This window comes from Nycticebus coucang, chromosome 4 (assembly GCF_027406575.1).
Source record: "Nycticebus coucang isolate mNycCou1 chromosome 4, mNycCou1.pri, whole genome shotgun sequence".
Classification (NCBI taxonomy): Eukaryota; Metazoa; Chordata; class Mammalia; order Primates; family Lorisidae; genus Nycticebus; species Nycticebus coucang.
Genome location: NC_069783.1, coordinates 18,561,912 through 18,850,269, shown reverse-complemented (window position 1 = coordinate 18,850,269; position 288,358 = coordinate 18,561,912). Strand labels below are relative to the sequence as shown.

Below are 288,358 nucleotides of genomic sequence, written 5' to 3'. Positions count from 1 at the left end.
CAACCCCACAATTTCTCCAGGCACTTGCACCTGGAACCCAGTGCTACTATACTTGTACTATGTCAGACCTAACACAAAAAGGGATCCCCTTGGGCGGCACCTGTGGCTCAGTGAGTAGGGCACCTGCCCCATACACCAAAACCTGGCCCTGGCCAAACTGCAGCAAAAAATAGCTGGGCATTGTGGCAGGTGCCTGTGGTTCTAGCTACTCAGGAGGCTGAGGCAAGAGAATCACCTAAGCCCAGGAGTTGGAGGTTGCTATGAGCTGTGACGCCACAGCACTCTACCAAGGGTGACAAAGTGAGACTCTGTCTCTAAAAAAAGGGGGGGATCCCTTGGGGAAGTCTCCCCCATTGTGGGGAAAATGAGAGTAAGAGGACCCTAAAAACCTTTGACACTAGGGACTTTAACAACCTACAGTGCCACTGCCACAAATTTCCACACCCTAGGACACAAAGGCACCCACAGTTATTGCTGACATTGAACACAACTGAAAAAGCTGCACAGAGACCATACCACTGCACCTATACAGAAATAGAATAACCACACCCTTCCCAACTGGTACTAAAACTCCACTGCAAGTGAAAATCTTTCTCTACAAAAGCCACTCTAGAAAGTTGAAAGAGGTGATTTTTCCATAAAGATCAATGCAGAGACATGAGAAATATGAGAAGGTAAGGAAATATGAATGACACAATTAAAGAAAGATAATAACTCTCGGGCAGCACCCATGGCTCAAAGCAGTGGGGCACTGGCCCCATATACCGGGGGTGGAGGGTTCAAACCTAGCCCCAGCCAAAAAAAACTGCCAAAAAAAAAGAAACATAATAACTCTCTAGTAATAGACTTCAATGAAAAGGAATTCAGTGAATTGCCAGAAAAGGATACAAAATAATGACCTTAGTGAAATTCAACAAGATAAAAGAAAATATAGATAATTCAACAAAATCAAGAAAATAATTTATAATATGCATAAGAAATTTGATGAAAAGATAGAAATCATACAAAAGAATCAAGCGTAAAATTTGTGTCTGAAGAATTTAATGAATTAAATAAAAAATACAGCAGAGACCTTCAACAGCAGACTCCATCAAGCAAAACAAAGAATGTCTAAACTAAAAGATAGGTCAATTGGAATTACCCAGTTAGAGGAAAGAAAAGTAAGAATGAAAAAGAATGAAGAAAGCCCACAAGACTTAAGTGATATCGTTAAGTGAAAAAAATATTTGTATTACGGGAATTCCAGAAAGATAAGGGAAAATGCATAGACAACCTATTTAATAAAATACTAACCAAAACTTCCCAAATTAGAGGACAGATATGAACATCTTGATCTAAGAGGCTTAAAAATACCCAAATAGATTTAATCCCAAAAGGCCCTCTCCAAGCATGGTATAGTCAAACTGTCAAAAGTTAAAGACAGAGAATTCTAAAAATAAGAAAAAAATGTCATCACATACAAGGGAATCCTCATTAGACTAATGGCAGATTTTTTTCCATAGAAACCTTACAGGCCAGGAGAGAATAGAACGATATATTTTCTTTTCTGGCTGAAAGAAAAAATTGTCAGCCAAGATTACTTTACCTAACAAGTAAGAGTCTTTCCTAGACAAGCAAATAAGAGTCTTTCCTAGACAAGCAAAAAACTGAGGGAATTCATCACCACTACACTTAACCTATAAGAAATGCTTAAAGTGGTCCTACATCTGGAAATGGAAGGATTGTAGCTATCACCATGAAAATATATGAAAGTATGAAACTTACTGGTAGAGGAGATCTACAAATGAGCAATTTTGACTAATGAAATTGAATCTGTAATAAAATGTCTCCCATTAAATCAAAAAAATCCTGGCTTTTTGATACTCAAGTGGTTATTACACATAAACACGACTTTCATACTCTTGGAAACAGAATAAGCTAACACTCCTTGTTTTGCTTTTCTGTTTATTCTATCCCATTCCATAAAATATACCATGTCTACTTATCTAGGAAAAAATGTCTATGGAAAGCTATTCTGCAGTGGTAGCAGTGCAGTGGCCATATAAAGTCTGATGAAGTATTGCCTTAAAGAAGCATGAGGAAACATTCTGGGGTGATGGAAATGTTTTAAATCCTGGGCTTTTTACCTAAATAAGTACAAAATTTTTGAGATGTGCATATAATTTGTGTACTTTACCTCACTGAATGTATTTTCCACAAAATTTTAAAAAATAATTAATAGAGGAAAATAAAAACATTCAAAAAATTAAAAAATCCAAATGGACTAGGTTGAAGATTTGTTCAGGATTTACAGACAATAAACTTGTAATACCAAATTATCCTGTAGTCCCAAGTCCTAATACTTTACACTTATTATCTAATGTACCCACTGATTCAAAGTAGTTCATGGTACTATACCTCTGCTCAGCCTTCTTTAGTATTCCATAAACACAGTTCATAAAGTTCATAAAGACAGTCAATGCTTGCTGCATTTACTTAGAAAAATCAGCAATATACATGGACTCTCTGGCACAAGGATTCATAGAAGCCCCTTTGCATTCTTCCCAGCCATTGCATCAGGACTTAATAACCTTGCAGTTTCCTTGAAATTCTACTCCTATTCAGTATGTGGATGACTTGTTGTTATGCCCTGTGCCCAAAAAGTACTGTGAAATTTACTCAATTTATTTATCACAGCAACTCCCATATAAAGATCACAAAGCTTCAATGAAAAAGCCTCCATTTTCATGAGAAAAAGTCCACTATATGGGACATGACTTGACTGCTGAAGGGGATTTTCTGTTACATAAGAGAATAAAAACGGATTGAAGTTTTCTTCAGCTCACAACCAAAAGACAATTCAGAAGCTTTCTTGACTTGCAGGATATTACAATCCTGGATTTTAATTTTTCCTTAATGATCTCCCCATCATAAGAGCTCAGGAGAAACACAGTACCAGAGTGTTTATCTTGGAAAGACAGTCATGAATAGGCTTTAAACAAATTAAATTGATGTTACAACAGCACCCAGCTTTAGGACTTCCGAACTACATTAAACCTTTAACCTTGTTTGTTCATGAGTATAAAAATCAGGCATTTGGAGTTCTTACCCAAGAATATGGAGGAGAACATGGGCCCACTGCATACATACTTGTATTATAGCCTGCAATTAGATCCAGTAGTTAAGACCTACTAATATCTGAAAGCAATAGCAAAAGTCGTCAAGTTTTATCTAAGCTGGGAATGAACTTAATTTTCAAGCCCTTCATGCTGTGGAAAGTCCACTAAATTCAAAATAAACACAGCATTTTTTTAGGAAGCAGACCAATATCTTAGGAAATTATTCTTACATCTCCCTCTAATCTCCATGTAAAATACTGCAATTTACTCAACCTCACTGCTCTATTACCTCGGTTTGACAATGGGTGAAGGCCACAATTGTGTGAGCGTTGCCTTGGAAATAGCCCCTTGTGTTGATTTACAAGATATTCCAAGTACCTATATTACTAAACCTCTTCCAAAACAGAAAAAGAAGGAATATTACCCAACACATTCTACGAAGCAAACATCACCTTGATCCCCAAACCAGGGAAAGACCCAACAAGAAAAGAAAATTATAGACCAATATCACTAATGAATATTGATGCTAAAATACTCAATAAGATCCTAACAAACAGAATCCAACAACACATCAAAAAAATTATACACCACGACCGAGTGGGATTTATCCCACTGTCTCAAGACTCGTTCAATATACGTAAATCTATAAATGTAATTCAGCACATAAACAAACTAAAAAATAAAGACCATATGATTCTTTCAATTGATACAGAAAAAGCTTTTGATGATATCCAGCATCCTTCATGATCAGAACACTTAAGAAAATTGGTATAGAAGGGACATTTCTTAAACTAATAGAGGCCATCTACAGCAAACCCACAGCCAATATCATATTGAATGGAGTTAAATTGAAATCATTTCCACTTAGATCAGGAACCAGGCAAGGTTGCCCATTGTCTCCATTGCCCTTTAACATTGTAATGGAAGTTTTAGCCATTGCAATTAGGGAACAAAAAGTGATCAAGGGTATCCACATAGGGTCAGAAGAGATCAAACTTTCACTCTTCACAGATGATATAATCATATATCTGGAAAACACTAGGGATTCTACTACAAAACTTTTAGAAGTGATCAAGGAATACAGCAATGTCTCAGGCTACAGAATCAACACGCATAAATCTGTAGCCTCTATATATACCAACAATAATCAAGCCAAAAAAATAGTCAAGGACTCTATTCCTTTCACAGTAGTGCCAAAGAAGATGAAATATTTGGGAGTATACCTAACAAAGGATGTGAAAGATCTCTACAAAGAGAACTATGAAACCTTAAGAAAAGAAATAGCTGAAGATGTTAACAGATGGAAAAACATACCATGCTCATGGCTGGGAAGAATCAACATTGTTAAAATGTCTATACTACCCAAAGCAATATATAATTTTAATGCAATTCCTATTAAAGCTCCATTGTCATATTTTAAAGATCTTGAAAAAATAATACTTCATTTTATATGGAATCAGAAAAAACCTTGAATAGCCAAGACATTACTCAGAAATAAAAACACAGCAGGAGGAATCATGCTACCAGACCTGAGACTGTACTATAAATCGATAGTGATCAAAACAGCATGGTACTGGCACAAAAACAGAGAAGTAGATGTCTGGAACAGAATAGAGAACCAAGAGATGAACCCAGCTACTTACTGTTATTTGATCTTTGACAAGCCAATTAAAAACATTCAGTGGGGAAATGATTCCCTATTTAACAAATGGTGCTGGGTGAACTGGCTGGCAACCTGTAGAAGATTGAAACTGGACCCACACCTTTCACCATTAACTAAGATAGACTCTCACTGGATAAAAGATTTAAACTTAAGACATGAAACTATAAAAATACTTGAAGAAAGTGCAGGGAAAACTCTTGAAGGAATCGGCCTGGGTGAATACTTTATGAGGAGGATTTCCCAGGCAATTGAAGCAGTATCAAAAATACACTACTGGGACCTGATCAAACTAAAAAGCTTCTGCACAGCCAAGAACATAGTAAGTAAAGAAAGCAGACAGCCCTCATAATGGAAGAAAATATTTGCAGGTTATACCTCCGATAAAGGTTTAATAACCAAAATCCACAGAGAACTCAAACGTATTAGCAAGAAAAGAACATGTGATCCCATCTCAGGGTGGGCAAGGGACTTGAAGAGAGAATTCTCTAAAGAAGACAGATGCATGATCTACAGACACATGAAAAAAAGCTCATCATCCTTAATCATCAGAGAAATGCAAATCAAAATTACTTTGAGATATCACCTAACCCCAGTAGGAGTAGCCCACATAACAAAATCCCAAAACCAGAGATGTTGGCATGGATGTGGAGAAAAGGGCACACTTCTACACTGCTGGTAGGAATGCACACTAATACGTTCCTTCTGGAAGGATGTTTGGAGAATGCTTAGAGACCTAAAAATAGACCTGCCAATTCGATCCTATAATTCCTTTACTAGGTTTATACCCAGAAGACCAAAAATCACAATATAACAAAGACATCTGTACCAGAATGTTTATCGCAGCCCAGTTCATAATTGCTAAGTCATGGAAGAAGCCCAAGTGCCCATCAACCCACGAATGGACTAGCAAATTGTGGTACATATATACCATGGAATATTATGCAGCCTTAAAGAAAGATGGAGACTTTACCTCTTTCATGTTTACAGGGATGGAGCTGGAACATATTCTTCTTAGCAAAGTATCTCAGGAATGGAAGAAAAAGTATCCAATGTACTCAGCCCTACTATGAAGCTAAATTATAGCTTTCACATGAAGTCTATAACCCAACTATAGCACAAGACTATGGGGAAAGGGCCAAGGAAGGGGAACGGGGGGGTTAGGGTGGATGGTGGGTATTGGGTGGGGCCACTTAGAATGGGTACAGGCGAAACTTACTAACAGCAGAATACAAATGTCTACATACAATAACTAAGAAAATGCCATGAAGGCTGCGTTGAACAGTTTGATGAGAATATTTCAGATTGTACATGAAACCAGCACATTGTACCCCTTGATTGCACTAATGTACACAGCTATGATTTAACAATAAAACAAACAAACAAACAAAAAACAAGTTGTGATTAATGGGAGACTGTAACACACTAGTCAACATACAGAGATGGTCAACATAAGGAGCTAGACCTACGGCACTGAGACGTACGTGTGGTGCGTGTACTGTCTATGAAAATTAGTCAACTTAAGGAGGTGGTCAGTGTAGACAGGTGGTCAACTATGGAGGTTCTACTGCATTTATACAAATAGCAGATATGCTTTTGGAGTAGTATACAACTTTGATATGTTATGGAAATAATGAGAGTTTCCCACTTCTAGGGGGAAAATGGATTAACTTCAAATAGACAAACTCCTTTCTGATATCCTGTTACTTTCACAGATTACCATTATTAAGACTGAATCTCAACCTATAAAACTGAACCTGAATACCAAAGGAATGCCCTACAAGATTTTTATGTTAGATGAGCTAGTGCTGAAACTGTTAGGACATATAACTTGAATAAACTCTATTAGATTGATCCAAGTCAACTATCTTATGGGAACCTACTTTTTCTCCACAGAGTACTTTATAGGTGCATTTAGTTTTCTGTTTGTGTTTAGAATATTACAGGGGTACACATTTAGGTTACATAATTTGTTTTGTACATTTCAGGTAAAAGTTAAAAGTGTGTCCAACCTGTGCAACATAGGGAGACTCCATTTCTAAGATGAAAAAAAAAGAAAGGAGGGAAAAGGAAAATGAAATAAAAAGAAAGAAGAAGGGAAAGGAAAAGAAAAAGAAAAAAGCAATTGGGTCTTTGGATGAAGGCCAAAATCAGAAAGCAACTCCACTGGTGTCGATGATTCTCCATGTCCCCAATGACAGTCAATCTGAAATTCCATAAGAAGAGTGGAAATCTATCCTGATATTCTAAACATCACTGCTACTTGTTTTCTTGAATTCATTAGAAACAATACTCTAAACTTATCTCAGTGATGCCCGTGAGAGGAATATTATACTCCCAGCTATTACACACTCAAGACTTAGGAATCACCTATGTGGGAACAAGTAATTGTATAATGCCACTGGATTAAGTCCAGCAGGGTTCTTTTTCACTAAATGTGATTATACACCCTTATGGTATGTTATAAAGAGGTCACAGCCAATGTAAATTTCCCACTGGACCTTATCTGGGAGCCATACATATTTATGGGTGAATGAATTTAATTGACCCCTACTCAAATGCAACTAAATGGCCCTCTTTTCCAACCTCTGAGGGCCTATGTTGGATCTGGGCAGAGTCTCCTTATATAGTTCCACCTCTTCACTGCTTTAGATCTTGCTATTTGGCCTAGCTCACTTGTGCTTTTCAAATAGCAGTGCCTGAAAGTTCCCATAATAGTTTCTATAATTAGAGGCCAAAGTGGTCAGTTACTGAAATTAGTGCCAACTTTGAAATAGACAAAGATATGCTAGTCGCCCCCAAGGAAAGATTCCAATAGTATTCTCTTGGCAATAGTGAGGTACTGGTTGTATGAAATTTAAAGCTCATCCATACACTAGAAAAAATCTTGGATTTTGTAGTCAACCAGACCTCCTAGGATTTCAAACGAGTAGAAGCCACTCCCTGAAAGGTGAATGCTAACATATGCATTCAACAAAAACACTTACTGGAACATCAGGCAGCTTACATCTTTTTGCTCCAGTTGGGGGCCTAGATTTAGTATTAAATAAAACTGAGGGAGTGGGGAGGAGGGTTGATATGCTCCCATTTAATGAGCACCATGGAAGGGTATGCTGCACACCTCCTGAGCAGAGAACACAACTACAGCAGGAACTCTGCCTAACAAATGTAGATGCTATAACCTAGTTATTTGTACCCTCATATTCATCTGAAATAAAAGAAACCTGAATGTCGCACCTATTTCTCCCCCAATTTTGTCACTACAGGAAGCTTAACTTGAAAGCTGGCTGATGTTGCTATTTCCTTAGACACGGCCAGTGGACACATTAAGGAAATCTCTGAAGAGCAAGGAACACATGATGTTGCCTATGAGAGCAAATACCAGGTGATTTGCAGGCATCCTAAATGATGGATGGCAAGCCTGGGTTTTCCAAGGGTTTTTTTTTTTTTAAAGACAGAGTCTCACTTTGTCACCCTCAGTAGAGTGCCATGGCATCACAGCCCACAGCAACCTTCAGCTCTTGGGCTTAGGTGATTCTCTTGCCTCAGCCTCCCAAGTAGCTGGGACTACAGGCGCCCACCACAACACCCGGCTATATTTTGTTCCAGTTTGGCCAAGGCCAGGTTCGAACTTGCCACCCTCAGTATATGGGGCCACAGGTGCCACCCTTGCCAAGGTTTTCTAATCTTTACATTTCTAGTAGATCTCTAGGTTATTATGACTTGTGTTACTGGAATAACAACAAAAACAGGTATCAGGCCATTTTATTCTGAGCTAATTTTTTTTTTTGTAGTTATGGTTCTTAATCACCATCACACCCCAAACATGGACTATAATAAGTTAGAGTCAACTATTATTGAACTACCTTTATTTCCTGAGCTGTGACTTGTCTGACGTGGTTGGGTTCCCTGACTTCATTTCATAAGGATTCTTGTTAAGGAGCAAATTCTGTTATTTTTCTTTTCTTTTCTTTTTTTTTTTTTTTTTAAAGAAATGGAATCTAGCTATGTTGCCCAGGTTGGATTTGAACTCCTGGGCTCAAGCAATCCTTCCACCTCAGTCTCATATCACTGCTGTGGACTGGTCTTTTTACGTTACCCTGTTTTAAAAATTCAGTCTATTATAGGGGTGTAGACTTTTTGGTTATGTGAGTTGCTTTTGTACAGTGTGAGTCAAAGTTATGAGTGTGTCCATCACTCATATAGCGAATCTTGTACCTGCTAGGTGTGGATTTACCCATCCCCTCCTCCCCCCTCCCACATGCTTGATTTCCACTGTTTTTTGATACAATATGAACACATAAATGTTGATCAATTAGTTCTGATTTGAAAGTGAGTACATATGGTATTTGTTTTTCCATTCTTGCAATACTTGGAAGAATGGTCTCCAATCCATCCAAATTTTTACAAAAGGTATTAGCCCACCATATTTTTATGGCTGAGTAGTACTCCATAGTGTACATATACCATATTTTATTAATCCACTCATGCATTGATGGGCATTTGGGTTGATTCCATATCTTTGTGATTGTGAATTGTGCTGCAATAAACATCCCAATACAAGTGTAGAGTAAATAGACAGCCTACAGAATGGGAGAAAATACTTGCATGCTCTACATCTGATAAAGAGCTAACCAGAATCTACAAAGAACTCCAGCAAATCTGCAAGAAAAAAAATCAACCATCCCCATTAAAAAGTGGGCAAAAGACATGAACAGAAGCTTTTCAAAAGAAGGTAGACTAATGGCCAACAAACATGTGAAAAGATGCTCAAAGTCTCTAATCCTCAGGGAAATGCAATTCAAAGCCACAATGAGATATCACTGACTCCAGTGAAAATGGCTTTTATCAAAAAATCCCAAAACAACAGAAGCTGGCGTGGACACAGAGAGGAGCACTTAATCACTGTTGGTCGGACTGCAAACGAGTACAACCTCTACAAAAAGCAGCCCAGATGTGTCAAATGGCTTATGAAGTGAGTGTATGATGCCCCATAATCATATCATTGTATACAGTTATGATTTAATAAAAAAAATAAAATAAAAAAAATAAAAAATAAAAAAAAATAAAAAACACCAAAAAAAAAAAAAAAAAAAAAAAGCAGCCCAGAAATACCTCAAAGAAATAAACATAGATCTGCCATTTGATCCAGTAATCCCACTACTGAGTATTTACCCAAAGGGAAAAGTCATTTTCTTGATGTTACCCTTGTAATAGCCACATTAGTCGCCCTGGTGTGCTGTATCTTCTCAAGTCTTAAATGTTTTGTATGCTGTCATCCGTTGAGGATTGAATGGTTTCACATCACATAAATCAGGAGGAACACAAAGAATTACTCTATTGGTGTGACATTGTGACTTGTGAATTCCATCCTGACGATATGATTGTGGCAGCCAACCGAAAGGGGAGAAATTGTTACATCAAACTAAATTTGGCCTAAGAAAGCCTCCCTACTCACATACATCAGCTCTTACTTATGAACAACAAGCTAACTTAGTATGTAGAGAAACTGAAGACCTAAGGAGAAGTGCTTCTGTAACAATAGCTGAGCCTCAGCCAGGCTCAACAGCTGTGCTTCAACCAATCACAGGCAGCCAACTCTTCAAACTGTGTTCAGATAAGGCGACTGCCTGGAACTCTAACCCATGCAGCTGTTTCTACGCCTCACTTCTATTTCCTGTGCGTGACTTTTCCTTTTCTGTGCACAAATCTTATCCAACCATGAGTCCCTCTGAATTTGTTCTGTTCCTCGGGGCTGCCAGAATTTTTTTTTTTTATGCTCAATTAAATTCTGTTAAATTTAATTTGTCTGGTTTTTCTTTTAACACTGCCAAGTCGCTGTCTCTCCATCTGGTTCTTGTCTCACCATTTAAGTGTTTCTTTGCCTTTTTGTCTCTGAAACAGAGCCACCTGGCGCTGGTAATGTACTGTTCTGATCACCTCTAGCTCAGAAGATGCTGTTTACTCTTATATTAGAAATTCATATCTTTGTTTGTTTTGCTTCTGTGTTATATTTTGGAGATAAAACTTTGTATCTGGCCGTTTTTCTGAATGACTTGAAGAGGTCTTTTGAACAATGCCACAAAAGTCTGACTTTTGTAAAATAGTACATAATTTTTCTTTATAAATTGTGTAAGACTTTTTAATTCTGAAATGAAAAGCACAGGTACACAAACTTAAACTTTATTTACAAAGAAGATGTTCCCTAAGGGAATATATTCAGAGACAGCTTGAACAGTGCTGTTTTCTTTCATTTACTTAGCCATTTTAATGGCTCCCAAATGCTTTATACTCACTCCCAAGAACCCTGATGACAAGGTAGATTCTAGGGTCAGTGAAAAAGACATCTTTCTAAATTCAAAGATTCTTCATTTAACAAAAGGCTTTAATCCAAAATTTATATAAATGAAAAAAAAATCAACAGTAATTTCAGAGTGTCTGTGTTTTCCGAGAAAATCAGCAGTTAAGAAAGCCTACAGTACATGTCAGAATAACTCTCTCTATGGCTGAGATGCGTTTTACTATATGTGAAACATATTTAATTTAGAGAGAAAAATCATGGCAAACATTAATTCAAAAGGAAGACTATAACTTAAAGCAAGGAAACCAGTGATGATTCGGGAAGAAAGGGAACCCTGCAGTTGGATCATCACTGTCCTGTATACCAAGATGGTCCCTCCAACTCTGCTTGTAAAAAAGTGGAAACAACCCAATACCCACAAAAAATAGGACAATAATACTAAGTAGACATTAAAAAGAAGGTATGGGCTGATATAAAAAATGTCATACAGAAAGTCCCCCCAGGGTGGCGCCCGTGCTCAGTGGGTAGGGCACTGGCCACATACACCAAGGATGGCAGTTTCAAAGCCAGCCCAGGCCAGCTAAACAACAATGACAACTGTAACAAAAAAATACCCAGACGTTGTGGTGAGTGCCTGTAGTCCCAGCTACTTGGGAGGCTGAGGCAAGAGAATCGCTTAAGCCCAAGAGTTTGAGGTTGCTGTGAGCTGTGACGCCACAGCACTCTACCAAGGGTGACATAATAAGACTCTGTCTCAAAAAAAAAAAAAATATATAGGCGATGTGGCTGGCATCTATAGTCCCAGCTACCTGGCAAGAGAATCACTTGAGCTCAAAAGTTTGAGGTTGCTGTGAGCTGTGATGCCACAGTACTCTACCCAGGGTGACAAAGTGAGACTCTGTCTAAAAAAAAAAAAAAAAAGCCCTCCAAAAAAAATTGTTAAGAAATTTTTAGAAAAACCTAGAGCATAGGCTATTTCTGTTTCACAAAAGCTGTTGTATGTATGTGCTTATCTGGGAGTGTCAGGGTTGTGTCTCAAAGTACTAGTCTTCTTGTTTTCTCTGTGTGGTCACCTGCCCCCTTCTTTCTCACTAGTACCCCAAAGGCTTGGCTGGGTAGTTTTTCCTTTCTGAGCCCTAAGCAGGAACAAAAATTCAAAAGTCTTCTCTAGATAAATTTTCTTTATGCATTTTTGCAGAACCGGTTTTTCCTCTCTAAAGGTAAAATAAGACCATGCCTGTGGAAAGAAAGAAAGATCACAGTGGTGTCAGCAGGAGACCAGGGAGAGGGTGAGCTCACATGGAGGGTGGCTGCATCACTAACTCTTCAGTGGACATCGGTGCCGGTCAGCAGCTCTAAGCACTTGTGATACTATTGAGCAGAGGAGAAATGAACAGCCAGGATGGACTAGTAACAGTGACAGACAACCCCCTCAAACATCAGCAGTTTAAAACAACAAAAGAAAAAGAAAAACCTGTATTTCTGTACTCATGTGTCCAGTGTGTGGAATGCAATTCTCCAACTCCCCTAATACCAACGAGGTGTCCTACAATTCATTTCCACCCACAAACCCCACACATGAAGGGTTCAGTCACTCAAGAACTGCCCCCACTTGAGATGTCAATTACAAGTCCCAGGCTTGGGGGCCTTCTGCTACAAATCAGGAGTTCCATGACCGCCTCCTCATGTTTGATAGTTTGCTATAACAGCTCACAGAACTCAGCAAGATGCCTGATGTGTGTTCACCAGTTTATTATAAAGGATATAAATGAAAAGTCAGATGAAGAGGTACAGAGGGTGAGGTAGGAGAGGGTCATGGAGCCTCCACACCTCTCCACGTGCACCACCCTCCCACACCTCCATCTAGGGTCATCACCCAGGGTCACCACCCAGAGGCTCTCCAAACCCCACCATTGAGAGTTTTTATGGAGTTTCCATTACGTAGGTGTGATTGATTAAATCTTTGACCATTGGCCACTCTCCACCCCTCTGCTCTCCCTGCAGGTCAGAGCAGGGCTGCAAGTTCCAACCCTCTAATTCCATAGGTCGTTCTTCTGGCAACCAGCCCCATCCTCCAAGAGGCATCTTCTTACATCCTCCAAGTTGAAAGGGGCTCATGGACAGCAAAAGATGCCCCTTCACCCCTGTTACTCAGGGAGTTACAGGATTTTAGGTTCCTGTGGCAGGATCCAGGGGCAAAGACCAAATACACATTTATTATTACACTACGATATCATAGAAGGTTAATTTTGCTGATACCCCTTGCCCACATAGGGTTGGCTGGGGGTTGGCTGCCCTCCATGTCACTCTTACACCTGGACTGGTGCTGACAGAGCAGACACCAGAACACTGCCTGTCACCATAGCAGAAGGAAATGGCTTTTGAAATTTCAACCTGAAAGTAACATACATCCTTTCCATTCACATTTTATTGACCAGAACAAGTCATATAGTCACATCTAACTCTATGGTGTCAGGGAAATGAAATCCTTCCACATGTTCAGAAGAGAGATAGAAGAGGGACTGAACTCAAGCCCCTCACCCTTATCAGCTGTTTATAGAGGGCTGAGACAGTTTCCCAACCACTGGAATCCAACTTCTGCCCATATAAGGAAAGCCCAAGGCTATATAAGCAGCATCTTACAGGAATGCAGAGACCAAATGTTTACCAAAAGATTGGGAGAAATTCCCACTACTGGAACCAGACAAGTCTGTGCCAAGATGGATCCCAGGACTGGACTTTTATCGGCCTATCCCCTCATTATAATACTGAAAATTACACCCAAGGGAGGGTGAGATATATTAAAGAGATTTAATATATCAATGAGACATCTGATGCATGAAAAAGCAGTACTAAAACCACTCAATCAAGGAGGACCTCCACCTCGTTGTAAAACTCATTTGCCACCTGGAAGAAAAACTCAGACCCCACAGGTATAAATCAAGTGGTGATCTATTACACCTGCGCAGGGGACCACAGTGATTTATTACACCTGCGCAGGTGGGCCGCTGCCCCAAAGGGCAAAATGGCCCCGAAGAGAAAAGCAGGTTGTCTTTTATACCCTTTTTTGTTGCCATGCAAGCAAGCAAAAACAAAAGCAAAATGTGGCCAGTTAGCCCAGGGGTGCGGTTAAAGTCAAGGGGTGACAGCGTGGCAACTGTGTGGCAGCTGGCATGGGGACAAACTTGGCTTGGGAAGTTTTGCTTGAGTAAGCTTTCCACTATTGTTTAGCCATTGCTAGGGAGTTGGGGTAAGTTCTATAATTGTTTTACCTGTTGGTAGGAGTTCTTGGGAACTCAGGGAACTTCCTTGTACTGAAACCTGTTTTCAGAATTAACCCAAGATTGGGGGTGGTTGAGACGTGTGGGGACTCAGGCTGAAACAGGGGCCTGTAGGGGTCTTTTTGCTGGGTCAGTTATTACAACCTCTGCACGCTGGGGGCACCCTTTTCCCATCTAAGCCTCTTTAAACTCTCCCCCAGAGGAGGGAGGGGGCTTGGTGCACTCTCATTTAAGGGTGTAGGGCACACTTCTTGGGCGTGGGACACAATTATAAGAGGGACTTTACCTAACAAATGTAAACACTGTAACCTAATTCTTGGTACCCTCAAATTAATCTGAAACAGTAACAAAAAATAACATAACAAAAACAAACAAACAAAAAAAAAAACATAACATAACGCTCTCCCTGAACTCCCCTTGGGGAACCAGCCTGGGGACCTTTCCCTGTGCTTGAACATAAACCCCAATAAAGCGTCTCCTGTAATTCCTATTCAGCCTTGGTCAATTTCTATTTACACAGAGAGCCTGAGGGCCTATGCCAGTAACTGAAGGAGACCTGTCTGATGAACAGCACTGATGACTGCCCGGAGTAAAGGACTGGACCCCTGGTCTAGGCAGGGAGAGAGGAAGGGAACACTGCTCCCTTCACAGGAGGAACTAGGCAGGGCACAGTTTCACGGAGGAGCCTCCACAGGGCTTTCCTGTGCCTAGAAACTTTCTGGAAAGAAGCAAGCAACTTGATGACTCCTAAAATGGGGAGGGTAGAGAAATAAATTTTAATTTTCACTTTGTGCCCTTTAATAATGCTTGAAATTTTAACTGCAACATTAATTTGTGTGGATTAATAAATGAGACCTAGGTCACCCACTCAACTGATTGGCAGAAGACAATGTCAATGGCCAAAGGAAACCCAGAGATTTGAGTGCTTATGGCATGGAGTAACCAGGCTTTTCCCAAAACAGAAACATCAGATGCTGATGAATCTGACCCAGGGTGAAAGAATGTTGCTCTGCTCCCCGGGACCTTGCCTCATAGCCCCCTCCAAATGGCTCCCTTAGGGGAAACAGAGAAGACTCCTAAGATTTGTCTGCACGACTCAGAGCACTTTTTTCCAAGCCAAAGGACAGGATTGTGACATTTAGTATGTCATCTTTGATCTGATACAAAAGAAATAACTACAGAGACCATGACCTTGACTTGGAGCAAGAAAGTCTAACATAACCTGACTTGAAGCAAGAAAGTCTCAGATCCCCATTACTGTCCTCAGTCCCAGGAAGGAGCCTGGGGCAAGACAGGAGCTCCAGGAAGGTCTGCCCAGTAACTGAAGGGGCAGGGAGCTGCCCTCAGGGAGTCCTGCCTTGGGGACTTTCTTCTTCCGTCACCACAGGACAAGGAGCTGAAAGTCAGTTAGTTTTAGAAGGATGGGAGGATTAAGTTTCACAGTGTGATCCAGTCCAACTGAGGAGGACAACCCTGGTTCAGCTACCCACTGTGCTTTCCCTCCAGACAGGGGGCCACAGCAGCTGGAGGGACTGCTCAAGACTTGGAAGATGCCTCTCCTCCTTAGAACCTTCTCAGGTCAGGGCCTGGCAGTCAGGCATATGGGGAAGATGGGCATTGAGTGTAAATCTTAAAAAATATGTGATCCATTCCCTTATTGTTCAACAATTGTCATCTTGATTCAGCGTGTATTATTGATCATCAAGGAGCCTGGAATCACCATGGGAACTGATAGATAGACAAATGAGCCTAAGAACTAACCCCACCCTCACCAAACCCACAGCCCACAGGATGCAGGGCCCAGCAAAGCTCACAAAAGGCCCCGGCAAAGATTGGTGGGAAGCCAAGGGAGGGAAGGACTAATCCCTGCTGAAGGGCTCCAGGCCCTTTCCTGATGGACTTTCGGCTTCATTCATGAAGTTCTTTGACAAGTTGCTGGATAGTACCAGCCTCTTTTGTAATTTTCTTCTTCTTTTCCTCTTCTGTAATTTTTTTTCTTCTTGCAGAATGGGAAAAATAAGGATAGGAGTATTTTCTTAGAATTTCGCTGGCAGCAGTGTCCTCAGACACAGGGCTAAAAAGCATTCACAAAGCTGGGTGTTGTGGCGGGCACCTATAGCCCCAGTTATTCGGGAAGCTGAGGCAAGAGAATCGCTTGAGCCCAAGAGTTTGAGGTTTCTGTGAGCTATGATGCACTCTACTGAGGGTCAGAAAGTGAAACTCTGTCTAAATAAATAAATAAAAATAAGAAAAGAAAAAGCATTCACAATTCAGATATGAGGAATAACAAAAAAGAAATATTTGAAATTTGCTCCCAGTTCCTGTACACATCTACTAAAACCTTTGTAATCTCTAAAGTGGTTAAGAGTGCCTTTTGTATGTTAATGAGATGGTGAGTGGCTGAGGTCCCTAGGTAGCTTCAGGATGGGGTCATAAAGCCAGAAAGTCCAAGGTTGATAACAGAGTTGGGACTTTCAGCCCTAACCTCCCAACCTCTGCAGAGGGGAGGTAGGCTGGAGATTGAGTTCAATCACCAATGGCCAATGATTCAACTAATTATGCCTATGTAATGAAACTTCCATAAAACCCTCAAATGACAGAATTGGGAGAGAGTCTGACTTAGTAAATAAAAGTACTGAAAGGGTGCCCCCCCAAAAAAAAAAACCCGCATGGAAGCTCTGCACCCCTCCCCCATACCTTGCTCCAGGCATCTTTTGTATCTATCTGTTCCTGAGGTGCAACAGTTACAATAAATTGGTAGTAGTGTGTAAAGTAGTTTCCTGAGTTCTGTAGAGTCATTCTACCAATTATCAAAACTGAAGAGGAAGGTTGTGGAAATCCCCAACTTGGTAGCCAAGTAAGATGGGAGTGTGGATGGCCTGGGGATCCAAAACTTGCACCCGGTGTCCGAAGCGAAGGCTGAGTCCTTAAACCCCTAGTCTAGAACTGAATTGACTCGCTGGACATTCCATTATTGTCAGGGAAATGGAGAATTAGTTGATGTGAGCAAAAGAAAACCTACCAAGAAGGAGACTCCTGGAATTGCTCTGTACTTGCAGCTGTTTCCATGTTGGTGCGCAAAGCAGGCTGTCTGGGTGCAGTTTCCAGGAGCATGGGAGCTGAACAGCATTTTCTGTCCTGATTTTTTGAAGTTGCCTCTCAGAGGTGCCTCCAGCCCCCTTCTAGGCATTGCATCATTCATTCCTCTCCCACGTCCTGCCAGGACAGCCAGATATCCGCTCCCTCATCTCTACCTACTCCTGTAACCGTATTAGCCTTCTGGGGTGTCTTACTTTTCATCTTGTCTTCTAGAGAGTCCTCCCACCTCCTTTTACCCAAAGCCAATAACCCTCCTCCCCAGGGCTATATCTCTTGCCACCTTCCCTGTTCAAACCAATCGGCAGCTTCAAACAGTACCTGAAGTACAGTAGTCCCCTCTTACCTGAACTTGACTTTCTCTGGTTTCAGACATCTGTGGTCAGCCATGGTCTGAAGATATTACATGGACTATCCAGAAATAAACTATTTCTTAGTTTTAAATCATAGGCCATTGAGTGGCGTGATGAAATCTCACCCAGTCACTTTCCATCCCTCCCAGAATGGAAATCCCCCACTCTGTTCACACTCTCCACCCCTGGGTTGTTTAGTATCTGGCTTGGTCATCAGGTTTAAAAAACACAGTACATGTAAGTTGAGCACTATCCATGGTTTTAGGCATCCACTGGGGGGTACTGGATGCACCCCGTCAGATAAGGGGGAACCACTGTATGATGTCTTCCTGAAAAAGAAGGCTTGTCAGAGCCCAGACTTTTTTTTTTTATGAACCCAAAGTGCATCCTCTCATACTGACCAACATAACTAACATAACTAAGTACAAATGAAGTCAATGGTGTATCCCATTAGCATGCTACGTTGTTGCGTCAATAAAAAAAGCCCTCCCCCACCCCACGCCCTGGCCCCTGGCAAACATAGATAAATGATTGTGCACTGTGTGATGATACCATTAGGTGAGAACTTTAGTTCATGCAGTCGGCTGCCATAGAGGTTGCAACCAAAACCCGCAGCCCTGGCAAAGTCAGTCAGCGGTGGTGGCTTGTGGCATCAGCCGTGCTCCTTCCACAACAACAGGTGAATACTGTGGTCAGGCATGCTGATGGCAAAGACCAAGCCTGTGTCATTGTGCCTATCGAGTCCATTCAGCCAGGACGCTTCGCCTGCCAGGAAGCTTGAGCCTCTCTTTGATTTCCTGTACTCTGGCAGAGGCCACGACTGATCAGGCTCTCTGTCCACAAGTCCATGATGTACAGGTAGCAGTTGTCAAACAGCAGGGCAAAGATATCTCCAAAGCCAAGCAAGGCCAAGTTTACTATTTCAGGAGTCTTGATGACCCTGAGAATATCGTAACTGGCAAAGTCCCACTGGTAGAGACCTACTGCTGAACTACGACAATATATTTGCCATCAAAATGAAGTCTTGGCTGCAAGCAAATACTTCTATCCTCAGAGACAGACAATGTCTTTAAGCACTTGCAATTGATTTCTCTTCTAATTGGCCAAATCTTTATCTGCACTTAAGAGGATAAAGTCTCCAGGGCTGTGCAAAAGAGACTTGACTTTAAGTCACTTAAGTCACTTCTGCAAAACCATCTTGGTGACCCATTCCGTGTGGCCAGTGAGTGTATTCAGGCATGTCCCAGCAGATAAAGCCCATACTTTCACAGTGAAGTCTGCAGAGCCACTCACCAAGATATCCAGTTCATCATTGTAGTCCACACTAAACACTGTACAGAGAAGTCCATCTTTATAGTAAAGTGCATACACTCTGGCACTGTGTCCAATTAATGATGAGGTCTCAAAGGCTTCTTGGTCCTCCAGTTGCTTCATTCTCAAAATAGCCTTTTAAATAAACCTTCTTCCAGTGCAAAGCATCTTGAACAGAATCATCTATCTGCCTGCCCAAATTTTTACATGCAGTCTGCCACACCCCTGTACAGGCACTTATCACCTTATTCCATTGTTGAGAGATGAGGCAGCACGTGAGTGAAGTCTGAGGGTCGAGCCATTTTAACAAATAAAAACAGAGCTCCAAGGGAAGGAGTTTGAGGAAGTCCCGCTTGAGGAGAGTCTCCAGGTTATTGGAGAGATGCCTGAGCTGGACTGCCCCACTCAGACTAATCAGGTGATCCAGAGTTTCATTTTTCTGCAAGTCCGTCAGAGAAAGAAATGTAACAGAAATGTTATCAAGCCATGTCTCAAAGTCCTTTCTCTCCATAAGGTTATGGAAAAATTTACCTGAGCAAGTGCCCGGGCTTGGGACCTTGCTCCAGGCTCACACGGACTAGGTGCTCTCGGGCCTCCAGAGCCTCGCAGTGGCCAGGTCTGCTCGCCAGCCATGACACCTGGATGCCGCTCCTGGTCCTCAGCCTCACAGGGGCAGAGCCCAGACTTTTCTAATTGTGAGAAATACAGACTTGTTCAAACACTAAGTCAAAATGGGAAATTTACTTTACAGTGTCAGGCTGTCTGAGACAATCCGAAATCGAGAAGGACTGGAGATGACAGTCCACAGAAGAACAGGGACCACAACTGGGTCACAGTCAGGGATTGAAGCTGCTACCCTCTCAGACTCTCCCCCTCCGAGTTTTTTTTTTTTTTGGAGATAGAGTCTTATTCTGTTGCCCTGGGTAGAGTGCCCTGGCATCATAGCTCACAGCAACCTCAGACTCCTAAGCTCACACAATTTTCCTGCGTCAGCCTCCCAAGTAGCTGAGACTACAGGTATGCACCACCATGTTTCTACTTTTTTTTTGGTAGAAATGAGGGTCTCACTTTTGTTCAGGCTGGTCTCGAACTTCTGACCTGAGGCAAGCCTCCACCTTGGCCTCCCAGGATGTTAAGATTACAGTTGTAAGCCACGGGACCCAGCCCCCTCCCAAATTTTTGAAGCTACACGTGTCATTATGTGTCTTCTCTCTTCCCCACAGTGGCTCTCTCTACTTCTGCGCCCACATACATCCCAAGATTTACCATTCCTCAGCCACACAACCATCAGAGGCTAAACAAAGCTTAGAATTCTCATCCCCAGAGCCCAGAGGAGGGAACCTGTTCTATGCTGCCCACATAGGTTACAAATGGCCATCAAGTAGGTAGCCGTGACCCATAGAGGCCATCGTGTGATGCCCACTACTCGGGGTGAGTGGCTGATGTAGGTCTGATAGAAATTCCATCTAACTTTGGAGGCAGGGTCCAGGCCAGGCCATCTCCTGAGGAGGCCATCATTGGGAGATGTTGGGTCCTAGCTGGGATGGATCATCCTAGAATCCTCGCTCTGGACCGGGACATTCCCAGTTACATTCCCCAGTATCAGCTGAACACTCCCTACTCTCACTATGAATTTGATTTTATTCTTACCATGTACTGATGTTATTCTTTCTCACGGGAAAAAGATAAAAGGAAAAAATAATGTCTGTTACTTATTCTTAAAACAAACACATCAAGCACTGTATGTCCCATTCCAGATTAATTAGACTGACAACAACGGAAGAGAACTGAGAAGGCTTGAAAACTCCAAGAGCTCCCTTTGCACCCAGGCATTGCCTGCTGCTTTGCAAGTCTGCTCGTGGACTCTGCTTCAAATGAGGTTATAAAATCACAACTGGACATCACAACAGTGCATCATTTCTGCCCCAGAGAAAGAAATAAATGGAGAAATTTCTTCTTTCCCTGAAGAAAAAAAGGGAGTCAGAACAGCTCTCCGGGTGGATGTCATCACCGTGCCTGCACAGGCTGCTGTGGGTCTGCCCCGACCACAGTAGAGTTTATGTTGGGTCAGAGTCCAGAAAGCAGACCCGGTCAACAAAGGGAAAAAATCACGCCAAAGCCAAGGGCTACAAGTAGTGTGAATCATGCCTGCATATTCCTTAATATTATCTTAGCAACAGAATCAGGGAACAAGAGAAAAGAAAAAATGACAAAGACAACACAAGCCTTTAATGTTTCTGTCTCTTGGTAACATCTGTCTTCCTGAATTTTTGGACACTGGACAAGAGAGGAGAGATCCACGTTTAATTTTGGAAATACGACAGGGAGAGAATGGCTGAAGTGTGTGTGCATGCGCAGGGGCCTGAGCCTGGGCTAAGAGTGTGTGTGCGTGTGTCTATGCATACGTGTGTGTGCGCGCGTACACATGGGGTTTCAGGAGTGTGCATGCACGTGTTTTATGTAAACGTGTGTGTTTGTGTGTGTACAAAGGGGGTTTCCAGAAGTGTGCATGGACATGTTTATGTGTGCGTGTGTGTCTGTGCACAGGGGGTTCCAGACATGTGCACGCATCGTTTATGTATATGTTTGCATGTGTGTGTGTGTGTGTGTACACATAGGGGGTTCAAAGATGCCCAGCCTGGAAGGGCAGCCTCATTTGCGGCAGGAAGCTCACAGTGGTGCTGAATTTCTAGCTGCAGTGAACAACAGGGCTGGAGCTGGTGCCAGATGATGCTTAGAGAAGTCGGGGCTGGGAAGCCTCCAGGGAGCCACAGAAGGCTTCTCTTCCCCTGCCAAACATACTTTGGACACCAGTGTAATCAACCTAATTGTCACCAGTCACCATAGCTTTCAGACACAGGTCTCTGGGGTGAGCAGGCCCAGGGAGGAGAGGATGGGGCAGATGCCGGTGGACCATGGACATGAGGTTGTAGGGCTAGGCTGTATGACTGCTCATCACATATTCCGTCTTCCTCTCCCCACCTCTATGGGAGAAATGTTGTTCCCCATCCATTGGCGCCTGGCCTGCGTCACTTGCCTTGGCTAATAAAGTGTGGCAAGAAGGCAAAGCAGAAGCTCTAAATATGCTTGGATGGCCTGGCTCGGTCTCTTGAACCCGTGCCGCTTGCTACAGGCAAAAACAAGCCTTGAGATGTGTCTACTGCTGCATCCTGAGTACTAAGTTAAGAACAGACTCAGGCCCATCTGAGACTGAGCAGAGCAGGAAATGCTGTTTGGGGCTGTCCGTTTGGCTACAGCATACCAGTAAAAGGTAATGCGGGGACAGAGAGTATCTCCAGAGGAGGAGGCCCAGAGGGTACATGACAGCACGGTTCCTGTCTGTCCTCCCGGGGCTCCCACACCACTGGTGGGCACGATGTCCTTATTGTCACACCCTCTACTGTATGACACAATATTGTGATCTCCCAAAGGGACTGGAGTTCAAGCTGAGGGGTATAGAATGCTTGAGTCCTGTTCTCAGAGGAAAAGAGGGCTATGTCTCCTAGGGGAAGTCCTGGTTTGGGCTAAATGCTATGCCTTAGGCAGGAGAAAGCTTAGCTGCAGGCCTTCCAGCACCTCCTGCAGCCCCCTTCCCGCTGCCTGGCCCCAGACTGCGTCTTTCGCCACGCGGTCTTCCCTTGCAGACACACAGCACAAACAGCTTCTTCTGAAGAACATGCACTGATGGAACTGAATGTCAAGAGTGTGACAGCCAAGGGCACCAGCCGCACCCAGGACTCCAGAACCTGGTTTCAAGGATGACAGAGGGGCCAAGAGAAGGAACTCCAGCAGCATCTTGGAAGGCTGCCCCAAGCCCCACTTGGAAATGGGGCGAGCAATACATTCAGAGCCAAGTTCAAATATACATGGAGGGCTATCCATCCACATCCTGGAAAGCCTGGCCTGATGTCCAAGGGATGTGTGGCATGACTCACTCATCCCTCGCTCACAGTCCTAGTGTCAGCAGAGAGGATCTCACTGGGTGACAGCAGCAGCAGGTGGGTGATACTGACCAGGACACATAGGCCAGTGACCCAGGGCATGGGGAGCATGAGTGCCCACACCAGGTGCTGCGGTAGGGTGTGGAAAAGGGCCACGTGTCTGCCAGTGAAGTCTCATTCAGGCACCCGGGACAGGTTCAACAGTGCAGAGCTCATCCTGACCATGAGGCATGGTGCCGGGCCCTGGGGGAGGAATCAGGCCAGGAGTCCCTCCTCCAGCAGCTCATGGCCCCACATCAGGGACACACGTTCAGACAGGCTGTGAGGCCATGAGGGTCACTAAGCAGAGTCTGAACAATGGAGGTGCTGAGGGGGCTGACAGGGCTGGGAAGAGAGGGGAGCCATCACCAAAGCTTCCTGAGTGAGGAGAGTCTTGAGCTGGGCTCTCCTCGAAGAACGTAAAAGGTGGGTGAGGAGAATTCTCAGCAGGGAACACCACGAGACCAAGCCACAGAGAAGAGACAAAAAAGTAAAAAGTCTCATTAGTCTGCTGTGAGTCAGCCACAGTATTCCATGACCCACCACCCAAACCCTGCCCAGTTTCTGGGTCCTCAGGACTCAGGTCCAGACTGAGGGTCTCTACACTCTAGGCTTCTACTCTGACTTTTGGTTTCCTCAGCTGGAAATTGGGAGTCATGGGGAATCTGCAAAATGGGCCTCCTCCCAGCTCTTCCTCTGCAGGAGTTAGGGTCAGGGAGGCCCAGGAAGGGTTGGGGCACAGGGCTTGTGGGCACCTGAATTGGTTTGTGCTGTTGTAGGCTCAGCACCCAGCTGACTCACGGTCCCCAATAAATGTATTGAGCAGGCAATCAATAAATGCTGAGGAATGAATGGACACTGGGTTAAACCAGAGTATAGACAATTCCCTCCCACTCTGCAGCCTCAGCCCTGCAGAACATTCGGGAGCCAGGAGGAAACAGAGGGAAGAGGTCTCCCTCTAGACCCAAGGTTCTCCAGACTCAGGTCGGCCCTGCATGGACATCTTTGGACCCCAAAGTAAAAAAACACCTCAGGAGAAGCCATGTCAGAGGCAGCACTTGGTCTCCTGGAGCATGGATCTAGGCGTCCTTCGGCTCACCTTGAGCAGGTGGGGAAAGCTCAGTGAGCCTTTCTCCTCAGCCATTGTCTGGGCACAGAACCAAACTGGGCTCCAGAACACAGCACTGCTGTCACTGGCATTGAAAAGGTGACATTAAACAAAACAGGGAGGCGTCCTTTGCCAGACACAGGAAGATGTCTCGCAGAACTTGGCATCCAGCAATCCCTGTGGGCTGCACCAGGGTCCCAGAGAGGCCTCCACCCCACCCCTTCTAGGCCCTCTTCACATTTAAATGCTTCGCCATCTGCCTCTGATTAGCATATCTACTCCTCTTTCTCATTGTATAAAAAGCCATTTCCAGACCTCTCTGCCAGGGCTGAGATCTGCCCACAGGAAACTTTGGAGGTGGGTTTTGGAGAGATGGCCTGGGGACACAGAGGATGGAGTAGGAACCTCAGGACCCACTTCAGGTCCCTGTGATCAGCCTCCATGATGAGGCTGTCCCCGTATTTCTCTGTGACACAGGTGTGCTTTGTCCTTTTTGGCCTCCAGGTTCACATTCATGCTGCTTTTCTCTCACTGTTTCACCACAAACTGCACTGGCCTTCGGAGTCGTGGCTCCAGTGTTCCCCCTCTAAGCCTTGTTTGATGGCTCTCCCGGGTCAGTATCTCCAGCTGGCAGGACATGTGACAAACCAGTGAAAGTGAAACCACTGGACAGCAGTGGCTTCTGGGTTTTTTTGTTTTTTTCTGAGACAGTATTACTTTGTCGCCCTCAGTAGAGTGCCATGTTACCACTGCTCACAGCAACCTCAAATTCTTGGGCTTACGCGATTCTCTTGCCTCAGCCTCCCAAGTAGCTGGGACTATAGGTGCCCACCACAACACCCAGCTATTTTTAGAGATGAGGTCTCACTTCTGCTCAGGGTCTCAAACTCATGAGCTCAGGCAATCCACCCATCTAAACCTCCAAGAGTGCCAGGATTACAGGTGTGAAACAGTGGATTTTTGTGCAAGGTGGATCCTTTCAGGTCCCTCCCTGGTCTAAAATCTGGGAATCTGAAGACGAGGGAAATTTGGCATGGGCATAGTAACTAATTCCCATCACCCTAGTGCTGGTACTATGGCTCTGCCTAGGCCCAGATGAGGCCACCTGTAGTAAAAGTGGCCCTGTAGGTCAGGGTGCTGGGCTCCCCATCCTGCTGACCTCAGTGTGTCATGTCCTCAGCAGGTGAGTCCCCACCCTGCATGCCCAGCCACACACACATGGTCAGAGGACTCGATGCTTCTGAACTTTCAGAAGCTATGCTCCTATAAAGCTTCCATCAAGCTGTCCAAGATGGAACTTGACCTCATAGCCAATCTTGGACAGCCCTCCCACCTCCTAATTTCAGAGGAGCTGTGCCACAGAAAGGTTTCGAGCCAAAACACCAGAAAAATGAGATTTCCTTATTTCACTCCCACCTACTTTAATTCTTAAATCCCAGGAGGTCTGACTCTGGTTTGGTACAGGTTTTGCAGTTTCTTGAAAAAAAGTATGAAATAAACAAAAGATACACCTAGCGTATGCTTTGCTTTAGCAAAGGGCTAAGTCTAAGTCTCAAATGCCCAGCATTCAGAGGAATGGCTTTGTGTTTACTTTGAAACTCACATTTGTCAGACTTTATATACAGCGGAGATTAGCAAACCAAGGTCACGCGCCAGCTCCAGCCCGCCACCGGATTTTGTAAATAAAGTTTTACCTACGGCTGTTTTCATGCTGTAACAACAGAGTTGAGTAGTTAAGACAGAGGCCATGCAGCCCACAAAGCCTAAACTATTGACTCTATCCTTTATAGAAACGGTTTGTTGATCCCTGCTCTAAGCCTGGGAGCTTGTCTCCCTCATCGTTAGGGCCCAGGGTCAGAGAGACAGGGCCTTGGGAACTGAAGGACACTTTCTGGAGACCCCAGATCACCCCACAGCCAACTGAGCACAGGCAGACCATCCACCTAAGTGTTACCTGTCTGAGGTCCTCAGAGGCCTGGGCTTCTTCCACAAGCCACTTCCAATACCACTGATATTCCAAAGCCCCGTGAGTGAGGTAGGCAGGGTGGTTCTTATGACCCGTTTTAAGGCAAAGGGCTAAGTCTAAAGGAATGACATGCAAAAATAAAAACTAAGTCCCAGAACTCCTGGCTCTCCTCTGTCTCTCAGCACTTGGATCTCAGTCTCCAATTTCCTCTTCTCCCAACTTCTCCCAAACCCCCCTCCAGGGAGACTTTACCCAGCCTCTGAGAGCAGTCCAGGCAGCCCCCAGGTTATAAACAAGATAGGTTCTGTAGGTTTGTTCTCAAGTTGAATTTGAATGTAAATTAGAACAAGTACATTTACCTATTACCTGTAATAGGCTCCATTTCTAAGTGCAAGTTGTACGTAAGTCAGATGTTTGTAACTTGGGGACTGCCTATAGTGCCTATAAGCCAGCCCAGAGGACATGGAGGAAAAGACTCACAGTTCTTATTCTGTGAGAATTTAAAACTCTTGTTGGGGAAAAACAAAACAAAAAATAAAACTAATAACACCTTGGGCAAATGTATTCATAGTAAAGTGTTAATACCCGTTAAAAGATCCATATGTTCCAATGAGACCTACCCCCAGCAGAGCAGTGACTAGTCAGCTCCAGGTTCACAGGGAGGGCAAGGAAGGCAGGATTGGCTCACTGCCTTGTCCCAAAGCACAGTACATCCTGGAGTGGCTCCCGGTCCTTGGCAGCTATGAATTAAGTGTCTCCTGCAATGTTCTGGAGAGGACAATCCAGGAGACACCAAGCTGAGTTATCAAGCATGGCCTCAATAATATCAAAATCACTTCCGCCTTCTAATCCTCAGTTTTCCCATGTGAAAAATGGGCTGATACTGCCTACCTGTCAGAGCAGAAAAATGAGACCATGGGTGTAGTACTATAAAGTACTCTGCTTATTTGAGAAGTTATTGTTTATATAATTACATAATCAAAGTAGCCAGTGGGCTGGCATTCAAGTTCCATGAGTGCAGGAAGTGAGCCTATGAGTGCAGGAAGTGAGCCTAAGTCCTCAACTGTATTGCTTGTAGTCTTAGCCACTCCAGTAATTGGAGCTACTGATGCTCAGAGATTTTACCCCCAGAGTGGTGCCATACCTTGCTTTTGGATTCTTGAGCTCCTCCGTCACAGAGTTGATGCCATTTGGGCCATCACAGATGCACAGGCCCCAATAGAAGGCCGTGTGGATGTACCCTGCCTGCTGTATCATGTTGTGGAAAGTGGAAAGGAGGGCTTCCATGCAGCCCTGGCCCTTGACCAGCACCACCACATCACCCCTCACCATGACCACCAATAAGAATACTTTAACTGCCACACACACATCTATCAGCTTAGTGGCCCGAGTCCAGCTCCAGCGATTGACCAGCACCAGCTGCAGGAGGCTGGTGACAACCACACTCCTGAGCATGGCCTGGGGCAGTGAGGCGCAGCCAGGGCAAAAAGGAGCCACTGCATACTCAGCAGAGCTCAGAGAGACAGCAGCAACGGCAGCTGGTCTGGCCATCTGCACAAACGTAGATGACCAGGAAGGCTGACAAGGAGCTGAAGGTGTAGGCATACCCCACCACACCCCCACCTCTGGATCCAGGAACCAAGGCACCCAGCTGAGCATAGCACAGGGGGGGCCTATCATGGCCAGGAGGCCACAGACAGCCCAGACCACAGACAGCCCAGACCACAAGACCACAAGACTGGCCCCTGGCTGCCCATGTATACCAAGATCCCCTGCGGTGACATGATGACACCAGAGCTGATCACACAGGCAGTGACCAGGGACGCTGCACTCCACACGCTGCATCTCCAGCCTCAGCCTCAGACCTTCCATGCCACCCCTCAGAGCCATCTTTGTCCTTACTTCTTCCATCCCAGGCCTGCAGCAGACTCTGCCTGGAATGGAGCAGAGGCAGGTGCACTGGTACCTGTCTGCTTGTGGGCCTTCTGCAAGAGTTAATGGTTACAGAGACCAAGGGAGTCCAAAGGGCCAGGACAGGGCTCAGAAAAAACTGAGGTATCACTGACCTAGCCAGCCCCTGCCCAACTCAGACCTGGAACAGGCAGGTTGCAGAAGCTATTTGCCAGCACAGTCTAAAGGAAAGGTCAAAGAAAGCGAGCTTTCAACAGGAATGCCTGTTGCCCAATTCCATAGCGGTATGTGGGGAACAGCAGGTGGAGGGCAGCTGTGTACCAACAGTGCAGATGCTGAGCAACTGCACCTTGGGAACCTAAGACATCTTTGCAACAGTTTTATCAGCTAAGTTATCAGAAAACAAAGATTACAACACAGAACCTGTGATTAAAAGTGCATGAACCCTACCATAGAAAAGAGCAGGGGGGCAGACCACAAAGCCCTTTTTAGCAGCTTCACTAGCATTTCTCCTCCAGCCCTGTGTCATAAAGGTGATCGTCTTTCCTGTGGGTCAAGTAAGGAGCAGTCGTTCACAAGGGAAAAGTCATGGTATCTGACAGGATAGGCTTTTAATTTGGTCAGAGCTCTTTTTGGTCATTGAACCAGCAGCCATTACTGTTCCAATTTTGTATTTTGGCCTCTGTTGCCCAATTCTGCGCATCTTTAGTAATTATTCTAAGATCATCTTTTGGAAACTTTCCCCAGATTTGATCAAGGAGACTTTTCCCTTAGTAGGGAGGCAGGCTCAAGTGAGAGCAAGTAGCCCTGCCTGGTGGGCTGAAGTGGCTAAAGCAAAGGGGCCACTTCCACAGTCTCCAGGGAAGTGGTAATAGCACAACCTGCACAATTTTTACCAGTATCATCCTTTAAGTATGAGCATCGTTCAAGGGAGTTTCTTGTAAATCCTTTCAGAGAGTCAAAAGGTGACCTGCCAAAATCAGGCAGTCATGGGGCATCTTGTCCAAATGGAGAAGGAGGATGTGGTGGGGTTAAGATTATTAAAGTGAGAGAGAATAATGTGGGGAGTGGTTAACAAAAGAATCTCATAAGAGCTAAGATGACCAGCAGAAAAATGTTGAATATGATGAGAATTTAAAAGAGTTTTCATGGCACAGAGCACAAAAATGGGGGCCCTATGACTATTTTTTGGTGGATTTGACCCATAGTACAGTGGCAAGAACAGCCATTAGACTAGGAGGGTGCCTGTAGGTGACCGGGCCTAGCAGTTGGCTGTAATATCCTACCAGGCAATGGCGATTTCCATGTCTTGGAATTAGAACTTCTAGAATGTTTTTTTCCCTTTCATGTTCAAAAAGGAAGAACTGAGTTGATAACAAGGATGTCCTAAATCTCGGGGGAGATTAAGAGTTTTCCCATTAGTCTGCCATAAGCTATATCCCCAAGACCTTCCCAGACAATGGGGTCAGGTTTGGTGGCCTTAAGCAGAACACAGAAGGGTTGAGCTGGAAGAGTTGGGAATCCAGTTGCAGAGGCCACCAAAAAGTCCAAGAAGCCAATAGAGCTGAAGTTTAGCTTTGGGTTTAGGGAATTAGAAGATACCTTATATCTGATTTGAATCCAAGTACAGACTGCCTTCTGAAATTAAGTGGCTTAAATGTTTTACTTGGGGTTTTACTGGTTGTACTTTTTTTTTTTTTTTTGGAGACAGTCTCAAGCTTTCACCCTGGGTAGAGTACCCTGGCATCACAGCTCATAGCAATCTCAGACTCTTGGGCTTAAGTGATTCTCTTGCCTCAGCCGCCCAAGTAGCTGGAACTACAGGCTCCCGTCACAACGCCCAACTATGTTGTTGTCATTGTTGCCTTAGCTGGCCCAGGCCAGGTTTGAACCCGCCAGCCTCGGTGTGTGTGGCCGGCACCCTACCCACTGAGCTATGGGTGCCGCCCTGTACCTTTTCTTTAGAAACTTTATGACCTTCGGTAGCTACAAGTTTTAACTAGGGCACACAGTCTTCCTCATGTGCTGCTTGTGAGGGAGAGCGAAGGAGAAAATCATCCACATATTGTAGCAGAGTGGATCCTTAGAGGAAAGTTCAGCCTTTAGAATCTGTGAAGAGTAAGAGAGGTTTTCAGAGATGTCTAGAAGCAGGACCCAATTTTTCACCTTCTTATGTAAAAGCAAAAAAGTATGTAACTAGCTCGGTCAACTGGGATGGTAAAGAATGTCCTACATAAATCATAACAGTGAAGAACTGGCTGCCCATTGGGACCAAGGTCAGCAAGGGTTTGGGACAAGATAGTGAGATGTAACAATACTATTTATGGCCCGGTGCCTGTGGCTCAAGCGGCTAAGGCGCCAGCCACACACACCTGAGCTGGTGGGTTCGAATCCAGCCTGGGCCCGCCAGACAACAATGATGGTTACAACCAAAAAATAGCCAGGCATTGTGGCAGGTGCCTGTAGTCCCAGCTACTTGGGAGGCAGAGACAGGAGACTCGCTTGAGCCCCAGAGTTGGAGGTTGCTGTGAGCTGTGATGCCATGGCACTCTACCTAGGGTGACAGCTTGAGGCTCTGTCTCAAAAAACAAACAAACAAACAAAAAACAATACTATTCATTGCTCTAAGATCTTGAACAAATCTCCACCTATGGCCATTAGTTTTTTTTACTGGCAGGATTGGAGTGTTACAAGGGCTGGTATAGGGGATAATGATAACTTGGGCCCTATATTCTTTAAGGATAGATTTGATGCCCAATAGAGCTTTCTTGTTTAATGGGTATTAATTGATACTGGGCATAGGTTTTGATGGGTCAAGAATCTTTTTTTTTTTTTTTGGCCGGGGCTGGGTTTGAACCCGGCACCTCCGGCATATGGGACCAGCGCCCTACTCCTTGAGCTACAGGCGCCGCCAATGGGTCAAGAATCTTAACAGAGGGTGCACTATGAATCCTACCTATATCTGTTGACGATTTTGCCCGTAGAGATGGATATTTGAACCAGCAGAGGAAAGTGAGAGTCTTTCGGAGTTTTTTGTTTGTTTGTTTGTTTTTATCTGAACAAAGAACAACATAGCAATGGAGGAATTAGGAGAGTTGGGGAACCCTAGGATAGGGGCAGTTTTACCTAGTTTATCAGAGTCTAAAATCATTTTCCCCTTCCAAGATAAGGGGAAAGTCCTATGTATTTTTCAAAAAAAATCTCAGGTGAACAGGTGGACTGGAGCGGCCAAATTTGAATTTAAATTTACTAAATCCAGAATGGGCATAGTTTCCTATTCCATGAGAGCTCTTTTAACAAATTGGGAAAGTTCGCAAGATAGGCCATTCACAATCATAAAATTGAATACTACTCATGTAGAATCAACATCCACAGGGAGCCTGTGTTGCGTGAAAGTCTCCCAATTGATTGGTGATGCAGAGAAATTAGTCCTGCAATGAAATAGTCTGAGTAATAAGGAGGACCACTTACATTCTCATGGCAAGTGGCAATCTTTATTTCTTCCACCAAAGCTTATATAGGCACATAACTTAATCAATAAACACATGACTTAAACCTTGGCCCTAGGCCTCTTACTGCCTGGTACAAACTGATAACCACTTCACTGAAGTTATTCTTACGCTAAGTAATCAAAAACAAGACCACAAAACAAGATTCTGGGGAAATAAGCTGTTTGAATGCTTGACCATCTGGAGGCAGTTAATCATCTTTAGGGAATAGTCTGGAAAATCCTGAGATATACCGGTAACTGCCTGCAGGCCTGCCCGCACGAAGCTCGGCCCTAGATCACTTTTACATGATTAGGTTCTAAGCCACATATGGAGTTCTATCCAGAATTTTTTCCTTTCTAACTCACAAAAGACTTTAAACTTGCCTTCACAAAATGGAACCGTTTAAAGGTTTACTTATAGGCTTTTTCGCCTATAAGCCTGCATTTTCATTTTTTTTGAGACAGAGTCTCACTTGTTGCCCTAGGTAGGTGCCCTGGCATCATAGCTCACAGCAACCTCAAACTCCTGGGCTCAAGTGAGCCTCTTGCTTCAGCCTCCCCAATAGCTGGGATTACAGGTATCCACCACAGTGCCTGGCTGTTTTTAGAGACAGGGTCTCTCTCTTCCTCAGGCTGGTCTCAAACTCTGGTCTCAAACTCCTGAGTTTAAGCAATCCACCCACCTCAGCCTCCCAGAATGCTAGGATTATAGGTGTGAACCACCACGCCTGGCCTTGGAATTTTCCTTAAAGATCTGGCAATAATAATTATGAGTGGCTCATTAGGTTCTTGGGTACAAGCTTGGATCTTGCTTTAGTTTATACCTTTTGGAAAGGCTGTGATAATAACCTTGTGGAGGTCTCTAGATAAATCACAAGACTCTTCTCAATACATGCATTGCGGTGTTTGTTTTTCTTAGTCTTGGCCATGGTGAGTCTGTTCAGCTTTGGTCATCTAGTGTTGAGCCTGCCCTTCATTGACAAGTATGTGAACCAACTGGTCCGTGACATTTGGACATTCCTTGGCAATGGCTCAAAGTTCAGCCTTAATCCAAAATTTGAGATTTAACTGGGTTGTTGGTGGGCTTTATCTTAAAGGGTCAGATTTTAATAGGTTCTGGTTGGGGAGGGGCAGGGGTAAAGGAGTCTGGGAAGAGAGGGAGTTCAGTTAGAGAAGGCTAAGAGGAGGGGCAGGGATTATAGGAAAAGTGAGAGAAGGTTCTGGCACAGAAACAATCTGTGTCTTTAAGGCCTTTTTAAACCTCATAATTGTTCATTTGTCTCTAATAATAATAGTACTACAATTAACTTTGAGATGGTATTTTGTAGTGAGGCAATATTTGAGTCCTGAATGTGCTTTGAAGCCTCAAGGTGCTGATTGAAATATGTGTCTCATTCAAACTGTTTAACTCTATAGCCACAGTCTTCTAATTTAGTTCTAAGAAAAACAAGTTTGGGAAGTTTAAATGATCCTCAAATGGCTATTGACATTTAAATTATCTTTAGTATAATTTGCCCCTGGGTATAAAAATATGCTTGAAGATGAGCCATCACGTTTGAACGTGTAACTGGCTTGGGTCCCTGAGGGGGATTACCTTTGCATTCCTTAGAACTGGGAGGTCACATTATTTTGTATTAATCTTTGTATTAATCTTGTATTAATCTTTTAAGAGCAAAAACAATATCCTAGAGATCAAAAAAAATTTTAATAGTCCTGAACTAGAGACAAATATAAGTACAAAAATTTTTTTTTTTGCAGTTTTTTTTTTTTTGGCCAGGGCCAGGTTTGAACCCACCACCTCCAATATATGGGGTCACTGCCCTACTCATTGAGCCACAGGCGCCACCCTAAGTCCAAAATTTTTAATCAAGCACACAGACCAATCAAAAATGAAAGCAAAAGAGTACTCACCGAAAGGATAATGTCCTTTATAAAGGCCTTCCAAAATCAGATCCCGAATAAAGTTGGAGTATTCAACCAAAAAGAAGGGGTTTTGGCCTGGCGTGGTGACTCACGCCTATAATCCTGGCACTCTGGGAAGCTGAGGCAGGCAGATTGCTTGAGCTCACAGGTTTGAGACCAGCCTAAGCCAGAGCTCTAAAGGTCTAAGGTAGACCCCACCTCTAAAAATAGCCGGGCATTGTGGTGGGTGCCTATAGCCCTAGCTACTCGGGAGGCTGAGGCAAGAGAATGGCTTAAGCCCAAGAATTTGAGGTTACTGTGAGCTGTGACACCATCTGTAGAGTATGACAAAGTGAGACTCTGTCTCCAAAAAAATAAATAAATAAATAAGAAGGGGCTTGGCACCTGTAGCTAAGTGGCTAGGGTGCCAGCCACATACACTGGAGCTGATGGGTTCAAACCCAGCCTGGTCCTGCCAAACAACAATGACAACTACAATTAAAATAATAGCCGGGTGTAAAGTGTTGTGGCAGGCACCTGTAGTCCCACCTACTTGGGAGGCTGAGGCAAGAGAATCACTTAAGCCCAAGAATTTGAGGTTGCTGTGAGCTGTGATGCCACTACACTCTACCAAGGGTGACATAAACTCTGTCTCAAAAAAAAAAAAAAGAAAAGAAAAAAAAGGAGGAGTTTGAATCCAAGAGAAAATTTACTTCCTAGCAGAAAGATGATTCATGGAGGCAAAAAGCACCATGAGCTCAAGTGGGTAATGTCATGTGGCTCTAGAAGCCACCAGTCTGGAAACATGGTTCATCCTATTTGGATCCCACTTCTTTTTTTTTTTTTTTGTAGAGACAGAGTCTCACTGTACGGCCCTCGGGTAGAGTGCCGTGGCGTCACATGGCTCACAGCAACCTCTAACTCTTGGGCTTACGCGATTCTCTTGCCTCAGCCTCCCGAGCAGCTGGGACTACCGGCGCCCGCCATGGATCCCACTTCTTACATGAGATTGTGTTGACCTAAAAAAAAAAAAAAAAAAAGAAGAAAAGATTGGAGAGACAGGCTCTCCAAAACAAAAGAATGTATTCAAGAATAGCAGGGAGTTGCAACCTAGAACATACATACTACAGCAAATCATAGGTATAGCCAAAAAATCTTGACCAAGAAGGTGGACTATAGCAGTTGGGGCAAGAAGAAACCTTTACAGATGAAAGAGAAGTCCACAAAAGCTGTTTTGAAACACAGACCATTTATTCCAAGATCTTATAGCAGAAATTGGCATCAGTTCAATGGTGGACACAGTCTTCACCAAGCAAGTGGCTTATCTGGCTTAAGGAATTTTCTATAAGTTCTATCAAAGGCCTACATGCAAGAGATGTGGGCATCTCTTATGATAAGGTCTGTTTCAGGTCTTTGTGCATGGGGGCTCCTTCTTCTTGGGGTTCCCCAATTCCATTTACTTAGAATTTGACATAAGTGACTCCACTTTGGTGCCAGCAACTTTCACAACGGAGTTACTCTCCAGCATTAATGTGTGATGATACAGGCATTGTATTACCAATGATAGAAGCTCACTGGAGCCTTGGTGTCCAGAGTCTTTATTGAGGTTCTAACAAACGGACACAGTTGACTGCTCGTGTGGCTCATCTCATTCCAGCCCCTCAGGACACTGAGTTGATAATTCAAGACCCAAAGCCTACACCAGAAATCACATTGTTTCCATCTTGCTGGCCCATGGCTCTCAGGCAAACAAAGACACTCCTATCAGATATGAAATTCCAAAAGTTTAGAGATTACCTCCCAGAACTGACATTCATAGAAAGTAGGGGCAAGGCCCAGAACTCTTTATAACAAGGTTAAATTCTTTACTACAGAGATATGGAGGTACCTGTGACCACTATGAGAACATAAAGATCACCTTTGATGACTTATCTTATAAAGAAATGTTTTTATTCTTTTTTTTTGGCCGGGGCTGGGTTTGAACCCACCACCTCCGGCATATGGGACCGGCGCCCTACTCCTTGAGCCACAGGTGCCGCCCTAAAGAAATGTTTTTAAAAAGGAAGACCCAAGCTGGGCACAATGGCTCATGCCTGTAATCTTAGCACTCTGGGAGGCTGAGAGTGGGTGGATTGCTTGAGCTCAGGAATTTGAGACCAGGCTGAGCAAGAGTGAGACCCCCATCTCTAAAAATATCCAGGTATTGAAGTGGGCACCTGTAGTCCCAGCTACTCAGGAGGCTGAGACAAGAGGATTGCCTGAACCCAGGACTCTTGAGATTGCTGTGAGCTACAATGATGCCATGACATGTTCCCAGGGTGACAGAGTGAGAGATGGTCTCAAAAAATAAATAAACAAAACAAAATAAAATAAAAATAAAAAAGAAGACCCAAAGTGCTGAGCTAAGGAGCTGGGACCAGCCAGAATCAGAAGATAAATGAGGATGAGTAGAGAAGTAGGAAAGGGCCCAGCCACAGGGATTTTCCTGGTCTGGGGGGAGCTCCAGTTATCAACTTCCACAGCCCTTCCAGATTGACTCTGACAGAGTGTGGCTCTCTGCTCCAGGGTCAGGGTCATCTGTCAGGAAGAGACCCTCTGACACAGAGCCAAGCCAAGATGACATTTCCGAGCTGCGACCATGGGTAACAGGGGTATTTCACATGACCTTGTCTGAAGCTCAGCAGAGTGGATGCAGCAGAAGAAATCCTGCATTCAGGAAGCAGAGAACTGAGTTTTGCATCCCTGTGCTTTTCATTGTTCACTTTTCCCATCTGCAAAATAGGGTCAATGATTCTCCAACAAAAGTGTTCACAAGAATAAAATGAAAATCCACTACCCATCACCTGAGTGAAGTTTATGGTCACGTCAAAAACTCACATGTCGATTGCATTAATGTACACAGCTATGATTTAACAACAACAATAAAAAAAAAACAACTCACATCTCCTGCTCTTACCTACCTTGATCGCATGTGATCTCCAGACCTCAGCAAACTCTCCTAAAGATTTCAAGGAATTCTCAAGAAATGTCTCTCCTGTGCTCAAAACCAGCTTGGCAGCCCCAGTCTGCACATGGCACCTACTCTGCTCTTTCTTCTACCTCAATTCTCCCTGGCTGTCCCCAATAGCTTTGTTTGAAAATGCCAGATAGTAAATATTTCAGGCTTTGCAGAGCACATGATCTCTGTCAAAGTTACTCAACTCTACCGCTGTAGTGAGAGAGGAGACATAAATCATGTCCACGAGTATGGCAAGCTTGCAATCAAACTACTTAAGAACAACGTAATTTTCATTTTATTTCATGTAATTGTCAACTGTCACAAAGTACTACTGGTCTTGATATTTTTCCCTAAACTTTTTGAAATATAAAGAATTATTCTCAGTTCTGAGGCCATTAAAAAAAAAAAAGGCAGCGCCCATAGCTCAGTGGGTAGGTCACTGGCCACATGCACCAGGGCTGGAGGGTTTGAACCCAGCCCTGGCCTGTTAAAAAGAAAAAAATAGCCGGGCGTTGTGGCCAGTGCCTGTAGTCCCAGCTACTTGGCAGAGACTGGAGGCTGAGGCAAGAGAATCACTTAAACCCAAGAGTTTGAGGTTGCTATGAGCTGTGATGCCACAGCATGATACTGAGGGCAACAAAATGAGATTCTGTCTCAATAAAAAAAAAAAAAAAGAAAGAAAGAAAAAGGACCGGACAACAGGCCAGATTTCCCCCCCAAGCTAGAGTTCACCAATCCTTGCCCTATATCATCAGTCCTGTGAAAGTACCAGTGTTTGTGCCAAGAATGCTGTCTCCAGTGTTCCCAAAGCTTCCAGTCTCCAAGGTCAGGAGGTGCTGAGATCTGTGCAGAAGTGGAGAATGTTTCCTCCCCCGATGTTGTGAAATACTTGGTCACCTCAACCCTGGAAGCTTCATTGCTCACATGCCCAGCGATAATCAAAATGTAAACACAGTAAGGTTACATTTTCTTAAAAACCAAAGCTGACCGTGTCTCCTCCTACAACCCCACTAAGCAGCGGATCCAGGTTTTGTGGAGCTTGAAGCATGTAAAATTTAGGGGCCCTCTTTTAATACAAGATAGGTACAAAGGTGACATCAGTGAAAATGGTAGAGTAAGAGACTCCAAAATTCTGTCCTTCCCTGAAAGCAATGAAAAATACTGTCAGAATCAACTTTTTCAGAAGCTAATTAAAAGCGCACAATAATCAGAGGAATGCTTAAGTGAGAAAAACAGCTGCATCCTGGTAAGAACAGGGAGGGTCGTGGCTTTGTAGTTTACTCCTGTCTCATCCCTCACTCCCTGGCTGCTCAGTAACCTTGAAAATCCCAGCCTGCATTCCTGGGTCAGAACCTATCCTGGAGAGAGCACAATGGGAACACAAAGAATTATAATATTTTTTTCTCAGATCTGTCTGGCTCCCTGAAAGACCAACTCCAAAGACTTGCCTTTGCCTCCCCTAACTTGGAGCTCAGCCAGTGCTAAGGCAGTACACAGAAATCGGTAGTAGTCAGAGCAAACAATAGACTAACCACAATGCTTGGGGGAAAAGGCTGGAGAAGGAGACCCTTTGGGGAATAAGGGCTTTGAAAACTTCTAATATATTCCTTGGAATCTAGAAGGCCTTACACCTGCCCAAAGTGGTGCGTATGCTCAGGAAAGACCTGAGAACATTCTAAACCAGTGATTTTCAACAGGTATGCCAGGGAAATTTTTAAAGATCATTAATAAAATTATTTTCAAAAGAACTTCAAAGCACAGTAAGTATATTCTTTTTTTTTACTTTTTTTTTTTTTCAAGACACAGTCTCAAGCTGTTGCCTTGGGTAGAGTGCCGTGGCTCACAGCTCACAACAACCTCAAACTCTTAGGCTTAGGCAATTCTCTTGCCTCAGCCTCCCAAGCAGCTGGGACTACAGGCATCCGCCATGACGCCCGGCTATTTTTTTTTTATTGTTGTAGTTGTCATTGTTGTTTACCAGGCCCAGGCTGGGTTCAAACCCGCCAGCCTCAGTGTATGTGGCCGGCACCCTACCCACTGAGCTATGCATGCCGCCTTTTACTCTTTTTTAAAAATCAACATAATGTAAGCATGCCACAGAAGTTTAACTATAGGTTCAAGTGTGCCATGAGATAAAACCCATTGAAAAACATTGCTCTAAACTCTCTTCTCTGGCTAACTTTCCCTTCAGGCCCTGTGAACACAGGAATTAAGAGCTAAGGCACACTTGTAAACTGCCTGGTTACATGTTGAAGGTCAGCTCCAACACATGCACAGAGCCCATCTGCAAAGACTGGGAATTTTCTTGTATCAGGTTTTGAAAGACATCTCTCCCTATTATAAGGAGTCCCTGAACTATTATAAGCCACGGATAATGTAGTAGAACTGCAAGTCCAGAAATAAACATACACATTTATGGTCAACTGATTTTTTTTTTTTTTTTTTTGTAGAGACAGAGTCTCACTTTATGGCCCTCGGTAGAGTGCCGTGGCCTCACACAGCTCACAGCAACCTCCAACTCCTGGGCTTACGTGATTCTCTTGCCTCAGCCTCCCAAGTAGCTGGGACTACAGGCGCCCGCCACAACGCCCGGCTATTTTTTGGTTGCAGTTTGGCCGGGGCCGGGTTTGAACCCGCCACCCTCGGTATATGGGGCCAGCGCCCTACCGACTGAGCCACAGGCGCCGCCCTGGTCAACTGATTTTTAAGAAGGATATCAAGATCATTCAACAGAGAACTATCTTTTCAATACATGGTGATAAGGTGCTAAATATCTACATCAAAAAGAGGGGCGGCGCCTGTGGCTCAAGGAGTAGGGCGCCGGTCCCATATGCCAGAGGTGGTGGGTTCAAACCTAGCCCGGGCCAAAAACCAAAAAAAAAAAAAAAGAATGCTTTTGGACCTCTACCTCACATTGCATATAAAAATTAACCCCAAATGGATCAAAGACCTAAAGGTAAGAGCTAAAACTATAAAACTCTTAGACGGAAACATAGTTATAAATCCTCATGACCTTGGATTAGGTGATGGCTTTTTAAGTATGCCACCAAAAGCACAAGTAACAAAAGAAAAAAATAGATAAATTAGACTTTATCAAAATTAAAAACTTATGGATCTAAAGACATCATTAAGAAAGTGAAAAGAGCACATAGATCACCTCCTCTTTATGATTTTCTTAGTAACATCTTTCTCGGTTACTTTATGATAAGAATATTGTATATGACACACAAAATATTTGTTAATTGACTGTTTATGTGATTAGTCAGACTTGGCTCTTGAAATGAGAACCAGAGGACATCCAAAAAGTAGGGGTTACCAAAGCCCTGAAGATCCCTCAATACCATCCTCATCTGCCACAAACAAGCAGAGTCTCAACAGCCAAGGGCTGCATGTTTCATGCTACTCTGTGAAGGAAACGTCTCAGAGCCTGCTGAAGGCTAGCACTGCTACAAGAATGGTAATGTTTCTTCTCTTCTGATAAACTTAAAGACGAAGAATAACCAAAACGAAGCACACACACTGAAATGAGACCTGGCATGACAGAAGGGCTGGGCTTGGTTAATGACCAGTCACAGGTCCAGCTGTGCCACCACCTGCAGATCCACTGCTGGCCTGCTCCAGCCACGGGCAGGACACCATCCAGGCCTCACTGTTTATTGGATTTCTGTTTCCTTTCAGCAGACATAGGGCTCACAGAGCCAGCATTTAGCCACACTTGCCTAGCAAGACCTGATGGGACGGACGAGTTCCATAGAACCCTTTGCCTAGAGGCCCACCAGACACTGTCAGAGCTAGTGACTTGCTATTAAAGTCTTTGGAATCCTGGACCCTGGGACAAAAATTCTCTTTAAGCCCTCCTTGATGGGGACTGTTCTCTGAGCCAAAAGGAGCTGAACTGTGCCCTAAATAGTCCCAGGTATGAAGCTGGTGTATGTATACCTGGCGGTATACATAATGGTCCCAGGTAGGACGCTGGTGTATGTATGCATACCTGTAAGCTGGTGTCTGTAAACACTGAGGTCCCAGCTATGAAGCTGGTGTATGTGTCCACAGAGGTCCCAGTCGTGAGGCAGATGCACATACCTATGGGGGCAGTCCCAGCTGTGGGGCTGGGGTATGTATAGAAAGGGGCTCTAGGATGCTTCCAGGCCAGCCTCCAGGCAAGCACTCTGGTCTCTAATTTGCTGTTCTATGGTCTCCCTCCAAGCACACCCTTTCCCCTATCAGGTCATTCCATTTTTGTTCCCGTCCCTTGGGAAAATTGAGTTTCTCTTGGCCTGACTGTGCCTTGAGGAATGCAGGGGCAGGCGTGCTGCTTAGGGCCAGCTCCTCTGGTCTCTGTCACAGAGACCTTTCTGGAACCACTGGGGCCTCACACACCCTGTCTGGCAGCCCAGGGAGGGTCCGAGGTGAGGTGAGGTGGAGCACCCTGTGGGGCGGTGCTGGGCTGTTGACACCCTAGAGCAGGCGTCCTCAAACTGCGGTCCTTAGGCCACACGAAGCGGTGTGAATTGTATTTGTTCCTGTTTTGTTTTTTACTTCAAAATAAGATATGTGCAGTGTGCATAGGAATTTGTTCATAGTTTTTTTGTTTTAAACTATAGTCTGGCCCTCAGACGGTCTGAGGGACAGTGAATTGGCCCCCTGTTTAAAACATTTGAGGACGCCTGCCCTGGAGTTTGGTGTCAAAAAGTCTTTTCAAGAATTACATACCATGAACAAGTAGGATTTATTCCAAGTATGCAAGACATAATAATAAATCTCACTTCATATTTGATGTTTAAAAAAAAAAAAAAATACCCTGGGATACAAATGGTGGAAATAAGACCCTGTCCTGACTTCTTCAGTCTCTGTGGCCCTACAGCCTCATGAGAGAGCAGGAGAAAGTCATTGTCAGTTCAGAGACCTTGAGTGGGCCCCAGGCCTTTCCCATGTGCCAAGGCAGGAGCAGCTGGCTGAAGCGTCCTCTAGGCTTCAGCAAAGCAGGGCAAAGAAGCCGCAGTTCCTTCCCTGTCTACTGAACACAGCATTTCCCACCACTTGAGAGCCCTATAAGGACAGGACTGAGTTCTGGGAGAGGAGCTGCCCCAAGGGCCCAAGGGCAATCTTGGCAGGGCTCCCAGAGCAGAGGGCTGGCAAAGGCTGGAAGGGTGGGTGCAGGGCCCAGGCTGAGAGATGCCGCCCTCTAGTGGGCCCTGAGGGATGGAGGGAGAGAGAAGAATTGGAGGAAGGGGGGGGAGGGAGAGAAGAGAGACTCAAAGAGAGAAAGATAGGGAGGAGAGAAAGAGGACAAAAAGAGAAAAGAGAGAGAGGAGAGAAAGGGGGGGGGGAGGAGAGAAGATGGCAGCCGAGTAACAGCTTCCTTGCATCTGGGCACCGTGAGTCTGGGGAGATAGGACTCCAGGCATCTCTGGCTAGTGGGATCTGCCTATCATCACCCCTGAGAGGATAAAGGGAGTCAGCGAGAGACTTCTGGACCCCAAGAGGAGGACTAAAACAGTGGAAAACCGGCAAGTGGTCGCGTGTGTTCAATCCGTCTAAACCCGCCCGCAACTTCCACAGGCACGAGAACTTAAAGAGCAAGAGGAAGTAAAAGGAAAATTAGGGCAAGGAAACAGATAAAAGAAATCACTCATGAGGAAGAATCAGCAGAAAACTCCAGGCAACATGAAGAACCAGTCCAGAACAACCCCGCCAAGGGACCATGAGGTAGCTACTGCAGAGGATCCCACCTATACAGAAATGTTAGGAATGACAGAAAGGGAATTTAGAATACACATGTTGAAAACAATGAAAGAAATGATGGAAACAATGAAGGAAACTGCTAATAAAGTGGAAAATAACCAAAAGGAAATCCAAAAACAGAATCAAATCAGAGATGAACGATACGAAGAATATAAAAAGGATATAGCAGAGCTGAAGGAAATGGAACAGTCAATCAGGGAACTTAAAGATGCAATGGAAAGTATCAGCAACAGGTTAGACCATGCAGAAGAAAGAATTTCAGAGGTAGAAGACAAAGTTTTTAAGATAACTCAGATAGTAAAAGAGGCAGAAAAGATGAGAGAGAAAGCAGAACGTTCACTGTCAGAATTATGGGACTTTCTGAAGCGTTCCAACATACGAGTTATAGGAATTCCAGAAGGGGAAGAAGAATGCCCCAGAGGAATGGAAGCCATACTAGAGAATATTATAAAAGAAAATTTCCCAAACATCACCAAAGATTCTGACACACTGCTTTCAGAGGGCTATCGGACCCCAGTTCGCCTCAACTCTAACCGAGCTTCTCCAAGACACATTGTGATGAACCTGTCCAAAGTCAAGACAAAAGAAAAGATTCTGCAAGCTGCCAGGAGTAAGCGCCAGTTGACCTACAGGGGCAAATCCATCAGAGTGACCGCAGACTTCTCTAATGAAACTTTCCAAGCAAGAAGACAATGGTCATCTACCTTTAATCTACTTAAACAGAACAATTTCCAGTCCAGAATTCTGTACCCTGCTAAGCTAAGCTTCAAAATTGATGGAGAAATCAAATCATTTACAGATATACAAACATTGAGGAAATTCGCCACAACAAGACCAGCTCTACAGGAAATACTTCAACCTGTTCTGCACACTGACCACCACAATGGATCAGCAGCAAAGTAAGAACTCAGAAATTAAAGGACAGAACCTAACCTCCACACTGTTGCAAAAGATAAAACTAAGCGATGGACTCTCACAAAATAAGACGAATAGAATACTACCACACTTATCAATTATCTCAATAAATGTTAATGGCTTGAATTCCCCACTGAAGAGACATAGATTGGTTGACTGGATTAAAAAACACAAGCCATCCATTTGCTGTCTGCAAGAAACACACCTGGCTTCAAAAGACAAATTAAAGCTCCGAGTCAAGGGTTGGAAGACAATTTTTCAGGCAAATGGAATTCAGAAGAAAAGAGGAGTTGCAATCTTATTTTCAGATACATGTGGATTTAAAGCAACTAAAGTCAAAAAAGACAAAGATGGTCACTTTATATTGGTCAAGGGAAAAATACAACAAGAAGACATTTCAATTCTAAATATCTATGCACCCAATTTAAATGCTCCCAGATTCTTGAAACAGACCTTACTCAGCCTGAGCAATATGATATCTGATAATACCATAATGACAGGGGACCTTAACACTCCTCTTACAGAGCTGGACAGATCCTCTAAACAGAAATTAAGCAAGGATATAAGAGATTTAAATGAGACCCTAGAACAACTGTGCTTGATAGATGCATATAGAACACTCCATCCCAAAGATAAAGAATATACATTCTTCTCATCACCCCATGGAACATTCTCCAAAAGTGATCATATCCTGGGACACAAAACAAATATCAACAGAATCAAAAGAATTGAAATTTTACCTTGTATCTTTTCAGACCATAAGGCACTAAAGGTGGAACTCAACTCTAACAAAAATGCTCGACCCCACCCAAAGGCATGGAAATTAAACAATCTTCTGTTGAATAACAGATGGGTGCAGGAAGAAATAAAACAGGAAATCATTAACTTCCTTGAGCATAACAACAATGAAGACACAAGCTACCAAAACCTGTGGGATACTGCAAAAGCAGTTTTGAGAGGAAAATTCATCACTTTAGATGCCTACATTCAAAAAACAGAGAGCACATCAACAATCTCACAAGAGATCTTATGGAATTGGAAAAAGAAGAACAATCTAAGCCTAAACTCAGTAGAAGAAAAGAAATATCCAAAATCAAATCAGAGATCAATGAAACTGAAAACAAAAGAATCATTCAGAAAATTAATGAAACAAGGAGTTGGTTTTTTGAAAAAATAAATAAAATAGATAAACCATTGGCCAGACTAACGAGGAATAGAAAAGTAAAATCTCTAGTAACCTCAATCAGAAATGATAAAGGGGAAATAACAACTGATCTCACAGAGATACAAGAGATCATCTCTGAATACTACCAGAAACTCTATGCCCAGAAATTTGACAATGTGAAAGAAATGGATCAATATTTGGAATCACACCCTCTCCCTAGACTCAGCCAGGAAGAAATAGAGCTCCTGAACAGACCAATTTCAAGCACTGAGATCAAAGAAACAATAAAAAAGCTTCCAACCAAAAAATGCCCTGGTCCAGATGGCTTCACTCCAGAATTCTATCAAACCTTCAAGGAAGAGCTTATTCCTGTACTGCAGAAATTATTCCAAAAAATTGAGGAAGAAGGAATCTTCCCCAACACATTCTATGAAGCAAACATCACCCTGATACCAAAACCAGTAAAAGACCCAAACAAAAAGGAGAATTTCAGACCAATCTCACTCATGAACATAGACGCAAAAATTCTCAACAAAATCCTAGCCAATAGATTACAGCTTATCATCAAAAAAGTCATTCATCATGATCAAGTAGGCTTCATCCCAGGAATGCAAGGCTGGTTTAACATACGCAAGTCTATAAACGTTATCCACCATATTAACAGAGGCAAAAATAAAGATCACATGATCCTCTCAATAGATGCAGAAAAAGCATTTGATAAAATCCAGCATCCTTTTCTAATTAGAACACTGAAGAGTATAGGCATAGGTGGCACATTTCTAAAACTGATTGAAGCTATCTATGACAAACCCACAGCCGATATTTTACTGAATGGAGTAAAACTGAAAGCTTTTCCTCTTAGAACTGGAACCAGACAAGGTTGTCCTCTGTCACCTTTACTATTCAACGTAGTGCTGGAAGTTCTAGCCAATACAATTAGGCAAGACAAGGAAATAAAGGGAATCCAAATGGGAGCAGAGGAGGTCAAACTCTCCCTCTTTGCTGATGACATGATCTTATACTTAGAGAACCCCAAAGACTCAACCACAAGACTCCTAGAAGTCATCAAAAAATACAGCAATGTTTCAGGATATAAAATCAATGTCCACAAGTCAGTAGCCTTTGTGTACACCAGCAAGATGAGAAGCTAATTAAGGACACAACTCCCTTCACCATAGTTTCAAAGAAAATGAAATACCTAGGAGTATACCTAACGAAGGAGGTGAAGGACCTCTATAAAGAAAACTATGAAATCCTCAGAAAGGAAATAGCAGAGGATATTAACAAATGGAAGAACATACCATGCTCATGGATGGGAAGAATCAACATTGTTAAAATGTCTATACTTCCCAAAGCAATCTACCTATTCAATGCCATTCCTATCAAAATACCAACATCGTACTTTCAAGATTTGGAAAAAATGATCCTGCATTTTGTATGGTACTGGAAAAAACCCCGTATAGCTAAGGCAGTTCTCTGTAACAAAAATAAAGCTGGGGGCATCAGCATACCAGATTTTAGTCTGTACTACAAAGCCATAGTGCTCAAGACAGCATGGTACTGGCACAAAAACAGAGACATAGACACTTGGAATCGAATTGAAAACCAAGAAATGAAACTAACATTTTACAACCACCTAATCTTTGATAAACCAAACAAGAACATACCTTGGGGGAAAGACTCCCTATTCAATAAATGGTGAGGGAGAACTGGATGTCTACATGTAAAAGACTGAAACTGGACCCACACCTTTCCCCACTCACAAAAATTGATTCAAGATGGATAAAGGACTTAAATTTAAGGCATGAAACAATAAAAATCCTCCAAGAAAGCATAGGAAAAACACTGGAAGATATTGGCCTGGGGAAAGACTTCATGAAGAAGACTGCCAGGGCAATTGCAACAACAACAAAAATAAACAAATGGGACTTCATTAAACTGAAAAGCTTCTGTACAGCTAAGGAGACAATAACCAAAGCAAAGAGACAACCTACACAATGGGAAAGGATATTTGCATATTTTCAATCAGACAAAAGCTTGATAACTAGGATCTGTAGAGAACTCAAATTAATCCACATGAAAAAAGCCAACAATCCCATATATCAATGGGCAAGAGACATGAATAGAACTTTCTCTAAAGACGACAGACGAATGGCTAACAAACACATGAAAAAATGTTCCTCATCTCTATATATTAGAGAAATGCAAATCAAAACAACCCTGAGATATCATCTAACCCCGGTGGGAATGGCCCACATCACAAAATCTCAAAACTGCAGATGCTGGCGTGGATGTGGAGAGAAGGGAACACTTTTACACTGCTGGTGGGACTGCAAACTAGTACAACCTTTCTGGAAGGAAGTATGGAGAAACCTCAAAGCACTTAAGCTAGACCTCCCATTTGATCCTGCAATCCCATTACTGGGCATCTACCCAGAAGGAAAGAAATCCTTTTATCATAAGGACACTTGTACTAGACTGTTTATTGCAGCTCAATTTACAATCGCCAAAATGTGGAAACAGCCTAAATGCCCACCAACCCAGGAATGGATTGACAAGCTGTGGTATATGTATACCATGGAATACTATTCAGCCATTAAAAAAATGGAGACTTTACATCCTTCGTATTAACCTGGATGGACGTGGAAGACATTATTCTTAGTAAAGCATCACAAGAATGGAGAAGCATGAATCCTATGTACTCAATTTTGATATGAGGACAATTAATGACAATTATGGTTATGGGGGGGGAAACAGAAAGAGGGAAGGAGGGAGGGGGTGGGGCCTTGGTGTGTGTCACACTTTATGGGGGCAAGACATGATTGCAAGAGGGACTTTACCTAACAATTGCAATCAGTGTAACCTGGCTTATTGTACCCTCAATGAATCCCCAACAATAAAAAAAAAAAAAAAAGAAAGAGAGGAGAAGGAGAGGGAGGAGAGAGAGAGAGAGAACTCAAAGCAAAGGAGCAGTGGAGGGAGACGGTGGCCTGGGGAGAAGGGGAGAGAAGCACCCCCTCCCCCAGGAAGTTCTGCTTCTCACACAGCAATATTCCACCTGATTTTACATCAGTTCCTGAGAGCTCTACCAGGGAGAGTTCGACCAGGGCTCACACTCAACTCCAAGAGTGCTGACCAAGTTGGGAATTCCTGAACCCACTGGTCTTTGCTGAGACCTGAGAGGGTGCACTGAGAAACCCCACTGAGAAGTCCCTGCCAGGTGGGTCAGCTTAGGTGTCATCTCCCTCGGATTCCAACTGCCCCATGATGCCTCTGATTCCTGCTCCACCTTCATGTTTTTGCCAACCCTGTGTTTCTGTCTTCAGCCTTCCCCTAGAGCCACACATCCAGCTGTCCTATCCACTGGATACTCCACACACAAGTCCCTTAAACACCTCAAACTCAGCATGTTCAGAACGCAGCTCATCACATTCCCCAAGGCCACTGCCCCTCCTGGCATTCCTCATCTTCAGGGACCCTCCCATGTTTACTCATACAGTAGTCACCAAAGTCCCCCTCAGGGATCAGGGCTTTATTCCCCCAACTGCTAGAAGTGCTGCCTGCAAAAAGTCTGCAGGGGTTTCCTCAGCTGCAGAGAGCCACCTCACCACGGTGACTCCCATTCCAGCCAAGGCCACCTCCAGCCTGATCAGTGTGGGAGCACCAAGCCCCCCAGGCCCATTGCCCACACCGGCCAGCCATGCAGAGTCTCCCCAGTTTTACAGTTCCCTGCAGGATCAGCGGGCTCTCTGTTGAGGCTGCTTTTCTATCCGCCCAGTCCTGCCTCCTGCCCTTCCCTTCCACAGGTGTTGATCCCAGAACTGCCAAATCAACCTTTGCAAGGCCACTCCGTCTGAGACTTCTTTTCAGGGAATGCAATTTGCACGATGCAGGTCGTAATCTTGAAAAACACAATCTCAAATGCCATAATCCTGAATATTCAAAGATCAAAATCCCTAAAGTGTAAAATTTCTACCATCTAAAATTCCAAAAATCACAACCCTGAAAAACTAAAATCCCAAATGTCGAAATCCTGAAATCTGAGTTTTGGCAAAGTTATTAGGGCATTTTCAGTTGCAGGCAGAATGGTTGCCTCACATTAGTTGCATCATGCCGTGCAGAACTATCACTTTGTTATTGTCTTTATTTGCATTTGGTAGAAAATCCAGATGAGTGGATTGGCCATTCGATGTGTCAAGGACAAAAATTGCAGTTTAAAAATGCGTCATTTGTCTGCCTTGGCGTTCTGCCCCGCTGATGAAATACCAGGAGCTTTTAATGAATCAGAATTAAAGCTGAATCTGTCTGAAGAAGCTAGCAAAGTTATACTCACTGGTTTGAGAATAACTATGTGCATGCTAGGATAAGAAGACACACACACACAGTCTTGCTGTTGCACTGCCAGTATTGGTCTGCCAAATTTGTGGTCTGTATCTGAGCGCATGCAAGATGCATCTCCCCACGCCCAAAATAACATAGAAGCATGGCACAGAAGATGGGCAACTTTAATAGGGAAGGTTCGTTATGTTGGTGAACATGGAATCATAGAAGAACTCCAAAAGGAGTAGTGCCATGGAGAAATCAACGTATTCTCTGAGGAGAGCAATGCCTGAAAAGAAAAGAAAGTGCTCATTGCAACACAAGACTTCAAAATATGATCAATGCTAGTGAAAATCAGACAGCTTTTATGGACTACCTCTGCATAACTGCTTGTGATCTCTCCCTGTAATATGCTTTCTTCATATGTCAAATTTTCTTCCTTTGCTGTTCTGGTTTTACCACTATTTTAAATTGGCAGCATTACTTTTTACAATTTACTCCTTCCTTCCTTCCTCCTTCCCTCCCTCCCTTTCTTCCTTTCTCCCTTCCTTCTTTCTGTCGAGACAACGTCTTACAATGTTGCCCAGGCTGGAGTGCTGTGGCTATTCACAGCCACAATTACTGCACACAACAGCCTCACACTCTTGTGCTCAAGCAACCCTCCTGCCTCAGCTTCTCCACTGGCTGGGACTACAGGTGACTATCACTGCGCTCAGCTAGGCTACATGCTGTATTTCATTTTCACATCGTGTCCAGTACTGGAGGTATCAATTGTGTAAAGACTCTTAGAGAGTTTTAATTTGTTATATGCATTTTATGCAAATTTGACTCCACATTTGAAAGCGTATTATCACAATGTTGACTCTGTGTGTAAGCACTGTGTATGTAAAAATGTTGGCACTTCCTCAATAAATAATGAGATGTCCTTTTTGTCCATTGTAGCTACATTTGTGAAAGATAAAATTTCTTGAGCTCTCAGCCCTTTGGATGACTGCTTGTGTCATGGTGACCCACTATGGTTTTTGATCAAAAGATCCTCTGTCGTGGTATTTCAGATGTCCACAGCTATAAAGCTGGGTGTGAACAATTGGTGATCATAGCGATATGTGTTTTCAGATCTCTTTTTTTTTTGAAGTAAATTTATATGTATTTCAATAAATACATATTTATCACATAAGCTTTAACAAAAGGATTTCTTAAAAATTCTAAAGGAAACACAGATAATTTTTGTGGGCTACCAAAGGATATAATATGCAAGTTTTATTTTTGTGTCTATTTTCAATGTAAAAAAGTTGCTTACATAATAAAACAGGATGACATCATTACATTATTGTGGCAACAATAAAAAAAAATTTTTTTTGAGACAGAGTCACACTATGTCACCCTTATAGAGAGCCATGGCATCCCAGCTCACAGCAACCTCCACCTCTTGGGCTCAAGCAATTCTCTTGCCTCAGCCTCTCGAGCAGCTGGGACTATAGGTGCCCACCACAACGCCTGGCTATTTTTTTGTTGTAGTTGTCATAGTTTGGTGGGCCCAGGCTGGATTCGAACCCGACAGCTCTGGTGTATGTGGCTGGCACCCTAGCCGCTAAGCTACAGGCGCCAAGCCTGAAAGTTTTTATAGTGTTTACAAATGGCACTTTTAGTATTTAGCAGAAAAATTATATATAAGAGCTTGATTTTCATAAATGAGATATTTTATATTCAAGTTTATAAAACACATACATCAGAGTCATGACTTTAATTGAGTCAAATGGCAGCCCAGTTGTAACCTTTAAAATATTAAGACTCTCTTTAGGGCATTTCTGATGACTGTATTTCTACATCCAAACAGATTTCTATTTTTGACCTATTTCTTTATGAATAAGATTGATCTGCTCATAACTATTACACATGTACAACGGTCATTAGCATACCTCAGTGTCCATTCTTGCAAAAATATATGTTATTATTGTCTATTTTATCGTGCAAAGTAGCCTATGAAGTGTTCTGTTGTGTTTGTATATGTTTCCGAAGTTAATCTCCTTTTAAAAATGTAAATAAATAAAAGGCTCTTAAAGAATTTTTTAAAATTATATTTTTCAAAATTATACTTTGGGGATTTTACTCTTTCAGGATTTTAACATTCAGGATCAGGGCATGGAGGAGTGTGTCCTTTGGAATTATGAGCCAAACCCCAATTCGTGACACCTGGTCACCAGGGTTCAACCCTCAGAGTTGTCACTGATGTCTTCTCTTTACCCACAGGCCAGAAGACTGGACAGTGCTCCTCTCATCACATCTTAGACTATCTGGAGCTCATACCCACCGCTACTGTCCCAGGTCATCCAGACAGCTGCCCTCCTCCTTCCTTTCCTTACAGCAAAAGGAGCCAGATTCACCTTCCAGGAACCACTTTCCTCCCCAAAGCTGCAATTTAGCTCCCTCATCCTACAGCCAAGCCTGAACAACTCCTTGAGGGCACCGCATTACCCAGCTGAGCCACCTGCACAGGCTTGGCCACTTCACCCCGTGCACACCCCCCATCTGCCCAATCAGGCTGCCCTAGATCACGGAGCAGGCAAGCCATGGGGGAATTTTCAGTGACAGTGCTCAAAGCCAGACATGCTGACTCCAGAACTGACCAGTTGCCCAGTAGAGGTGGGTGAGATCTTCCCCTGGTTTGTGTCTCTCTCTCTGTGTGCGGGGTTCACACTCCAGAGGCTGTTCTGGGTGTGCGATGATTAAGCACCGTGAAAGGATACAAAAGAAAATTTCTTTGCAGGTAAAACTAAGTCTATCCATAATATGTGGCAAAAAATCCAAGCATTTTGAAAAAGGCTATGATTTTTTCAAAAAGCTTCCTCTTCAAAAAGAAAAGGAAATTTCGGGTGAACATTTTCCCCAGTTAGCAACGGTCATTGATTAACAGGATGGTATATGCAAATCATTTGAAGAATACGTAGTTCTTATAGACCTATTAATTGGAGAATACAAGAAGAGGTTCACTGACTTTGAGAATTACGACATCACACTCAAATTAGCATTTCAGCCTCTCCTAGTTGATATTAGCAAAGCACCAAAAAAAAAAAAAAAACCCTACAGATGGAATTGATTGAGCGCTCTATAAATGACATTTTAAAATCATTGTTTAATGCTAAGAAAGATCCCATTGAAATATGGAAAAATGCAATAGAATGTCCATGCTTCCATGACATGTCTGAAAAATGCTTTCTTGCTTTTCAACCACTTATTTCTACATTTTCCTACCTAACCCAAATCACATAAATTCACAAATGACTGATACCCATCTAGAGGATCAACTGAAACTGCAGACCTCCATGCGGCCACCAAATATTCGAATACTTTCCAATGAAAAGCAGACACAGCAAAGTCACTAAAAAGTTAGTTAACTTTAAAATTAACAAATAGTTTTCATTATTTATAATTATTAGGTAGGTAGTAGATTTTTATAAAAGAATGTGTATTTTTAAGTATATCTAATTGGCTCGGTGCCCGTAGCTCAGTGAGTAGGGCGCCAGGCACATTCACCAAAGCTGGTGGGTACAAGCCTGGCCCGGACCTGCTAAACAACATCTACAACCTGCTCTCCCCTTCCCCCACCCCCACCATGTCATTAATTGTCATTAATTATCCTCATATCAAAATTAAGTATATAGGATTCATGCTTCTCCATTCTTGTGATGCTTTACTAAGAATAATGTATTCCACTTCCATCCAGGTTAATACAAAGGCTGTAAAGTCTTCATTCTTTTTTTTTTTTTTTTGGCCGAGGCTGGGTTTGAACCCGCCACCTCTGGCATATGGGACCGGCGCCCTACCCGCTGAGCCACAGGCACCGCCCAAGTCTTCATTCTTTTTAATGGCTGAATAGTATTCCATAGTGTACATATACCACAGCTTGTTAATCCATTCCTGGGTTGGTGGGCATTTAGGCTGTTTCCACCTTCTGGCAATTGTAAATTGAGCTGCAATAAACAGTCTAGTACAAGTGTCCTTATGATAAAAGGATTTTTTTCCTTCTGGGTAAATGCCCAATAATAGGATTACAGGATCAAATGGAAGGTCTAGCTTGAGTTCTTTGAGGGTTCTCCATATTCCTTCCAAAAAGGTTTTACTAGTTTGCAGTCCCACCAGCAGTGTAAAAGTGTTCCCTTCTCTCTACATCCACACCAGCATCTGCAGTTTTGAGATTTTGTAATGTGGGCCATTCTCACTGGGGTTAGATGGTATCTCAGGGTGGTTTTGATTTACATTTCTCTAATCATTAGGGATAATGAGCATTTTTTCATATGTTTGTTAGCCATTCGTCCGTCTTCTTTAGAGAAGGTTCTATTCATGTCTCTTGCCCATTGATATATGGGACTGTTGGCTTTTTTCATGTGGATTAATTTGAGTTCTCTATAGATCCTAGTTATCAAGCTTTTGTCTGATTCAAAATATGCAAATATCCTTTCCCATTGTGTAGGCTGTCTCTTTGCTTTGGTTGTTGTCTCATTAGGTGTACAGAAGCTTTTCAGTTTAATGAATTCCCATTTGTTTATTTTTGTTGTTGTTGCAATTGCCATGGCAGTCTTCATGAAGTCTTTCCCCAGGCCAATATCTTCCAGTGTTTTTCCTATGCTTTCTTTGAGGACTTTTATTATTTCATGCCTTAAATTTAAGTCCTTTATCCATTTTGAATCAATTTTTTGTGAGTGGGGAAAGGTGTGGGTCCAGTTTCAGTCTTTTACATGTGGATATCCAGTTCTCCCAACACCATTTATTGAATAGGGCGTCTTTCCCCCAAGGTATGTTCTTGTTTGGTTTATCGAAGATTAGGTGGTTGTAAGATGTCAGTTTCATTTCTTGGTTTTCTATTCGATTCCAAGTGTCTATGTCTCTATTTTTGTGCCAGTACCATGCTGTCTTGACCACTATGGCTTTGTAGTACAGCCTAAAATCTGGTATGGTGATGCCCCAGCTTTGTTTTTATTACTAAGAATTGCCTTAGCTATACAGGAATGCCAGGCTATTTTTTTGTTGCAGTTGTCATTGCTGTTTAGCTGACCCGGACTGGGTTCAAACCCCACCCTTGGTGTATGTGGCTGGTGCCGTAACAACCGTGGTACTGGCACTGAGCCCATAGAGAATATTTTGTAAATTTGTTGGGACACCCTGTAGATTGAGTCAACAGTTTCTGTTGCTTGTAATCCAGTAGTCCTGACTAATATACAAACATAGATATATAGAAGCCCTATCATTGTATCTAACACAATCTGTGGAAGAGGAGGAAGTAGGACAAAGAAGGGAGGAATGTTGCTGACCAGGGACCAGGATCTGGTTTGGGTCATCTGTGGGGATAAATTCAGCAAAGGAGGCTACTGATAAATGTTCCATGAAGATCTCCTTCTCCAACACTTCCAACTCTTCTCTCTACCCAACATCTCTTGGTCAGATGGTTAGTTCAAGGCATAGTTACAGATTATGGAAGTGACTCCAGACAAGTTAAGTAGAAAGAAACTTAATACAAGGATTTAGGTGATTACAAAATTATTGCCAGGGCTACTGGAGCGTCCAGGAATGACTTTCCTAGAACACCAGCAGAAGATGGGCCTGCCAGGGACATCACAGTTCCAGCTGCTGGCTGTAGGCTACACCTCCAAACTGCAATTGCCATGGAAACATTTCATGCCTCCTACTATTGTCTCTTTGCACCCACAAACATAGGACTAGCCACTGAGATTTCAGGTTCTGCAACCAAAGGGAAAACAAATTCTTCCTTGATTGTGCTTGCAGATGGAAATGCCAACAGCAACAGAAGCATGCACTCAGTCCCCACTCTCGCTCCTTATTGGTCTTTTTTTTTTTACATGATGGGCTGTTAAGCACACAGAATTAGAAAATATTGTCAAGCCATGTAACTATTGCCTTTCAGACAGAAAACACAGTGCACCTTTGTCAAAAGTTGAGGACAGACTGGCGTATTCAACCCCCACAAACTCTCACCAACCAGCCCTGTGCAGTAGTGGTGACAGTCAGATGGGGGAAGTCAGAACTAAATCATGAGCTTAGCAGACATGGATTTAGCCCTTATGGCTTAATAATGTTCTAATTGTGCTGGTTAATCTCAGAGGATTATTTCACTGAAACTTTTTTCCTTTGGTATTTTAAATATGTTAATTTTAAAAATAAAAATATAAAAGATGAATAAAATGTATTAATATAAATAAAAAGATTTGATGGCAGTGCCTGTGGCTCAAGGAGTAGGGTGCCAGCCCCATATACTGAGGGTGGCAGGTTCAAGACAGGCCCTAGCCAAAACTGCAAAAAAAAAAAAGATTTGTTCCGTAAAACGTGGATTCAGTCAAAAGGCCACACTCAAGGACCTAGAAGGCCACAAGTGGCCTTAAGGCTGCAGGCTCCCCACCCCTGCAGGGGACCCTTCCGTTTCTCCCCTCCCCCAACTTTCTTTCTCTTTCAGTTCTCTCTTGCATGCAAATTTCTCTATGTGAGCTTTCCTCCCTTTAGGCTGCCTGTCCCCAGCAAAACTATAATGCTGATTGATGGCAGGTCTGGGCTTGAGTCATCAGTTTATAAGTGAGAGGAGAGGAGCTTTCCTCTCCTGATAGGGACCTAAACCCTTCCCCCTTCTCCCCTTCCAGAACAAGAGGCCTACCTGGCCCCACCCCAAGAGTTTGCCAGAAAGATCCTAGCCCACCAAAGCCTTCCAGCAACCTGTGGAATCTCCCTCGCCTATGCCCAATATAAAAACAAGCCTCCAACCATTCTTGGTGCAGCGGCCATCTTTGCCCAGGCCTGAGCCTCTCCTGGTCTCATCTGTGGGTTCACGGCTGAACCCTTTCACCTCCCAACTTCAGTCTGAAAAAAATCCTGGGAAATAATTCCATTTGAATCAACTTGGTTTGTGTGTTTGTCTTTAGGATAAATCATGTCATGAGAGTGATTTAGCCCAGCTCAAGAGGGTCTGTTACTGGAAAAAACTGAAGAATGCTTTAAAAAAGTAAATGACAAAAAAAACCCCAAAAAATAAAATAAAATAAAAAAGATAAAAGACCACCACAATATGTCCCTTGACTCCTCAACACATACACATTCCTATCTTTATATTTAAACAATACTAATACAGATTTTGCTTAAAAACTGTGACTCTCAAATACAAGTAAGATCATATTCACTATAATTGTTTCAAAAACAGTTGCAGGGCGGCACCTGTGGCTCAGTGAGTAGGGCACCGGCCCCATATGCCGAGGGTGGCGGGTTCAAACCCAGCCCCGGCCAAACTGCAACAAAAAATAGCTGGGCGTTGTGGCGGGCGCCTGTAATCCCAGCTGCTCGGGAGGCTGAGGCAAGAGAATCGCGTAAGCCCAAGAGCTGAAGGTTGCTGTGAGCCGTGTGACGCCACGGCATTCTACTGAGGGTGGTACAATGAGACTCTGTCTCTACAAAAAAAAAAAAAAAAAAAAAAACCAGTTGCAGTAATTCCTGTGTATGGATGTCCTCAGATAGATCTAGTGGTACCGGTAAATGGCTCTCTGAAAAGAGAAAAAAAGGCATTCCAATTTCTACGGTGTAAATACTTCCAGCATGGCTAATTTCAAGGTGCTTTTGACAACTGGCTTGCAAATTTTCTGGAAATTTAACAGTTGGCCCTCAAGCTCTTATTCTGTTGTCCAGTCCTGTATCATCCCATACTGACAGGTCTCACACAGTTCATATGACAATAGCAAACTCGAGGGAAATAGTGACTTAAATTTAAATTTCATTTTTCATGAAATGCCTGTCCTTTGCAAAAAAAAAAAAAGTGTACATTAATGAATACTCTTTCGTATTAATTACTCATTAATGAATGCTCCATTTGGAACCCTGATATCAACCATGTGAATGAGCTAGATGAACAAGTTGAACAGTGAGAGACACATGACCCAGTTATCCTGGTGGCCCCAGCCAAGAGCCAGAATTGTGAGTGAGGCCATTGACTGGTGGCCTCAGGAACTTGAGCAAGGTCACAGAAGCTTGAGGGAGCCCAGCCCCCAACTGTGAGCGGAGCCAGAAGAACTATGCACTGGATGCAAGCCACATTGCTAATACACAAAATCATTGATTAATTAATAATTACTGTTCATAGCTACTGCATGTTAAGGTAGTTTGTTCTACAGCAAAAGCTAATTGGCAGACTTATCCTACTCTCCAAAAAGAAACAGCCAGGGATTATATTCAACTACTATATTCAGCGGAATCCAGGATCTCTAAGTGATCTCTGTTCTTGCACAAAGTTTAACATACAGTTCATCATCATCAAACAGCAACCCACGTGTTAAATGATAAAGTCAATTATCTCCAAAATACTTCACAAACAATGCTGGAGGAAAAAAAAAAAACAGCATAACAAAAAGTCCTTTTCAGAAAAAGACAAAAAGAAAAGCAAAATATCTAGCGTAACAATGTTTGTTGTTATTTTTGGCTGCCCAGCATTAGAACTCCTTTTAATATTTATAGAGTCCTTCACCTTTATGAAGCAGAGCTTGTATCCCACTAAAGGAGCAAAAGAACTTCTCCCAACTCCCTAGCAGCTTTGGGCATGGACACATGGCCTAGGTTCACCAATCAAATGTATTTATATTTATGTTGTGAATCAAAAAATTGTGATGTGAAGGCGCAGGCCCGCAAAACACGTTTGGTTAGTGAGTGGTGGCAGGGCTGGTAGTTCTCAGGACAGTGTCTGGTGCCAGCATCAGTGGTGCTGGCAACACAACGCAAATTCTCCCAGTGTCTTTACCACGTGGGTTTTATGTTTTGACCTAGAATACTGCCCCTGCCTCCATATCCTCCGAGCCCAGTTCCTGAGCCCTCTCTCCTCTCCAACACACACAACTCCTACCACCAGTTGTGTAGTGAGCAATGGAGATCAGGAGACCAACTATCTGGGCTTAAACCCTAGCTTTACCACCAATTAGCTGTGTGAAGCTAGGGGTTCACACACCTCTGTGCCAGCTCTGTGCCATTTCTCTATCCTAAATGCTGGGCTAATAATAGTATCAATCTCAGAGATACTAATATTGTTGTTATGAAGGAGGATGTGGTAAGGATTACATGCGTTTCATACAGGAAAAACTTCAGGACAATGCTTGCAAAGCATAAATATTTAATAAATGTTAACAATTGTTAGATTACTTAATATCATATATGAAAATTCCTTTTCCTTCATAAATTGGTCTCTGTTGCTTGCAACTAAGCATGCTACTCAATACAATTAGTCAGCTACCCAGACTTTATTCCTTCTGAACAGAAATTATAAAATGCACCCACTTATTAAATTCCAAAAAAGCTACTTTGGCTATTAAAGGTTCTCCTGCTCTTGGAGAGCATTTTGTCCAGAGTCCTATCTAGGCCTTGCTGGGGTCTGTGCCACCTAAAGAGCAGTCCTGCCATTGGTAAAGATGTAAGAAGCACGGATACTTTGAGCACCACTCTGGAGCCTGAATCACTTGAATGTCCTTTGTCACTTCGCCTAAACATGCCTAAACATTTCTACATTCTTATGTTACACCATGCTGCCTTGCATAACTGGGGAATTCTAGAACCCAACTAGAGTACTTTCCTGGGTATCTCCCCTTGGAAGTTAGCAAAAGTTCCCCTGGCCTCCAATCCCCTCAAATACCTGAAGATTCTCTTATCTCTACAGGACTCAGCTCAACACATATATGCCTCCCCCCACATCTGTGTTTGTGGGCTCCTGTAAGGGGCAAACACCAAGACAAGATTAAATGAGAAAGAAATGTACTAGAGAACACTCCAAAGAGGGAAGATGAAGAGAGTCAGGAAAGTGTGGAAGAGACATTAGCCCATGACACAGACCTGATCTTAAGAGAAGGAGAACAGGAAAAAAGGGAGGTTGGATGGAAGTATTTTGTTTGCAGTGCAGTTGGAAGAGAAATTCGTGAAGGACGTTGAAGAGTCTTCAAGCTAAAAATCATTCTCCGAGGAGTCCAAAAGCTCCCATGATTGGGCTTCCCTTATTATCCATCCACATTCAGAAACTGGGAGCAACTGAAAGAAGTGTAGGCTGGGTAGAAAGGCACGAGGGATTGCAGAGGGAGAAGAGGCTATTTAGTATATGTTTTTGGTACTATTGGCTATCGGTGAGAAGAAAGAGCCAGTTTCCCTATCTTATACCATAAAAAAAAAAAGATTAAGGAGAACGTGGAAACAATGAAGTTATAAAAGAATGTGAAGAAAATACGCAACATTTGACTCGGCGCCTGGAGCACAGCAGCTATGGTGCAGCCATATCACATGCACTGAGGCTGGAGGGCTCCAGCCCAGCCCAGGCCAGCTAAACCACAATGACAATTGCAACAAAAGGTGGCGCCTGTGGCTCAGTGAGTAGGGCGCTGGCCCCATATACCGAGGATGGTGGGTTCAAACCCAGCCCCGGCTGAACTGCAACTAAAAAATAGCCAGGCGTTGTGGCGGGCGCCTGTAGTCCCAGCTGCTCGGGAGGCTGAGGCAGAATTGCGAAAGCCCAAGAGCTGGAGGTTGCTGTGAGTCCTGTGATGTCATGGCACTCTACCAAGGGTGGTACAGTGAGACTCTGTCTCTACAAAAAAAGAAAAATAGCCAGGCATTGAGGCTGGTGCCTGTAGTCCCAGCTACTTGGGAGGCTGAGGCAAGAGAATCGCTTAAGCCCAAGAGTTTGAGGTTGCTGCGAGCTGTGATGCCACAGCACTCTATCGAGGGCGACATGCCAAAACTGTCTCAAAAAAAAAGGGGGCGGGGGAGGTGGGTGGAGGGAGGGTGATAGGTGGGATTACACCTATGTTGCATCTTACAAGGGTAGATGTGAAACTTAGTAAATGTAGAATATAAATATCTTAACACAATAACTAAGAAAATGCCAGGAAGGCTATGTCAACCAGTGTGATGAAAATGTGTCAAACGGTCTATAAAACCAGTGTATGGTGCCCCATGATCGCATTAATGTACACAGGTATGATTTAATAAAAAAAAAAAAAGAAAAGAAAATATGCAACACTTGCCAGAAAAAAGGAAAAACAGCTGTGATGGTAGATCCAGAATGACTGACTTGAGGGTAGAAAAAAGAGGACTGGAAGGAGTAGATCTAGGATCTCTGACATTTTGACTTTTGAAACAATTGAATAAAAATAAAGTTAATTCAAAAAAGACAATAAGATAACACTGTGTACTACTTTCTTATTTTTAGAGACATGATCTTGCTATGTTGCGCAGGCTTGATTCAAACTCTGAGGCGTAAGGGACCCTCCCTTCCTTAGCCTCCTGAGTAGCTGAGACTACAGGTATTCATCTACCTTGTACTATACTTTTCCAAGAAATCTGAAACTTAGAAAAAGATAGATGTCTTATTTACTACTGTGACCATTAAATAAACTGAATCAGAAGCTAAAGTGTTTTTTTTTTTTAATTAAATCGTAGCTGTGTACGTTAATACAATCATGGAGTACAATGTACTGGTTTTATATACAATTTGAAATATTTTCATCAAACTGGTTAACATAGCCTTCACAGTATTTTCTTTTTTCTTTTTTTTTTTTTTTTTTGTAGAGACAGAGTCTCACTTTATGGCCCTCGGTAGAGTGCCATGGCCTCACACAGCTCACAGCAACCTCCAACTCCTGGGCTTAAGCGATTCTCTTGCCTCAGCCTCCCGAGTAGCTGGGACTACAGGCGCCCGCCACAACGCCCGGCTATTTTTTGGTTGCAGTTTGGCCGGGGCTGGGTTTGAACCCGTCACCCTCGGTATATGGGGCCGGCTCCTTACCGACTGAGCCACAGGCGCTGCCCCACAGTATTTTCTTAGTTATTGTGTTAAGACATTTATATTCTACACTTAGTAAATTTCACACGTACCCTTGTAAGATGCACCATAGGTGTGGTACCACCAATTACCCTCCCTCCACCTTTTTTTTTTTTTTTCCCTTTGCATGCTTTATTTGACTGGAAAATTCCAAAATGTTTCAATTATCTTATTATAAAATCAAGGACAATTTTATGACTTTTTGTACATAGCTGTTACTATAGGGCAATCTATTTTTAAGGTGGGATACATTTCTCTAAAACAAATGAATCCTAGATAGCTTTCCTTCTGCTTAAATGAACTTCTTGTTTAAAATTATTGTGAAAGAAGTTCATCGCTCTATCAAAAGAACAGTGAAGCTGTTTCTTATAACAAGAGCAGGGCTATCACATCATGTCGCAGAGTAAGAACAATTCTGTGAGACGTTGAGAGGCCAAGACAGTGTGTTCCCAATGCACCAGTCGCTGATGGACTGGCTTGACCAGGAGACAGTTTAGAGGGATGCTTGAGTTTGGTATCTTTGGAGAAACCCCTGTGAATGTTCATCACACCTCTACTGTATAGTCACCTAGACCAGACGTTCACCTGGATGCTTTACGTAGTCATCTTCCTGGAACCTGGGGACCAACAATGTGTCTTCCCAAGGAGCCCTGCAGAGCCCTGACTTTGGGAGGGTTGAAGACAGTACTCACAAAGGCTTTCTTGGCCAAAGGCTTTGAGAGCTTTGCAAAAAAGACTCTTAATTATGCCAACTTTGCTTTCTTCCAGGAAAACTTATTGTAGAGGCCAAAGATAGGCAATTTTTGCCTTTCCTTTACCAGCTGTTTGGTATATAATGAGACATTCTCCTATGAAGTTGGAAAAAACTCACGTCTATAGAAGCTAAAGTTTTTATAAGGAAAACACCACAATACCTGATGATTTTGTGGCAAAGTGCTACCAAATTTCAAGAAACAGACAATTCTAATTTATACAAATTATCAGAAAAAAGAAAAAAGTGAAAACATTTCCCAAATCATTTTATGTGGCTCGAATAATCTTAACCACCAACAGATAGAATAGGTCAAGAGAGAAAAAAAATTTTTTTTGAGACAGTCTTACTTTGTCATGCTGGGTAGAATGCCATGGCATTATAGCTCACAGCACCTCAGACTCATGGAGTGAGGTGATCCTCTTGCCTCAGCCTCCCAAGTAGCTGGGACTACAGGCACCCGCCACAACACCAGACTATTTTTTAGAGACAGGGTCTCACTCCTGCTGAGGTCTTGAACTCCTGACCTCAGGCAACCCACCTGCCTCTACTTCCCAGAGTGCTAGGATTACAGGTATGAGCCACCACACCCAGCCTAAGAGAGAAGAATTAAAAGCCAATACTATTTTTGAAGCTAGAAGCAGAATTTTTACATAATATTAGAAAATTGAATTCAACATAGTATTAGAAAATTGAACATCATCAATGGTATTTTTTAATTTACCATAACTAAGTTGGTTTATCTCACCAATGCAAAAGTGTTTAAAATTTCGGAAAATCTATTAATATAAATTATTTACCATATTAGCAAATGAAATGAGAAAAAATGCTATCTCAGTAGCTTCAGAAAAAGTACTTGCTAGAGTTTAATACTAACCATAATACAAATTGAAAGCAACGGATAAGAACTGTTTTAATCTCAATGTGAATCCACAAAAAACTTATAAGTATTTTACTTAATGATAAATTAAGTATTATACTTAATAAATATTAGAAGTGTTTTCTTCAAAGTCAAGAGTGAGACAAGAATGATAGCAACCACTGCTTCTATTAAGCATTGTGCTGAAAATCTATCAGTGTAGTAAAACAAAAATAGAAATAAAATTACAGTCCCTGGGTTCACACCTGCAATCCCAGCATTCATTGCAGAGGCTGAGTCAGGAGGATCACTTGAGGCCAGGAGTTTGAGACCAGTCTAGGCAACCTAGTGAGACTCTGTCTCTACAGAATTTTTTTAAAAACCTAGCTAGGCACGGCACCTGTAGTCCTAGCTTCTTCAGAGGCTGAGGCAGGGGATTGCTTGAGCATGGGAGTTCATGATTATAGTGACCTATGATCATGCCACTGTATTCCAGCCTGGGTGACAGAGCAAGACCATATGTGAAAAAATAAATTAAGGGCTGCACCTGTGGCTCAAGGAGTAGGGCGCCGGTCCCATATGCCAGAGGTGGCGGGTTCAAACCTAGCCCTGGCCAAAATCAAGAAAAAATAAATTAAAATGAAAATTAACAATTAATCTTATTCTGGAAAAGAAAAGTCATGCACACTTAAAAATGGGGACACCTTCTAAAAAAAAGTACCATTAGATAATTTCATCATTGAAAGGTTTTATCTATGAAACCTCATAGAGTGTACTTACACAAACCTTAATGGAATACCCTACTTATATCCTATTGATTCTAGGCTACAAACATGTACAACATTTTAAAGTTTCTTCATGAAGACGGAAGAAAAGAAACTAGAACAAATAGAAAGTCAAAACATGATCTTAGAAAGATGAATTCATTTATTCTTAATAATTAATTATGAGTGAATTTCTCACTATTTAATTAAACATTCTGATTCTAAAAAAAGAAAACTCAAAGAAGCATGGCCAGAGAAATTCTTAAATAGAAGAGTATAAGGAAAGTTAACCCCGTTATTAGAGTAGGAGACAGGGATGAGACTGGATGCAGGGGCTTGCAGACTGGGCACAGATGTCTAAGTAAACAACCCTCATGCAGAAGCTAACTAGAGGGAGTGATAACTGTAGGAAAGAACTTATTTCAACTGGTTTATCAGCTATCTCTGTCATTTTACATGAACTTTGGCTAGTATTAATATTATTTACACTGTGGTTTTAAATTTCTCCATCCTTGAAATCACCACGATAGTTCTGAAACAACCATATAAAGTATGAAAATGGGAAAGAACCCATTCTCAGTAAAAGTCACCCCCTTAGCTTTGACTAACCCCCTTCCACCATGAGTAAGACTTCAAAAGACCAAAACCCACTTTCTCCCAGTGCAGCTGCTCCTTTTTGCCTGCCTGCTCTTCCCTCCCAGAGTGTACATGTGCTGTCAGTTAAAAAAGCTGTCGCTTGCTTAGAACTTGCAAGGTCCAAGAACTAGGAAGAACTTCCACTCTGAATCCAGTAACAATATGTGATATGGAAATACGTTATAAAGCTAAAATAATTGAAGGTGCAATACGTATGGGAGGCTGAGGCAGGTGGATTGCTTGAGCCCAGGAGTTTGAGACCAGCCTGAGCAAGAGAAAGACTCTGTCTCTAAAAATAGCCAGGTGTTGTGGTGCTCACCTGTAATCCCAGATACTTGGGAGACTGAGGCAAGAGGAACATTTGAGCCCAAGAGTTTGAGGTTGTTGTGAGTTATGATCCCATGGCACTCTACCAACAACGACAAAGTAAGACTCACTCTGTGTCAAAAAAATAATAAATATCTAACCCCAGTGAGAATGGCCCACATCACAAAATCTCAAAACTGCAGATGCTGGCGTGGATGTGGAGAGAAGGGAACACTTTTACACTGCTGGTGGGACTGCAAACTAGTACAACCTTTCTGGAAGGAAGTATGGAGAAACCTCAAAGCACTCAACCTAGACCTCCCATTCGATCCTGCAATCCCATTACTGGGCATCTACCCAGAAGGAAAAAAATCCTTTTATCATAAGGACACTTGTACTAGACTGTTTATTGCAGCTCAATTTACAATCGCCAAAATGTGGAAACAGCCTAAATGCCCACCAACCCAGGAATGGATTAACAAGCTGTGGTATATGTATACCATGGAATACTATTCAGCTATTAAAAAAAATGGAGACTTTACATCCTTCGTATTAACCTGGATGGAAGTGGAAGACATTATTCTTAGTATAGCATCACAAAAATGGAGAAGCATGAATCCTATGTACTCAATCTTGATATGAGGACAATTAATGACAATTAAGGTTATGGGGGGGAAGCAGAAAGAGGGATGGAGGGAAGGGGTGGGGCCTTGGTGTGTGTCACACTTTATGGGGGCAAGACATGATTGCAAGAGGGACTTTACCTAACAATTGCAATCAGTGTAACTGGCTTATTGTACCCTCAATGAATCCCCAACAATAAAAAAAAAAAAAATAATAATAATAATAAATAAATAAATAAACAAAATACAATACAAGGATAGATAGAATAATGGAACAAAATTTAAAAATCCAGAAATAGATGCAGAAATTGATATACAAATTTTTAAAATGTATGGATAAATCCAAAATGGAAATACAGTTAATGATAAAAGTGACATTTTTAAATCAGTGGGGAAAATATCTCTAGACAGGCATCTGGGAAAAAAAATATTAAGATCTATCTATTATATATTTTGTACTTTCTACCAAGATAAATAACAAATGAATCAAGGATTTAAACATAAAAACAAAAAACCTAAAAGACTGTAAGTAAATAGAGAAGAATCTGTTTTTAATATCACAAAACCCAGAAGCCATATGTATCTGTCTGAGTTTAAGTAACACAAACCACAGCAGCAATATTATTAACAGAAGAAAGTTAGTATAAATAATTGTCAATAATGTAAAGCCTCAGAAAGGGCAGAAGAAAAAAATGGTATAAGTGTCTAATAACATCAATGGGGAGAAAAAGAAAACATTATTTTCAGCCAAATGAGGAGACATATAATCCACAGACTCCAAAAACGTACAAAGGCTACCCACAGCTGCTAAATTCACTTTATAATCTTTATGAAGATAATAAGTTGTGGAAGCCCCTTGGAGTGGGGTAGGGGAATAAAAACCAAGACAGCCCAAGGGCAACAAATCTCAGAAATGACAGCCTAAAGATGTCTTATCCATAAGAGATTCAACCTGAACTGAAAATCAGTATGTCTTTCATGCAGTCAGAGCTGTGATGGTTGAGGACAGGATTGACCTCTCACTGGAGGAAGTGGAACAACCTGCAAACAATAAACATGTGAAAAATGACGGGCGGCGCCTGTGGCTCAGCGGGTAGGGCGCCGGTCCCATATGCCGGAGGTGGCGGGTTCAAGCCCAGCCCCGGCCAAAAATAAAAAATAAATAAATAAATAAATAAAATTATAAAAAAAAAAAAAAAAAAAAATGTGAAAAATGAGAGCAAAAATGTGTCCTCTGAAGTAATCTACTACAAATAAGTAAGCCAAGAAATTCAAAGGCAACCAGCCTTTATACAAAGGGAAAAAAAGGCAAGAAATGGCTGCAAAATGTAATAAAAGTATAATCACCAAAAAAAGTTGCCTTGAAGTACAGCACAATTCCAGAGGTGGTGCACACCTGTAGTCCCTGCTACTTGGGAGGCTGAAGCAGGAGGATCACTTGAGCCCAAGAGTTTTGTTTTGTTTTTTGTTTGTTTGAGACAGAGTCTCACTATGTCACTCTCAGAAAAGTGCTATGGCATCACAGGTCACAGCAACCTTAAACTTGGGCTTAAGTGATTCTCTTGCCTCAGCCTCCTGAGTAGCTGGGACTACAGGCACCTACCACAACACCAGGCTATTTTTTGGTTGCAGTTGTCATTCTTGTTTAGCAGTCCTGGGCCGAGCTCAAACCCGCCAGCTTCAGTGTATGTGGCCGGCGCCCTACTCTCTAAACTATGGGCAACTGAGTCAAGCCCAGGAGTTTTAAGTTGTAGTGAGCTATCATCATGCCACTGTATTCTACCCTGGCAACAGTCAATAGAGAGAGAACTTGTCAAAGGAAGGAAGGAGGAAAGGAAAAAAGGAAGGAAGGGAAAATAAAGGAAGACAGAAAGAAAGAAAAGAAAAAGAAAAAGTAAATTTTTGCTAGTATAAGAAACTTAAAAAGAGGCTCCGCGCCTGTGGCTCAAGCAGCTAAGGCGCCAGCCCATACACCTGAGCTGGTGGGTTGGAATCCAGCCCTGGCCCACCAAACAACAATGATGGCTGCAACAAAAAAAAATAGCAGGGCATTGTGGCAGGCGCCTGTAGTCCCAGCTACTTGGGAGGCAGAGGCAGGAGAATCGCTTGAGCCCAGGAGTTGGAGGTTGCTGTGAGCTGTGATGCCATGGCACTCTACCCAGGGCGACAGCTTAAAACTGTCTCACAAACACAAAAAAAAAAAAGAAAGAAAGAAAGAAAAGAAAAGAAAAGAAAGAAACTTAAAAAGAAAGAAAGGAAAGAAAACCACAAACACAGACACACACACAGAAAAATAGCAGAAGAAAATTCTGACCAAACATTTGGCCATTACTTAAAAAGACTTAAGAAATAGCCTGCATGATGGAAGAATGCAAAAAAGAAATATATAGTCAAGAGAAGAAACGGTGACAAGACAGGAGATGATAAAACTTGATCTTGTACATTTGCAGAACTCAGAAAAGAGGTATTGCATGAGAAAAAAAGGAAATCACAAAAGTAGAAGAGCACCAGAGATGATAAACACAGTGTAAAACTCAGTAAAATGGGTAGATGAGGCCAGGTGGGGTGGCTCCGGCCTCTAATCCTAGCACTTTGAGAAGCCAAGAGAGGAGGATTGGTTGAGGCCAAGGGTTCAAGACCAGACTCAGCAAGAGCAAGACCTCTATCTCTATTAAAACAAAACAATAGAAAACTTACCCAAAATGGTGGCACACACCTGTAGTCCCAGCTACTAATGATGCTCAGGCCAGAGGATCACTTGAGCCCAAGAAGGTGAGGTTGCAGGGAGCAATGATGATACCCTGTACCCCAGCCTGGAGAAGAGAGCAGGACCCTGTCCCGAAAAAGAAAAAAAAAAAAAAGAGCTAGATGATAAAAGTGAACGAATATAGAAAATGAAATGGATATACAGCTTTAAAATCAATTATGAAGAAATTGATGTATAGAAAAGACAAAATGGGCCTGCCCTCCCTTGCCGCCTGCGGTCCTCCGTCTGTTCTCTCCTTAGTCTGAGGTCGCCCCTTCAGCTACCATCTTCGAACTTGGGACTGGCGGACGAGAGTACTCGGCAGGAAGAGGCTGGACTCGGAGTCGTCACTTGAGCCTTTCTTCTCAGAAATTCAAGCTACTTGGTACAACTTGTTCTACACAGGCCGTGCATCGTACAAGGCATTTGTATGCGATGGCTGCTATCAGGAAGAAACTGGTGATTATTGGTGATGGAGCTTGTGGGAAGACATGCTTGCTCATAGTCTTCAGCAAGAACCAGTTCCCAGAGGTGTATGTGCCCATGGTGTTTGAGAACCATGTGGCAGATATTGAGGTGGATGGCAAGCAGGTAGAATTGGCTTTGTGGGACACAGCTGGGCAGGAAGGCTATGACCGCCTGAGGCCCCTCTCCTACCCAGACACCGATGTTATACTGATGTGTTTCTCCATCCACAGCCCTGATAGTTTAGAAAACATCCCAGAAAAATGGACCCCAGAAGTCAAGCATTTCTGCCCCAATGTGCCCATCATCCTGGTTGGGAATAAGGAGGATCTTCGGAATGATGAGCACACCAGGCTGGAGCTAGCCAAGATGAAGCAGGAGCCGGTAAAACCTGAAGAAGGGACCAGGACTGGTGCTTTTGGGTACATGGAGTGTTCAGCAAAGACCAAAGATGGAGCGAGGGAGGTTTTTTTTTTTTTCCATTGACAGCAATTACATTTATTTTTAAATATATGTAACCCAAGTGACATCATCTCTAATTTCTTTTTTTAATGTTTAATATAGTTTATTAATTTTTAACACTCATAATCAAATAAATTCAATAATATTTTAGTCAAAACTTTAATTATTTAAATGTACCTAAGACACATTCTCCAAGTAGTCATATTTTGAAGATTTTGGTTTTCCTCTGTTTTTTGTAATTTTTTACTTTTGTTTTTCTCATTTTTTTTTTTTTAAATTGTTGGGGATTCGTTGAGGGTACAATAAGCCAGGTTACACTGATTGCATTGGTTAGGTAAAGTCCCTCTTGCAATCATGTCTTGTCCCCAGAAGGTGTAACACACACCAAGGCCCCACCCCCCGCCCTCCTTCCCTCTCTCTGCTTTTTCTCCCCCCCATGACCTTAACTGTCATTTATTGTCCTCATATCAAAATTGAGTACATAGGATTCATGCTTCTCCATTCTTGTGATGCTTTACTAAGAATAACGTCTTCCACTTCCATCCAGGTTAATACGAAGGCTGTAAAGTCTCCATTTTTTTAATAGCTGAATAGTATTCCATGGTATACATATACCACAGCTTGTTAATCCATTCCTGGGTTGGTGGGCATTTAGGCTGTTTCCACATTTTGGCGATTGCAAATTGAGCTGCAATAAACAGTCTAGTACAAGTGTCCTTATGATAAAAGGATTTCTTTCCTTCTGGGTAGATGCCCAGTAATGGGATTGCAGGATCAAATGGGAGGTCTAGCTTGAGTGCTTTGGGGTTTCTCCCTACTTCCTTCCAGAAAGGTTGTACTAGTTTGCAGTCCCACCAGCAGTGTAAAAGTGTTCCCTTCTCTCCACATCCACGCCGCATCTGCAGTTTTGAGATTTTGTGATGTGGGCCATTCCTGCTGGGGTTAGATGGTATCTCAGGGTGGTTTTGATTTGCATTTCTCTAATAGTTAGGAATGATGAACATTTTTTTATATGTTTGTTAGCCATTCATCTGTCTTCTTTAGAGAAGATTCTATTCATCTCTCTTTCCCATTGATATATGGGATTGTTGGCTTTTTTCATGTGGATTAATTTGAGTTCTCTATAGATCCTAGTTATCAAGCTTTTGTCTGATTGAAAATATGCAAATCTCCTTTCCCATTGTGTAGGTTGTCTCTTTGCTTGGTTGTTGTCTCCTTATCTGTACAGAAGCTTTTTGGTTTAATGAAGTTCCATTTGTTTATTTTTGTTGTTGTTGCAATTGCCATGGAATTGCAACTTACTAATCATGCCACTTACTGTATGTTACCAGTCTTCTTCATGAAGTCTTTCCCCAGGCCAATATCTTCCAGTGTTTTTCCTATACTTTCTTTGAGGACTTTTATTGTTTCATGCCTTAAATTTAAGTCCTTTATCCATCTTGAATCAATTTTTGTGAGTGGGGAAAGGTGTGGGTCCAGTTTCAGTCTTTTACATGTGGATATCCAGTTCTCCCAGCACCATTTATTGAATAGGGCGTCTTTCCCCCAAGGTATGTTCTTGTTTGGTTTATCGAAGATTAGGTGGTTGTAAGATGTCAGTTTCATTTCTTGGTTTTCTATTCGATTCCAAGTGTCTATGTCTCTATTTTTGTGCCAGTACCATGCTGTCTTGACCACTACGGCTTTGTAGTACATCCTAAAATCTGCTATGCTGATGCCCCCAGCTTTATTTTTATTACTAAGAACTGCCTTAGCTATACGGGTTTTTTTCTGGTTCCATACAAAACACAGAATCGTTTTTTCCAAATCTTGAAAGTACGAGGTTGGTATTTTAATAGGAATGGCATTGAATAGGTAGATTGCTTTGGGAAGTATAGACATTTTAACAGTGTTGATTCTTCCCATCCATGAGCATGGTATGTTCTTCCATTTGTTAATATCTTCTGCTATTTCCTTTCTGAGGATAGTGAGGGAGGTTTTTGTAATGGCTACAAGAGCTGCTCTGCAAGCCAGAAGTGGGAAGAAGAAAATCTGGGTGCCTTGTCTTGTGAAACCTTGCAGCAAGCGCAGCCCTTAAGCGGTTAATTTTGAAGTGCTGTTTATTAATTTTAGTGTATGATTATTGTCCTTTTTCATTTATCTATAATTTACTTAAGATTACAAATCAAAAGTCATCTTGCTACCAGTATTTAGAAGCCAACCATGATTATTAATGACGTCCAACTCGTCTGGCCCATCAGGGTCCTTCTGACACTGCTCTAACACCCCTCTCCTGCACTCCCACCTGACACACCAGGTGCTAATTCAAGGAATTTCTTAATAACTTCTTGCTTCTTTCTAGAAAGAGAAACAGTTGGTAACTTTTGTGAATTAGGCTGTAACTACTTTATAACTAACATGTTCTGCCTGTCTGTCAGCTGCAAGTTACTCCGGTGAGTCACCACTTCACAGCTTTACTCCTTAACAGATCTCATTGGCATAGCTCTGGGATGGGCATCCAGTTTTTTGAAAATGTGCTCAGCAGCCAGAAAGGCCCAAATCCATGCAGCTATGGCAGAGTTACAGTTCTGTGGTTTCATGTTAGTTACCTTATAGTTACTGTGTAATTCGTGCCACTTACTGTATGTTACCAAAAATGAATATATCTACCCGCAGACTTGATGTAGTATTTTTTGGTATGATTGGATTTCCTAATACTGATATTTGTCATCCCTGAAGAATGTGTATTGGTTTTTTTTTTTAAAAAAGAAAGTGTATTTGGAAATAAAGTCAGATGGAAAATTGATTTTTAAAATTCCCATTTTGTCACTTTCTCTGATAAAAGATGGCCATATCACCCCTGTTCAGCCCCACATGTCCCAGTACCTCTCTCCAGAGCTGAGCTAATAGGAATTGGTTTCACACTTGAGGCAGTTAGACACTTTGGAAGTCGGCATAACCTGTCTCACTAGACTGCAGCATCTGGCTCTGATTCACAGTACACCTTTCTCCTCACTGTACCCAGGTTTCTTCCCAGAGGAGCCACCTGTTCTCATGTGTGGCACTCAGTTTCTCTCTTCTTTCCAGCTGACCGAACTTTTTTCTGTACCAGTTAATTTTTCCAACTAATAGAATAAAGACAGTTTTCTAAAAAAAAAAAAAAAAAGAAAGAAAGAAAGAAAAGAAAAGACAAAATGGAGCTCCAAGCACACAACTGAAATCCCCAAAGAAGAAAAGCAAAACAGTGGAACAGTGCAAAAAAAGTTCTTAAAATAAAAGGCAACTTGACATGTTGTAAACTAAGGAAAATTGACACAAAAAGGTCACTTCCAAAAGATACACATGTATTCAATGTTCAAAATAAAGAAACAATGTTCAAAATAAAGAAACAATGTTTAAAATAAAGAAACAATCCCTCTTCCTCTTCTATTCCTCTTTCTTTTCCTTTCACTTCTACTCAATTCAGTCCAAAGGCCATTTGGTAGCACAAAGCAAAATAGGCATGCACAGAGGGAATGAACGGGGGCTGGGACACCCTCAGCAGCAGCAGTGTTGGAACTTGAGCATCTGGGTAGAAGTAGTTGGGATACATGGGAACCAGCACATACTCAGCAGGGCTCAGAGAGACAACAGCAGTTGCAGCTGGCTGGTTTTCAGGACCAAGGTGTAGGTGGCAAGAAAGGCAGGCAAGGAGCCATAGGGATGTAAGATGTAAATATAGGACACTTCCCCAATCCCAAACTCTGGAACTAGAGTGTCCATCTCAGCATAGCACAGAGTGCTCAGCATGGACAAGAGACCACAGGCCAGAGGACAAGCAGGCCACTCTAAAGACACTGGTTCTGCACCTCGTCTGCCACCTTACTGACTCAGATCTGTGTATATGTAGGGACTCATGCATCCAGCATAACTCAGCTACCTTCCAAAAAGGAGAGGTTTTGGTGCAAACTCCTAGCACTCAGTTATAACACCCAGGGGTACTTAAAATGTGAACTCCAAGCAATTTCAGATAGAAAGACAAAATTCTTTGTACTGAGCATATTAGAAAAGATAGCAAGGGGCGGCGCCTGTGGCTCAGTGAGTAGGGCGCCAGCCCCATATACTGAGGGGGGCGAGTTCAAATCCGGCCCTGGCTAACCTGCAACAAAAAATAGCCAGGCACCGTGGCGGGCGCCTGTGGTCCCAGCTACTCGGGAGGCTGAGGCAAAAGAATCGCCTAAGCCCAAGAGCTGGAGGTTGCTGTGAGCTGTGACTTCACAGCACTCTACCGAGGGCAATAAAATGAGACTCTGTCTCTAAAAAAAAAAAAAAGATAGCAACAAGTGTTCATTCTGAGTCAGATAGCATGGGATAAGGGCACATGACAAAGGGCTGGAATTAAGGATAAAGAAGATGTAGACAGGATCAGGACAGAAATATTTATATCAGGCACACCTGGATAAGGGTTTCACTGATTCCATAATATGAAGAGCTTGGAGTTAGTGCCAACAGGACACTCCAGAAAAAAACTAGAATAAAACATTCTATGATATCAGATATGTTCTGTGCATGTGTCTTGTGCTAAGACAGGGGCACTAGCTACCTGTGGCTATTAAGCACTTGAAATGTGGTTAGTACAACTGAGAAATCACATTTTTAATTTTAGTTATTTAAAGTATTTAAATAAGCACATGTGGCTGGTGGCTACCATGTCAGACAGTGCAGCTGGATGGAATTTGCAGTCATTGTTTCCCTGACTGTTGATATGCTGTATGAGTAACTGTCTCAGGTAACTGAAAAATCATTTTTGGTATACACGAAAGTATTAAAGAATCTCTCTTAATCTATGTAAGTCAAATTCACAGGGCTCTAACGTCTCACCTAGGCAGGTTAAATGAAGTCAGTTGCTAAGTGGGGTCCACATGGTGGAGTCCAGAATGGACAAAGCAAATGAGAAACTGCTCCCAGAAAGGCATGAGAAAAGCATAATAATGACAAGTTTATCTGTTCCTCATGTTATGAAGGGGCTTTGTAAATGGGTAAAGCGCCATTCGGATTTCCCAGAGGAGTAGAATTTTCCAATGAGTCCATCTCTACCCATACCTTCCACCCACAATCCTGTTACAGACTAGAAGAAGTGGTAATATTCCGTTCAAACCAGCTCCCGTGGGGTTTCTCAGAGTGTAACAGAGGGAGGGTAGCAAAGATGGAGTGAGAAGAGAATAGAGGGGACATGAAGGATAGAATGGAGTCAATAAGAAAAGAAAATCATCTGGTGTCTATGGTAAGAAACCAGCAATTTCGAAGCACCTTGTACTGAGGATTCATTAATATACATTTATTAGTTATCTACTAATGTATGCAAGGTCTTTAAAGCACCCATGGAAAGAGATAAAAGATTCAGGAGCCTTCCATGACCCATGAATCCATGGGAAGATGGGGCTATGAGGTAGGCTGACCCACGGGTGTGAAGAGCGTATGCCCTGAAAATGCAGGTGGAGAGTAAGGTTGAAGAGCTTAGAACTGCAAAGAAAATACTGAAGAAGACAAAAAAGCCAGGTGCTCTGAGGCTGAGCTTCAGGGCTTTGTTGGTCTGGGAAGGATGGGGAGGTTGAGAGTGGGCAGCTACGGCCACCCTAAACCAGTCCTCCCGCAGCCCTTCTCCCACATCAAACCCCGTTTGGAAGACGGTGCATTCACATCCATAAGTCAGATCTCCTGTTCTTGTTCCCATTTGCCCACTCTGGACTCCAGGGCCCTGCAAATTTCCCTCCAGTCTGGTGGGGCACTCTCAGGAGGTGACTCATGGGTACCCGCAAACCAAGTCAGTCAGCTACAGTCAGTGCCAGCTGTCCTCACTGACCATTCCTTCCACCCCTACTCCTCCCAGGGTCATAATCCTGCAGCGGTGCAACTCATCTCTGCCTCAGAGGACAGCGCCCCTTGTAAAAATGCCAGTGTCCATCCTCAAAATGCTGTCTCTTATGTTTCCAAAGCTGCTGACCAGAGGCGCCGGAGGAATTGGGCTCTAGAAACAAATTTCCCTGATTTTGTGAAATATTTCATGGCCTCAGCACTAGAGCAACCCTGCATATGTCACCCAAATGCCCAGAACTCAGCAACTTGTGATTGCCAAATAAGGTCATTTAAAAACAAAAACCCAAATCTAACTTCTATTAATGATAATGAGCTCCTCACCTATCTCCCACCTGGTAGAAACCCAGTTCAGTAGTTCATTCTTCAAGTATTTTGAGCTGCCCTGGCCCTCAGGAATTACCATGATTTGTCAATCACCAGCTTCCCTGCCTGGGGGACTGGTGTTCAGTCACATGTATGGTAGCCAGGCTCTGCAAACATCAACTTCTGGCCCGTCTTGCTACTGGTCTGGGTTCTCTCCAAAGTACCCTGTACAAATATGCCTGAGAAAATACCAGACACTGTACTCAGAGTTCTGAGTGTTCTTACATAGAAGCTGTTTTCTGAAATCCCATAAGGTACATCTCTCCTCCTTTTAATCAGAAGTGCTAGAAGTATCCCTCTAGGTAACCCAAAGTAATGCCGACATTTCTTTCCATTTGTGAGGACAACACCAGGACCACTGGGCCGGTCATTAGGTCATTAACCGAATTCCAGATGGGTTGGATGAGCCAGACGGAGTGGCCAGATTCTGGAAATGGGATCGCATTAGCCTCTTAGCATTCTTAGCCTCACCCTGCTGTGTCAGATGTATACCTAAATGTTTACAGGTGACTTCACCGCCTACAGCTTCAAGGAGAAGATAGTCAACTCATGAGTCCAGCCATTCCCAGAGTCCTACAAGGAAATTCAAGCTGGCCATGTGGCTAATGTGTCTAAGGGCCAGACTGTAAGACCTCAAGGTTGTGGAGGACCTGAGGGAAAACTTCTTTGCCCCCTGAATGTTCATTGAAAAATCAATTGACAAAAGGCAGATTATTAGGAGAAAAAGCATACAAATTTATTAACATGCACACAGGGGAGAATCCCAGAGTAATTGCCCTCACCTCCAGAGAGGTACAGAAACATATATATGTGTGTGTATTTTTACACCTATATACATATACACAGATACTCATACATTCTTTTTCATACCAGAGGTAGGAGATGGGGAATGTAGACAATCCTTTTCAGGTCCCTAAAGGAGTAGGAGGGATAATGAACAACCAAGGAGACTGAAATTAACTTGAAAACGATTCTCTTGGGAATGTGAATGAGCCCAAGAAGTAGGGCCCATTCAGGAGGGATTGCATTCTTCAGTCATCTCTTCTGCAGTCATTATAAAGTAACAGAAGGCACAGAAGGTGGTTGTGTTCTTTGGTAAAAAGCTTTCTTGGTCAGATAAGGAAATTCTAGAATCCCTCCCTGCAAAGGGAAATGCCTCCCCTGGAAAAGGAGGACCAAGACAAGGTTAGAGGGATTTTGAGGCTTATTTCTAAGGCCTTTCCATTTTCAAGGCCAAGAGCCATATTCTATGGAATCATTTTCTGTACCCCAAGAGTTGTCATGCCCCTCTAAAGTTTCTGTGGATCTCCGATTGCCTCCAGGCCTTGGCACTCAGTGGCATTTCCGCCACAGTCAGGACTGGCCCTGGGTGTCAGTGCCTGAGCTCCAGTTTCAGGGACGGAGCTCCATTCCAAATTCCCAGCATGGGAATGGCTTATGGTTTGACTCTCACCTCTCTCTACCAGAAACCTTCTCAACCATAGCCTTGGCCAGCAACCCTAAAATACCCACCTTAAGGAAACATATGTTTTCCCATTTTCTGCTTTCCCGACTGGCACAGTCGTCTTCCTTGAGCCCACAAGGCCGCAAGCCAGCACCAGGGCCAGGTTACAGGGCAGGAGTCCCAACAGCAGGGGGAGCACTGGGTGGACAGCATACAACAGCAGGTGTGGGGATATCCATCAGTCTGTCTGGGAGTGAGCAGCCGTCAGGGGAAAGGGACTAAGCAGTCCCTATGGTGAAGAACAATGGTGGGAACCTCCAGAGGCTCCCCGGTGCTTCTCAGGGGTCAGTGACACAAGCAGCATGGATCTCTGCTGGAGGTGTACAGCAGCTATGCCCCACACCCGCAGTGGCCTCCCCTGGGGAGAACAACAGAAGAGTCCAGACTCAAGGAGGTCTAGTCACTCTCCCAGGGCATCCATTGGCCCCTTCCTGGGGCCATGGCGGTTCATATCCCAGGAAACTTCAGCTCCCCAAACAGTTCCTTTATGACCTAAAATGGTGCTTGGCAAACAAACTCAGAAAATGTTTGTTGAATGAGTGGAGGACTCTGAAAGTTGGGCCTGCTTAATTGTAGCTGCTGGTTTCATGGCAAAACATTTTTACTAGTCTGGCCAGAATCCTGCCCTCACTCCTGTCAGACAGGTTTGGATGACTTCATTTCATAGAGACTGGACTCCTCAAAACTGCATCCTCACAGCGTCATCTCTCAAAACAACACCATCATCTCAAAATAACTCCTCACCGTGTCATCAGCAAAAGACCTCAGCATCATCTGTCAAAACACCTCACAGCGTCCTCTCTCCCACGGCTCCACCCCTCCGTCCTGGGGCAGCTGTCAACCATGGTGAGGACACCAGCAGCAACAGGTGGCACTAATCAAGGGCAGAGTCCTCTCTCACTGTGTCACCTCAGAAGGCCTGGCGGAAATGCGTGTCAAAGCTCCTTTCCCAGGGGTGCTTGGGTGACAGTGAGTGGACGCCATCCCATGACGAGTCCTGTTCATCCCACACCTGTTTCTGAAGGGCTCACCCCATCCCAGTCACTGTTCTAGAAGCTGAGGAACAGAAGGGAACAGAACAGAGTCTCTGCTCCCATGTCCGGGAAGACGGACAACAAACAAATAATATTTCACGTGATGTTAAGTGCTAAGAAGAAAAACCAATCAGAATAGTGGGTACGAAATGACTGGAAAGGATGCTAGTGTATATGTGTTATCTGCGGAAGCGTGTTTAGCAAAAGTGTTCCTGACACAGGGAATTTGAGCAGAAACCTGCAAGAAGTGAGGAAGTGAGCTGCTGTGTGAGTATCTGGGGGGAAATGGTCTAGGCAGAGAAATCAAAAACACTAAGACTCTGAAGCAAGAGTGTCAGGTGTTTGAGGAACAGAAAAGGCCACGGTGTGGCTTGAGTGAGGGATAGGCTGTTTGTGAGGCAGCAGGGAACTTGATTATGAAGACATGGTGAAGATTTGGGGTTTATTCCAAGTAGCAGAAGGAGCAATTAAAGGGTTCTGAGCAGAGAACTGACACGATCCGACTTGAGTTATAAAAGGAACATACTGGCTGGGTACAGACTAAACTCAGGCAAGGGTGGGAGCAGGGAGACAGAAGACTGCAGTAATCCAGCTGAGCGACGAACTGGTGGAAGTAGCTAGAAATGGATGGAACCTGGATATATGTGTATTTCAAAGGCAGAGCCAACAGGATTTTCTGGTGAATTGCATGTAGGGCAATAGAGAAAGATAAAAGTCAAGGATGACTCCTGAGATGACTCAGATCTGAGCAAATAGGAAGAATGAAGCTACCATGAGGAAATGTTTTCAATTCTGGGACCTTGTATGTCTCTGAAAAGAAAATGAAAATCAAGAACTAGGAAAGGACATGCCAAAGACCTGGGCACAGTGATCACAGTCCACCGAAGTCGGTGACCCTGCAAATGTGCATGCTGATAGGTGTGTCACTACAAAAGGGGCACAGTGAGGACCAGGATCTGTTGTGAGTGCCAGGGTAGGTGAGCATGCACCATGTACAATGAACTCTTGTTAAAATAGCAGCTTTGAAGTGCAGTTACTCATCTTACTTTAACTAGTGTATATACTAGACTTTTGACATGAATTGTTTGGTAGGATTCATCCATCTCTAGTATCTTCTATCGCAAAACTTTAAGCTTTTACCTGGGATTTGTGTATGAGGATTCCATTCCCTGGAATTAGAATGACAATCAGTTGACTCTAAATTCTCATAGAAGATAAATTATAAATTGTTTGCAAATGGATTTGGTCTTGGACCTCAGTTTCTCCTTATTTATAAGCTGGTAAAAATCCATAACTAGTGCAGGCAAAAGCATACTCTTTTCCTCACAAGTTCCTTTGTCCAAGGAATCTTCCCAATCCTTCTTTTTCTTTCTTATTTATTTATTTATTTATTTATTTTGAGACAGAGCCTCACTCAGTGTTCTGGGTAGAATGCTGTGGCATCCTAGCTCACAGCAACCTCAAACTCTTGGGCCCAAGTAATCCCCTTGCCTCAGCCTCTCAAGGATTTGTTTCTTTCTAATATCTATAAAATGCTGAATGACAGCTCTACTTTCAGCTGACCACATCATGGGGTAGTTCTGTGTTTCTTCCTGGAATCAACCACCTATGTGAGCTTCAGCAATGAGAGGGGTATCCCTAAACCCCTTCTGAGAGGAGCCATTCTTCCATACGTGAATGGAAGACACAGGAGACCATAAACACTGAGCCTGCTGCAGAACCAGGAAGTTTTCAATAATATTTTGTATGTATTTTTCCCATAAGGATGCTTCTCTAGCTTAATGACAAAATAAGAAAACACAAACTACCTTCAAAATCTCCATTCCTGGAATTCTACAAAGTAGAAGATACCGGTAAATTTTCCTTGACAGCATGAGCTAATGGTGATTTACTTATTTTTATTTATTTATTTATTATTTTAGAGATAGGATTTCACTTTATTACCCTGGCTAGCCTCAAATTTCTGGGCTCACGCGATCCTCCCACCTCAGCCTCCTAAGTAGCTGGGACTCTGGGCACATGGTCAGCTACTTCTTAATTTATAAGAAGCCAGGAAGTGAAGTAGATGTTACCATAGCTCGCCACCTTTCAGGGCACTCTTATATAGATAACAGAACAAGCTAAAGAGGGAATGGAATAGACCTGCAACTGGGTCCAATGGGCCTTTATAAAGAATGTTCCATATCTCTATTAAGTGATCAGAATCTAGGTTTTCCAGCAAAATGTCAACTTAATGCTCCCCAAGCTCTTTCCCTTTCCCACTGTGGTTTCTTCAGACTGCGCAGAAGGGCGGCTTCCAGTTCTATACCCAGTACTCGGTCTAAAGAGAAGACATATAGATTCCAGATGAAGGAGAAAGCAAGGAAAAGATGTCATGCACACTAAATCAAAGCAAAAGGAGAATAGGCCAGGTCTGTGCATGATCAACTCCAGTGGAAGGAAGAAAAGAGTGCCCTTTCCACGAAGCAAGCATACTGCAGGCAGGAGGAAAGGAACACATCACGCAAGACAGAGAACCCAGTCTGAAAGAAACCATTCTCTAAGAACAAAGGCATTCCATGCAGACATTTGTACATGGATATTCACAGCAGCATTATTCACAATAGACAAAGGACAGAAACAACCCAAACATTCTTCAATTCGTGATGGAGACATAAAATGTGATATATCTGTGTAATGAAATATTATTTTCCCATAAAAAGGAAGTAAGTACTGATACATGATCCTACCAGATGAACCCTTAAAACATCATGCTAAGTGAAAGAAGCCAATCACATATTATATGTCTATTTATGTGAAATGCCCAGAATAGGCAAATCATACAGGCAAAAAAATACGTTAGCAGTAGCTTAGAACTAGAAAGTGGAGGGATAGGTCACTGATAACCTACCTGTATGTGGTTTCTTTTTAATTTGATAAAAATATTGTAAAATTAACCGTGGCAATGGTTGCAAATATCTGTGGGTAGAGATTGAATTGTGGATATTAAATAGATAAATTGCTATGTGCTTATATCTCAATAAATTTACTTGAAAAATAAGAGCTATCAGTGTTGTCTAAAAGAGATACATTTAAATTTTTTTAAAAAGGCAGAAATTTTGATAACAAAACCATGGGAAAAGATTAATATAAAAAAATCACATTTTCTGCAAATGCTAGAAAATAGTTTAATAACATGATTTCAATAAGATAAGTTTCAGGGCGGGGCCCCTTGCTCAGTGGGTAGGGCGCTGGCCACATATACCAAACCTGGTGGGTTCGAACCCAGCCTGGGCCAGCTTAAAAACAATGACAATTTCAACAACAAAAAAATAGCTGGGCATTGTGGCGGGCACCTATAGTCCCAGCTACTTGAGAGGCTGAGGCAAGAGACTCGCTTAAGCCCAAGAGTTTGAAGTTGCCGTGAGCTGTGACGCCACAGCACTCTACCCAGGGTAACAGCTTGAGACTCTGCCTCAATAAATAAATAAATAAATACATAAATAAATAAATAAGTTCCAGAAGATGATGCATCATTAAGGTCCTGCCTGGGCAATAGAAACCACATTGAGTAATTTAACAGAGAGAATTTAATGCAGGGAATTGGTTAAATAGGCATTTAGGAAGTGGTGAAACACAGTGGTAGTAACCACAGTAAACAGCTACCATCTCCGGAGAAATAAAGGCGTAAAAGATGGGGATGTTATCTGAACTTGGAAATATAAAGGTTGAGCCCCATGGAGTTGGGACATGGACCTCTAATGTGGTGGGGGGTACCCTGATTTTTCCTGATAGCTCAGGAGTTTGGAGATGAGGCCCCATGATTCTCTGATGAGGGTTACTGTCCAGCTGCTGCTTACTTCTCTGAGGGGGACACGCAAAGCTAGTTCTGAGAGTGTGCAAGGAAAAGATGGAAACTAGAACCATCTGGAAGCTGCTACAGTTGGGCTGACATATTGTTCTGAGGTCATTCTGACAGCAATTACAAGCAAATAGGGAGGAGCAAAATGCTTCTTCTTTCTCCTGCCTTCTTTTATTATTTTTTAATTTTATTATTTTTTGAGACAGAGTCTCACTCTGCTGCCCTGGGTAGAGAACCGTGGTATCATCATAGCTCACAGCAACCTCAAACTCTTGTGCTCAAGCAATCCTCATGACTTAGCCTCCCAAGTAGCTGGAACTACAGGCATCCCCCACAACGCCTGGCTAATTTTCCTATTTTAGTAGAGACAGGGGTCTTACTCTTGTTCAGGCTGGTCTTGAACTCCTGAGCTCAAGCTAGGATTATAGGCATGTGCCACTGTGCCCAGCCTCTCTTTCTCTCTTCCTTTCTTCCTTTCTCTCTCTCTCTCTTTCTTTCTCTGTCTCTCTCTTTCCTTTGTTTCTTTCTTTTATCTTTAAGGGGGCAGGTGGTAGGATCTCCTGCTTTCTAATTTCTTTCCAGTTGCCTTCTCTTGACAGAGCCTAATAGGAATAGCAAGTAAAGCAATGTAGTCTGCAGATTTCCAACTTCAGCATTGCAAGGTTTGGAGCTGAGGGACAAAAGATTAATAATCAGTACAGATGACTTGGTAAAACATCAAAATGAGATGAAAAGGATGATTGCAGAGCTAAGGAAACATTAAACCAAAACAATACTGTTACATTCCATCATGGCACAATTTGGCAATGAATTGTTATTAATTCACAAGTTGAACTGATAGCATGGAGAAAAGGTTAGATATAATCATAGTAAATTCAGAAGAAAAAGAAAAGCTTATTAAAGCCATTAGCAAGAAGATAATACTTGTGAATGACAAAGATGTCCCAAAAAGAAAACTTACAGTTCCTGAAATAGAGGAACTATCAAAGTTCAGAAAAAAAAAACAAACTAGAAATATCACACAGAAAAATTTCCCCAAAATGATAACAAAACTTAATTTTCAAATAGCAGGGTTATATTGTAAAGCCAGGAAAATGTTAGAGAATGGTTGGCATTGAGACACATTTTTGTTAATATATAGAATTTCAAAAGCAAAGAAAAGTTCTTTAGTGGGTTAAAAATCAAACTAGCCTCAGATTCTTCCATAAGAGCAATGTAGACAAAGTTCTGAGGGGAAAATTTTTTTTTTGTAAAAAGTAAGACCCAAGAATAGTTGTATAGGTTTAAATAAAACAGGAAGACTTTTTCAAATATATAAAATAAGGAGTTATGTAAAATAACTCAGAATATAAGGCTATCAAGAAATGGATAAAAATCTTTTGTAGCTCCGCTCATCAAAAGGTAGAGTCCGTTTCATCATGTTTTGAATCTGTGCTGGCCTTGTGATTTGTTTTACCAATGAACTGTAGTGGAAGGGATACTGCACGAGTCCCAAGTGTAGGTTTCGAGAAGCCTTGCAGCTTCCATGCTCTCTGCCTGCTCTCAGTGAGCCAGCCTGAGCTGGCCTGCTGGAGAACCTATGAGGTACTTTGGCTGATCACCAGACCTCAACTACGCAGCCCCTGCCAAGCCACCACCCTACTGCAATTTCAGAAAAGAGCCAGGAGAGCTCCATGGAACGTCCCAATTGAACTCAGCCTAATTCACCAATCCACAGATTGTGATCTAACAAACAATTGTTGGAGGTGGTTTGTAGCACAAGTGAATGCTAACTGATACATGACCCAATCCACATAACCAAATCAAAATGAAGTCAGAAGTGGAACTATAATAATGATTGTATTTACATACTGATATTAAGACAAATCAGGAGGGAAATTATGGGTAAAATAGAATGTAAATGTTATAAGGCCTAACAAAGTAAAAAATAATAAAAGCAAGAAATTCAAAGTATAGGGAAGAGGTGGCAGAAAATGAATGAGTATGAATTTATCTTTATAATAATACCAGGAAATTTAGTACTGACCAGTATTGAAATATTATTTGAAAAGTTGCTCTGTCCTGGGCAGCGCCTGTGGCTGTCGGAAGGGCGCCAGCCCCATATACCGAGGGTGGCGGGTTCAAACCCGGCCCCGGCCAAACTGCAACCAAAAAATAGCCGGGCATTGTGGTGGGTGCCTGTAGTCCCAGCTACTCGGGAGGCTGAGGCAAGAGAATCGCTTAAGCCCAGGAGTTGGAGGTTGCTGTGAGCTGTGTGAGGCCACGGCACTCTACGGAGGGCCATAAAGTGAGACTCTGTCTCTACAAAAAAAAAAAAAAAAAAGAAAAGTTACTCTGTCCTATTAATGATTTTTGTAATTTTATGAGAAAACTTTTTTTTTTTTTTGTAGAGACAGAGTCTCACTGTCCCGCCCTTGGGTAGAGTGCCGTGGCATCACACGGCTCACAGAAACCTCTAACTCTTGGGCTTACGTGATTCTCTTGCCTCAGCCTCCTGAGTAGCTGGGACTACAGGTGCCCGCCACAACGCCCGGCTATTTTTTTGTTGCAGTTTGGCCGGGGCTGGGTTTAGAACCCGCCACCCTCAGCATATGGGGCTGGCGCCCTACTCACTGAGCCACAGGCGCCGCCCCTATGAGAAAACTTTTATGAATCAATCTCTTTTGAGCTGTAACATGCATCTGAACAGTTCTTTCTTTTGTTAAATTCAAATGAGAATAAATGTAACACTGTATTTTAAAAATATTTTATTTTTTAAACAGTATATGCAGAAAGAACCTATTCCTGCTAATGTCACTCTGTGTTTCTTTCCACCCTTAAATCTGCATTTATGCATGTTATAATGGTGTTCACCAAATGTGGATATTAGTTTTCTGTGATATTAAAATTGGCATGATTTGAATTTTTTTGTATTACTGGAAAATCCTGTAACAGGCTTATCTTATTTTTATCAAAACAACAGGGTTATAAAAAGTTTACAAGAAGTTTCACCAATAGTCCCAGAGGAAACGGAGCATTTGCACAGGGAATATTAAAATGGAATTATGCTCTGAGATGTGAGACCTTTCTAAATTGGTGGTTCTCAATCATGGCTACATGTAGTAATAACTAAGGAGCTTTAAAAAAAATAGCAACATCTAGACCCATTAAATCATCTCCCTATATTGACTGCCTCCTTAAGTTGACCTAATTTTCATAGATCAGACATACACTACATTGTACTCAATGGAAGATTGACTTCTATATATTTTCCACCTCTTGGACTGTGCTATATAATATCAATTTACACCATAACTTGATCAGTTGAGTCTCCTCTACATCCAGGAGTAGAGGGTGTGGGGTTTGCCCCTTATTATTTTTTCTTTAATATAAGTTCTTTTCTCATGTTGGATTAGGTCTAACATCTTATTGTTAATCATGTGTTGCGGGAGATTTTTTAATGTGATGGACTGGTCTGAATTAATACATCCATCCTACAATCACTGAAAAATTTCATAGTTAATTGCAACACCATGGCCCAGAAGAAAGAACACAAAGAGCTGAAATCGAAGGAAAAGGTTGATCTTTTACATTTTCTGGAAAGCAGCAGCCAAAGAAACATGGCAGAATATGTTGGTGTTAGCAAGAGCAAAAACGTAAACATGTGTAATTGGAGAGATAGGGTGAGGAAAGTGGAGACCTACAGCGGAAAAGGAGGAAAACTTCCCTTGATGAGGTCTATGAAGCCACATTAAATTGGTTCTAACCAATGAGGGCAGTTAATGCCTGAATCTCCAAGCCAATGATCCAGAAAGTTGCTAAATAATTTGCAAGGAACGTGGGGTGGCAGATTTCCAAGTATCAAGTAGTTGACTTGAGAAATTTAAACTGCAATGTGAGAGCCCCCCAGAAAGTCTTATGTGGCAAATACAATGAAGTTCCAGTAGAAGTTGTGGAAGAGTTCATCAAAAAGTTCCAGGACATCCACCAGAGGCTTCAAAGATGACAAGTGCTGACTCTTTTTTAAGGCAATGCCAGACAGGAGCCTCATCACAAAGAGTGACAGATGTAAGAGAGGAAAACTTTGCAAAGAATGTTTCACAGTTCTGCTTTGCCCTAGCTCAACTGGAGAGGAACTACAGTCCTTGGTGACTGGTGAATTGGAAAAGCCATGTGCATTCAACAACCTGAAGCCTGAAGACTTTTTCGTCACTTGGGGATCAAATACATGCACATCGATGACTAGTGCCCTATCTCATAATAGGTATTGACCAAGAAATGAAGAAGAAACAGTCTATTCTACTGACAGTAGACCACCCTCCTGGCCACTTGCAAATGAATCATCTCATAAATGTGACACTGAGATTTCTGCCTCCAAACACAACCTCAAAATCCAACCTTTTGACCAAGGCATCATCAAAACGTTTAAAATATCCTGCCACACCCAGCTCCAAGAGTGGGTAAGTATTAAAACAGAAAACCATGGTCCACCTGTGAAAACAATTTCATCTGCCGCATCAGGTAACACTCTGGAAGCTGGATCAATTCTACTGAGAATAAAATTCGGTCAGAAACAATACAGAAGTGTTTCAAGAAAGCTGGATTTGTCACAACCCAGAAGCACAGTGTTTTTGGCCCCATCAGACAGCCCATCTTCCATGGCAGAATTAACAGAAGTTAATTTTGAAGGTTTTGTTGCCACGGATGATGAGGTGGTAACCTATAATGAACCTGATTGAGAAGCAATTTTCCAAGCGATTTTGATGGAAATACAGACCAGTGTAACAGTGCACAAAGCACCGGACAAAGTAAAAAGCGCAAGTGAGGATGACACAGAAATTGCAGAGACTCCAAAAGAAGATGTCAGGCATCTGATCCATGTAACACAGTTGAAGTCATTTGCTGTGGAAAAATGCTGAGCGTTGTAGTCAACTTTTAGAGTGCTTTCTCCATTTATCTTTGTAATAAGAATTAGAGGGGCGGCGCCTGTGGCTCAGTGAGTAGGGTACCGGCCCCATATGCCGAGGGTGGCGGGTTCAAACCCAGCCCCGGCCAAATTGCAACAAAAAAATAGCCGGGCATTGTGGCGGGCGCCTGTAGTCCCAGCTACTCGGGAGGCTGAGGCAAGAGAATCGCGTAAGCCCAAGAGTTAGAGGTTGCTGTGAGCCGTGTAACGCCATGGCACTCTACTGAGGGCCGTACAGTGAGACTCTGTCTCTACAAAAAAAAAAAAAAAAAAAAAGAATTAGAGACAAAGATTGACTCTTTTTTCAGAAAGAATGTCTAAATCATGAGAACACAGTAAATATATTGATTTTGTATAATACTGTATGTTTTTATTGTTTTGATAATGTATGATTTTTTACATTCTCTAATAAAAGCAGTGCAAGAAAGTAAAATGTATATACGTATGTGTATCAGCACAGCAGGCTTAGTTCCTTATGTTGACCACCACCATATATTCACCAATTGGTTACAGTCCTTTGCGTGGTCAACTTCCAGAGAGGCTCTACTGTATTTTTGATGTTTCCTAGGTGATTCTGATGTGCAACTCTGATTAGAAGCATTTGATTCACAGGCCCTATAGGCACATTCCAAGATGCAAAGTTTGTGGCTGGAAAGTCAGGAAATTCCTTTCTGTGCCTCCTCCAGCCCACAGAAACATCCATACCAGGACCAATTACTATGAAAGAAGGAGAAAAGGAATACTGGATAGGCAACTAGCAGTCTGGTTTCCCTTGCCATTATAAGAGGCTCATCAGCAGAGACTGTAGCAACATGTTTCCTTATTTACATCTAGGAGAGAGAGAGAGAGATTGGCTTCTTTCTCTTATAAGCTCTGAGTTGGCGCCTCTTTGTGTCCCTTGCTTGCTTATTACAGAACCAATTTCTAGTGAGATGGATGGTATTAGTTCTTTTTCTATAATACACACATATATATTTTTCTTTCTATTTTTAGTAAAGACAAGGTCTCACTCATGCTCAAGCTGGTCTCAAACTCCTGAACTCAAGCAATCCTTTCACAATCCTTCCATTTCGGCCTCACACAGTACTAGGATTACAGCACTGCACCGGGCTGGCAGATGGAATTATTGAGATTGGCTTACTAAGGCTTCTGCAACTTTATTGTGTATAGGAATCTCACTAAAATGCACATTCTGATTCTGTAGGTATGGCATGAGGCCAAGATTCTGCATTTCTAACAATTTCCCAGGTGATTAGAATGGCAATTGAGGTGTCAATTACAATCTCCTCCTCAACTACCAAGCACACCAGATATTTACATTAGCTGAAGAGTACATTCTTTCCTTGTAGGTAAATCTAAAGAGAAGCCAATTGTAATCAGAAGTGCTTAATGAGCATGGCAGATTGCAAAGCATATGTGAAGGCACAGACAGAAGAACTGCTCACTGTGCACAGGGAATCAGGGGCTGGAGAAGAGAAAGGGACACAGGCAGAGTCAGATCACTAAAAGGCTTAAACCTGTGTCCTTCAGAGCACAAAACCTATAAGAGACTCTCCATAAAATAAGTCTGTGAATTTGGGTCAAATTTGGTTGAGATGCATTGTATAGTTGTCCCTGTCTTGGGTATTTACAATGCATATTTTGATTTTAAAGGCACTAAGACTCATAGTAGGAAAGAAGTCTTTTGTCAAACAGATAATACCTCGTAGGCAGGGCAGGCTATGTAATTTTTGGAGCTCAGTGCAAAACGAAAATGAGCGATGCCTTTTCCAAAAACCACGAAGACTTTCTCTGGTAACAACAGCATTAAACCAATTGTAGATTCCTTCTAAGCTCGAGGCATTGTGCAACTGCACAGGCTACACGGCCATGAAGCTGGCCTGGCTTATGGAGGTGTGGAAAATGCTTTGGTGTTGCACACTGTAAGCACAAATAAATAACTTCAGTATATACAAGGCTTTTAGTTATGACTATTGCTTGTGATAGGAACTCACTTCATCTAGCTTAAGTAAAACAACACATCTTCATTATAAAGATACAGGCATGTGTCTCAGACTCCAAGAGGAGAAGGTGGAAGACCAACATTGTCTGGACTCCCTTTTTCTTCTCAACTCCATGCTTATCTATGGGTTCCTTGTTTACAAGGGTAGGACAAGTCAGCCCAAGAGATTCCCAGGAAGAGTTTGGGGTTTCACAGTCCCAGTTCCATATACTCAGGGAGAACCACTGATAGGTTTATCTATTTTCACCTGGACTAAGCAACTGTACATAAAGACTATTCCACTGCTATCAGCACATTGGAGAAGGAAGGAGACGGTAGGCAAAATGTCTGCCTTCCAGCATCTCCAATTCCTACTTGATCAAGGAACATTTCTTAAAGAAACATCTGTTAACACTGACAGCACACTTGGGAAATGCCATTGTGGGTGACAGGAAGCAATGAGATGGTTGAAGCAGAAGCTTGAGTGCCAGGACTTGGATTTCCATTTTAGTTGGCAGCCAGAATTGATGGGAAGGAGACTGGCGATATGAAGGCTGATTAAGAGCTAGTTACCAGGGCGGCGCCTGTGGCTCAAGGAGTAGGGCGCCGGTCCCGTATACCGGAGATGGCAGGCTCGTACCCAGCCCCGGCCAAAAACCACAAAAAAAAAAAAAAAAAAAAAAAAAAGAGCTAGTTACCAAAATCCACATCTTGGAAACAAAGCAGGTACTAGCGAGGAGGCAGTGGAAGAGACTGTCTCCAGAAATACGAAGTAAAAAAATCTGCAAGGTTTGGTAAATGATTTATATTGGGAGTAGCATTTCACAGGAGTGCTCTTTCAGTGTTGATGTCTCTTTAAGAAATGTCCCACAATCAAGAATAGGTGACAAAGGAGGGAGACTTTTTGCCTGCCTTCATTAAGCTGATTAGCAGCAGGAGTCTTAATATTACAGTTGCTAAGTCTGAAAGATAATAGATAAGCCTACCCCAAGCCCTCCCTCATCATATGGAATTGAGACTAAGAGACTTCAGTCCCCCTGGAACATCTCTTTGAGGAATGAATAGGTGGTGGCATCGCCAACTGCCGGACAGTGCGGGAGTAGGGGTGGGGTCTGCAACACGCTTGGCAAGAGAAATCATATTCAAGAGGAAATAATTTAGATGCCTGAAATTTAAGCCTGAGTTAAAGGCCTGAGATAAGATTTCGATGTCAGACATTTTTTAGTAATTATTAAAAGCCTAAGAGCTAATGCGTTCAGCAGGCACTGGGGGACATAGTGGAACAAAACACACAAGGTCGCTCTCTTGGGGAGCTTAAAGTCTCTCAATGAAGTAATTAAAAAGCCCTGAATGTTAACAAAGTACAGAATATCAGGAGAGCCAAGAACTGTGCAAATGATCAAGAACAAGTCGGACTTGGCGCCGGTGCTCTTCCACGTTACAGCTGTGTGGCAGGGAGCCACTTGGGTCAGAATTCTGGAATCACCACCTCTCTGCGGAGATGCCGGGCCAGGAGAGTGGCTGCGGTTCCGCAGGGCAGGTTTGGAGTCTCCAAGTAGCCCGAGAACTGAGAAGGGGAGAGCGCTCAGCACGTGAGAAAAAACAGCCGGCAGTGAGAACCGCTGGCCCAGCAGGAGACCGACGGGAGTTTCCTTTGTGTTCTCCCGGGCCAAGCACTGGGGCCGACAATGAGCTCGCAGACAGCTCCGTTTGCCCAGGGAACGACTACTAGGAAAGTGACTGTCCACGTGCGGGAAGCAAGTTCCCTCCCCCAAAAGCATCTTCATCGCCTTGTGTGTGTGTGTGTGTGTGTGTGTGTGTGTGTGTGGGGAGGGTGAAAGCAAAAGGCCTGAATACGCCCGGTCCCGTGGGTGTCCACACCCCGGAAGCGAAATGCAGGGAGTACCCCTCGGCAGCGCCAGTGAGACCCGCATAGGCAGCTGGGGGAGAACAATGAGCTACCCGCGAGGAAGCGGAGGGTGAGCGCATTCGGAAGCCGATGCCCCACGCGGGCAGACAGCGGAACACAGAGTTCGGGAACACTACGCCTGCGCAGTCCGAGCCGGGGTGGGAGGGGCGCGCTCCCGCCGGACACCGTGGCCCAGCCCAGGAAAGGAGCTCGAGCCCGCAAGGTGAGGGTGGAGGAGGGCACGCGAGAGAGACGGCCTAACACGTGAGAGTGCAGAAAGCGTGCGCACGCGCAGGGTCCCGGCCGGCCCGCGCCTGGAGCGCGGGAGAAGGGACGCAAGCCACTGAGAGAAGCCGCGCCTCGGTGAGTGCTCACCCCCCTCCTCTTTCTCCCGGAGTGCATTGCGCGCGCCTGATGGGCGGGGGGAGGGGAGGTGGCGGTGGCAGCCATGTTGTTGTGAGTCTCTGTGTCTCACCCTCGATACTTCGGAGGTTCGGAGGAGGAGTGGGAGGAGGAGAAGGAGGAGGTGGGGTGGGGGGGAGGGAGGTAGGTGGAGAAAGAAGACATTGCCGCCACCGAAGGCGGAAGAGGGGGAGGACGGCCACGAGCGACGCCGCCGTGTGCCCAACGGTCGGTGTCCCCGGCTGAGGCAGCGCGGCCGCAGCAGCCCCGTAAGTCAGCCCGCGCTCGTTTCGTTTCCAGTCCTTTTGGAGCCGCAGAGGCTGCCTGCCCGAGCTTTGTGCGGCGGCCTCGTCGGGAGCAGACCAGGCCCGCGGGGTGCCCGGGCGAACTGCGGCCTGGGGCCCGCTCGCACAATGCAGGGGGAGGGGTGCCGGAAGGGGGTGTGCGCCGCGCGGGGGAGGGGGCGCCGCGCGCTCCATTTCCCGCTTCCTTCCCTCCCCTGCGCCCCACCGCGCGGGCCTAGGGCACCGACCCGGATCTCCCTGGGTTTCAGCGTGCTTGAGACTGGGGACCGAGCTGTGCTTCCACCCCAGCTCTCTTGGGTTCGGAGAGTGGTGAAGAGGCTGGGTGGATCCAGAGAAGCGTTCGAGTTTCGAGTTGGAAGTGGGTGAAGAGGAAGGAGTGGGCTTATGAAAAAAGGTGTGGGGCTTCTCCAGGTCCCGAGTGTGTCCGCGAAAAGTTCGTGATAGATGCGGGCACGAAAGAAACAATGACTTGGGGTTCGACTTGTTTAGGTGCCACTGGTAAGGAATGTGTGTTACAGATTTCAGTGCTCAAATGTGTGAATTTAAAACCAAGGACAACACCAAGGACAAGATTAGCGGCTTCTAGTATTTTAGGAATATTTCGTATCTGAACTGGGTCAGATTTTGGGGAAATATTTAAGATTTTATGCCCAAACACGTGTGTAAAAGTTAGCATTACTTCTGAGCACATAGCTAGAGAAGACCTACTTTTCTTAGGTTTTAGTTCTAACACGTATTTAAACTTTTTGGGGGAGGAATATATATATTGTCAACATATCATGCAATAAGACATCATGTCAGAAGTTACTATTTCGAGATTTTTACTTGTTAAGAAAACTGGTGGCAGAGTTTTTGGTGAAGGTTTTTACGGGAACCTTTAGAACAATGATTTAAAACCCTGCAGAGAATGTATCTGAAGTACTGGACGTCAAGAAAACAGTTCTAATAAAGGAAGTTACCAAAGGATTTTAAAAGCTTGTTTGAAGTTGAGGGTCTTGTTTAATATGTGACTTCACCATGTGACTTGGAATATTGGAAGATGATTTAAGAAATTCTGTGCCTGTAATCCCAGCTACTTGGGAGGCTGAGGCAAGAGTCGCTTGAGCCCAGGAGTTGGAGGTTGCTGTGATGCGACGGCGCTCTACCCAGGGCGACAGCTTGAGGCCCTGTCTCAAAAAAAAAGAAATTCTGACTAGGAGTCCTGTTAAAAATACAAGGATGGATATTTTTAATTGGTTGTTTCTCTTTCTGCTTTTTAATTCATATGCAATCATAAATGATGTTATTTCCCTGTTGCAAGAATGTCTTTAAAATTCCAATTGTTGGTGAAATTGCACTGTGTACAGTTGTCTCTTGATGTCCTCCAGGGCAGATTGTATGCAGAAACGGTTTACACTAATTTAAAATTAAAGCTGCATTTCAGAAACCTGGTTCTTAGGCTTTAATTTCAGGTTATTTTTGAATATAAGTTTTTTACTCTGCACGAGTGTAGCTATTATTATCTTCTAGTTGGACTTGGTGTTAGCAGATGTGAGCATCTTCAAACAGTCTAGGTAAACTGCATAATTTTAGTACATGGGTTTCTTAATTTATCTGAGTTCAAAGTTCTCTTAGGCTTTTCAGTATTTCAACTTTTTAAAAAGCCCAAATAACTGACATTTAAATTGCTCTTACAAGGCTGTCACTTTACTAGGCCACATTTTCTTAGGCAGTACAAGTACTGTATATAAAATGCCAGGTAGTATTATGCAGAATTTTAACACAGATAGTAATGTTTGAATTTTTTTCTCTTAAGCCTTCCATACTTCTAAATCCTGCTGGTGTTGAAAGATAATTTGTCTTTCTGATTAGGCACTTACCCTAGTTAACAGAGGTAATTATGGCCAAAGATTTGGGCCAGGTGTGAGATCCAGAGCCAGTTTTCTCAGTAACTAAGCTGCCTCCTTATTATAGTTAGACTCTTGTCTCCTGAAAAGTTCTAAATACTTTCTAATTTAAAGACCTTGCTGGGTTTGTAAGATGTGAAAATATTCTGGCACCCCTCCCCCTAGCACCTTTTTAAAGCTTATGGACATTGGGAATATCTGAACATTTGAATCTCAGATGGCTTTGTCTGACTTGAATTCACAGCTTGAGGCTATTTTACTAAAATACTGCTCTGATAAAAATACTACTCTGATAGCTGGGTAAATTGGCTCATGACCTACCAAATTTCTGTTTTTAAAAAGGCATTAAAATATAGTCTGACTTGCTTCTATTGTCCTATCACCTCAGATGAATTTTTAAGAGGAAACTGATCAAATATAGCTGAGCTCTTTCCTTTCTCTCTGGGAATCTTCCCCCTGCAGAAGGCACGTAATTTGTTGTTTCTTCATGAGACTATCAGGGATAGACTGCCTGTTTATCGAGGAAGACAGAAGTCCAGTGCTTGGTGTGACTGGGTTAGGATAATGATGGAGTGTAGTGCTGGGAGGCCACTTGGCCTAAGTCTAAATTGTGATTGTAGCTTTAGCTATAGTAAAGGAGATAGATTTATTTATTTATTTTTTTGAGACAGAGTCTCAAGCTGTCACCCTGGGTAGAGTGCTATGGCATCACACCTCACAGCAACCTTCAACTATTGGGCTTAAACGACTCTCCTGCCTTAGCCTCCCAAGTAGCTGGGACTACAGGTGCGGCCACAACACCTGGCTATTTTTTTGTTGCAGTTGTTTTAGCTGGCCCAAGCTGGGTTCAAACCCATCAACCTTGGTGTATGTGGCCCATGCCCTACCCACTGAGCTACGGGTGCCTCCATAGATACTTCGATTACCATCATTCGAACTCCTAATTGTCTCACTCGGTTTTGAATTTTGGTGTGGTGGGAAAAGGTTTCCTCAAACCCTATCATTTAAAAGTTAATATTCTAATTTTTACATTTGGCAATGTACTCAGAAAACATTTCATTTAAAATTTATTGCTTTTGTAAGTTGAAAAGGTGGATTTACAGAGAAATATTTTCAAGCTTTTGCAGTGAATGAAAAGCTGTAGAACTATATAGGTAGATGTATAACTTTTTCTTCTCAGGAGGTTCAGTAGCAGTATGTTTAGAGACAAGTTAATGTTTTTTCCTTAGTGACTTTTTCTTCCAGTAACTCAAAAGATCCATTTTTATAAATAAATTTAAAACTTGCCTAATTATGGGCGGCGCCTGTGGCTCAAGGAGTAGGGCGCTGGTCCCATATGCCGGAGGTGGCGGGTTCAAACCCAGCCCCGGCCAAAAATCACAAAAAAAAAACAAAAAAAAAAAACTTGCCTAATTAAATATCACCTTCCAGAGGTTTGTTTTAATTCTTAATAAAATTGGAAATTTTTTTTGTCTTTCGCTGATTTTTTTTTTTTTGAGATAGAACAAAAGTCTTACTTTGTTGCCCTTGGTAGGATGCCCTGGCTCACAGCAGCATCAAACTCTTGGGCTCAAGCAGTCCTCTTCCTCAGCCTCCCAAGTAGCTGGACTATACGTACCAGCCACAACACCCAGCTGTTTTTAGAGTTCTTGCTCAGGCTGGTCTTGAACTCCTGAACTCAAGCAATCCACCAGCCTCGGCCTTCCAGAGTGTTAGGATTATAGGCATGAGCCACTGAGTCCAGCCTCTTCTCTTTCTTTCTTTTTTTAATTGAAATGTTTGGCCCTTTTATATCTTTTAAAGTGCTTTAAAGTATTAGAAAAATTTATTATTTAAGCATGTTTGTAAAAGCCTAATTTCTATAGTATGGTCCATTCTGCAAATTTAACTACTGTAATCTCATCCATTTTCAGGCTACATATTGCTCGTTTTCACTTCACTTACTCTTAGCTATCCTCTTGTGAGGGGATAAAAGATTTTATAGGAGAGTACTGGGAAACATCCAAATGTGCACATTTCGTGTGCTTATCACTGTAGCTACCAAGTACAAAAAGGGGAAGTCATATGAAATCTGAAAGGAAAAGGGAGAAAGGGGGGCTGGTTGAAGTGTCAGAATGTTTTGATCCACTGCAAATTGGCAGGGAAAAGAGACAGTGATCACCTACTTGGAGCAAAATATATCCGTGTATCCTTGGACCACATCTCCACTTCTACCCCCTATTTTGTTTTCCTGGAAGAAGTTTATTCAATTGGCTATAAAATGACACTACAAAACCATCTAGTTAACACTGCCTAGGAGAACATAACCTGCAACTGCCTGCCAAGTTGCTATGTAGTGGATTATTTACATTATTTTAGTCCCGAAAAAAGACACCACTAAGTGCGTCTGGCACCTGGTTTTAGGATAGCTTCTATTTGGTTTCTGCTGCAGTATACGTGTCAGGAATAGCCAGCAAGTTATAGATGTCAAAGTGGTGAGCTCTGATTTTAGGCACTGTTTATAAAAGACAGTAAAGGTATCAATAGGAGAAAGTCTTAAATAAGGTGCAGTTGATCTTACTGAGACATTAAAAAATGTAAATGAGTGGTAGAGGTAGGGTGACTATGACTGTAAATCTTTATCAAACTATAGTCAGATGAGGCAAATTTTAGATCCAGAAACATATGGGCTGTATTGTATTATTTTGTTAATGCCAAAAACGTATATATACAGATAGGAGTTACTTGCATTTTCCATTTTGATGACCAGGTAATTTTTTGAACTAGTTTATCAAGAACATCTTGATGGTATTTTATCAATTTTAGCATGGTTAAATGCAAAACATTGTTTTCTATGTTAAAACTTGAATCTTTAAAACCAACTGAACATAACTTTGAAGAGGGGTTATTAGCTCCAGGTTTGGTCTACAGTTGTGTGTGTTTTGTTTTGCTTAAGACAGTCTCTGTTGCCCCAGGCTAGAGTGCCCTGGCCTCAGCCTAGCTCGCAGCAACCTCAGACTCTTGGGTTCAAGGGATCCTCCTTTCTTAGGCTCCCAGTAGCTGGGGCTACAGGTGCCTGTCACAACACCTGGCTGTTTTTTCTCTTTTTCGTGGAGTTCCACTCTGAACTCCAGAGATCCTCTTGCCTCAGCCTCCCAGAGTGCTCAGACTACCTGTATGAGCTGCCATGTCTGCTACAATTGATTTCTTAGGCTACCTTTTCTTTGAAGTGTAATTTATTACTTTGATCTAGTGGGAGAACTTGAGTGCCTTCATTTAATCTCCAAAATATGTGGATTATATACTAGCAAAAATGGAAGTACTCTAGGCTCTTGCTAAAAGTAATTTGTCAGTTCCTTATTAGAATTCTGGTTAAGAAAATACTCACGTAGTATGGACATTTAGCCCATTTGTAGTCTTGAGTATTCCAAGACTTGTATCTTTTCATCAAGGTAGACTACCAGAAACCTGGACCCATTTGCGGTTGGAGGCCGGTCATGTGCCAGACTATCAGATGTTGGTGATAATGTTGTCCTTGTCCTTGAATTTATCATAAAGTGGAGAGAAAGAGGATTAAACTTGTGATTAAAGTGCAGTATACCAATTGCCACTGACAGGTAGGTAGAGGCTGCAGGGTCAGGAAAAGCTTTCCACAAGGAGTAAAGCTGAGTCTTAAAAGATTTAGGGAAGTTAATTTAGTCAAGAGATGGCTGAAATGGCATTCAGCCCACCGGGATTGGTGTCTGTAGTGACCCTGAGCGGGAGAATGGCAGAGATTAAAGTATCAGTTCCAAAGCAAACCAGGTACAATGACCCATGATACTCAGGAGGCTGAGATGGGAGGATTGGTTGAGCCCAGGAGTGGGAGGCTGCAGTGAGCTCTGATTGGATCACTGCACTAGCCTGGGAGACAGGGAGACTTCAAAACGTTAAAAAAAAAAAAAAAAAGTGTAGGCATAAGGAGGATTGGCAAAAAAGAACAGGTGGATAGGAGCCCATCAGATTGAAGGGCTGTATCTAATATAGACAGGGTTATAATTTAGGATTTAGACTTGTCCTAGAATCCTTAATAATTTGGAATTGGCTTTTCCAAGATTATGCTGGGAGTTTGGTAGATGGCTTTTCCTGAAGAACTGACATTGAAAGCTTGCATCTATTATGGGGATGTAAAAGATACTTTTTGTTACAACTCTGTCCCCTCTATAATATCTCACATAAAAAGTTTCTTTTAAAGCTTTGCTAGGAACAAGGTTAACCTCCAAGGAATTGGTATGATTTATCTGTGGATAATGAGAAATGTATATAACCTGTGTTTTTTCTCCCTTTTGTCTTTCTTTGAATCACCAGAAGTTAGTAAGTGAACCTTAAAGTTTATTTACTATTTTTGTCATTTACTGCTTGATTTGCTATTTTCCTAAATTTATTTTATTTATTTAGAGACAGAATCTCATTTTGTCCCCCTCTGTAGAGTGGTCATACCTCACAACAACCACAAACTCTTAGGCTCAAGCGATTCTCTTGCCTCAGCTTCCCGAGTAGCTGAGACTACAGGTGGCCAGCTATTTTTAGAGACCAGGCTGGTCTTGAACCATGAGCCTAAATTTAATTTTTATTTTGTGTATTTCCTGTAAGATAGACTGCCTTCTTCCAAGTATTTTTTTAAAAGAATACAGAGTAAATTATATTTAAATTATAATTGAGTATCTTTTTCTGCCACAGACCCTTTTTTAAAATACAATATAATACCTAATTCTTGAAAATAATACAGATTTGATTTTTCTTTTCAGACATTGCAGTCTAGATGTTGGAGGAGGTGTTTTCTAAGCAATACCTTGCTTTTTAAAAAACTTAAATATTTTACACAATTTGGTTATCTCACTTAAAGTTTTGGGAAACAAATGACCACCAGTTGAAGGTTTATTTTTATTATTATTATTAAATCATAGCCGTGTACATTAGTGCAATCATGGGGTACTATGCGCTGGTTTTATATACAATTTGAACTATTTTATCACACTGGTTAACATAGCCTTCCTGACATTTTCTTAGTTATTGTGTTAATACATTTATATTCTACATTTAGTAAGTTTCACATGTACCCTTGTAAGATGCACCATAGGTGTGGGTCTCCCCCACGGCCACCTCAGAAGCTGAGAACATCCCAGAAGTAAGGGTCCCCGACCTAGGTGAATGGTGGCTCCCACAGGACAATTGCAGCCCCCCAACCTTGTAGCAACAGCAATACTAGGAACCCTGCGGCCAGGCCTGGTGCCATGAGCGGGGCTCATAGTGCCTCTGGCCCATGGGCCTCTTCCCCTGTCCTCAGTTTTCCACTTTTGGGTTTTTTTATTGTTATTAAACTGATGGGACATTTTGTGTTTTTATATTGACTGTGGCATGGGCCCTTTAATAAAAGCTAGGATATGCCTTTGGTGAAGCTAATTAAAAAAAAAAAATTGAAGGCTTATTCTTGAATACTTGTGTAATTAAATTTTTTTTTAAATCATAATTTATTATACTTATCACCTGAAATAATATTTTTAATCAAAAGATTTGTACAATTTGTATTTTTTCTCAGACTATTCCTAAGTCATCGAAATGCTTTTAACCATCATAAGTGTTATTTAAGTTGTCTTGGAAATGACTTAGAAACACTACTTCTTAAAATGTCTTTTTTGGGCGTTAACATTTACTGAAAAAACAGTCATGGCAATACTGGGTTAAAGTTAAGCTATATTGTAGAACTTTACTATGTTAATGACTAGGTTGAGCAGTGTGTTTCAGTTTGCAGAAGAGCATGTGGGTGCTGTAGAGCAACTCTTATAAGTGTATTGGACAAGGAACTTCAAAGAACACTGAGTTGATGAATAAGGAGCATATTTGGAAAATCTTAGTCTGAAGAAAGAATTCGTTTAAAACTGCATTAAAGTCTGCTTAAAATCATTTTTGTCTCAAGACCATGAGTTCAGATGACTCCTTTTAGTTGCCTGTTACAACTTAACTTTTCTAAAGTTGTTTTCCTTTAGTGCTGTATTCCAATGGATACAGTGTAACAATTGAAAAATACTAAAATACCCATTTAAGAGAAGTTTTCATTAATGAACTAAGTAAAAATAGCACAGGATCTCTTGTACTCTGTGATAGTTTCCTAACTATAATGCAGTTAAGCTGTATTTATATGCATATAAGACCTTAAAAAAAAAAAAAAGGTTTATCTTGGTAACTTCAGTAAGCCTTTTAACACAGAGATATACAAAGATAAAGGCAACAGTGCCGCCTCCTTTACCAGTGTTACGGTATTTGTTTTTTCATCCTTCACGCAAATATACAGAGTACCAAAGAAATGGATACATGTTTTAACAAAGGAAAACATTGTATTAGAATTGTAATGCTCAATATATACTGTAAACATTTGTTATCTAGTATCTCTTATAATTGCAGAAATCAAGTGTGACTTGAGTATTACAGTTTTAATACAATTTTTTCTTAAAATGCAGATGTTTTTTGGCACCCTCTGTATATAGTCATATTACCTCCTTTTTTTTCTTTTAAGCCAAAATAAGATCATATGCTATATGTTAGGCAACTTTGGTATTCGTATCATGGATGTTTTACTATAATTTGTACATATAACTTTGATTCCCCCCCCCCCAGTTTTTTTTTTGGCCAAGGCTGGGTTTGAACCCACCACCTCCAGTATATGGGGTGGGCACTGTACTCCTGGAGCCACAGGCGCAGCCCCATAACTTTGGTTTTTAATAACATGATTTTTAATGCATGACTTATATTAAAATTTATTGAGTTTAGGTTATTCAGTTTCTAATTTTGAACCACTGTAAGCAGTGCTACAGTAAATATTCTTATTTGTTAATTCTTTTGTGCTAGTGCTGTTGTTTGTGTAGATTAAGTTCCCAGAAAAACTTCTGAGTTAAAGCATTTTATATTGATTTTTAAACAACAAAAAAATAATTTCACTCATGGTGGGTCACTCGTACGTACTCTAGAAAGCCCTTATGTTTCAATTTCATATTTTACCTCACTTAATCTTTGCAATAATTTTCTAAGGGAGGTGTTCTTATTCCCATTTGCAAATGGAGAAGTGGGATGAGTGAATGTAAGTGATCTGAGTTCCTTCACTTAGTGACAACCTGGAGCTCTATTATAGATCTTTTGATTCTGGTTTCTGTTATACCATGATGAATTATACAGACATTTTGTCTTAGTTGGAAAACCTAACCCCTAAGGCAGTGGTTCTCAACCTTCTAATCTGCAGCCCTTTAATACAGTTCCTGTGGGTCACTGCTCTAAGGTGTTTGTGGTATGTTCTTTAGCCTAGATAGTAGTGTAACTTTAAAAGAAAAAAAACACCCTAATAATAATACCTAGGGCAGCACCTGTGGCTCAGTGAGTAGGGCGCTGGCCCCATATGCTGAGGGTGGCGGGTTCGAACCCGACCCCGGCCAAACTGCAACAAAAAATAGCTGGGTGTTGTGGCGGGCACCTTTAGTCCCAACTACTCGGGAGGCTGAGGCAAGAGAATCGCCTAAGCCCAAGAGCTGTAGGTTGCTATGAGCTGTGATGCCACGGCACTCTACTGAGGGCAACAAAATGAGACTCTGTCGCTAAAAAAAAAAAAAAAAATCAATACCTGTTTCCTCACCCAGACTAATTGAAGCCAACCTTGGGTCTGTGGAGTCTGAGTATCTGAGATTTTGATCCACCTACCTAGATTCTGATGTGCTATGAGGATTTGAGAACCAGTGATCTTATAATTGGGTACATGATGGGTACATGAAGAGTTTCCTTGTATATTTCATCTTACAGGAATCAATTTACAGGTGCTCATTATAGATAGTAAGAGAGGTATATGTCTGATCCAACCCAAATCTTACTGTAGTATGTTTTTCCTGTAGGCAATTAAACTTGTGGCTTAACTGGCTTTCTTTTGTGATTATGCCTGTCTTACGTACATCTTTTTTGAGGTGAAACATAGCATTACAACTGCAGAATTGGAGTAATAACAAAATCCACTTCCTTCCCCAGGGGCTAGCTCTCTCACCCAGGTGGAGTTGTAGTGGTGTAATCATAGCTAACTGTAACCTGGAACTCCTGGCCTCAAGGGCTCCTGCTTCAGCCTCCCTAAGTGCTGGATTTGAAGTCCTGAGACAGCGCACCTGGCCTGGTAAACTTTTTTGAGACAGAGTCACAAGCTGTCGCCCTGGGTAGAGTGCTGTGGCGTCACAGCTCACAACCTCCAACTACTGGGCTCAAGTGATTCTCTTGCCTCAGCCTCCCAAGTAGCTGGGACTACAAGCACCCACCACAACGCCCAGCTATTTTTTGGTTGTAGTTGTCATTGTTTGGTGGGCCCAGGCTGGATTCGAACCCACCAGCTCTGGTGTATGTGGCTGGTGCCCTAGCCACTGAGCTACAGGTGCTGAGCTGTGACAAAGTTTTTAAACCAGTTCTCATCTTCCTTCCCTAACTTATTGCCAAAGAATATATCACAAAACAAAAATACTGACATAACTTTGAAAGCTATAAATAAAAATATATACACTTATCACAGGATACTGTAAAATATGTATGATTTTGTTGGCCCCCCGCCCCCCCCCTTTTTTTTTCAGTTTTGGGCAGCTGGGCTTGAACGTTCCACCCCCCGGGCACCCTACTCCTTGAGCCACAGGCGCTGCCCAGTTGGCTCTTTTTTATGTTGATTAATTTATTAAAAGAGTAGGGTAGAACTAAATTAGATGAAATGGAATGTGTGCCTACTTACCATATAAATGTTATTCCTTTAAATCAGAGAATATTTAGTTCTACAAATGGGTCTCTCTGCTGCCCAGACTGAAGTATGATGGCATGATTGTAGCTCACTACAACCTTGAGGTCCTGGGCTCAGATATACCCTTCGCCCCTCGCCTCCTGAGTTACTGGGACTACAGGCATGTTCCAACATGCCCAACTACTTTTTTTATTTTTTGTATAGGCAGGGGTCTCATGGTGTTGCCTACGCTGGTCTCAAACTCCGGCCTTGAGCAATCCTCTTGCCTTAGCTTTCAAAGGGCTGGGATTATAAGTGTGAGCCACCATGCCTGGCTGGTTTTACTTTTTTAAAACCCAACGTGTCATGAGGGTACAGCTAAAGACATTTAACATAGTAGGTATTGAGTGTACATGTAAAGTTTTTTGTATCGACTCTTACACCTGTTGGAACCTTACAAATAAGACTAAAGTGAGGATATTTTTGTTATAAGTCATGCTCAGTTTACTGAAAAGATGTTTTTCTGTAATTTACAAGCCATTATACCTAGTCTGTTTATATATATTTTAGTCTTGCTCACACTTTACTTAAACATACATATTCCTTTGATATAAGCTATAGAAACCATTTATTTTAGTGCTTAGATGTGGCATGTTATTAACTCAAATTCATTAAATATTGAGTTTTACCATATATGAGGTCATTATTTCTAAGTTAACACGACTATAAGAATTACGTAAATGTATTTATTGATTTTTATCATGTATATATTTTAAATATTTTTTAAAATACAAGTAGCATGAGGGAAATATTCTAGGAGTAAACTATAAAATTAATATACAAATGATATGTATCCCTTTCCTAATGTGACTACTATTAATGGTTTAACTGTAACTCTTTGTGATTATTTCCCATGTGCCACATGTATGGGGTTGCCAAAAATGCATACACATTTTAAGTGATATTATCTATGTCTTTTCACAGTTGAGTTGAATTACAGTAGCAACATGTAGTAAGATGTTTGTTCAAAAGATGGTGTTAATCAAATGAATGCTCATGCCACCATGCGGCAGGCAGGATAGTCAAAATGGCAGAAGCACAGTTATCTTTGGAGGAGCATAAAATTATTTTGAAGTGATATTTGAAATTCGAGAACATGGAAGTATAACCACAGAGGAGGTGCAGGTATGCCTTCAACATGGCTAACAATTGCACTCATTTGTGATAATTTTGAGATGCATGGTACTGTGTGTGATGGACACAAAGGGAGATCCAGGACACCTCGGACAGCAACAGGTCCTGCTGCTTTTGTTATGGTGTTGGAACACTTCACTTGCTCACCATGAAAGTTTACCAAACAGTGTGCATGTGTGATAGGAGTTTGCAGAACAAGCATGTGACACATTCTTAAAATAGCTGAATGGAAAATTTTTATCCCAAGAGTATTACATGCACTGAGATGTGCGAGCTTACCTTGATGAGAACTTGCTGGGATAATGGATAGGGTGAAGAGGTGTAGTTCAGTTTTTAGTTCTTCTGACTTAACACCCCTTAACTTCTTCCTCTGGGGAATCTTAAAGGATGTGGTGCTACACTGCCGATCTCTGTTGCTTCAAGCTAGCTCATGCAATCTCAAGACTCCTGGATTCAAGTGATCCTCTGCTTCGATTTTCCAAGTAGCTGGGACTACAGGCGCCTACCACAAAACCTGGCTAATTTTTCTATTTTTAGTAGAGACAGAGCCTTGCTCTTGATCAGGCTGGTCTTGAGTTCCTGAGCTCAACCAGTACTCCCCCTTCAGCTTCTCTATAAGAGTGCTAGGATTATAGGCATGAGGCATCATGCCTGGCTGAGTATTACAAGTCCTTTCTTGAAATGTGTATGCTTTTTTCTTTTTGGCATTTTCTACATATGCACTTGTATCCTATTTTTACAAAACTGGATGACAGGGCGGCGCCTGTGGCTCAGTGAGTAGGGCGCCGGCCCCATATGCCGAGGGTGGCGGGTTCAAACCCAGCCCCGGCCAAACTGCAACCAAAAAATAGCCGGGCGTTGTGGCAGGCGCCTGTAGTCCCAGCTACTTGGGAGGCTGAGGCAAGAGAATCGCGTAAGCCCAAGAGTTAGAGGTTGCTGTGAGCTGTGTGACGCCATGGCACTCTAGCCGAGGGCGGTACAGTGAGACTCTGTCTCTACAAAAAAAAAAAAAACAAAAAAACAAAAAACTGGATGACAGAAACATGGACTGTTTTTGCTTTCTCTTTTCAATATCCTAGAATATTTTTATTGTATTTTCCTACCTAATTACAGTATCCTTGGTATTCTTTCTTCTGGCTTTTCTCATAACTATTAGCATTTCATGGAACAATGGAATAATCAGAACAGTTGACAAAATTGTGTTACTCTGTTCTCAGTTTTGATTTAGAGAAGTTTTAAAGTCTTATGGGTAAACTATTTTAATACTAAAAATGCCAATTAAATGCCATGAGAATTAAAAGAAAGATGTTTAAGGTAGGTTTTATGGAGAAAGAGGCATTTGTTCTAAACTTTGAGGACTTGTGGGATTGGCACATGAAGAGATAAATTATACAGAACTGTTAAGGAATTTGTAATATAGTGTAATCAAAAGGAAGATTTGTGGAGGGCCAGGTGTCATGGCTCAAGCCTGTAATCCCAGCCCTTTGGGAAAGTGGGAGTGTTGCTTGAGGACAGGAGACTAGCCTGGGTCAGGGAACAAGATCCTGTATGAGTATATATACATATACACACATTAAAAAAAAAATTAGCTGTGTGTGGTGGCATAAGGCTGTAGTTCCAGCTACTCAGGAGGCTGAGGCAGGATTTATTATTGAGCCCAGAAATCCTAGGGTGCAGTGCTATGATTGTGCCACTGTATTCCAGCCTGGGTAATAGATAGACCAAGACTTTGTCTCCAAAAGAAAAAAATGATTGGGGCAAAGAACTTTATATAACTTTTAGAGAGTTGTATAATTAAATTATTAGTTGAGTGATGGCTTATACTTGTTCAGTGTGGGAAAGAGCGTTTAGCTTTTAGAGCCATGATAGTATTGAATTTTTTGCCATTTTAGTAGCTTTGTGTATTAGGGTGGGGAGATTGGCCACAATTTTCTTAATTTGTAAAGTTGGAATATAGTAGCTGGTTTGCCATATTGTTGTATTAGGTATGATCTGCCTATTATATCTCTGGCATAAAAATGGGTGTTCGGTAAATTCTGTTATTCTCTTTGGGAGAAGGTTGTCTCGTTAATCCAAAGTTGTTTTTTTTTTTTACTTAGATGGAAATTAGTTTTTAGGAAATGTTTTCATACGCTAGTTAGAAAGTATGATGGAGGAAGTGATAAGCTAAATTAAGTTTATATAATGAATGGCTTGTGCTATAAATTAGTTAACTTTGAGGAAAGTAGGCCCCTTTAAAATCTGTAGTTTAGAAATGTTTTGTTGGAAAAAAAGTAGGTTTTTGTTGAAATTGTGTACCTGCGCAGTTTAAATACCACCTGCTTCATGTGGCTTCCTGTTGTACTGTTTTATGCTCAATGATAATGTTCATTAAAAACAGTTCAAGGAAGAGGACTGCAAAGAAAACGTCATAAGCAGCTTAAGTTACACTCTCTGTTTTGGCTTACATTTATGTGACTCAACTAGGTTTTTATGTAATTTTGTTGTATTTGTAATTGTTAGAAAAGCTAGCTATAGCCTCCGGGTACAGAGGACTGATTTGGGAAGAAGTGCCAATGGGAAGTTGCATTTAGTTTTTGTGTTGACAAATTTCTTCAGCCCTGGGAAAAAAATATGAGGATGATCCTTGTTTGTTGTCTTTTGATTAAAATGAGCATTTTGTATTTACCTATTATGAAGGCATTTGTAAATTCATAGTTACTATCCAGATACTAGATTTCATGATTTGTATTGACATTTCATAAAACAATTTTTTTTCCATTCAGTAAATATTTAATGTTTAGGTAGCTTAGTTCTGTTGACCCCCAGAGGTTAATTTCTACTATGGCTTTATAATATAATTATAGGATTATGGAACTGTGATGATTTGTGTCGTGTGATAGTGCTTTAATACTATTTATTATAGGTCTAAGTGCTTTTTCTTCCTAATTTATTTTTTACGGTAGGCATATAGTAAGAAATTGGAGCGTATATTTGGGAAAATACAGTATTAATGATATAAATATGGTATTAATGCATTTTCTTGACACTTTACAGAAGCTGTTTATCAATTTTTTTAATTATGTGCTAGTAACTATGAAAACTCACAGAACTCAACCAAGTAGTTATTTAAGGTGCTTTATTTTACCTACATAATTAGTAATAATCTGCCTATAAAAAAAGTTAATGCTAAAATTTAGAATGAGCAAAATTAAGACTGATATCTTTTTTTCTGTGCTAGGAAATAATCAATAACATAACTTCTGAGTACATTTTCTTTAAGTAAACTAGTCAATTCAGTGTTGGACACAGGTCATAATGAAATGTTTTGAGATATACAAAAATCAAGAAATGTAAAATCCGGGCGGCGCCTGTGGCTCAGAGTAGGGTGCCAGCCCCATATGCCAAAGGTGGTGGGTTCACACCCAGCCTTGGCCAAAGAAAAAAAAAGAAAAAAAGAAATGTAAAATCCGCGTGGACGAACAGATAAAGTCCTCCCAGCAACACCAATAAGTAGAGCAACTTCAAACTTGCATGGATGAATAAGAAGGGACGCTGTTTACTGTGTTTCTTGGATGTGAAATAATAGACCATAAACCAATTACCAGCTCTATTGCTTGTTATAAGAGATTGTTTCTTTAAGGTCTAACTATTCAGTGTAAAGTCATTAAGTTCATGTCCAAATTACAACTTTTTCATTGCCACCAGATGATACCAGCATTTGTAGCTGCTACAGAGACTACTAGATGGACATTTGGTAAAAAAGTTTGGAGTCCCACTTAGTGACATGTGGGACCTTCCCCTAAACCCCTTCAGCTTTTTTTTTTTTTTTTTTGTAGAGACAGAGTCTCACTGTACCGCCTTCGGGTAGAGTGCCGTGGCGGCACACGGCTCACAGCAACCTCTAACTCTTGGGCTTACGCGATTCTCTTGCCTCAGCCTCCCGAGCAGCTGGGAACCCCTTCAGCTTTTTATTGCTAATATGGAGAGTTGAACATGTTTATTTCTATCCCATTGTGTCACTCGTTTTCTCTTTCATTCTCTACCTCGTGATTGAAATAACACTCTAAACTGAAAAACCGAGCCTAAGACTTGTTGGGTGAGGGTGTGTGTTTGTTTTAAATTTTTTCCTATAATTACCCTGGTCATTGAAAGATTAATAAAATTATCTTCATTTAGATGGGATCTGAAACCCCCATTAATTTTAAGGGGAAAAAATATGCCTGGGGATACTATAAGTGGAAAAGTTGAAAGCAAAGCCTTTTGTTTAACTTTCAGTGTGCTTTTGTTGGAGAGTGGATTATTTACATTTGAATTTTGTGATGGTAAATCACACTAGAGCAGAGGTCAGCAAATGATAGCCTGTAGGCCAAATCTGGCTCATCGCCTGATTTTGCATGGCCCATTCTGTAGGAATGGTTTTGCATTTTGAATCATTGGGGGGGAAAAGAATAGTATTTTGTGATATAAAAAGCATATGAAGTTTAGGTTTTACTGTTCATAAAATTTTATTAAGATACATCCTTGACCATTCATTTTAGTGTTGTCTTGCAGGTGCTTTTGTGCTGCTCACGCATAGTTGAGTTGTTGCAGCAGAGACTGTAAAACCTTAAATGTTTACTGTCTGGCTGGCCCTTTATAGAAAGTCTGTTGACCCCCTGTACTGTGGGCATGTTTCACTCCCGACAGTAAGAATGAATCCACAGAGCTAAGAAACCTCTTAAAGTTCATCTACTTCTTTAACTTAGGATCTCATTTGTTAGGACCACAGATAAAAACCTGTAAGCAAGCATAAAAGGGTGTCAGTAAAGCTCCTGTACTTTATTCATGAGAAAAATTCTTAGGTCTACTACTGTTTCTTTTTGTTGTTTTAAAATAAAACTTTTCTCTTCCATTCATAAATTTTACACGTTTGTTGTAGAAAGGCAATAAAATTCAGATCAAAAAACATTCGGGCGTTTATAAGCATTTTTTTTTTTTTTTTTGAGACAGAGCCTCAAGCCATTGCCCTGGGTTGAGTGCTGTGGCATCACAGTTCACAGCAACCTCCCAACTACTGGGCTCAAGCGATTCTCCTGCCTCCACCTCCCAAGTAGCTAGGACTACAGGTGCCCGCCACAACGCCCTGCTATTTTTTGGTTGCAGCAGTCATTGTTATTTGGCTGGCTCGGGGTGGATTTGAACCTGTCAGCTCAGGTGTATGTGGTTGGCACCTTAGCTGCGTGAGCCACAGGCACCGAGCCTATAAGCATTTTCTTAAATAAACATTTTTAATAGCTATATAATATTGCATTAAAATAATAAAATGATGTGTTACTACATCCTTTATAGGTAAGAGTTGAACAGTCCTCCTTCTCAGGGTAAATAGACCTTTACAGTAGCTTTCATCCAGTTCATCAGATTGGCTAGTCCTTAGGAGATAAGCCTTCTGAATCACAGATGTTGGTGATTGTTCCACAGTGAGCTGAGTCCTGCCTTAACCCAGTGTGCTCTTCTGTTATTCAGCATTTAAAACTGAACATACTGTTCCTGAATTAGTTACTCAGTCCATTTTAATATAGTGCCCTCAGGAAACTCTGATGGTGGTCTACAAAATGAAACAGTTCTTTTAAATACTCTTGTTTTAAGTTTCACAATTTTGTCTTTCCCCACGTTGACTGCCTTTGTAACCACAGGTCTTAGAGGTACTTTCCTGTTGTCCCTGCATAATTTTTCTCTTAGAGGACAGCCAGTGACCAAAGCTCAGACTCACTGACATCTGAGCTTAGTCTGATTTTTTAATTTCATTTTCACTGTTACAGGTAACAGTAACAAGGGATTGAATATTTCACTATTTTATTAGTCTGCATTTTCCTATGAATCGTGTGAGCCAACTTTCTTTTAAGTTCCTTTGGTAACTTTTACTTTTAGTTACGAAGTGCAGCACAGTTGCTGGCTATACTATGAGTGACCACTTGGCCAACCAGGAATCAAAAATTCCTCATCCTTTTTTCTCCCAAACCACGGTACTGTGAGCAAGGGCTGTACTGGCAAATCCCACTTCTGACACCAAATATAAAACTGTACGAAAACTCAGTTTCTGCTACTATACTCTCATAACACACAACACTTCTGTGACTCCAGTAATTAGTTCTGCAGCCAATTCTCTAGTGGACACCAGTTGGATGTGGTGTAACTCAATTCTCATACTCTCTACCTGGGGAGAGCATCATGTCCCACAGATTGAGGGCTCAGTCCCATGTTACTCCCCCACCAACTTCAGGTGCCAGTTATAAATTGTAGGTTGTTAACTATACTTCTGGCCAGCTATAAATTGGAGGTTCTCATGACTCTCTTCTTGTGTGTTAAATTCATTTGCTTGAACAGCTCACTGAACTCAGGGAAATGCATTGCTTATGTTTGCCCACTTACTATGAGGAATATTACAAAGAAAAAGATGAACAGCCAGATGGAAGAGATGCATAGAACAAGGTATGGGAAAGAGGGCAGGAGTTTCCATGCCCTCTGTGTACCACCTGTCTAGGTACCTCCACAAGTTGGGTTCCCAGAACTCTGTTCTTTTGAGTTTTTATTAAAACTTTGTTGCGTAGGCATTACAATCATTGCCCATTGATGGTCACCTGAACCTTCACTCCCTCACACTTTTCAGAGATGGAGGTGAGGATTGAAAATTCCAACCTTAATCAAAAGATTGATTCCCCTGGCATCCAGCCCTCATCTTGGGTCTTTATAGGGAGTCCCAGGCGATAGCTCATGAGCATACAAAAGAATTAGCACTCCAGAGATTCTAGGAGCTTTAGGAGCTTTTTGTCAGGAAACAAAATAAATATTTTATAATAGCACAGTATTTCAGCCTTTATTCTACAAGGGTATTTTCACCATATACAAAATTCTGTGTTGACATTGTTTTCTCCTTTCAGGGCTTTTAAAGTCTGTTTCTTTATTTCTGTCCCACATTGTTTCTGACTAGCTGTCATTCATGTATCTTGTTGCTCTTTATGTAGTATGTTGTGTTTTTTATGGCCGCCTTCAGGATTTTCTCTATATCTCAGTGTTTTTATTGTGATGTGTATAGGTATGGGATTTTTTCTGGTCTTGCCTGGGGTTTATTGGAAATTTGGCTATGACTAAATTTGGGGAAATTTCTGGCCATTATTCAGATATTTTTTCCACTCTTCTCTAATCTCCAGTTAAATGTAAGTTATACCCTTTGGTACTGTCCCAGTCAAAATTATATAAATTGGGTCATTCTTTTACCTAAGTAAATAAGAATCAAGGGGCCATAGGGGATAAAAAGCACTTGGGACTTGTAAAACCTGCTCTAAAAATTAGTGGTCCAGCTGCTGAAATGGCCTGCTGTAACCACTAAGACCAGTTTTACCTAGCAGCTAAAACAACTTGCTGTGGCTCTTAAGACTGGTTTTACCTACCATGGTCACCAGTCAGCTTACCAGTTTCCAAAAGTTTCTTTGGTGCAAATGAGTTCTTTCAAAATAATATATAATATTTCTCTTTCTAGTAAAGCTCCCAACCTTCTCTTTATTTTTCAGACATACCAAAGACCACCAGGTCTGTACATATGCTGCAAATTACACAGTTCTTCCCAAACAAAACATTTTAAATTAAGAAATTCCTGTTTATGTTTTACTTGACTTAGACATCCCATAAGTTACCTAGGCTCTGTTCATTTTTCCCCACTTCCCTCCCCACCCCTTTTTGTTCTTCATATTAAAAATCTCTATTGAGCTATCTTCAAATTCACTGACCTTTTCTTTTGTTGTTTGCAATCTGCTACGTGCATCCAGTGTACTTTTAAAAACAATTTTTAGATTTTGAGTTTCCATTAGGTTTTTTTCTTCTTTTTCTGCTATTTTGTATTTGTTCATTCCTTAGGAACGTATTTTTTCTTTCATCATTGAGCACATATGGATAGCATATGTGATATTTGCTTTAAGAGTCTTGTCTACTAATTCTAACCCCATCGTCTTGGGGTTTATTGACTTCTCCCCTTTAGTTCACATTTTCCTATTTTCTCATTTGTCTTATAATTATGGGTTGTATTCCAAACTTTATGATTGATAACATTGAAAATACTCTAGAAGTCTAGATTCTCTCTCCTTTTAAAAATTTTAGATTAATATAAGGGTACATAGGATTAGGTTATATGGTTTGAGTTTGTTAGGTAAAGTCCAAGTTGTAGTTGAGCCCTTTACCTAGGAGTTGTGCCATATATTCCTGTGTTGTGCCTGTTAGGTGAGAGCTTATCAAATCTCCTCCCACCTCCCCACTTCTTGCATTTAATTGTGTTTTTCTCTCATGTGGGCATGTAGTTTCATATTAATGTAGTTTATATATTAATGTTGAGTGTATTAGATGCTTGCTTTTCCATTCTTGTGATACTTAGGAGAGTGTTCTCCAGATCCATCCAGGTAAATACAAAAGATGTAAAGTCTCCATCTTTCTTTATGACTGAATAGTATTACATTGTGTGTGTATACATGTATTCATGAGTTGATGGGCACTTGGATAGTTTCTACATTTTGGCAGTTGTGAATTGAGCTGTGATAAATATTCTAGAGCAAATGTCCTTATGGTAAAATGATTTTTTTCTTCTGGATAGATATCTAGTAATGGGATTGCAGGATCAAATGGAAGGTCTTTTAGCTCTTTGAGGATTCTCCATATTTTTTTCCAAAAAGACTATTAGTTTTCAGTCCCACCAACAGTGTATAAGTGTTTCTTTCTCTCTGCATCCACACCAGCGTCTGCAGCTTTGGAACTATAGGCTATTCTTATTGGGGTTAGGTGATATCTTATCATGGTTTTGATTTGTGTTTCTGTGATGGTGAGAGACAATGAGCATTTTTTTCATGTGTTTTTTGGCCATTAGTCTGTCATCTTGGGAGAAGGTTCTGTTCATGTCTTTTGCCCAGTGATAAATGGGATTGTTTGCTCTTTTCCTGTTGATTAGTTTTGAGTTCTCTGTAGATCGTGATTGTTAGCCTTTGTTAGATTTATAACATGCGAATATCTTCTCCCATTCTGAAAGTTGTCTATTTGCTTTAATTGTTGTGTCTTTAGCTGTACAGAAATTTTTTTAGCTTGATCAGGTCCCATGTATTTTTTGTTGTTGCTGTAATTGCCAGTGAGGTCGTCTTCATGAAATCTTTCCCCAGGCCAATATCGTCAGGAGTTTCTCCCATTCTTTCTAAAAGTCTAGATCCTCTTGTAGTTGGAGAATGGTGATTTTAATTTGATGTACAAACTGCCCCAAACTGTCCTTTGGTTCTTTATGCCATTAAGATTATTTTCTATAGGAATTTTAGGGCTCCACCTCCACATCCAGGCCTGTCCTCAGGCAAAAACAAAAAACTACCCATCTCTTAGTCTGTGCCAGTTCTTTTTTTTTAACTTGAGACAGTTTTATCTTGCCCTGGGTAGAGTACCATGGCATTATACCTCACAGCAACCTTGAACTCTGGGGTCTCGCTCTTGCCCAGGCTGGTCTTGAACTCATGAGCTTAAGCTGTCCACGCACTTCAGCCTCCCAGAGGGCTGGGATAACAGGCGTGAAGCACTGCACTTTGCCAGCTCTTTTTTTTTTTAAAGTAATTTTTATATTTTGTCTGGATTTTATAGTTATCTGTAGAAGGATTTGGTGTGATAGGAGTTACTTCCTTATTCATTACTAGGAAACAAAAGACTCATTTAAATTTTTGAAAACAATGACCATATTTTAACTTGTTTTTGCCTACAAAGTTTTACACATTGAAGATGGCCTGTAAAACCTTACTGGATTGATGGAAGGATGAATGAAATTTTCATTTTGTGGTAACTGTTAATGAATTCAGATTTTTTTTTTTTTTTTTTTTTTTTTTGACAGTGTCACTATGTGGCTCAGTAGAATGCTGTTGGCATCACAGCTCACAGCAACCTCAAACTTTTGGGCTTAAGTGAGTCTCTTGCCTCAGCCTCCCAAGTAGCTGGGACTACAGATGTCCACCACAACACCTGGCTATTTTTGGTTGTAGTTGTCATTGTTTGGCAGGCTTGGGCTGGGTTTAAACCCGCCAGCTCTGGTGTATGTGGCTGGTGCCTAGCTGCTGAGCTACAGGCACTGAGCCAAATCTGGCTTTTCTAGCAAGTTTAAGAGGAAAAAAAATAACTTATTTGCCCTCTGTTTGTCTACTTTGCTATATCAGTTAAGCTCTTCTGTCCATTTTCTCTGTGTGGGTTTTTCCCTATGTATTTTTAAAAGATTTTTTTTTCTGTCTTCTGGATATAAGTTCTTTATAGAATATGTGCTTTGCGAATATTTTTTTTCTAGTCTGTGGCTTGGCTTTTCATTTTCTTAATAGTGTCTTTTGTAGAGCGTGTTACTAATTTTGGTGAAATCTAATTTATCAGTTTTTCTTGTGATGTTGATCTGAAAACTCTTGGCCAAACATAAGGTCACATAGCTTTTCTCCTCTATAAAACTTTTCTAGAAGTTTTATAATTTTAGGCTTTACATTTAGATATATGATCCCATTTTGAGTTAATTTTTATATTAAGGGCTTGGTGCCTGTAGCTCCGTGGTTAGGGCACCAGCCACATACACCAGAGCTGGTGGGTTTGAACCCAGCCCCGGTGAGCTAAACAACAATGACAACTACAACCAAAAAAACAGCCAGGTGTTGTGGCATGTGCCTGCAGCAATTTTTTTTAATCATTGTATGAGGCCCACAAATAATGAAAGACTGAGTAATTTTGAAAAATCGTAACTGAATTAGTAATGCAGAATTATTTTATAACAAAATATAACTATTTTAGTGCTTGAGCTTGATTCTTTACTTTCCATCTGTTCTTTTGCTTAAGCACCCTTGATCTCATGTTTTTCCACAAGTTTTTATGTACATCGTAATGTAATGTACATTGCCATTGTGTGCTTTATTTGGGAAAATCTCTCTTCATAGAGAAACTGGTTTTTGTCCTTTTCATGTCATGCTAAAGGTTAGTAATACCAGTAATATAATATGAAAATAGTTGATGCAGTCTGTTTAGACATTTCTTTAACTTTCTTTTTATAATTCAACAGGTTTGATCTGTGGATGAAATGAATCATGATTTTCAAGCTCTTGCATTAGAATCTCGGGGAATGGGAGAGGTAAGTATTGAATACTAAGAATTTCTATCTTGGAATTTCTATCTTTAAATAACCTATTTTGAGACAATTGAAAGTTTTTAAAGAAACCATAAATCTTGAAAATTGTGGTTACACGCTTCAAACTAAATGGAAGGTTTTTAAATCTTAAATTATACAATTCTGCAGTTGGAGTTTTAGCTTCTTTTAAAACTTTTAGCAGTAATTTTTAGTGTGGTTATTTGTGTTTAGGTGATTTGATTGAGTTGGTTAGATAATGTCTTGTATTTTGGTAATGAATTATAATTAGCTTTGCTCAGAAGAAAATACTTCCTTTACTCTTGTTCTGTTGTTTTATATATGTATGTTGTGTTTGCTTTAGCCTCAGTTGATTGTTCACTATTCTCCCTCTAAAAAAAAAAAATCTCTTGTTCATTCAAAGCTGTTTGGTTAATAAACTTCTAGTTCTCTGCAAGAGTCTATTGAAAAAAAAAATCTGTTGTCCCTTTGCTATCTTCAGTAGAATTAATCACTTTATTGACTTCTGGTTCTTTATACATAAACTTTCATTATGTTGCTGGTTACAGTTTGTTTTGTATTTGTCTCCCCTGTAAATTGCTAGCTTTGAATGCCTAGCATAGTAGGTACTTTACATGTTTGAATGGATTTTATCATTCTTGTTAACTCGTGATTTTCTTTAGGGTACCCAATATTAATCTCACCATTACATATTTTAACGCATCAAAAATACTTAGTTTTCCATACAGCTAATGAATATTTAGAGAACTTTATGAAAACTCTTGTGGTCACCTCTATATTTTGTCATGTTCTATACTACTAACATAGACTTTGATAATAGAAAATAACAGTGAACAGACCTACGACATGTAATTAACTGCTTGCTCCTGGAGATTATTTTACTTTGGTAGATTAGAAACCTTCATGAGACTCACTCCATTCAATGCTGTGCTCTTCAGATGCAGAAAAAGAGTCCAGTCACTCCTTTGGGCCACAAGAGGGCACCTTGCAGCTAGCTAACCCTCCCCTTCTTCAGAACAGCGTTTTCCAAAGAGTTTGTCATTTTCAGAGGACTGATTTAAGGGTGAGTTAAGGTGCTTAAGCTTAAGTATTGCCAAAATAAATTTGTTAGTTCAGTGCATAAGGTAAAATTCTGGGCCCTAAGAAAAATTTGAGAGAGGGAATAATATTTTTGTTAAGGAAAACTATAGCTTCTCTGCAGTGCAGTGGCTGCTTAGGCACTGTTATGCTGTGGGGGAATTAAAAGGTAGTTGAAAAGGGCTTTTGTTCTTTCCCTGCCACTCTCCACTTGTTTTCTTTAGTCTTTAGAAAGCAGAATAACATAATTAAAAGCAGATTTGTACAGTGTTTTCAGCTTTCTAGTCTGTGAACTTGATTTCTTTTTAAGAGCAAGTGAAGTCATGCCCTTAACATTAATTCTAGTTAGGCTCCATGTACTTTACTTCTTAGATGTCTATTGTATATGTTTATAAATTGGCTCCTTTTTCCCCTTTCTAAATAGTATTTGATAAATCCAGAGGTATCTTTGCAGTTAAAAAAATGTCAGGAGCAGAAACAGTAGTTGAAAGAGTTTAGGTATTTTGGGGTGGAGGAAGGGTATCTGAGGTTTTGATAAAGAGGAGCTAGGTTGAATAATATGAAATAAGTTTTAATCCAGGCTTTCTTAATGGACATGTCAGATACAGAGTAAACATTACTAGAATTTAGACTACCTGGTGGATAGCAGTGGGTCATTGTATCTGACCTTCACCCAGTAAAAATATATTTCCAGTAAAAATATATTTTTAAATAAGCTGTTTTTCTTAATAGTTTATCAACTAATAATGTTACTTCTAAGAGATAGCTAAGAAACCTACTCAGATTTCTGTGTCTAGGTTCTCTCTCCCACAAGCCTTTCTATCTTTCCTCATCTCACAGGCAGCAGGGAACCTTCTGGGATTTCCTTCTTTGCCTGTCTCTCTCTCACCAGTCTCCTCCTCCTTTCCTGACAGGTGAGGTTTTTTTGATTTTTGTTTTATCCCAGAATTCATTCATTGGAATAAATTTAAAACAGGCTTGAGTTTTTTAGATCTTGAGTTTTCTAAAAATGCTTGTTTTTTCTTAATAGATTGCCCTAATCTTGATTTTCTTTAAAAAGTTTTTGCTTATTATGTCTTAAGTGTTGTAAATCTCTAGTGTTCAAAGCATTGCATTTACATATAGGACTAATTTCAAATGTACTGTGTTTTGTAGATTATGATGGCTTTCCTGGGTCATCATTAGATGGGCAGTCTTTTCTGCTTGTTCATCCAGAAAGAAGAACAGATTTGTATCCATCTATTCATAAATTCACCCTTACTGTTTTTTCCTAAGAGCTTGTTTTTGTCAAAAGACCTACTGACGTGTGTTATGTCATGTGGCTTAAAGAACAAAATGTATCCGTAGGAGATTGAACTCATCTTCATTAGTATAGTGTTTTAATCAAATACACTGCAGAGGCACGTTTCTAATATCTTCTCTAGATTATTGTGGCATATATAACTGGGTTCCTGTTTATTTTTAAATAACACAAAAGATTCTTCCTGAAATTCTTTAGGGGAACCCAGAATTTAAGTTACAGAGTTTATTTTGAAAGTATTTTCATAGGGTAGTATAATAAACAGTGTTCTTTTCTGACATATTTAAAAGAAAAATTACAGAAAATTTCTAAATTATGATTCCACGTAGTGTAGTGAAGTGGAAAACACACTGGATATAGGAGTTAGGAGACTTCCTTTTTCTCTCAGATCTCTCACTAGAGTTATGACTGACTTTAAAAAAATAGTAATAAGAATAACCTTTTGTGTGAATCACATCTGTCTCTCAAGCGCTCTAACTTTGATCTGAGCTGTTAGAGATAACTGGAATGGAAACCAGCCATTTCATATAGTATTTAAATAGCTTATCATAGTTTGTGTTCATAATCCCTATATTAACAAATCTGTCTTAAACTTTACCTAATGGGAAGAATATCATGAAAATATCTTAAATTGTTTTATTTTTTATTATACCTAGTGGTGGATACTGGAAAATTTTAGAAATATTGATGAATTAAACAGATTGCAAAGAACTCTCTTGTGATAGTCAAGTGTAAAGAGAAAGCCTTAGAATTACTTGGGTTCTGATCTTGTTGCTACCATGTATCAGTTGTGTATGAAACTTCAGACAGTGTTAACTTCCGCGTACATTTCCTTATGCAAAATGTGATTACATCAGGCAAGTGGTTTTTTTGTTTGTTTTACAAATAATGGTGTTTTATCATTCCACTAGAATACTTAAACTGACTCAAGGGAAAAAAAGGCACATAGCTCTAGACAAAAATCTTTGTAGTGAATATAAAATGATCTTTTCACCAGTTAAATGTTGGCCAGTGTGTAAATTCATGTCTTACAGTAAAGGATTCGTATTTTGGTAGTGGTGGTACCTCATATTGATGTGTCTGCTATGTGGTGGATGCTGGCCAAGCAGTATTTACTTTATTCTAGCATCATAATGATTTTTGTGACTGGACCCTTATTATTATTCCTTTACAGATGGGGAAACTGGAGCTCAGAAAGGTTAACTAAAAACTGGCCCAAGGCATGTAATAGTGCTGGAACAGCAGTTTGAACTCAAGAGTGTCTTGACTATTTGCAGTACTGCTTCCCTTTTGGAAGTGACTGTTTACTGTTGATACTAAGGGATTTTAGGAATAGAGAAGATTTGAGGAAGTGGTATGAGTTGAAAAAATTATAATTTTTTTATTAACAAGAAAAGATTAAAACCTGAAAAAGCACCATTCTTGTGTTCTAGGAAATTTTTATTTTTTGTTTTCTACACAACTTAGATTTTAGCATTTATTCCTTTTTATGAACTTTCATTATAAGTATAGTGACCTTACATTTCTGGTTTATTCAAGACAGTCCAGATGATTATCTGTTGTCACAGTATAATTACTATTATAGCATTCCATTTCTCGGAAATGTCCCAGTTTGGATAAGTTACATGAACATCTTAATTTAAAATGTCATAACATTGACATTTAATTTTTTTTTAAGTCTTTGGATTATGATAATTTGGTTGGTTTGGAGATTTTACATAATTTGTATTAAAAAATCTGTAGTATACCATGTGTATATGCTGGAGCCAGGAATTTGATTGATTGATTTTGTTTTTGATGTGATATGCTAGGGTGCTGATGGATTTCTTTGGAGATGGAGCAGGCAAGCCATAAATACTTTTTGAAGTAAAGGACATTGCATATTCACTCAGTCATATCTAGGTTGAAAAGGTAGAAGAATAGGTTGACAAGAAACACTGAGTTGCCTGGTTTAAAGCTTTTGGGACTTGGGGAACTAATGTGAAGTGGTGTTGCATAGTATAGTTTACAGATCTTAAGATTTCTTAGCCTTGCTTTCTATAAACATTTCCCTGTTCCTACAGTAAAAAAGTCTCCAGGGGCAAGTCTCTGTTTTTATTGCTGTTTCAATCAGTGCATTGTTGAACCTTTTCTTTTTTTTATTTAACTATTCTATCTTGAATTGTTGCCTTCTCGGATATTTAGTTAATTTTAACTTATTCTTGGTCACCAGCTAGTAGTTTATCTAAAAGTATTTGAGTTTATCAATGTGTCAACTGTCACAGAAGACAGTTTCTAGAATGTTGGTGAAGGCATTTGGTAGAAGTGTTAAATTTTAACTAAATTGTTTTTTCTATGCATGTTTGCAAAGAAAGATATTTATAGTATAGTGCTTAGCTAAGTAGGCACACTTGCTAAGTGGTTGACAGATTTTTTTCCTTCTCGTTTAGCAATTTACATTCTCAAGCAGTTGTCTGTGAAGGTACTCAAAAGAATAGTATCTCAGAAGACTTTGGAATAGTCTCCTCAAAGAAGTTCTATTACTTGTACTAGCTCAGAAGATTAGTCTGGTTAAAGAGACTTCTGTGTCTGTGATTAATCCTTCTATTAGTTGTACTTTATTTTAGATTCCTTATTTGTTCTTTCTTCGATACTGAGATATTTTTCTTTGTGAAAGTATGGGATAAAAGTATTCATTTCAGGAATTATTTTCAACTGGTTGAAATGACTCCTTTTTTTAAGGGATTAACTTGTGTTTGACTATGAATAAACTCAGTTATGTAAATATATCAAGTATGATTTAATGTCAGTATTAGCTTTGTTTTGTTTGAGTATTTGCATGGATCTTTTATGGTGAGATTGTAAAAACTGAAAGAATGGAGACTGCAGTTTATTTACCAAAATCTTTATTAGAGCAGATTATTGTTTAAAATAGCTATACTTACAAATAGAATCATTTACAGCCCAGAAAGATCCTAACATGAAAAAAATTCAAAGAATGGTTTCTTTTAAAATTAGTAATACTTTGTTTAGCAAAAGATTTAAATTAGGAGTATGCCCACATTGAATTTTCCCCCCTTCCTTCAAAGCTGCTGCTTTTGGTTTTTGGTTTCCCATTTTGGCTAATAGCACTGCTGTTTATCTTGTTACCCAAGTTTCTAAAATGTTATTCTTTTCCCCCACCTTCTTCACCATTTGTATTCACGTCTTATTGACTCTCCGAAAGTCTCTGAAACCTATATTAATTTCTCAGTTCTTTCAGCCATTACCCTCATTCAGTTCTTGCTGTCCTGGCCTTCTTGTTGTATTTCTGCTAAACTGGCCTCCTAGCCCCTTCTATTTATTATTTTTACAATTTACAACTTGAGTTGTTTTCTAAAACATAAGGGCACTCTTTGGCTTCTCTTCATTCCTTATTGCTTTCAATATTATATCCAACTTCCTTAGCGTGTCTTTAAGAAGGGATCTTATAATTTGACCTGGTTGAACTACCAGTATCAATTTTTAGCCTCCCTACATCTGTTCCTTCATGTTATACCCTGTTCTATATGCTGTACATTTTCTCAAATTTTTTACCTTTGTTCATGCTTTTCTTTGTCTCATATACAGTCTTATTCCTTATATACAAAATCTTATCTCAAATTAATTTAGTAATTTATGGGTTACTAAAGATGAAGTCACTGTACCCTTAAAGAGGCAAATACAGGTAATTTAGTGTGATAAGTGTATAACAGAAGTATATCCAGGTTTGATTGTGAATACTGAAAGACTGGACGCCTAATTAGGGGCTGAGAGTGATGAATATCTTCTGAGTGCATCTTAAAAATGTTAATAACAATCTATTTCTTTCAAACAAATATATCCCAAGTTCACATCCTCTGGGTGACAGGGATGGTAGAAAGAAGAGACCTGGATGAATATTAAAGAATTATTAGAAATAGCCCAAATGTACATTTTGAGTACTCAGTGTTTATCAATATATTTTTATGTGCTGTGTGTCACAAGATAGAATAGAGCACAGCACCTTGAGATTGGTAACTCAGAAGTATTTGTGGGTCTTTTCTATGTGTGTTTTCTAATATCCATGGTTTCCGGATTGGGAATTTACAGATTGATAGTATTCAAGAGCTAGTAAGAGTTGTGAAGTTCACTTCCATTGAATAACTGAATTAGAAGAAGAAATGTTTTCTGTGCTGGACACTATAGGATAGGAGGTGGTCTAAAGACAGAACTTGGAAGTGAAGAAAAACGTTAACTATTTGTATGACTTTATATATTTTTAGTAAGAAATTTAATAAGCCATTTCAATAAATTTATATACAAAGAGAACATGATTGGAAAATACAAAAGTCAGAAGTGGACTTTGATTAATGTTTAGGTTTAGAACGATTAGAGCCACTACATAAAGATAAATGAGAAATTATTTTACTATTAATAAGACAATTTAGAAATAGGTCACTCTGAATTTTTGTTAGCTGTGAAAACACTGATATATTTGCTGTCTCCTGTGTATTAATACTTGGTAGTTAGAATAAAATTTAACTGTGATTTTTATTTTTATTTATTTTTTTATTTTCCTCCACCCAAATAGCTTTTGCCTACCAAAAAGTTTTGGGAACCTGATGATTCAACAAAAGATGGACAAAAAAGCATATTTCTTGGGGATGATGAATGGAGAGAGACTGCATGGGGAACTTCTCGTAAGTTACTGGTGTATGTGTGAAAATTATGAATATATGCAAATTTTTTTCTTTTTCTTTTTTTTTGAGACAGAGTCTCATTATGTTGCCCATGGTAGAGTGCCTTGACGTCTCAGCTCACAGCAATCTCAAACTCTTGGGCTTAAGTGATTCTCTTGCCTCAGCCCCCCATGTAGCTGGGACCTACAGGTGCCTGCCACAACGCCCGGCTATTTTTTGGTTGTAGTTGTCATTGTTTGGCAGGTTGAGGCTAGGTTCGAACCCTCCAGCTCCGGTGTATGTGGCTGGCGCCCTACCTGCTGAGCTACAGGCACCGAGCCTGCAATTTTTTTTTATTTTTTATTTTATTTTATTTGCAGTTTTTTGGCTGGGGCTGGGTTTGAAACCACCACCTCCGGCATATGGGGCCTGCGCCCTACTCCTTTGAGCCACAGGTGCCGCCCCTTGCAATTTTTTTTTAAACTCTCTCTATTCTCAGAATAGTGGGAGAAAATTTGTGATATTTTTGAGGATTTCAGAAATTTTTATAATGCACATTTTTTTTTAGGGCAGCTACCCCTTATCTGATAGATCATCTACTTGATTAGTACACTTAATTTTAGAAGCATTTGTTGCAATAATATTATATTAAGAAGTTTTTTAGTTTTGTTTTTTAATTTGATTATAAGATTCTGGATTCCCATTTAGAGTAGAGTACAGATTAACTATGGGGATTTTTAATTATATTAGATAACAGTGATTGATTTATCTAATTTTAGCTTTACATTTGTTGTACCCAGAAAGGAGTAAACTACCTTGATAGTATAGAAGGGAGACTTAGGCCTGAGAACCTTTTATGGGAAAATGAACTGGTATATAAGGAGTACATCTTGCAGGAATGACTTAGTTCATTGGGAAATTAAAGAGCATAGTTACTTTCTTAAAATAGCTTATCATTTTACTGATATTTTTAAGTGATTATGATTTATAAATTCTTTTTTTGAGACAGAGTCTCAGTTTGTCACCCTTGGTAGAGTGCTATGGCATCACAGTTCATAGCAACCTCTAGCTCTTGGGCTTAGGCAATTCTCTTGCCTCAGCCTCCCGAGTACCTGGGATTACAGGTGCCCGCCAAAACACCCGGCTATTTTTTGTTGTTGTTATTGCAGTTTGGCCGGGGCTGGGTTTGAACCAGCCACCCTTGGTATATGGGGCTGGCACCCTGCTCACTGAGCCACAGGTGCTGCCTGATTTATAAAATCTTAGAGATATGTAAATAAGAATATTAACATATTTTATACAAAAAATTTTTTTTTCTTTTTTTTTTTTTTTTGAGACACAGTCTCATTCTGTCACCTCCAGTAGAGTGCCACAGTGTCATAGCTCACAACAACCTCTAACTCTTGGGCTCAACTGATTCTCTTGTCTCAGCCTCCCAAGTAGTTAGGACTACAGGCCCCCACCACAATGCCTGGCTGTTTTTAGAGATAGGGATCTCGCTGTAGCTCAGGCTGGTCCCGAATTCATGAGCTCAGGTGATCCACCCACCTCAGCCTCCAGAGATTACAGGCATGAGCCACTGCACCCAGCCTTAATTTTCTCTCTCTCTCTCTCTCTTTTTTCTAACAGACAGAGTCTTACTTTGTTACCCTCAGTAGAGTGCTGTGGCATCACAGCTCACAGCAACCTCCAGCTCTTGGGCTTAAGGCAATTCTCTTGCCTCAGCCTCCCAGAGAAGCTGGGACTACAGGTGCCCACCACAACACCCAGCTATTTTTGTTGTTGTTGTTGTAGTTTGGCCGGGGCCAGGTTTGAACCTGCCACCCTCAATATATAGGGCTGGTGCCTTACTGAGCGAGCCACAGGCGCTGCCCTATTTTCTCTTTTTGTTACCAAGTTTAATCCATCTTGCTTAAGGTATCCCCAAATGACTAGAATAATGTGAAAACAAATTTCTGGATGATAATAACCAAATTAGCATTATATTTTGAGTATAAATTACCAGATGTTTCATTTTCCTCCAAATTATTAAAAAATATTAAACATTTTAAGCTTGAGTTGATTTTTAAAATTTATTATTAAACTAAAATAATTGACAAAAATCTAAAATTGAAAAGATTAGAAAGTCACAAAAAATTTTATTGCTTCTTTTTCTTTTTTTAATAACTAAGTTAGGTTGAAAACTTCAGTAATTTAGATTAGACTAAAATTTTCTTAAAATGTTGCAAGTTTTCTTTGAGTTCAACCAATATGTATTATGCCATCTTGGAGAATACAACCATGAATATGATCCTTGCCTTCAAGGAATTGTTTTTTTCTGGAATATTCAGTAACTTAGAGTGGGATATAGTATAGCCCCCAAATGACACATTTTTTTTGCCAAGAGCACAAGTGCTTGATAACTTGATTGATGAATATGTTTTGAAAGTTGAATTATTATTTACCAGAACTAAATGTTTTATAAGGTATGCAAAAGCAAAGCATCTTGAGCACAGAGTGGTAATGGGAGATTATTTTTAAGATGGATGGTTAGGGAAAAGTCAAATTTACAATTTCTGTTAATTCTTTACACCACTCCCTCTCCTGACTTAACTTATAGCTGTACAGATAAAATTTTTGGGGATATGTATTAGTCTTTTGCTAGAAAACACGAGAAAATTAGAAATAAATGGAATTCCTTTTGCTTACCTAACAAACATGTATTAAATGCCGAGCACATACAAATAGGAAGAAAACATTCCTTGTTCTGAAGGAATTATCATTCTAAGAAAGACTCCCTTTCCATAACTGCAGGAGACTTAATTATATATCATACCCCTCCGTAGTTGAACCCGCAATACTTGTGATTGTCTGTTTCATTATGTTCTCCTGGCACTTCTAAGCATTTTAACATGCTGGTTTCTCCAAACTGAAACACTTCCTCTTCCCCAATCCCCACTTACTTACTTTAACTTTTTACCCTTGAAATTTAGCTTAAATAATCACTTCTTTGGTATTAACGCTTAAGACTGGGATGGATTGATGCCCCCGTCTTTCTTTTACTGTAGTATCTCAGATTATTTTTGTTGAAGCAATTTTGTTCTATTTTGATTAAGCGCGTAGTCTTTCGAGGGCAAAGACTGTCTTTTTTGTTCTTGGATTCCCTGTGCAATAGCTCAATGCCTAGCATGCAAGAGAGAATAAGTCAATATTTGAACTTGTAGATGTATGAATTAATAATTAAATGAAAGGATATAATGATACGAAAGTATTGTAGTTTGACCTAATAAAAGTAGCAACCATTTCAAAATTATTATAGTTAATGGTGACTGAATGCCTCTGTGTTAGTTCAGCCTAGTTAGTTTAGGGATAGACAGACCTAAATTCTGTTGTATTACTGGTTTTTCCAAACTCATTTGTGTATATAGCATTAAAGCAGTATGTTCTAATCTGTCCAGCCTATAATCGTGAGCTTGAGAAGTGCTTCTGTCAGTTTGGAAGGCATTGTTTTTTGGTGTTTTTCTTTCTTTTTTTTTTTTTTTGACACAGAATCTTATGCTGTCACCCTGGGTAGAGTGCTATGGTATCTCAGCTCACGGCAACCTCCAGCTCTTGGGCTTAAGCAATTCTCTTGCCTCAGCCTCCCGCGTAGCTGGGACTACAGGCGCCCGGCACAACACCTAGCTATTTTTTTGTTGTTGTTGCAGTTGTCGTTGTTTAGCAGACCCAGGCCAAGCTCCAATCTGCCAGCTTCGGTGTGTGTGGCTGGCGCGCTACTCACTGAGCCACGGGTGCTGAGCCTGGAACACATTGTTTTTATTCTTCAAGGTTTTATTCCAGAAGGTTCTTGTTATAAATGCACTATGTGAATCACCAAAAGACAGTTAACTGTAATACGATTCTTAGAAGCAACTGAGTTTTCAGGTTAACATTTCTGTCTTCATTGACCTTTATAGTTTGACAGCTCTTTACACAGGTTTTTAATCTATTTATTGCCAAATAGCTTTTCCTTCTGTGTTTTTAAGAGACGTGTCCAGCCAATGAGTCTCAACATGAAGAGCTTTTCTATAAAAATTGTAGTAATATTCAAAATAAAACAATGTGTTGGTTTTTTTTTTAACTTTACATATTAATTTTTATAACTACATTTTGTTTAATAAAATATACACGTTTATAATTATATTCTTTTCTTCGAAACAGACCATTCAATGTCCCAGCCTATTATGGTACAGAGAAGATCTGGACAGGGTTTTCATGGCAACAGTGAAGTAAATGCAATACTGTCTCCTCGATCCGAAAGTGGAGGCCTTGGTGTGAGCATGGTAGAATATGTATTAAGTTCTTCTCCTGCTGATAAATTGGATTCTCGATTTAGGAAGGGAACTTTTGTAAGTATTTTGAACAAAGAAATATTTAATATTTGTTTATATTTTATTTTGAAGTCAGATTATCACTCCACCCTTTCCTTGAGCTAAGGAAATTTTGTAGTTATTTATGTTCTTATTTTCTTCACTTGGCCACTTCTTGAAATACATAGAATTATAAAACTATTGGAAATATGTATGATCTTAACTATGTTACAAAAATCAAGCCATATTGATTTCTAAAAATAATTTGCAAAATTAAAATTGTTTATTCCTGATAGTGCTCGATGTGAAAATAACTAAACAAATTTATGTGTGCATTAAATAGAATGTTCATCTACTAGTTTGTGGTGTTAACTACTTTTCCAGCACCGCTATAGTTAAGGTTGCCTTAGCCCTTCTGTTATAAATCACTAGTTTGTACTCAATTTTTTGTCCTTTGATAAGTTAGTTGACTACAAAATTAAAATGAATCAATGCTTTTATCGTTTACATGCAGCATAGTGTAGTTTTAGGTCACCTTAAGGTGCCATGTTTTTTGTGTGTTCTATTAGCTATTCAGAATCAAACAGATTCTTTTTCCTCAGGGCAGTAGAGATGCTGAAACAGATGGACCTGAGAAAGGAGATCAAAAAGGCAAGGCTTCTCCGTTTGAGGAGGACCAAAACAGAGATCTTAAACAAGGAGATGATGATGATTCTAAAATAAATGGCAGAGGTTTGCCAAATGGAATGGATGCCGATTGCAAAGATTTTAAGTAAGATTTTAATTTTCTAAAGAAGAAAAGCATATGTCTGTAGGGATTATTACTACTAGTTGATGTGACTCGTTTAGCCATTTTTCAAATTTAGGTTTATTTCCTTTGTGCCTTGTGTTAATCTAGATGAATAATTTTTTTATAAGAAAAATTAGTGATTGAGCCCTTTAAGAAAAATCTTCAAAACCATCTCTAAAATAGTACATTCTGTTGAAAGAGTAATAGGAGAAGCTGCTATTACCTTCTTGCTAATGTGGTAGTCTAAATTTAAAGTTTCCTCTCTGCTCAAATTTAGTGAATTGGAGGTTTAATCTGTGTTTTTTCCCCTTCGTGGGGTTGCTTTTGAGCATCACTCAGTGGAGTTTTCTTCTTCCTTCTATCCTTCCATTTATTCCTTAGCTTCTGTTTAATGTTAATTTTAGAAAGTATATAAAATTAGCTCAGGTGCAAGACTTTTCTTACGTTAGTTTATGCTAACTCCTAATAAATATTGTTCCTGCTTATAGGAAATGGGGAACAGATTACAGACTTCAAAAAGTTTAAACACAGAATTCTTTCAGTTGTAGCTTTCTAGTTATCTTTTTTGTAGCTTAATTAAATAAGAATTCTCTTTTAGTTTTTGGTTTCAGTTTAGACAGTATATGTCTATTAAGGAGGGGGTTTTTTTTTGTTTGTTTGTTTGATTGTGTTTTGGTTCTGATTCTTGTACTTTATATTTTAAGAGTGAGATGATTTGGACCCTGTCCTTAAACATGGGCTGTTTCTTTGAGGTTTTGTGAACCATGGAATCTTACATAAATAGGTACATGGTGGGGGAATACTTTTTTACTTATTGTCTTTAATTATGAAAAGCAAAGTAACAATACTTATTAAAAACAGTGCCATTTCTGTTGTGAGTGCAAAAAAAGCATTCCAAACCAATAACCTCTTTCGGCCAGAAGTAGATTTTAATGTTATTAAATTTGTTTTAGAACCTTCCCCTAATTTTGCTCTTCTGCTACTTCCTAATCTTAAGTTTTAGTCAATGACATGCATTTAACATTCAGTTGAGTATAAACCCTTCCAAGTGTACATTTATAATTGAAGTGTTAATACACCATTAACTATAGCAAGAAAATAGCACCACTGATAGGATAATGATTTTTTTCCCTAACACTCTACCTTTTGTTACATATGAGTTACTTTCTGTGCAAGATTATATTTCTCCCTTAAGATATTAATATGACTTTAACGGCACTCTAATTTTATTCCATTAAGTTATAGATGTGTGTTTAAAATTAGTTATACTATTTGACAACATGTAAAAATATTTCAGCAAAATAGCTGTGACCATATGGTCACTGAACTAGCACATCATTAATATGTACATTTACTGGTACATCATCCATATCTACGTTATGGGAATAGATCTGAAATGTATGAAAGAACTATGGAGGCTTTTTTTTTTTTTTTAACTGGCTGGATGAACTTTTGGGCTCGGCGCCTGTGGCTTAAGCCTGCCAAACAACAATGATGCCTGCAACCAAAAAACAGCCAGGCATTGTGGTGAGCTCCTGTAGTCCCAGCTACTTGGGAGGTGGAGGCAGGTGAACTGCTTGAGTCCAGGAGTTGGAGGTTGCTGTGAGCTGTGATGCTACGGCACTCTACCCACGGCGACAGCTTGAGACTCTTGTCTCAAAAAAAAGAAAGAAAGAAAGAAAGATGAACCTTTGGAGTATTCATGTGCAAGTTAGGTGTGGTTAAAAGGAAAAGGACTTCGAAATCTTCTAATATCACAAGGATGCAGGTAAAGTTTTGTTTTTTAAATGTAAGGTAACAATCTCCCCTGCCTCAGCTTAGACAGAGTCTTAATGTACTGCCCAGGCTACACTGTCATGCCTTCAGCCTATCTAACAGCAGCCTTATACTCCTGGATTCAAGCAGTCCTCCTAGCTCAGCCTCCCAAATAGTAGGATTACAAGCACCCACCATGATGCCCAGCTAATTTTTCTATTTTTAGTAGAGACGGGATCTTAATCTTGCTAAGGCTGGTCCAGAACTCTAAGTTCAAGGACTCCTCCCACCTGAGCCTCCCAGAGTGCTAGGATTATAGGGATGAGCCACTGCACCCATCGGCCTGGAGAACAGTTCTAAACGTCAAGGATTTGGTTTATAAACTATGTATATGTTAGCAAATTTTTCCAATGTGGAGCACTTGGAGTTGGGGGCAGAATTAAATGTAACCACTGCTATTAAAAGCCAGGTGAAACAGTTCCTGTTACCTAAGTATGGTGGTTACTCTGAACAATAAACAAGTTCTTTTAAGGGAAAGGAACCTGTATAAAATATTTATGTGGAATAAAAGAGTATAACTGAGGACTGATTAAGTCTAGAAGCTAGTTTTAAAAGTTTAGACCATGAATGATAATAATAAAAGGAAAAGCCAGTGCTTAAAATTCAGTCCTATGCTAATCAATTTCTTTTAAAAATTAAGAAGGCCAAATAGTATAGAACATTATTTTACATACAGAATATACCTTTCATGCTGTGTATATTTACTTTTTGATAAATATGTATTCTCTTTCTGATAGTTTAAACTGAAACAGTTGCATATAAAGACAGTCTTTGGAGACCTGTCATAGATTTCACAAATAGTTTCTTTGTTCTTATTAGTTGGAAGCAGAAGGTCATTTTTTCAGTTTCTTCAATAAGAATAGTGGGGTCTAAAGAATTAACTTTAGTTTGCTTGAAATTACATTTAAAAGACAAGAATCAGGAGTTTGCCTTTTTAGTTCAGTGCCCTTTTTTGTTACGTCCCACATTTAAATGCTTAAGTCATGAAGACCCTAATGTTCTTATATCACCGAGTTTTTCCTTAAATATTATTAAGCAAGATGTTATGGCAAAATTGTGTGTGCTGGTGGGCAGGACAGCAGTATGATGGGTTAGGTTTTGGTTTTGAGCTTTGAATCACTATATACTACTTAATAGCCTGCTTTTCCAACTTACTGTTAATTTTGTCTATGGTTTGAGATAGGCTTCAGGTAGTATAAGCCTAGGTTGTGAAATTGGCCAATTTTTATTCAAATTGAAGAATGCAATCATTGGTAATATTTTTAATTAGAAGTTATATTAAATAGAAAATGTGATGAAGTGGCATAGTTAGTGACCCATGAATGCCTTATTTACTGTCTGTTTTAATCTCCATTTATTTTTTTTCCTACTTTCCTATTTTACCTTATAACTCGCTACTTTTATACATAATCTTTTCTATTTTGTTTATTGTAGTCGTACTCCTGGAAGTCGTCAAGCCTCTCCAACTGAAGTAGTTGAGCGCCTGGGCCCCAGTACTAATCCCCCAGAAGGACTGGGGCCTCTTCCTAATCCTACAACTAATAAACCACTTGTTGAAGAATTTTCAAATCCTGAAACTCAGAATCTGGATGCCATGGAACAAGTTGGTCTGGATTCCTTACAGTTTGACTATCCTGGTAATCAGGTACCAATGGACTCTTCAGGAGCTACTGTAGGCCTTTTTGACTACAGTTCTCAGCAGCAGGTAAAACATTAATCTTTTCTGTAAGTAGCTCCTGTTAACTTATACTGGTGTAGCTTGAAGTGCTATGAGACATTTGACATAAAAGATGTAGGTTCTTGAACACTTACTATTTTATTGATTGAAATGTCCTGGTAGATGAGAATGTGATACAAATAAGTATTTAACTTACTGAAAACTTTCTAATTAGAAATGAAGTGTTTTGACAATAATCTTTGTGTTAAATATTTTCCCTTTAGCTCTTTCAGAGGACTAATGCTCTAACAGTTCAGCAGTTAACTGCAGCTCAACAGCAGCAATATGCATTAGCAGCAGCTCAGCAACCACATATAGGTGAGTCTTCCTAAGATCCCATTTTGATGAGAGTTAGACTCTCAAAAAGATCTTGAAAGTGTTCAGAGTGTTTGATTTTTTATTTGCTGCATGGTGATATTTTGTTACTTTTAAAACATTACTGAAATTAAAGAGTAAGGTGACGTATCAAGGGTACTAATTAACTAGGGAAGAATTATTTTCCGGTTATTAATTGCATTGTTGGTTAAATAAAAATGTATAACTCGGTAAACATTGTTAGTGCATGAGAAAGTCAGACATCTAGAAATTACAAATGTAGTTGTGTCTATTACAAATCAGAATGTTCATTTAAAAAATTGTTATATGAGGCTCGGCGCCTGTAGTTCAGCGGCTAGGGCGCCAGCCATATACATCAGAACTGGTGGGTTCAAACCCAGCCCAGGCAACTACAACTAAAAAAAAAAAAAAAATAGCCGGGCGTTGTGATGGGTGCCTGTAGTCCCAGCTACTTGGGAGGCTGAGGCAAGAGAATTGCTTGAGCCTAAGAGTTTGAGGTTGCTGTGAGCTGTGACGCCATGGCACTCTACCGAAGGCAATATAGTGAGACTCTTTCTCCAAAAAAAAATTGTTTTGAAATAGGAATCTCAAGTAAATTTCTTAAAAATATTTTCTTCCTTCATTATTTGATTTTTGACCTTTAGTCTTTATTGTAATGTGAATTGCTACTGCTATTGGGGTTGGTTTGTTTTTGTTTATTCCCCCCATACATCTTTATTAACAGCTCAGTCTTGCTAGTAGCCATTTTGTAATTAGTTTTATTAGATTCTCCCTTAGCCCCAACTCTCTTTTCCTGACTTTTCTGTTAGTAGAATATAGAGTAAAAAGTTGAATGCAATTTTTTTTTAATTAAATCATATCTGTGTACATTAATGCGATTATGGGGCACCCACCATACACTGGTTTTATAGACCATTTGACACATTTTCATCACACTGGTTAACATGGCCTTCCTGGCATTTTCTTAGTTATTTTGTTAAGACATTTACATTCTACATTTACTAAGTTTCACATGTACCCTTGTAAGATGCACCACAGGTGTAATCCCACCAGTCACCCTCCCTTTCCCCCTTCCCCCTATTCTTGGGTTTGAATGCAATTTTTAAAACTTTTATTTTGACATAATGATAGATTCACATGAAGTTGCAGAAAGTATAAAGAAGCTCATTCCCCATACTGATTACCCAGTTTTCCCTAATGGTGGCTACATCTTAAATAATTATGGTACAATATCAAGAGCAGTATTTTGACATTGATGCGGTATGCATAGTTTTTTTGTTGTGTTATCATGTGTAGATTTGTGTTTATCCTGATTTTATCTAAATTTATTTCTTGATTAGAAAAGATATGAATATTCAACATCACATCTGTTGGGGTTTGGGGGGATATGTTAAGTTGATTTGCTTCCCTTTGTATTATTTTATATCAATGCAATAAGATTGCTTAGGTCCCAGATTTTATTTTTGAGTTTAATCACATTTATAGATGACTTCTAACAGCAGCATGTACTCTGGCCCTACCTATTTATTTCCTCTTTTCCCCCAATTCCCTTTATCCCTGTGCTTTTTTCACCTGTCACCCCTTGTTAGAAGTGTATTAATTCCTGTCTATTCATGGGTCACTGCATACAACAGCTTTTATTTCGTGAGACTTTACGATATGTTTTAGTACTTGGCAGGCTGATAGACCTATTACTCTTCTTTTTTTTTTTTGAGGGTTACTTTTCCCCCATTTTGTAAAGTACAGAGATTTTGCTTTTTTGTATGAACTTTCATGATAAATCGGTTCGCTTCCAGAAGATTGGACTATGTTTTGTAATTTACTTAGGGAAAACCGAATCTCTGTGACATTAATTAAATACTCTTATCCAAGTCATGATGTGTCTTTGCTTTTGGTCTACTTTTAATGTCAGTGTATGAGTTTTTCCTCAATTTGCTTATTTCTTGGTAAGCTTATTTTACGTGTTTTATGTTTTTATGAAAATGGCTTTCTTTCATTATTGCTTTAAATCTATGAAAGCTACCATAAATGAGATTTTGTAGAAGTTTTTTCTTTTTTAGATTGTCATGTGGAAAAAAAGTTGTTTTTTTTGTTTGTTTGTTTGTTTGTTTTTTTTTTAAAGGCTCAGCATCCTTTGCACATACACTGGGGCTGGTGGGTTGGAACCCAACCCAGGCCTGGTAAACAACAATGGCAATTACTACTACTACTACTATAACAAAAAGCCTGGTTTTGTGGCAGATACCTGTAGTCCCAGCTACTCGGGAGGCTGAGGCAAGAGAATCACTTAAGCCCAAGAGTTTGAGGTTGCTGTGAGCTGTGATGTCACCGCAGTCTACTGAGGGTGACATAGCGAGACTTTGTCTCAAAAAAATAAATAAATAAAAACAAGGCTTGGCACCTGTAATACAGTGGTTACGGTGCCAGCCACATACACTGAGGCTGGCAGGTTCGAACTCAACCTGGGCCAGCTAAACAACAACTGCAACCAAAAATAGCTGGGCATTGTGGCAGGACCCTGTAGTCCCAGCTACTAGGGAGGCTGAGACCAGAGAATCACTTGAGCCCAGGAGTTTGAGGTTGCTGTGAGCTATGATGCCATGGCACTTTACTTAGGGCAACATAGTGAGCCTCTGTCTCAAAAAAAAGAGAAACCTAAACTTCCAGTTGGAGATAAAAATCAAGGGCACATGTGCAGAACTGAGTTTTGAGCAACCTAGGATCCCATGGAGACATTTAATACATTGATTTCAAATCCCTTACTCAATCCACATAGTAACCCTGAGGTCATCCTGCAAAGTGCATATCAAAAAATGCAAAGTTAGGGTGATAGAGTTTGATAGTGATGCTATCTATACAAGTCAAACTTGGAAAATCATAGAAAGTACATCTATTCCAATAGAAAAGCATCAAATCTTTGGAAACATGGGCTTTTTAAAGAAAATATGTAAAGATTTTATTCCTCCCTAAATTAATACGTGGGGCGGTACCCATAGCTCAATAGGTTAAAAAGCATACCTCAGTTGCTAAAAATGACAACTGAAACAAAAAAAAATAGCCAGGCATTGTGGCGGGTCCTGTAGTCTCAGCTACTTGAGGCTGAGGCAAGAGAATTGCTGGAGCCCAAGAATTTGAGGTTGCTGTGAGCTATGATGTCATGACACTCTACTGCATAGTAAGACTCTGTCTCAAAAGAAAAAAGAAAAGTTTTAGTTTGCCTGTCTGATTTTTAACTATTTAAAAAGTTGGATAATGTTCTGTTTTTGGATTTTTCTTTTCCCTTAAATGGCATCTTACTCTGTTGCCCTGGATAGAGGCCATGGCATCATCTTAGCTCACAGCAAGCTCAAACTCTTAGACTCAGGTGATCCTCAGCCTCACTAGTGGCTGGGATTATAGGTTTTTCTGTTTTAGTAAAGACAGGGGTCTCCTCTTGCTCAGGATGGTCTGGAACTCATGAGTTCAAAGGATCCACCCACCTCAGCCTCCTGTAGTGCTAGATTATAGGCGTGAGCCACAGCACCAGGCTGGTAATGCCCTGTTTTGGCAGGAGTGTGACTTACATCCTCTTGGTAGGAATATAAATTGGGTACAGTCTTCTGGTGGATCAAGAATTTATGTTTTTGCCTATTTAAGTGAATTTTCATAAGGCTATGATAATGCAGATACTGGTATAGTTAAAAAATAATAACATTTATGGAAGAAAATTATGAGCCATCCACATATATATTTAAATATCTCATGGGACTGATTAAGTCATGTTCCTTCTCTATAGAATATATATAGCCATTAAAAATAATGAGCTAGATATGTATCTGTAGACAGAAGTCTATGATTAATTGGTAACTAGAAAAAGCATATTAAAATATCATAGATTAGAGTATAAAATGAGTGATGTATTTAAAATTGAGGCATACCAGTGTGTCACAAAAGATTACATGAATACTTCAGTTTTCACTTTATATACTCTAATTATATCTGAAGATTAAAAAACAATCTCTTATCAAAAAGCCATAAAATGTTAAAAAATTATATCCTGGCTTTTTGACTTAGTAATTGTATAAGTAGAACATGAATACTAATACATTATTTTCTATTTTTGTGATAAAGATAATTCATGATCTGTGAACCTGATGGCAATCTTTCTCGTCGTCCTTTTTCCCCTTGAGATAGAGTTTTGCTTTGTCACCCTCAGTATGAGTGCCCTGGCGTAATAGCTCACAGCAACCTCAAACTCCAGGGCTCCAGCCATTCTCTTGCCTCAGCCTCCAAAGTAGCTAAGACTACAGGCCCCTGACATACGCCTAGCTATTTTTAGAGACGGGGTCTTGCTTTTGCTCCCGCTGGTCTGGAGCCATGAGCTCGAGCAATCCACCTGCCTCCGCCCCACAGAGTGCCAGGATTACAGGCATGAGCCACCTGGCCCGACCTCTTAGCAATATTGAAACCTTTGACCTAAGGAATAGTTTAGAATGTAACTCTGAGCCACTGTGCCTGGCCCCTGTTGGCAATATTGAAACCTTTGACCTAGGGAATATTTTAGAATGTAACTGAGCAAATGACTTTAAAATGCAAGGGTTTTTATTGAACTCGAAGTTAATTCATATTTCCTTTATGAAAAGCAGATTTTTCAAATGGCTATGTCGTATCTTGGCATGAAATCAAATTTGTGTGGTATGACCTGTATTTTTTTAAAATTAAATAGATTATAGAAAGTGATAAGTAAAAAAACCGAGTGTAATATAGAGTACATTAAACTTTCATAAGGATAATTTTTTTTTCCTGTAAGACTTCTTTGTAGCATATGTGTACATATGTGGACACTAGGTTGATGTGAAATGTATTACATATGGTGGATCATAGTCAAAAACATGGAAAGTTATAATATAGCTTGAAAATATTTTCTTTTTATTATACACTTTTTTTCATTTCCAACTTTTTTTTTTTTATTATTAAATCATAGCTGTGTACATTAATGCGATCATGGGGCACCATACACTGGTTTTATAGACCATTTGACACATTTTCATCACACTGGTTAACATAGCCTTCCTGGCATTTTCTTAGTTATTGTGTTAAGACATTTACATTCTACATTTACTAAGTTTCACATATACCCTTGTAAGATGCACCGAAAATATTTTCTGAATCTTGATTTTAAAGCTTAGATTTCAGGAGTGAAATATTCTCCTTTTGAATATATTTTTTTTTTTTTTTTTTTTTGTAGAGACAGAGTCTCACTGTACCGCCCTTGGGTAGAGTGCCGTGGTGTCACACGGCTCACAGCAACCTCTTAACTCTTGGGCTTACGCGATTCTCTTGCCTCAGCCTCCCGAGCAGCTGGGACTACAGGCGCCCGCCACAGCGCCCGGCTATTTTTTTGTTGCAGTTTGGCCGGGGCTGGGTTTGAACCCGCCACCCTCGGCATATGGGGCCAGCGCCCTACTCACTGAGCCACAGGCGCCGCCCCCTTTTGAATATTTTTTAAAATTACTTTATGTCTGCATTCATGTTAATTCCCCCTCCTTAATTTTCTCTCTTCATTCCCCTTCACCCTCCCCTCTTTTCGAGACAGTCTAACACTGTTGCCCAAGCTGAAAGTGCCATGGCATCAGCCTAATGCATCACAGCACTCTTGAAGTCCTGGGTTCAAGTGATCCTCTTACCTCAGCCTCCTAAATAACTGGGACTACAGGCACCGCCACTATACCTGGCTAATTTTTCTATTTTTAGTAGAAACAGGGTCTTGCTCTTACTCAGGCTAGTCTTGAACTGAGCTCAAGCCTTGGGCCTCCCAAATTCCCAGGCATCCTTAATTATATTTTAAACTTGAATCTTTTTGATCTCCTTTAACTTTAATAAATTCTTATTTATGATTTGATTTGTTTTTGTTTAGAGACGTAATCTCATTCTATTGCCCAGGCTGGAGTGTAGTTTTGCAGCCTTGAATCCTAGGTTCAAGCACTACTCCTACCTCATACTCCCAAATAGTGCCACCTTGCCTGGCTAATTTTTTTATTTTTGTAGAGACAGGTCTCACTATGTTACCCAGGCTGGTCTTAAACTCTTACCTCAAGCAGTCATCTCACTGGGCCTCCCAGTTTGCTAGGTTTATAAGCATGAGCCACTGCACCTGGCTTTGGTCATGATTTTCTTATCTTCTACTTGCCTCAATTACTTTCCAAAAGAAAGAGTCCTGGCAGCATGTTCAAAGTAATTTTTTTCAGTAACTATGGTTGAAAAGTCTATAAAGTCATTCCTCAATACCTGGGAATTACTTCTTTCTTTATTGAGTAATACAGTTGTAAAATTTTAAAATCTTGCTTAGCCTTCACTAAATCCATATGGGTATATTACTTAGAAGTGGGCTTAAAGTCACTCTCTCTTAAGCTCTTTCTTGGTTGCCTATTGCCTGCAGGGGATGAAGTCCAGACTACTTAATATGGGCCTGGAAGCTCTTCATTAGCTTTTTTTTTTTTGTTGGCCAGGGCTGGGTTTTGAACCCACCACCTCCGGCATATGGGACCGGTGCCCTACTCCTTGAGCCACAGGCGCTGCCCTCTTCATTAGTCTTCATTCTGGTTTATTTTATCTTATACCATACCCAATCTGTTCCACCCACCTCCTTCCAGAGTTTGTTAGATCTCCTACCTCTGTGTCCATAGCGCTTGTTATATTGTAGTCTAATTGCTCGTTTACCTGTTTTTTTCACCTAGAGTGATTTGTGAGAGATTTATATCCTTCTTCACTGTTGAATTCCTAGCTCATAGTATGTCACAATAAAGATTGAATGAAAAACTACTATTGAATAGTACTAGTTCTAACTCTTAACATTATATGTGTTGTGTGCTAGTACTCGACAGTCTTTTCATATTCCATATCATACTTTTCACAAAAATCTTCAAGAGCACTATTAAACGAAAAACTTTAGAGTCAGCTAGAATTACACTGAGTAAAAATTTGAACAATTATCTCCTCCCCAACTCCACTCCAGATTCAAAGTAGAAATGTTTTTTTATCTAATGAGAAAAACCATATTTTATATTTTTTATTCATTATTTCTTCCCCTTTTAAATGCAGCTGGTGTATTCTCAGCAGGCCTTGCTCCAGCTGCATTTGTGCCAAATCCATATATTATTAGTGCTGCTCCTCCAGGGACCGATCCGTATACTGCAGCGGGATTGGCTGCAGCAGCCACATTAGCAGGTAACTTACTGTTCATCCTTGTTGCTTATTATGGATTTAGTTTTAATTTTGGTGTAAGCTTTATTTTTATCTGTTCAAACAACTTGAAATTTCTAGGAAATTCTGAAGCATTATCCAAAATGAATCAGTTTCCAGGGAGTACTTTTCAACTGCAATGCTTACAAGAGAAAGCTTAAGTGATAACTCTTTCCTCCTATACCCAATTGGCTTATATTTCAGTTTTATAGTCTTAGAAATCTTACATCTTCAGCCATGAATCCCATTACCCTCAAAGACATGCTAAGTAACTTCTTAGAAAATAAATTGGAGGTAAGTTGTGTGAATAGCCAGGTCAGAGATAGCATAAGATATAAATACCTTCAGCAATCCTAAGAATGTGTATCTAAAAAGTTTGTTTATTGTTGTTCTTTTTTTTTTTTTTCTTTTGAGCCACATTCTCACTCTATTGTCCTGGGTAGAGTGCCAGGGTACCATAGCTCACAGGCACCTCAAACTCCTGGGTTTGAGCAGTCCTCTTTCTTCAGCCTCCCAAGTAGCTGGGACTATAGGCACCCACCACAACGCCCAGCTAGTTCTCTTTTTTTTCTCTTTTGTAGAGCCAGGGTCTCACTCTTGCTTTGGCTTTAATTCCTAAGCTCAATACACCAGCTTTGTCCTTCCGGAGAGCTAGGATTTCAAGTGTGAGCCACTGCACCTGGCCTCTAAAAAGTTTCTTGAGCATTGTTCAAATGTACAAGTATCCTGGGGGACAGTTATGTTAGAGTCAAAAGAACTTATGAGTAACTGTAAAAGCCTGGGACCACAACTCAATATCTGAAGTAAAAATCAAAGCTGAATTTACTTCTTACTCAAGTAAGCTTAAGTTGTGTGCTGATGAGACACAGTCTTACTGAGCAAAGCAATTTGTTGATCTTAATTAGGGTTGTTTGTTTTGGGTTGAGTTGGCTACAGAGAGAAATTAGTCTTGGGTGTAGTTTGTCTTGGTTATACAAGAATGGGTTTATGTCAGCCTTAGAATTGTGTTCACTGAAATGTATCTGCTGGGTGAGTGGCTTTAAAAACTAGGTTGGCTCAGTGGCTTGGGCATCAGCCACATATACCATGGCTGCCACGTTCGAACCCAGCCCGAGACAGCTAAAAACTTAAGGCTGGCACTGATACTTTGGCTTTCAGGGGGGTGTCTTCATTGAGATGATTGTCATTAATCAGACAGGTTTAAATCAACTTCTGGTATTATAAAACAGTCTTTTCCTTGGCGTTTGGGGACTTTTTTTTTTTTTTTTTTTGGTAGAGACAAAGACTTTCACTTTATCGCCCATGGTAGAGTGCCACGGCATCACACAGCTCACATCAACCTCCAACTCCTGGGCTTAGGCGATTCCCTTGCCTCAGACTCCCAAGTAGGTAGGACTACAGGCACCCACCACAACACCCGGCTATTTTTTTGTTGCAGTTTGGCCGAGGCTGGGTTTGAACCCACCACCCTTGGTATATGGGGCCGGTGCCCTGCCCACTGGGCCACAGGTGCCGCCTGAGTTTGGGGACTTTTAAATTCAAGATGTTGTTTTAAAAAGTGAGGAGCGGGAGTTAATTTCAAATTGATGTTCAGTAGTTAGCAGTCCTAAACTGTCATATTAAATAGCCTTTGGTGTAGATTCGCATGTGATTCCATGAAAACGTGACCTTTTCTGGTGCTGTTTAACTGGCTGTTAGTACGTAGAGTACTGGTGCTATATATACAAGTAACCATTAACCCGTGGGACTGAAAGAATCAACTTTAAGAGAATCATTTAGTTTGGGGATGATGAGCTTTCTAGGACCAGTGTGGTCCAATAGAAATACAGTGTAAGCCTGGAAATGTAATTTAAAACTTTCTAGTAATTATAAAAGAAAGATTAAATTAACTTTAATGATATGTTTAGTTTGGCCAAACACATACAAAATATTATCTTAACATGTTGTTACCATTTTAAAAATCATTAATAGATAGCTTCTCTCCCCCCCCTTTTAATGCTAAGTCATTAAAATCCTGTCTATAGTAAATACTTACAGCACATCTTAGTTTGAAGCTATCTACCTTTTAGTAGCCACAAGTGGTGGACAGTGAGGTTCAAGGTTGTCTCACTAGCAAGTCATTGTTTTTACAGTGTATCCTATTTTCATAACCTCTTTTTAGCACCTATCTTCAGAAATATGTTTTGCCTTTAAATTTTAAAAGCTTTTTTTCTTTTCTTTTTTTTTAAAGACAGGGTCTCTATCACCTGTACTACAGTGCAAGTAGCATCATCATAGCTCACTGCAACCTCAAACTCCTAGGCTCAAGCAGTCCTCTTGCCTCAGCCTCCTGAATAGCTGGGACTACAGCTTATATACTACCTCCCCTAGACAGTGTTTAGCGATTCAGTCAAATATGCTGGACTTTATTTTCTTCCAAAACTAAGTGAAACCAAGAGTTTGACTTAATCAAATACACAAATTAAGATGTCTTAAACTGTCACTGATAGGAATTTAGGGCATGTCAGGAGTCATGTTACATTTTAGATTGGTTAGGTTTAATTTCTTCATTGTTTTAATAGTAGGGTTATTGCATATAATACTATTTATTCTCCACGAATCTAGTATTATCTTGAATAGAGTGGGAACCATTCATTCTCATTTTCCTAGTTTGCTTTCTTCGGCTTTTCTCTGTTCTTACATTATCTAGTTCTTTGTCTTAACTCCCTAGTCTTATTTTCTTAACCACATAAACATTGGTATCTCTTTTGTTTTAATATAATTTTGAATTGTTTTGCAAGAATTGTGACCAGTGCTGCTTGAAATATGAATAATATTTTTTAATTTAAAGTTTACAATTCAAATACTATTGTAGTAAGCCTGGTGCCTTGAATGTTTCCTACTTTTGTGTTACAGATTGCAAAGCAGTCGATTTTGAAAAAACTATAATTCATTTAAATAGTCAAAAAATATTCTTTTATGAGAGAAGTGATGAATTGGGCATAAGAAAATAGTTTTATGGCATCTGTTTTTCAGTAACAGACCCATAAATGTACATTCACTAGCTGTTGAATAAATGGTTAAATGTCCTCCATTGATAGTCTTGAATATTGCTTAACATGACTGATGTCACTCCTGAACACCTTTAATAATCCATACTTGAATGATACTTGCTCCCTAAAGAATCAATATAGTAAGTGTAAGTGGGTAGAAGATTATAAGAACATGTTTCGCTCTAAGTGTTAATGCACATCCCCTTTTATAATCTAACGGTAACTAGCCGTATAGAGCTACAAAATATAGTGACTCTTCTTTTTTGGGGGGGGTTTGGGCGTGGGGTTTAGGTCCAGCGGTGGTTCCACCTCAGTATTACGGAGTTCCATGGGGGGTGTATCCAGCCAATTTATTTCAGCAACAAGCTGCCGCTGCGGCAAACAGCACAGCCAATCAGCAAGCAGCATCACAAGCTCAGCCTGGACAGCAACAGGTAGGCCTTTCTTTTTAAAAGAATATCTTTGAAATTAAATAAATTCAAATAAATTCTTTGAAATTCTAGGAGCACCTGTGTTTAAGAATTTGTGTCTTTTTTCTTTGTTTCCTCAATATGTAATATGGTATCTGGCATATAGTTGTTATACAAGTTATTTATTACATGAGTTCGCCTCCCCCATTGGTATTATATGGTGTATATTTAGAGATGTTTGTATTTCATTTCTGTGTTTTGCCGTCTAGAAAGCTAGCAATTTAAAGTTTTTTTCATCATTTCTTAGATGTATACTAATGTTCCTGTCAAAGTAATTGCCCCTTCATTTTTCTTCAAGTATTTATATTGTAATTTTAATTTTTAACTGAATGTCTTTCCCTAAAGGTTAAGTTTAATTTCTTCATTATTAATTTTTTTAAAAAATTCTAGCCTTTTTCCTTCCTTTTCTCCCCCCTCCCTTCTTCTTTACTTCTTTTGACAGGGTCTTGCTCTGTTACTGAGGCTGAAGTGCAGTGGCCTCATCATAGCTCACTGCAGCCTCAAACTCTTGGGCTAAACTGATCTTCCTGCCTCAGCTTCCTTAGTAGCTAGGACTACAGGTGCATGTCACCACATCCAATGTTTTCAAGTTTTTTGTAGAGACACATCTTATTTTTCCTCAGGCTGGTCTTGAACTCCTGATCTCAAGTAATCCTTCCAACTTGGCCTTCCAAAGTTCTAGGATTACAGATGTAAGCCACCATGCCCGGCCGTCAGATTTTTTCAAAGAACTATCTTGATAATTATAAAAACTCTACTGATAAATACCAGAATTCTGGCTGTCCCATTCATCATATTTATCTCAAAGATGCAATTTAATGACAAGTGTGGGAGGATTACTTGGCAATTGAGCTTAATTCTGAATTTCCTTTATTATACTGATTCTCTGTTGAAGCTGTCCTTTGGCTTCATCCTTGTTCATCATTACACAGAATTATTTAAGAAATTTTTTTTATACCCCTTAAATCTATTGAGATCATTATTATTTTATTATTATTATTATTATTATTATTTTTGCAGTTTTTGGCTGGGGCTGGGCTTGAACCCTCCACCTTCGGCATATGGGGCTGGCGCCCTACTCCTTTTGAGCCACAGGCACTGCCTTACTGAGATTATTTTTTAATCTCTTTGGGGAGCCATAAAAATGTCACATTATGTTAACAGTGCGCACATGGGTAAATCCTGCTTGTCCTGAATTGATTTTATATTTTTGAAATTAATGATTAGGGGCTTGGCACCCATAGGTTAGTGATTAGGGCACTGGCCACATACACCAAGGCAGGTGGGTTTGAACCCGGCCCAGGCCTGCTAAACAATAATGACAACTACAACAAAAAATAATAGTTGGGCATTGTGGCAGGAGCCTTTTGTCCCAGCTACTTGGGAGGCTGAGGCAAGTGAATCAATTAAGCCCAACAGTTTGAGGTTCCTGTGAGCTGTGATGCCACAACACTCTCTACCAAGGGTGACATAGTGAAACTCTGTCTCAAAAAAAAAAAAAAAAAGGTAAAGAAATTAATGATTAAGTTAATCATTTTTGTGTATGATCCCTGTAACAGCTATGTATTGTAAAGTAGTGAGACTTGACCAGTCCTAAGAGTTTTTATCTTGTTTTGGTGTAATTTTGTGGGTCTTTTTACATAAAAGTTTATTTAAAAGCAGCTTTTATTCATTGTTATAAAGCTTCTGAATTCTGAAAAATTGGTTTGATTTGACATTTTTACTTTGTGTTACTGTCTTATAACAAATTCACACTTAGTTTTTTCCCTTAAGCTTCCCGTCTTTCTATTTTTAGCTGTAGAAAATCATTTTAGTAAAATGTGAATTTTTTAAATCTTTCATCTTTTTTGCCATTTGTCTTACTCTGAACTTATTTTTTAGATAGTGCCTTGGTAAATTAAAAAGTGACAAGTATTACAAATAATTTTTACCCAAAGACCCTCTAGAACCTAACCTTCATGTTGTATTATAGATTGTTATTGTTGTCAGAAGCCAATCTGTTACTCATGTTACAGCACAGTAGAACCTCCAGAGTTTACCACCTCCTAAAGTCGACCTAATTTTCATAGATCAGACATGCACCACATGTATATAATCAGTTCAGGCCTAGTTCATTATGTTGACCACCTCTGTATGTTTAGTTTGTTACAGTCCTTTCACTGTATATACATATACATCTATAAATATACATCTCTTGGTCACCTTACCAGAGATTCTATTGTAATTTGTGGTTTTTCATGCTAAATCTACATTCCATTTTTTTTTTTTTTTTTGTAGAGACAGAGTCTCACCTTATCGCCCTCGGTAGAGTGCTGTGGCGTCACACAGCTCATAGCAACCTCCAAATCCTTGGGCTTAGGCGATTCTCTTGCCTCAGCCTCCCGAGTAGCTGGGACTACAGGCGCCTGCCACAACGCCCGGCTATTTTTTTGTTGCAGTTTGGCCGGGGCTGGGTTTGAACCCGCCATCCTCTGCATATGGGGCCGGCGCCCTACCCGCTGAGCCACAGGCGCCGCCCTCTACATTCCATTTTATATACTGTTCAAAGAATATCAAATGGCTATTTGTAACATATACACATTTATGCAAGATAAATTTACTTAACTGTTATTTTATAATACTACTGTTTAAAAAATTCATTTGACTTTTGTAGGTTCTTCGTGCTGGAGCTGGTCAGCGTCCTCTTACTCCCAGTCAGGGTCAGCAGGGGCAGCAAGCAGAATCCCTTGCAGCAGCTGCAGCTGCAAATCCAACTTTGGCTTTTGGTCAGGGTCTTGCTACTGGCATGCCAGGTATTTGATTGGTTATTTGTGGAAATTTGAATATATTTTAAATGTAGACATCCACCCTGGAGAGTGAAAGAAATTAGAACTGTATTAAAATCTTACCTACCTTGTAATAAATTACTTAGAACTCAGATTCTAATAGTTGAAATTAGTACTGTTTGTGAGAATTGGTGACAGGAATGTCAGATATGTATCTGAATTTTCAGGGTAGCTGTTCTTTTTTGTATTTTATATTTGGTATAAACCAAGCATTTTTCCATCTGAGCCTAGTTGAGGATGTTTAATGCAGTGCTTCAGGAATTAAAAGCATTTGGTTAGAGTTGGCATGCAGGACAAAACCTATTTGCCATTACTGTCTCTTAAGAATAGTTGTTTAGTTAATCTTGCGAAGTTTGCAGGAATTATTTTTACTTCGAACATTGTTTAAACTTGGTTATTATAGCACTTTAAACTGTAGGTATTTATAACTTAATAGCAATAGTATCTATAAAGTATTGGAAATAGCAGTACTGTCTATAAGGTATTGCAAAGGCTAATGCACAGAAAATTATACTACAAACTTCCTGACAGTGCAGCTGGAAAACTTCTGGAAAAGGGCAACAGAGTAGATTTTTGTGGAAGTGGATACAAAATTACCACTTTATTTTGGAGGAAGTAAGGTATTTTTCTTAAGCCAAAAAAGCAGTACTTGTTTTTAAAGTAAAATTCAAAGGTTACATTTGAATTTTAATAGCTAAGGTATAACTTCTGTTCTTTAGACTTTTGAAGACTTCTTTTTTTAAGTAAGCTTTTTTTTTAATTTAATTTTTTTATTAAATCATAAGTATATTTTTATGGGGTACAATGATGATTTGATAAACAATGTGGAATGCTTAAATCAAACTAACATAACCATCACCTCACTTACTCTTTTGTGGTAAGACATTTATAATTTACTCTTAGTTATTTTGAAGTATATCCTTGCATTGTGCACATTAGTCAAGATCCCACGAAATGCCCTCCCTCCTCCCACTGGTAGCCCTCCCCACTTCCCTCCCTCTTCCTAGACTATATTTGTGTTTGATCATTGGTATGAATGTATGTTTCATAATTGTATTGAGTACATTGATACTTTCCCCCCCATTCTTGAGATACTTTACTAAGAAGAATATGTTCCAGCTCCATCCATGTAAACATAAAAGATGTAAAGTCCTCATCTTTTTTAAAGGCTGCATAATATTCCATAGTCTACATATACCACAATTTGTTAATCCACTCATGGGTCGATGGGCATTTGGGTTGCTTCTATGACTTGGCAGTTATGAATCGGGCTGCAGTAAACATTCTTATGCAAATGTTTGTGGTAAAATGATTTTTGTTCTTCTGGATAAATAACTAGTAATGGAATTGTGGGGTCAAATGGAAGATCAACTTTTAATTCCTTAAGGATTCTCCATACTTCTTTCCATAAAGGTTGTATTAGTTTGCGATCCCACTAGCAGTTTAGAAGTATTCCCATCTGTGCACATCCACCCCGGCATCTATAGATTTGGGACTTTGTGATGTGGGCTATTCTTACTGGGGTTAGGTGATATCTCAAAATGGTTTTGATTTGCATTTCTCTGATGATTAAAGACAAGTATTTTTTCATGTGTTTTTTGGTCATTAATCTGTCATCTTCAGAGAAATGCACCGTTCAAGTCTTTTGCCCTCAAAGAAATGAGATTGTTTATTCTTATTAATTTGAGTTCTCTGTAGATTTGCGTTATCAGATCTTTGTCAGAATCATAATGTACAAAAATCTCCCATTCCAAAGGCTGTCCATTTGCTTTAGTTGTAGTGCTTTTAGCTGTGCAGAAGCTTTTTAGCTTGATCAAATCCCAGTAATTTATTTTTGGTGTTGCTTAAATTGCCCGGGGGTTGGGGGAGGGTGCTTCCTCATAAAATATTTATCCAGGCCAACATCTTCAAGGATTTTCTCTGCACTTTGTTCCAGTATTTTTATTGTTTCATGTCTTAAATTTAAATCTTTTTTTTTTTTTTTCTTTTCTGTCTTTCTTTTTTTTTGAGACAGAGCCTCAGCTGGGTAGAATGCTGTGGCATCACAGCTCACAGCAACCTCCAACTGGTGGGCACAAGCGATTCTCCTGCCTCTGCCTCCCAAGTAGCTGGGACTACAGGCACCCGCCACAACACCTGGCTATTTTTTGGTTGCAGCCGTCGTCGTTTGGCGGGCTCAAGCTGGATTCGAACCTGCCAGCTCAGGTGTATGTGGCTGGCGCCTTAGCCTCTTGAGCCACAGGCGCCGAGCCATCTTTTTCTTTCTTTTGAGACAGAGTCTCACTACGTCATCTTGGGTAGAGTGCTGTGGCATTACAGCTCACAGCAAACTCAAACTCATGAGCTTACGCGATTCTCTTGCCTCAGCCTCCCAAGTAGCTGGGACTACAGGTGCCCAGCTATTTTTTATTCCAGCTGTCATTGTTGGTTAGCTGGCCCGGGTGGGGTTCGAACCCATCAACTTTCATGTTCGTGGCTGGCGCCATAACCACTATGCTACGGTCACCGAGCCATAAATCTTTCATCCAGTGAGAATCAAATTTTTTTTTTTTTTTTTTTTTTTTTTAAGAGATAGAGTCTCACTTTATCACCCTCAGTAGAGTGCTATAACATCACAGCTCACAGCAACCTTCAACTCCTGGGTTTAGGCGATTCTCTTGCCTCAGTCTCCCAAGAGAATCAATTTTTATTAGTGGTGAGACATGTAGGTCCAGTTTCAGTCTTCTACAGGTCTCTAACCAGTTCTCCCAACACCATTTGTTAAATAGGGATTCTTTTCTCCAGTGAATGTTTTTGTTAGACTTATCAAAGATCAAATCATGGTATGTGGCTGGGTTCATCTCTAGATTCTCTATTCTATACCTCATAATATAACTACATCTCTGTTTCTGTGCCAGCACCATGCTGTTTTGATCATTATAGATTTGTAGTATAACCTAAAGTCTGGTAGTGTGATGCCTCCAGATTTGTTTTTCTAATTCCATATAAAATGAAGTTTTATTTTTTCAAGTTCTTTAAAGTGTGTCATTGGTGCTTTCGTGCTTTGATGGGGAAAGTATGTTGTTTTTCACTTTTGATATATAAGTGGCTATTCCTATAACGTACATTGTCAGTTGCTTATTAATGAAATGTGAGTGCCAGTTTCCATTTAGTTGTAATGTAGTTAAATTTTTTATACAAATGTTTTAGGAAATGTGTGCAGTATATTGGGAAAGATGATTTCTATGACTGAAGGTTTCTTTCTGATTAAGTGCTGGCAATTATACTTTTGTATGAAATCTTAAAGATTTCTAAATCAATCGTGTTCACTGTGTTCTTTTTGGAATTCTAAGATCTGAGTTTATCATCTTGTCTAGTCCACTGGATAAAGAGAACATTTTCATACTGCTATTCCTGAAGTACAAAATGATATTCTGGAGGCCATTCTCAATATTTTCGTTTTTTATTCCAGTCATTTATTTGCTTCTAAGAAGCAGTTGTTCTGGAGCGATTGTGGAGTACAGGCCTTGACAAAAGCAACCTTTTGAGAATGCACTGTGAAGCCAAAGTTGTAGTCACAAAGAGGCAGGACTTAAAAGAAGTTAGCCGGGGGGATTTTGAAAGCCACTAAGACTGTTTTGGGTTTGGGGGTTTTAACTGCAGGGGAAAAGAGGTGGTGGAGTACAAGAGTCCTTCCTGCTTAACTAGTTTCTCAGTGGAACATGGAATTAAGAGAGTGCCTGGCTGGGTGCAGTGGCTCAACACCTGAAATCCCAGCACTGTGGGAGGCTGAGGAGGGAGAATTGCTTGAGCTTAGGAGTTCCACATTTGGCTGAGTGAGAGTGAGACCCCAACTCATAAAAAAATGAAAAACCCAGCTGGGCACTGCGATGAGCACCTGTAATCCCAGTGGCTTCCGGAGGCTGAGGCGGCAGGATGCTCACAGCCCTAGTCTTAGGTTGCAGTGAGCTATGACACCATTGCACTCTGGTCAGAGGATAGGGTGGGACTCTGTCTCAACAACAACAAATACCTGTGTGTACTTTCTGTTGCCTGAATCTATACTGATCTTTCTAGGCTCTTGATTTTGGTCCTGTTATTAACTTATAAATACCTTTGCTCTCTTTATATTGAGCTCATAATTTTATTTCATATCTTACTAAAAATATCAAAGTGTTTTGCTATTAATTTTACCAACCGTGACCTTAGAATCAGTTTGTTCTTTTCCATTGCATGAGAAAGCTCTGTTGCTTTCTTTCGTTGTTGTTCAGTAGTGAACTCTGTTGATAATTCTAGAAGAAAATCTTTTATACAGTGTTGTCTAAAAACAGTTGATTGGAGTGATGATAAAAATAGATAATTCTGGGCTCGGTACCTGTAGCTAAGTGGCTAAGGCACCAGCCACATACACCTGAGCTGGCGGATTCGAATCCAGCCTGGGCCTGCCAACCAACAATGACAGCTGCAACCAAAAAATAGCCAGGCGTTGTTGTGGGCACCTGTAGTCCCAGCTACTTGGGAGGCGGAGGCAGGAGAATCGCTTGAGCCCAGTAGTTGGAGGTTGCTGTGAACTGTGATGCCATGGCACTCTACTCAGGGCGACAGCTTGAGGCTCTGTCTCAAAAAAAAAAAAAAAAAAAAAGATAATCCTTTTAGAACATGCCTTAATGCAGACTAACTTATTAACCTTTTGAGCTACAATCTTTAGCCCCTTTAAAAACATAAACATAAAAACCAGTTTTATAAAAAAAGGCCTTACTCAAATTAATATTTCAATCTCACTGACTTGCTTTTCATATGACAGAAGATTCTTCTTTTATTTCATTCGGCCATGGACTGTGATAAAATAAGTCTCATTTTCCATATTCAAACAGGAACTTAATGTGCTCTACTGAAAGAGCTCACTTGAGAAAAATTGATGTTCCTTCCAGTCTCATATTTTAACTCTTCCACTTTTTATCCTTCTATTCTCAATTATATCGAATTCCTGGTGATTGTTCTATATTTAACTCATTTAACTATTTCATCCTGTGTGCCACCTGTGTTTTTCAGTCTTGTCTTTTCAGTCTTTTACCTTCTGCTACCTCTTCAACCACTAAGTTAGTCTGCCTCTTCATCCTGTAAGGCTTTGTCTCTATTGTGCTTCCCTTATGGACTACTTGTTAGAATTTACACTCTGTCCACGATTCCTTTGTAGCCTCTAATATTACTTGATGACAGTTGCAAAGTATGACTTCCTCCTCCCATTCTTATTTTTCTCAGTGCACCCCACAGTCCATATCTCTGCATCTAGTCTCAACAACTCCTACTGGCTCTTGTTTTTCACCCTGATACAACTTTCTGTAACTCCTTTCTGTTGTTAACTTCTGTGATGTTTTTGCTTTCTTGGCTTTCCCACCTTTTTTATTTTATCAGTCTTTTTTTCCTCTGTCCATATGCTTAAAGATGAAATACAATCTGGCTTAATGACTACATGCTTTGGAGTTAGAGCTGCTGATTTTCTACCATTTTGCAGTTGTGTGACATTGGCCAAGTTACTTTCTTCTTTGAATTTTGGTTTCAATACTGGAAAATGGAGATACTTTGCATTTATTCCTTAGGAGAGTCTATGTACTTTAACCATTTCAACTATCATCTCTATAAGTACAGATCTGCATCTTAGATTTTTTTCTCAACACTAACACATTTCTACCCTTCATACCAGACATTATTACCGTGTATATGTTCCAGCTACTCCTCAAAGTACCAGAATATGAGTTCATCTCTCCAAATTTGTTTATCTTATTAATTTGTTTTCACTTAATAACTCCACTATCCTCTAAAATTATAAAATCTTAACTTCAACCTCAAAGTTATCTATAACTATTTGTTTTCTCCTATGTTCCCACATTCAATAACTTGCCAGTTACTAATCATTCTATCTCATGTTCATTTCTTTTCTCTGGTCGTCTTATTTGGCCTCTCTCTTATCCTCTCACTATCTTATTTGTTTTTAATCTCTTTGGTTCATTTCATCTTTTTCTCTTTTAGGTAGGTACCTTTCGGAAATAGATGTCAGTTTATACTGTTCTGAGTTTTAATACTTTTATCTAGCCCCAAACTGTCTTTTAACCTAATCTGTCAATACTTGTGTAGTCCTATGCTATAGCACACCAGACCACATACTGTTCTCCAGGCACACTTTATGCCTCTACTAGCTTATGCTCATCTTTAACTTAGAATACGCTTCCATAAATTTTAGGTAGAATTCGGGTATATGGTTTTTGCTTTTTAAAAATCTAGCTTAAAACATTTTGTGATTAAACTCTCCTTCTCATCCTTTAATATGATCCCTTTCCTGAAGCTTTCCCCAATCTTTCCCAGTGCTTATTCATTAAGTTACTCCTCATTCTGCCTTGCTATGGGACATTACTTGCATCTTTCTTAGTACTTCCTTACATTTCATTTAGCTATTTGTGGATTATTTTTGCAGTTCTACAACACTTAACCTTGAACATGTTTTAAAATGGCAAATGTCTTTAAAGTAGGAACAGGTTTATTTCTCTGAAGGAAATTTATTAGATTAATTTTGTGTCTTATAGTAAGTGGCATCTTGGAATTAAGAAAATGGTGTCTTTCCTCCTTTATTAGATCTTAATAGTTCTTGAGTATGGGGACCAGGCCTTTTTTTTTTTTTTTTATCCCCGGGGGTTTATCTTTTTATTTCATTCTTCTCTGTCACCTCTCTCCCCACCCTTGATATACCAAACTAAGTACACACCAACTTTCCTAGTAACAAAAATATAATCCAAAGGAAATTAAGAAACTTTTAAACTGAATTACAGTGAAAATCCTACATTTTTAAGTTTGTGGGCTGCAATTGAAACAAGACAGAATATACAGGCTTAAGTGCATGCATTAGAAAATAAAAGACTGGAAGTTAATGAGGTAAGCATTCATCTGGAAACTAAAGAGAATAAACGCCCAAAATGTAGAAGTAAATAATAAAGCAAGAGCTGATGTGAATGGTTTTAACAACAAACATACAAAAACAGAATAATTTATCCCAAAAGTTAATTTCAAAGACTTAAGATGATAAACCTCTGAGAGGCTCACCAAAAACTGAGCTAGAAGGTACAAATAACTAGTATCAGAAAAATAAACAATCACAAGCTACTAGGAAAAATTTCATGTTAATAAATTATAAAATGTAGACCAAATAAATGCATCGTGGTGTCCATCTTTATCAAGACTAAGTTGATAAACCTCTGAGAGGCTCACCAAAAACTGAGCTAGAAGGTACAAATAACTAGTATCAAAAAAATAATCACGAGCTACTAGGAAAAATTTCATGTTAATAAATTATAAAATGTAGACCAAATAAATGCATTGTGGTGTCCATCTTTATAGTAAGTAGCAGCTCCTTTTTTTTTTTGATAATACTTAGGACAAAAGATGGAAGCAATTCTTGACTCTTCTTCCCATTGCACCCCACACTCCATATCTCTGCATCTAGTCTCAACAACTCCTGCTGGCTCTCAGAATTCAACTACCTTTCTGTCTTCACCTTTTCTACTCTTACCTTGTTATCATTACATCTCACCTGGATTTGCTTTCTTTCTGTATTCCCATATTTCATCTTGCTGCTACCCCCCCCCCATGGAGTCTGTTCTCCACACAGTAGCAAGGAGAAAAAAAAAAGGCTTATTAACTCAGTTCTCTCCTCAAAACATTCTAATGGTTTCCTACCTGTTCAGAGTAAAAGCTCAAATTCTTACAGTGACCTGTAAGAAGGCTGACCCCTTGTTATCCATCTTTTTTCCCCCCCTCTGTTTCTTATTTAGCCATATTGGTTCATTTGTGTTCCATTTGAAGTTTTCTTTTTATAGATGATCTGCTTAACTTGTTCTCTAAATTCCTTTAGATTTTTTTTTTTCTCACATGTCATCTTGTTACTGAGATTCTTCATGACCCCCACTTAAATTACCAATACAGCTTTGGCCACTCAGTACTTTTGATCCATTAATTTTTTTCTCTTTTTAATACTCAAAACTAACAGTTTTATTTTTTGTCTCTATTTGCAGTAGAAAACAGTCTTCTCCTAAACAAAGATATTTCTTTTTATTGTTCTCAGCTTTATCCCAGTACTTAGAATAGTACTTGGCATATGGTAGATTTTTTATACTATTTTTCAAATATATGAATGCATGAAAAATGAATTAAGGGTGGTGCCTGTGACTCAGTGGGTAGGGCGCGGATCCCATATACCAAGGGTGGCAGGTTCAAACCAGGCCCCAGCCAAATTGCAACAAAAAGATAGCCAGGCGTTGTGGCGGGCTCCTGTAGTCCCAGCTACTTGGGAGGCTGAGGCAAGAGAATTGCCTAAGCCTGGGAGTTGGAAGTTGCTGTGATCTGTGATGCCATATCACTCTACCGAGGGCAATAAAATGAGACTCTGTCTCTAAAAAAAATTTAAAAAGAAAAATGAATTAAGCTAAATAGGGAATGGAAAGGGAAAGAACGGCATTTTGTGGCAAGGAAACACAATACAGCAAAGCCCTATAGAGAGAGGAAGCATGTGGCCTTTGAGGAGCTTGAACCCTCATTTTTCCCAGAGCACAAAAGGTATGAGACTGCCAGGTGAAACTAGAGAGATGGCCAGTGACCAGATGATATTGTGAGCCATATTCAGAGTTTTACTTTTCATTTTAAACCCTTTGGAAGGTTTCGAGCGTCATGTTAAGTTGAATAATCCAAATGTCACTCTGAAGAATAAGGTATAGAAGTGGGGCAAAGGAATGAGGGCAGGCCATATAAATCTAATTGGCAGGATATTGACAATCAAGAGAATGATGGATTAGAGAAAGATTTAGACCATCAGTGAATGGACTTCCAGGATGAATTGACTAGGCTATTTCTTCTTTGGGGGTAATTTAAGTATACTATTTAAGTAGCAGTTAAATGCTGTTTGTCAGTAGATGGTTTGCAATCAGATGTCCAAATGGATTACCTTTATTACTTAAGTTCAGATGTTCAGTCAATTATGATGTGTTTGAACTAGAGTATGTGTCCCTAGCATTTTTTGTATGTGTCCCTAGCATTTAAAATTATTGACTGGCGTTCTACAGATTGAAATTTACTAGTAACATCAATGTTTCATTAGCAATGTGCTAATGCTTATTCTTAAGAGTTACAATATTTACCAAAAAAAGCCTTTTCATATGAAAGTATCAGTCGTAATGGTGAAGATTGTATCCCAACAGTATTTATTATACTTCATCTGAATATAGCCTACTGTGTTTGAAGGCGTTAAAATTGTTGTGCTGCTTTATGACTGATTTTACTTTGACTTTTGCTTCCGCATAGCCTTAGCAAGATAAAACTCAAAAATCGATGTTGGAGTATATTTCAATATATTCTGTGTTTCAGAAAACTTCTGAAAGTATGATTACCAGTACATTTTTCGCAAGTAGTTGTTAGGCTAATAGGCCTGAGTCCTTGTCACTATATAAGGCAGCCTTCCTCAACTTGAGTTCCAGGAGAAAGTTAAGTCTTATTGCTCTGAAATTTCCACTGTGTATAATAGCTTGTCTCCTATACCTCTAGAGCAGCGGTTCTCAACCTGTGGGTTGCGACCCACAGGAACTGTATTACAGGGCCATGACATTAGGAAGGTTGAGAACCACTGCTGTAGAGGTGATAAAATAGTCACTTGAATCATTTGTGTTCTTTGATGCAGATGAGGAATCCATATTGAGAAAGGCTGCAAAGAGGTAAACTTCACTCTCCCTATAGGTCTGAATAATAAATTGGGTAATCTGTCTTGTGCTCAAGTCTGCTATAAAAGTAATGCTTGAATGATTTTTATTCATTCTAGCCAAGAACATTTACGAAGAGATTGTTACCTTACAATTTTAAGGTATCTGTTTAAATCATGATTTAAGTTTTTAAAGAGGTACTTACAAATGAAAATCTAAGAGATTGCTGGTAATGAGGCACATGATTTAGAACTTTACTGAAATTGCATAGTAAACATTTCTTTTGTTGCTGTTGTAACAGACAGAGTCCCACCCTGTGCCCCTGAGCAAAGTGCAGTAGGCATGGTAGCTCACTGCAACCTCAGACTTGGGCTGCGGGCACCCCACTGCCTCAGCCTCCGGAGGCAGCTGAGTTTTTCCATTTTTTTCATGAGTCGGGGTCTCACTGTCGCTCAGGCGAACTCCTGAGCTCAAGCATTTCTCCCTTCTCAGCCTCCCACAGTGCTGGGATTACAGGCGTGAGCCACCGCGCCGGCTAACATTTCTAATAGTGAAATTCTGCTTCACTCCCCCCAGTCTATCTCAGCACTGACTAAATGAATTTTTCTTTTTAATAATCAGCTCTTGATAACCTGTAATTTCTTTTTCTTTTTTTCTTTTTTTTTGAGACAGAGTCTCACTATGTTGCACTTGGTAGAGTGCTGTGACGTCACAGCTCACAGCAACCTCCAACTCTTGTGATTCTCTTGCCTTGGCCTCCCAGGTAGCTGAAACTACCTGCGCCACCCACAATGCCCAGCTGTTTTTTGGCTGCAGTTGTCATTGTTGTTTTAGCAGGTCCAGGCCAGGCTCGAACCTGCCAGCTTTGGTATATGTGGCCAGCACCCTGCTCACTGAGCTACAAGCGCTGAGCCAATAGCCTATAATTTCTATAAGGAAAATACCTTTTCATTTTGTGGCCCTTAAGTGAAAGACATCTCCGTTACATATATCTTTCCTAAAATTTAGAGGAAAAAGTGTTTAATGACATTCCTTTTTTTCATATATTAAAGCCTTTTCAAATGTGTTGCTTTTCATACCATTACTACTTAAGGGTTTATAGTAATAGTATAAACTGTGTTTTCTAGTTGAAAAAAAATGTAGGGGAAAGTAAATACGCTTATAAGTGTTTTTACTAGTTAACATTTCTTTTAATGTTCTCTAGGCTATCAAGTACTGGCCCCAACTGCCTATTATGATCAGACTGGTGCCTTAGTGGTTGGCCCTGGAGCGAGAACTGGCCTTGGCGCTCCAGTTCGATTAATGGCTCCAACACCTGTTTTAATTAGTTCAGCAGCAGCACAAGCTGGTAAGTGTAACTGACATTTTTAGGATACTATTTTTCTGGTGTGGAGATAAGATTTTAAAAATATGAAATAGTTTTCTGTATAGTTTTTAAAGATGTGTCTGGTTTTTGTTGTTTGTTTTTACAGCAGCGGCAGCAGCGGCTGGAGGAACTGCAAATAGTCTTACAGGCAGCACAAATGGTCTGTTTCGGCCAATTGGCACTCAGCCACCACAGCAGCAGCAGCAGCAGCAGCCAAGCACTAATCTGCAATCTAATTCATTTTATGGGGGCAGCTCTTTGACTAATAGCTCCCAGAGCAGTTCTTTATTTTCTCATGGACCTGGTCAGCCTGGAAGTACATCTCTTGGCTTTGGAAGTGGTAGTTCTTTGGGTGCTGCCATAGGCTCAGCCCTCAGTGGATTTGGTTCATCAGGTAGGTTTGTTTTTAAGATGGGTGTACTCTGATGAGTGCACACAAAGTATATGTGTGTTTTTAATACTAAAATAACAATGATAACACATAGTACAGGAGAACAGGAATGAAATATTGGATTATTTGTTCAATTTTGTAGAAGAAAAAGTATTTCCCGCAAATCTTTTAAACATTTATGAACCTTTAACTTATTTAGGAAGCCCATCTTTTACTCAAATATAATAATTTCCTTTTTCCCCCTGAAATTTATGAGTAAGAATTTATTACTGGAATTTTTGTTTTAGTAAGGTTTGTTTGGATCAATATATTGTATGCAAATTATTAGCTCTTCCTCTTAGTGTTTGAGAAGATGAATACTTTGACATCTTAAATTTTTAGTATTAGATGATTCATTACTCAATACTTGTGATTCATTATGGTTTTATTTGGCATAATCTATTTTAAAATACATATTTATGTGTGTATATATATTTATATAATGTTCTAAATAGAAGCCCCTAAGAAATAACCAGTATGCTTATCTTATTTTAGGTAATAATTTATCCTTTGTCACTAAAAATTTACTTTAAAGGAATATTCACATATCTTAGCTTTATATAATACTTAGAAATCAAAATTTTAAATAGCTTCTCAAATAAATAATTGAGAAACCTATGAACTGGTTTCTAGATGTTGTGACTGAGGAAGAACTATGTGAAAGAAGAGGCCCACATTTCCTCCATGTTGACATACCTTATATATTCTTTGAGGCTTCCAGAGTATTCATAAAACATTAGGGAAAAAAGCAGCTTATGTAATTCTCTTGGTACAATTGGCAGCCTTTAATAGGGCGAAGTTATTTATTTGGAACTCAATAGAATTTCTTTATTTCTTTACCATAACATTCTAGAATCCTTAATAATGTGCTTCTCATCGGTTTTCCTACCCCATTAAATTAAATTCTATTCTGGTGAGGAAAATGGCCAAACAAACACAAACCAGTCATTAACCATGCCTGCCAGTTATCTAAGGAAGTATCTTCTGAACTTCTACCATTTATACTTGTTGAAGAAATGGGCTAAAGTAGCTATAAACTTTATAATATAAACTATTAGAAACAATTTTTTTGTTACAATGAAATAAAACAAGAAAATGTCATGTTTGCCCAACACAAAATTATCTAAAAATGGGCACAAGAACTTCTGAGGGAAAAATCCAGAGAACATGTAGATTGTGTTAAATCTTTTAATTTTCCTGAATTTTTTCATTTCTTTTGAAGTTTTACATTTTTATGTTCAGCTTAAACACGGCCCATAGGACTGATTCATTTGTCTCTAACACAATTGGGACAAATTTGGGAAAATCTCCAAAGAATCCCAAATATTCTGAAGAAAAGAGTACAAACAAATTAAAAACAAACTTTGTGGAAATAACTAGTTTCTAAACTATAGATTGTAGACTTTAAATAATCCAGGAAAAATAGAGCTTTGGTAAACCCCATGTTCCTTTTTCTAGTGTACTATGTCATTGACATCTAATATAGATTTATAAGTTCCCCTATTCAATTCTTCTTCCAAATCCCCATTTGTCTCTTAGTAAGACTATTTCTTGCACATTAGGAACTGGTTGGCATGAACATTTTGTCTCCCTCAGATGACTTTTTCCCCCAAAATTGATCTCATGCCTCCCTTATTTATAAGCATTACTTGCTCAGTTCTGACTTCCAGTATAAAAAAGGATTCGTTTTTACCTTGCTTTAGATGGCTTTAGTGATTGCCACTCCTGAATGCCAATAATCCATATCATCTTCTCCCTCCTCTTGGATGTTTTGTGAGAGTTCATTCAAGTGCCTGCCACACATATGCACTCTTACAACAAGTCTGCCCACTACCATTCCACATTATGCCAAATATACACTTAGAGGAAATCTAAGATAAAATATGGTTGTGTCCTTGTGTATATACACAGTCATTCTCATGCCACTATGATGAAATTATTAATGTTTAACAGCGTTAAACACCCTACTTCATAATGTAGTTGTTCAGGAAGCTTAACCATTGTAATACAGTAATGAAATCATCCTCTCTATGACCTGTTACTTAAAAAGAGCTATTATAATTGAAGGCATCGAATTTAACCTTTTTCACCCAGTAAGTGAATGATTAACAGTCTATCTGGCCTTTTAGATACTTTTAAGTATACTTCATACCATGTTTCATAGTCATTGTTGCAGATTACTTAGGCATACAGTAAAACTTGAAAGAGCCAGCTTTTTTATGTATAAGTTATTTCTGAATTATTTTTCAATGTTTGGCTTGGGTTTTCCTTTTTGGAGGAAAATAGAATTACGTGTGTCAAAACTGGTTTCTTTGGTTATTTGTCAGGGGAATGATAATGCTGCTGCTCTTGTTAAAGAGCTTTTTGTCTTTCCTTGTTAGTTAACTTGTTTTTTTGAAATAAATAGGAATTTAAAATATAGCCATATTTTATAAATCACTTTGACAGTGTCCTTTTAAATTAGCATAATTATGTAGCTATGTTGACAATTTTGCCAAAGCCAATTTAAGAGGAGCTATTTGTTACATTAGTGTTCATATTTGTTTTATCATTAAAATGCATATAGCTACATAGTATTTCCCTATTACATGATACCTTAAAATGTGAAGTTTTCCAGTAAACACTATCAGTCTTTCAGAAACTTGGCTGGGTTGAAAGACTGAAGCGTATTAAAATCTTTTGCCTGCTACAATGGCACGGGCCTGTTCCCCCTCCCCTTTATAGAATTTGTCAAAATAAACATAATTAAGTTTTCTATCTGTATTACAAGGTTAACTTGGTCTACGCATCATGTGCTGTCCTTAATTTTTTTTCTTTATACCCTGTATGACCTACTTATGCATGGCTTGTGATTGGAAAACAAAGATTTAATAAAAGCTTTAAAATTCATTGAAAAGAATTGCTATATTGGTCCGAATATGGAGCTTGCCTTTAACAAATTTATTTGGCAAGGAATGTAATATGAAATTTGTAGATGTAAAAGGCATTCAGTTAAAAGTGCTTAGACATAGGAAGGAGATGTACTTGATGAAAATTTGGGCTCTAAATGAGACTTGATAATTGAGTGTTTTGGATAGCCCTTATAGACATATGGTAAAGAATTTGATTATCCAGATATGTATTGATTAACAGCTAAATGTTGGCGTAACTCACCAAGGCCTACATGGTAGTATGAGTCTGTTTATGATTTTGTACAATATAAACATGAAAAGGATTAAGAGATTAATAGGTAGATTAAGGACTAAGTAAAAAAATTGGGTATAAAGTGAAATAAGGATTATGAAATAATAAATTGTATATTATCAAAGGGAGTAAAAACCCTTGCCAGTCTTCACGTGAGAAAGGGGCCTGTGAAGCCAGTAATAGAGTCTTAAGGAATGGAAGAGTCTTGAGGGATATGTGAAAGCATACCTTTAGTGTCATAACAGTAATGAGGGCTATTAATCTAAAAGAAAGGGTGGCGCCTATGGCTCAGTGGGTGGGGTGCTGGCCCTGTATACTGAGGGTGGCAATTTCGAACCCAGCCCCAGCCAAACTGCAACAAAAAGTAGCCAGGCGTTGTGGCAGGCACCTGTAGTCCCAGCTACTCTGGAGGCTGAGGCAAGAGAATCACCTGAGCTCAGGAGTTGGAAGTTGCTGTGAGCTGTAATACCACAGCACTCTACTGAGGGCAATAAAGTGAAACTCTGTCTTTACAAAAAAAAAGAAAAGAAAATTCAGTATTTTCATAAATATTGTGCAATTTAGTTGAGAACAAGGGAGAATGTATAGTGTGAAAAACAATGAGGAGTTAACTGCTATCTGTATTTTGCAACTGAGTGATATTCGGGCCAATATGGACTTAAAGAGCTATGTTTTAAATATAGCTAGAAGCCACATCAAATATGATTGGTGAAGGAAATGTATTAATATTCCATTTATTAGGATATTCTTTTCTTAGCATTGAGTTGAAGTATAAGAACCAGGTTCCAGAGATTAGGGTATTACCAGAATTTTACCTTATGGAATTTAATTTCTAGCATGTCCTAACGCAGACAACTTGGAATTCCAGGGTTTATAAATCATACCAGGGTATTAAAGCACAGTAATCATACGTGTCAGTGGTAAATATGTGTGAAATAATGAAACAAATGACTGCTCTGTTAACTATTGGTTACTTTATTGGGGTGCATTTATACCCTTTTATGATTAATACATTAGTGTATATGTAGTTATCACAGTAATTATCTTATCCATAATGTTTCTAAAAAATAATTATTGTGATCACTTCTGTTATTGCCCAGCAAGAGTTGGGGATAGGTTTTATTCAGTTAACACTGTATGTAATTAGGGTTTTTTTTATTTCTTCTTCAGTTGGCAGTTCTGCAAGTAGTAGTGCCACAAGGAGAGAGTCTCTATCTACTAGCTCTGACTTGTACAAAAGATCTAGTAGCAGCCTAGCACCCATAGGGCAACCATTTTACAATAGTCTGGGATTTTCCTCCTCTCCAAGTCCAATAGGCATGCCTCTGCCAAGCCAAACTCCAGGACATTCACTTACGCCACCGCCATCACTTTCATCACATGGATCCTCATCCAGTTTGCATTTAGGTAAAAAAAAACCCAAAACCCTTTTTATTTGTATGTATACATGTATGTGCGTTTGTGTGTGTGTTTATAATATATGTAAAATATTTAATGTTGGATAAAACATGCCAAAATTGCTTTTGCTTTTAGATATTAGCCTTTTGAAAAAGCTCTTCTTCCCTGAAAATTCAAAGTGAGGGTCTAATGTACACTAAGGTAAAGACCCCCTATTGTATCTTATGTTTCTTTTATGAAATATTAATGGTGTGTTTTTTTTTCTTGTCTGTGCTTTTGATTTGTGTTTTAGAGCATCTGAAAAGTCAGCTATTTATACATGATAGTGAGAAAGAAATTTCACTATCAAAAATTTTTGCACACCATAAGAAAAACGTTAGTTACCAAACTTAAATAATTTAAGTTAGTACATTGACTTTTGCTTTGGCCTTTGAACACTTAGCCATTTTACCAGTTATTCATCAGGGAGTATGAGTTTAGTACGTTTGTGAGTTAGAGTAAGTTGATGGGCTTGGGCCATATATTTCTCTTTTGAATATGTTAAATTAAGAAAATGTGTTTTAGGCTTGTACCCTGAAGGTGAAGTATTTAGAAGTTTTGTTTGTATCTGTGTATTAAAATTGCCCCCACCCCAAAATTATTGAATTGGTGGTTGCCTTTTTTCCCCTCTCTGGGAAGTACTTATCATGTAGACAGTAATACATTTTGCAGAGTTTTTGGATATCAAAGGCTGTGTATGAATCCCTGTCTTGTCAAAGAAAATATATTTCATTAACTAGATTTTGAATTTTTGTAATTCTAGTTTCCGCAACTGAAACTGAGGGATTCTGTTGCTGACTTGTATGTGGTTTCTGATAATTACTATTCAGACAACCTCTGCTACATAAGACATGTCTTTGAAATAGATGCAAAAATTTGGAACATAACCAACCCCAGAATAGAGTTATGATAGTTTTGTGTTTTATTGTTAAGATTATATTTGTCATGTCCTGTCATCTTTTCGTAGGTAAGTTTCAGGTTAGATTTCTGTTTGCTGTTAGCTTGTGTTGTGCTTTAGAGCCTATGTGAATGGCAGTAAATATGGTTTTATGTAGCTTGCTTAATATCATTGGATATTAGTGACTTTTTAGATGTCTTCATAATTAAATAGCAATCTATACTTTTCTAACCTTCTTTAGACTGTAAAGAAACCAGCCTAATAGATGCTTAGACAAGGAATTCTAATAAATTACCAGCAATAATCACCACTTGAGCTACTAGCATTTGTACATTATGATCTGATACTTTGGTACCCATTGTTAAACTTCCTAGGTTAGCTTCAGCTTGAAATCTGATATTTTAATATACCTCTGAAATTAGTAATTAGCTATATTTTTTTTTTTGTGATCTTCCAATTTCCCTATGCTTTAATAGTATGATACAACTGCAACTGGTAATGTTAACAATTAGTAGACTCCTACCAGGTTGAAAATAATTCAGATGATTTCATAAATTTGCTCTTTGTGTCCTATTCATGAAAATAATCTACACTTTCCTGTGATTAAATCTTAATGCAAGCTTGGCTCTCTGATGTATATTCTTGAGGTAGATTCTTAGGCTGCAGACACAGTGGAAGTGGAGTTTACATTTTTTTTTTTTTTTTTTTTAATTTTTTTAGAGAAAGAGCCTCACTTTATTGTCCTTGGTAGAGTGCCGTAGTGTCACAGCTCGCAGCAAACTCCAATTCCTGGGCTTAAGCGATTGTCTTGCCTCAGCCTCCCTAGTAGCTGGGACTACAGGCGCCCGCCATAACAGCCTGCTATTTTTTTGTTGCAGTTTGGCCAGGGCTGGGTTCGAACCTGCCACCCTCAGTATACGGGGCCGACACCCTACCTACTGAGCCACAGGCACTGCCCAGTTTGCATATTTTAAAAATAATTTTACTCATCTCACATACTAAGAATATAAAATCCAAAAATAGAAATAAATTTTCTATCTCATTTGAATTGGTTGAAACTAATTCCGTATTATTTTCTTGTGAGATTTTAATATAAGAACAATATAATCATAGTTATCTGTATGATCTGTGTTCCCAAATTATTTGATGAAACACAGTAACTTTTTGACAAAACCCGCTCTCCCTTTGCTTGTTCTGGTATTTATTTTATTTTTTTTTTAGAGACAGAGTCTCACTTTGTTGCCTTCATTAGAGGGCAATGGTGTCACAGCTCACAGCAACCTCCAGCTCTTGGGCTTAGGCGATTCTCTTGCCTCAGCCTCCCAAGTAGCTGGGACTACAGGCACCTGCCACAACGCCCGGCTGTTCTTTTGTTGCAGTTTGGCCAGGCCCGGGTTTGAACCTACCACCCTCAGTATATGGGGCTGGTGCCCTACTCACTGAGCCACAGGTGCCGCCCTCCTTTGCTTGTTCTGGTTGTAGTCACTTTTTTATTAAAAAGCAAGTATTTTAATTTTGATAGGTTGGAGTGTTCATTGTCTTATGATTTAAAACATTTTTGTTTAGATATGTCACCCTATTACTTATTGTAGAAGCATAAGAAAATTTTATTCTTCTACTTTCTAGTATGTATTACCAAAAAGATTCTTTTTTTTAAAATGTCCTAGCAGTATCATTATCATGTGTTTAAATGAATAATTCCTTATTGATTCTGGTTTCCCTAATTAAATAAATGTCTTGTTATAGTTGTTTTGTTTGAATTCATCCAAATGAGACATATATTGCATTTGTCTTTTAATCTGTGATTTGTTTTCCTTCATCAATTTTTTTCCCCCACTTACTTGTGGAAGAAACGTTGTCCTGTTGAATTTCTCACACACTTGATTTTGCTGTTTGTTTCCCCATTTGTTTGGTGCTGCATTTGTTATCTGGAACTTTTTTACAAAGAGAAATAACTTCCCCTCATCAACTGAGAGGAAGTATAGGAATCAAGATAATGCACGATTGCTTTTTTTTATTTTCTAATTTCAAAATAATGGGTTAATGCCCTGGAAACCTCTCAAGACGACTCATAGGTTTTTTGTTTGTTTGTTTGTAGAGACAAAGTCTTGCTGTATCACCCTCAGTAGAGTGCTGTGACATCACACAGCTCACAGCAACCTCCAACTCCTGGGCTTACGTGATTCTCTTGCCTCAGGCGGCCGCTGCAAAGCCCGGCTATTTTTTTGTTGCAGTTTGGCCAGGGCCGGGTTTGAACCCGCCACCCTCCGTATATGGGATCAGGGCCCTACCCACTGAGCCACAGGCACTGCCCTGTTTGTTTGTTTTTTGAGACAGAGTCTCATGCTGTCACCCTAGGTAGAGTGCAGTGGCATCACAGCTCACAGCAACCTCAAACTCTTGGGCTTAAGCAGTTCTCCTGCCTCAGCCTCTCAAGCAGCTGAGACTACAGGTGCCCACCACAACGCCCAGCTATTTTTTTATTGTTGTTACAGTTGTCATTGTTACTTTAGCTGGCCCAGGCGAGGTTCAAACCCGCCAGCCTCCGTGTATGTGGTTGGCACCCTACTGGCTGAGCTACGGGTGCCACCCAACTCATAGGTTTTTATCTCCATCTTTATAAATTGATATACTTGGGGGTTTATTGAAGTTTTCAGTCATTGTGGTATGAGAAATAACAATTTTATACCTATTCTTAAATTGCACCATCTTTGGTCATTTGGACCCCCTTCATATTGGCTCCCATGTTGACTAATTTTTTTTAAAAAACCCTCTAATTGAGGTTAGAGGAAGAAGTAGAAGAGAGGAAGGAAAAAGAATAACAAGATCAGTGTGGTTTTAAATTTTATCTTGAAATGTAAAGAATGGTGTAAAATTCTGGGCTTTCATGTTTCAAGCATAGAATATTTAAGCGAATTTTCTCTTGTATTGATGTGGAAAGGGTGAGGAACTCTACCTGCAGTTTTAATTAATCATTGTCTCTGATAGAAGTCAACATTTTACTTTGGTATACTTCATTCCTTATGAAGAACATTGCATAATTCTAATATTACCTCACTTTTCTGCCTGGAGCTAGCCAGCTGTCCAGCTAGTTTCTTCTTTGTTCCTTTCTTTTTCTTCTAATAAACTTCTGTGTTATTAGTGGTTTCTGCTTTATGCTCCAGTCTTTATGCTCACCGTAATTAGGTTGATGTGAACTTTTTAGGTAAAAAGGCAGCATTCTGCATTTCTGTTATTTAACTTAGGCTTTGAACTGGCTTGGTTTTTCTTCAATGTACTGAAGTGTAATGTGAGCTTTGAACTCTGTGAAATTTGTTTATTCAAAGGTGGCTGTCTTGACAATGCATTAATGTTGTGTAATGATTAAGTAAATGAGTGTGCTTTGGTTTGCTATGGATTGGAAAATTTCATAACCTGTCTTCTTGCAATCACAGGAACAAAAGCAAGCAGTTAACTTTTAGAATCATTCTGTTAAAATTGCTGGCTTATGGCAGATTTAGTCAGCTGCCTCGCTTAGAATCAAATATTTAAGTATTTAAATATATAAGGATAGATGCATGCCATTTTTCTGAGTTTTATATATGGTCAATAATGAAAGAAAACAATATAAATTACTTTGAAGTTTTCATTGAAAGTACTACTATCCTTTAAGTAGTAAAGTTCCTGATAACTGAATATCATTTAATGGTTTTCTTAAGTAACTTCATATTTATTGTTTCATTTCATTCTGGTTGTTGACATAGACTGACTGAATATCTTCAGGAAAGATGAGGAAACGAAAAGATCAGATGAGCCTAACAGACTTGCCCAAGCCAATAGATGATAGAATTGAGGTTAGCATACAGTTCTTATTCTTCATACTATCTTGCTTCTTCCATTATACTGTTCTATAAGGAACTGAACAGGGTTATAAAGTAGGTAAATATATTCTAATCAGCCTCTCAGTAACTAATATTTACCTCACTATGGGTTAAGTTAGGCTTTTTTTGTTAAGATGTACATAAGATTATCAGATTTCAGATCCCTTTCTTTATTGAGATTTATATAAAAACTCTTGTCTAAGTACTTTTAAAGTCCAATATTGTATATTCTCTGAAGTAATATTTGTTAATCTAAAGCAGACCATTTAGAGACTAGCTGTAAGAATAGCACATTTAGTGCTTAATAGACTCTTCGAGATTCTCATGATAATGTAAATTAAAGCACAGCTACAATCTTTAGGTAACTCTAAAAGTAACTTATTTGCTGATGAGGAGGAAATATGTTGTGAAGAAATTGTAAAATTATTCCTTGTACAGAGGATTTTGTAATGTCTGATTTTCTGCATAAAATTCATTGGGTTTAGTTGTTCTAGCTTTGAGGCACAGTTATTTTTGCCTTTGTGGTTTTTTGTTTGTTTGTTTGTTTGTTTTAGACAGAGTCTCACTATGTTGCCCTCAGTAGAGTGTTCTGGCACCACAGCTCACAGCAACCTCAAACTCTTGGGCTTAAGCAATTCTCTTGCCTCAGCCTCCCGAGTAGCTGGGACTATAGGCGCCCACCACAACACCTGGCTATTTTTTGGTTGTAGTTGTCATTGTTGTTTAGCAGGCCTGGGCTGGGCTCCAACCCTCCAGCTTCAGTGTATGTGGTCAGCTCCTTACTCACTGAGCTACAAGCGCCAAGCCTGCCTTTGTGCTTTTATTCATGATACTTTGATAACATCTGTGACTTTGTGGTTATGATGTCTTGAGAATGTTTTATCAGTTAATCTCAAATTTCGTTAGCATAATCACTGATTAATGACTAGCAAATACATTTGATTCAGTGTTTTGACATCAGAATCACTTAGTTTTAAATAACCTAGATAGTATTAATCCAGGTGAACAATTTGGAAATTATTTCTTTTTATTGGAGTAGCAAGTCAGTCTTCATAAGTACTTTGTCTTTAAATCCCTAAAAGTATCTAAAAATATACCTACTTATTTAGTCACCTGATTTATGACCAAGGAGCCAGTCCACTGTATATAAAAAGGATGGTTTCAGTAAGTTGGGCTGGCACAGTTAATATTTTGACTGCCGAGGCAATTCAAACAAAATGCTCATTTGATGCACATGATGCCTTTAGACATTCAATACAAGATGTCCCTTAATTGGGAAAGAGGCCACAGGCTGTTCATTTTGCAAATACAAACAGAAAAATCATGGAAAGGGGCCGATATTTCTTACTGTTACAAATGTTTCCTTTTTACCATAATGAACAAACAGTAGCACTCTATATATAGTAACAGTTGAGATTGCTGCTATGCTTCTGAGTTGGCACCATTGGTTTCTGAGTGCTCATCAAAGGGTTAAATATCCAACCTAGAAGAAAGGAACTTTAACTTCTTTTTCTGAACAAAACACACACTCTTCATTCTTAAAGAAATTAAGCGACTTATAGTTATGAAGTTAGTAAGAGGCATAACAAATTTCCAGCCCAGGTCTGTCTTATTCTATCATGTGGTTTCTCAGGATCTTTTTGTTTCTAATATCTGTCTGAATAAATTAAAAGGATCCTGTTCAAGGGGTTTTATTGTTTGGTTTTTTTTTTTGGGGGGGTGGTGATTACCTATCACTGCTGGAATGGGGTAAGTTTAAAATCTTAAACTTTTTATAAAATTATGGTGAAATATGATTTTACTCTGTTGTGACTCTGTGGGAAAGGTGAATGTGAATGTCAGTGTATTGGCTTCTTTCTGATTGAACACTTGTTAACAATTGACCTTTTAACCCAAATTAAATGTTCTTTATTTCAAAATCTTAAAGTACGTTATTACTAATTTTTAAATTAAAATTGATAAAAATTTAATTTTTAAATTAAAATTGATCCGTAAGATAAGGATAGTTTAAAATGCTTAAATAGGGGGTGGCGCCTGTGGCTCAGTGAGTAGGGCGCTGGCTCCATGTACTGAGAGTGGCCGGTTCAAACCCAGCCCCAGCCAAACAACAACAAAAAAAATAGCTGGGCGTTGTGGCAGGCGCCTGTAGTCCCAGCTTCTTGGGAGGCTCAGGCAAGAGAATTGCCTAAGCCCAGGAGCTAGAGGTTGCTTTGAGCTGTGACGCCACAACATTGTACCAAAGGTGATAAAGTGAGACTGTCTCTTAAAAAAAAAAAAATGCTTAAATACGATATAAGCAATTTTTATTTATAATTACTATTTAATGGCTATCTTTTACATGATTAGGCTCCTTTTTAGAATTTTTACATGTGATCAAAATTCTTATTAATTCCTTCAACCTTATCAGATCCCTACATGCCAGACTGAACTGGAAAACAGAATCATCTTTATCCACTATCATCAAGTTTGTAGTTTTGTGCTAAATATAAAAATGGCAGTTACAATATGATTATAATACTGTTGTTTTCCTATGCTTTATTTAACAATTATCTTTTAAGCTGGGCTAGTGGTTCAGCTGGTGGTTTGGTTAAGACCAGCCTGAGCAAGTATGGCGGTCTCCTGTATGTAGTCCCAGCTATTTGGGAGGCTGAGGCAGGAGAATCACTGGAGCCCAAGAATTTGAGGTTGCTATGAGCTTTGATGCACTCAACCCAGGGCAACAGAGTGAGACTGTCTCAAAAAATAATATAGCAATAATAATCTTTTATAAAATCATACTGATTCTCTTCATTGGAATTATTATCTTTGTGGGTTTTTTGGTACCAGATTTACTGCAGATTGGATTATATTCATTATGTCCAAATTTATTTTTCCCACCAGATTAGGAACAAGAAAGCCCAGATTTTTTTTGCTAAAACTTTAATAATACTCAGATTTCAGGATATGTTTGGGTAGTTGAATTTGAGTGACTTCCTTCCTTTTTTTTGTTTTGTTTTGTTTTTTTAGGAGATAGGGTTGTTTTTAGGAGATAGTATTGTTAAGGCTAAAGTGCAATGGGTATTCTCAGGCTTGATAATAACACACTGCAGCCTTGAGTTCCTGACCTCAAGTGATGTACTCCCTCAAGTAGCTGGGACTATAGGTGGTTGTTCCAGATTGTTCTTTGTGTTTTATTGATACATAAATTCTTAAGGACACTGCTACTTTATTAATTTTTTTCAATTTCCGATTAATTTGAGGGTACAAACTTTAATTTGAGGTTACCTACCATGTTTGGTGTTCGTTAGGTAAGGTCCCTGTTGTAGTTGTGTCCCAGACCCAGGAGGTGTGCCATATGTACTTATATTGTGCCCATTAAGTGGGATCACACCAACCCTCCCTTCCCCCCAGTTTGCATTAAATTGAGTTTTTCTCTTACGTGGCATGTATTAGTTTGTCTGCTGGCTTCATATCAGTGTTGTGAATACATTAGATACTTGCTTTTGATACCTGCTTTCTTAAAAAAGTGTTTTATGTCCTACATAGATTTCTATATGAAAAAGCTTAATTTGGCCTTTTCCAATCTGTGTGTTCTCTGTTCATTGTATTAGGATCATACTCTTAAAAATATCACGATGAAAATAAAGTTTTGACAGTCAGCTGTGGATTTTTTTTGTGTATGTATGTGTGTGAAGTTTTTGTTTTGGGGGATTAAGTACATCTTTCACAGTACTTGCCCAGTTCAGCCTTCTTCCCACTACCATAACAACCACATCATGAGAGTAAATAAGTGTTCCCATAATGTTTGTCTAGGATAAAAATTCTCCCTGGCATTTATAATTTATTAAGCTAATCTAAGATTTCGTAAGTCCCTCTTAGTAATCATGATTTAAGAGAAATATCCGAGCTCTTAAAATTTTTCATCACCCCAATAAGGAAAGACACCTGATAATGAAATCTCTGCAGTAATATTTAAAAAGAAGTACAGGTACAACCTGATGGTTTATTAACTGCTACCATATATATTAACCAAGGGAAAGAATTCAGGTCAAATCTAAAAGGTTGATTTGAGATATGTGGAGAAAGCCCATGGTTTCATATTAGGCAGCTAGTAGATGCTTTTCCTATTAACTTTTTATTCAAAGGGAAGGGGGTACGTTTTGGGCGGGGGGGTGTTTGTTTTTTAAAAGACAGGTTCTTGCTCTCTTACCCAGACTGGAATGCAATGATATGATGGGAGGAAGTTTTTTAAAGTGTTCTCATGTTTATTGATCACAGAGGGAGAGGTGGTTTTCACTTCCTAAAGATATAAAATTCAGGTAATTTATGGAACCATTCAAAACTACCCCCTTCCAGCCAGGTGCGGTGGTTCACACCTGTAATCCTAGCACTCTGGGAGGCATAGGCATGTGGATTGCCTGAGCTCTGGAGTTGGAGACTAGCCTGAGCAAGAGCAAGACTCCCTCTCTAAAATAGCTGGGCATTGTGACAGGCACCTATAGTCCCAGCTACTTGGGAGGCTGAGACAACAGGATCACTTGAGCCCAAGAATTTAAAGTTGCTGTGTGCTATACCAAGTGCATCCCAAACAAAATAAATATCTGTTGTATATGTTTCTACTGCTTGTGATCACTAAAAGCAACTTTGATGCCAAGGGCATCAAAATGAAACTCTCAATTAAAAAAAAAAAAAACAAGGCTTGGAGCCTTTAGCACAGTGGTTGTGGCACCGGCCACATGCACTGAGACGGGCAGGTTTAAGCCCGGCCTGGACCAGCTGAACAACAATGACAGCTGCAACAAAAAATAGCTGGGCGTTGTGGTGGGTGCCTGTAGTCCCAGCTACTCGGGAAGCTGAGGCAAGAGAATTGCTTAAGTCCAAGAGTTTGAAGTTTCTGTGATTTGTAACGCCATAGCACTCTACCAAGGGCGACATAATAAGACTGTGTCTCAAAAATAAATAAAAACTATCCACTTTTGATGGAATAATAGAAATTGGCTAGATGGTTTATCGATGGGAATGATGTGATACTAGCCTGAAGACTATACAGTTCATATGTAAAACTTAGCCTGTTTAAATGGTGTTTGATGAATGAAGATTATTAAATATCTTCTGTGGTAATAGTCTCCCCTTAACCTTCTTTTTTAAATTCTAAGCACTATAGACGAAAAGGTAGGATTTTAAAGTTGCTTTTAGTGATCACAAGCAGTAGAAACATGTATAACATATTTATTTTGTATTTTTGAATACTTGATTTATAATTTGCATACAATGTTGGCTTTACATAGTCATGAAATTTGCCAATTTAACATGTTTATGCTGTTTATATTAGCCTATTGAAATGATGAGGAAGATGATTATACCTTTAACTAGGATCACTTTTATTTTTAAAATTATTGTATCCTTAGTCCTTCCTCTAGCAAAATTTTATAGTACATAGTTAATAATAATTAGAGAATTTTTTTTTTTTTTTTTTTTTTGTGGTTTTTGGCTGGGGCTGGGTTTGAACCCGCCACCTCCGGCATATGGGACCGGCACCCTACTCCTTGAGCCACAGGCGCCACCCAAGAATTTTTATATATTATACCTCATGTAATTTATATTATACCTCATGTAATTTCAATCATTTTTCAGATTTAAGAATGGCCTATGGCATTAAATGTTCTCCAGGAAGCATAGCTGAGTACAACTGAAAACTTTAAGTGAATTATTCAAACATTGTGGTAAAAACATTCAGTGTAATTACTAGCTACACTTCCTTGAGTAAATTACTTAGGTTCTCAAAGCCTGTTGTCTCACAAATAAAGTGGAGGTAGATTACTAAGAGGATAGATAGCATTCTCATATAGCAGTGTTACAATAATGTGTCATAAAATAATATTGCAAGCACTTGAAAGTGTAGCAAAACACAAAGATTTTACTTTAAATGCAGTATTTACATGCAAAAACTTTTAAATCCTGAGAAAAAATGAAAAAAAAACAACACACATTTGAAATATTGTCTTGTACCTTCAGTCAATTATAATGATATTTCTGTCCTGTATTATATTTATTTCAGCATTCACTGTATGCATGTACTGTATTGTTTAAACAAGTAACATTAAGTATTTCATGTACCAGATGACTAATAACTTCAATTTTTTTTTTTAAAAGACATTTATACTATTAGGCTAGGGCTGCTATAACAAATTATTACAACTAATGGCTTCAAACAAATTGATTCTATTCATAGTTCTAAGTCTAAAATCTAAGTGTCAAGAGGACCAGGCTCTGAAGGCTTCTGGGGAACAGTTTTTCCTTGCCTCTGTCTACTGGTGGTTGCTGGCAATCCTGGGTTTTCCTTGGTTTCTAGGTGCATAATGCTAGTGTATGCTTCCATTGTCACATGGTATTCTTCTTGTGTGTCCCTATATCTAGATTTTCTTTCTCTTATAAGGACACCAGTCATTGGATTAGAACCCACCCTAATCTAATATGACCACCCCCATTTTTACTTGATTACATCTGCAAAGACCCTCTTTCCCAGCAACTTTACTTTCACAGATAACAAGGGATTAAAACGAAGATAGCTTTGTTGAGGAACATAATTCTACCCTGTATTGTCTGACCTCTTGTTTCCCAACTCTAGGTCCCAATCTTAGCCAGTTGGATGATGGATAGAAGCTGGAAGCACATAATAGAACAAATTGCCTCAAGTGGTTGGCGTATATAGCATTTTCAGAAATGACTTTTTAGAGAACATGGTTCAACACAGTATAGTATTTTATGCAAAATTTGCCTATCACAGTGTTCGGTGTAGAATATTCAATAAATCGTAGCCTTTTTTAAATTGTGTATAAGAAGATAAGAAGGCCATGTTAATATGCAGATAGTAAGCTCAGTTAGGTTTAAAGATAGTTGCCTTTTTATTTTTAAGCAAGGTAATAAGTTACTACATTCCATGGACCTTCACAGTGAAGCATAGAAACATGTAACCGAGATTCATGTGCATATTGAGAAGCACTACTATAAAGTGTTTCTCCCACTTTTCAGCTTTAGGTTTTCCTATTAAAACCAAGCAACATATACAAATAGATGTAGTAATAAGTCGTATTATCCATGATGTTACAGTCTACCCTTGAGTGTTAGAATACTTTTTTAAAAAAGTAATCTGAGAAAAAATACTCAACTGAGATTAAGTAGACCTCTTTATGGACTAGAAATAAGTAAAGTTGGGTGGCGCCTGTGGCTCAGTCGGTAGGGCACCGGCCCCATATACTGAGGGTGGCGGGTTCAAACCTGGCCCCAGCTGAACTGCAACCAAAAAATGGGCGTTGTGGTGGGTGCCTGTAGTCCCAGCTACTCGGGAGGCTGAGGCAAGAGAATCACCTAAGCCCAGGAGTTGGAGGTTGCTGTGAGCTGTGTGATGCCACGGCACTCTACTGAGGGCCATAAAGTGAAACTCTGTCTCTACAAAAAAAAAGAAATAAGTAAAGTTAATGCTATGATTTACCTGTCCTAATTTTAGTCTTTTCCCAGCTACTCATCCTGTCTCTTTGATTCTTTGCCTACTGCAACTGACTAGTCACCTTCCATTATCATCATCATACTTGGTGAGATTTCCAGAGCCTTCCCGTCTGAAACAGGCTCTTAACTAGGTGTTTTCTGGCGTCTTGTATTTCAACTCTAGCAGACCCCAAATCCATTTATTTTCATTTTTATTTGTTCATTAGTAGTTGAAAACCTATGAAATGAAGCCTTAAATTATCTTGATTCTAATTCATTAGCCCCCAAACATTGCTATCAGAAAGCCTTCAGGTAGATTGTTTGAAAAGATTATCAAAAAGTTATGTGTTGACTAAGGCTCAGGTATCTATTTTTAAAGTATGTCTGTATTTGATAGATGGAGAATCTGTCATTCCAAATTCCAGGGTAGGAAATAATGAAATGTAAAAGTTAATCAGATTTCTTTATTTTTGGTTGTCTAAGTTATGTTTTTCTTCTTCCTGTGTTTTTCCCAGTACAGTCTGCCCTCCTGATCCAAGGGTTTGGCATCTACAGAAAGTCTTGGGATGCAGGACCCGCTGATAACAAGGGCCAATAACTATAGCACTTGAGCATCCACAGATTTTACTGTCTTATAGAATCCTGGAACCAGTCCCCCATAGAAAACAAGGGAGGACTCTACTTTTGACATTTAATAGTGAAGGATTCTAAAAGAATGAACTGCTTTAAAAAATTAATGAAAACTTGAAAAATCTTACTATTTCAAGCATGAACTTAAAAGGTGTTTGCCCTTATTCATAAGTGAATGTGAAAGATACATTTGTAAACAGCATTTAAGGGTGGCGCATGTGATGAACTCTGGCCTAAGCGTCTGGCTGATGGTCCACATCACTTTTAGACCATAGAGACTTCATCTGTGAAATTAACTAATTTTGTCATAATTTATAACTTAATGGGAAAATGGCAAAACTAGTTTTAAAAAATCCAGGATCTCCTTCACCAGATGTGCCAGGTGTTACCATTTTACCATGTTGGCCTTATCTTTCTCTCTTTTTGTCACTCTGCCCAACTAAAGTTATTTTTTTTTTCCTGATAAATTTTGAAACGAAGTTGCAGGCATGATGTCCCTTATTCATAAATACATCATTGTGTGTTTCCTAGAAAGTCATGAATTTCATATAAACAACTATCAAAATCAGAGAATTAACACTGATACACTATCAAGTCAGCCAGCTTTATTCAGTTGCTGTCGGTTGTTTCACTGATGTCCTTTATAAGAAAGAGAGGGAGAGAGATGGATTGATTTAGGGCCCATTTGAGAACCACGCATTACATTCATTTGTCACAGCTCTATATTCTTGAGCTGGTTGTGAATATTTTATGACTTTGACATTTTTGAAGAGTGTAGGCCTCTTTCACAGAATGTCTCTTAATCTTCAATGTCTCTTAATTTCAAGAGGTTTTGGATAACCTGCTTCAATGTTCAGACAAATTTAAAATCTATATTACATTCTGGCTTTATTTTGCTTATTTACTTTGTGTGGAAAGGTATCCTGTCCTGGATGACATTGATTTTTCAGTTTGATAATTAAGAAGATCTCCTAGAACTGAAAGTCTTAAGTAATTTTTAAAACTCAAAGCAGTTTAGCATTATTTGATGGTTGTTACACTGACAGTACATCAGTTTAGCATTGGGAGCTGATAGAATAGAATCAATATCTAGTGAAAGAAATTACTGCTAAATATTGGAAGGTACCAAATAAAACGGGCTTGCTCATTTCCTAGGGTAAGTATGTATATTGAATTTCATGTTGAAAATCTTTAGCACATTAAGGGTAAGAGTAGGCCTTATGTTTGAGGTAGTGATAAGCAATGGCATAGAAATTATAAAGAACAAGGGAGAGAAGATCCGCACTTAAGATGATACTACTAGGAAATCTGTGTGAGAAGTCAGTTTGAAACAATGACTTAAAAACTAGATTGAAGGTTTTGGAGGATGCGCTCTAACAGATGCTGTGTAGGTTTTTATCATAAAGTAGCATCATCAAATGGCTTTTGAAAGGAAAAATATAATTGATAACGTATAAGAACAGATTGGCATGATAAGCAAAACACCCTTACCCTACAAAAAGGAAAAACACTGGCAATGTGTGGGATGCAGTACTACCCAATTATAGTAGTTGTAGAAGTCATCTGAATTGTATTGTTAAGGAATCAAATAGGCTAGTGATCATTTATTGTTATGAACAGTTCGTGCAACTATATAAAAAAAGAATGGGGAGTGGAAAATTTGGTAGTAATGAGATATAATTGAAACACTGAACTCTTTGACATCTTGAATATTATATATGGGTGCTGAGATAGTTATAGTTATGTAGAACTGAAACAAGCATTTGGTGGTAGTGATTTTGATGTATAATATGGCATTTTAAATTACACTTTTTACGAGATCTTTTAGCACTAAGCCATAGGCAGTTGATGTTACATAAAATGTGCCCTCTAGTTGTCATTCTGTAAATATTTGTTGTATACCCACTTACTGTCTGCTAGATGTTATTATAGATGCTGGATATCTAGCATGTAATTAAACATAATAAAGGGTGTCCATAAAGTTTGTGTGCACTTTAAAGTAGTTTTAAATTTTAAATTGCACCTGAACTTTATGGACACTGTATTATGACACACTGGAGAAGGAGTTGGGGATTCAAATAAATAAATGTATGATATGATGTATATAATGCAGAAAAATTAAAGTAGGGCGGTAGGGACAGAGAATAAAAGAGGAATGCCCTAACCCAGTTATCCCTCTAGGATTTTAACTTATACTGCTCCCTGTCTTTGGAATTCTTTTTGGCCTTTAATAGCTTTGCACTGACAGTGTGTCCTTGGGATCAGCTATACCCTGTGGCCTGGATTGTACTATATAATAGCACTACTCCACATAGAATTAATAGCACACAGCTGGTGCTTTTTGTTTTTCTGAATTACTAAATCTGCATTTTGTAATTGTATATACATTTTTCTTTTTTAAAAGGACACTGTCAAGTACTTTTAAACTGTTATTTGTAATAAACACAATTTCTTGATTATTTTTGTTTCTATTGATTACCCTTTAATTTTCTCATTTCAAATTAAACATGTTAAAGAGGCTTTTTATTCATTTAATAACTGCTATTTATTACTATTTCTTGTCTGCAAAATAAAGCATTTTTATGGCGAATATTTTCAAAATTTTTTTAAAAAATATTTTTATAAAATAGTGTATAACTTAGATTTGATTTATCTGCTATTTTGGGTCTTTTTTCTTCAGCTAATGGATGAACTAAGAAATGATTGTCTTTTACATAGAAGTATATATGACTTAATGTACTTTTAATATCTTCCTCAAAATATGGATTTGACACAATGTTATCTCATTAACTGCAAATGAATTTCAAACTATTTCAATGGCTTAAAATCTCAGTTTGCTAGCTAAACTTGCTTGTTAATGTAACTAAAGATTTTGTTGGTTGTTTCTGTATTCTGGTGTTGCTTTGAGTTGATATGATATTCGATCTTAAAATTACATTTTAGACTAAGCTGCCAAAGAATAAGTAACAGGTTTATTTCTCTTGTTTTCTAGTCTTTTTTTTCCATAGGGCCACATACATTAAGTATGTGTGTGAGATTTTTCCTTTTCAATTTTAATTTCCTGTCATAACAAATAGGAATTAGGGGGGGAATATTTCTTTATTGATTGAATTTATAGATTAAGTAACTTTTATGAGGAACAACTTTCAAAAATACTTGCTGACCACAGCTGCTTTGTTGTAGGAGGACTGACAAATGGTAGTGGTCGATATATCTCTGCAGCACCTGGAGCAGAAGCAAAATACCGAAGTGCTTCAAGCACTTCAAGTCTATTTAGCTCCAGCAGCCAGCTCTTTCCTCCTTCTCGGCTTCGGTATAATAGGTCTGATATTATGCCTTCTGGCCGCAGTAGATTATTGGAAGATTTCAGAAACAACCGCTTCCCAAACCTTCAACTTAGAGACTTGATTGGACATATAGTTGAGTTTTCTCAAGACCAGCATGGTTCTAGGTAGGTGATATTTTCTACTTTTTTTATGGTTTCACAGTTTTATTCTATGAGAATATTTTTATAACAAATGTAGCAGTGCCTGCTTTTTCCACTTAACTTTGATTACATTGGCTCTGAATTACATTTGTACACTTGAGTTTCCTGATGAGTTTATCTTAAAAACAATAGCGATCTTAAATCCTTTTGTATTGCTTTATTGTTAGTATTTAGAGTGACTTGGCTTAGATCGAAATAATTTCACATTCCTACAGGAAAATTTGGTGCCCTTTTACATTAGATAGAATGCTTGAGAGATACAAGTGAATTAGCATTCTCAAGATAGGAAAATAGAATACTAACACATCAGTAAATTTAAGATGTTTTCCTTTTTTGTGGTTTTAAGATAAACTAGAAAACGAATTTTGCCTCCCCCTAGAGTCATGTGTCATTTAACAAAAGGGATATATTCTAAGAAATGTGATGTGCAAACATTATAGAGTGTACACAAAGTTAGATGGAATAACCTACATATGTAGGCTTTATGTTACAGTAACCTGTTCCTCCAAGGCTACAAACCTGAATACTGCAGGTAGTTATAACACAAAGGTAAATGTTTGTATATCTGAGCATAGAAAAGTTTGGTAAAAATACAATATAAAAAAATAAAAGGTACACCTGTATAGAGCTTGCCAGACTGGAAATGGTTTTCGGGTGAGTCAGTGAGTGGTGAGTGAATTTGAAGGGCCCAAGACATTAGTGGATATTACTATAGACTTCATAAAACTGCACACTCAGGCTACACTAAATTTCTTTTAAATTTTTTCCTTTAATAATAAATTAACCGTAGCTCACTATAACCTTTTTTTAAATGAAGAGTTCATAACGTTTTTACTTTATAAAATTTAAAATGTATTTTAATTGTTGATTCTTTGATAACACTTTAAAACACAAACACATTATAACTACACAAAAATACTTTCTTCCTTTGTATCCATATTCTTTAAGCTTTTTTCTGTTTTTAAACTTTTGTTAAGAACTAAGTCAAAGACATATTTGCCTAGGCCTACAAAAAGTTAGTCCCCACCCCTTGGGTTGCAGATGGTTACTGGTCTGTAGCCTTTTGGGAACCTGGCCACATAGCATCATAGCTCCATCTCCTGTCCCACCCCTCCTCCTGTCTGTGGAAAAATTGTCTTCTATGAAACTGGTCCCTGGTTATTGACTAAAATTGTTAATCAATAGGATTTTATCACTGTTTATGAAGTACATGACTATAGTTGGAAATTCCTTAAAGAGCAGCAAATGAACTTCGTATCACTCATAGTAGTTAGCTTAGTTTATTTGTGTTGGGTGAATTTTCTTTTATTATGTTCTGAAAGTAGATATTTTAATTTATTGTGTATTATGAATAATAATGAACAACCAGCAAAAATTGTGTGATTTTCTTGTTCATTTATTACAGTGTAACTAAACTAACCTAAGAAAGAGTAAACATCTTTATGTCCAGGTTTTGTGTGGGTCTAACTAGTAGTTAAGTTAAAGTATTACAAAGAGGAGGCAGTGCCTGTGGCTCAAGGAGTGGGGCGCTGGCCCCATGTACCAGAGATGGCGGGTTTGAACCCAGCCCCAGCCAAAAACTGCAAAATAATAATAATAATCATAATAAAGTATTACAAAGAAATGTTTTATAACTTTTGTCCTCCTTGTTCTCTATAGTATAAAGAATGTTAATATTATCTTTCAAAATAATTTTATTTGTGTGGGTGTATATGTAGAAGGGGGAATGTAATACTCAAGAGATAACAGATTTTGAAGACCTTGTTTTCAGCTTACTGTCATGGCATTTAAATTTTTTGCCATAGATTCATACAGCAAAAGTTAGAGAGAGCTACTCCAGCTGAGCGACAAATGGTATTTAATGAAATTCTACAAGCAGCCTATCAATTAATGACAGATGTTTTTGGCAACTATGTTATACAGAAGTTTTTTGAGGTAAGCATGTAGGTTGCCTGATAAAGATTTCATATATAGGATATATAAATAACTCCTAAAACTCAACAGCAAAAAGACAGATAACCCATTTAAAAAATGGACAGAGGACTTGCATAGACATTAAAGATAATACAAATAGTCAACAAGCCATGAAAAAATAGCATCACAATGAGATACCACTTACTTTACTTGTACTATAGTATGGCTGTGATCAAAAAGAAAATGGCCAACATGGTAGCTCCTACCTATAATCTCAGCTCTTTGGGAGGCCAAGACAAGAAGATCACTTGAGGCCAGAAGTTCAAACCAGACTGGATAACATTTCTAATAAAGTCAAAAACAGGCTTGGTGGTGTGCGTTTACAGTCCTAGCTACTTGGGAGGCTGAGGCAGTAGGATTGCTTTGCTTGAGCCCAGGATTTAGAGGCAACAGTGAGTTACAGTTGTACCACTGCACTGTGGCCTAGATAACAAAGAAATCCTACTTCTAAAAAAAAATAAATAAAATTTTTAAAATGGAAAACAACTTGTGTAGGTGAGTATGTGAATAAGTTAAAATCTTTGTACTTTTCTGGCAAAAATATAAAATGGTATAGCCAAGCCAAAAAAGGAGTGAAGTTCTGATAACATTCTGTAATATGGATGAACCCTGAAAACATTTAAGTGCAGTAAGTCAACTACAAAAGGACAAACATGAGGTTCCACCAGTATGAAATGTCTAGAAATAGCAAATTCATGAAGACATAAAGTAGATTTATGTCTGGGGGAAGAAGGAAAATAAGAAGTTACTGTTTAATGGGTATAGCATTTCTGTTTGAGGCTCTGGGAGAGATTTGGAAATAGTGATGATAGTAGCACAATAGTGTGAGTGTAATTAATGGTACTGAATTACATACTTAAGAAAGTTAAAATTATATTTTGTAGAGTATACGTATTTTATCGGAATATATTTTTTTTTGACACAGTCTTATTTTGTCGCTCTTGGTAGAGTGCCATGGCATCATATCTTAGAGCAACCTTAAACTCTTGCCTCAGCCTCCGCCTCCCCAATAGTTGGGACTATAGGCACCCACCACAACGCCTGGGTATTTTTAGAGATGAGGTCTCGCTCTTGCTCAGGCTGGTCTCGAACCCATGAACTCTTTCAATCCACTCACATCAGCCTCCCAGAATGCTAGGATTATAGGCATGAACCAATTTTAAAGATATGAGCCGACCTTAAATGAAAATTTTAAGGCTAATCCTAATGAATATTTGAAAATTAAATTGCTGATAACAAGTCTTAGGTGAACCAGTTAATGAATTATTTGGATTTATAAAGGTGTTTTATTTTGTAATTTAGCTTAATTTCAGTTTATAACTAAACATGTTTTGTAGGTTGACTTAATAGATTTTCACCTCTTACATTAGAATATAGTTTGAGAATTGAGTACGAGATTTTTACTGGTCTGAATATATGGCTTAGAAGTTTATGTATTAAAGATGAGGATTTCTATTAAGAATGAAGATGTTTACTTGTAAGAAGATGGTTGATCCTCGTGTATAATAACAGGGAAATTTTAGGTAGTATGACTTAACAAAAAGATAGTTAAATTATTATTAGAAATATCTCCAGGTCTGTCTTAATTGGCTTTTTTCTTAATATCTCCTCCCTACGTAATTACCAAAGGTGTTATTTTTAAAATAGATCTTATGGACTGCAAACACTGTCTCATTCAAGTTTAACAAAGTAATATGGTCACTTTTTATTAATATTATATTCTTTTCTGTCAGTTTGGGAGTTTGGATCAAAAGTTAGCCCTGGCAACTCGTATTCGCGGTCATGTTCTACCTTTAGCCTTGCAGATGTATGGCTGCCGTGTTATTCAGAAAGCACTAGAGTCTATTTCATCTGACCAGCAGGTAATTGTAAGTTAAGACAAAATTTTTGTATTATTTCATTGCATTTTTAAATTACTACTTTATTTTATAACCTTGAAATGACTGAAGTATTTCTACTAGACTAAAAGATTTTTTAAATGTGTCTCAAATAGTGCATTACTAAATAAAAGTTACAAAGTAGATCATTTCTAAATGAAAATTTCAGTACCTACTATGTGCTAAGCAGAGTACTAAATGATGGCTAATTTTCTAGAACAGCAGTTCTCAACCTGTGGGTCGTGACCCACAGGAACTGTATTAAAGGCTGCAGTATTAGGAAGGTTGAGAACCACTGTTCTAGAATATCAGAATGCATTTTACTATTTCTGATGTTTATTTGAATTGTATCTCATGTATTCTCTGTAAGAATAAAATTTTTATGGAACATTAAGGAATGTAAAAAATTTTCAGAAAGAATAAAGATTTTAGTACCAATAATTTTATTGCATTCTAGTTAAATACACATATGTAAATTTTTTTGAAATCTAACTCCACAGAAAAGTAACCTAACAATAATATACTCCATTCTTAGGAAATGAGAATAAATGCTGATCTACCAAATTTTTAAAATATACTATAAAGCAGCACTAATTAGTAGATTCTTATGTAAGCATTAACAGATTTTAAATATAAAATTAATCCCAAAGTAGATGCTGTTTATGCATGATTTATATATTATTATGAAAACACAGAGCAGCACCTGTGGCTCAGTGAATAGGGCACCGGCCCCATATACTGAGGATGGCGGGTTCGAACCTGGCCCCAGCCAAACTGCAACAAAAAAATAGCCAGGTGTTGTGGCAGGTGCCTGTAGTCCCAGCTATACTCGGGAGGGAGGCTAAAGCAAGAGAATCGCCTAAGCCCAAGAGCTGGAGGTTGCCGTGAGCTATGACGCCACGGCACTCTACCAAGGGCGACAAAGTAAGACTGTCTCTAAGAAGAAGAAGAAAACATAAAATAGTCAAGGAAATAATTATTTCTTAAAAGATAATGGCAGTTAATACTGGAAACATTAACTTAACTCTCATACAATAAAAGTAAATCCTAGAATCGAAAACAATAGTAATACAGGGATGGATGGGTATGTTTGTGTGCGTGTATACACATTAATCACAGTATTAATAATCTGTAAGAAGAAAGTACATTATTCCTCCAGAGGAAATCCTGAGTTTTAATGGCTGAGCACAGTGCCTCATGCCTATAATCCCAGCACTTGGGAGGCCGGGGTGGGTGGATAGCCAGAGTGAGACTGCCTCTCTAAAATTAGATGAGCGTTGTGGCAGGCACCTGTAGTCCCAGCTATTGGGAGGCTGAGGCAAGTGAATCACTTTAGCCCAAGAGTTTCAGGTTGCTGTGAGCTATGACACCATGACACTCTACAAGGGCGACAAAGTGAGACTCTCTGTCTTAAAAAAGAAAACAAAAAGAAGTCCTGAGTTTTAGAGTAATTGAAGATTATGTAACAATGGAGAAAAGAGAAACAAGTCTGGTTACTTAAAAGCATGGGACTTCTCTGCCACAATGTCTTTGATATTTAAAAATATAAAGCATTCAGGTGATGCCTGTGGCTCAAGGAGTAGGGCACTGGCCCCATACACTAGGGGTGGTGCGTTCAAACATGGCCCAGGCTAAAAACTGCTCAAAAGAAAAAAAAAAAAAAAAAAAAAATATATATATATATATATATATAGCATGGGGGCAGCACCTGTGGCTCAAGGAATAGGGCATGGTCCTCATATACCGGAGGTGGCAGATTTAATCCCAGCCCTGGCCAAAAACTGCAACAACAAAAAAATACATGTATAAAGCATTGGGAGTAAGTCTTAGGTGAACCAGTTAATGAATAATAGTATTCTACTTATTTGGATTTTAAATACATTTTATTTTGTAATTTAGTCCATTTTATAATTTATACCTAAACAACCATGTTATAGCTTGACTTAATAGGATTCCTGTGCAACTATGACAGAAGGTCGTCAAGAATGTCTTTCAAGGAAAGACAAATGTGAATACCTTTAGACTGAATATGTGTGCTTCATTTCTGCACAGTGCCATTTTTATTGCTCCAGTTAGGCACACAGATTGTCATGTCAATGATAACAGCTAGTAAGTTCTTTATTTTAAGAGCATTAGAAAGGAAGAACAAAAATGTCCAACAGTAATTCTTTTTTTAACAGGAATAATAACAAGATATGTGAAAATCACATAGACCAGATGTGCTTAATTTCTTATCTTTTTTCTATGCACTTGATAGACTTTCACAGCCATTAAACATAATTACTTTGGAGAGGATGCTAAGTAGGGCAAAAACATAGATACCTGAATTAGTTGTATTAGTTTACCTATTGTTAAGGATTAGTGAGTGATGTAGCAGTGAAGACAGCCTAACTATGGCAAATTCAGCACCATTAGGTTATTTCAACATGTATTGTTTACTTTATAGTCTTGCAAAATATGTTTTAGTAGTTTCTGCTAATTATATTTAAAGGGAAAATAATTTTTAGTGTGCGTTTGTATAATTTTACTAATTTTTATTGAGATAGTTATTTAAATGGCATCTTCTTTTACAGAGTGAAATGGTAAAGGAGTTAGATGGTCATGTACTCAAGTGTGTGAAAGATCAGAATGGAAATCATGTTGTACAAAAATGTATTGAATGTGTTCAGCCACAGTCACTGCAGTTCATCATTGATGCTTTCAAAGGACAAGTAAGATTGAGTTTGGGGTTCTAATTTGTAGGATGTGTTATTTTAGAATTTTGTATGTTAACACAGTTTTAGTAAGTCACAAGATAATACCTAGGACTGGCATATAAAAATTGAAGACTAAATAGTAAATGTGCATTAGTTTTTCCTCTTACATAGAGTTAGTAGATAACATCCTTTTTTTGAACATGCAAAATACAGAAATACAGGTTATGATCACAATATTTCAAGTAGTAAAGGTAATCACTCTTAGTATTATAAACTTAGCAAAGTTTTCCAGATTTCCTTGGAGAGGGAGTGGCACCTGTGGCTCAAGGAGTAGGCACTGGCCACATATACCCGGGGTGGCGCGTTCATACCTGGCCCAGCCAAAACAAAGATTTCCTTGGAGGATGAAGGAGGAAAGAAGACTTAAAATTATACAACAGTGTTTTTCAATCTTTTTTATCTCGAAGCACACTTGAACCTAGACTTAAATTTCCATGGCACATTTACATTACATTGATCAAAAAAAAAAATAATAATTGAAAATTATGTCATAATTTTACTGTGCTTTGAACTTCTTTCAAAAATAATTAATGATCTAGGGCGGTGCCTGTGGCTCAAAGGTGTAGGGTGCCGGCCCTGTATGCCAGAGGTGGCGGATTCAAACCCAGCCCCAGCCAAAAACTGCAAAAATTTAAAAAGAAAAATAAATAAATAAAAAATAATAATAATAATTAATGATCTTTAAAAATTTTCATGGCACACCGGTTGAAAATCACTGCTATATAATAACACAGAAAATACACAGCAATTAGTGATTAATATGTAGTGTATTAATATGTATAATTAATGGCATTTAATTATATGTTAAACTACCTTCCCTTTTAACACCCATTTATTCCCATTATTATGTACCCTCAATCTTCTGGTTATTAGCTCCTAAATTGAGTGCTTCTTCCTCCCTAAATGCCAGTCTTAGCTACCATGGTGGTCATATTGAATGTGAATCCATCACCCTTCTATTTTAAACTAATTCTAGGTGTTGTCAAAAACCTATCTGCCTTATAAAACCATTAAAAAATGTCAGAGAATACAAATTCTAATTTTTTTAATTGTCTTAAGGTATTTGTGCTTTCAACTCATCCTTATGGCTGCAGAGTAATTCAGCGCATTCTAGAACATTGTACTGCAGAACAGACCTTACCTATCTTAGAAGAACTTCACCAACATACAGAGCAGTTGGTACAGGTATAATGTACCTAATAATTTGAAATATTTATACATTTTTGGAAATTGTTATGATTTTTCAAAGAAACTTATTAAATATTATATAAAAACAGGGAAACAAAGCCTATTCTATTCTTCTGACTGTATGTTAGATGTTTAGACAAAAATAATTCATATCTTTTTAAAGAGTAATCATTCTTAAGGAATGACCTAGATGTAGTAATTTTTAAATATTTGTCCTTAGGATCAGTATGGCAATTATGTTATTCAGCATGTACTGGAACATGGTCGACCTGAAGACAAAAGTAAAATTGTTTCTGAAATCAGGGGAAAGGTCTTAGCCCTGAGTCAACACAAATTTGCCAGGTATTGCTGTTATTTTCTAATACCAGGGGTCAGTTCTTTGAATTTCTTATCTTTTATTAGTAAGCATAGAAGTACATTTAGAATGTAATCTTTTTTGGTGGTGTTAAAAAGCACATACAGATCATTATTTTTACTTTTTAAAATCTACGTAATTTGTTTTGCTGAGATATATGTTCTATTTTTGAAGTCTGTATTTAAAAAGTTATTTGTCTCCGACACCTGTGAGGAAATGTGCATTTATTTAGTATAAGTTCTTCAAAGTCTCAGAACTTAATAATGACCTGGTTTCCTTTTTTTAATTAGAATTTTGTCCTGTGATACTAATTTCTGATTTAAGTGCAGTCATAAAACAAAAGAATCCTATCTTGACTCTTCTGTTTACTAATTCTTTGGAGTAGATAAAAGTCAAGGAAATTTTGGTGCAAATAAATTAACAGAATTTTGTTTAACAACTTTAAATTTTAGCAATGTAGTAGAAAAGTGTGTTACTCATGCCTCCCGTGCTGAGAGAGCTTTACTGATTGATGAAGTTTGCTGTCAGAATGATGGTCCTCACAGTGCCTTATACACCATGATGAAGGACCAGTATGCCAATTACGTGGTTCAAAAGATGATTGATATGGCTGAACCGGCTCAGAGAAAAATAATCATGCACAAGGTAATATATAGCTCTCAAATAGATAACTCAATTTATCTGTGACTTAAGGCTACACATTAATTTCCCTTGGATTTAATTTCTTTATATGTAATAACTGAGAAAAAAATTAAAATCAGTAGATAACCTTTGGCAGACATTGGTGTGGTTTCCACTTTTATTAAATTGTTAAGGTAATCACATTGATTTCTCATCTGTTTACCAATGTTTAGCATTGTTCTCCCCCCCCCCCATGTTACTTAACTATAGTTACCTGGGGGCTGGTTCCAAGAACCTATCCCTCCTTACATAAAATGTCATAGTATTTGCATATAACCTAGGCTTATTTTTCCAGACACTTTAAATCATCTCCTAGGCTTATTTTTCCAGACACTTTAAATCATCTTTAGATTAGTTATGGTAACTAATCCAATGTAAATAGTTACTATTATACTGTATTTATAATACAGGAAACAATGACAAGGTAGAAGTCTGTTCAGTACAAACTTAACCTTTTTTTTTAGATGGGGGCGTTCTATATCACTATATTGTTTAGTATGGTCTCAGACTGTTGGGCTGAAATAATCTTCCCACCTCAGCCTTCCAAGTAGCTGGGATTACAGGTGTGTGTCACTTTTCTTTTTTCTTTCTTTTTTTTTTTTTTTTTTTTTTTTAAGTAATTTAAACTTAACATTGGTTTTAACATGATAACATTTTTCTCAAGAGAATTCTGTATTGATTTCTTTTTGGGTGGTACTAACTCTAATGCTTCCCCTTTGGTGGGCTGTTCTCTGTGTATTACTCTGCTAGAATCTAATGATTCTTAAAGAAATGATCTATTGCAATAGGAATTTTTTTTTTAATTTTTATTTATTTATTTATTTTTGTAGAGACAGAGTCTTACTTTATCATCCTTGGTGAAGTGCTGTGGTGTCACAGCTCACAGCAACCTCTGACTCGTGGGCTTAGGCAATTCTCTTGCCTCAGCCTCCCAAGTAGCTGGGACTACAGGTGCCTGCCACAACACCCGGCTATTTTTTTGTTGCAGTTTGGCTGGGGCTGGGTTTGAACCTGCCTTCCTCTGTATGTGGGGCCAGTGCCCTACTCTCTGAGCCACAGGCGCCTCCCACAATAGGAATTCTTTTTAATACTCTTGTTCTTCTTTTAAATGTATTCATTTAGGAAACATGAAATGAAGAATATTACCTCTTTGGACCTCTGGACCTCTTCTCATATAGAGAAAACGATCTCTCTCTATTTTTTTTTTTTTTTTTTTTTGAGACGAAGCCTCAAGCTATCACCCTGGGTAGAGTGTTGTGGCATCACAGCTCATAGCAACCTCCAACTCCTGGGCTTAAGTGATTTCTCTTGCCTCAGCCTCCCAAATAACTGGGACTAAAGGTGCCCGCCACAACGCCCAGCTATTTTTTGGTTGTAGTTGTCATTGTTTGGCAGGGCCAGGCTGGATTCGAACCCACCAGCTCTGGTGTATGTGGCTGGTACCTTAGCCACTTGAGCTACAGGTGCCAACCTGAGAAAACGATCTCTTAAGCTCTCGTCCATTGCCAGTTGAGGTGGCTCATACCTGTAAGGCTGGCACTCTGATAGGCAGAGGCAGGATGATAACTGTTGCTCAGGAGTTTGACACCAGCGCAAGCAAGAACAAGATCTGTCTCTACTAAAAATAGAAAAATTAGCTGGGCATTGGAGGGGAGGGCCTATAGTCCCAGCTACTCAGAAGACTGAGGCAGGAGGGTTGGTTGAACTCAAGAGTCTGAAATTCTTGTGAGGTAGGCTGACATACATTTGAGCTCACTAGCCCGGGTAATAGAGTCAGGCTCTGGTCTCAAAGAAAAAAAAAAAAAAAAGATCACTCCAGCTAGAAAAGTGTTTTGGCTTTCTGTACTAAATTTTTTACCTGTTGTTTAACATTTCTGCTTATTTTTAGTAGCTACATTATTTAATAACCAAGATCATATTTATGACATTTGGATTGTCCCTAATTCTTTGTACAAAAGGTTTGCACAATAACTCTGATAGAATAAATTCCTGAATATGGAATTGCTGGGCAAAGTATTATTGTTAACATTTTATGTTTTAATAGATAACTGCTAAGCTGTGCTCAAAATACCTTGTGCAGTTTTAGACATCTATCCAATATGAAAAGAATGCCTGTTTTACCATACCCTCAGCCATAGCAGTTATTATTACTTAGGAAAACTTTGCTGTTTTGGCAGAAAAGGTAATGATAATATGATTCTTCAAGAATTTAATAGTTCACTAGCTGTTAAAACTTTCTAGCTGCGGGTGGCGCCTGTGGCTCAAGGAGTAGGGCGCTGGTCCCATATGCCGGAGGTGGCGGGTTCAAACCCAGCCCCGGCCAAAAACCACAAAAAAAAAAAAAAACTTTCTAGCTGGGCATGGTGGCTCATACCTATAATCTCAGCACATTGGAAGGCCAAAGTGGGAGGATGACTTGAAACCAAGAGTTTGAGACTAGCCTGAGCAATATAGCAAGATTTCTTCTCTGCAAGAAATAAAGATTTTGGGGGGGATGGCACTGTATCTCAGTGGGCAGGGCGCCAGCCCCATATACTGAGGGTGGCAGGTTCGAACCCAGCTCCAGCCAAACTGCAACAAAAGAATAGCTGGGTGTTGTGGCGGGCGCCTATAGTCCCAGCTACTGAGGAGGCTGAGGCAAGAAATCGCCTAAGCTCAGGAGACAGAGTTTGCTGTGAGCTGTGACGCCAGGGCACTGTACCAAGGGTGATAAAGTGAAACTCTTGTCTCTACAAGTAATTTTTTTTTTTTAATTAGCCAGGCATGGTGGCACATGCCTATAGTCCCAGCTACTCAGGCTGAAGCAGGAGAATCTCCTAATCCCAGTAATTGGAGGGTGCAGTGAGCTATGATCACACTACTGCACTCCAGCCTTGGTGTGACCTGCTATGTTTAGAGCCTCAGTTTGCTTGTGACATAGTTTAAATTTTATAATTTGTTTATTCTTTGAACAATTTCAAGAGTATATATTTGGAGAGATTGAGATTGACTTCCTTTTGCAAAAAGTAGCTTTCTTTGGATTTAAATTTGTAAATTACAATTGTTCCTCTACATTAGGCAGATTGGGGTGTACTTTTAAAAAGAATCAGAAACTAAAATAACTTGGATTTCTTAAGTAAGTTATTTGTTTTTCAGATTCGGCCTCACATTGCTACTTTGCGCAAATATACGTATGGGAAGCATATACTGGCAAAGTTGGAAAAATATTATTTGAAAAATAGCCCAGATCTAGGACCCATTGGAGGACCACCAAATGGAATGCTGTAAAGGAACAAGAGAAACAAGATGATGTAACCATGTGAAAAGAACGTGTTTTGGGATTTTTTTCTTCTTTTTCTTTTCCTTTTTTTCTTTTCCTTTTTTTTTTTTTTTTTTTGGTGAATTATCAAAACACAACTATGAATCGTCAAATTTTTTTTAAAGCAAAACTATTTATTGACTTTATTCATCCATTTGTAAATTTTTTAAGGTTCTTGTGTATATTTGGGGGGTGGGGGTGGTGAATGATAAATTATATTCAGCCCTAAGTGGAGACCTATCAGATTGGATTGCTGGCAAAGCACAGAATGCCTGTATATGATGTAACTGTATCAAAAAAAAAAAAAAAAGCTGTCACATATTTTGTAAATTTTTACCTTGTAAAGTCATAAAAATAGTTTTTAAAGGAAAAAGTACAGTATTCTTTTAATAAACTGGCTTGCAGTCTGGTAGGTCTACAACCCCATAGCACAACAGGTTTATAGAAATGTATATAGAATTATAGTCCTTATTTTGTTTTCCTTTGTGTGACGCCTTTTATAACAGATTAACAATTAACTGCATAAATATTATTAATATTTTAAAAAGAAAGTTAAGTTGTATTTTGGTAATTCACAAACTATCATGCAAATAAAAATGCAGCAAGTACGACAAGAATAAAATGATTTAAGATGAAAAGAACTTAACATAATTTACAGTGGGTGTCATTTTAATACAAATACTGCCCTAAAATGTCTCTGGCAATGTACAGAAATATTGTATATACTTACATATGTAATTGTAAGAGTTAGAGAAAACAAAATCATGGTGACACTTCCATCCAGATAAGTGCACTAAATGAAAAAGTTAAGTCATGTATTAACTTTTCAGTTGGTTTGCAATGAGAAAGAGTGGAAATTTGTATTTTGTTTTGCTTATAGAATTACAAAGACATATTGAGGAAGTGTTGAGCTTTATTTTGCTTTTTCATAGTAGATGCAAAAAGTAGGAACCAGATAGAGGTGAAAAGGGGCCACTGAAAAGTGAATTTGATAGCTCAACATTAAGCATGATTACATACTCAGTTGTTTTTTTTTTTTTGCTTTCTATAAATATATGCATTGTGTGTGTAGTAATAGGTGTAAGTTTACACTTTGAAAGCAAATCTTGTTTCAATGTTTATTATAAAAAGCCTTGCTAATTTAGTAGTGACACCTTCTTGGTTGTACAGGTGTACATTTGTAAACCTTCATGCTGTAAATGGAATTCGTTTTATCTCTTTGGAAACATTTGCATTTTAGTGTACATTTATGTCCTTGCCCTCTTTGACCTGGCAATATAGTGTTGTATAATGTAAATTTATTTCTCCAAATTGAGAGTGATTTTTTAAAAATTTTTTATCTTTATATGGTTTCAGAAGTATGAACCAGCTTTCTTTCTATTATTGTGAGAAACATTTTGTTTTATAACATAGTTGTAGACTCTGTTAATACGGACATGCTAGGATTTGGATCACTTTCAACTGAAGTCAGGGTATTGTGCATAATAGAAAGTATTGGACTGAGATATTTGGTTACCAATGGAGGCCAATGCTTTTTCCATCTTATTAAATGTGATGTGACTTTTTTCTTTGTACAGAAGAGTACTGTATTTTTGAATAGCCTACTCCCAAGTAAGAGCAAATCTGTATGATACCATTTTTTTCTCTGGACATAAGACATTATAACAGTAACATGATGTACATTTACAAGCGGCCTTATGTACATTTCCCAACAATCTTTTTAAGGCAAAATTGTGACCATATGTGTATAATTAAAATCGTTTTTAATCCTTTGCCTATGAAAATATTTTGGAAAAACTTGCTGTGTATATTCAGTTTCTGAAAGATAAAGAAAGTGCTTTGTATTTTGTTGAAGTCAGTATTTTGTATAAACATTTTTGTTAACCCACTTACGTTTAGTGCTGAAAACTAAATGAACATGCTGTCAGTTGAACATGGAAGGGGATTCTTTTACTAGAGGTCTGCAGAAGAAAAGCAATCTTCTGAGCACAATATTGAATATAAAGGTTTTATCACTTAGCTGTTCATATCATGAACCTAAAAATAATGACATAAAGTTTGGGGTGCCAGGCATACTTTTTCATGTTTGATGTTGAGTTATTCTAGTTTTCTAACCCAACATTCCTTGGTGAGGTCATTAAATCCAACCACCTGTCACTATTCCTTCTTAGAGCCATGCTGGTTCATCAGCATGACTGGTGAAACTGTGCTTTTTTTTTTTTTTTCTTAAAGTCACACAAAGCTGCTCTTTCACTCTTTCCTACTTTGTTTGCCAGCCTTAGAGTGTCTTGGTCCCTTGTCCAAATTTTGTTTCTAATATCAGCCCGTGGTTTCAGGATCAAAGCTGTCTTTGTCGTAGATTGGTAATGACTGTCCCATCTTTGTCCATTGAATTCCTAGTCTTCCTTCTTTCTTGCCTTCTGTCGGCACAAGCAATTATCTCTCCAAATTTAGAAAATGGTGAGACCTAGAAAGTAATGCACTAGGAAACTGAACCCTCTTGTTGGGGTCCTGATTTTTCCATGTGTCCCAATGCTGACAACTCAATCTTCCCAGTATGTTCTTACAGAAATGTTACGGTCTGCCATTTTTGGTACCCACCCTAAATCTACCTTTTCCTAAGTTAGCATGAAATGTTGGTAAAATCTGAAATGACATTTCAGAATAAACGCATTTAATTGGGCAAAAACACCTAGGCTTTACTCTCGAGTGTCTCCTTTTGATATGGATTGTTTCTGGACCAGTTTGTCTTAAGTCCTGGCTCTTATTGGTTCATATGAAATAATGTTAACTTCACTTCTTTGTATATTATGTATAAATTAGAAAATGAAAAAATGTGTGAATAACATTGTATGAAATAAACCTGGTCTTGTGTTTTTCTCTAGATAAAATACCCTTCTGTACCTCAATTAAAAATTAAGATTGCCCATTCAAGTTTACTCTGGCTTGTACAACAAAAATATTTTTATTACATGGGTGTTTTCCTAGAGCCACTGATTCCTCTGGTGGTACTAATCCCCTCTTTTAAATAATATTCAAGATTTTAGCATAATCATTCCATAGGATGAAACTTTTAGCCCATTTCCTTAGAGGTGAAAACAATACATCTTTGGGGTTGTTTTGAGGACTAAACTAAATCATGTACCTTGAATCATAGATGTCTGTTTCCTTCCCTGTGAACCTGAGGCAATGTTGTCTAAGGGTAAATACAGTTTAGGTTCAGCATGGATTTGACATTAGCTCACTATAAGCCTTGGGAACTTAACGCGTGTTAATATATTTAATCTTTGATGCCTTCATGTGTACCATGGGATAGTACTACCTCATTGGCTTTAAGAAAAATGGAAATGGAAGCAGCATTTACATTGTTTATCCTCAAATTTTGTTTTATCTTGGATTGGGTCTATTGTGAGCTATAAAAGCAGCTCTCTGGATTAATTGGCCTACCCCCACTTCATAGTAAAGTTAAAAGGTCTTTAAAAGGCAATAGCGTGCTATTTTCCCGCTCTACCAATCCAAGAAAAGCAGTTTCCTAAAGTGACCTGGGGAGTAGTTATTAACTTGTCCTCATGACAGCTTTTTCTCAGGGATGTTCAAATAGGGGATGGGTACGGAAACCCCCTAAGGAGCAGTATTCCTGACTTACAAGGATCTGTTTTAACATGTCTGGTGGGATTTGGATGTTCGGACATGGTGGAGGTGAGAAGGAATGGAGCACTGAGGCAGTTGTGCCTGGGCAAGTGCTGTGTTGCACAGAGAAAGGGGATCTGAGGCATGTTGACCTCTTAAATAACTGGTCTGTGGAACAGGTCCTATCTTGACTGCCCACAGAACGTTGGAGCAGAGGAGACTTGATGTCATTGCTATGTACTACTGTACCACAGAAGAGATCCTATAGAAAGCTCAGTGTTAAGTGGAGTTAAGAGAACTTTGCCTTCGTACCATATAGGTAGTTTCTCTATAGTTTCTGTAATGTTCCAGTCACCGAGCTTTAAGAAAAATACATTTACCAGGTGGCGCCTGTGGCTCAGTGAGTAGAGCGCTGGCCCCATATGCCAGGGTGGCAGGTTCAAACCCAGCCAGCCACGGCCAAACTGCAACAAAGAAATAGCTGGGTGTTGTGGCAGGCACCTGTAGTCCCAGCTACTCGGGAGGCTGAGGCAAGAGAATCGCCTAAGCCCAAGAGCTGGAGGTTGCTGTGAGCTGTGATGTCACCACACTGTACTGAGGGCAACAAAGTGAGACTGTCGCTAAAAAAAAAAAAAGAAAAATATATTTACCAAGAACTTAAACTCCTCAGGTGAAATAGTCTTGTATTCCATTTGATAGTTTAAGGGGAAGAAATTGACTCTATGTACGATTTGATTCAAACTTGCTTGGACAAGTAGAATGCAGTGGTTCAGGGTTTGGGTTCTGGAATTAGATTGCCCAGTCCAAATGCCAGCTTTATATCCATTAGGCAAATGGTTTCATGTTGTTTTGAGACAGTCTCACTATGTCACCCTTGGTAGAGTGTTGCTGTGCAGTCACAGCTCACAGCAACCTCAAACTCTTGGGCTCAAGCGATACTCTTTCCTCAGTCTCCCAAGGCGCTGAGGCTACAGGTGCCCACCACAACGCCCAGCAGTTTCTTTTTTGTTGTTGCAATTGTTTCTTTTAGCTGGTCCGTGCTGGGTTGGAACCCGCTACCCTCAGTATATGTGGCTGGCACCGTACCCCTGTGCTACGGGTGCTGAGCCATGGTTTCCTTGTTTAGGTAAAGGAAATACTGAAAGCATGAAGATCAAAGGGAATATAGATGAAGTGCTATGGTAAGTGAGTATGTGGTGCGTGTTTGCTAACGAAACGACTTGTATCATTTGGGGTTATAGTAACTATACTTTCTAATATGCTTACGTGCAGCCTCAAAATACTTGTTTTGAGCTCATGTTTCTGTGACAGCAAATCTCTTGATTCAGGTTACAGATTAAAATCTATGTTACTACGTTAAATTAGAGTTGCTCTGTTGTGTATGAGCTGCCCGGAAGGAGAGAAAGGCAAGGAAATGTAAGGCAACGTGATGGAGAATCTGCATCCCTCTCTCCCCCTGCGACCCCTCCCAGCCACCCCAGAGACCCAGTAGCTACAGAGGTTTTGTGAAGGTCAGACTATGGTTCCCGACCATCAGTTGATCTCGGCATTTCTCAAAACCATTCTGTCATGTTCAGTGACCAGTTTGGGGGAGCCCTTGATGTGATTATGTTTTAGTAAAACAGACCTGCCAACAAATAGTATTTTGCTGAGTGTTTAATTAAAGAGCCAACTCCGATTATTTTTTCTAAATATCTCCTTTTTCAAAACTTGTATTTATTCTTAGAGGCATGGTCTCCATTGCCCATGCTGAAATGCAGGCGCATAATAGTAGCTCACTGCAACCACAAACTTGGGTTCAGTCAAGCCTTCCCAAGTGCTAGGATTATGTGCATGAGCCACGGCACTCAGCACGAATGTCTGAGAGTTGAGCAACTCTTGTAGTCAAGTGAGAAAAAGGCCCTCTGTAGGTCCATCCAAGTGATTCGTCGTTTGTTTCACCTGAAGGAAGGCACAGTAACACTCCTTAGGATAGGTCTGCCAACTTGGCTTAGTAGGAAGGAAAGCACTGAAATAAAACACTGCCTGTTGGCCTTCTAAACCATTCCCTCTGACCTGCTCCCTGGGCAAAAACGTTATGGCAGAGCCTCCCAAAGCAGTAGGGATTTAGAAATTAGAAACCAAGAGGCTCTCAATCAACTCCACACAAAGCACAGGTGTGGAATGTTGCTCAGTAATTCCTTACGAACATGGCCATCTATGTCACGAGGGAAGAAGTCAAGGGCCACTTGAGAAGATCACGCAGCTTTCCTCCACACGCTCTTGGGACCAGGCCTGATGTCCATGCAGTTGAGCAGAAGGTTTCATCCAGTTCGGACTGTGTCCTGTCTTCCCTGTGTACACAGCAGCCAGCCATGACCAGACAAAACTTACAGAAAGAGTGGTAAACACTGGAGGAAAAGTGCAACAAATTATCCCATGACCAACAAGGACCATGTTGAGAAAATTAGGTCTCTATTTTTTTGAAGGGCAGTAAGCCTGGAAAAAAAAGAAAATCTTGTCCAAAAAGCTTTAAATCTAGACTGGAATCAAGATTTCGAAACTAAATTCTGGTAGCGAGTGGGGACGCAGTACCTTGGGGTGGGAAGGGAAAGGCAGAATAAAGAAAGGGCGGGGTAGGTCGGCCTGTTTCCCTAGTCTTATGGGCACCCACTTTGTGTCAGGTGTTAACTCCAGACGCTGGGGTGCAGCCCTCGTGGGGCGCCCACCTGAGTGCAGGGAGACAGATTCCTGGATGTAAACAAAGCTCTGGTGAACGACAGGAAACCGTCGCAGATGCTGCCGCGGGAGCGCACAGTTGGCAGTGCCCGTCACAACCCAAGTCCACGTCGGGGTTGACCGCAACCTCTTGCTTCGTCTCCCCACCCCCCCAAACCCTCCTCCCCAGGCCTTTACGAAAAGAAGGCTCCACAAGCCAGGGCTCCCGACACCTGGGGCGGGGCCCCACGGCAAGGGCTGGGACGACAGCTCACGATCATTCAGAAGAGGAGCGACGTGGGAGCCTCTTCCGCCCCACTCCTTCCAGACACGGTTCTGGACGGGGCCGCGGGATGGGAGCTGGCGGGGCACCACCCCGAAGCTGGGAGAGTGGCAGCTTCCTCTGGATTCCAATCGCACCCCCCACCCGAGTAGAGCGAGGAACAAGGGAAAGGACCTGGAGGCCGAAGCTGTGACGGGAAAAACACAGCTACAGACACTGACAGGCTCCAGGTGATCCAGAGCCCTCCCCACACGCCCAGCCATGCTCACGCCACAGAGGGGATGGTGGTCTGCGGAGGCCTTCGGAACCTGCAGATCCCCAAGGTGACGCCCTCCACCCTCGGACTTCAGCTTGTTCACCCGCGCAGAACCTGGCAGGGCTGCCAAGAAGGCTGCCCCGGCACAGACGCGGGAGGACCGCCACCCCTTCCGCCACTGCTGCGCGTCCCCTGCCCGCCCCGAGCCGCGTTGGGGGTCGCTGCCGCCGCCTGTCTCCCCGCCCAAGGGCGCCCCCTGCCGGCCTCCCCCACCAGCCGCGCGCAGCCGGGCCCGACGGGAGTCGAGGGGCGACGCCCCGGGGAATCCCTCACGCCGCAGAAGGTTCTTTGGTTTAATTACTTGGGGTTGATCTTTCTAAAGCGGATCACGCCAACACGCCCCGCTTTCCTGAACAAGGAAAGACTCTTCTCTACCCACCGCCCCCGAGACCCCGACCGCCGCCGTACGACTGCCGGCAGCTGCAGCGCACACGGCTCGCCTAAGATCCGCACCCCGAAACCCTGCAGCCCCGAATGCAACGTTTCCCGTCCTATGTTCCACTGATCCCTTGTCCCCAAACATGTCCAGAACTGAGCCCACCTTGCCCAACTCTTCTTTTTCTCTGCCTGTCGCTTCCTTTCCTGAAGAAATCGTCCCCAAAGCCATATGTGGGGCGGCTAGCTTTTTAGTTAAGTATCTCCCAAATATTGCATGAAGCGTACTAAAAACATATATTTATGTGGAATTAGAATTTAACTGGCATCTGGTGTTTTTATTTGCTAACTCTGGCGACACTATTGCCTACTTCTCTGAGCCAGTTCCTCCTGTTCTTCTAAATCCAGCTCTAGAACCCTCCTTGGAGGCTTCCTCGGAAGGCTGAAGGGAACAAGGTCGTGATCACTGTCATGGCCGGCCCTCGCGATTGCTTGTCTTCTTGTGTTTCTTCCACCAGACTGAAATTTTGAAAGGCCAGACTCAGCTTTTTTAGACATTAACAAAAGGATATAATATTGTGGTGTTTTTTTTTTTTTTTTTTTGTAGAGACAGAGTCTCATTTTATGGCCCTCGGTAGAGTGCCGTGGCGTCACACGGCTCACAGCAACCTCCAGCGCTTGGGCTTAGGCGATTCTCTTGCCTCAGCCTCCCCAGCAGCTGAGAAAATTGTGGTGTTTTTTAATACTATGAGAATGTTATATTAGAAGTTTATCTACAGATTTGAAAAACAAATAAATAGGTTTTTTAGGGGAAAACTGAATGGAGTGAGAAACTGGAATACGTCATCAACCATAACAAAATTTAAGAAAGTACCCAACAAAGTTGTAGGTCTCACATTTCTTGATTTCAAAACGTATGATGACAAAGCTACAGTAATCAAAAGAGCATGGTAATGACACAAAGATAGACATATAAACCAGTGAAAGAAATTAGGCAGCACAGAAATAAACTTAGAAGAAAACGTAGAGAAAATCTTTGTAACAATGGATTGGCAGTGATTCTTGGCTATGACATGCAACAGAAGTAAAAATAGACAAATGAGGCTCTGTGCCAGTGGCTCAAGGGGCTAAGACGCCACATACACCTGAGCTGGAGGGTTCCAATCCAGCAGGGGGGGTGGGGGTGGGGAGGCCAAAGAACAATGATGGCTGCAACCAAAAAAAATAGCCGGGCGTTGTGGCGGGCGCCTGTAGTCCCAGCTACTAGGGAGGCAGAGGCAGGAGAATCGCTTGAGCCCAGGAGTTGGAGGTTGCTGTGAGCTGTAATGCCAAAGCACTATACCCAGGGTGACAGCTTGAGGTTCTGTCTCAAAAATAAAAAAAAAAGACAAATGAGACTACATCAAACTGAAAATTTTAATGCACCAGAGGAAACAATCAAGAATGTGAAAAGGCAACCTATAGATTGAGAGAAAATACTTTACAAATCATGTATATGATAAGGGATTAATATCCAGAATGTATAAAGAAGTCCTAAAACTCAACAGCCCCCCCCACACACACACCAAAAAAAAAAAAAACCTGATTAAAATACAGGCAAAGGACTTGAATAGACATTTTTCCAAAGATGATATTACATAAATGGCCAAAAAAGGTGCTCAACATCATTCATTATTAAGGAAATGCAAATAAAATCACAATAAGATACCACTTCACACCTATTAGGGTGGCTACTATTAAAAGGAAAGAAGGAAAAACAAAAACAGGCTCAGTGCCCACAGCTCAGTGGTCTCAGTGGTTTGGGTGCCACATGCACCGGGGCTGGTGGGTTCGAACCTGGCCAGGGACTGCTAAGCAACAATGACAACAACAATAAAAAATATAGCCGGGCCTTGTGGTGGGTGCTTGTAGTCCCTGCTACTTGGGAGGCTGAGGCAGGAGAATTGCTTAAGCCCAAGTGTTTGAGAGGACAACATAGTGAGACTCTGTCTCAAAAAAGGAAAAAAAAAAAAACAACAACAACAACAGAAAATACCTATTGGCAGTGATGTGGAAAAATTGGACTTGTATACTATTGATAGGAACGGAACGTAAAACAGTGTAGCCCCTATGGAAAAATCAGTATGGTAGCTCCTCAAAAAATTCAAAATAGCCTACCATATGATTCAGCAATCCTACTATTAGAGCATATCCAAAAGAATTGAAAGCTAGATCTTGAAGAGGTATTTGCCTTTCCACGTTCATAGTATCCAAGAGGTGGTAGCAACCTAAGTGTTCATTGACAGATGAATGGATAAACTAAATGTGGTGCATATGTATACACACGCAATGAAAGATTAGCCTTAAAAAAGTTTTGAGATATGCTACATACAACATGGATGGAAAGTGAGGACATTGTGCTAAGTGAAACAAAAAGACAAATACTGAATTTGCCCAAATGAGTTGCAAACTGTGTTCACACAGAAAACTGCACACAAATGTTTATAGCAGCTTTATTCAAAATTGCCACAAATCCAGAGCAACCAAAGGATCCTTCAGAAATGGATAAACAAACTGGTGCATTCTTGCAGTGGAATGCCATTTTGCAATAAAAATATATGAGCTATGAAGCCATGAAAAGACACGGAGAACCATGTCTAAATGCATATTACTAGGTGAAAGAAGCTGATCAAAAAAGGCTGCATGCTGTACGTTTGCAACAATATGACATTCTGGAAAAGGTAAAACTTTAGCTACCACATGAAGAGCAGGGGCTGTGAGGGGCTGAGGGAGTAAGGGGTGAATAAGTAGAACACGGGGGTGTTTAGAGCAGGGAAGCTACTCTGTATTATACTGTATGGTGGAAACATATCCTTAGGCATTTGTCCAAACCTATAGAAGCTAAGCCAGGAAGAGTGAACCTTGATGTAAAAGATGGGCTTTATTTAGTGATAATGTATCAACATTGGTCCATCAGTTGTAACAGATGTATCACACAATGCAAGATGTTAACAATAAGAGACCAGCCCGGGCAACAGGCTGTGTCAAAAATGTAGGGTGCCGGCCCCATATATACCTGAGGGTGGCGGGTTCAAACCCAGCCCCAGCCAAACTGCAACAAAAAAATAGCCGTGTGTTGTGGCAGGTGCCTGTAGTCCCAGCTGCTCTGTAGGCTGAGGCAGGAGAATCGCGTGAGCCCAAGAGCTAGAGGTTGCTGTGAGTCCTGTGACGTTATGGCACTCTACTGAGGGCGGTAGAGTGAGACTCTGTCTCTACAAAAAAAAAAAAAAAAAAAGTTTAAAAAAATTAACCCGGGGGTGGTGCCTGTGGCTCAAAGGAGTAAGGTGCCAGCCCCATATGCCAGAGGTGGTGGGTTCAAACCCAGCCCCAGCCAAAAACTGCAAGAAAAAAAAAAATTTAACCCAGTGTGGTGGTGGGTACCTATTGTCTTAGGCAGTCTCCAAAGGCTGAGGCAGGAGGAGCACTTGCACCCGGGGTTTGAGGCTGCAGTGAGCTATGATTGTGTTAGTGCACTTCCATGTGGGCAACAGAGCAAGAGCCTCTAAAATCAAAAACAATTCCAGAAGGTGTGTGTATTGGGGGTGAGGAGGGGTCTCTATGGGAACTCCCTGTATTTTTCTGCTCAATTTTTCTGTAAACCTAAAATGGTTCTTAAGAAAGTCTACCGGGGCGGCACCTATGGCTCAGTGAGTAGGGCACCGGCCCCATATGCCGAGGGTGGCGGGTTCAAACCCAGCCCCCGCCAAACTGCAACAAAAAAATAGCCGGGCGTTGTGGCAGGTGCCTGTAGTCCCAGCTGCTCGGGAGGCTGAGGCAAGAGAATCGCGTAAACCCAAGAGTTAGAGGTTGCTGTGAGCCGTGTGATGCCACGGCACTCTACCCGAGGGCGGTACAGTGAGACTCTGTCTCTACAAAAAAAAAAAAAGAAAGTCTACCAGGCTCAGCGCCTGTGGCTCAAGCTGCTAAGGTGCCAGCCACATACACCTGAGCTGGCAGGTTTGAATCCAGCCCGGGCCCGCCAAACAACAATGACTGCTGCAACCAAAAAATAGCCAGGCGTTGTGGCAGGCGCCTGTAGTCCCAGTTACTTGGGAGGCGGAGGCAGGAGAATCGCTTGAGGCCAGGAGTTGGAGGTTGCTGTGAGCTGTGATGCCACAGCACTCTACCCAGGGTGACGCTTGAGGCTCTGTCTCAAAAAAAAAGAAAGAAGGAAAGGAGTACGGCACCAGCCCCATATATGGGGGGTGGCGGGTTCAAGCACTGCCCTGGCCAAAATTGAAAAAAAAAAAGAAAAGGAAAAAGTAAGTCTGTTAATTTAACAAGCAAGGAAGGAAAGGAGAGAGGGAGGGCAGGCAACCACCCTACACCTCTGAGGGCCTGGTTCCTGGCAGGATCTTGCCAAGTGTGAATTCCCAATCTCCTCTGCGGGCACACCTTTCCTTTGTCCCTCCAGCCCCTGTTCAGAACTCCTCAGCTGTGTGTACCAGCAGGGTGGCTTCTCATCAGCCCCACCCTGCTGCTGCCTTCAGTGCTGGTCCTAAGCATTTACTGAACACCATTACTCAGCGCCGCACAGGTGCCCCTGGCCCTGGCAGGCCCCCAGTGGACCCCTCTAGCTGGAGCAGCCTTTCCCACTGGCTTCGTGCCTGACAAACTGCTACTCAGCAGCTGGGTTTCTGCCAGGACGTCTGCCAGGATGTCAACTCCTCCAGGAAGCCTTCCCTGAACTCCACCCTCACCCCAGTGCTTGAGGTCCCAGGCAGGACAGGGCCCTGCCTTAGATACTGTGCACCCGCAGGAATGGGAGCTTAACGGCAAGTTCAGAGCCATCGGAGGAGCAGGAAAGTGGCCCTTTGGGACAGCAGTGTAGCAAAGCACTCACAATCTCCTCCAAGGCAGCCAGCCCACTTCTGCCCTGGGAAAGCCCATATGCTGCCTGAAGGAGTCCACGTGGGGGTGTCAGCATCATTGTTTGGGATAGCACAGCATTTAGAAATGACACCTGGCAGAAGCAGAGGGGTTGAATACATCAAAGAAAAGCCCAGGGAATCCCAAGAGCACCTGACAAGCTTGAGCCTGGTCTACAGACAAGTGACATTTCTAAGATATATTGTCAGGTCAAAAGGCAAGTTGTGGAAGATGTTAAACACACACACCCAGTCCCGTATTGGCATAAGTGTCATTTATGTGTGTTAATGCACAGGAAAAGATCTGAACAAATCCCCACCAAACCCGGGAGAAGAGTACAGGGGAAAGAGGCAGGAGAGACCTGGGAGACGGTTTTCCTTCCCTCCATATACGTCTATATTGTTAGAATGTTTTTATAGCATGACAGTATCTGTGTATTAGTTGTTTTTGTAAAAAAAAAAAAAAAAAAAAGGGATGCATCTATATAAGCTAATTCAAGCAATTGTGTACACACAGGAAGCAATCTGGAAGAATCCATGATGAGGGTCGGTGAAGGGAAAAGGAACGTTCAAGTTTTTTATTATATGCTTTGGTAATGATGGAATCTGTTATGTACAACAAGCAATTATTAATCTTGTTGTTAAAACAACAAGCGTATTTTCTTTTTTATACAATTTATTTATTTATTGGCCGGGGCTGGGTTTGAACCCACCACCTCCAGCATATGGGGCCACCACCCTACCACCCTTTGAGCCACAGGCGCCGCCCCCAAGCCTATTTTCTAATGAAAGTGTTGATGAGGGACTGCATGGATGAATGAGATGGGGAAATTAAGAGATTCTTTGGCTATGGGCGGGGCGGATTCCACCTCTCATCCCAGGCTTGTCTCCTCAGCAAAAAGGGGTTGTCTGGAGGAATGAGTGGGGGCCCAGACACATCAGCCAGGCAGAAGAGCCGGACAACTGTCTTCTTGTCAGAGAGAGCTCCCCAGCACCCAGGTGTGCGGGACTGCCAGCCCTTCAGCACTCTGCTCACCCCATCTTCCCAGCACAAGCCTAGCCTCTCCCACCTTGCCCACACTATGCCCTCTGCCAGCATCACCCTTCTCTGTTTTCTGCCTACATGAGCACTGCTTGTCCATGGAGGCCCCTGCCCTGGACTGGTCCAACCTGACTACCTGGCTCCTATTGGCTCCAGGATTTCAAACGAGGGCCTCCCACTTTCTACGTCAGTGTGTCCCAGATGGAAAGTGGGGTCCTTGAGGGCAAAGACCAGCTGTGTATCCAGCGTCCCCACAGCCTGGCTCTGACATTGAAGGGACTTCCTCTTTGGCTTTACCTACACTTCATACCTGGAAGATAACCGTGTATGCTGCCCATGAGAGCTCACGGGCCTTCTGTGTCAACAAGTTTTTTGTCCACCAGGCCTGAAGAATGCATGTGTCAGTGGATTGGGTAGCTGACACGTGGACACATGGAAACAGCAGGTCCTGGGAGAGAGTTCTGATTTCCACAGTGTGGTCCCCGCAGTTATTAGCTGGTAACAGAGTGGGACCTCAGGAAAATGAGCTGTACCAATTACAGAAGGTCCCTTCCAATCTCCATAGGGATCAGCTTTGATTCTGAAATCATGGGCTGAAGCCAGATTGGTATTAACAAAATAGCTGAAAATTATACACAACTCACCAAGGGCTGGGGCTTAGTGCTTTACACATGTTATCACATCTTTCCCTCGTAACAACTCTGGGAGGAAGGTACTATGCTTATACTCAATTTACAGATGCAGAAACCGAGGCTTAGAGAAGTTGTGTGACTCGACCAGGGCGGCAGGCCCAGAGTTCAAATTTAGACAGCTGAGACCAGAGCCAACGTGCTTAAGTGCTGTGCCAGGGCTCTGGAACTCAGATCCCCAGGAGGTGGTGGAGACTTGAAAGGCATAGACTGTGACTCTCTGCTCTGGCTGGTCTCTGCCTTGATGTGTGTCCAGTGTATAAGACTCTTCTGATTCTGCTAGAAAAGTCAGAAATCTGGATTCTCATATGCAATTCCCTTATGGAAATCTCCTTTTTAAAACGCTATCAGGGAGAAAATTCTTCCCCAGGCCTCATGCAGCCCTGTGGGCTATCATTCTGCAGACTCAGCTCCTGCAGTGTAGCCTCCGTGCAAATTCAAAGTCACCGTCCACCTGGTCTCTTACCTCGTGAATTTACATATGTATCTGGGGCTGGGGAGGGGACAGGAGGCACTCCTGTGTGTGAATGTGTGTGCACCTGTTCTATGCACAGGTATGTGCAGCAACGTAACGCGATGGCTTGCATGCACAGCCTGGACACAGTGAGCCCAGGAAATCCCTCAGAGCCCAGTCCAGATTCTCCACTGGGGGGCTTTAAAATGCCTAACTTCTCTGTGATTTCTGGAGTCCCACCTTGTGCCAGGTAAAATGCTAAGTGTCTTCCATGCGTAATTACAGAACTTGCCCAATGTCACAGCAGGGAAGCTGGTAGAGCTAAGAGGCACAGCTGAGTCTACCTGCCTCTCATAGTCCGGCTGCACCTTCAGCACCACTCACCTGTGAGCAGCATGCAGGTGGGGCAGGCACCCTGCCACGCACTCCGCAGTGCTTATCTCACTCAGTGCTCAGGGCTCTCTGAGGCAGGTACTTGTATTTGCACAATTCATAGAGAAGCAAATTATAGCACAAGGAGGTAACAGAGCTAAGACAGCTTTACAAGTGTATGGGAGGAAACCACATATAGTAGGGTCTTTGAAAAGCCCCTGGCTAGCTGAGCAGGTGTGGGTGGTGGGACAAAACTGACCTGTCCCTTTCTTACTGTCCACCCTAAGAGCATCAGCACTGGCTCCCCTTCCCAAAAGGAGGCTGAGTCAGAGAGGGCCTGGGGCTGCTCAGACACCAGATCATTGATGACAGCCAGTGTGGGCCAGGAGCTGAGGGGCCTCACCCCAGGAAGTGGCTCAGGGTGACTGGGCCTGGCTGCACCTGGGAGGGTGTGGCTGATGCTGGCACACTTACCTGCAGGAGAGCTTCCTGTCCACGCCTCCAGAACTGAGTCACATGCGTGGGGTGGGGTCCACCTCAGGACTTCAGCACCCAGCACTGCTCCAGCCAGGGAGGCCAGTTCAAATGTCAGTCTGGCCGCTCTAAGGCTGGCTGTTTACAGCAGCCGGACAGAAGTGCACCCGTGTCCTCTCCCTCGTCCATCTCCAAGCTTCCATCTGGCCCTGGGCCTGGCTCCCAGTCGTTTCACTAGGACTCTAGCACTGTGGCATTGCCCAGCTCCGTGGGCGCCATTAGTACCAGATGCTATTGGATATGAGGCCCTGGAGTGATTCCAAGGGACACCATTTATATAAAGGCATATGAATTGTGCTTCCCGGAACTGGGCAACTCTGCAGCTCTCGGCCTATTTATCAAAGGAATGTACTATAATCCACCCTCCCCCCACAAAGAGCTATTCCCACAGATGATGGCAGCATCAGGTGATAAGTGTGGTCTCCTGAGGGGACCACTCTGGTGAAATAGCTACTTTGATTTGAACATGTAAATCCCAGTAATATTCACGTGGGGCATAGTACTCTCTCACTCTCCTGCTGGCCTGCCACCAAGTATTAAAGGCGATTTAGAAGACGCAAGAAATGATAAGTTAGAAATGGACAGATGGCCTGAGAGCAAGGCAGGTATGAGAATGGTAACAGAGAAACAGGACCAGAAGTCCCAAGCACCTGCTATATACTGAGTTTTCCACCTTTCAGAGTGAGCTGAGCACACATGTGAAAACAGAGCACACATGTGTTCTCAATGTCTATGAAAACAAACATATTATTAATAGTTCCTCAGAAGAAACAAAAATTTCCCACTGAACTTCAGTGGTATTCAGCAATGAGGTATGTAGCACTTTTTCTAGGATGAGTTCACAAACTTAATTGTCCTACCTCCTGTGTGTGTGTGTGTGTGTGTGTGAATAAATTGATTATGGGCATTGGCTCACAAGATCGCGGAGACCAAGAAGTCCCACAATCTTTCATTTGTAAGCTGGAGACCCAAGAAAGCTGGTAGTATTCAGTCCAAATCCAGATGCCTGAGAACCAGGAGTTCCAATATCCAAGGGAAGAAACATGGATGCCCCAGCTCAAGAAGAGAGAATTTGCCCTTTCTGCATGTATTCGTCCTGTTTGAGCCCTTGACAAATTGGATGGAGCCTGCCACACCGGTGCAAGAGAATCTGTTTTACTCAGTCTACTGATTCCAATGCAAGTCTCTCGGGGTGCACCCTCACAGACACCCTGAGCAATAATATTTTACCAGCTATCTGGGCATCTTTTAGGCTGGTCAAGTTGACACATAGAATTAACTGGCACAATCTGTAATTTTCCACTTCATAAAAAATGATAGAAAGAAAAGAAAAAAGACATCCTATCAAGACTTGATAAGTGGTAGTGGTAGTTTCACAGGTGTTCATTATATTATCCTTTATTATATGCTTGAAATGGTTTACAGTTAAAACAATTAGCTGCCTTTTAAAATGCTTCATGGTGGGAAGAAGTTAGTATGAAATATGTCGGGTTTTGTATCATTTGAGGTGAGCATGCCCCCACTTGCATCTGATGCTCTTTAAGAAGTCAAAATGTTTAGTGGACATGGTATTGGCTCTCTCAAATCCAAGCCCCAAGATGAGTAATCTAAATTCACAGAGGTAATCAAACTCCCCTTGCCAGTGATGGGTTCAGGCTGGCATGGGGAGTTAAGAAAATTTTAGCCATTACTATATATAGGTCACTCTTTAAGTTGTTCTTTTTACTTAAAAATAAGTTTTGAAAAACTTTTCATTTCAGGACTTAACCATCCCCTTCATTTAAAAAAAATGTTGTATTGTATTCTACAGCATGAGAAGACTCATGTTTATTTCACTTTTCCTTTATTGGGGAACACTGAGACATACCTCTTTGGATACTGTTGAAAACACTTCTGAAGAGGAAATGTACTGAAGCAGAATTCCGGAATTAAAAGAGTTGAGTGCATTTTCAGTTTAGACAGAGAATGCCTGTGCCAGTTTTGGTGCCTGGCGTAGCAACAGGTACCCTGTGCTCAGCTGCCAGCCTCCCCCCTCTTCCTGCCCACTGTCCATCAGCTGCTACTTCAGTGCAAGAGTGTGCATTTCTCCCACAGTGAAGCCCTGTGGGAGAAAAACGAGAAAAAATTTTCTTTCTCTTAGTAGGAAAGGGAACAACAATCAAGGAAGTTAGTGATTCACTGAAGATGATATTGAAAATATTTAATTGCCTCAATTCAGCCTTTATAGCATCTAAAAGAAAAAAATATTTAATTGCCCATGGTACTAACACAAACAGGACAGAGGCCTTGCTCTTGTGTCCCCAGATAGGAGGCTAGAAGACTCCTGCTGATCCATATGTTAACCCTTTTAGTTGCTAGACCATAAGAAGGTCTCTGGGGCCCTAAGGAAGGGGTGATGGGCATAGACAGGAAATGTAATACCAGAGCACATGTGCTGCAGGAAATCTGAGGGGCACAGGTTCCTGAGCACTATGGGTTCTGGGAGGAAGAGATTCTCTTGCAGCATTTGGGTAAAAGCAAGGCAGGCACACCTGGACCTTCCACTTCTCTTCTCTGTGTACATGACTTCTTGGGCCCCTCCTCTTCCTAGTCTGCCCCAAAGAAGACACATTGATCTGGGGTAAGGGTAGTTTGAAATGGTGATTTTAAAAATATGAATGAAAAGACCACATCAAACCCTTCTTGACCTCAATTTTCTGTTTTGAGCAGTAAGATTCCACATGGACTGTTTTCATACCATATTGGGCTGGAAGAACAGAAGAGCTGCTCTTCAGCAGCCCTGCGGAGCCAACTCCTCCCAGGACTCCTTGAACTCCTGCAGAGGCTGAACAGGTGTTCAAGAGCAGGGCTGAGACACCTCCCTCCTCCTCTAGTGCTCTGATGAGGAGTGTGGCTGAGATGGGGACAGCAGGGAGGCTGCTTTCCCTCCAGGAAAACTTGAAACCTGCTTCCTGTGTGCAGGAGAACCCAGGGGCCCGTGTCAATTGTTCCTTCCTGCATGACTCAGAAGATTTAGTCCTCTTAAAGAAAAATACTGAAAACTTCCTGGGAGGCCAGGAAGTCTTAGGAGTCCTTGATTCCCAGTTCAGCCAACTCAGTTCTGGTTCTCTGCCTGAGGAAGGTGGGTAAGGCAGACACCATCTTTGGTCTCTAGGTCCAGGTACGAAGGTCCCTTGGCACTATCTCTCCTGTCTATCAGAATGTGGGTAGGGCCCGTCCAGTTCTTCCCCCTTGCTCTCATGGCCATTCCCCTCACACCTGCAGACCTTCAAGAGCCTAGCTGGACTGAGGTGTCTGATGGGCCTGGCAGGGAACCTTGAAGAAACAGGAGCTCAACTGGGGCTTCTCAGATCAGCATGCCTGAGGTCACCCGGAACAAAGCGGTTATTTATTTCAACTTTTAGCTCCGAGTATGAAGAGAGAGGGCATTGTCTTCTATAGAAAGACGCTGAGAATTCTTTTTCTTTAACAGCTCTTCCCCAGTGTGACCTTCTAAAGTAAGGCTCCAAGTTCCCAGCACCTTGTGGAGGACTAGGAGGACGCAAGCGTACATAAGAATCCCATCCGCGGCCGAGGGAGAGACAGGGAGTGTTGGGGGTCCATCCGTTTCAGCCTCGGTTGCCGCGAGACCCCAAACAGCTGGGAAAAGCGATCCCAACCTGCGAGCGCGCTCCGGGTTCACGTCCAGAGGGCGCTGCAGACTCGCGCCCAGAGGACCAACTCCCACTCCTGCCCCTCTCCTGGGCAGCGCCCCGGTACTCTGAGCCTGAGAGCAAGTGGGTGCACCCCGCCTCACCACCCCGGTGCAGCCGAACTTAAACGCCGGGAACCACAGTTTGCGGGAACCCCCGCTCTGAAAGCAGGCGAAGTTCAGCCGCTGCCTTGCTGGAGCCCCACCGGTTCGGACTCCAGGGGGCGGGCCTGGGCGGGGCTTGTCCGGGGTGGGGCGTTCCAAGGGGCCGGGCCGCTCTCGGAGGCTCGGCGGGCGGGGTTCTGGGGGTGGGGACTGGGGCTGGCCCGGAGACCTGGCGGAGCTGGGGGTGGGGGGCTAGTTTTTGCAACTGCTAAGGGCCTGTGGGTTTATTATAAGGCGGAGCTCGGCTGGAGAGGTGCGGGCCTGATCCGATCCGAGCGCAGAGGAATCTGGTAGTAGAGAGCGGACTCCAGCGGGGCACTCCAAAGCCCTCGCTTAGGACAGCAGAGCGCTGGGCAGGCGCCCGAGGTAGCATCGCGCCGAGCGACCGGCGGAGCCGGCCCTTAGCCCCGACCAGCGCAGCCCGCCGAGCTCCAGCCGACGGTCCAGGCAGCATGAGGCGCGCGGCGCTCTGGCTCTGGCTTTGCGCGCTGGCGCTGCTCCTGCAGCCGGCCCTCCCGGTGAGTGCGGCCCCCGCCGGCTAGGAGGCAGCGGGAAGCCGGGGCTAGCCGCCAGCCGCTGCCGGCAGCGGCACGTGGAGGGGGAGGGGAAGTGGGGACTTCCCTTCTTCCCGCGCTAGCCTAGAGGGCCAGGGACCGTGAGCCCCGAAACGAGGGCTCTACCCGAATTCCTTCTGCCGTCGGTGGGTGCTACACCGATCCCGCAGCTCTGGGTCGGGGGCTAAGGCATCCCGCCGAGCAGAGCCTGCACCGGGGCCCAGCGCTCAATTTTGTAAAACGTCTCCACATTTGTCGGAGCCCGCCAGCCTGCAGCGGCGCCGAGGGTCCCCAGCTCCCACCCCCCCCTCGCCCGGGCCACGGCGGCCGCTGGACTCCCGCGGGTGACCCAGGAGATACAGTGACCGTGGCCACAGCGCCCCTCCCGCAGACCTAATTCAAACCAGACCCATGGGCTTGCGCCCCAAGCGCCGCCTAGCCCGGCGCCCGCCCCTCACGCGGAGGCAAGTTTGGGCGCTGTGGATCCGGCGCGGGAGCGGGCGTGCGCGTTGGCCAGGGGAGCCGGGCCACTGCTGCGTGGGGTATGCGGGCGGACGGCTGCGGGGCCCTCGGGCTTTTGCTTGGCTGGTGGAGGTGATCCAGGCCGAGCTGGCAGCGGGAGGTTCCGGGAAGTTGGCCTGGGAATGCTAGAGACCTGGAGGAGCCCAACTTGTGGGTTGCTGAAGTTGAACTGGCTCGGGAGGGCGCGCTCCGCTGCCGAGCATGGCTGAGGCGCGCGGGCGCCTTCCACACCAGTGGACCCGGGCATGGCCTCCGCATCTCCGGCTCGGCTTTGTGCTGAAGCCGCAAGGAGGGAAGGCGGGTCCCTTGGCCCGCCCTGGAGTGCTAGGGAGAAAGGAAGGACAAATGTGGAGCTCGAGGAGGGGGAAGGTCTTTGGGTGGCATGCAGCATCCACCTTTGGCGGGGGTCAGTCCCCTTTAAAATGGGATGTGGCCGACAAAGAGAGGCCTGAGGGTCCCAGAAAGTGGATCTCCCGCGCCAGCCGCGGTCCACTAGCCCGCCTTCCCCAATGGGGGCGCTTTGTTCTCGGCCCCTGTAACCCTTTCCTGGGAACCGCCCCGCAGCGCCGGGCCCCAGCGCGGTCTGGGGGCTGGGCCACCGCCAGGTGTCAGCGCCGGCCCCTGGGTGCCCACGTCCACCCCCCATCTCCCGCACCCGGCGGTCCTCCTGGCGGGATGGCTCGGCCATCTCTGGGGATGCGGAGGGGAGGTACGCAGCCAGGGGCGCTTCCCCTTCCGGAAGTGGCGGTCTCTCGCCACCACATCTGGACAGCTAGACTTCCCCAGCTCTGGCAAAAGGAGGCGTGAGGGCAGAGAAGGAGTTCTGCCGCGGGGTGGGGGTGACATCTGGACGAGTGACCCGCTGCGAGTGATGCCCTCTGTAATAGTAGCTAGCTTTGGGGTCTTTGGCTCACATGAGAGGAGTTAGGTACTGTTGTTTTTGAGACTGATATGTAAACTGCCTTCCTTGCTTACCAGGTAACCTGAGCTTTCACACATTGGAAGACCAGGAGAGGTCCTTGCTGCCTATTGCCTTGCTAGCGAGTTGGACCTTGCAGGCGGTGCATCTGGAGTGCCCCTGGGAGGGATGTGATTTCTGAGCTGGGTGTCTAGTGCACTCCTGGCGTTCAAGTCCAAGAAGTTGCTCTTTAGGGCTGTGGTTTCTATGGAACTCAGATTGTGCCTGGAATTGCAGTTACGACTCTGGAGGAGACAGTGGAGCTAGCTGCTTGGCTTACCATCCTGCCCTGCCTGGCATCACCTCCCTGCTCTGTTCGCTCCAGGCCTGAGAGGGGCCTGAGCAGGGGATGCCAGGGTGGGGCATTCCACTTATTTCCTGCGGGAATCAGGGACTGGTGGTTCCTTTGCCTGCCTTGTGTGAGGCAGACATTCCTGTGAGGTCAGAGTTTTAGTTTCTGTGGGCTGGATAGGGTCAGAGGCTGCAATACAAGGCATTATTTCTTGCCCAGAAATGTTGACACTTTATGGAGACATAGGGCTTAGGAGGCAAGAGAATCTCCAAGGGGAAAGGAAGGAGGGAGGGAGGTCTCAGGGAAGGTCCAGAGTGCAGGGGAGAAGCTTCCTAGAAGAGGGGGTGCTCCAGCTCATCCTGAAAGCATCGACTTGAGCTTTGGAGTCAGACTCTGGCTTGGAGCTTGGGCATTCTTTTTTCTTTTTCTTATTTTGTAAAGTTTAGTTTGTTGCTGTTTCCCAGGCCTGCCTTGTCTCCCTCTTATAGTGAATGCCCCTGTTTGCATAAGGGGGAGGGGTGCATTATATGTCCTAAAGAGCTCTTCGTTACCCCTTCCCTAGAAGAATAAGGCAGTTGGGATTTGATTAAAATAGGAGAAGGTGCCCATGAGTAGCAGAGATCTGGCCCTGTCCAAAGGTTTGCCTTGGCCCCAGTGGGAAGCAGGTCAGAATCCCTCTGGGGACCAGCGAGATAGGGAGTGACTCCTGAGTGCCTGACTCTGAACGGGCTAGGGAGGCTGCTAGGGCAGGAGCTTGCTCAAAACCACTCCCAAGAGACAAAAACAGGTTTGTCTGAAAAGGTTTCTCTGTTTGTGTGTGTATATCTGTGTTTCCTGTGGTCTTTTGTTTCTGCCATGTAGGAAAAATTACTTGCTCTGGAATAGTTATTTGCTGTTTTTCTCTCTGTCTCTTTCTTGCAAGGCATAAAATCCCTTTTGCCTTAATTATGGGGGCTAGTGGAGACATTTCCCCATGTACTGGCAGAGTGGGTGGAGGTAGAAGGGGAGGCACTGGCTGCCTCCCCTCGGCCTCGGAGCCTTCTAGAAGTGATGTCACCCCTGGCTTCAGCTCCCCGGGGAGGGTGGAGCTGGTTTAAGTCTCTACCTGTGGCTCAGGATGGGGTCCAACAAAACCTCATTAGCACGGATTGGTGGGGAGAAGGGTTAGGAAGGAGAAGGGCCTGGAAAGAATTGATGAAAAGTTTTGACTTCTGCAGCATTTTATATAGGAATCTTTTCTGTTGCTGCAGAATTTTGGATTCTTGAAATCCCTTGGGAATGAGGTGTCCTTAGTATGCAGGTTTTTTTGGTGTGCAAAGAATCCTTATTACCCTCAAAAGTACTCTTACTTTCAGCAGGACTCACTGAAATATTTATACCCCTTCCTTTATCAACAACAAAATGCTTGGCATGCTTTAATCTCCTCTGGATGCCAGGATCATTGTCCTTACAGTTGTGCTCGGTCAGGGCATTGCCTCTTGGGTTTACAGGAGCACTATGCCCCTATGCCAGGTGCCCCCAGGTTGCTCTGTTTTGAATGTCTGGACTGTTCTTTTTCCTTTGTCCATCCCTCTGAGAGCAGCCAGAAGTGACATTTGTTTGCCTGGGGGTAGCAAGCAGTTTTTCTGTTCAGTTGTAATTTGTTCCTTTTCTCCAGCAGTACTAAGAAACTGATCAGATTGGTTACAATTATTTCTGAACCAAGAGTTTTAGGATCTGAGTAAGACTTGCCTGTGAGTAAGGTTCATAATCTGCAACGGATTTTGTGTTGCGTGTGGGCCTCAGCTGGGATCTGAAGGTTTATTGTGCCCCTCTGCCTCCCTGCCTCCACCTAGAGAAACAAGGAGATGCTGGCAAGGTGACGCATTTAGAGGCCTCTCTCACTGAAGAGATGAGTAATCTCTTGGGGGGGGGGGAAGTACCTGAAGACACCCATGTCCCAAGTTCTTTACCCTGGTTTGATTTTTAAATGACTTGGCGGTGACAGGTAGCTTAGACCATCCAGGCAAGAGCCATTGTTCTATAGCCTGGACTGTTACTCTCCACTTTGGTCCTGTCTTTTCTGTCTTCACAAATGTTTTATGTGGATCTTAGTTCGTGTTTCTCTATAATCTGCGCCCGGACTGTTTGGTGGGACTGAGACAGTTTTGCATTAAGTAGAGCCGCAGGACTGCTTCTCAACTCTGCCACTGATTCACTGCGTAATCGGGGGTGAGTCACTGTCCTTCTAAGGCTTGTTGGCCTCATCTGTAAAGCGGACACCATAATACCTGTTCTCCCTGTCCTCATTCTGTCATTGGCGTATTCATTTCACAATGGATGTGTGAAAGTACTTTGTGATGAAAGTGCCTGAGGAAAGTTAGCTATCGATATAATTAAGGGAGCCCAGTGCTTAGTACTTTTCTACATTCTTATTTAATATTTATCCCTTTACAATATATAATATTATCGCCCCTTCTTATAGATGAAGAAGCTAAGGCCTACAGAGGTGAGGCTCCCCCCGCCCCAAAGGGACAGCAGGGGCAGAACCAGGATTTGTGTGTGTGCCTGTGTGAAGGCGTGAACACATCAAGTCTCCCCTGAGAAGCCTGGATCTTGGGGGCTGGCTGAACCCCATGAGGCCTACCTGGTTTGTCGTGTAGATGTAAGCATTTTGGATGGGAGGGCATTGGGCTGGGCTTAGCTGGCCTGAACGGTGCAAACCCTGAGCATTGGGCAACATTTTGCATTTATGTTGAGTTCAACTGATGGCTGCTCAGGGACAGCTAAGAGCTTATGGGAAGCCTAGTGAGACTCAGGAGGGCAGGGTGGGAAATGTGTGGGCTGTAGCCCAGACACCACCCATAGGTCTTTGGCTGGGTGTGGGGTGGCCTGTTTGGATGGTGCCCTTAAGCTGGAGCCCTAGTAGCACCAGCATACACTGGGGAAACATTTGTGGAATTATTAGATTATTTTTAAGCCTGGGAAGCGGGTACTATGGTACAAGTTGGGCAGCCAGAACCTAGGATGGCTGGCTCCTCGCTAGGTTCACCCGGTGAATGCCAGGTTCTGCTGAAGGGATAGGAATTGGACACTAAATGATTTTTAGTTTCAAACTGTTGCCTCATTGCCATCTTCTTTTCACCAGCCAATTATGGAGTATTGGATAGAAAGTGCCTCTTGAGGCCCTGCCTGTGACCAGAGAGAAGGAATAGGTTGAAAGGAATCTGTGGAAAGAGGGCTTTTGGTGCCAAGATCCTGTACACTGGAACACAGTCAGTACCATGTCGGTTTCTTCTCAGCTGTTCTAGCAGAGGTTGGGTTTAGGGTGGGAGCATACATTCTGGAACCTAACTTTGAGTGGGACATGAGCACCCAGGGGAAGACAGGCGTGTTTATATCCAGGGGACAGGCTGTGGACGTGAGGCTGCAGAGGCAAGACCCTGGGCTTGGGGCTGCGGTAGCAACTATGCAGTTTCCAGGTGCAGGTGGACATGGGGAGCCCCTCCATGGCTTTCCCCAAAGACCAGCTTTATCTGTGCGATGTTATTGTGACTGCCTGCCTGGAGAAGCTTAGGTTTGTGTGGACAGGCAGCATGAGAAGAGCCCTGGTGTTCCCAGGCCTGAGCTGGGTCAGTACTATAGGAGCCCAGAGGAGGCAGAGTTCTGAGTGTCCTCTGGAAAGTGTCCTGCTGTCTGTCATATCTGTCATACCGAGCATGTTCGGTGGGGCTGTGAGAGTGGAAGGGAACTTACAGAGCAAGGGAAGCCTGCAGCAGGAAATTTTGAGGCTTAGGGCTCAAGTCAGGAGCTGGGAAGGGTGGTGGCCAGACCTGCCTCCCTCCCACCTGCCTGGTGGCCTTTCTTGTTGATTTGTGTACTCAGTCAGACAGAGGCTTCTAGATGTTTCCCTTTCCTACCCCTGGGCCCTGTGGGAGCCCCTTAAGGGTCTCTAACCTCCTGACATTAATGGCTTTGTGGGTTGCCTAATTATACGTAGAGGATGAACCTACTCTGGCTCAGCTCTGGGAACAACTCTGCCCAGTGGTCACCTAAGGATTGAAGCCCCACGAGAGGCCCTGTGTGCATGTGTGCATGTGTCCACACCTGTTGGATGTGGAGTGTGGGGTGGGTCCCTGCCACAGGCTCCAGATACAGTCTTGACTCGTTTGTTCGCTGGGCATTCCTGTTGTTAGGCTGTAGTCCCAGTTTTGGGGAAAACTGGTCACCATTTGGCCACACCTTCCTCATAAGCCAGGATGCTCCTTCCTCTCTGTCTCCCTCCATGGTGGTCTTTTCCCTTTGTAATTGCAGCTCTGACACCCCCTGGCTATAGAAGTCTGCAGAAGTTATTCCTGCAGAGAAGGGCAGCCAGGACACCTGTCTTTCCTACTCTCAGCTTAGCTCCCAGCCCTGTGTGACCTGGCCAGCCCGTTGCCTCCTAGGTTGCCCATCTGCTCAAAAGGTCTCCTTCCCTTCCTCAGTTCTCAGAGCCATGCAATTGCAGAGACTTTGTCGTAGGAAAGGTGAAGGTGAACTGAAAGACTTGTCTGGGCTTCATGGTCTTCTGCCATTATTCCTCTGGGGACTCAGGGAGAACTAGCTGCCTGAGGGTCATCTGTGGGATGGCATATCGGTGGAGGGCAGGGCAGGGCAGGATCCTTTGAGCCTAGTGTGGGAGGCAGGGTAGATGGAGGCTCCTGGGCAAGGCAGGGCTGGGGGTGGGGGCCAGGTGATGTTCTCTGTGCACATGGGGCATCCTGGCACCTGCCCCTGAGGCCTGCTCCTGAATAGGAATGAAAGCTGTGTCAGGCAGGTTGGGGCAGTGGGGAGGTGGGCGTGGTCATTGGCCCACTCACCAGCTGAGTCATGGTGCCAGGCCCACAGGTCCTCCCTGGGGACCTGCCCAACCAGCCATGACCCACTGTGAACCCACTGTGTGCCAGCATGAGGTGGGAGTACAGTAAGGCACAGGCTCGGGGATCTGGCTTCCAGCCCTGGTCCTGCCTCTTTACTTTGAATGGCTTTGTTCGGGGGTGTCTCTTGGCCTCAGTGAGCCCATCTGTGAAATGGGGGGAGGGGGCGGGAAGCAGAAGTGAGCTCATGCTTTTGGGTGTGTGTGGCCTGTCGTGGCTATGTGTTATGACTGGTGGGTACCTGCAGGGCTCCTGCTACCCCACGAGGATTCTGCCTCAAGCATTGAGGGCTTTGTGAGCCCTGCCTGGCTTGACCAGATTTAAAACCCAAACCTGAGCACTTGCTGTGTGCACAGCCCTGCTCAGCAGGAAGGGATCCATGTCTAGTCCAGGGTACACATGAAAAAGAGGGTGGCCGTTACTGGAACCAGACAGGAGGACTGGGCTCTGCAGATCGGCCAGAGGGGCAGTGACGATGACAGACATTCCCCAGTCAGAGGAAGGGTTTTGTCCCAGGGACCTTCAATACAGCAGTTTTAAAGTAAGAGCTTCGGCTGTAAGATGGGACATTTTTGGAAGCTCCAAACATGTAGGGCTGCTTCCTGGCTATAGGCAGGGTTAGGGTAGAGGGTCTTCTTGGGTGGGCAATAGGAGCTGCAGAAGCCACTAGTCCTGCTCAGGGACCACTTTTGGGCACCACTCATCTCTAGAGATGTCGAAAGGACCGGCTATCCCACTATCATGACTTTAGCCCAAATTCAGTCTTTCCCATGTGGGGCTGGGCTATGCAGTGCTGTGTGTGACCACACTGGCTCTTTGGATGTGTTCTGTGCAACTCAGAGGGCTGAGAGACATAATTCTGGTGCCTGGCCTGGTGGGGGAGGAGAGTTGCATATCTCCCAGGGTGAGAGGTGGGAAGGAACTTCTGGAGGACTGAGGAGCTTTTGCCCACTCGAGGCATCTGACATCCAGAAAGCCCTTCAGGACTTGGGCTCTGGCCTTGCTGCCCATGGGACTGACACCAGGGTTGGCTGCTGATGATCCAGTGGCCCTCCCTAGTCGGGGATGAGATTGTGTCAGTCCCATGGCTGAGGCACAGAGTGACATTGGCTTTCCTCCTCCTCAGTCCCCTAGCATCCCTACCTCCAGGAAATTTTCTGGGGCCTTGGAGGTCCTGTATCCTGTTCTGGACAGACATAGTGGTCAGGTTTGAGCTTGCAGGGCCCTAGGCTGTGCGGTGTTTTGGGAACCTCTGGACCGTCGTGGAAGCTTATGTCACTCCAGCTTTTCCCAGAAAAAAACAGGTGGTGCAATGCTGCTGTTATGGTGATTGTATCTTTGCCAGGATAGGGCCTGAGGGAGGATTTGGGGTAGCCTGCCCCACCCCCAACAGGTGTTCTGAAGGGGACATGGAGCTGGGGACTGAGCACAGGTGGAGTTCTCCCTGGGGCCAGACCTGGTTGTTGTCAAATCCAGCAAAGTGGCCCCTGAGCTCTGTGGGTGAATCTGTAGCAGTGACCTAGGTATCCTGGAGGAGAGTCATTCTTACAGATCCTGTCTGGGAGCTGGCGTGCAGTGGGCATGGCCATCTGAAGCTGAATGCCTGGGTCTGCCTGCCTTGAGGGACCCAGTCTGGGGTCCTGAAGCCATGGGGTGTGCAGGGGAGGTAGGACCCAGAACTAACTGGCTACTTTGTGGTGGTTAGTCCCACCTCAGGCTAGAGCAGAAAGTTGTTGTGTGGCGGCTGGGAAGGGCAAAGGACACTGAGTCTGGCCCACCTGGATCACATCCCAGCTTTGTCACTTCCTTCCTGTGTAGTCTTGGGCATGATTCTTCCCCTCCCTCTAAGCCTCATTTTCCTCATTTATAAATGGAGTTTCTCTCATCCTGCCTCAGGGCTTTGGGAAGGAGTCAGGTAAGTAACATGTGTGATATGACTGGGGGCCCCTTCCTTGCCTGGAGCAAAGAGGAGCACATCTGCGCAAGGGCTAAAGCTGAGCTGCCATGGGGAGCCCCTGGAGGTGCCCCTGTGGCCGTGACTGGGCAGGGGTGCAGCCTGACCCAGTGGGCATATAGTCACAGTGTGACGGCCTGCTGCTCTGATCCCAGCAGTCATGACATAACACGGTCTGCAAACATGGCTTTTGCCCCTTCTCAGAAACCTGAGCCTTCCCTGGCAGGCCAGACTTTGCTCTCCTCTGCCTGAGCCTCTGCCAGAGGCTGCCTCCTGACCTAGGGAGGTATGGGCTGGGCTAGCAGGCACCAGGGCAACCCATGTTGCCTGGGCCCCAAATTTCTGGCTGAAGCTTGTCCTAGAGAAGAAGCTGGGTTCTCCGTGGAGGCCGACCATGCTGGACTAGGCTGCGGGGTGTGGGATGGGTCCTATCCTGTGCTCCCTCCAGTGGATGTGATGGCTGTTTTATTCTGCCTGTTGGCTGTGCCGAGATGCGTGGTTCACAGCACACCTGCTGGCCTCTACTTCAGTGCCTTGTGCCGTTGGTCAGGTGACAGTCTCTCTTTGCTTCAGTTTCCTCATCTGTAAGATGGACATGGTACCAGAATCTAAGGTGGTTGTGAAGATCAAATTAATTCAAGGAAAGTGCTTAGATTAGTACCTGCCACATAGTACTCAGGAAATACCAGCTGAGATTATTACTACCTTTGAAGGCCCAATTCAGGTGTTTATATTCTTGGAGAACCTCCAGCTCAGCCAGAAGCTTAGATTTTTCTCCCATCCCTGACTGTCCCTGAGCCTTAGGTAAGGTGTTCTGGCCACTTCCCTTCCCTGAGCCCCTTACCACTGAGACTGCATATATAGTCTCCCCTTCAGTTACTTCAGCACCAGAAGAGGCTGTGAGGGCCCAGGAGCTCTGTGCTTTGCATTTAAGGCTGTTCAAATCTCCCATCTGGTCAGGAGGGCAGGCCGCTTGAGCTGGGGCTCACCAGTAATCTTAAGGAGTGGTCCAGCCTCTTCAGACACGGCCTTTACAGAAAATTCTGTCTTGCATCATCTAAGCCAGAAGGTACCAGCCCCACCCTCTTTTAGGAGCCCCCTGGGACCTCTTCAAGGATATTCTGCCCTTCCTGTGTCTCTGTCCAGGCTTCTCAGCCACCTCAGTGTCCACTCAGTCTGAATTGTACTTCTGAGAGGCAGGTTCCTAGGCTAGCCCATTGTTCTTCTGTACGTGGGAAGAGAAGCCATGTTCCTCTGTGGCTCAAAGGAGGAACAAAGGGAATTTAGTCTTCCTTTCTTGGGTATGGTATTTCCCATATCCATATTCTGACAAAGGTTAAAAACTTTGCTCTTGGCATCTTTCAGCCTTCCTTTCCTTTTATCCTCCTTTCTCCTCTTCTGTAGCTCCTACCCACTCTCCGTGCCCCAGTTCCAGAAATAGCCCCTCCCCCCCCGAACTGACTTTTGTATACTGCGAGTGACTAGTACCCCTTTGCCCTCCAAGAAGCATTTTTGTTTTCAAGGGGATATTATGCAATGACAGGGACATTGATGGGAGAGATTTTGGTGATAAACTTGGGGCATGTTCCTCCTCCCCTCCTAGACACAGCTGGAGCCCTGGCTGGCTGCAGGTGTGTCAAAAGCTACAGTTTCTGCCTCTGTGAAACTTGGGGCCGCTTTATTTAGCCAGTGCAGGAGGAGGACACATGCCAAAGGTGTCGGGCCCCCAAACCTGTAGGACTGCAGTTTTAGGGGACCTCGGACCTGGCCCTAGGACTGGGGACTAGCAGGGGACTGGAGGAGCCTTCTGAGAGCAGCTAAGGCTGGGGGAAGGGAAGTGCTCTGGAGGCCTTGGCTGCCCCCTCTTTTCCAGAGTCACCTTGATTTGGGATATCCGTGGTGTCCTGCCTAAGCCACAATTCCCTTGGGAAGCTGGCAATGATGATAGCAAGTCTGTGTGAACAGGTGTCCCTGTCTCCCCACTCACAGGTCTGCCCACTGCTGAGTCCCATGTTGCCCAACTCACCCCTCAATTGGGCAGCTTGCTGTGGCTACTGCGTCTGGCTGTCCCTGGAGGGTGAACCTTGACTCCCCAGCCAGAGAGCATGCAGAGAATAGAAGCCACAGACTTGGGCCTAGGAGCCCTCTTGCCACTATTTTTGCCAAATCCTCATTGTATAGATAACCTGAAGCACGGTCTTTTCCAGTAATTTGGGAACAGAGCCCAGGCTGTAACCAGGGTTTCCCCATCCTGGGTCTGATCATTTCCTTTGGCCATCCTGTGGTGGCTGGTGCTGTGGGTCCTTGAGGAAGGAGCATGTGACGAGCCTTGGGGGACAGACCCCTGCTGGCTCCCAGAACAGCAGCAGGCACTGAGGCTGGCACTGCCTGGGCTGGGCGGCCTTGCTCAATGCTGGAGCAGTCTTGCCCTTCCTGGCCCAGCCCAGCCCAGGTTCTGACAGGTGGGGAAAAGCAGAGGAACTGGTCTTCCAGCTCCGAAGCTCCACACCCAGCCCTGCGCTGAGCCTGTTCTGAGACTAGTCCTGGCACGTGGGCCACCGAGCCAGGCGCCAGATCTGTGAGGGGAATAGGCTTGGGGGTGCTGGTGGAAACACTGACCTGGCTTGCTCATCGGGGCTGGCACTGCACTGCTAAGATCCCCCTCTCTCAACAAAGACCCCTGGCCCCTGGGTACTACAAGCAGGCAGGGGGAGGGCTAAAAGGCTTGTGCTGTGACTTTGATCTGGATTTCCCATCTGGGAAGCCCTGACATTGCACTAAATGGAAAATGCTACTGAAAAATGTCTTTCCCTCAAGCTGAGCCCCTGCACTGGAACCCCCACTCCCCAGCCCTCCACCTCTGCAGTGAGGTGTCAGGGTGGGAACTACCAAGAGATGTGTAGGGGGTGCTGTGTGGTGGGGAGCCTGGCAGTGCCCTCAGGGCTGAAGGCCACAGGAACCTCCTGGCCTGCCTGCTCTGTCCCCTCCCACCCTGGGCTGGCTGTCACTCCCTGCCTGTCTTGCCCCCAGCAGGTCCCAGCTTGCCTTGTTCTCGGTGGAGAGTCAGGGAGCTGATAAAATATGGTGCCTGTCCCCGGAAATGCTGATGCTGCCTGGAGGCAACTGGGGGCTCCTCCCTCCTGGGAGTGGCTCCAGCAGGGAGAGTTCAGGGTCTTGAGGCCCAGCCTGGAGCTCTGTCACCTCAGCAGCCTTCCTGGCAGGCTGTGGAGTTAGGAAATAAGTCTTTGGAGAGCAATGAGGGGTCCGCCACCACCTGCACATCCGGGGGCAGGAGGGACCCCGATATCTCCTGGGCCTTCCTCCCACCCACCCCCTGCATGGGTCTGTGGCCTCCTTATCACCTTGCACCTCCAGCCTAGAGTGTCAGAGCCATAAGAGTTTACAATTATCCAGCCAGGCCCCTTCCATTTTCTGGGTGGGGGAAGGTCCAGAGAGAGGCAGAGAGCTGCCCAGGTCACCTAGCACAGGGGCTGAGGAATGGGACCTGCCCTTTCCCTGAGACCCTTGGTCTGACCTGCCTGGTCAGTTAGTGTTTAATCAGGGCCAATGAACAAGGTTGTGTGGTTTCCCACAGAGGGAAAGTGGTCCCAGACCCACACCACAGGGCAGCAGGGCACTCGGGGGGCGGCAGGGTAGGAAGGGGAGTGGGTGTTTTGCAGCATTCCCTCCCCTGACCCCTCACTGGCACCCCTAAAATTTCACACTGAGGCCCTGCAGCCCATGCTTCCCACTTGGCCTTCACCCCTGGGCAGCTCTCCCTTGCTGGGTCAGGCTAGGCCACTGCCTCAGGTCAGCAGATGGAAGGTGGAGGGCTGGGTCCTCCTAGGCCGGCTTTAGGCAGACACTCTTGCTTTTCCTTATGACCTGCTGCTGGCAGTGCAAGAATCAAAGGGTGATAGGTGGAAAGTGTTCCCTGCCTCACAATCTCCTTCCTGCTGGGCCAAAGCCCTGACCCCAGAACTCCTGGAGCCCAAGAGCCCAGGGTGGCTAAGATGTAGATGGGTTAACCATTCTCCTCTTACTCCCTGTCCCTTAGATTTCATGTGTCCCCAACTTCCAGGTGAGTCAAACCTTCTGGCTTTGGGCTTTCAAATCAATGTCTGCCTTGTGGGTGAGGAAGGGGCAGGGTGCGTGGCCCTTGCTCTGAGCAAACAGAATGCATGGGCACCTGGTCTGTGCTTACCACAAGGTTGTCAGTTTGTTACATAAACAGCTCATTTTCCTGAGACTTATAGAGGTTAAAGGCTGGCTTGTCTTCTGCCTGCCCAGGTAGCAAGAGGGATCTGAACTGAGCCCACCTGTTCCTGAGAGGGGCAGCGTTCTACAGACTGTTCCCACAGCAGGCCTGGGAGATGAAACCAGAAGTCCCACCAAAAACTTTAGACTTATTTGGTTCCTTGGTAACCCAAGTTCAAACTCAGCAATTTCTGAGTTCTCAGCGCCCTCCTCCCCAGGGGGCTGAAAACTCCCATTTTCTTTATCCAAGGTGCTGTCACAGAAGGTCCAAGCTGGAGGTTTGGGAAGTCACTAGCCAGTCTCCAGAGATGGGGGAAAGGTTCCTTGAGGCCAGGGAGTTGGTTTCAGTGGAGAAAGCATTTGCTTAGGAGTTGTATAAACAAGATCACAGAGGGATAAGCAAGCGGGGCTAAGGGAACAAATTGCTTTTAAGAACTGGGCAGACCCAAGTCTTACCTAGCCCAGGGAGAAGCCCCGCTCTTGGGAAACTGTTGACCTGTTTGGGCTTTTCTGTGTAGGTGAAGGGTCAGCCTCCCTGCTGTTGGCCTGGGTCTGAGCAGGCTGTGTCTTCAAGGTTGTACGCAGTGTGCGTCTTCTCTGCAAGCTTCCCTTACCTCATCTGTCCAGTAGAACCTGGCTTCTGCTGGAAAGTTCAGTACTCTTTACAACACAGTAGAGGCTCGTGTGGTCAAGCCCCCATTCCCAGCCCCAGCTTGAGCTTTCTCTCTAAGGAAAGGGGTCCGTATAGCAGGAGAGGGTAAGGCAGAGACCTTGGGCCAGGGTGAAGCTATGATCTCAGTGAGTGGGTGGGGGGTACCTCTCTGTGCCTATTTGGTGGCTGGCATTCTTTGTTGCAGATGGGCACAGCCTTGGAGGTGGCTAGAGGCAGCTTCAAAGCTCTGTGGAAGCATCACAAGTATTTGAAGCACCAGGGGAGGGTATGGGTAGGATGTGCTCTGATATGGGAGAGGGATAAACTATGACTATTTATTCTAGATGGGTCATGGTGGGCTGCAACGTTTATTGTTGGGCCATGCGAGGCCCTTCTAGGGTCAAAACCTTACTTTTGGGAGGAGAGAGGGAGGGAACAGTTTTGCTTTTGTACTTTCAAAGGAAGTTCAATGTTATTTCTAGTCTTGCAGTTTCTACACGTGTCTGAAGTGTTTCTCAGACCTGGGCCCCTGTAGAGGTACAGCCTCCATCTGTTCCTAGTCTATTGCAGGGGTGCTTCACGAGGCCAAAGATCGCGGCTGGCCCTCCCTTCTCTGCTCTACTCAAGAGGGAGGCCCACCAGCCCGTGGCTAGGGCTTGGCAAGGCTTCTTGGGCTGAGGTGGCCCTGTTTCCTTAGAGCCCAGCAGCTTTAGGCCCTTCCCTCAGTCTATGCAGAGGCTGCTGGTGAGCTGGCACCCTCCTGCCCGCTCTTCTCATCAGACCCTCTCCTCTTCCATCCCACCCTTTCCTTAGACAGGGCTGTTGGCATCTGGGTTGCACATGCCCCAGAGTCCCTCTTCCCTAGGCTGAGTAGCTCCCACTCCCTTAATTAGAGCAATGGTCTCTGTTCGTGGGCATTTACTATGTGCCAGGCTCTGTTAGGTTCTTTACTTGTGTAACTTAATGGAATTTTTGCACCGGTCTCGGAATGTAGATGTTGCTATTATCCTCAACTTATAGATAAGGAGACTGAGGCCGAAAGTTTACTGTCATCCCCAGGGTCACGTGACTAGTCAGTGGCATTGGTCAGGGGTATCTAAAGCCTATGTGTCGATCTGTGTTCTGCTTCTTTATTTGTTCTTTGTTCTGGTCCCTGACGTTAGGGCCCTCCAAGGATTGGTGGCATAGCAGGTGGGATTGTTTGGGTCAGAGCCTTGCTGCTGAACAGAACTCTTAATGCCCCTTTCCTGCCGCTTGGCTGCTGGGTGAAAGGTGGGTCCTCTTTCCCCACTTGCTGTCCTGGGACCAGGGTTGGGGCAGAGTGGTCCCGACTTTCTCCCTGCATCCCAGGGTTTCTGCACACTGTGCACAGCACATTCCGTCTCCTTGGTCTCTGCCTCAGGAATGGGGCATAGGTTTTCATCAGCCATTTGGAGCTGGCCAGGCAGGTGGCATTCCTGGAGCTGCCATTTGCAAACAGGACCCCTCCCAGCCCACAGCCTGTTTCCTGGAGCCTTCTCAGTACAGAGACCCTTCCAGATGAGCCTCGTGACTACCCTGTGGTAGACAATATTCTGACCAGAGGCTCTGAACCCGGTCCTTACTGTAGAGGGGAGACTGGGCCAGGTGTGGGGAGGATTGTATGGCCAGGCCTGGGGCTGCCCTGTGTGGGCAGAGCGGTCCCCAGTGTCCATACCTGGAGTCTAGTACGCTTGGAGGCATCCTTTCTAGATTCAGGTTATTGTGGGATTGTTCTTAGTGCTCTTGGAAGCCCCCTAGAGGGGCAGTGTCAGCAATCTTGGCCTCCAGAGCTCTGTGCCACCTGCCCCCAAGACTTGATCCTCAGTGGTGGGTGAACTGATGGGGTCCCCAGGGCCCACAGCCTGTGCTCCTAGTATCTGTCCACCTGCCCAAAAGGTCTGGGGCTCCCTCAAAGACTGAGCTCAGTGAGGGCCCTGTCCCCTCTTGTGTGTCCTGTACCCCTGCACCCAGCACCGGGCTATGGGGGCCCAAGGGCTGCTCAGAACCACATGAGAGGGCTTCCTACCCGGCACCTGGGCTGTGCAGGCTGGGAGGTGCTCAGTGGCTATCTGGGATGGGTACCTAGCAACAGTAGGGCTCTGGCCTGGACTCTACTCACACCTTTTTCTGATCCTTTTCCAGCAAATTATGGCCACAAATGTGCCCCCTGAGGATCAGGATGGTTCTGGGGATGACTCTGACAACTTTTCTGGCTCAGGCGCAGGTGAGGCTTACACAGGCCGTGCTGGGGCAGTGGAAAAGGTGCTGGTGCTTATTGAGTGCATCCTCCACCCCAGCACCTGTCCCTGCTCAGCTGGGTCTGAAGGGGGGTGTTGAGGAAAGGCATGGGTCTGTGCTGTGCTGAGCAGCCTGTTACGGAGAAAACGTGGGGGGGTGAAGCGGAGGCCCCGGGGATCCTGCTGCACACAGGCTCGTGCTCCCCTCTTCACTCTCTAGGCAACCTTAGAACCCACCTTCGGAAGGTTATTTGACTTCTGGAAGCCCCTGTTTTCTCATCTGTGAAATGGGAATAGTACTTTGACCTGATAAATTTGTTTTGAGCTGTGAAGCCGCACAGGGCCTGCTGGGCAGTAGCTTTTCCATCAATGTTCCCTTCCCAATTTTCTCTTTCCATGGGCAAGAGAAATTTCTGAGCTGGGGGTGGTCAGGGAGGGCTGTCAAAAGAGGTGGCTTGTAGCTGGGCATTGTGGCAGGCGCTTGTAGTCCCAGCTACTCGGGAGGCTGAGGCAAGAGAATTTCCTAAGCCCAAGAGCTGGAGATTGCATGAGCCATGACGCCACAGCACTCTACCGAGTGTGACAAAATGAGACTCTGTCTCTATTAAAAAAAAAAGAGATGGCTTGTGAGGGAACCTTGGAAGAGGGGTGAGAGCTGAGGAAGGCACACTGAGGCCATCCTTGGGGGCAGGAGCCTTTCTGGGGAGAGGGCAGGTGGGACAGGGAGGGGCTAGAGAGGTGTGTGCACTGGGGTAAGGCAGTCGGCCCCTGAAGGATGCCAGCCCTCACCCCTGTCATGGCTGCAGGAAAGCTCCTTCCCTCATGGCCTTGCACCTTTCTCATGGCTGCCCCAGGCATGGGGAGCAGGAAGGGGTGCCTCTCCTTGCCCGTTTTCAATTCGAGTTTGGCCTCAGCTCCACCCAGGGCACAGCTTCTCAGGGAAGGGAGGGTTGCTGTCCTTGCTGGTTTGGGTGCTCTGGGGCCTCCTCCTAAGCTGCACACTCTGCTACTGGCCCTGCAGGTGCTTCTCAAGACACCACCTTGACGCAGCAGACCCCCTCCACTGAGAAAGACGTGTGGCTCCTGACAACCACATCCACAGCTCCAGAGCCCACTGGCTCGGAGCCCACAGCAACCTTCACCTCCGTCCTGCTGGCTGGAGTGGGGCCTGAAGAGAAAGATGTAGTAGTCCGGGCAGAAGCAGAGCCTAGCCTCACTGCCCAGGAGCAGGAGGCCACCCTCCCACCCAAGGAGACCACGCGGTTCTCAACCACTCATCGGGCCACAACAGCCAGAGCCACCACAGCCCAGGCACCTGCCACCTCCCACTCCCACAGGGACATGCAGCCTGACCACCATGAGACCTCAGCTTCTGCAGGACCTGGCCAAGTGGACCCTCACATTCCCAGTGTAGAGGACAGAGGTCCTTCTGCCACGGAGAGGGCTGCTGAGGATGGAGCTTCCAATCAGTTCCCAACAGGAGAGGGCTCAGGGGAGCAGGTGAGCAGCCTCTGCCTTTCCTGAGACTTTGGGTGGTCCCTAGTGCCTGGCACCCAGCAAGGCCAACATCCTGAGCCCAGTGAGCACAGGGGCCCACCTTCCTCTGCCCCCAGGGTCTCGCCTAGAGCAGGACAAACCACTCATGAGATCAGAGCAAAAGAGTCCTCAAAGATCAACAAAGAGAGGGCTTCTGAAACTAACTCAAAGTTTCTGCTAAAAGAATGAAAATTCTACTAAGTCTTATTTTTTATCTTGTAGCATCATGGGGATTTTGCACATTACACTAAAATAAGTCTCCTTATTTCTATACAAAGGTGTGTGATTTGTATGCAAACAAGTTTTCGAGATATGCCTGTCGTGGCCCAGCCAGGGTCTGTTGTGATGTGGCAAGAGGGCTGGGCTTTGGGTCCCAGAGATGGGGTCTCGGTGCGAGTGGCAGAGGTGGTCAGGCACAGGCCATGCGGCTGGATGCTGCTGCTGGCTGTGGCCTGGCCCCCCTAACCTGTCCTGCCTTCCACAGGACTTCACCTTTGAAACTTCTGCAGAGAACACAGCTGTGGTGACCGAGAAGGCGGTGGAGCCTGACAACAGGAATCAGTTCCTAGAGAATGAAGGGGCCACGGGGGCCTCGCAGGGCCTCCTGGACAGGAAGGAGGTACTGGGAGGTGAGTTGGGTCTCAGGTGGGTGGTTGGGGGACAAGCTGCTGCTCCGAGGTGGGAGGGGCTGTTTTTAGCCCTGGGGTTGAGAGCTGATCACAGCCAAGGCCACCTCTAGGGCTGCCCAGCGGGGAGGGACTGTGCAGGGCCCCAGGAGCCACGAACTGAGCAACACCCTGTCTGCCCGCCCTAGGGGTCATTGCTGGAGGCCTGGTGGGGCTCATCTTCGCCGTGTGCCTGGTGGGCTTCGTGCTGTACCGCATGAAGAAGAAGGATGAGGGCAGCTACTCCCTGGAGGAGCCGAAGCAAGCCAATGGCGGTGCCTACCAGAAGCCCACCAAGCAGGAGGAGTTCTACGCCTGACAGGGGCACTATCCTCCCCTTCTCCCACCACTCACTAGGCCCCCACTTTTCTCTTCCGTGAAGAACTGCAGGCCCTGGCCCCTGCTGCCACACCACCTTCCCAGCACTCTGGCCCACCGGCTGTTCCCTGCCCACGGAGTCCTAGGGTGCGCAGGGAGCTCCACTCTGCTTCTCTGACTTCTGCCTGCAGACTTGGGGCACAGAGGGTTTCTTGCATATGATCTTTCCACCATAGCTGGTGCCTGGCGTCATACTGTTCTGACTAAGTGGAGCAGCCCCTCCCCAGGCCTAGCTCTGGAGAGAAAGGGGACCCAACTGCGTTGGATCTGGATGGCCCTCTGTGGGTGGTGGCTTTGGGCTGATACATCTAGAGCACTTACTGGTAGATCCAACAGTCTGGGGGTCTTTGACCCCTGAGTGGCTGGAGAGGGCAGTTTAGGCTTCTTCAGAGTTCACACTGTTTCGTGGGGAAGTTGAATTTAGGTATCAATTCGGTTTTGCACATGTTCCCTCTAGTTTCTTTGTTCATAGCCCCAGTAGACCTTTGTTACTTCTGAGGTAAGTTGAGTAAGTTGACTTGGTATCCCCCATCTTGCTTCCCTAATCTATAGTCAGGAGACAGCATCAGGGTTAAGAAGATTTTTTTTTTTTTTTTTTTAAACTAGGAGAACCAAATCTGGAAGCCAAATTGTAGGCTTAGTTTGTGTGTTGTCTTGGAGTTTGTCACTCATGTGTGCAACAGGGTATGGACTATCTCTGTCTGGTGGCCCCATTTGGGGTGGCCTATTGGTGGGCTGGCCAGTCCTGGCTGCCATAGGGCCACCCCTGCTTTTGAGCAGTGGAGCCTGTGACATTGAGCTCATGGCCGCACTGTGGCTTGCGCTGCCGTGACATTGGAGGAGCCCATGTGAAGTGAATGGTGGAGGTATGGAGAAAGGACCTCAGAGTGAGTGAATGGGTAGCAGTGGCCCGGAGACTCTCTTGCAGACCTCGCCCCTCCTGCCTTGAGCACCCCGTCTGGGGGATGCTTCCTCTTGGAAGTTGACAAGAAGTGTCTTGGGCACAGCTGACTCTTTGTGCCTCCATGAAGGACCAGGTTCACCCTTAGCTCCTGTGGCCCTGCCCTCGGCTGGAATCAGGAATGTTTTCCAAAGAGTAATCGTCTTTTGCTTTTGGCAAAACTCTACTTAATCCAATGGGTTTTTCCCTGTACAGTAGATTTTCCAAATGTAATAAACTTTAATATAAAGTAGCCCTGTATCTCTTCTTCTTTCCTCTGTGCTTTGTGTACACGTGACCAGGCTTTTCTGCAAACACCAACGTATTGGGAAACTTGGCTGGCAGCTCTGTGCCTTCATTTTTCCCAGGTGGAGGGATTCTGAGTCCAGAGTCCCTCTGGTTTATTTGTCTTGTTTTGACTGAAATTCTTCCGGAGGTTGGTAGGTTCAGCCAAATCTTTAAGGCCCGATTTCAGCTTCTGTGTTGCTGAGCTTGAAACCCCATCTTCTAAATGGCTAAAGAAGGTGGGTGGCTCAGCACAGCTTGACCTGAGGCTGCTGGCTCTGATGGAGATGTGGAGCCGAGGCCTGCCTCACACACACTTTGGACAGCACACTTCCTCTGGGACCAGAGGCCCCCAGCCCAGGGCTCCCGGGTAATCCTGCACTTGCTTATTTAATTTGATAATGTTCCAGTGGCTCTGTTGGCCACTCCAAGAGGTGGGCTGGTCTGTGGATCAGAGACATACTGCCAAACGGGGGCAACTATGCCCTGTGTTCAAAACTGGGACTTTCTGCCCGGAGTGTATAACTGGAGATGGCTTGGGGGTGGGGGAGGGGTTTGTGACCATGCTCATCTAGTGGTCTGTGGGACGGCGCCACAGCCTTTGGCTGGGCCCATTTGTGTAACTACAATAAATGGTACTTGTCATTTTGGGCAATGGCTGCTGTGTTGGTGATTGAGTCTCTTCGTGGCCTGGGGGTGTCCTGCCCTATCACCTTCTTGGGGTGGGAGCCTACATCGGTCTCTTCCTCAAGGTTAGGAGGGTCTCCCTGCTGACTCCAAATTTGCTATTCTGGTTGCTTGTTGTGTGATTTCTGAAAACTCACTAGCAAATACAGTACAAAAGATCTAAAAAGGTCATCTGCACATGAGGGAACACAGCAGTGGGCGAGTTGGGGGCTGAGGCAGCACAGGGCACTGTGCGCTGCCGGGGCATCTAGTGACAGCCGCACCCTGCTCAGTTTTCACCCATGACATGGCCTGCTGTGTGTGGGAGTGTGTGCTTGCACCTTGTGTGGGATGCAGGGCTTATTGGATTGCCTGCTCTATGGTCCTAGTGCAGGTCAGCCCCTGACTCCAGAACCCAGCATGTCTTGGGCAGTACAGAGCAGGAGGCACCATTCCTTCCTGGCCTCTGCATCTGCTGGCAGGGCAGGGACTGCAGGCTCCAGGAAGCTTTAGAGGGTGGAGAATTGTACTCCTCTCTGCCACATTGTGCTCCGAAGGGCCTGGAGCAGGCATGAAGTCCTTAAGGTCATTCATTCACTCAGCAAACTGAAAACACCCAATGCCTATTTTCTACCAGTTCCCAAGGCTGGATAATGAGGTCCCAGTTGTAGAATCAGCCCCTAAATAGTAATGCTTTTATCAATAATGTCCCCTCCACATGACACCTACATGGTTTCAAGACCCCAAGCCCTGGCCTGCTTGCCCCTATTATTCAAATTACTTAAACCTTGTTCCTAGGGCCAGGGGTGGTGCCTCACGCCTATAATCCTAGCACTCTATGAGGCCAAGATCCGTGGATTGCTTGAGTTCACAGGTTTAAGACCAGACTGAGCAAGGGCGAGAACCCCGCCTCTAAAAATAGCCAGGCCTCTAGCCAGGCATTGTGGCGCATGCCTGTAGTCCCAGCTGCTCGGGAGGCTGAGGCAAGAGAATCGTGTAAGCCCAAGAGTTAGAGGTTGCTGTGAGCCATGTGACGCCACGGCACTCTACCCGAGGGCAGTACAGTGAGACTCTGTCTCTACAAAAAAAAAAAAAAAAATAGCCAGGTCTTGTGGTGGGCACCTGTAGTCCCAGGTACTTGGGAGACTGAGGAAAGAGAATCACTTAAACCCAAGAGGTTGAGGTTGCTATGAGCTGTGACACCACAGCACTCTACTAAAGGCTAAAGTGAGACTGTCTCAAAAAAAAAACAAAACAAAACAAAAAAATCATGCTCTGCCCTACGTATTGGTGCTGTGTATACTTAATCCCCCTCTTCTCTTGCTTTGCTGCCCTGCCCTCCACCCCACCCCAAAGGCACCACCAGGAAAGGGCTGCGCCCAGAACAGACTTTGCTACATGCCTGAGACTAACAGTAAAGAAGCCAGCATGGGAGTATTTAAAGGTTATCTGAAGTCCCTTGGGCACACCTGGCTCAAATGGTGTCTGCCCACCTCCCCTCAGGGACGTTTGGCAGGGGAACAATGGGCACTATTTCATTTTTCCTCCCCTTTAGACCCAGCCCGCAGCATGGCCTGGGTGTGTGTGTTTGCATTTTGCGTGGGCATGGGGGCTCCCTGGATCGTCCACTAGGAGTTCTTTCAGATTATTTTTCAAACATGTCAGCCATCTTCTCTTAGATTGTGTTGTGCTCTTAATTTGCAGCTGGTTTCTGTGTTAAATTGCATTTTTGCCGATCTTGCCTCTGGGGTTTTGGTCTGGATATGTTTTCACAGCCTGAATAAAGATCCTGGACTTGTATTCTGCTCCCTGCTCTCAGGGTGGCCCAAGGGAGACAAATGAGAAAGAGGTGTGATGGCAGAGAGCTGGGTGTGGGCTGCTGGACTTGAGGGCACCTAACTGGCCCGCGTGTGGGTCACGAAGGTGCTGGAGGGTGGCTGACCTGTGTCTGGAAGGACAAATTCACAATACTACCCTCTCAAAACAAAGGGAGAAAGGCATTCTTGGCAGAAGGCACAGCCTTGGCAAAGGTGAGGACTTGGATTTTGAGGCTCCAGGTGGAAGGGAAGGGCAAGCCAGTGTCAGGAAGGGACAGTCCTGGGGACAGGTCTGGGTATGTGGGGCAGGTAGAGAACACGGGCTGGGTATGGGATTGTAGAGGCAGTACAGGGTAGGGACATGTTCCCAAGGGCAGCCTGGATGAGGGAAAAAGCCCTAGGATGAGGGTATCTCCTGAGCCCTAGTTAAGGATGGGCCCACTATAGCATCAGGGAGAAAAGGTTTTCCATGGGTCTACAGGTGACCACTCTGCAGAGGAGTCTGGGCCAGGCCCAGCTCCCTCCTGCGAGATGGCTGGCAGAAGAGAAGAGCTGTGCTGGGGGTGGGGGTGGCCCTTGTCCCTGGAGCACATGAGCAGAGGGCCTGGACAGCTTAGAATCTGCTCTGGGCCCCGAGACCCCAGCACTGTGGAAGCTGGAGGGTCCTGCTGGCTCCTCCTGGCCATACGAACAGCCCTCAGCTGCCTTTGTCCCCTTCTTCCACCTCCCCAATACCACTGCACCCCACCTGTCCCTGAGCCACGCCCACTTGGGATGTGTGAGTTGTGAATATGTCTGGACTTGGGTCCACAGCAGATTTACTTCATACCTGCTCAACTTTAAGGCTGGGGTAGACATGTGAGTCCTCTGTGCCCCCATGACTTCTGGGTCACCCTTGCGGGGCACCTCTTGCCATGTTCTGGCAGCTGTCTATCTGGCTTCCTGCCACTCTGTGTGCTCCTGGAGGGCAGATACCTTCTTATGTGAACTTGAGGGAGTTCTTGTGTTCAAGGCTCACTGTGGGTGTGGAGGCCTCTGCCTTTGGGGTGCCCATCGTGGCTGGCCGGTGCTGCTACCCTGCTCTGAAGGTCAAACAATGTTTATAAGCTTATTAACAGTGCAAGACACCCCCTGACACACACAACCCACCAGAAAGGCTAGACTTAGAGACTGAGGAGATCGTATTGGAGCTTTCCGAGGCTGTCAGCAGGACACTTGGCAGCATCTTCTGACACCATGCACCCACCCCACACCCCACTTGGAGTGATAGTGTTTGTCTGTTGAAAGGTATATGGAAAAAGGCCCATTACAGCTACATTCAGCAGAGCCCAAGCGTGGAAGTCACCAGACATACATCACCAGAAGAACGGATAAATAATTGTGCTATATTCACACAATGGAATATTACTCAGCAATAAACAGGGACAAGCTACTGCCACATGCACAGTATAGGTGAATACCATGGGCAATTTTTTTTTTTTGAGACAGAGCCTCAAGCTGTCACCCTGGGTAGAGTGCTGTGGCATTACAGCTCACAGCAACCTCCAATTTCTGGGCTCAAGCGATTCTTCTGCCTCAGCCTCCCAAGTAGCTGGGACTACCGGCGCCTGCCACAACGCCCGGCTATTTTTTGGTTGTAGCCGTTGTTGTTTGGTGGCCCGGGCTGGATTCGAACCTGCCAGCTCAGGTGTATGTGGCTGGCACCCTAGTCGCTTGAGCCACAGGTGCCGAGCCATGGGCAATATTTTAAGCACAAGAAACCAGAAACAGCAGAAATTGCACTGCGGAATTCCGTGGATAGAAAGGTCAGGGACAGGCAAAACTAATTGATGATAATAAAAGCCAGTGGGTTCCTCTGGCTGAGGGTGTGGCATTGACTCGGCAGGGAGTCAAAGGGACCTTCTAGGGTGACGGAAATGTTCTCTGGCTTGATGTGGGTGGTGATTACAAGGCTGACCGTATATGCAAATAAATCATCAAGCTATACATACACTTAGATGAGTGTACTCTATGTTATTCCTCAGTAAGGAAGTTACAGGGGAAAATGCTTATAAAAGGGCTTCTGAGATTCTAATTAGTTCCTTTAAACCTCACTGTAGCTTTTTCAGCAAAAATGAAGGAAGCCCACATGGCCTGAGTTTTCTTGAGAATCCCAGAGGATTCCAATTTATGGGCAGAGAGGCCCCGGGCAAAGCCCCTCTCAGCTGCACTTAGCAGAATAGCGCTGCTTCCCCAGCTGGGTCTGGGTCTGCGGGGGTAAGTCGACCAGACCCCCACCTCTCCGGGGACAGTGGGACTAAAGGAGGGTGGCACCGGCCAAGGACAGTCCCTAGGAACCCCTCCCCCTGCTGCAGCCAGGCTGTCTTCTTCGGGTTCCTGGAACCTGCCCTACCCAGCCGGTGTTTCCAGCACTTCAGCCTGGGAGCAAAGCCGTTCTTCCACTCCAGGAAAATATTTGTTCAGGGACTTGGCACCATAGAAGAAGAAATAAAAGCCACCTTGGAGTCGATCAGGCGGCCCTGCTGCCGGCTGCTCTGTCTGCCCCTCCAGGCTGTCTCCATGGGCCCAGTCCAGGTTCAGGGCCAGGTCCAGGAATCCCACCCCACAAACTAGTGAGCTGGGTGCCCACTGCTCACTCATTCAGTTCATTGTCAGTTTGGTCGACAGTTGTTTCTGACGCTTACTGTGTGCCTGGTGCAGCACTGGGCACTGAACATTGCTGATGACCAGGCCTCATCCTTCAGGCTGTTGCAAGGTAGTGAGGGAGGCTGGCTGAGGTGAACCCGGGTACTGGGGAGCCACCAGGGAGGGCCATGCTGCCAGGGACAGTGATAGGCAGGTGCCTGGTGTTAAGCTGGAGAATGCAAAGATCCAAGATAAGGGCTGTTGGGGAGGAACAGCATCTAGCTAGATGGAACAGCAGGGGCAGAGGCTGGGAGGTGGAGAGCAGAGGGGATTTGGGGTGCAGAAAGCTGATGGCTCAGCTGTGGTATGGCCCAGGGTCCAGAGAAGAGAGAAAACTGCTGGGGTGGAACCTCCCTCCCTGGGTGTTGTGCTCAGTGTGTGGACTTTACCCCCAGGGCAGTGAAGGGTTTTGTTTGTTTTGAAACACTCAAAGGCATTCATTTTGGGTCTTTTTGATTTAGAAAATAGTATAAAGAAGAAAACTAAACTGCCCTCAAATCCCACCACCCAGATATTTCCTGATGACATTTAAAAAATTCAAATACTTAGGTGCACATGATTAGAAATGCAAACAGGACAGAAAAGTACAAAACGAAAAGTAAAATCCTTCTTCTCTCCACTTGTCTCTTGCCAAAGGCAATTACATTTAATAGGTTTTTGGTGTATGTTTCCACAGATTTTTTCCATGCACATACCTGTGAGGATAAGTCTGTGCTGTTAAAAATTTACACCAAAGGGCTGCATCTATCCACAGGGATCTGCAGGTTCTTTTTCTGACCCAGTTTCATTTCAGCGTGTGTAGACAGTCTGGCCCATTCTTGTAAGGGCTGCAGAGCATTGAGTTGTAGGATGGACTACAAGTGACCCAATTCTTTTCCCTTGGTGGGCAATTCATTTCCAGGGTTCTGCCCACATACGCAGGGCTGTACAGAATGCCTTCTAATGAGCACACACTTTGGGGTCCTTTATAGCCCTGGGCTCTGGAGGGAAGGCATTGTTCTTTACAATTGCCCTCCGAAGTGTTACCTATTTGCCACACCTGTTGCCACACCCAGACTGCCTATGGGAATCCCCAAGACCAAGCCTTCACACAGCTCATTTTATCAAACGGTTTCATTTCTTTTCTTCCACTGGGTTGGGGAAGTGGAGATGGCATTGATCACACAATTGTCCTGCTTTTCATTTATTTAATTGCAAATGAGTTAGGAAACTTTTCATATGTTTTTGCCATTTGCATTTCTTTTTCATAGGGGATCTGCTTTTATTGGCTTTTTTCCTTTTCCTTAGGGATGGCTGAAGGATCCTCCCCTGCCGATGATTTTGAGAGAGCAGTATGTCAAGTTTTGGTTTCCCAGTGATAATGCTTTTGCTGCAGTGTGAGGGGAGGGGATGGGGCCAGCCCGCTGGGTGGCCATGGAGGGGTCCCTGAGAGAGATGCTGAGGCCTGGAGTGAGCAGCGGTGGCCATGGGGAAGGGAGCTATGAATGAGTCTGAAGATATTTGAGGAGGAAGAATAGGACTGGCTAGTGGACTGATTTTTTTTTTTTTGCACAATAGCCTACAGCACTTTTGGTTCAGGGAAAAAAATAAAAACAAAAACAAAACATTGCCAACCACCCTCCCCTGGCAAGGGTAGATGGTCTAAAACGTATTGACACAGGAGCCTTCATTTTTTGGGGTGGAGGGGGAGACAGAGTCTCATTCTGTCACCCTGGGTAAAATGCTGTGGCATCATAGCTCACAGCAAGCTCAAACTCTTGGGCTTGAGCAATCTTCTTGCCTCACCCTCCCAAGTAGCCGTCTTGATAAACCACACAGTGAGCCTGAGCCCCCCTTTGGGCCACCTCTTGACATCTTGCACTGCTCTTCCCTGACACTGGGTGGGGGATTAAGGGGACAGGGAATCAAGGAGGAGAATGGTTCCCAGGTTCCCATTTCAAATATTATGGTCCCATAAACCACAGAAACTCAGAAGTTCCACTATTTCAGCACACAGTAACTGCTGGATCCACATCAGTCACTGTTAGGCAGAAACTGTCCAGAGTCCCCAAGAAGGGACCTAGGGGCACTCTGGGCCTGAGTGCATGGGGACAGGAGTGTACAGCGGGTTTCCTGTGTCCAGCCCCCTGCTCCCTGGCAAGCACCCGAACCTGGCCTGAGGGAGAAGCCTGCAAATATCCAGTAGGCGACATTCTTTAACAGTTCAGATTTCTGTCAGGGTCAAAATGAGTAGGAAAAGGCAGGAAAGAAAATGTAATTTTTTCCTTTTTAAAAATACCTAATATTTATTTTACATACAATAAAATATGTCCTTATATGACCAAATTTTTCAATTGCATCCAATTGCAAAATCACGACTGTAGTTACGACATAGACCAGTTTTATCAGCCCCCAAATTTTCCTGTGCCTTTTTTAGTCAACCCCTTCCCAGCCCCTGGCAACCACCAATCTGCTTTCTGTCCCTACAGTGTTGGCTTTTCCGGATGTCCTGTGAATGGAACCATATAGTAGGAAGCCTTTGGAGTCCGCCTTCTTTTATTTCGGTGATTGCATTTGAGCTTCATCCAAGTTGTGTGTGTCGGGAGTTTGTTCTTTTTAATTGCTGAGTAGTCCATGGTGTGGATATAGTATTTTAGTCGTAATCACTCAAAACTAGAAAAATCCAAAAGCTCTTTGACTATAAGCATCTCCTTGTTTTTAGAGTCCTTTGTCCAAATATGAATCCTGATTTAAAATTTAGCAAGCCTGGTCTGTTTACCTGAGGGTAAGAAGTAACCTTGGAGATCTTGCACGGGTGAACAGGCCCAGGGCTAGAAGGCAGGACAGGACCCCTTGGTCTAGGGCTCTTGGACTATCCAGTCTTTTGGGGGGCAGGCCCACCCCCAGGCCACACAGTGCTTCTGCTCATCCCAATTCAGGACCTAGCTCAGTGAGTGGATGGCCCCCTTCCTCCAGGCCACAGGCCACACACCTGGACCACAGGATTTCTGCCCCTTGTTCCTCAGCCCAGGCAAAGCCTTGTGGGATGGTCCTGCAGGACCAGAGGTAGCAAGAGCGAGCCAGCTGCTTGCTGAGAGCCTTGGGGCTGCCTGCTGGTTTTCCCTGGGCTGCCTCAGAGCCCTCTGTGGACAGTGTGGACCTCAGGGAGAACTTTCCATGTGGTGTCTTCAATCCTGGACCTGTGGAGCCCTTCTAGGACAGAGCCCCGACCCACCAGGACCCACACTGGCCACTGGCTGGGGTGCCTCCACTAAGGGCTAAAGGCTTCCCCCTAATGGGGGCTTTTAGCCCCTGTGTTAACTCCCAAAGTGGAGGTAGCATGAGGCAGCAGAAACCTGGTTAGCTCTTCAGAGCTTGATGGTTCAGAGGAACACTGCAGTCAGATGCCTGGACTCAAAGTCGCATTCACTGGGCTCGTGATCTACCATGCATCTGTTGTGAGCCTGAGGTAAATGATAGTTGAGCCGTGGGTGTTGAGCCTGTGATGGCACCAAGGGCGGGGAAGTTGTGGGGAGCCCCAGGGTGGGCAACACTTGTTATTATTCCCTCCCTCTGGACTCAGCTTCCTCCATCCAATAGGAAGTGGGCATAGGCAGGATGATTTCTCACTGTCTCTGAGTCCACTTGCACTGTAGCAAAGGAATGCCCAAAGCTGGATGATTTACAAAGAAAAGCGCTTTATTTGGTTCACAGTTCTACAGGCTTGTAAAAAACATGACACGAGCATCTACTTCTGGTGAGGGCTTCAGGGAGCTTCCAATCCAGGCAGAAGGTGAAGAGGAGGCAGGCCTATCCCATGCTGAGAAAGGGAGCAGGAGAGAGGAAAGGGCACACCCACACTCTTTTAAACAACCAGCTCTCATGTGAACTAACAGAGCGAGAACTCATTCAGGAGTGTGGGGAAGGCCCAAAGCCACTTCCAACAGATCTGCCCCCATGGCCAAATACCTGCCACGCAGCTCCGCCTCCAACAGTGAAGATCAAATTCTGAAACGAGATTTGGAGAGGACAAGTAGCCAAAGCCCATTACACACACACCTTCCAGGATTCTCCCCTGGCAACATGACCTGACCTAGTGAGGACCAGGGCCGGAGCTTTGAGGATGCTGACCCTGGTACCCACCATCCTGACAGGTAGTCCCAGCAGCCTGAGGCTTTCCTTATTTGAAGACCAGGAAAGCCTGTGCCCACCTTTACATTCAGATGAGACTTTTCTTTGAAAGAGATTGAAGAATATTCAGCCTCTCACTGAAAGGCAGGCAGCAGGATTCTGGATGATTCCGAATGAGAGCTGCCGCCTACTGTGTGCCTGGCACTGCCGGGCCCCGTGCACACCTATCCTCTGAGTTTAGGAACACAGAGTGAAGCCGCAGGAGCTTTGGAGTTAGACCCACTCTACCCATAAAATTGGACCCACTTTATTCTGTGTGACCATAAACTCCTCAGAATCTTGGTTTTCCGTCTTGGAAATGGGGTAGCTCCTACCCCCACAGGGCTGTGGCAGCATTAAATAAGATAATGGGAGGAAAGGGCTTAGCTTTGTGGTGTGGGCACTTTGCAGGCACTCCATGAACAGAGGCTACTGCTTTTATGGTCATGAAAACTCTGTACAGTTTCAACCCCTTTCTGCAGATGAGGAGACCAAGATCCCGGTTGGCACTTAATGTAGCTGTTGGATGGCCATGTGGCTGCAGCCCAGGCCTTTACCAGTCTCTGTGCCCCTGCTGCATCCCCAAGCTGGTCCCAGAGGATGCCTGGATGGGCTTGTGGAGGCTCTTCCAGACTGTCATCGCCCCATGGAGCCCTACGGTGATTCCCAGGAATGGTGGCCTCCCTGGCCTGCCCAGAAATGTCTGGGCACCAGCAGTATAGTCAACAATGATAATATGCCCTTAAGGAAACCATGGTCACCAGTACACAAACAACCCAGAGAGGGGATGGCAGCTCCTTTCTGCCTGGCCTTTATGTGCCAATGGGCAGGCAAGAGTGTCACTTGGTGTATCTCAGATCCAGAAGCTGGGGGCCACTTCTCTTGCAATAGTGAGGTGAGTGTGGGTGGTATCCTCTGTCCTGTGCGCCCCCCCCCCCCCAAACTGGCCAAGGAGGTGGCACTGGGTTCAGCCATGGGCCCAGGGTAGCTCTTCCCTGGAGTCCTGCACCCTGACCACATCTCCATGCATGGCTCTTTCCTTTAAATCAACCACTGAGACTTCCTCTGGTTTGGGGCCTGGGGACGCAGAGACCAATTCTCCAGAGCCATGGTCTGAAGAGTGCACAGTTTTGTGGCAAGGACACACATGCATTATTAAACAATACAGATGAATAAGAGAAGCACTGTAGAAACTCAGTGCAGGGCACCCAATCCAGCTTGAGTTAGCGAGGACTGTCCAAAGGAGGAGCCATCAGGAGAGGGTCTTACTGGGGGGCTTGCCAGGCAAACAGGAGGAGAAGGATGTTCTTGGCAAGTGCTAGATGTACCCAGGGACCTACCGGACCACCCAGCGTGCAGCATTTGTGTTGGGTGTGGGAAAGCAGTGAGAGGTGCCACTGGAGGGACACCTGTGTCCAGTAAGGAGGACTCTGTATCCCAGGTCAAGGGCACAGGGCAGGGGGGATGGTTTTAGGAGCTAGTCCTCCTGGCTGTGAGAGCTCACTGTGCTTATGAGTTCAGTGGCCTCAGATGGGTAGTTTGAAGTTGGCCGTGGTGGGAATATTTACATCATGGACATTGGCAAGTGCTACAAATCAGAGCCAGTTGTTCTAAAAAGGGGGGTAGGCAGCAGCCTGCGGTGGACTCTAAAGCATGGCTGTGGGTAATTAGCTTTGTTCCTTAGAAGGATGCTCTGGCTGTTATAGTATAAAGGATGGGTGGAAGAAATGGGCTTAGAGACTGACTAGGCCTTGGGTGACATCCTGGAGAGGGTGAGAGGTTGCCCAAGAGGATCTAGGTGGTGAGAGGACAGCCCCTGCCCCTTGCTGTGTAACCCGATTCCTGCTGTGCGGTCTGGGCTGGCCTGGGGGTGGGGCCGAGGATTAGGTAGTTCTCTCAGCCTGCCTGACCCAGCCTGAGAGTCGGCAATAAAACCCTTAATGAAAAACACCTGGGGCTCTGCCCTAGTGCAGGCCGAGAGATGGGAAGGGGATTATGGGATCGGAAGTGTGGGTGGAGCTGGACCATGTGTTCAGTCCATTCATTTGCTCATTCATTAACTCTTGTTTCACATGGCTCCCTGCATCTGGCCCTGAGTGGGGAGAGCTGGAAGCTGGAGAAAGAGGTGTTAAGACAAGCACAGCCACCGGAGCACTGGCCAGCAGACTCTAGGCATCACTGAGCCACCTGAGAATAGATGCTTATTCTATGGAAGCTTCTGGTCCAGGTCACATGGTGTCAGAGACACAACTGGGTCAGGTCCTGGATCTCCCATGTCTTCCCCACAGAGTCCCATTTGTGTGTGTGTGTGCATGATGCGCGGTTGTAAGTGTGGGTATGTGTGAGTGTGGGTGTGTGTGTGTGTATAGATATGTATAAGAATGGGGGTGTGTGTGGGGGTGTGTATGTGTTGGGGGAGAGGGGACTCAGCTGTCATCCCTCCTGCACTCTCACCCACACACACTGGCGGAGGTGATTGGTGAGAGTGCAAGAGGGATGACAGCTGAGTCCCCTCTCCCCCAACTCCTGCCCACCCTGCTCAGGACTTGCGGGAGAGGGAACTTCTGATATCTAAAGGGCAGATTTGGCTGATCCAGAGCCCACTGGGGTGTGGCCTGGTCCAGCCTGGTCCAGCCTGGCCTCTCAGTCAGAGCTGGCCCATTGGCCTTCTGAGATTGGGGGTGGCTGTGGGAAAGGGGCTGGACTCCTCTGCCCTCCTTTCCCTCATGGAGGGGCAAATGGGATGGGACAGGACCTGCCTTGGGTGGGAGGACATTTCTCTCTGGCTTTTCAAGATGGTTCAGGGCTGGCCCAGAAGCAGCATAGAGCTCCCAGGCATGGAGCTGACTGGCATGGTACTCAAGGTCCTGCCTAGGACCCAACAAGTGGATTGGGATTTGGAAAAAGGATGTTCTGGCCTTGGGGGAATGCCAGTTTGTGTGCTGAGTTCCCATCTGTTGCTGTGCACCTTCTGAGCCCTCCTTCCCACCTGCTTTCCACCCCGGGACAGGTGGCCCCAGCAGTTTCAGGGCAGGCAGGGCCACGCAGTATCTCTGTGCATGTTAGAAACAGCGCCCTCTCTGGATATGGATGGACATGGCCTGCAGGGGACACAGCCTTTCCTGCAAATAGAAAAGACAACACCCCTTTAAGCCTGGAGTCTGCACACACTCCTGTAGCCCAAGCCCATCCTCCAGTGGCCTCCATTTGTACAAACACAACTACCACCTCCATAACCTGCGTCTGTGGCCCTGTTCCCCATCTCTCAGTCAATAAACACCCCTTAAAGGGATGTGAGGGATTTGAGGGTGCTATGAAAGCAGAAATCGTCATGCTTCAAGAGCTATGGGAGGCGTAGCTCCCTGTTGACAGGTCTGCCACCAGCAGCTCTCAGCAGGAAAAGCCCCCGGGGCCTTCTGGGCGCCATGTGTGGAAGGAGGCCCAGGCACTTGCAGATAAAAGGCACCGACCAGCTGCAGCCACAACCGCCCAGGCACCAGCCCAGCTGATCTGCTCAGGGCTTCCCTTTAGGTCCATGTGGTCCCAGCCTGCCTACAGCCCTCCCCACTGTGTATGTAATATATCCACAGATTTTTCTGGGGAGGTGAACTGGCCTTGACTGCTGAGCTATGAGATAGGGACACCTTGATTTCAGCTCTTGAAAATCTTTCCAGCATCCTGGCCCCTTTTGTGGCCATTGACCCTTTAGGACAAGTCCTCTGGGGAAGACAGGGAAGGAATACAGAGCTGCAAGGCCTTGCCCTGAGGTCCTGGGTGCATTTCTTCCCTCCCAGGGCCTCAGGTCTCCACATCTGGAAATTGAGCTCAGAAGGTTGCATAATGTGCTACTAAGGAGCAGAGCCAGGACTTGCACTCAGAACTGCCTGGCCCCAAACCCTTGTGGCAGCAACACACTGTTCCCTAGAAGCCAGGGCAGAGAGATGCTACTGGGACGTGTCCATGTGGGGTCCTTCTGGATGTGGCTGGGCCCTCAGCTCTCCACATGTGGACTTCTGAAGATCACAATGCTGTGGGCATTCTTAGGGGCTCTGTGGCGCACATTCTCTAAGTTGAGGCTCAGAGAAAAGGAGCCCAGATTCCCTGGGTCTCCTGCTTCCAGCAAGTGTGTAGGAGGGCTGTCTAGAACATATCCAGGTTGGACTCCACACATATGGAGCCTCCCCACGATGGGAGGAGGATGTCCCATGGAGAAGCAGAAGCAGAGGCCACCCCCCATGACTGCTGCAATCACATGAGGCCATCCCCTCTTCTTGCCACTGGTTACTGACTCAGAGGACAGCAGTTAGTTCCTCGATGGGAAAGGAGCAGCAGCCAGTGACTGGCAGAGAGAAGTTACTGACAGCTCCCGGTGGGTCAGGCCCTAAGACCAGGCCAGGTTTGTGCTGGGCTAGAAATAGCTCGGAGGTGGCTGCCTGTGAAGACTAGAGTAGGGCTGAGTCAGCAGGCAGAAGAAATCCCAGGGGCTCTTACCTGGGCCAGTGTCCCGAGGCCAGTGGGCATGGGGAGTGGGAACCAGGGTGAGGACTCAGTCCTGCCGTGAGTCTCTGCTGGGCCCTGACAGTATGCACAGTCCTTGGCACCCTCTGGATACTCCAGGTGCCCTGCCCTTGGAGACCCCAGGATCATGCCGGAAAGACACATATCAGATTTCAGGGCTTGGCAAACTATCAGTCAGCCTCTAAGCCCTACAAGAGCCTGGCTGTGGGGAGTCAGGGAAAGCTTTGTGGGGGAGGGCTTGGGCCGGCCTGGAAGGGTGGGTGGGATTTCCCCATGGGAAAAGTCTGGAGAACTGGAAAAAATAGGAAGCCCAGGTTGGGTGGGGAAGTGAGTTGTGTGGAGAGTGGAGACACCTCTTGCTTGTGCTGGCAGTTACTGGCTCTCTGGGGCAGTTGCCCTGCAGTGACAGCCAGGGTAGGCCGCCTCGAGAGGCACCATGGGGTCCTATGAATCAGCGAACATGTTGACTCCCCCAGTGCCCAGCTGACCTTCCCACGATTCCCTCCCTGTTTGAGGGTGATGTCAGTCAGCTCTGCTGGGGTCACCAGGCTGGGAGAGCTCAGAGGCACAGGTAGCGCATCCCCTCACCCACCCCATGCCTCCTCCTCTGTGCAGGAGAGCCTTCCCTCTCACCTGCTGCCTCATCCAGACGCTACATGTCTGTTTTGGGTTGGTCCCAGTTGGTCCTCTGGGACAAGGGGTCCTCAGGAGCTAGCCTCTCAACCATGGAGCCAGCCTCCTGGGGGAGCCCGGGAGACAGACCACGTGGCTTCTCCTGCCTCTCTTCCTCACTGCACCTGCAGTTCAGGCCTTTCTTAGTTACTTCTTCACTAGCTTCCCTTTGATTCCAGGACTATCAGCACTCACAGGGAGGGCTTCCAAGAGGAGGTAGAGCCTGGAGCACTAGAAGCACCTGGCTGTGGCTCCAGAAGCTTCCAGGCTCAGGAGACTTGGTGTAGAGACAGACACTCCTTGGAGGCTGAGTAGAGCGGCTCACCCCCTCCTTTCCCAGCCTCCATTCTCACCCTCAGATTTCTTTGGGCACACACGGGGGTGGAGTGGGGATGACAGCAATGGGAAGAAGGCCAGACTAGACTGAGGAACTCTGTGAAACAAAGAATTTTATCTGGTGGGGTCTCCAGGTCCAGGGAGCTGCCTGGGGACACTCGAGAAAGATCTAGAATACAGATGGGGAGACAGGACAGGGCACACAGAGAGAGAAGAAGCTGGGTAACTTTCTCCTCATCACCACCATCCTAAACACAGGAGTGTCTTGGGGACTCTGTTACCAGATATCCTCTCTGTGGGTTTTCCCTGGAGACCCTAGTAATTTAAGGATAATTTCTCCCATGGGGGCTGTGGGGGAGTCCAGCTTTGGATGCTTGGCTTGTGTAGCTGGGGCTTTAGAAAAGAGCACTGAACAGGGGACCACTGGATGCCTGGGACTCGTGACATTTACAGCACAGCCCCTCCCCCTGCCTACCAGTGAGACTGATGACTTCCTGAAAGGGGTTACATGGAGGGTTTGTGACATGGAACATTTGATGTGACCCGAGGACTTCCTGTTCAAATGACCCCAGGGCTCCTGGCCTATTCCCTGGGAGTGACTCGTGCTTAGACAGAACAAGCCCTAGAAAGTTAGACCTCTCCAAGCAGAGCCATTTGCTGGGCATAGGAATCAAGGTCCCCTACTCCCCTAGGCTCTTCTGCGTCACTGCCACAGAAGCTACTTGGGGTCTTGTGGCTTCTTCTCCTAAGGAGCTTCTGATGCCCCAGGAGCACTGAGGGAAAGGACTCTGAAGGGGACCTTGAGAGCCCCATGCTGGGCCCTTGGGCCCTAAAGACTCTCCTGTGGGCTCCTACTCAGGGCTTGTAGAGCCTCAGAAGATTCCCTGAGAACGGCTGTGCAAGGCCATTGTCTAGTGAGGACAGGGTGAGCTGAGCTCTGAAAGGTAAGGAGCTGCTCAGCTCAGTCTCTAACCCACCCCATCCACACCAAGGGGCCTTCCAGGAGCCTTAATGAGGGCGGCTCCTTCTTGCCCTTACTGCTTCTGTTCGGCACCCTCTGGGCTAGGTGTGCGTCTGTGCCTTGCTTTAAAAAAGGGTGTCTAGCTGGTGGTTTCTGTGGAGACCCTTCATGCCTCCAATTCTGTAATACTCCGGCTGTTCCAACATGTGAAGTGGGCCCCTAGAACTAACCTGAGCGTGGCGGATGCAGTCTGAGGCCTCATTGTCCTAGCCCAGTGTTCAAGGGCAATTTTGTGGTGGGAAGACCTGTTTCCTGCATGAAATCTGAGTGGAAAATGCTTTGGCAGACACACATACCCTAAAACTTCTTGTACAGCAACATTGTACAACAGAGATGCTGGAATTATAGTTTAATTACTTTATACCATCATGGTGCAGGGTCGATAGCTGGTTCTCTGATAGTTTTCTGGAAAGCCTGAGTTCTCAGCAGTCTGCTGTATGTTAGAGAAGAAAGATCCAGACCATAGTACTCAGCGACTAAATGCCCTGTGGCCTGCACTGTTGGGTGCAGGTGCAATTTCTGGGGTGCACTGGGGAGAGGTCCAAAGCCTGATGGCAGAGTTAGGAAGTTGTCTGGGAAGGAAAGCCTTGGTGAGTTTCCCAAGGTCTCAGTATTGCCTGGTGAATCCAGGCAGGCCAGGGGACTGTTACATGGGCCCTGGCACTCAGCCTACTACAGCCGAAGTCCACCCAGCTATCCTGTCAGCTGCACAACTCTCTGACTTGACCAACCAGTTGGTTAGATTTGGGTTGCCCTGGGCATTAGCTGTCTGCCCTCTGGGCTGCCTATGAACCAATGTGGCCCAATCAGGACTTGATAGACACTAATGAATGCCAGACCTGTGGACTGGGGCTAGAGGTGGTGGGGGATCTGAGAGCAGGCCAGCCTGCAGGAGAAGATGTGGTAATTTATCCTGGGCAAATGGATGAAGCATTGTGCAAACTGCCACCCCCTCAAAGGCTGTGAATACAAAGCAGGCCTGTAAGGCCAGGCCTGGCCCAGCCCCTCCGGGGACTAACTGCAGGGTATCCTGTGGGTGAGAAAGGGTAGAGAAACCTGAGAGCCAGTCCCAGGAGAGGCTCAGAGGAATGGAGTGCAAGGCCTGAGTGTGTTTGCTTTCCCCGGAGAAGGCAAACGGAACAGTGACAAAATTGAGAACCGTTTGACCAAGTGTTTGTTTTCGAAAGGACAATGTAATCAGAAGGCAGTCCAATTAGGAGGGCCGTGAAGCCCCAACCCTACATGTGATCTTGCCCCAGACCCAGGGCCCACCCCCAAGGAAAGAGTAGATCTGACCTCTGGCCTCCTATAAGCTCCAAGGGACAGGCGGCTACAGGAAGATCTAATCCAATGCCTCCTGAATGGAAGTACTTCCCCAAGCTCACCTTCCTTGGAGGATGGGCAGAAGTGTCTTTCAACAACCTCATGGGCCGGCTTCTCTGGGAGTAGAGTTCTGCCAGACAGATCTCACCTGCGGCCCACCTGATGCATCCCAGAGCCTTCTCTCTGCATCTGAAGGGGAAGGCAAGGCCAGCACCATTTGGTCAATGACCCCTTTCCAAGGCTCCCAGGCCATTCCCGATATGGCTTATTTGGGAGAACTGGATGGATCCTGGCAAAAAATAGTAGAAAATGAGGGTTTCAGGAGGGATGGGTGCACCTGCGCCTTGATCCACATGAGTGTCTTACAGATGCCACCTCAAACTCAGCATTGCCATCCCAAGCACTGGCCTCACTGCCTGGGTATCTCCCTCAGCATTTCTATCCCCTCAGAGGCCTAAGCCAGAGATCCGCTCTCCCTGGAGCTCCCTCTCTCTCTAGATCCTTCTTCTTCCTCCACTGAGCATCTAAGCAGGCCTTGGTCTGGCTCTTCCCCTCCTCTCACCACCACTGTCCTGGTTCCTACTTCCTCTTCATCGAGATGGCAGCAAGGTGTCCTAACAGGGTCTCTCTCCAGTATCATGTTCTCTGTATCTGTTGGGAAGATGGAACTGAGTTTGGATAATTTGAGAAGAGTGTACAGAGATGTGGGCAAGGGGCAGGTGGACCCTTGAGCCAGTGAAGTGAGCTGGGGTAAGTGAGAAGGCAGCTGCCCTGAAGGGGGGAGTCAGGGAGAGCCATGAAAGAGGGGAGAGGGGAGAAGGATGGAGGATGACCCTGGAGGGTTAAGGGAAATTCACACAGATGCCAACTCATTCTCCACACACCACCAGGTAGATGTTTCTAAAACATATTGAACAGGTTCCAGCTTAACATCTTGAGAACAACCAAAATGATTGTATGAATAAATCATAAACACCACTGCCAGCCCTGTGGGTCTCTGGCATGAGCCACCAGTGCTGGCCCCTTTCACAAGACCTAAGCCCCCTCTTTTCATGCTCATGGTGGTCATCAAGGTCAGATCTATTGTCCCATTTCATAGCTGAAACAATTGAAGCTCAGACATGCCAACGCTTAGGACTGATTCTGCTGTGACAATACCTCTTCTTGGGGCTCTTGAGGCCCTCTGCGGTTGGCCTCACCTCTCCACTCATGACCTGGTGCTCCGGCCCACTCCTGGGGCTCCTAGGCTCCAGCCAATCAGAGAACCTCCTTGCTCTCCCACCTCAATGAGCCTTTAGGATAGGGGTCCAAAAACAATGGCCCGCAGACCAAATCACTGCCCCCTATGCATGTTTTAGTATGGCCTTTGAACTGAAAATGATTTTTGCATTTTAAGCAACTGAAACTATTCAAAGAAGAATAATATTTGTGACATATAAAAACTGTGACATTTCGAATGCAATCAGTGTAACCTAATTCTTTGTACTCTCAGTGAATCCTAAACAATAAAAACAAAGTAAAAAAAAAAGTAAACCAAGTTAAAAAAAAGAAACATTGTGACATTTCAATGTCTGTAGATAAAGTTTTATTGGAACACAGCTGTACCCATTTGTGAACACACTGTCTATGGCTGTGTTTGTACTCTAACATCAGAGTTGAGTAGTTTAAAATATTTTCCAATAGTTATGATCTGGCCATTTACAGGAAAAGTTTGGGCCTGCTTTAGGGTTTGGGTTTTTGACATATTACTCAGTCTTCCTGTGTTTGCGTGTATCTTTAAACTTCACCTGTTCATGAACATGTGCTCACTGTTGGAGATTCAACAACGCAGGGCGATGCTGTAAGTACAGGAGTCCCCTGTCCTCATCTCCTCCTCAGGGGTGGGAGGTGGTGATCGCTGTTCACACCTCTGAGCCTTCTGGACACTGGTCCCCATGTCTGGGGTGCCCTAGCCCTGCTTTTGTCTGACAAAGCCCATCACCCCAGGTGGCCGAGTGACACAACCATCTGTTCTGAACTATCTGGAAGATGCCTGGCACTGGCTTCCTGTGCGTGTTGATCCAGGGCAGTGTCTCACAGACTTGAGGCATAGGTGCTAGGGCCAGCTGCCTCCGCTAGCTGCACATCCTTGGGCAACTTACTTAACCTCTCTATACCTTAGTTTCCCCCCATTTCTAAGATAGTGGTCATTTTAGTGTAAGTACATTTTAGAGTAAATAATGTGGGTTGCTTAGAACAAGTCCTGGTGAACAGGAGGTGCAGGTCAGAGCCTCCTCACCATGGCAGCCAGGACAGGCCTGTGCCTCTGCCGTGGAATTGGGCCCTGGTGCCACTGTTTACGAGTGGGCGGCGTGAGCACACTCTACTCACCCGCTCCTAGAGTTTAGCCCAGGTGCTCAGTAAACAAAAGAAGATGCTGCCAGAGGCAGGGCAGCGGGGGGCTGGCGCCAGGGTCTCAGGTGTCCTGGGAGGATGAGGGCTCCGTGGGAGATGGAAGGCCCAGGTCCCCTGAGTCCAGGGTGTGAGGGAATAAACAGGGTGTGGTACCCGAAGCACATGACCCACAACTTGGGGTTCCGGAGGCTGGGCAGGTGAACTTGACACAAAAGCCGGGCCTAACTTCTCGGTCAGCAGGCGCCCACCCTTTCTTTATTGTTGGGGAGCCTTTGGGGCCCATGCCGCTAGGCAGTAAGGAGCTGCCATCAGCAGAGTCAGGCCCCGGCCTCAGCACCTGGACTCCCAGTTTCTCTGAGGGGGCACCAGCAAGGACCACTGAGGTCAGCTAGGACCCCTTGTCAGACCTGCAGGAGCCAGTCTTTCTGAAATATTGAGGACCAGGTTTGGGGGTGAGGAGAAGTCCAACAACCCTGCCTGGGGCACCCAGGCCCTCAGCCCCAACCACAGACAACTCTCTCGAACACACTCCTCCCCCTCCCCACTCATCCCAACCTTCTCCAGACTTCCAGCTTCAGAAGCAGGGAAGCTGGACCTGGAATGGGCACAGAGCTTATTTAGGACAAAGGGCTTTAGTGAGCCATTCCACAAACAAGTAAGAGGCTGGAGTCTCAGGCAGGCTGCAGTGGGCAGATGAGGAGCCTTCAGTATGTCTGGAGGCAGACTTGGCTCACTCCGAGGTGTGAGTTCACTCCCACCAGCATGTGGGCTCTGGCACTTGAGACCAGGGATGCTCTCAGGGAAGGGCCCTGGGGCTGGCGTGGGTGTGGGTGCTCATGCCCGGGACATGCCTGCGCTTCCCTGAGCAGTGAGGGCAGAGACAGTTTGGCAAGGCCTGGACTCCCAGAGTCCAGGTGGGGAGGAGACAGTGGCCTGGCTCCCTGTCTGGTGGCCTGGGCTGTGGGCAAGCTCCTGCATCCTTCAGTCCAGTATGGGGTCTGAAGTTCTGTGGCTGGAGCAGCACAGGACAGACCCTTCGCCTCTGTTTTCAAAACATCTCCAGTGAGGCTGGTGCCACCTTCCCTCCCCAACCCCCACCCTCCCCCTCAGTGGAGGCCTGGCGAGGAGGGGGAGGGCTGGAGTTTGCACAGGCTGGGGAAATAGCACAGAATGTGGCTGTGATCCATCTTCAGGCTGTCCCTTGTCCCCTCCCAGAGCTGTATCCCCAGCTTTTGGGAGTCTGCCTGGCCCTGCCCACTGGGCTGGCTCTGGAGCTGGGTGGCAGGCGTGGCCACCATTGTGCAAGGGGTGAGCTCACCCCCAGTGCCCAGCCTGACCTGCATTGGCCTGCCTGCTGCTGGTTAATCATTGTTTGAACACCCTGGCAGGCGAGTGGGCTGCGAGGGAGGCATGACAGGGCAGGGCCACCTCTGCCAGCAGAGTGGAGGCCAGAACTGTTCCCCAGGACCCCAGGGCAGCCTGCAGTGGGGGCGAGACCACCTGTCCTGACTCCTTAGGAGTAATTTAGTAAACGCTTTTGATTGAATCAAAGAACATCCCTTCGCAGGTTTGCTCTCTAAGGGAGTAGCTGGGAGTGTAGGCTCCAGTGCCCAAATGCCTTGGTTCAAACCGTAGCTTACCACTTACTGGCTGGGTGACCTTGGCAGAATTTCATGATCTCTCTGTGCCATGGTGTCCTGGGCTATAACAAGGTGCTGTTGATGATGGTGATGGAACTGTTGTGAGGATTAGGAGAGATACGTGTGTACAAAGGTCTTACTACATTCATAACACAGAAACCCCTGTGCCCAGAACAGACACTAAAACACCCATTACTGGGCTCAGCTAATCCCCAAAAGAGGATGATTGGCCCCCAGGTGGGCGGCCAGGCTGCTCGTGCACGTTGTCTGGGCAACCATCACATGATCCCTCGTGGGTTAGGTACTGTTCTGCACTTCCCAGAGAGGATGCTCAGGCTCAGGTGGAGGGTGGGGAGAGGTGCTGTGTGTGAAGCGACAACATTTAAGGGATAAAGCCGAGTTTTAAGCCCAGGTCCACCTGCACCTGAACCCCATGTTCTCTCTAGCACCCAGCCCTGCCATGTTTGCAGATCAAAGATGCAAATCTGAACTTGCCAGGCAATTAAATTCTGCCCACACTCTCTGACATCCTCTGAGCGTGGGGGCGGGGGTGGGCCGTGGCGAGGGGTTCTGGGCTGAGTCTGCTGTGAGAGGGACAGAGGTCAACAGTGCCCAGCCCAGGCGCTTGGCCCAGAGAACCCCTGAAGGATGAGTAAACAGGAAGAGCCATGCACTGCCAGGCAGAAGCCCATTGCCACCGTGGCAGAGACCTGGGGGACTATAGACTGCCAGGCAGGCCTGGGAGGCAGCTGGTGGGCAAGGGGCCTTGGAACAGCACACTTTTTATTTTGTGACAGGGTGCGTATTTTTGGCATGGTTTTGGAGGGGAGCTTCAGAGGTGATAGGAGGCTTAGAATTCCCTTCCCCTACCCACCACTGCTGGCTGTGATGGAGCTAGTGACAGCCACCGTAGGATGGTGCCCAACTCCTGTTAAGGACCCTGGAGGAAAACCACTGGTCTCCTGGAAAGAGTCTCAGCCCTCTAGGAACTCGGGGCATTTTGGAGGCGCACCTGGAGGGAGCATCCTGGGAGTCAGGCAGCTAGGTCTCGGGGCTGTGGTGCATTTGCAGGGCCACAGGGGAGCCACCATCTCATAGGACTGGCAGCTAGGAAATCTGTGTCAGACATGCAGTCTCTGACCTTGGGAATTAAGAGGCCTTGAGGCCAATGAGAACGGCTCAGGACCCCTGTGTGCGTGGTGTGTACATTTGTTTATCTCCTCCTGTGTGTGCAGGTGCACATGGGATGAAGGCAGCCGGGGCAGTGATGCTCCTCCTCAGACCGGCGAATTAGCAAAGGTCACCTCATGACAGCTCCAAGAACCTCTCTGTATGCATCCCCCATCTTCCTCGGCAGGCTGGTGTTCTTCTCGGGATGCCCAACCACACCTCCCCTCACTCAAATGTCCAGTGCCTCCGGCCCTCTCGGCCTCCCCCATCCCAGTGGGCTCTCAGAATGTGCTCTGGGACACTGCGTCCCTGGCTGTTGGTGACTGAAATAGGTCATCTGTGTGACCGTCCAGCCCCTCCCACATTCACTGACTGTCCTCCTGTCTCCACAAACATGGCCACAGCCCATGACTGGGGAGCATCTGGCTTTCTAGGATACAGAGGCAACCTGTTCCTGCCAGGTCACAGCTGGGGCCTCATGACACGCACAGCTGTAGACTAAAAGCAACTGAAATCAAGTTTAGCCACTATACGAATTCCAGTCCCCGAGGCCAGACTGAGGCATCACACTCCCCTACAAGATTCCTGGCCTACCTTTAAGGTCTTGGCACTGGGAGACTCTTCCTGGCCATGGCTGAAGACAGATACAGGTGTTGGGAGACACAGGTGAGACCCTGGCAGGGAGGGAAGAGGCATGTGTGTGATACACAGTGTTGGTGCCAGGGAGGTGTACGGCAGACATTAGAAAGATCCTAAAGGAAGTGAAAAAGTTCTAACCTCTTTGATCTACCCTCCACACACGCCGCCAGCATTGTCTTCCCCATCTCAGTCAATCTGGCTGTTCAATGACACAGAGCAGTGGTGCCAGGGAGGCGGCGTGTGGTATACCTGGAAGATAGGAGAAAGAACCCAGATCGTGAAGGAAGCGAAAGTTTCTAATCTCTTCTTCAATTTTTCCTTCAAACACACACTCCCATCATTATTTGTCTCAGATGACTCGGCTCAGTGATTATCAGGTTCTTAGGCAAACACTAGTGTCCCTTAATCCCCAAGGTTAGGTGGGAGCTGAGTCTGCAGGCCCACACCTTTGCTCCCAGGAGGGATGTCACAGTGAAAGCAAATTTCAGGCTAGATTCTGCCACCATGATATACTTTTACTAGCAAGTAGGCACAAAAACTGTCATTTGATCCCCTCCACTAAACTTGGGGACAACCCCTTTCTCTGTCCCTAGGTATGCTGACAAACCCGCTGGAAAGTCCAGTGCCTCAAAGATAAAGCCATGTTCTGTCAGAGGACTAGCCAACCTTTTAGTTGGATCAGAAGACAGACTCTTCCATCGGAGATGGTGGGGCCCAGAGCCAAATGGAATAGGCCCAGAGCACTAGTCCACAGGCATCAGGCATCCAGGTTTGCTGGATTCTTCATTTTGGTTCAAGCAAAGATATAGGTGCCTGTGGCATCTTTCCAGCCAAATATTCCTTGAACATCCCTCACCCACCAATGGCAAATTATCTAGAGTATCTTTTTTGCTAGCTAATACATTTTGGGGAGCAGACGTAGAGAACCATAGTAGAAGCCCCTTCTAGAGTGGGAGTTACTTTAAGTGTTAATTAATCACCCCTAGAGCACAAATCACAATTAGCTCCCACACAAGCACATCATCCCTCTTGTTCATATTGTGGAGCTTTAAAGTAAGTGACAGGCAGTTCCCCTGACCTGGGGTTTCTCAATCTCATCACTTTTGACATTTGGGGCTGGAGAAGTCTTTGTTTTGGAGATGGACCTGTGCCTCTTGCAATATGCTGACCTATATTCTGGCCAACAGTAGCACACCTCCCACCTCCCAAGTTTTGACAACCAAAAAGGTCTCCAGATCTTGCCACCTGTCCCCTGAGGACAAAATTGCCCCTGGGTGAGAACCATTCAACTACAGTGACCAGCTCTGAGATACTTTCTTAAAATTCTACATCAGGAAATCTTAAACAAATATAAAAACAGAGAGACTAGTATGGTGAACCCCCATGTATTGACAATCACACCTCAACAACTGTCAACTTAGCCAATTTTGTTTCACCCCTACTCCCACCCACTCCCTGCCATCCCCTCATCTTGCTAGATCAGTTTGATGCAACCTCAGACGTTCATCTGTACTGTAAATATTTATCTATAATCTCTAAAAGATAGGAAAGAACTCTTTTTAAAAACATAGCTATAGGGCCAGGCATGGTGGCTCATGCCTGTTATCCTAGCACTTTGGGAGGCTGAGGTGGGTGGATCCCTTGAGCTCAGGAGTTTGAGACCAGCCTGCGCTAGAGTGAGACTCTATTTCTACTAAAAATAGAAAAACTATCCAGGTGTTGTGGTGGGCATCTGTAGTCTCGGCTACTGAGGAGGCTGATGTAAAAGGAACACTTGAGCCCAGGAGTTTGATGTTGCTGTGAGCTACGATGCCATGGCACTCTAACCAGGGTGACAGTAAGACCCTCTCTCTCAAAAAAAAAAAAAAAAAACAAAAACCCAACAACAAAAAAACTATACGTATACCATTATATCTTTAAAAAAAATTATTAATATCATAGAATTTCCAGTCAGCAAATCAGGATACTCTTGAGAGTGTAGTGGGCAAGTTAACTTACTAGGATCCAGGGACAACAGGCATAAATCAGGCTCTGTAGGCAAACCAGGACTGAGTTGGGCACATGGAACAATTGTTTTCCCTAAAGATAACCCTTCCTAATGCACGTGTCTGAAAAGTCACCCCTGCCTGAAGCCTGTAAAGCTCCCAGTGCCTAAACATAAAGTCCCAACTCAACCTGACTCCCTGGTGGGTGGCCCCCATTGCTTCTGCCTTAACCTCTGGCAGTTCTCCTGCTGCTGATGTGGTCATTGGTGATGGTGTCACCCAGGGAAGCCAGCTCACACTCCCTGGTGCTCGGAGCAGAGGCTGGAGCACAGGGCATGGGGCTGGGCTCCAGGGGGTGGATGCTCCCTTTGTTCCTTTAAGTTTTAGCTGCTCCTTCTAGGCATCTGAATTTGAATGTTGGCAGAAGTTTGGGATTTTTTGTAAAAGAAGTTCTGGGCTAGAAGTTCTATGTTGTCTGAAATTTTGTTTGTGTCTTACTTTCCTTCTTTCTTTTTCCAAACATATATGTAGGGCGGTGTTTTTCACCCTTTTTTATCTCATGGCACACTCGAACCTATAGGTAAACTTTAGTGGCACACTTAAATTATGTTGGTCGGGCAGCGCCTGTGGCTCAGTGGGTAGGGCGCCGGCTCCATATACCGAGGGTGGCGGGTTCAAACCCGGCCCCGGCCAAACTGCAACAAAAAACAGCTGGGTGTTGTGGCAGGTGCCTGTTGTCCCAGCTACTCGGGAGGCTGAGGCAAGAGAATTGCCTAGGCCCTGGAGTTGGAGGTTGCTGTGAGCTGAGACTCCACAGCACTCTACGGAGGGCGATAAAGTGAGACTCTGTCTCTACAAAAAAAAAAAAAATAAAAAAAATAATAATAATAAAAAAATTATGTTGGTCAAAAAAGGAATACAAAAAGAGAATATACTTACCATGCTTTGAACTTCTTTCAAAAATAATTTAAATCATGATCTTTAACCACTGTGATAAAAATGTGTCAAATGGTTTATGTAGTGAGTGTATGATGCCCCATAATCATATCATTGTATACAGTTATGATTTAATAAAAAAATTAAAAAAAAAATAAATAAAAAAAAAATAATAAAAATTTTCATGGTGCAACCTAAGATCCTCTCATGGCACACTGGTTAAAAATCACTGATCTAGGGCCTACTTTGCGCTAGAGGGATTAACTACCTAACGTTGCCATGTATAATGTGCTCCCATATGCAATAGGCAGTCGTTTTTTTGCCTGAACTTTCAAGAAAAAAAATCTTTTGTTCTAATTTTTTAATTCAAATTTTTATTGTACATATTTAGGCACTTGTTTTTTGTATTGTAAAAATTTTTACCATTTATTTTTTAACATATTATGGTACAAGAAATTTTATGTAACAAGTAAATATGAAACACAAGAACAGATGCAAGATACAAGAAGTGACAAATTTATGTTATTTCACACATCATAGAAGGCCAAGAGCTCTTTACCAGTGTCAGTATCAGAAGTACCCTCTTGGATTTCCACATTTCTGGTGTCTTCTGAAGAGTCACTTTCCTCAAACTGGTAAATTTCATCGTCCTCTATCCCGTCCATAGCATTGCTGATGCTGCATTTTTAAGGGCTCTTCCTAACACCATTCCACAATCTTAGTATCCATGTTCACAAACCTGGTGATGGATGCTTTCTTGATTCCGCCTGTAGGTATTGAATCATTGACAGCTGACTACATCCACAACGTCCACCCCTTTTTTTTTTTTTTTTAATTAGGGACTTACAAGGCTTGTTTACTTTACTGACATATCAAGAAGTTGCAGTTGGCTGGTTAGCCCACCAGATATCATGGCAAGTTGGGATTTCAAGATGGCTGTAATTGCTTTTGGACTTTGTGTAATAAGGGGTTTTGTTGCAAGTATATCATAAATTCAAAAAGCCAATTACTTTATTCCAGGGTATTATTTTGCAAAGAATTACGAATATTTATATAGATATGGAATTAGTACCATCCATATATAATGTGCATCCTTATTTTTCCCTCAAAAATTTGGGCAAAAATGTGCCTATTGTTACATGGCAGAGTATGGTATTCATAGCTCCTAAATGCTGAGGGCTTCTGCCCCTTCTCACCTGTGCCCAGCCTTTTATGCAGAGGGAGCTGCTGAGAGTGTAGAGGTCATCACCCCCACCCATACCCCAAACAGACTCATGCACATAGAGCTCAGCTTGTTTGACAAGAGTCATTTCCTCTGCTTCCCCAGAGGGACTTCTCAGAGCCCAGGGCTCTTGCTCAAGACCAACTGCCCATTCTGCCTAGAAAAGACAGAATTTCTTTCTTCTTTACAATCCAAGCTCCATAGCCCAGTTTGTGGGGGTACCTCAGTCTCCAAGTGTCTACAAAGCTCTTTAAGGTTGAATTGGGGATTTTCTGGCACAGCGTAACTCTGAAGAATGAAAGCAAGCCAAGCCATACAACTTGACACAAAACTAATAACTAGAGAGCTCTCCCAGACCCTGTCTCAGCCCACATGCCCAGGACTGGCCACAGACTGGCTTATCCAGTTCCTGATCACCCATCACCAGGAGGCCTTCCAGCCAGAACTTACTCTGGTGCTGCAGAACCCCTTCCTTGGCTTCTCTCCACTCTACCCAGGTTTCTGTCCACTACCCAGTAGGGAAGTCTCCTTTGTCTAGCTTCCCACTCCATTCACAGCAATGTCCAGTACCTGGTGTGGCCCTTGTGGTGGCCTCCCGCTTGTCCCTGGTGCATACTCTGGTGCACACTCCTCTGGGCCCTTGAAATCCTTTTCTACTAGCACATTTTCACTCATTTATTCACTACACAAATACTTAGACAGAGGGCCTAGTGTGTGCGAAAGTGGGTGCTGGGACTCACAGTGACAACACAGACAAATATCCTGCCTTATGGGGCTTTCACTCCAGTGGGCAGTGCCTCCGGGCCACCATGATGAGTTTTCATTCAGGTATTGGCATCTGGGATCCTTGTGCAATTTTTTCCCCTCTTCCCAAGGGACCTGGTTTACAGACCAAGAGGGCTTAAGAGAGACCTGTCTAGGTAAGGTCATAAAACGTTGCATTGGAACCTCACCCTGGGCAACCTCTTGTATTTACATAAGAGGGAGGTTTATCAAATGGTCTCCAAGGACAGAAGGTGGAGTTCAAGTTGTGTGTGTGTGTGTGTGTGTGTGTGTGTGTGTGTGTGAGAGAGAGAGAGAGAGAGAGAGAGAGAGAGAGAGAGAGAGAGAGAGAGAGAGCGAGCGAGCAGGAATTTAGATTTCAATGAGCAATCTGGTGAATTCTATGAGCACAGTATATGGCTTCTAAAAGGATTCTCTACATGGATTCTATTAAGATCTCATAAGGATTTTATGGTCATCCTTAAGAAGTAGACACAGATCCTATAAAGATTCTAAGAGATGTGAACGTGTGAAGAGCTGAAGCCTTGAGGCATGAGTGGACAGGTGGATGGGAAGTACTTTGCTTTCAGCGGCACTGTCTGGCTAGAAATAGGCTTACTCCCCTCCCTGCCTTCCCTTCTTCATAAACTATACAGCATTTCTTTTCTGCAGGGCTCCTTTTTGTACAGAACCAATTTAATGAGATGAATTTAAAAACAAATAAGAGGAAAACCTTGGAGCAAATAGCACATGCAGTGCCTGGCAGAGGACGTCCTCTGACAGGAAAGACTCTGGGATGCATCAAAGATGCCGCCAAACAGGTAGCACCAGCCCCTCCCTGAGGCCGTCACTGTGATATGTGATGAAGGCCGGGGGTGGCTTCTGAAAGAAATCGTGAACCTCTTCCAGCTCCCAGCTAGCTCCCGCAGAGCCCACATTGCATTAGCTTTCTGGGGCTGCTTTGGCATCCAGGCAAGTGGGGCCACGGCACTGGAGGCCTGGCTGCTGCCATAACTGTTGGCTCCTGGTCAGCTCCCTGCAGGTTCCCACAGGCCCTGTTCTCCGCCCCTGGGTGGTGGAGGACAGCTACAGACAGGCCTCTGGTCAGGCAGCCGGAAAGAAAGCAGAGCAAAACCAGAGCATGCTCAGGCCTGGGGCTGCAGGGGAAGGAGGCAGGGCTGATGCCGGGCTGGGCAGGGCTCATGCCAGTTGGGCCTTGAAGGCCTTCTCCCTCTGAGAACTGCTCCCCAGCACCTGGCCACGCTCCAGTGGGCTTAAGTGTTGTTTTTCATTTTATCTGACTTCCTCCTAGGGATGGTGCTGCCCAGTAGAATTTTCTGCATTGATGAAAATGTCCTGTATCTGCACTCTGACACCATAGCCCCCTGATCAAGTGTGGCTGTGGAGCACTTAAAATGTGGCCATTGTGACTAAGGAGCTGAATTTTGAATTGTTCGTAATTTTAATGAGTTTTAATATAAATCATCAAATGAGGCTAGAGACAACCATATGGCAGAGTGTGGCTTGTGAGCAACGGTGTTGTGTGGCCAGCTGGGGACCGTGTAGTCCTTGTTGCTCTACTTTTTAAAACTGCAGCACCCACAAGTGGGTTGGCACAAGCCTGGACAACTGCAAGCCTTGGATCTGCGGCCTTGGCCTGAGGGTAATTGAAGAGACCTAGGCTCTAGTCTGAACACAGCTCCAGACTTTGTGTGTGACCCTGGGCAGGTCCACCTCTCCGCAGGAGGAGCAACGCATGGAGGTTTGTGACTCTCCAGTGGCCTGGGGTGCAGGGCAGGCCCCCGGCAAGGCATTCCAACTCAGCTTTTTTGCTTCTCCTCCTCTTTCCTGTTAGGCCCACCAATGGAGTTAATTATCCAAATGATAGTGGTTAAGAACTTGACCTTAGGGTCAGACTGGTTTCAAACCAACTCCACGACTCCACTAGCTGTGGGCCTCCAGTACCTTTGGCAGTTGGAGTGGGGGGTTAAGACTGTGAACTGTGGTGTTAGAGGTTTAAATCAGCAGCGTGCTAGAGCAGACTTGTACACACTCAAGAGAACAGACTGTTAAATTTTCGGGGATCTTGTGAGCCAAACACAGCCATTATTAACAATTCAATTAACTAAACTTACAATTAGATAAATTATATTAAAAGCAATGGTAATAAGTACTCAGAACTCATGACTCTCTAAATACTTTATCTGTGCTCATTATACTTTATTTCTATCTCCTGTGTCTGTAGATAAAAATACCAAACAGTGGTGCACCACTGTCCGTCCTTCCGGGGTCTGTGCCCAGCGACACCACATTGGTAGCATACAATCAACTACAGTGGAAATATTCGCTTCATGGAAATTGGTGAACTCGACAAATCATGGCTTGCTGTTTGTTTTGTTGATTGTTTAGATGTAAGAAAGTGATGGAGAAAACGCTAATGCTTGTGTAACTTAAATATGTCGTGTCTGTAGTTACTCTAGTGTGAATAGCATAAAAAACTGATGGAGAAAACGTGAATGCTTGTGAAACTTAAATATGTCGTGTCTGTAGTTACTCTAGTGTGAATAGCATAAAAAACTGAGGAAATTGTCTTCGCTAGTAGTTTGAAAACTCTTGTCTGACTCAGCAAAGAAGTACCTTACATCATTGATGAAAGAATGACGTTCCAACACATCTTTGCTGGTTTACTTTTGTTTGTTAACATAAAGAAAAATCTCAATCAATATTCAGGTTGGAACTACGCATGGAAAACAGGTTTTTTTTTTTTTTTTTTTGTAGAGACTGAGTCTCACTTTATGGCCCTTGGTAGAGTGCCGTGGCCTCACACAGCTCACAGCAACCTCCAACTCCTGGGCTTAAGCGATTCTCTTGCCTCAGCCTCCCTAGTAGCTGGGACTACAGGCGCCCGCCACAACGCCCGGCTATCTTTTGTTTGCAGTTTGGCCGGGGCCGGGTTTGAACCCACCACCCTCAGGATATGGGGCCAGCCCCTACCGACTGAGCCACAGGCGCCGCCCGGAAAACAGGTTTTTAAACATTTACCGGAGCCCTTCTGGTTTAAGTCCTGGCTGTGTCAGTTGCCAGCAGGCAGGGTGACTCTGTTTCAAATACTTCTCTCCTTTAAGCCCTAGCATCACCATCTGTAGTTTCTGGCCTGGGCTGGGTTTGAACCCACCACCTCCGGCATATGGGACTGGCGCCCTACCCCTTTGAGCCACAGGCACCGCCCAGCGTCACCATCTGTAAAAAGGAGATTTAAAATGTTAGATTATCAGCATCGATTTCTACCTCTTAATGGGCTGGAAAGATAAAAATTACTGACTCTCTTGCAGCTAAAATGCCCGGGGTAAATTCAGTTCTGCCCAATAGATGTAGTTGTAAGAGACCTGGAAAGCAGATTTGAGGCAGAACCATGGTCCCCCTGCTTTGGGCACCATCACGTGGATGGATTCCTCGGCAGCAGTGCTTGGTGAGCTGCTCTCTGGCTCTTCTCAGTAGCACTGTCAGGCTGAGCCCTAAGAGAGAAGCCCAGGGGTACAGACGCACAGAGGGCAGGTGCTCAGGTGTGTACAGGTGGGCTCCCCCTGCTCATACTTGCCCCCAGGGATCCTGGGCTAGCCCATGCCTGACACAGAGCCACTCTGTGCCTCAGAGGGCTACAACACCTGCGTAGCCCCTGGCCTGTCTTCCTGGTGGGAATCTGCTCAAATGTTTGGATAGCCCCTCCTCAGTCCAGACCAAGGCTGATTCCTCTTCTGCCCACCTGACCCTGCCTTGGCTACCATTGGGGCTGAGGATAAACTTTCCCCCACCTTCAATACCAGGAATAAAGTAACACTTCTGAGGACATCCACTCCAGCCCTTAGGGACATTTTTGTTCTCAGAAGAAGCCTAGCAGTAGTCTAGCACCTCAACCTGATAGTGACCCTGTAGTGAACTAAGGTCAATTCAAGAGGGGTCCTACAGTAACCCAGGAGGACCCCACATCAGATCTTTTTAGAACTGAATAATATTCATATTAGAAACTTATAATGATCATGCTGAGAATGGGGCATTTTCCGGGTTCCCAAATCAGGTGTTCTTCCATCTGGAATGATCTGTTTTCCTTTTCTGTGTGTTTCAGCCCTTCTGGTCCTTCAAGGCCAAGCTCACACGTTTCCTTCCCTATTTGAGAGGTTTTAGTCTCAGTCTTTCCAAGTTTAATTGCCTTCTGCGTATCCTTTTATGAAAACTTGTGTCAGTTTCTCCACTGGGACAGAAGTTCTCGGCTCCCAGGACCCCTTTGGCACAAATGAGGACACGTGAGCATCAGTCCCCACCTTCTACTGTTCGGCCACCACTGAAGGCACTGAGGCAGGACTTCAGCATGGTGCACAGTCCCCTCCGTGTCTCTGGTGTGCTCCAAAATGAGCCGCCCCTGTCGGGTGCTGCTGTCTCTCCCAGCAAGCCCAGAGGTGTTTGACCCACCTTTGTCACCTGATCCTTCTACCTCTGCAGCTCTCGCATTCCAAAGTGGCAGAATCCTGGGGGTATCAAACCAGGGCGGCCTTCCCTTCAGGTCCCACCGGGCTGGGCCGTACATTGAAGTCTTCTCTCCTTTCAATCTGTATCACATTATGTCACCTGGGCCTTAAGGTAATAAAGCTACTGATATTTAAGCTCTCACGAAGACCTTTATTTCAATAAAATAAAGTGAAATGAATTGTCTAGAACCCCTCTCTCCATAGAGTTTCAAAAACTAGCCCCTGGGAGGGGGGATACCACGTGCGGTCTCATTTCTCCATAGCCTTGTGTTCCTGCACCCCCCAGCCAAATGTCTCTTGCACCTTAAGCTTCCACACAACCTCCACACCCCCAAATGAAGGGGAGAAGCACACACAAGGGCAAATCTCATGTGGAAAGATGCCCACAGGACTCCCGAAGCCACTCACCATCAGCTTCCCCAGCAAGTCTGTTTAGATGGGCCCTTCTCCCCACCCTCAGTGATCTCATTGCCCACAGCCGTGTGTCCAGAGTAGGGAGTACATCTGTCACCCAGAGCAAGACTTGGTCAAGGTCATGTGCTCAGTATTGGCATTGTACCCCAGTTTTCCATGTGTAAAGCCTTATACATGTGATCCCCCATGGCAAGGATGGGGTGGGAGTTGGGTTATGGTCACTCTGGGGATTTTTCCAAACCCTCTCCCTTCTGCAATCCCATGCATGTGTTCATCCTTCAAGCATGAGGGGAAGGAAAGCAGGGTGGGGACCACCATGACACTCCTCACTATCAAGTGCAAAACACACTCAGCTGCCTACAAGGCCTCTTGTTCTGTGTGTGGCTGTCCTGGGGTCCTGCCCAGCACCTCCGGGCTGTGAAAAAACTGGTGGCAGGTGCAGGGGCATGGGTGTGGATTCTGGTTCTCTCCCTCCAGTACCTGGACTCCGTGTATGTCAGGAGCAGGAAGGAAAGTTCTCGTTTTCCTGTACATGGTGTGTATGCAGAGGAAGGCCTGGCTGACAGAGCAAGGTCCCCAGGACATTGACCACAAGCCAGGTGTCCTCCCAACCCCAACGCTGGGCCCCAGGAAAGGTGCAGGCACAGGGACCTGCTCCCAGTTGCCCTGAGAGTGGCAGCTGCCCTGGGGACATGCTGAGGTCAGACCTGGTTTGCACAGCCTTATATTTTTGGTTATACTGTTCTGCCCCCCTCAGATACACAGACACAATATTCTTATGTATGTGCACTTTTTCTACCAAGAAAATTGTCTATAGATTTCATCAGATGCTCCAGGGACTGTATCCCTTTATCACTGAGCCAAATGGTGGACATTGGGAGGCTGAGGCGTTGGCCTTGGATCTAGGCGACCAACTCACCCCCAGTCCTCAGCTGCTGCATGAAGTGGTCAAGCAATTTTATTTTCTAGACCTCTCTCTAAAATAGCACAACAATCCTGTCTTATGCAGTTATTTAAAAACTGGTTCACCATCCTGTTCATCAAAAGATAGAATCTGCTTGTCCTTCCCTTGAATATGGGCCAAATTTGACACTTCTTTTTTTTGGCCGGGGCTGGGTTTGAACCCACCACCTCCAGCTTATGGGGCCGGTGCCCCAAATTTGACACCTCTAATTAATAGAGGCAGAAATGATGCTGTGTGACTCTAGAGGCTCGGTTAGAAAATGCATACAGTTTCCCCCTGGCTCCGTCCTGGCTCAGGACACATAGCACAGGAGCCCTGAGCCCCTGTGAAGGAGTCTAGTTACCCTAAAGCCACCATGCTGGAGGGACCAGGAGGCTTGTGTCCAGAGAGATAGCGAAGGGTATGAGGAACCACCTCTATTCTTGCCTCTAGCTGTTGGGTCTTCCCAGCCCAAGGGCACCAGGTACTTAGTGGTGTAGCCTCCAGCACTAAGCTGAGCCAAGTGGAGCAGAGACTTAGCTGGCCTGCCACACCCTGCCCACTTTGCATATTCATGAGCAAAATAAATATTGGTGGTTGTTGTTTTAAGCCACTAAGAATTGGAGTGGTTTGCTCAGCAGTGTTAGACAGTATCTGAGCACACTGTCTACTTTCAAAGGAAGCTGTGAGCATCACTTGGTCCAATGCCCTCCCCACCAGGGCACTCAATAAAACCCAATACAGGGCACCTGACACCTGGGCCCCAGCCCAGGTGAGCAACTGTTGGCCTTGTGAAAGGGTAACCTGGTCACCGCCTGATGGGAGATCTGCTTAGCTGAGTCAAGTCACTCTAGGCTTTCTGGAGGAGAAATGGATTAGTCACGCCCACCCAGCCAGTCCTTCTGCCAGTTCTCCGAAGGGGGTGTGTGTTTCTAGACCAGAACCAAGGCCTGCCAGAGAACCCAAAGCGAGGGCGTTCTTCCTCTTGTTGACTTTGGCCATGACGGCCCCCCCAGGAAGGGCTGGGGAGGGCCTGGGAGCAGGGGCCGAGGCAGGGCCGGGCCAGCGGTGGTCCCAGCAGGGCCTGTGGCATCCAACATTGCCCCTTCCCAGGCCACCGTGTCCCGTTGTGCACTCCACCACTCTCCCCCCCTCGCAAACCTGACACTCCTCCGGGGGAAGGGACTGTATTTTGTTTATTTTGTAATCGTAGGGCTCAACATACAGCGGCCAGAGTTAGGTGCCCCATAAGTGTGGGAGGACTGTGAACATCTCACCGAATTGCCAGGGTGCCAGTAGTGGGTGGCCAAGAGCTGAAGTGGCCCCACCAAAGGTTGCTGCGCTGCTGCCAGAGGGACAGGTATGAAGGGCTCCTCCTCCTGTGGAGAGGAGGCCTTGAGGGCAGCACTCTCACCTTAGGCTGAGCTTTGGGGTCCCTGCATCCCTGTTCTGCTTTGCGCCCCGTATTCTGTGACCCCAAATCCCTGTGGCAAGAACGTGCAGGGGCTGCCAGCCCTGTGGGAGGAAGTTCCCATGCCTGGGCCTGCTCCAGCCCGTGCCCACTAGGAGCTCCACTGCCCCTTCCCTGTGACAGCCACTGGCCGAGGCCCCTCCCTGGCTGGCTGGTCATACAACCACAGTCTGGCATCAGCTCTGACTTCACGTTCTTCCCACTCACGACTCCCCAGAAGGAACTTTTCCTAGATTCAGAACTCAGAAGCTACTTAGAAGAAAAGGCCGAGTCATTAGAGGCTCTCAGACCATAAGGGAAGTAACCTAGGCTGTCTGTGCCCCACACCCCAGCCTGGATTTCCTATGAAGACGAGCTTTATGGCAGGAAGGCGCCCGCCAGAGCCTCAGGCTGGCCACGCCACCCGCCACCCTGGGCCTGGACGTCTGCCCAAGCAGATGCGCTATAACTTGCTGCAGGAGGGATATCTATGTCAAGTTAACTATCATCACCAAAGCAGCCTGTCCACCCAGAGCCAGGAGGAGGAAGCCCCGGCAGCTGGTGGGGTACCTACATTGGAGGCCATGACTCCCATGTCCAAATGTCTCCTGCACCCCCCACTCATCAGACAAGGATGTCTCACGCCTGATATCACAGAGCGAAGCTGAGGGTTGGCCTGGGGCTGTGTGTACTACCGCTACCCCTCCAAACTCTCTACCCCCTTGCAGGGAGGGCCCTGAAGCCACGTGCTCTGGAGACAGTGGCCACATGGCTGTGCAGCAGAAGTGCCCATGAGCTGCCTGAGTGGGGGTTGTGTTTGGGGCTGTCAGTGGTGAAAGGAAGCGTGGGAGCAGGGCGGATGGTGTCCACAGATTTGTGGACAGGCCTCTGCTTACATTCATGTGCCCAGCCCTCCGGCAGTGGGAATCAAGGGCGCTCCAGGGGAACAGCTCCTGAGGCAGAGGAGGGGGAGGCTCCATGGGTCATGTCAGTCCAGCGGTGCCCGGTCCACCAGCTTCTCCTGCCACCAAGCGTTCAGGGAGGGGTGGCTCTAGGGGACAGTTTATCTCTCCCTCTGAGGCTGGTCACAGCCACTGTGCCCCCACTGTGCACTTCCTAGCCCTTCCTATCCAGTGCTCAGTAACGCTGGCAAGGTGCACTGCGGTGCGGCCCTGAGCCCGCCGCGGCCAGTCCTCTGGTGTTGGGAGGATGGCTTTTGCCTCTTTCTCCTGCTCACATCCCCCTTTCTGGGCCTGGCTACCTACCCACTTGGCAAATACAGCAATGCCAGGGTGACTCCGGGTTAAGAGAAACAGGCTGGAATGATGCCGCCCTGGCTGATAGAGGCTCAGCTCGGCAAGGTGACCTTTATCTGTGGGGTCTGCAGTCACTCCTGCTCTGTAGGGCACAGTGAATGAAGGTAGATGGAACAGCCGTTGCGCTGTCAGAGGGAGAGGAGCGGAGGGCCTGAGTGGCCTTGCCAGGAGACAGAGGCGGCCTGAGTGGGGGGCTTTACTCACCTGTGACCTTCAGGAGCAGGTCCCTGTAGGACTCCTGGGGGAAAGTGGTGAGAGGAACACAGTGAAGAAGCCCCAGGGGACCTGCCGCCCCTCCCCCCAGGTCTTGTGGGCAGGTCTGCATGACCCTGAGATAGGGGACTGCGTTTGTTTGCTTCAGGCCCTCTGTGTGACAGAAGGATAATCGTAAGTTGTGCAGTTGTCCACACCCCCCACACAAACCAGACCAGGGCACAAGGCAGTGCATGAGTAAGCGCTAGACCGTAGCTGTGTCACCCTGGTCTGGGGCTGTGAGTAATGGGGCTCGGCAATGCCGTGGCACAGACAAAAGACATGCTGGGCCTGGGAATCTCTTTCTTCTTGGCTTGGTATGAATCACAGGGCCATTTTCCGGACATGAGCACCCACTGGTTTCTGAGGCCTTGCTCCTTGGAGACTGGGATACGCTCTTGTTGTCCAGGGCACATGTCATTTACTCCCACTCCCACAGTGCAATGGCAGGTGGCAGCCACCTCTGGGAGACCTCGAGGGTTTAAGTGGGGTTTGCTGTAGAGTACAGAGGTGTGGTGGGAGGGGGAGGCAGTACACGGGTCATGTGGTTATAGCAACATCCTCTTGCCTGTCATCCCAGAGGTGGGTGGGTGATGGCTTGAACTCTTGGTTTAAAGCTCTCCGTCTCCTGAAAAGAGCTGGGTTCTCAACTGGAAGGGATCAGTCATGCTTTGCTGACACTGTGCGGGTGGGTGGGTGGGGGGATGTGTGTGTGTGCTGTGTGCATATGTCTGTGGTGTGAGTGTGAATGTGTGTGGGGCGAGTGTGTAGGGATCCTTGAGAAGGACCAGGAAGTCTGTCAGCTGTGGCCTATCTTAGCAGAGGACCCTGCTCTGCACCTCCAAGGAGGGGAGTGAAAGGAAAAGTGACAAAGCCGGTCTCCTGTGCTGGAAGCCCGTGCCAGGCTCATGCCCTTCTGTGGACGGAGGAGGTTTCCTTGGGCTGGCTCAGTGCAGCTGGGAGAGGGAGGTGGAGAAGGAGGGACAGGTCCAGCCTGACACTCATAAAACCTCTTCCACTGAGTGTCCCTGGGCGCAGGCCGGTGGTAAGCCTGTAACGTCATGTAGCAGACTCTGGTGTATTCATAGCTCCTTTCTGCTCCTTCCCTCCCATGCCACTGGTCCCAAGCATATCACAGTCAGGTGGAGGATGGGGAAACAGGAAACTGTAGAATCCAGGTGGCCGTGCCAGGGATGGCGGTGGTGCAGCGCCCAGGCTGGAGGCTGCTCCTGGGCATGCGTCCCAGCCTCCTGGGGAATTCCTGATCCTCTTCTACCCCATGTCCTGGTGGGCGGCAGGCAACCCTGGTGGCATCCCCGGGTCTCCAAGTTATGTCCGCAGTTCTCCTGCATTCCAAAGGAAATAGAACAAGCAGGGTTGCCAGACAAAACACAGGTCGCTCAGTTCCATTTGAATTTTGGTTGGACAGGGAGTAACTATTTAGTGTGAGTATGTCCTAAACATTGCATGAGACATACTTACACTGAAAAAAAGATTCATTTTTGGGCGGTGCCTGTGGCTCAGAAGGGTAGGGCGCCAGCCACATATGCTGGAGGTGGCGGGTTCAAACAGAGCCTTGGCCAAAAACTGCAAAAAAAGAAAGAAAGAAAAAAAAAGATTCATTGTTTATCTAAGATTCAAATTGAGTTGGGAGTGCTGTGACTTTATTTGCTGAATCTGGCAACCTTAGCTGGAAGGGAACAAGAGTTATTGTTATGAGTTATTGAGAGAGCCCCGTCCATGTTCCAGGCACTGGGCTGCGCCTTCAGTGTGTTATTTCCATTTAAATCTCACCAGGCCACTAGTCTGCATCTCAAACTTGGTTGATTTGCTTATCACCTTCAAGATTTCTGCTTTATCTTCTTCATACCACTTGTACAATTTTTTATTTAATTCTTTTCTTTAAAAAAAACTAGAAAAAATTTAATTTACTTATTTTTTTATTTTTTATTATTTATTTATTTTTTATTGTTAAATCATAGCTGTGTACATTAGTGCAATCAAGGGGTACAATGTGCTGGTTTCATATACAATCTGAAATATTCCCATCGAAATGTTCAACGTAACCTTCATGGCATTTTCCTTGTTATTGCATGTAGACTTTTGTATTCTGCCTTTAGTAAGTTTCGCCTGTACCCAAGATGCACCGTAGGTGTGGCCCCACCCATCACCCTCAGTCCACCCAAACCTCCCCCCTCCCTTCCCCTTCCTTGGCCCCTTCCCCATAGTCTTGTGCCATAGTTGGGCTATAGCCTTTGTGTGAAAGCCACAATTTAGCTTCATAGTAGGGCTGAGTACATTGGATACTTTTTCTTCCATTCCTGAGATACTTTGCTAAGAAGAATATGTTCCAGCTCCATCCATGTAAATATGAAAGAGGTAAAGTCTCCATCTTTCTTTAAGGCTGCATAATATTCTATGGTGTACATATACGACAATTTGCTAGTCCATTCATGGGTTGATGGGCACTTGGGCTTCTTCCATGACTTAGCAATAAGGAATTGGGTTGCAATAAACATTCTGGTACAGATGTCTTTGTTATATTGTGATTTTTGGTCTTCTGGGTATAAATCTAGTAAAGGAATTATAGGATCGAATGGCAGGTCTATTTCTAGGTCTCTAAGTATTCTCCAAACATCCTTTCAGAAGGAACGTATTAGTGTACATTCCCACCAGCAGTATAGAAGTGTGCCCTTTTTTCCACATCCACGCCAATGTCTCTGGTTTTGGGATTTTGTTATGTGGGCTACTCTTACTGGGGTTAGGTGATATCTCAAAGTAGTTTTGATTTGCATTTCTCTGATGATTAAGGATGATGAGCTTTTTTTCATGTGTTTGTAGATCATGCATCTGTCTTCTTTAGAGAATTCTCTCTTCAAGTCCCTTGCCCACACTGAGATGGGATCACGTGTTCTTTTCTTGCTAATACGTTTGAGTTCTCTGTGGATTCTGGTTATTAGACCTTTATCGGAGGTATAACTTGCAAATATTTTCTCCCATTCTGAGGGCTGTCTGCTTGCTTTGTTCTTGGCTGTGCAGAAGCTTTTTAGTTTGATCAGGTCCCAGTACTGTATTTTTGATATGGCTTCAATTGCCTGGGGAGTCCTCCTCATAAAATATTCACCCCGGCCAATTCCTTCTAGAGTTTTCCCTGCACTTTCTTCAAGTATTTTTATAGTTTCATGTCTTAAGTTTAAATCTTTTATCCAGTGAGAGTCTATCTTAGTTAATGGTGAAAGGTGTGGGTCCAGTTTCAATCTTCTACGGGTTGCCAGCCAGTTCACCCAGCACCATTTGTTAAATAGGGAATCTTTTCCCCACTGAATGTTTTTAATTGGCTTGTCAAAGATCAAATAACGGTAAGTAGCTGGATTCATCTCTTGGTTCTCTATTCTGTTCCAGACATCTACTTCTCTGTTTTTGTGCCAGTACCATGCTGTTTTGATCACTATCGATTTATACTATAGTCTCAGGTCTGGTAGTGTGATTCCTCCTGCTTTGTTTTTATTTCTGAGTAATGTTTTGGCTATTCAAGGTTTTTTCTGATTCCATATAAAATGAAGTATTATTTTTTCAAGATCTTTAAAATGTGACAATGGAGCTTTAATAGGAATTGCATTAAAATTATATATTGCTTTCGGTAGTATAGACATTTTAACAATGTTGATTCTTCCCAGCCATGAGCATGGTATGTTTTTCCATTTGTTAACATTGTCAGCTATTTCTTTTCTTAAAGTTTCATAGTTCTCTTTGTAGAGATCTTTCACGTCCTTTGTTAGGTATACTCCCAAATATTTCATCTTCTTTGGCACTACTATGAAAGGAATAAAGTCCTCGACTGTTTTTTCAGCTTGGTTATTGTTGGTATATATAAAGGCTACAGATTTATGGGTGTTGATTTTGTAGCCTGAGACATTGCTGTATTCCTTGATCACTTCTAAAAGTTTTGTAGTAGAATCCCTAGTGTTTTCCAGATATACGATCATATCATCTGTGAAGAGTGAAAGTTTGATCTCTTCTGACCCTATGTGGATACCCTTGATTGCCTTTTCTTCCCTAATTGCAGTGGCTCGAACTTCCATTACAATGTTAAAGAGCAATGAAGACAATGGGCAACCTTGCCTGGTTACTAATCTAAGTGGAAATTATTTCAATTTAACTCCATTCAATATGATATTGGCTGTGGGTTTGCTGTAGATGGCCTCTATTAGTTTAAGAAATGTCCCTTCTATACCAATTTTCATAAGTGTCTGATCATGAAGGGATGCTGGATATTATCAAAAGCTTTTTCTGCATCAATTGAAAGAATCAGATGGTCCCTATTTTTTAGTTCATTTATGTGCCGAATTACGTTTATAGATTTACGTATATTGAACCAGCCTTGAGACCCTGGGATAAGTCCCACTTGGTCGTGGTGTATAATTTTTTTGATGTGTTGTTGGATTCTGTTTGTTAGGATCTTATTGAGTATTTTTGCATCAATATTCATTAGTGATATTGGTCTATAATTTTCTTTTCTTGTTGGGTCTTTCCCTGGTTTGGGGATCAAAGTGATGTTCACTTCGTAGAGTGTGTTGGGTAATATTCCTTTTTCTATATTTTGGAAGAGGTTTTGTAACATAGGTACTAGTTCTTCTTTAAAGGTTTGGTAGAATTCTGACGTAAAGCCATCTGGTCCTGGGCTTTTCTTTTTAGGTAGATTTCGTATAGTTGATGCTATTTCAGAACTTGATATAGTCCTATTCAACATTTCTACTTCATTCTGGCTAAATCTTGGTAATTGGCATGCTTTCAGGTATTGGTCGATTTCTTTCAGATTTTCATACTTCTGAGAGTAGAGTTTCTTGTAGTATTCATTAAGGACTTTTTGAATTTCTGAGGGGTCTGTTGTTATTTCATCATTACCATTTCTGACTGATGAAATTAGATTTTACTCTTTTTTTCCTGGTTAGGTTGGCCAAAGGTTTATCTATTTTACTGATCTTTTCAAAAAACCAGCTTTTGGATTTATTGATCTGTTGTATAATTCTTTTGTTTTCAATTTCATTTAATTCTGCTCTGATTTTGGTTATTTATTTTCTTCTGCTGGGTTTGGGGTTGGAGTGTTCTTCCTTCTCCAGTTACTTGAGATGTCCCATTAAGTTATTAACTTCCTCTCTTTCCATTTTCTTGAGGACTGCCTTTGCGGTATCCTAGAGGTTCTGATAATTCGTGTCTTGATTGTTGTTTTCTTCCAAAAGTTTGGTGATTTCCTTCTTAATCTTGTCTATAACCCATCTATTCTTCAGCATAAGGTTGTTTAGCTTCCCTGTTTTTGTAATCTTTAGCTTCCCTGTTTTTGTATGGGTATGCAGGTTCCTGTTGTTATTGAGTTCAACTTTTATTCCATGATGGTCTGAGAAGATGCAAGGAATAATTTCTATTTTTTAAAATTTGCTGGGGTTAGATTTGTGGCCTAGGATGTAGTCGATTTTGGAGTATGTTCCGTGAGCTGATGAGAAGAATGTGCATTCAGTTTTGTTGGGATGAAATGTTCTATAGATGTCTGTTAAGTCCAGATGTTGAATGGTTAAGTTTAAATCTAAAATTTCTTTGCTTAGCTTCTTTTTGGAGGATCTATCCAGCACTGCTAAAGGGGTGTTAAAATCTCCAACTACTATGGAACTGGAGGAAATCAAGTTGCTCATGTCTGTTAGAGTTTCTCTTATAAATTGAGGTGCGTTCTGATTGGGTGAATAAATATTAATAATTGAAATCTCATCATATTGAGTATTACCTTTAACAAATATGAAGTGTCCATCCTTATCCTTCCTTATTTCAGTTGGTTTAAAGCCTATTGCATCTGCAAATAGGATTGCAATGCCCGCTTTTTTCTGCTTTCCATTTGCCTGGAGTATAGATGACCATCCCTTCACTTTGAGTCTATATATGTCTTTTAATGTAAGATGTGATTCTTGTATGCAGCAGATATCTGGCTTGAGTTTTTGTATCCAGTCAGCCAACCTGTGCCTCTTTAGAGGACAATTCTAACCATTCACATTAATTGAGAATATCGATAAGCCTTTCGAGAGTCCGGTGGACATTTTTAATCCTTTTGTGACTGTGGAAGTTGGAATTTGATCAAAATTTTCTGGGTGGGTTTACTTTTGTGGTGGAGGATTACACTGGTCTTTATGGAGGATAGGTCTGAGAATATCTTGGACAGCTGGTTTAGTTATCGCAAATTTCTTCAACATGTGAATGTCATTGAAGTATTTAATTTCTCCGTCATAAATGAAACTCCCTTTAGCTGGGTACAGGATCCTGGGTTGAAAGTTATTTTGTTTTAGGAGATTAAAAGTCAATGACCATTCTTTTCTAGCTTGAAAGGTTTCAGCAGAGAGATCTGCAGTTATTCTAATATTCTTGCCCTTGTAGGTGATGGTTTTCTTTCATCTGGCTGCTTTCAGAGTTTTCTCCTTCATATTAACTTTAGTGAAATTGATTATGATGTGTCTGGGGGATGTCTTATTTGGGTTGAGTCGTGCTGGAGCTCTGAAACTGTCTGCTATCTGAATTTCGGAATCTCTTGGCATGTCTGGAAAGTTCTCCTTCATCATCTCATGGAGAAGAGACTCTGTGCTTTGTGAAGCCACTTTGTCACTTTTGGGGATTTCTATAAGACGAATATTAGTTTTCTTTGAATTATCCCAGAGCTCTCTGAGAGAGTGATCTGTTTTTGCCCTCCATTTCTCTTCCTCTTTGAGAGTTTGGGAGCATTCAAAAGCTTTGTCTTCAATGTCAGAAATCCTTTCTTCTGCTTGCTCCATTCTGTTACTTAGGGATTCTACTGTGTTTCTCAGATCTTTGAGGGCTGCAACTTCTTGTCTCAATGTGTCAAAATCTTTGGTTATTTGGTCTTTGAATTTGTTGAATTCTTGAGATATCTTTTGGGTTACTGCTTGGAATTCTGATTTGATCTTATTTGCTATCCAGAATCTGAGTTCGATTTCTGACATCTCAGCTATTTGTTTGTGCATGGGATCTTGTGTTGTGTCTGTCCCATTGATCCTTGGGGGAGTTGATCTACTCTGATTATTCATATTGCCAGAGTTTTTCTGTTGATTTTGCCTCATGATTGTTTTTCACCATTGCCTCTGGCCATCCTCAGAGTTGGGGAGGTGTCTCTCCAAGATTAGACCCCAGCGGGATCACTCTATTATTGCTGGATCTTTGTAGGGAGTGACCCTGTGTAGTTCCTCTGGGGCTGCCCCAGCCAGGGAGTTCTGGTTGTGGAAGCAGCTCCGGAGTGTGACACACCCGGATCCAGCAACAGGGCGGGAGGTGATGCGCTCGGTTCTGGGAGTGCCTGGTGCCCAGTGACTTTGGCACAGAGAGCCCAAGGCTCCAGCAGTCTCTGGCCAGGAGAAGGGCTCTAGACAGAGGCAGGGAGTGCTCTGGAGGACACATGGCTACCAGAGTCCCTGGCCAGATGACCGGGCCAGTGTGGAGGCAGGGAGGGTACAGGAGGGAGGACGCGGGGTTGCGTGGCTCCCAAAGTTACTGGTCAGGGCATGCTGATGCCCTGCGGGCATGGGTCACAAGTCGGGGGTCACGGTGCAGCTCTCATGGAGGTCCGGGCAGCACCAAGCCCAGGAGTTTGAGGTTGCTATGAGCTGTGACACCATGGCACTCTACCCAGGGCAAAAGCCCAAGGCTCCAGTGTGCCAAAACCGGTCTCACTCTGCCCCTGAGGGTTAAGGCTATAAGGCAGTTCAGTTCCCACCTTTAGGCTCCTCAGTCACTAGGTTTCTAGCTCCAGCCCAATCCTTGCTCTGTGACCCTGAGGGCAGAGCTTGCCGGGGCAGTTCTCTCACAATGGCTCCCTGCAGCCCATAGACGAACACTATTAGCTCCGTCTGGCTCAGCAGCTCAGTCTGGAGCCCTAGACAATGCCCAAAGCTCTCTGCACTCCAGCTCAAGCTCTCCCCAAGGCAGTTCAACTGAGTGCCATGTCTAAAAACACCAAAACAGTTTACAGGTAAGGCCTTTCCAGTTTGCAATCTCACTACTGCTTGTACTTACAGCTGCCGGCGGGATTAGGTCGATCAAACACACGCAACCACTTGCCAGTTTTCCACTATTTTTGTCCTCCTCTTGGGGTCCAGAAGTCCCTTGCTGACTCCCTGTATCCTCAAAGGGATGATTATAGGCAGATCCCACCAGCTAGGGATGCCTGGAGTCTTATCTCCCCAGACTCACTGTGCCCAGTTGCAGGGAAGCTGTTACTTGGCCACCATCTTGCTCCACCTCTCAAATTTACTTATTTTTAAAGGAAATTTTATATGTTTTGTTGTAAACAGCTGCAATATTCAATGCAATGTTATCTATTGTATTGCCTATTGAGCATTCCTTTGAGGCTGATGTATTCTGAGGCATTTGTTGTTGTTGTAGAATATATTTTATTTTGGGGCACAGATTGTTGAATTTGAACAAATTTCATGGCAAAAATTATCATAGCATTCCTTGACAAAATAACTAAGGTTAATTATTGAATAATGGTGTTATCTTCATTTATGTTTCTTGATTGGGGGACATAAGTAACAAACTTAAAAAATAATAAAACTACCTTAATAATATTTGGCATAAAACTTATAACAAGAGAAAAACATTAACCAGCTTAAAGAAAGAGATAATAAAATCAAAGCCTGCCTTTGATGTTGTTAAAAATAGATTGGTGAATTATTTTTTTATTTTTATTTATTTATTTTTGAGACAGAGTCTCACTATGTCGCCCATGGTAGAGTGCCATGGCATCACAGCTCACAGCAACCTCAAATGCTTGGGCTTAAGCGATTCTCTTGCCTCAGCTTCCCAAGTAGCTGGGTCTACAGGTGCCCACCACAACCTTCAGCTATTTTTTGTTGCAGTTGTCATTGTTGTTTAGCTGGCCCAGGCCGGGTGTGACCCCTTGGTGTATGTGGCTGGTGCCATCACCACTGTACTCCGGGTGCCGAACCAGACTCATAAACTATTACCACTACTGGTTACTACATATTAACTGCTTACTCTGCGCTTGGACCCATTCTAAGCATTTTACTCGTTTTATTTCATACAATGCTCACAACAACCTTGTGATAAAGACATTATTATTATCCTCATCTTCATTTTAAGAGGAGGAAATTATGTGCCCAAGGTCACACAACTGAGAGGTGATAAGGTTGGAATCTGAACCTTGGCAGTTTGACTAGGCATATGAGAGGCAGAAGCACACTCTGACTCTCTGCACCCAGGGTATGGGAGAGCAGCCTTGGCTGTGCCCACTGAGATCTGAGTGAAGTGTACTGGAAGCCCCTGAGATAGATTTCCCTCATGATTTAAAAACCAAACAAACCCTGGAAGCAGCCTAAATGCCCACGAAAGCAAACGGATCAAGAAAATGTGGTATGTACACACAGTGGAATATCATTCAACCTTATAAAAGAAGGAAATCTTGCCATATGCTATAGCATGGAGGAAACTTGACGTTTTGCCAAGAGTCGAAACAAGCCAGTCACAAAAAGACAAATGCAGCAGGATTCCACTTACATGAGGTACCTAGAATAGTCAAATTTGTAGAAACAGAAAGCAGAATGGTGGTTGGAAGGGGGGAAGGGGAAGAGGGGAGCTGTGTTTCAGTTTTGCAAGATAAAAGGTTCTAAAGATGAATTGCACAGCCGGTGCAGTGGCTCATGCCTATAATCCTAGCCCTCTGGGAGGCCGAGGCAGGTGGATTGCTTGAGCTCAGGAGTTCAAGACCAGCCTTGCAAGAGTGAGACCCCATCTCTAAAAATAGCTGGGCATTGTGGTGGAGCCTGTAGTACCATCTACTTGAGAGGCTGTGACAAGAGGATTGCTTGAACCCAAGAATTTGAGAGTTTGCTGTGAGCTGTGACACCATAGCACTGTACTGAGGGTGACAAAGTGAGTCTCTGTCTCAAAAAAAGATGGCTTGCACAGCACTGTGCATATAGTGCTACTGCACTGCACACCTAAACATGATTTGGATGATACCTTTGATGCTATACGTTGCTTAAGCTTTGTAATTAGATAGCAGAGATTATTGCATAACATAGTGAAAAAATGGTCATTTAGTGTGAATTTCACCTTACCATTTTTTTTTTAAGTCTTTAAACAGACAAATCTGATTTAAAGTACTCTTAATGCCTTTAGATAAGTTCACATATGTATATGATCCTGGGGCCAGGGCAGCCAATTTGTAGCCATGAGGGAACATGTCTGCAGACCAAGCCAGTAGGATGAAGAGGACAGGAAAGTGAGAATGAACCTGTGTCTCCAGTGACTTCCCGGGGTTGCTGAACTTCCCTAGAGCTGCCTTTTCCTGAACGGTTGTGTGAGGTGATACATTTTTCTCATTGCTGTATTCATTTTCAATTTGGGTGCTCTGTTCTTTGCACAAAAAACATCCCATCTTATTATATAAGTGCTAGAGGCTTTCTTCTTAATGTGATCAGAAGAATTGGGGGGAAAGATGAAAAAGGAATGCATTTCTTACCGTGTCATTCATCATTATTTAGAGGTATGCCCATATACTATGTAAAATGATCTGTTACCGCTCCCCGAATCTCCGGTGATAACCATTCTACAATTTGGGAAAATTTGTAGACTTATTAACCCTATTTTGCAAATGAGGAAATAGCTATGGTCACAAAGCTGTTATAAGAAGCTGAATTTGCTTGGTGCGGTGGAAATGAGTAATTTAGGGGTGAGGGAGGCAAGAGTGGGCAGGATTTCAGCCCCGAGTGTCCTTTTCCTCTGGGAGATGCTTTCTGCTTCCCCTGACACCTTCCCAGGATACTGGCGGCTGATCCAGGATCTCTCACAATGTGCTTCCCTGCGCCTCCAGACACAGCTGAGATAAGTGACAACTCAAAGGCACCAGGATGAATCCTGAGTGAGATCAACAAAGATGGACCTGGAGAAGCCAAGGATCGCACACGTGATCACACTCCCTGCCCACTTCTGACGGCCCACTTCCTAGCACTCTTTGGCTTCCAGTCAGTCCCTTCCCCTGCCCTACCTCACCTGCTGGCTGCTTATCAAACAGCTGGCCTGATGCCCTCAGCCCCTGGTCTCTGGCCAGCCCCCTGTGGAGGGTATTGTCATTCACCCTGGTACCCGAAGGCTGGTCTCCTTCATTCCTGAGCCCCTTTGCTGCCTGGGCAGAAATTTGGCCTCACAACATTTATAATAATAAATTCCAGATTGCCTAAAGAACCGAACTTGTTTTTTTTTTTTTTTTTGCAGTTTTGGTCAGGGCTGGGTTTGACGCCACCTCTGGCACATGGGGCCAGCACCCTACCCCTTTGAGCCACAGGTGCCACCCATCCGAACTTGTTTTTTTAAACTCCAAAAGAATTAGGAAAAAGTATAGGAGAGTATACAAGTATAAATAATCTCCTATATATACTTATGATAGAGAAAGCCTATGAAGTAAATATGATTTTTTTATAGATCTAGAGAAATAATTCTAAAATGTATATGGAATTATAGTGGAACTAGAAATAGCCAAAATAATTTTGACAAAGAAGAATTAAGTGAGAATTAGTTTCCCCGATTTCAAGACATTATGTAGCTATGATAATTAGGGCTGTGTGATATTGGCAGAGGGTGGGCACATACGCAGAACAGAAAACCCAGAAGCAGAATTGCACAGATATGCCCAACTGACCTTTTTTTTTCTTTTTGAGACAGAGCCTCAAGCTATTGCCCTGGGTAGAGTGCCGTGGCATTACAGCTCACAGCAACCTCCAACTCCTGGGCTCAAGCGATTCTCCTGCCTCTGCCTCCCAAGTAGCTGGGACTACAGGTGCCTGCCACAATGCCTGGCTATTTTTTGGTTGCAGCAGTCATTGTTGTTTGGCGGCCGGGGCTGGATTCCAACCCACCAGCTCAGGTGCATATGGCTGGTGCCTTAGCTGCTTGAGCCACAGGGGCCAAGCCCCAACTAACTTTTGACAAAGGTATAGAAGCCATTCAATTGATGAAGAATAGTCTTTTCTTTCCAGTACAAATGGTACTGGAACCACTGGACATCCAACCCCTCACTTCCCCCGCAAAAATGGCCAGGCATGGTGGCTCACATCTGTAATTCTGTCACTCTGGGAGGCTGAAGGGGGAAGATTACTTGAGCTCAGAAGTTTGAGAGCAGCCCGAGCAAAGCTAGACCCTATTGCTACTAAAAACAGAAAACTTAGCGGGGCATAGTGGTGTGTGCCTATAGTTCCAGCTACTCAGGAGACGGAGGCAGGAGGATCACTTGAACCCAGGAGTTGCTGTGAACTAGACTGAGGCTGTGGCACTCTAGTCAGAGTGAGATTCTGTCTCAAAAAAAACCAGCAAAAGAAACAACAAACAAAAACCCCGACCTAGACCCCACATCTTATACAATAATTAATTCAAATTGCAAACATCAACATGAAACATAAAACTATAAAATTTTTAGGGAAAAAAAACAATGAGAGGAAAATCTTTGCTATTTGAGGCTAGGCTGAGAGGTCTTAGCCTCAACATTACAAGCACCATACACAGGAAACATTGAAAAGTTGGGTTTCATCAAAATTTAAAACTTTTGCTTTGTGAAAGATGCTATAAAGAGAATGAAAAAATAAATTAAAAGAATAAAAATTAAATAATTAAAAAATAAATTAAAGTGGGGCAGTGCCTGTGGCTCCGTGAGTAGGGCACAGGCCCCATATCCTGAGGGCGGTGGGTTTGAACCCGGCCCCGGCCAAACTGCAACAACAACAAAAAATAAATAAATTGAAGATTGGGAGAAGGTATTTGCAAAACATACATCTCACAAAGAACTAGTACCTAGAATATGTAAAGACTTCTTAAAACTGAACAGTGAAAAAACAGAGTCAAATTCAAAAATGGGCAAAGGGCTTGAACAGATACTTTACCAAAGAGAGGATATTCATTGGTATAGGCTCATGAAAAGATGTTCAACATCCTTAGCCATAGAGAAATCCCAGTTAAAAAGGTGCAATATATTACTATACTTCTATAAGAATGGCTAAAGTAAAAAATTGTGACATATCAAATGCTAACCAGGATCTGGAGAAATTAGATTACTTAAATGTTGCAGATGGGGATGTGAAATGGTATAGCCATTGGAAAACAGTTTACCAGTTTCTTTAAGAATTAAACACGTGGCTCGGTGCCTGTGGCTCAAGCAGCTAAGGCGCCAGCCACATACACCTGAGCTGGCGGATTAGATTCCAGCCCAGGCCTGCCAAACAACGACAGCTGCAACCAAAAAATAGTCGGGCATTGTGGCAGGCGCCTGTAGTCCCAGCTACTTGGGAAGCTGAGGCAGGAAAATCACTTGAGCCCAGGAGTTGGAGGTAGCTGTGAGCTGTGATGCCACAGTGCTCTACCCAGGGTGACAGCTTGAGGCTCTGTCTCAAAAACAAACAAACAAAAAAAAAAAACCAACTAAACACAGAACTATCATTGCACCTAAAAATTATACTTTTGAACATTTAACCCAGAGCAATATATATTCATATAAAACTTATATTCACATAAAAATCCTGTACACAAATGTTCATGGTAACTTCATTGGTAATATCCCCAAACTGGAAGCAACCCAGATGTCCTTCAATGGGTGAATGGTTAAACAAATGGGTCTGTAACCATGCCACGGGTCACTTCTCAGCAAGAAGAAAAAACAAACCACTAATACACAAAACAACTTGAATTAATCTTCAGAGAACTATGCCGAATGAAAAAGACAATCCCCAGAGGTCACATAGAGTTGATTCCAAGTGACAAAATCATAGAAATGGAGAAGAGACCAGTGGTTACTAGAGGTAAGGAGGGTGGCAGTGCAGTGAGGAGTGGGGGAAAGGGAAGTGAATGTGGCTGTAAGAGGGAGCGGCAACAGCCCTTTGGTGGGTGGGGGTGAGGGGTTGTTCTACCTCTCAACTGTGCCCACATCAGTATCCTAGTTGTGACATTGTAAGATGTTACCCCTGGGGGAACTGGATAAAGTGTACATGGGGTCTCTTTGTATTACTTCTTACCACTGCACATGAATCTACAATTATCTCAAAATTAAAAGTTTTATGTTTTAAAACTACAAAAAAAATTAAAATGAAATAGATGGTATTATTTTTATGAATTAGTGATAGAGAAAACTTCTGAAAGAAGACGTTTAGTGCCATTAAGGAAGATAGCAACGAGTTCAACTACATCAAAAGACACCATCAACAAAATTGAACACTAGAACCAACTGAGCAAAAGATTTGCAGCAATTACAGTATACAAATAATATTTGGAATATACAAATATCTGTTATAAGTCAATATGAAAAAGTAAACAATGCACGAGAAAACAGGGAAGGAATAGGAGAGGATGATTCACAAAAGATAAATTCAAATGGCCAAAAACCTGTGAAAAGATACACTATCCCCAGTAATAAAGGAAATGTATGTATGTATTTTTGAGACAGAGACTCAGTCTATCACCCTGGGTAGAGTGCTGTGGTGTCATAGCTCACAGCAACCTCAAGCTCTTGGGCTCAAGAGATCCTCTTGCATCATTTTTTTCTTTTTCTATTTTTAGTGGAGATGGGGTCTCACTCTTGCTCAGGTTTGTCTTGAACTCCTGAGTTCAAGCAGTTCACCTGCTGCAACCTCCCGGGGGCTAGGATTATAGGCGTGAGATGCCACGCCTGACCAAAGAAATGTATTTAATAAATTAAAATGACCAGAGGTGAAAAAAAAAAAAAAAAGACCAGAGATCATTTCGTATTCTATCAGACAAGCAAAATAGAAAGTTTGACTAAATCTGGGGTTGAAGAAGATGTGGGCAGTGTGCTCAGATTTTTGGTGGGGGTATTTATTGGTAAAGTCACTTTGGAGGCCATTTGCCAGGATCTATTAAAACTGAAAATGTACTTGCTTTATGACCCAGGAATCTACTACTTGGTATGTCCCTGGAGAGATGCTCATGTATGTATGAGATGGCAGGTAAAGGATCTTTGTCAGAGTCTAGGGTTGACCCAGCTATTGTCACTGGGGAATGGTTAAATAAACTCATGCATCCAGCCTCAGTGTGTATAGCACGTTGGAAGGAGACAAAGAGAAAATCCTGGACACCCTTAATGGAAACACACACGCCATTTCTGGAGGCAATTTTCATTTTAAATTCATGACCACAAATGGCAAATAATCACGCAATATGATCTGATAAGTCTAAAATTTTGTCCTAGTAAGTTTATTTTCTCTTTATAAAGTGATTGTTTTGTACATTCTCTCCTCTTATCTTCCATATTGTCCCCCCACGTCTCATCCATCTGAGAGTCTTTCTTATTAACACTCCAACCGAAAAACCAGAAGCCCTTAGTCAGGGTCAACCTCCACCCGCCCCCCCCATGAACTCTTCGGTCCCCTGTGTATCTGTGCTGGCATTCACTCTCCTTCACTCTATCAGCCTCCTCCCTGGTCTCTTCACCTCCTATCACCTCACCGAGAACTTGGCTCCGGCAATCGTCTCTCTCTCTACTAGGTCACTGTCACTAGTACAGATGGGCTCCAGTATTTCCCATATTAAACAAGTCTCTTTTGGCAGCCTACCTTTCTCATGTCTTTGCTCACTGTGGCAGACAACCAGTTGTCTACCAGATTCCATGGTCCCCTTGCACAGTGTAGTGCTGCTGCTGGCAGTGGCCGCCAGCTCAGTCAGGGACCACACTTCCCAGCTCCTTTCGCGTCTTCATTGGATCATGTGCTGAGTCTGGATAATAGGATGTGTGCCGAAGTGATGTATGCTGCAGCTTCCAGCCTGGTCCTAAAAGCTCTTACCCCGCTTCTGCCTGTTTGATGTTGACACACTCCTAGGGCAACTGTAGGTACCATGTGTTCAAGAAGATCCCACACCCTAAGATATGTGTTTGGGTTGTTGATCAACTCTATAGAACAGAGCCACATCTTCCCTTCTCTCACTCATATCACACATTGGAATTTAAAAGAGAAAGAAATAAACTTTTATTTAGTTAACCTACTTAGATTTTGGTGGTTTGTCTGTTACAGCAATCGGCCTTATCTTAATTTGTACATTCTCTATGAAAAAAATTTTATAACGAGTTGCCTCTACTTACTGGAGCCAGACCAGTTTTGTCTGGGTTCAAATTCCAGTTTTGTTATTTCTTAATGGTGTGACCTTGGGCAAGTTACTTGAAAAATCTGTTCTTATCAGTAAAATAGGGCAATAATCGTACCCACCTTAAAGGGCTGTTGCACAGATCAATACATGTAAAGCATTTAGACCAATGTCTGGGGCATAGCAAGTTCTATATAAATTCTAGGGTTGTTATCATTCCCATTCACTTACCCTGTTCTAATCTCCCTCTGTTCCCACCACCCCACTGAAACTGCTGCTCTTGCCAGCGTCTATGTTGCAAAATCCAAAAGCACATTTCTCTTGCCTCTCTTAACTTTCAGCAGCAGCCCACAGAGGTGTCCACTGCCTCATTTAAAAAATTCTGTATCATCCCAGATTTCAAACATACACAAATGTATTTCCTTCTTGGATTTTATGATTCTTCATTCTCTTTCCCACTCCCCCAACCTCTCTGGTTATCCCTTGTCAATGTCCTCTGCTAGCTCCACCTCTTCTCAATGTCTAAATGTTGGTGTGTCCTGGGCTTTGTCTTGAGTGTTCTTTCCTAGCCATATCTCCTCTGTGGGGGATTGTTAAATACCACTATAGCATGAAAACTCCCACCATTTTGTTACAGCCTACCTCTCACCGAGATAGCAAACTCCAATACCTCAGTTGCTCTGGTCAAAACCCTAAGAACCATTCCTGATTCTTTCAGTACCTTTACCCTTCCATCCCAGGCATCGTTAGAGATGCATTTCTCTCTGTCTCACTCTAGCTGACCTAATCTGAGCCTTTATCCTACTTTGAATATCTGACATTCTTCAAATTTATCTCTCCACAACAATTTGAGGAATATTCTAAAAATACAAATCATTCGCTCCCATGCTTAAAATCCTCCAGTGTCTTCTGATTGTATTTAAAATAAAGCCCAGTGTTTTTCCCAGTCTCCAGGGCTCTGATCTCACTCTTGTTCTCCCGGATGACGACTGCAGGCCAGGTGCTCCAGGCTCCTTTCTGCCCCTCACACAGGACAAGTTTGTTCCCTTCCCCCACTGTTCCCTCTGACTGGATGCACTCCCTCCAGGGCTTCATGTGCATGCGGGCTTCGGCCTCAGCTCAGGTGTCTGCACTCTAGGATGGCCTTCCATCCCCTCCTGTTTGCTTCCTTCACATACTTTCCCCAATCTAGGTTTCCTTTGTTTATCCACCCCGCCCCCCCTTCAACTAGAATGTAAATATCACCAGGGTAAGAACCTTATCAGTGTTGCTACCACTGTGTCCCTGGGAGGTAGGATGAGACTTGGCATGTAGAAGATATTCACTAAATATTTGTTGAATGAATGAATTACATGCAGAGGTATGGGAAAAGATCTGGATGAATAAATACCAAACTGATAAGGTTTTATCTCATGGGCACATGCTGGGATTTAGTGGTGGAGACTACAGTTGACTTTAGCTTAACTTTAAAAGTGTTTTATAAACTGGCAAGTATTACACACAGGAGCAAGGAGATTGCCTCAGAGGACACTGTCAGCAGAGTGAAAAGACAACACACAGAATGGGAGAAGATATTTGTAAATCATATATCCCATAGAAACTAACATCCAGAATATGCAAGGAACTCCTATGACTCAACAACAAAAAACAAACACCCCAATTCAAAAATGGTCAAAGGACTGGAATAGACATTTCTCTAAAGAACATATACAAATGGCAATAAGCACATGAAGCGATGCTCAACGTCAGAGTCCTTGGGGTGGCTGCTACAAATAAATGGGAAATAGCCAGTGTGGGCAAGAACATTCAGCAACTGGAACCCTGTGCAATTGCCAGTGGGAATGTGGAGTGCCACAGCCACTATGGAAAACAGTTTGGCCAGACTCTAAGAAGTTAAATGTGGAACCATATGATCCAGCAAGTCCACTCCTCGGTATATGCTCAGAAGAAGTGACAGTAGTGACTTAATCAGACACTGTACCCCCGTGTTCATTGCAGTAGTCATAGCCAAAAGGTGCAAATAGCCCAAATGTCCATCACATTTGGATGGACAAAATGTGGTACATATATGCAATGGAACGCCATTCAGCCTTAGGAAAGAACAAAATTCTGACACATGCTACAGTGTGGATAAACTTTGGAAAAGTAGGCTAAGTGAAGTAAGCAAGACAGAAAAGGACAAACACTGTGTTTCCACCATACAAGGTGCCTAGGATGGTCAGATTCACAGAGACAAAGAACAGAACAGAGGTTACCAGGGGTGGGAGGACTTACTTTTAATGGATACAGAGTTCCAAATCTGCATGTTGAAAAAGTTCTGGAAACAGTGGTGATGGTTGCACAATTTCTGGATGGACTTAATGCCACTGAATTGCACATTATAAAGGGTTAACATGGTAAATCTTATCCATATTTTAACACACACATAGAGTGAGAGGATTTATTTATTATTAGCCTTTCTCTTTGCTGTAAAACAGGGCCCACCCGGCTTACCAGGGAAGACTAAAAAAAAAAATCCACCTTGTTTTCAAAGCCACCCCTTCCCCCCACCCTAGCACCAAAATAGAAATGAAAATGACAGCTGGTTCTAGGGGGTGACTGTGTTGGACAATTAGGTGTCTGGATCCTCAGTAGGCATCCTCTGCTCCCTAGATTCTGCATGCTCTGTGTCCAGGATCTTTGCCCCTTTCCAGAAGTTCTGGAGTATTCACAGTCTCAGAGGACCCAGGCTACCTCCTATGCTCACCAGCCTGTCCGTGACCAAGATAGTCCCTGTGGGGACACAGATGACAAAACTTGCTGGCAAGTAGGAAGTGGCAGGGTGGTCTATGGGGAATTCAATCATCAAGTATGGCTTATCCCAGCATGATCTCTGATCTCCACATGTCCAAGTTTTAGGCCTGCCCCGTGCAGCTGAGCTTTGCCTGGGGATCTGCCAGGCAGCTCCTACAAACTGAGCCATGAAAACTAAACAGCCTTTGGCTCCTAAGAAGACTTTACACATCCCTCCTAAAGCCCACATCTTCTGCCTGTCACCATGTGCTTTAGGAAATGGATGAGCAGTAAATCAAATTAGCCTCATGGAGTGTCCCCTCACTTAATGCAGCATGTGTGTCCTATTAAAAGTGGCTACAAGGCAGTGGACTTCTACATGAATCTCATTTCCTCACTGAGTTTCATTTTAAAATCAGGAATGTGTTCTTCTGGAGAAAACGCAACTGGCATGACTTTTAAAAGTCGTGCTTCAAGATATAGAAAACCTTGACATAATATATACAGAGAAAAATGTAAACATTGGATGAAATCTCAGCAAGATTTGCATATTAACAATGCTATAGCAGGGCACAGTGGCTCACACCTGTAATTCCAGTACTCTGGGAGGCCAAGGTGGGTGGATTGGTTGAGCTCAGGAGTTCGAGACCAGTCTGAGCAAGATCGAGACCCCCACCTCTACTAAAAAAATATCTGGGCCTAGTGGCAGGCGTCTGTAGTCCCAGCTCCTCGGGGGGTTGAGGCAAGATGATTGATCAAGCCAAAGACTTTGAGGTCGCTGTGAGCTATGATGCCACGTCAGTCTACCCAGTCTCTCCCAAAACTAGAACAAAACAAACAACCCCTCTCCCCCAACCAATGCTACATTATCAAAATGAAGAGTCATGAGATGCGGTATTAAAGTCTCACTCATGCAACAGAAAAGAATGAGAAGGCAGCCGGGGATGGGAACCCAGGTGCCACACCACAGGCTGCTCTCTATCCCCGCATAAGCTCCAGGGCCGAAGGTATCAGGAATGTGGCTTAACTACCCAGGGCTTGAAATGCCTTGCTCATCTGTGGATTCGTGACCTATTTTTTTCTCAGTTCCTGTGAATACTTTATCATGAAAATAACTCAGAGAGACTTCACCTCTCTAAGACTTGTTTGGCCATTTACTACTCAGTCAACCCACACTTACACCACAGTAAAACTCTCACCCAGAGAAAGGAAGAGCAGAGAGAGGGAAGGAGGGAAGGCGCTTGGTGTGTGCCACACCTTTTGGGAGCAAGACATGATTGCAAGAGGGACTTTACCTAACAAATGCAATCAGTGTAACCTGGCTTATTGTACCCTCAATGAATCCCCAACAATAAAAGAAAACAAAAACAAAAACAAAAAACCTCTCACCCAGACTATCAGGGCAAGCAGATATTCGCTCCATGCGCTCATGGAGCTTTTAGTCTTTTTTTTTTTATTGAGACAGAGTCTCAAGCTGTCGCCCTGGGTAGAATGCCGTAGCAGCACAGCTCGCAGCAACCTCAAACTCTTGGGCTTAAGCAATTCTCTTGCCTCAGTCTCCTAAGTAGCTGGGACTACAGGCACCAGCCACAATGCCTGGCTATTTTTTGGTTGTAGTTGTCGTTGTTTGGCAGGCCTGGGCTGGATTCGAACCTGCCAGCTCAGGTGTATGTGGCTGGTGCCTTAGCTGCTGAGCTACAGGCGCCGAGACACCTACTGTCTGTGTTTGTCAGACACACAGTCACACAAATATGTATGTGTACGTGTGTGTGTGAGTGTGTAAAATAAAGAAATAAGAAGGTTAGTAATAGGAGCATTTAAAAAGGGGGACATGGTCCAGAGAAGGCTGAACTGAGGCAGTCTGAGCCCCTCCTTCCTCCCTCCGTTCTCTGGACAGGTGTTTACTGAGTGTTGCTTATGCTCCAGGCACTGTTCTAGGCTACAGGGATGCAGTGGTAAACCAGCCAGATAAAATCCCTGTCCCCACGGGGCTTCACTGTAATGACAGTTAACAGTTAACGTGTGAAATAGGGAAGAGGGGCCCCGAGAGGCCAGTCAGAGGGAAAGCAGGAGCACAGGCCTGAGGCGGGAAGGAATGGGGTGCCCGCCAGGGAGGGGCTGTTTGGTTAGAGCCCATGGGGAAGGGAAAGGCAACTACAGATGAGGCTAAACTGGTAGACAGGAGCCCAGACTAGAGCCTCATGACTTAAGGCCCCAATAATGCACTCTCTAGAATGCGTCTGTATTGACAGTTCCAATCCCAAACGCAGCATCTTGGTTTCACACCCATTGACAAATGCGACTTGCTGGGCTTGGCAAAGCTCTGAGTGGTGTCACACGTTATCTGATGGACTGGGTTTCCTTTCCTGGGTGCAGGCCTGGCACATGGCAGCAGCCTTAGCAAGTCCACCACAAGATGGACTCATAGGACATCCAAATTCCTCAAAAAAGGTTTTTCTGTGATGTTCCTTTGTGCATTAAGAATGCCGCTTACTGAACTTGCGACTATGTGAAATTTACATAAACACTCTGAACCTTAGATTCTTCGGTATAATGTGGAGGATAATAAAAACTCCACATTGGGGTGGTCGCGATGCCTTATTGAATGGAATGTAAAAAGGTATGTGAAATCGCCCAGAAAATAGTACCCAGAATTCAGTAGATACGTCTCACAAATCTTATTTCCTTTCATTTACTTCTTACTCAGTTTGGAGTTTTGTTAAGTGAATTTCTATTAAGCAAGGGATGTCTGTTCTCAAATTACAGTAACTGCTACTTTCTGGGGCAAGAGGTTATTAGCAAGGCTTCCTCTTGTGACCGTTAAGGGATGGACTGACTGACAGGGGAGATGGTGAGAGGGTCCTCTGAACTGGGGTGAGACTCCATCCTGAAACAAAGAAACGGTAATGAGAGAACCCAGGCCTTTGTCTTCCCTGTTTCATGGGGACCAAAGTCATGTGCATGTATGTATGTGAGAACCACCACATGACCAAGCCAGCACTTTAAAGTCGGTGCCTCTGAACTCTGGTCTCAAAACAAAATAATTGCATACAGACATTCCTTTTGATCACATTCTAATACTGATTTACAACTCTGCTTCCTTGTAACCCCAAAGAAAGCCCTAATCATGGAGCACATACCAAGTTTAGAATTTGGAGTGGGTAGGAGTGGGTGTCCGTAAGTCTGTGTTTGTATTAGGGGGTGGTGAGCAGTGGTTTACTAATGTCTAGATCCCCTGCCCCAAATTAAGCTCCCAATGTGGCTAGCAGGATATTTTCATCTGAGTGGCTCAGTTGAGCACTAGAGGCAGAAGACAATTTTTTTTTTGTGGTTTGCTTGAGGCCAGGCAGTTTTTCCATTCTGTTCTTTTATTATGATCATGATTACTTCATTACCTACCCCTGATGGGGTTTCTTTGGGTCCCAGTCTGTTTTTAATAAGAAGCAGACTAAAAACAAAGTTTCAGTTGTGTTTGAAATCTCTAGCTTTTTTTTCTAAAATAATAGGTTAAAGAATTTTATTTGTCTTCTGAGGTTCTGAGGTTGGCTCAGAAATTCTCTGACCTAGGCCTTTGAGGAACAGGGAAATGGCACTTGGAATATAATAATCAAATGCAGATTCCTGGGCTCTCTGCCCCAACCTACCGAATCCACAGCTCCACAGTGGGGCCCAGGAACCTGCACATCCAGCTGGTATTCCAGGCGAATCCTGTAAATCAGAAAAAACAGAAACTGAACGCCTGAGAACAGAGGATACAAGGAAAAACCCATTAGCCAATATTTCTTTTTAATTGTGATAGAACTGATACCACAAAACTCATTATTCTAAAGTATACAGTCAGTGGTTTTTAGTAGAGTCACAAGATTGTAAAAGTTGTACAACCATCAGTACTGTTCAATTCCAGAACATTTCTATTCTCCCCACAAAGAAATCCTGTATCTATTAGCAGTTTGTCCCAATTTTTCCCTTTCCTTAACCCTTGGCAACCACTAATGTACTTTCTGTCTCTATGGACCTGCCTGTTCTGGACATTGCAAATGATATCACGGATTTATGCCTTTTGTATCTGGCTTTCTTCACTCAGCATTGTGTTTTCAAGGTGTATCCATATTGTAGCATGTGTCACAATTTCATTCACTTTAAGTGGCTGAAAAATATTTCATGATAAGGATGTATTTGCTTATCTATATTTCATATTTATTATACAATAGGTAATAGCCAATCTAGAATAAATATATATAATATTTCATTATAAGGATAAACATATTTTGTTTATCCATGGATTATCAATCCATAGTTACTGAGTACCATTTATGTGCAAGACAGGCTGCTGGGCCGCCCAGGGACTAGAGAGTGTCAGACAAGGAGAGCTCTTCAGTCGTGCAGGGAATAACAAGAGGGGATGGGGCACACAGCATCTAGCACAGAGCAGAATGCACAGATGAATGGCTACACACACAGGAAAGGAAAGTGAACTTGGAGAGGCAGAGTGTGGTGTGCCCAGTGTGGCAGTGGGTGGTGCTGTCTAAGTTCAGTGACTGTCACTCATCTGAGTGTGGGGGCCTTTACAGCAAGTTGGGTCTGGGCCCTGGGATCTCCAGAGATACATCAGACATGATCCAACCCATGAAGCTCACGGATAGCGCAGGGGGCAAAACATCATAGATGAAAGTCAACATTGGGGAGGGAGGGGGCACGGGGGTGAGTGGAGAGGGCAGTGGTGGGTGGAGGGGAGACCCTTCCAGCTTAGGGGTCAGGAAAGATGGAGGAGGAGGCAGCTTTGGAACCGGGCTTGGCAACTTAAGTAGGAATTGAATGAATGAATGAAAGGCCACACACGGGAAAAGAAAGTTAACTGGGGATAGAGAGTGGGAACAAGTTACTAAAAAAACAGGTACATAGCTGGGCCTGGTAGCTCACCCTTGAAGTCCTAGCACTCTGGGAGGTCAAGGTGGGAGGAGCCCTTGAGCTCAGGAGACCAGCCTGAGCAAGAGCCAGACTCTATTTTCTACCAAAAACAGAAAAATTAACTGGGTGTCAGGTGGAAGCCTGTAGTCTCAGCTACTCAGGTGGCTGAGGCAGGAGGATCACTTGACCCAGGAATTTAAGGTTGCTGTGAGTTAGGTTGACACCAGGGCACTCTAGCCTGGGCAACAGAGTGAAACTGTTACAAAAAAACAAACAAAAAAAAAAAAAAGAAAGAAAAAAAAAAGACAGAAAGAAAGAAAGGACAGAGACATATAGATGGGCTCAGGAACAGGCTCAGGCCACCTGTTTTACTTAGGTTAATTGTTCCTACCCAGGCTGCATATCAGAATTGCCTGGGGGCTTAAAAATACATTCCAAAGCCTGGGTCCTTCCCCCAGAGATTCTGTATTAGCTGAACTGTTTTGGGGGTGAGCCTAAATAGACGTATTTATTAAAGGGTCCCCAGGTGCTTCTAATGAACAACCAGAGCTTTAGAACCACTGCCTCAGAGTGTTCCAGGACAGACAGCTGGACATTAGCCTTGAGCATTAGGATGGGAGTGGACTGAGCAAAGGCTAACCACGTCATTTGTTGTCCTAACTGGGATATTTTATTTCCATGAGAAAGGGTTCTATTAATAATTATGCCAGGACAGCAGCTATAAACTAGACCATCCCAGACAAACTGGGTCATATGTTCACCCTAACCCCTGGGAGAACTTGAATGCAGGCCGTGGCATTTGAACTTAACCCCATCACAGAACGGGAGCTGCTGAAGGTTCTGGAGCAGACCACTGACACCTAATAAAATTGGAGACAGGAAGGCAGAGGAATGTGGACAGGGCTGAGCTGGGGAAAGAGGAAGGGAGAGAAAGTCCTTGAATCAGAAACACTCTCCTAAGACCACTCCAAAGGAACCCCCAATTTCAGAAAGTGGCGTTCTTGCTGGGCAGCGGCTGCTTCTGGGCAAGCCACTGCCTTCTCCTCACACAAGAAAATTGAGGCTGGAAGCTGGGGCTTCCTGCCTAGGCGCC

General features: G+C 43.0%; 3 protein-coding genes and 2 pseudogenes across 15 annotated transcripts; 3 read left to right on the top strand and 2 right to left on the bottom strand.

Moving 5' to 3' along the window:
* Window positions 1-18,441: 18,441 nt before the first annotated feature.
* LOC128584534 (F-box/WD repeat-containing protein 2-like) lies at window positions 18,442-19,634 on the bottom strand (annotated as a pseudogene).
* Window positions 19,635-67,475: 47,841 nt separating this feature from the next.
* LOC128583675 (transforming protein RhoA-like) lies at window positions 67,476-70,149 on the top strand (annotated as a pseudogene). The gene is made up of 2 exons (XR_008379519.1): window positions 67,476-68,054; window positions 70,027-70,149. The product of XR_008379519.1 is annotated as a transforming protein RhoA-like (transcript).
* A 19,608-nt stretch (window positions 70,150-89,757) lies between these two features.
* Window positions 89,758-190,211, top strand: PUM2 (pumilio RNA binding family member 2). 10 transcript variants are annotated; one of them, XM_053587496.1, is made up of 22 exons: window positions 90,024-90,134; window positions 113,050-113,118; window positions 114,072-114,196; window positions 120,081-120,189; window positions 124,348-124,535; window positions 125,099-125,268; window positions 128,536-128,806; window positions 129,043-129,136; window positions 136,235-136,360; window positions 139,699-139,841; window positions 142,531-142,669; window positions 153,623-153,766; window positions 153,891-154,178; window positions 158,568-158,804; window positions 174,870-175,137; window positions 176,979-177,108; window positions 178,881-179,015; window positions 181,598-181,735; window positions 182,840-182,965; window positions 183,189-183,310; window positions 183,776-183,968; window positions 187,140-190,211. In XM_053587496.1, the coding sequence occupies exons 5-22, from the start codon at window positions 124,356-124,358 to the stop codon at window positions 187,269-187,271; spliced, it is 3,036 nt and encodes a 1,011-aa protein (XP_053443471.1). In that variant the 5' UTR covers window positions 90,024-90,134; window positions 113,050-113,118; window positions 114,072-114,196; window positions 120,081-120,189; window positions 124,348-124,355; the 3' UTR covers window positions 187,272-190,211. The 10 variants fall into 10 exon arrangements, with proteins under 10 accessions (XP_053443465.1, XP_053443464.1, XP_053443468.1 ...); XM_053587491.1 differs by lacking the exon at window positions 114,072-114,196 and adding an exon at window positions 108,339-108,443; XM_053587490.1 differs by lacking the exons at window positions 90,024-90,134; window positions 114,072-114,196 and adding an exon at window positions 89,758-89,826.
* Window positions 190,212-192,599: 2,388 nt separating this feature from the next.
* LOC128584034 (uncharacterized) lies at window positions 192,600-194,771 on the bottom strand. 2 transcript variants are annotated; one of them, XM_053588851.1, is made up of 3 exons: window positions 193,641-194,771; window positions 193,122-193,322; window positions 192,600-192,873 (listed from the first exon to the last, which is right to left on the bottom strand). In XM_053588851.1, the coding sequence occupies exons 1-2, from the start codon at window positions 194,173-194,175 to the stop codon at window positions 193,150-193,152; spliced, it is 708 nt and encodes a 235-aa protein (XP_053444826.1). In that variant the 5' UTR covers window positions 194,176-194,771; the 3' UTR covers window positions 192,600-192,873; window positions 193,122-193,149. The 2 variants fall into 2 exon arrangements, with proteins under 2 accessions (XP_053444826.1, XP_053444825.1); XM_053588850.1 differs by having other exon boundaries at window positions 192,600-193,322; window positions 193,586-194,767.
* An 11,118-nt stretch (window positions 194,772-205,889) lies between these two features.
* On the top strand, window positions 205,890-226,571 carry SDC1 (syndecan 1). Of its 2 annotated transcripts, XM_053588898.1 has the most exons (6): window positions 206,148-206,500; window positions 206,692-206,975; window positions 222,705-222,786; window positions 223,821-224,299; window positions 224,820-224,964; window positions 225,150-226,571. In XM_053588898.1, exons 2-6 carry the CDS (start codon window positions 206,910-206,912, stop codon window positions 225,317-225,319), a joined length of 942 nt encoding a protein of 313 aa, XP_053444873.1. In that variant the 5' UTR covers window positions 206,148-206,500; window positions 206,692-206,909; the 3' UTR covers window positions 225,320-226,571. The 2 variants fall into 2 exon arrangements, with proteins under 2 accessions (XP_053444874.1, XP_053444873.1); XM_053588899.1 differs by lacking the exon at window positions 206,692-206,975 and having other exon boundaries at window positions 205,890-206,500.
* Window positions 226,572-288,358: the final 61,787 nt, after the last annotated feature.

What these genes read in the sequence shown, in the direction of transcription:
- SDC1 (XM_053588898.1), top strand. Translation starts at nt 206,910, where the DNA reads ATGAGGCGCGCGGCGCTCTGGCTCTGGCTTTGCGCGCTGGCGCTGCTC. An exon ending in TCCTGCAGCCGGCCCTCCCG is followed by an intron (nt 206,976 to 222,704) that starts GTGAGTGCGGCC and finishes ATCCTTTTCCAG; the next exon opens with CAAATTATGGCCACAAATGT. An exon ending in CTTTTCTGGCTCAGGCGCAG is followed by an intron (nt 222,787 to 223,820) that starts GTGAGGCTTACA and finishes CTGGCCCTGCAG; the next exon opens with GTGCTTCTCAAGACACCACC.
- PUM2 (XM_053587490.1), top strand. Translation starts at nt 113,068, where the DNA reads ATGAATCATGATTTTCAAGCTCTTGCATTAGAATCTCGGGGAATGGGA. An exon ending in GACTGCATGGGGAACTTCTC is followed by an intron (nt 120,190 to 124,347) that starts GTAAGTTACTGG and finishes TCTTCGAAACAG; the next exon opens with ACCATTCAATGTCCCAGCCT. An exon ending in GCCGATTGCAAAGATTTTAA is followed by an intron (nt 125,269 to 128,535) that starts GTAAGATTTTAA and finishes TGTTTATTGTAG; the next exon opens with TCGTACTCCTGGAAGTCGTC.
- LOC128584034 (XM_053588850.1), bottom strand. Translation starts at nt 194,175, where the DNA reads ATGGCTGGGCGTGTGGGGAGGGCTCTGGATCACCTGGAGCCTGTCAGT. An exon ending in GAGTTAACACCTGACACAAA is followed by an intron (nt 193,323 to 193,585) that starts GTGGGTGCCCAT and finishes CTTTTCCTCCAG; the next exon opens with TGTTTACCACTCTTTCTGTA.